The sequence below is a fragment of the Oncorhynchus clarkii genome, chromosome 1 (genome assembly GCF_045791955.1).
Source record: "Oncorhynchus clarkii lewisi isolate Uvic-CL-2024 chromosome 1, UVic_Ocla_1.0, whole genome shotgun sequence".
NCBI lineage: Eukaryota > Metazoa > Chordata > Actinopteri > Salmoniformes > Salmonidae > Oncorhynchus > Oncorhynchus clarkii.
In genome coordinates, this window is record NC_092147.1 from 70,361,194 (window position 1) to 70,649,551 (window position 288,358).

The 288,358-nt window shown below is 42.8% G+C and overlaps 6 protein-coding genes, 1 long non-coding RNA gene and 2 pseudogenes across 22 annotated transcripts in view; 5 read left to right on the forward strand and 4 right to left on the reverse strand.

The window, feature by feature from the left end:
- The window catches only part of LOC139411524 (asparaginase and isoaspartyl peptidase 1), a 16,048-nt gene extending 1,397 nt beyond the window's left edge, over positions 1-14,651 (forward strand). Inside the window, exons 3-7 of the mRNA XM_071157994.1 lie at positions 5,275-5,417; positions 5,853-6,007; positions 7,775-7,896; positions 13,934-14,044; positions 14,173-14,651. Of these exons, the coding sequence (XP_071014095.1) occupies positions 5,275-5,417; positions 5,853-6,007; positions 7,775-7,896; positions 13,934-14,044; positions 14,173-14,387 (746 nt within the window). The 3' untranslated portion in view covers positions 14,388-14,651. The remainder of the gene's footprint in view (positions 1-5,274; positions 5,418-5,852; positions 6,008-7,774; positions 7,897-13,933; positions 14,045-14,172) is intronic.
- A 17,090-nt stretch (positions 14,652-31,741) lies between these two features.
- Positions 31,742-37,975, reverse strand: LOC139417183 (opioid growth factor receptor-like 1). Its single transcript, XM_071166430.1, has 7 exons — positions 37,676-37,975; positions 36,452-36,529; positions 36,289-36,367; positions 36,106-36,184; positions 35,308-35,374; positions 35,000-35,145; positions 31,742-33,958 (listed from the first exon to the last, which is right to left on the reverse strand). Exons 1-7 carry the CDS (start codon positions 37,856-37,858, stop codon positions 33,481-33,483), a joined length of 1,110 nt encoding a protein of 369 aa, XP_071022531.1. The 5' UTR covers positions 37,859-37,975; the 3' UTR covers positions 31,742-33,480.
- Positions 37,976-45,515: 7,540 nt separating this feature from the next.
- On the forward strand, positions 45,516-80,650 carry LOC139417193 (galactosylgalactosylxylosylprotein 3-beta-glucuronosyltransferase 2-like). The gene is made up of 4 exons (XM_071166442.1): positions 45,516-46,607; positions 73,474-73,618; positions 77,494-77,642; positions 79,929-80,650. Exons 1-4 carry the CDS (start codon positions 46,086-46,088, stop codon positions 80,013-80,015), a joined length of 903 nt encoding a protein of 300 aa, XP_071022543.1. The 5' UTR covers positions 45,516-46,085; the 3' UTR covers positions 80,016-80,650.
- A 1,502-nt stretch (positions 80,651-82,152) lies between these two features.
- On the reverse strand, positions 82,153-142,800 carry LOC139411532 (small ArfGAP 1). Of its 6 annotated transcripts, none has more exons than XM_071158014.1 (11): positions 142,533-142,775; positions 137,841-137,974; positions 137,150-137,235; positions 132,226-132,301; positions 112,732-112,800; positions 110,918-110,983; positions 99,217-99,295; positions 97,742-97,848; positions 86,958-87,171; positions 84,810-85,141; positions 82,153-83,770 (listed from the first exon to the last, which is right to left on the reverse strand). In XM_071158014.1, the coding sequence occupies exons 1-11, from the start codon at positions 142,648-142,650 to the stop codon at positions 83,633-83,635; spliced, it is 1,419 nt and encodes a 472-aa protein (XP_071014115.1). In that variant the 5' UTR covers positions 142,651-142,775; the 3' UTR covers positions 82,153-83,632. The 6 variants fall into 6 exon arrangements, with proteins under 6 accessions (XP_071014115.1, XP_071014125.1, XP_071014108.1 ...); XM_071158024.1 differs by having other exon boundaries at positions 97,742-97,836; positions 110,918-110,986; XM_071158007.1 differs by having other exon boundaries at positions 110,918-110,986.
- Positions 142,801-155,289: 12,489 nt separating this feature from the next.
- LOC139411561 (tumor protein p53 binding protein, 2a) lies at positions 155,290-206,854 on the forward strand. 10 transcript variants are annotated; one of them, XM_071158058.1, is made up of 20 exons: positions 155,573-155,831; positions 176,820-176,967; positions 178,987-179,100; positions 181,487-181,557; positions 182,139-182,240; positions 189,263-189,461; positions 189,629-189,810; positions 190,121-190,285; positions 190,468-190,509; positions 192,628-192,675; positions 193,555-193,753; positions 198,184-198,294; positions 198,510-198,634; positions 200,643-201,048; positions 202,106-202,941; positions 203,940-204,077; positions 204,388-204,521; positions 204,649-204,815; positions 205,047-205,246; positions 205,381-206,854. In XM_071158058.1, the coding sequence occupies exons 1-20, from the start codon at positions 155,805-155,807 to the stop codon at positions 205,420-205,422; spliced, it is 3,456 nt and encodes a 1,151-aa protein (XP_071014159.1). In that variant the 5' UTR covers positions 155,573-155,804; the 3' UTR covers positions 205,423-206,854. The 10 variants fall into 10 exon arrangements, with proteins under 10 accessions (XP_071014201.1, XP_071014210.1, XP_071014228.1 ...); XM_071158068.1 differs by having other exon boundaries at positions 193,558-193,753; XM_071158079.1 differs by having other exon boundaries at positions 190,474-190,509.
- Positions 206,855-214,751: 7,897 nt separating this feature from the next.
- On the reverse strand, positions 214,752-227,305 carry LOC139417202 (polymeric immunoglobulin receptor-like; annotated as a pseudogene).
- A 17,684-nt stretch (positions 227,306-244,989) lies between these two features.
- LOC139417213 (uncharacterized) lies at positions 244,990-245,988 on the forward strand. Its single transcript, XR_011635169.1, has 3 exons — positions 244,990-245,248; positions 245,328-245,363; positions 245,462-245,988. It is a non-coding gene; the product is annotated as an uncharacterized lncRNA (long non-coding RNA).
- Positions 245,989-255,826: 9,838 nt separating this feature from the next.
- LOC139408045 (uncharacterized) lies at positions 255,827-280,319 on the forward strand (annotated as a pseudogene).
- A 2,022-nt stretch (positions 280,320-282,341) lies between these two features.
- Positions 282,342-287,536, reverse strand: LOC139417242 (polymeric immunoglobulin receptor-like). Of its 2 annotated transcripts, XM_071166494.1 has the most exons (5): positions 287,414-287,536; positions 286,382-286,705; positions 285,607-285,942; positions 285,138-285,270; positions 282,342-284,444 (listed from the first exon to the last, which is right to left on the reverse strand). In XM_071166494.1, the coding sequence occupies exons 1-5, from the start codon at positions 287,469-287,471 to the stop codon at positions 284,204-284,206; spliced, it is 1,092 nt and encodes a 363-aa protein (XP_071022595.1). In that variant the 5' UTR covers positions 287,472-287,536; the 3' UTR covers positions 282,342-284,203. The 2 variants fall into 2 exon arrangements, with proteins under 2 accessions (XP_071022595.1, XP_071022601.1); XM_071166500.1 differs by lacking the exon at positions 287,414-287,536 and having other exon boundaries at positions 282,348-284,444; positions 285,138-285,186; positions 286,382-286,979.
- Between the last annotated feature and the right edge of the window lie 822 nt (positions 287,537-288,358).

Genomic DNA, 288,358 nt, shown 5'->3' on the forward strand with positions numbered 1-288,358 from the left:
CCCTGAACCCACTGTTCCTAGGCCGTCATTGAAAATAAAAATGTGTTCTTAACTGACTTGCCTAGTTAAATAAAGGTAAAATAAACATACAAAAGTAATTTTTCCAACAATTGTTTACAGACAAATTAAATAATCTATAATTCACTGTATCACAATTCCAGTGGGTCAGATGTTTACATACACTAAGTTGAATGTGCCTTTAAACAGCTTGGGAAATTCCAGAAAATGATGTCATGGCTTTAGAAGCTTCTGATAGGCTAATTGACATAATTTGAGTCAATTGTAGGTGTACCTGTGGATGTTTTTCAAGGCCAACCTTCAAATTTAAATCAAATCAAATCAAATTTATTTATATAGCCCTCAGCTGATATCTCAAAGTGCTGTACAGAAACCCAGCCTAAAACCCCAAACAGCAAGCAATGCAGGTGTAGAAGCAAGGTGGCTAGGAAAAACTCCCTAGAAAGGCCAAAACCTAGGAAGAAACCTAGAGAGGAACCAGGCTATGTGGGGTGGCCAGTCCTCTTCTGGCTGTGCCGGGTGGAGATTATAACAGAACATGGCCAAGATGTTCAAATGTTCATAAATGACCAGCATGGTAAAATAATAATAAGGCAGAACAGTTGAAACTGGAGCAGCAGCACAGCCAGGTGGACTTAGTGCCTCTTTGCTTGATATCATAGGAAAATCGAAAGAAATCATCCAAGATCTCAGAAAAACAATTGTAGACCTCCACAGGTCTGGTTCATCCTTCGGAGCAATTTCCAAACGCCTGTAGGTACCACGTTCATCTGTACAAACAATAGTACCTAAGTATAAACACCATGGGACCACGCAACCATCATACCGCTCACGTGTTCTGTCTCCTAGAGATGAACGTACTTTGTTGCAAAAACTGCAAATCAATTCCAGAACAACAGCAAAGGACCTTGTGAAGATGCTGGAGGAAACGGGTAGAAAAAGTCGAAGAACAACATCCCAAACATGAAGCACGGGGGTGGTAGCATCATGTTGTGGGGGTGCTTTGCTGCAGGAGGGTCTTGTTGTCACGAGAATTTTCAATCCCAATGATAATAACTGACAATCAATAGCTCTGACCAATTCCCGAGATCTGTAAGACCATGGGTTTAATAATAATTAGTCAAAGACTCAGTTTATGCAAAAAATTCTCTGAATAAACTGTACTAAAGTCCATTATACAAAGACATCCATTTTATAGCTGCGCACATACTTCCACACAAAGAGCATGTATCCTACGCACATACTTCCACACAAAGAGCATGTATCCTACGCACATACTTCCACACAAAGAGCATGTATCCTACGCACATACTTCCACACAAACAGTAGGTGAGTTTTCTCTATAGTTCTCACCACTGTGGATCACGGCCCAGCCGACAGCTCAATTCCCCTGAGATTAGGGAAACCTTGAGAAATACTCCCTATGCTCTCATAGGTTCCTCAGAGGCCTAGCCAGGTCATTTCAAACACAGGTTAACTGTTCTCGGGAATCTTTCTTCGGCCCCCACATACAAGATTCCACTATACAGATACATTGTTTAACCTAATTCCGATTTAAACTACACACATCATCAAATTATAATTTTATGATTCTAATCAATTTCATACAGTTATACGGTTTCAGAGTGGGAATTATTTAATCATTATCTTTCAACATTTAAAATATTTTATAATTGGTGCACTTCACAAAATTAGATGGCATCATGAGGAAAGAAAATGATGTGTATATATTGAAGCAACATTTGAAGGCATCAGTTAAAGCATGGTTGCAAATGGGTCTTCCAAATGGACAATGACCCAAAGCATACTTCCAAAGTTGTGACAAAATGGCTTAAGGACATCAAAGTCAAGGTATTGGCGTGGCCATCACAAAGCCCTGACCTCAATCCTATAGAAAATGTGTGGGCAGAACTGAAAAAGCGTGTGCGAGCAAGGAGGCCTACAAACATGACTCGGTTACACCAGCTCTGTCAGGAGGAATGGGACAAAATTCACCCAACTTATTGTGGGAAGCTTGTGAAGGCAACCTGAAACATTCAACCCAAGTTAAACAATTAAAAGGCAATGCTACCAAATACTAATTGAGTGTATGTAAACTTCTGACCCACTGGGAATGTGATGAAAGAAATACAATCTGAAATAAATCTCTCTCTACTATTATTCTGACATTTCACATTCTTAAAATCAAGCGGTGATCCTAACTGACCTAAAACAGGGAATTTTTACTTTGATTAAATGTCAGGAATTATGAAAAACTGAGCTGGGTGAATATTGCATCACCCACTGAGCTGGGTGATGCAATATTTACAAACAATTAAAGTGACTAAGAGTACAGTTTATACATATGAGATGAGTAATGCAAGATACGGAGACATTATTAAAGTGGCTAGTGTTTCATTTCCTTAGTGGCCAGTGATTCCTAATGTATGTCTATAGGCAGCATCTTCTGATGTGCTGGAGATGGCTGTTTAACAGTCAGTGGTGGAGTATAGAATACAGTACATGAAATGGGTGATGCAATATGTAAACACAATTTAAAAGTGACTAAGATACCGTAGAATAGTGTGGAGTGTAGTTTATACATATGAGATGAGTAATGCTAGATACGGAACATTATTAAAGTGGCTATTGATCCATTTCTAAAAGTGTCCAGTGATTCCTAATCTATGTCTATAGGCAGCCGTCCCTTATGTGCTAGTGATGGCTGTTTAGCAATCTGATGGCCTTGAGATAGAAACTGTTTTTCAGTCTCGGTACCAGCTTTGATGCACCTGTACTGACCTCGCCTTCTGGATGATAACGGGTTAAACAGGCAGTGTGGCTCGGGTGGTTCATGTCCTTGATGATCTTTTTGGCCACCCTATAGCATCTGGTGCTGTAGGGGTCCAGGAGGGTGGGAAGTTTGCCCCCGGTAATGCGTTGGGCAGACCGTACCACCCTCTGGAGAGCTTTGCGGTTGTGATACAGCCCGACAGGATGCTCTCAATTGTACATCTGTAAAAGTTTGAGTGTTTTAGGTGTTAATCCAAATTTCTTCAGCCTCCTAAGGTTGAAGAGGCGTTGTTGCGCCTTCTTCACCACACTGTCTGTTTGGTTGGACCATTTCAGTTTGTCAGTGATGTGTATGCCGAGGAACTTGAAGCTTTCCACCATCTTCGCTGCGGTCCCATCAATGTGAATAGGGGGGTGCGTCCTCTGCTCTTTCCTGAAGTCCATGACCATCTCCTTAGTTTTGTTGACATTTGAGTGAGAGGTTATTTTTCTGGCACCACACTCCCAGAGCCCTCACCTCCTCCTTGTAGGCTGTCTCATCGTTGTTGGTAATCAAGCCTAATACTGTTGTGTCATCTACGAATTTGAGGATTGAGTTGGAGGTGTGCTTGGCCACGCAGTCATGGGTGAACTGGGAGTACATTAGTGGGCTGAGCACGCACCCTTGTGAGGCCTCGGTGTTGAGGATCAGCGAAGAGGTGTTGTTTCCTACCTTCACCACCTATGGGTGGAAGTCCAGGACCCAGTTGCACAGTGCGGGCTTCAGAACGAGAGCCTCAAGCTTGATGATGAGCTTGGAGGGTACTATGGTGTTGAATGCTTAGCTATAGTCAATTAACAGCATTCTTACATAGGTATGCCTCTTGTCCAGACAGGGCAGCGCAGGACAGGGCAGTGTGCAGTGTTGTGGCGATTGCATCGTCTGTGGATCTATTGGGGGCTGTAAGCAAATTGAAGAGGTTCTAGGGTGACAGGTAAGGTGGAGGTGATATGATCCTTGACTCTCAAAGCACTTCATGATGACAGAGGTGAGTGCTAGTCATTTAGTTCAATTTCCTTTGCTTTCTTAGATACAGGGACAATGGTGGCCATCTTGAAGCATGTGGGGCCAACAGACTGGGATAGGGAGAGATTGAATATATCTGTGAACACACCAGCCAGCTGGTCTGAGCATGCTCGGAGGACACGACTAGGGATACCATCTGGGCCGGCAGCCTTAACAGGGTTAACATGCTTAAAGGTCTTATTTCGGCCATGCTTAAGGAGAACCCACAGTTCTTGGTAGCGGGTCGTGTCGGTGGCACTGTATTATCCTCAAAGCGAGCAAAGGTGTTCAGCCTGTCCGGAAGCAAGACGTCGGTGTCCGCAACGTGGCTGGTTTTCCTTTTATAATCCGTGATTGTCTGTAGATCCTGCCACATGCGTCTCGTGTCTGAGTCTTTGAACCGGGACTCAACTTTGTCCCTATATCGACGTGTAGCCTGCTTGATTGCTTTGTGGAGGGAATAACTACACTGTGGGTATTCTTCCATATTCCCAGTCTTCTTGCAGTGGTTCGTGCTTTCAGTTTGTGCGAATGCTCCCATTTAGCCACAGTTTCTGGTTGGGGTAGGTTTTAATAGTCACAGTGGATACAACATCTCCTATGCACTTCTTGACAAACTCATTCACCATATCGGTGTATTCACCGATGTTATTTTCAGAAATTTCTCTGAACATAGCTCAGTCTGCGTGGTCAAAACATTCTTGAAGCGTGGATTACGATTGGTCAGACCAGTGTTGAATAGGCCTCACCACGGGTGCTTCCTGTTTTGAGTTTCTGCCTATAAGAGGGGAGGAGCAAGATGGAGTCATGGTCTCATTTGCCGAATGGAGGGCAGGGGAGGACCTTATATGCATTCTGGAAGGTAGTATAGCAATGGCCGAGGGTTTTAGCAGCGTGAGTACAACAATGAATATGTTGATAGAATTTAGGGAGCCTTTTCCTCATTTGCTTTGTTAAAATCCCCAGCTACAACAAATGCAGCCTCAGGATATGTGGTTTCCAGTTTGCATACTTTATTATCCAGAGATTGGACATTAGCGAGTAAAATACTTGGGTGCGGTGGATGGTGTACACGCATCCTGAGTCGGACTAGAAGACTGCTTTGAGTACCTCTCCTTCGCCGGCGTTGTTTTGGGGCGGCCTCTGGAATAAGTTTGATTGCTCTCGGGAGAATAATCATGGGATCTGCTCCAGGGAAGTCGTAATCTTGGTCGTAATGATGGTAGTTCTGGTGAGTTACCGCCACTCTAATATCCAGTAGTTCTTCCCGGCTGTATGTAATGACACAACAATGTCTTAGCTAATAAAGTAAACGATAGTACATAAACAAACAAAGTACTGCAGAGTTGCTGAAGAGATCGTCGCGATGCTGCCATCTCCGTCGGCGCCATCATCTGAAGACATGTCTCTGTGTCCTCTTGTATCTCTGCATGCATCAGGGCTAGGCTCGGTGTTGAACGCTAAGGGTGAGGTGGAGATGGACGCCATCGTGATGGACGGGAGATATCTGGCCAGCGGAGCTGTCTCTGCGGTCAGAAAAGTGGCCAATCCTGTCCAATTGGCCAGACTGGTCATGGACAAGGTACTGTACACACACACACACACACAGGCACACACACTTTGCTTAGACAAAGTGTTGATCATACAGCAGTTCAGGGTGTTTGGTATTTTATTAGGATCCCCATTAGCTGTTGCAAAAGCAGCAGCTACTCTTCCTGGGGTCCACATGAAACATGATAATGACATAATACAGAATATTAATGGACACGGACAGAACTACATCAATTTTTTGTCTTTTAATCTAAAGGCACACGTAGCCTACATATCAATGCATACACACAAACTATCTAGGTCAAATAGGGGAGAGGCATTGTGCCGTCAGGTGTTGCGTCATCTGTTTATTGAAACCCGGCGCACTTTCCCACAGCACTCTCTCACGCGTAAGCAAGTGAGGTACAGTATATTCTCTACATATTGAACATTGTTCCTCATTGAATGAGCCCGTTACCCATTGCAGACGAGCCATCTGTGTCTGACTGGAGAGGGTGCCAGTCAGTTTGCCCGGTCGATGGGTGTTCCCGAGGTGCCAGAGGAATCACTGATCACAGAGTATGCCCGTATGCGCTGGAAGAAGAACCTGGCAGCTGATGCCAACCCGGTGGAGTGCCAGATGTAAGATAAAGCATGACATGATATTTCATACCATAGAGGTGAATACATTAGATAGATATTGAAATGGATTGTAACATGATGAGATGTATGATAGTGTGACATGATTGAACATAGCATGGTATGATACAGTGCCTTGCGAAAGTATTCGGCCCCCTTGAACTTTGCGACCTTTTGCCACATTTCAGGCTTCAAACATAAAGATATAAAACTGTATTTTTTTGTGAAGAATCAACAACAAGTGGGACACAATCATGAAGTGGAACGACATTTATTGGATATTTCAAACTTTTTTAACAAATCAAAAACTGAAAAATTGGGCGTGCAAAATTATTCAGCCCCTTTACTTTCAGTGCAGCAAACTCTCTCCAGAAGTTCAGTGAGGATCTCTGAATGATCCAATGTTGACCTAAATGACTAATGATGATAAATACAATCCACCTGTGTGTAATCAAGTCTCCGTATAAATGCACCTGCACTGTGATAGTCTCAGAGGTCTGTTAAAAGCGCAGAGAGCATCATGAAGAACAAGGAACACACCAGGCAGGTCCGATATACTGTTGTGAAGAAGTTTAAAGCCGGATTTGGATACAAAAAGATTTCCCAAGCTTCAAACATCCCAAGGAGCACTGTGCAAGCGATAATATTGAAATGGAAGGAGTATCAGACCACTGCAAATCTACCAAGACCTGGCCGTCCCTCTAAACCTTCAGCTCATACAAGGAGAAGACTGATCAGAGATGCAGCCAAGAGGCCCATGATCACTCTGGACGAACTGCAGAGATCTACAGCTGAGGTGGGAGACTCTGTCCATAGGACAACAATCAGTCGTATATTGCACAAATCTGGCCTTTATGGAAGAGTGGCAAGAAGAAAGCCATTTCTTAAAGATATCCATAAAAAGTGTCGTTTAAAGTTTGCCACAAGCCACCTGGGAGACACACCAAACATGTGGAAGAAGGTGCTCTGGTCAGATGAAAACAAAATTGAACAAAATTGAACAACACAGCTCATCACCCTGAACACACCATCCCCACTGTCAAACATGGTGGTGGCAGCATCATGGTTTGGGCCTGCTTTTCTTCAGCAGGGACAGGGAAGATGGTTAAAATTGATGGGAAGATGGATGGAGCCAAATACAGGACCATTCTGGAGGTAAACCTGATGGAGTCTGCAAAAGACCTGAGACTGGGACGGAGATTTGTCTTCCAACAAGACAATGATCCAAAACATAAAGCAAAATCTACAATGGAATGGTTCAAAAATAAACATATCCAGGTGTTAGAATGGCCAAGTCAAAGTCCAGACCTGAATCCAATCGAGAATCTGTGGAAAGAACTGAAAACTGCTGTTCACAAATGCTCTCCATCCAACCTCACTGAGCTCGAGCTGTTTTGCAAGGAGGAATGGGAAAACATTTCAGTCTCTCGATGTGCAAAACTGATAGAGACATACCCCAAGCGACTTACAGCTGTAATCGCAGCAAAAGGTGGCGCTACAAAGTATTAACTTAAGGGGGCTGAATAATTTTGCACGCCCAATTTTTCAGTTTTTGATTTGTTAAAAAAGTTTGAAATATCCAATAAATGTCGTTCCACTTCATGATTGTGTCCCACTTGTTGTTGATTCTTCACAAAAAAATACAGTTTTATATCTTTATGTTTGAAGCCTGAAATGTGGCAAAAGGTCGCAAAGTTCAAGGGGGCCGAATACTTTCGCAAGGCACTGTATATGTTAATTACATTTTTAATTGAAGTGTGTCTGTCACAGGGGGAAGATGGGTACGGTAGGGGCGGTGGCGGTGGATGCAGAGGGGAACATAGCCTGTGCCACCTCCACCGGTGGCATGCTGAACAAGATGGAGGGCAGGGTGGGGGACACAGCATGTATCGGTGAGACATCTGATGTTATGTCTTATGAGGTAAAGAGATGTGGAGAGGAAGTAGGAGAGAGAAAGAGAGGAGTGGGGAAATGAGGAAGAGACCTGCAGCTTTAACAGTGATCCAGAAAGCTGAGTGGCTTGGTGAACCCTGACCGCTGAGACGTGGAGGAATGTGTGGTGGTGTGGAGCCACTCATTCACGACCTGCTGGGTTAATATTTGACTATGGAGATTATTACAGCCAGCATTCTGAACAACACACACTGCTACCTCACACTCATAGATTGCTTTATAAAAGTGCAGAGGCACAGGCATACAGTACGTACACAACATATGCACATACATTTACACACATACACAGAACAGGGGTTAAACACTGCACTCCATATAATAGCACCACCAAATGACTTGAATTGCAGTTGAGATTCCATTCAAAGTTTAAAAAAATATCAGGGAGGTTACAAGTACAAACAAACAAACAAACAAAGATATCCCCAACTCACCCCCCATTTCCCATCCATGAGCCTGTTTATTTTGCAGCAATGCTGCTGCCTGTCAGCAGTAATCTTCTCAGATTGAGAGATTCAAGGGGCTATCATCGTTAAGTAACACACTAGATGCAAAGCATTGAATACACATTATAAAATAATGCACTTTGAAATACATTTTGTAACTTTGCCCCAGAAGCATTTAACTGCAAGGGACTCCCCTGGTAATGTGCCTACCTGATTTAGAGAACACAGTGATCAATTGGGAGTTGGGGCCAATTTTATTGTAAAACGTTTCCTCTGTGTTAAATACAGTCTGTGAACAAACTTAAAATCGATAAGTTGATGGTTTGGATTATGGGATGCCAAGGTCATATTTGTCCATATTGTATTCCAGTTAAAGGGTCGTTCAGATTCAATTAGATATGTCGAACATACTTTAATGGATAGGTCAGAATATGGTGCTTTCCAAAAGCTGTTCATATACACTACATGACCAAAAGTATGTGGACAACTGCTCGTCGAACATGTCATTCCAAAATCACGGGCATTGCTGCTATAATAGCCTCCTCCTCCGCAGTTGGCGTTCCAATTCATCCCAAAGGTGTTCGATGGGGTTGAGGTCAGGGCTCTGTGCAGGCCAGTCAAGTTCTTCCACACCGATCTCGACAAACCATTTTTCTGTATGGAACTCATTTTGTGCACTACGGCATTGTCATGCTGGAACAGGAAAGGGCCTTTCCCAAACTGTTGCCACAAAGTTGGAAGCACAGATTCTTCCAGAATGTCATTATATGGTGTAGCATTAATATTTCCCTTCACTGGAACTAAGGGGCCTAGCACGAACCATGAAAAATAGCCCCAGACCATTATTCCTCCTCCACCAAACTTTACAGTTGGCACTATGCATTGGGGCAGGTAGCGTTCTCCTGGCATTGGCTCCAAACCCAGATTCATTGGTCAGACTGCCAGATGAATAAACCCATTTTCATGAAGCTCCCGACGAACAGTTATTGTGCTGACATTGTTTCCAGAGGCAGTTTGGAACTCGGTAGTGAGTGTTGACTGTAAATCAAATAATAATTGATTTAAACACACTTTTGCAAATAAGGTGTACAGTAGCCTCAACAGCACTCTATAGGGTAGCACCTTGGTGTAGCCGGAGGACAGCTAGCTTCCGTCCTGCTCCGGGTACATTGACTTCAATACAAAACCTAGGAGGCTCATGGTACTCACACCCTTCCATAGACTTATACAGTAATTTTGACAACTTCCAGAGGATGTCCTCCTGCCTATCAGAGCTCTTTCAGTATGAACTGACATTTTGTCCACCCAATCAAAGGATCAGAGAATGAATCTAGTACTGAAAGCGTAAGCTACAGCGAGCTAGCACGGCAGTATATAAAATGTTGAGTAGTTTACTCAAAGAGAGAGAACAACAACCGTTGAACAGTTTTGAACAAATTAATTTCTTCCAAAATGAAGAATTTCTTTTTCAGTTTCATTTACTTAGCTAGCAAATGCAGCTGTCTAGTTTAGCCTACTGAAACACCCTGCTCAAACAGGGGGATGCTATGTTAGCTAGCTGGCTATGACTTTACAACACAACACTGGAACTCTTCCCAGTCAATGTATGCTGTTGATATTACTAATTTATTGCCACCGGGGCCCACCGGTGTAACTACTTACGAACGTTATGCTGTAACATTACTGCATGGTTGTAGCGGGTTTACTAACGCATTAGTTCTATTAGCTATGACATTACTTTAGCTAATATGGTGAAAATTATGTAGGCTGTGTGTGGCGGTTTGGCTTAGATTTTTTTTCACCTGGTCACGTACAGCTGATGTGTTGTGCATTGAAGTCTGCAAACGAAGGGCAGAGGTTTCGAAGAGGAGAGCGCATAGATGTGAGGAGGAATACAACGTGGCTGCTATGAAAGTGAACGGTGTTTACGCGTGATCAGGGGTGTATTCATTCCGTCAATTCTGAGAAATGTTTCTTAAACTGAAGCGTACAGAACAAAACTGGGATAAACATACCTGAATTTGTCCAATGTAAACTCTTGTTTGCAAGTGTTGGACTAATGATTACACCCTATATCAGCTCGATGCAGGCAAGAGTGTGCAAGGCGGTATTGCATGACACTGTCTATGTGTCACTGTCTGTCACCTCAAATGTGTCTCTCGACCTGTGTGCACCTACGTTGTAAACTTTTATTCATAGGCTAGGTTGTAGCAACCTCATGATGGGAATATGGGAAATTCAAGTATCATGTAGTAGCCTAAACCTATCGCTGTTACATTGAAGTGGGTGAATGGAATATGAATGAGAGTCATCCAATATGCTGTAATACAAATAAGGTGACTGACCACTACTGGTAGAGATGGAGTCTTACATTGGGTCTTGAGAGGCACTAGTGCTGATTTGGTTAGATAAATTCAGCTTCATCAAAATTTGTCAAATTAATCTATGGTCATCAATGCTTTTGGAAGCGATTGAGATGCATTGTCTAGATATGGTAAAATATCATCCGCGTACAATGAGATGAAGTGATCAGTAGATTTGATGGAAATTGGTGTTATTTCCTATAATTTGGCATATTGCCTCAGCCAGGGGTTGCATGGATAATACGATAAGCACAGGTGAGATTGGATCGCCTTGTCTGTTATTTCTAGTGATTCTGAAAGGAGCAGAGTGGATATTGCCTGTTAGAACTATGGCTAGGGATCGGCATATATTATTTTAATCATATTAATGAAATTGGCGCCAATTCCCATATGTTCCAAGACCGAATAGAGATACAGTGCCTTCAGAAAGTTTTCATACCCCTTGACGAGGGAAACAGGATGCACCCGAGTTCAATTTCGAGTCTCATTGCAAAGGTGCTGAATAATTATGTAAATAAGGTATTTCTGATTTTATTTTGAATACATTTGCAAAAATGTCTAAAACATAACAAAATGTGTAAAAGTCAAAGGGTCTGAATACTTTCTGAAGGCACTGTATGACCATTCACGTCTATTAAAAGCTTTTTCTGCATCGAGAGATAATGCAGGCCAAGGAGCTGTTGTTTCTGATGAGGCATCTAAGATATGTAGTAGTTGACGGAGGTTACCCGAGTATAAGCACTTTTTCACAATCCAGCTTTGGCCCTTGTGGACCAATTCTGGTAAGTCTCGAGACGGGACGACGATGTGGTGGAAATTCACCACTGAGGACTCAAATCACAGTAAATGAAGCAATCTTTATTATCATTACTGGAGAGGTTCACTAACTCAATACAAGCCTGATGAAACTCGAAAGGGGTGGGGGGGGGGAGGGGGGGGGTTCTCTTTCAGTCGTATTATACTGCTATACAAACAAGTCATATAAACATGGTTGGTTCCTACATGTGACTGACTGATTCCACACCAGGCTTCTTACCTTGAGTTTTGAACCTTGAATACCTTGAGATATTCTATTACTCCTAAAAAGTTCCCAGATCAATGTTCTGGGCGTACTGACAAATTGTTTATGAGTGATACTGTGGTTTGACTACACAATGGAGTAATCTGTCACTCACATGAACCCTACCAAGACAGGTTATTACAAAGCAGCATTGTGCTAAACTTACGATCTGATACACAAAGAGAATTTCCATCGCAACATAATTTTGGAAAACCGTTTAATACCTGTTTATCAAAGGGGGCGATAGTGAGAACACACTTTTTTTAAATAAAAGTTCAATTAGTGCTGTATTCACATCTGTCCTAAATGAACCTTTGTGAATGGCGAATTGTATTAATCCTTTAGCGCAATAGTGGACCTAATTTATTAAAACATTTCAAATATTCTTAATCCTATTCTTTAAATTGTATTTTGGTACAGTTGTAGATGTGAATCCAACATCTAATTTCTTAACTTGTCGACCAGTTAATAGTCTATTTACTGTATTGTAAAAGTGTACCGCAACCAAATATCAACATATGAAGGAGATATATATATATATTTTGTGCCACTGATTTAGTCTGGCTTTAATTCCAGTTTGTCTACAAATTAATAATTGATATGTTGGATTCATGTCTCCATCTCAATGTCACGTTCTGACCCTAGTTCTTGTGTTATTTCTTTGTTTTAGTTGGTCAGGACGTGAGTTGGGTGGGTATTCTATGTTTTGTGTTTCTAGGTTGGGTTTCTTGTTTGGCCTGATATGGTTCTCAATCAGAGGCAGGTGTTAGTCATTGTCTCTGATTGGGAACCATATTTAGGTAGCCTGTCTTCTGTTGGCGTTTGCGGGTGGTTGTTTTCAGTCTTTGTGTGTCTGCACCAGATAGAACTCTTTCGGGTTGCCACTTTGTTGTTTTGTGTTTTTGAAGTGTTCAGTTTTCCATTAAACAGATGAACACTAACCACGCTGTGCTTTGGTCCTCTCTATCTCCAGACGACAACCGTTACCCTCAACCAAAACCAAAGTTAAAGAATAGGACATAATCTAATCAAACTTTAAATTCCCTTTTAAATAAAGTTTGATTTGATTTAGTCCTATTCTTTAACTTGGATTTTTGGACGAGATGTTGATGTAAATCCAACATCTTAATTATTAACTTGAAGATTACATTAGAAATCAGGCCTAGGGTTTCAAGCTTTGGTCATTTGTTGTCTATTGATAGCTGAACCCTGGGTTGAATTGAAACAATAGCTGTTGATGACTTTGCAGATGCTTTGTCGGCCTAAATAACCATCGTTGATGATGTATTGTTGCAGTTCATCTCTCAGTAATTATTCTCACTGATGGCACATTGGTAGTAGTCAGTTACAAATATAAAAGCTAAGCCGGGCTTGGTTAAATCCCTAGATAGGATATCAAATGAATAGTTGTAGATCAACTCTTCAGTAGGACGTGCTGCCCAGCCTACTGTTGTTTTTTTTGTTTTATTCTAATGGTGTGTATAATGTTAAAGATCTGACATTGTTTCAAAGGTATAAAATGTTGCATTTGACAAGGTTTGTCTATGTTGAAAGTTGGTATCATAATTCTGTGGTTGAAATTTCAATTTTCTCAAAACAGTTTATGTTGATTACTTTTTTCAAATCCAATGTATTTTCCATATAGATACAATATTTTTCCATATGACGTTTTTTCCCCTCTTTTTTGGAAACTCACCTGACACCCAAGGGGAGAGCACCAAAAAAGGTTACTGTCTGACTGGCTTGTCAAGAAAATACCCTTAAAAGTGCAGGGCATTTTCTTTACAACTTTGTTTACAACTTTTCCTTTTGGTACCTGTAAAGAGCATTCTGTAAATGTAGTCTATTCTATTGTTTACCTCGCCATCGAGTGGCTCAAAGTGGAAACTGCACCCTCAGACAACCAGGTATGTTACAGCTATGCCACGCTATCAAGGCTAGAAAAGGTTTCCACACCACTTCTACTAATCCAGTTGTCAGATTGGTAATTCATTACGGAAGACCGATTTTTCAAGTATTTCAACAGGCTTTAAGACCACATGAAAGTCAATACATGTAGCAGGTGTTTCCCTCTTAATAGTGTGTGAAAAGCAGTGTGTATGTGTTTCAGGGTGTGGGGGTTATGCTGATAACAGGGTTGGAGCGGTGTCCCCGACGGGAGAGGGTGAAGCCATCATGAAGGTCACTCTGGCTAGACTCATCCTGTTCCACATGGAGCAAGGTAACACACACGATTTATGAAAAAAAACGATTGATTGACATGCAATCTTCAGTAACTCCATCCATTTATAACCTCATCCATGCATCAATCCATCCATTCATCCTCCCTCCCTGGTGTGTCCCCTGCAGGGCGCAGCGCGGAGGCAGCAGCAGACGAGGCCCTGGCCTATATGAAGGAGAGGGTGGGAGGTCTGGGGGGAGTGGTGGTGGTAGACCCCCAGGGTGAATGGTCTGTTCGCTTCAGCAGCTTGCAGATGGCCTGGGCTGCAGCCCAGCAACAAACACTCCACTATGGCCTGTACACTGGAGAACACTTCACACAGAACATAGACGACCCCTACTAACACACACTTTACGTCCACGTATGTGTTGAGAGAGAGTCTAAAAGAAACCCTACTAACAAGCATAGGTAAACCATCCATAGAACGCACTGAATTGAACATCTTCCATCCACTAGACTCTTACCATAACTGTGATTTTAGCAATCAGTATTATTTCCATTTTGTCTAATCCTCAGATCAATGCTCATATCTAGAGCCAGTATTTGGAAAGTGTTGATCAACTGCCAAATGTAACTATGAAGGAATAAAGCATATTTTAAAAACAAACAGGCTGTCCTTTCTTAGGGGTTTTCAGTGCCTCATTTGGAGTCCTTAACAGCCATGGTTGGTCATGACATGCATAAATACTAGCAGAGAGTTGACATGTGGAGTGTGTGTCCCTTACATGTACTGTGGCCTGCTGGCAAAGGTCATGTGCCACTCGGTTTACTCCACTAGATGGTGCAGAACATCAATATGCTGTCTAACGGTTATTTTACATCAATTTGCTTTGGTTGGTTTCTGTCGGATCTCCTTATCTCCGGGGGTGTAGGGGTGTAGTCGGTTCACAAATTCAGGCTAAACCATTGTTTGATCTCAATAGTCTGAGGTGGTGTCCTCTGCCAGTCCTCTGTCCTTCCCCTGCCTGCTTTGAAAATGGACCAAAAATCCAGTCTGCTCTAATCAGTACTGGTGATGTAAAGGAGACTGAGAGATGATGCCATGTGTTATCTGCTGAAATAGGGCAGATTTAATTAAGACAGGTGTGGTAGGTGCTTTGGCTGTCAACACTGCCACTCACTCTGCCAATACCTCCATTGTACATTACTGCTATGAGTACAAACAGAGAACCTCTCCTCTGACAGTCAAGACTGCTCTCCTACCCTTTCACCAGCTGGTTTGTTTCCTAAACATCACTTTGGAAATAGGGGGAGAGATGCATTCTGTGGGTGAGAAAGGGATACCTACTTGTCCAAGGGCATCAGAAACAGAATGAAATAGAAACACATTGATTTGCTGTTCTCCTATTCATTTCTACTATCTGATCCAAAATTACTCAAATTCTTCTTAAGCTACTATTCTACATTCTTCAGTAGTATAGCACTGAGGGCTCAGGGCATTGGTCATCACAGTTTTCATAGGACAGTCGCAAACTATAGAGGTACACATTGCAGAGGGGTGTGTGAGTTTAAGTGAAATTGTCAACTCCCCATCAATTTCAATGTAGTCTACCATTAAAGATAACGGATGGACGTTCTATTCTGGAGTTTTTGGAACATCTGCGGACAGTTGGAGGTCATGGGATGGATGGCAAAGGAAGGACGCGCGCAAGGTAACTGAGCTGAGCAGGCTATTATTTTCCCGTCGATGCGCACAGTCCGGACAGCCATTGGTCAGCTCTGCCAGAAAAGGGGAGGTACTCGAGTCCAGAAATCTTTGTAGAAAATCTCCAGACTGAAGGACGACAAAAAGGGTGACGGCGGACAAGGACGCTTTTAACATTTTGAAGTGTTCTACATCCATACTTTACAGCCTGATGTGTGTTTTTCTATATACTTTTCTGGGGTTCTAGTGAACTTAATCCGAAGATGACGAAATATCGGGCTGCCAGTACTGCGAAAGCAGAGAGTTTATTGGTCGTCCCAGACCAGCATAACTTGCCGTTTTCACGCAGTTAACTTTTTACCTTTTCGTGGATGCGGTAAGTAGTCTACAGTGTGTCCAAAGTAATCGAGGATAGCTTTTGGAAGAGGAGCAACTTCGCCTATTTCTCCTTTTTTTTCTCCAAGGAGAGAAATGATTCCCGGCTGTTCCCTTGGGATGTAATTGCGTTCCCAGGCAAGTTCAATGGCTCTGTAAGACTCCGAGAATAGCAAGCCATTCATGGCTGGGACAAAAAACCACTTATTTTATTATGTAGACAAGACTATCATTGTATCTTTAGAAACAAATTTAAATCAAGTACAATTACATGTAGATAAATATATTGATTGTTAAACTCAAAAATGGCACCATCATTCAGGAGTCAATAGGGTGCTACAGTAGTTATAGCAACAGTAGTTAAAGGGACTCTGCAAGACTGCAAACATGAAGCATCTGTACCCCCAAGTTATAGACGGCTCTGCTACTACTTATTTTAGTTATACCTCCAAATGTGTCTATATAACACCCTCCTTTAAAACACTTGACATCCTATATTTTGGCATGACATGATTTTTCACCTCTAAAGATTGATAGTTGTACTGTACGTGTTAGTGGTTTTGTTTAATGGGGTTGTAAAGGGAAGGTCTTTCTTTGTGAAAGAGCCTATTTGTGTTGATCTAAACTTTCCTTATGTCTGAGGGGTCTCTGGCTCAGCTCAGCTCACAGGACCGTTCCCATGGAGATGATGGGATCACTTCCTGTCTCAGAACAGGCCAGGTCGTGGAGTTTATGCTGGACCGGGAGTGTGAGTTACACACACAGAGATGCACACTCGCAACAAAATGTATTCAAGAGCATATACAAGTGCATAGCCTACACATCAACGCTTGCTCACTACACACACACATGCAAACACTCTTCACCAATTAAAGGCCCAATGCAGTCAAACACATGATTTCCTGTTTTTCATATATACATGACTAATACTGTGAAATTGTGAAAATTATGATAATGTCTTTTAGTGTAAGAGCTGTTTGAAAAACACACCTGAAATGTCAGCCTGTTTTGGTGGGATGGAGTTTTGGCGTGTCTGGTGACATCACCAGGCAGTATAATAGTTAATACACCAATAAGAAAGAGTTCCAAACCTCTCTGCCAATAACAGCTAGATTTCCAATCCCCACTCAGACCACTCCCAGACAGTCCTAGCTAAATTCTTGCTTGAGAAATGTCTAATTACTAAGACACTATTTTTTGATTCTTTTTGACCATATTGATCAAAAACAATCACAGTAAGGTACTCAAAATGTTACCCAGAAATGATTTGAATGTTGCTGCATTGGACCTTTCAGTTTAGACCCCCCCACCATGACTGACTGTTCACGTTTTCTCTGTCAAGCTTAGCATTATTTGGGAACGTTTTTTTTGCTCTACTTGTATTGGGATCATGGGCGGCAGGACATTAGCACTCTGGTTGACCTTTGGGATGGGAGTTAGCGGTGTTATTCAGTGTTTCAGTGTCATGACTCACCGATCCTGTTAGTGTTCCCGATCGTGCTCGGAATACCGGCGTTCCGATTAAGTCTCGCTGGAGTCCTGTCCCAAGGTCATATGACTGCCACCCTGCACCTTCTCAGAATTTCTTGGAAAAAGCTAGTGAGAGAAAAGTTGAATGGGAGAGGGGGTAGGGTTAAAGGGCCGGGGTCTGTGCTATCAGATAGGGTATGGAAACACGTGACCGAACCGAAGGACTGAGCTAAACATACAGCCCTGGCAGTTTGACAACCGCAAGCCTCCATCGCCTTTCTTTAGGTGAAGGACATAAGTCTTCAAAGTTGAGGAATAGGAAGGTAGTAAAGCTACGTAGGCAAGGAGTATGGAGGTCATAAGGCTTCATAGGCTAGTAGTGTGCATGAGGTCATCAGTCATCATACACTCTTAGAAAAAAAAGTACTACCTAGAACCTAAAAGGGTTCTTTGGCTGTCCCCATAGGAGAACCCTTTGAAGAACCCTTTTGGTTCCAGTTAGATCCTTTTTGATTTCCATGTAGAACCCTTTACACTGAGGGTACTACCTGGAACCAAAAGGGGTTCTCCTATGGGGACAGCCCAAGAACCCATTTGGAACCCTTTTTTCTAAGAGTGTGGCGGGGTGTTGAGATTACAGCAGAGCGGCTATGGGCTTGGATGAAGGATGTTTTGTGTTAAAGCAGAAGATAGTGGCAGGAATGATAAGCCTGCATAGCCAAGGAGTATGGAGGTATAAGAATATTTTGAAGCTAAATACACAACGCAGAGACAGAGGACAATACAGTACTAACGATAAAATGAAAGTGTTATTTCTGAAATAGGGAATTAATGCAGCGACATGGGAGGAATTTGTCTATCTATTCAACTTGAAATAGGATACTTGATATTTGGCCATTAATCCAGTTTTATTGCAAGGAGTTCTAATTGGTCAACACAGGCTAGGGCTGGGTTATAAACTACATCCTTTACCTTTGTTCAGGGAGAGAATCACTGAGAGAGCATCACTGAGGACAGGGGAGAATGACCATCTACTTCCAAGCATGATTTGTCCTTTTTGAATAAACCTATTTTCCTCCCCCAGATTTGCTTTGGGTCTGTGTTATTAAAGAATAACATCAACTACTAACAGATGTCAGGAGCCTGCATAGCCAAATAGCATGTTGTTTATAATCACGCCTAGAGTCACGGAGTTCTGTAGACTGTCCTGTTGTAGGAAGCCTGTCAGCTGAAGCCAGTGATAGGGGGAGTCTGTGTTGGCCCCCTTTCTCCTCTTGTGAGGTCCGCTATGCAGCAGTGATTTGTGTGGGTGTGTGTAATTGTGTTACAGGTGTTTTGAGTGTGTCTGCCAACTGGCAGGCAGGAGAAATGTGGCTCAGGCGTGATTTTAGGTGGAATGCTTTGATGACTGAGACCGTTAAACCAAACGAGAATTGGGGTTCTCTGTCCAGTGTGTGTGTGTTCTATTCCGAGGGTGACCCAGAGCTCATAGAACCCCCAGACAAAGAACACTATAAACTCCCCACCTTTCCTTATCAGCTTGTTTGCAGTAAAGTTCTCTTCTGTTTAGTCTAATACTGTTGAAGCTAAAGTTAACCCTCACTCTATCCCACTACCTGCTATATCACACTATTCTGTCTTCTGTGGGTGGAGTCATAACCTTGCCGTGACTTTGACACCTTCCACAGAGGGGGAATACGCGGTTAAGGGGCAGGACCTTTGATACAGTGTGTTAAAATGTACAGGTCACACTGGCCTCAGTTCGTGACCCACATTTATACATTGGATTTGATGTATGACCCCCATGGCGTCTCATAAGGGACACGTGGAATTATAACACATTACATACAGGATATTTTAGCTGGAGAGGTTTTGGACCTATGAGTTCAGCGGGTCAGTCTTGAAGAGTGAGAAAGGCTACTGTATGGAAATAAAACTGGAAGGCAGTACTTCCCACCCATCCCCCTCTCCCATCTCCCTTCTCTCCTCTGTGTGCTTACCAGTTGCCAAGTGCTAAGAATCCGGGGAATGTGGGATTGCAGTATTCTGATAAAGTTTGCTTTGTTCTCTCCGTGACCTAAGCACTGGGATGGAGGCTGGAAGTCTAAGCCAGAGCAGTGTCGTGGTCCACACACAAACACACATGATATAATTACACACACAGATACACATGTTCAGTTTACAGACCCAGACACACCCGACCATGATAGTGATGGTATCACAGCTGAACAAATGTGACAAAAACAGACATTCCACGGACATTAGGCCAACAGTAACACACTTAAACTGTCCACTCAATGTGAAATAGGTAGTTGGTTTGAATGATGGAACAGGGTTAGGGGATGGAGCAAATGGAATAAGGTGCTATAGATTGTAGTGACTAATTTTATCTCGTCACTGCTTACACATGTAATTACATGCACAAATACATGTAGGCTCACACACACACACAGCATAAACATCTATTCCCCTACATATAGGCACACACACACACAGCATAAACATCTATTCCCCTACATATAGGCACACACACGCACAGCATAAACATCTATTCCCCTACATATAGGCACACACACACACAGCATAAACATCTATTCCCCTACATATAGGCACACACACACACAGCATAAACATCTATTCCCCTACATATAGGCACGCACACAGCATAAACATCTATTCCCCTACATATAGGCACACACACACACAGCATAAACATCTATTCCCCTACATATAGGCACACACACGCACAGCATAAACATCTATTCCCCTACATATAGGCACACACACACGCACAGCATAAACATCTATTCCCCTACATATAGGCACACACATACACACAGCATAAACATCTATTCCCCTACATATAGGCACACACACACACACAGCATAAACATCTATTCCCCTACATATAGGCACACACACACACACACACAGCATAAACATCTATTCCCCTACATATAGGCACACACACACACACAGCATAAACATCTATTCCCCTACATATAGGCACGCACAGCATAAACATCTATTCCCCTACATATAGGCTCACACACACGCACAGCATAAACATCTATTCCTCTACATATAGGCACACACAAATGTCACACAGAGGTTAGGGTGTGTGTGGTAAACAAGGCAATGAGCACTTTGATTGTGGGGTGGGAGGAGGAGTGGGATACCAGGGGGAGGCAGGAAGTCAGAATTTTGGTTGGGGGATCAAGGGTGGAAAGGCCACTGGGAGAGAGGTCTACAGTGCAGACACACTGCTTTGCGTGTGAAGGAGCAGTTGTTTCATGTGTGTGTGTGTGATGGCTAAACAGAAGCCCTGTGTGGTGTTTACATGGTAAATATGATGCCAGTACATTGTGTGTGGGGGCTGTCGTTGTGGTATGTCACATGCTGACAGAATGCTTACAGATCAACAAAGGAAAGGCAGAGAAAACATACTGGAGACCAGTGACTATATACTGGACTCAGTATCTGCAGTTACAGAGCCAAGTTGATTGAAGATTTGAGATTTTGACGGGTGCCGTGTTTGTATTTAGAATGTTGCTGGACCTTTGGTGCTAACTTGAAGACAGTTGACCCAACCGAACTTTCGCTGTACCATAGGTGGCCAGTGGCACCTTTTTAAATTGGGAGGACAGACTCCTAGTAATGACTGGAACGAAATCAATAGAATATGCATCCAACACATCAAACACATGGTTTCCATATGACTATGCTGTATGTTACCAAAACCTAGTGCAAGTAATGCCCAGTGTTTGGTTTGAGCAGTGTCCATGTACCCTCTCCAGCACAGCTGGCAGTATGGGCTACTGTAAACATCCTTGACTGAAAGCTGGTGTTTCATATAGGGCTTTCAGTCGGATGTTTGCAGCAGCCAACTGCCATTATCATCGCAACTACTATACAGCTATTTTTTTTACATGGCGACAACTGTGATAGCCATCACTATTAGGCTTAGAGTCAACTGTATTTGTCATAGAGGCTTTCACTGCATGCACATAGAGCCATACATGGAGAAACCTGTAGTGTGGACTATGACCAATCTGTAACATGAATTGATCAATTAAATCCAAGGATGTTTAGTGGAACAAACCGTTTCACCCTCTGGATATCTCTCTATGTCACAGGCCAGTCCCAGGGGACTTCATATATTGATGGATCTCAATTATGACCACTGAGAAGTGAACGAACTGGAGACACACAAACTGCTACTTTCCACGACACTGTCTGTCTGTTGGCACCGTCTCTGATGATTGTGCCCAAAGGACTTTAGAAAAACAGAGTGGGAGAAAGAGGGAGGAGAGGAAACAGCTCTGTTCATGGCAGTTGGTTCACAGTAGCAGGGAGGGGTTACATCCTAAGGAGAGAGGAGAAGTGGCGGGGGGTGAGTGAAAACCGGACACTACTTTATCTACTGCCTTTTCTGACCACTGATCTCAGAGGACATGACAAGCTATAGAAGCATGGTAGAAACCTGTCAAGTCCTTTTACCAAACAGTGCTCTTGAAGGAAAGGAGACAAGGACAGTACGCTGTTAATGAGTATTGAGACACAGTCGTGTAAAGTTTAGGATTAGGGTAATCTGATCTGTGGGTAAGGATGAGTTCTAACTGCCGACCTATGACCTCTCCGGGTTTCAGGCAGTGTAAACATCCTACACTCTCAGCGGCGCCCTCTAGTAGCCGGGAGTGGGATGTTTGCGCTGCCTGACTTGGGAACGCTCCTGGAATACTGCGGAGCACTTTCGGAATGCCGACCGAGGCAGCGCAGGAAATAGGGAGGGGCCGCCATCTGATTGGCTGTGACTTGTGACATGTCTGCTCCGGTGGGACAGGACCACCCATCTCACAACAGACTCGCTGCAGGAAACACACACACTTGCGTGAACACACGACACACAATATACACTGCCGGTCAAAATATTTTCAAAACACCCTCTCATTGAAGTTTTTTTCTTTATTTGTACTATTTGTTACATTGTAGAATAATAGTGAAGACATCAAAACTATGAAATAACACATGGAATCAAGTAGTAACCAAAAAAGTATTAAACAAATCAAAATATATTTGAGTTTCCTCAAAGTAGCCACCCTTTGCCTTGATGAAGCTTTGCACACGCTTGGCATTCTCTCAACCAGCTTCATGAGGTAGTCACCTGGAATGTAGAAAATAGTAAAAATAAAGAAAAACCATTGAATGAGTAGGTGTTCTAAACGTTTTGACCGGTAGTGGTCGTGCACACAATCGTACATATTTGCACATACCGTATGCACTCCCAGACCCCCAAAAATTGAGCCAAAAAATGAAGAGGAAGCAGTTACACTTAAATATAAAGGAAATGTATATTGCTTTGTCATTTTGTGTCCCTAAACAAATATAGGCACTATAAACTATGTATGAAGCCCAGACTGTGTATGTACTCTATACAGTATGTAAAGCCTGGTCCCAGTAGAGAATTGAATCTATTTTCCTGTCACAGATATACCAATCCTAATGTAATGTTATATATAGGTGTGCTGATCTAATGGACTATGTCCTCTGCTATGTGTTGACCGAAGCCTATGGTATGTTAAGTGGCTGTGGGAGGCACAACGCACAGAGGAAGTCGACACAAACCATTGTGTGATTGGGGCAGTGTTGTAAAAGTGTGTGTGTGTGTACACCAGTGTGCCCTGACCTGGTCAGTTCAGTTGGAACCAGACCCACCCAGACTGACGTCACTGCAACAGGGAGCCCAAAAGGAAGTAGCTATAAATACCTTCAGATGACCCCACAGAGACACACACAGCCCTCTCCATGTCTCCTACCATTCCTCCATGGAATGGGTTAGATTTAGTGACCTTGTTCTACTGTTATTACTCCCTAACCCCAATGTTCTTTGTGTTTAGCTTGCTTGCTCTATCTATTTAGCTAGCTAGCTGACGTCACAGGAATGGAAGCTTTTCCTTCATTCAGACTCTAGAGGGCGTCCTTTCTCCATGGTTTACTTTTTCTGAGGCAGTGTTGAATATGCAGTAATGCCTTCCCTTTCAATTCACCACAAAAGGTTTGCCTTGCAGATATAGATAGAGGACTCATCTTTATATCTGTGCCATTATAGCGTCTGTGTCAGCATGGGCTGTGCCATTGAGGCTACAACCCATTGGAATCCCCACCCAGTTGACTGCTTTAAAATGGCGTAAGCATGGTGGAAACTAGGCTTGGGCAGTGTACCGGGGTATTTGGAAATAGCAATGGGAGGGTTTTTCAATACCGTCAATATCGTTTAAACGATTTCTTATAGGTTTTTCAATAAATTGTCATATTTGTAGCTACTTTTTAAGTAAATACCTGCAGTCAACTTGTGCAATACGTTAGGAGATAAAGCAGACTCCGTTCTTAATTTCACCTATCACATTATTTGAAATAGTTCCACAGAGCATTTGAGACAGTCATATGTTTGTTTGTAAACAGCACAACAGGAGAAAGCGTGGTGTTGTATATTGAAAGCCAACAGTGTTTTTGTTGCTTCAATAGAGTGATCAGGGACGTGCAACTCTAGTTTTCCTTCACAGAAAATACATTAGTGTAACACATTCGGCAGAATATATCTTCATTTTCTTCAGATGATAGCAGAAGTGGAACACTGGCAGTAAATGAGCTTACAATGAAATGGCAATGTATTTTTTTTGCAAAAATGATTAATGGCCATCATATTTCTAATGTTTGTCATAGAAATAATGTAGCCAGCTACATTTCTTGAGGTTTTGCTTAAAGTTAATCTTGCATTTTACCGAATAAAAGTAAGCTTGCTACACCAAGAAAAGTCCTGAAGAAAAGTAGCTACAATTCAGTCAGAGCGCTGTCTGCTGAGAGAATGCAGTTCAAGAATTCTCATCCGAGTGGAGAAGTGCAACTGAAGCACAAAATTAGTCTGACTAATTAGTCTAACAATGTTTGAAGTGGAACTAACAGCGTTTTAACTACTTTGCGGATATGAAACAGACAATCGTAATATCAGTCAAAAATATACAATTCACAGTTTATTCTACAAAACAAACTTCATTTAAAAATCATTTCTGTGACTCAACATTCCATGGTGTACACTAAGGCCTTGTTGGCAAACTATATGGATGCAGTTCAATGCCCGATTCATATAATTTACCAATACATTTCTTGGTAGTCCAAAAAATATTGCTTTCATGTTGTGAATCACAGCTGGCCTGGTACATTGGCCAATATTTTGGCCAAAAACAGACTAATGTGACTAAGGCTAGGAATATCAATACAATCAATGTGGCTAATAGGCTAGGGTATCTATTTATGTAGCAAGCTAAAAACACGGAGCCTAACGTTAGCTAGCTAACGAGGAGTGGGTGGGTGAGTGACTGACATTGCCCCTTCCATATTGTTTTTCGGTGGCTGTACACAGCTAGAGATACAGGTGTCATTTGGTTAGCTAGCAATAACTTTAAAGACTGTTATACATTTAGCATATGTCTTGCATTCGCAAATTCACTCTGGCTATCTACTCCGAATTCAGACGACACCCGCTGAATATGACCGGTGTCAGTAAACGTAGCCAAAACAGCCTAACAAGCTCAGCAAGTAAAATGGTCAGAGTGAGGTGTTCTCTCATTTGTGTCTGGAAGTAGCTAGCTAACAAGCTAGCCAACTTTAGCCAGTTAGCTTGGGTGCTTGGTTTTGGACAAGCATGCATTTACAGGCAAACTGCAGAATGACGAGTAAGCTACAATTTCCCATTGTGTATCAGTGCAATTTTGACAGCCAACTAGCTCAAAAAGTTGAGGGTTTATCTAATGTTCCTTCGTTAGATTTTAGCTGATCTTGCTTGGGCTAGCATTAGTTGTTGATCTTGTTGTTGATGTGCATAACTGAGGGAGAGAGAACCTACCTTTTCATGTTTGTTTGTTTGATGAATGACTAAAGTTCCCAAATGTAAGAGGACTTCCGCGGTGTTGACATATTTGTAGAAATCCATTCAAATGAGTTCTAATGATCTGAAGTCGTGCTGTTGCAACTTCCTGTAAACACACAGTCCAGTTCAAAGTGAATGATGGCAGGCCCATCTGCCTGTAAACACACAGTCCAGTTCAAAGTGAATGATGGCAGGCCCATCTGCCTGTAAACACACAGTCCAGTTCAAAGTGAATGATGGCAGGCCCATCTGCCTGTAAACACACAGTCCAGTTCAATGTGAATGATGGCAGGCCCATCTGCCTGTAAACACACAGTCCAGTTCAACGTGAATGATGGCAGGCCCATGTGGCCAATGGCTTGTTTGTATGAAGGCCTACTTTATCTCTGATTGGCTATAGCGCACCGGTCTTGGACGAGACAGATTTTTTTATAAGGTTTTATTTGCTGCAGTGTCCATTAGTTGTCCAAACGCACAGCAGCTTTCCCACTATATTGCTATAGAATTTTCACAAATGTCTTAGTATACGTAATTCCTAAACCTTCTAAGAATTTATGAAAATGTGAACATTTTTACGTTTGATATTCTTCCTGGGGCTGTAGATGAACAGATTTTAGTCAGATTTGAGTAAGTAAGGGGCTGTGCTGTGTTTAAGAAGTCAAAGCCCTTTGGATGAGTTATCTGTATCTTGATTTTAATGTTTTTTCTTCTCTCTGTTCTTAGCCCTTCTGCTCCTCCCCCTTCTTCTCAGAGCAGAGCAAGCAGGCCCATTGCCCTAGCGATTCCACACAGACACAGCGTGTTCACATGCTGCTCCAGAGCCAGTACTGTTCTTCCTTCCGACAAGTACGTCTCTCAACTTTGTTCATTTACACAATGTCCTTTGTTCACATTTGCTTATAAATGTTCTAAACTCACCAAAAATTATATTTGGTAGCTCCTACCTATATATGTATAACTTTGAGTTGGATTGCCTCTGCACTCGTTAAACATATTTAGCTAGCAGTCTCAATGGAAATTCGCTATTATTTGTGCTAATTTTGTTAGCATTCTGGTAATAGACACCGAATGGGCTTTTTTTTGCGTTTTTTGGCCGGTAATACCATAAAACCTGGAATGAGAGGACGGTATGACAATATGAGAAAATCTGGATACTGCCCAACCATAGTGGAAACCCTCGATGGCGCTGCCCTTGCTAAAATGTTTTTGGCCACTAGAGGCCTCTATCATTCTCTGCTTGCAGATCACACATTGCATCGGAAGTACCATAGAATTACTGCCTTATACTGTATATTATCCAGAATGACTATAGGCCTGATTCCACATTGAACACTGCTTCTCTTCCCTTGATGACTCACTCTTGCAGGTCTTAAAAGACTGCAGATGTGTTGGCATGGTGATAGTTCCAGCTATTCAAATAGGGTGAAGTTGAGAGTTTCTGTGTTAGTGTGTGCTTTTAATAACAGTAAATATGTGTCATTTGTTTGCTCTAACAATTGTTTTCTATTGGTGCAAATGTTCAATGTATTTTGAATATGATGAATAAAGGCTATTCTTCACCACAACCTTCTCTGTTTTGTAATTAATCATGTGTGTCATTTATTTCAATGAGAGTAAAACACTCATGGGTTTACTATCATCCTCGAGCCTAAACCATGGGTTTACTATCATCCTCGAGACCAAACCATGGGTTTACTATCATCCTCGAGACTAAATCATGGGTTTACTATCATCCTCGAGACTAAACCATGGGTTTACTATCATCCTCGAGACTAAACCATGGGCTTACTATCATCCTCGAGACAAAACCATGGGTTTACTATCATCCTCGAGACTAAACCATGGGTTTACTATCATCCTCGAGACTAAACCATGGGTTTACTATCATCCTCGAGACTAAACCATGGGTTTACCATCATCCTCAACTCTTCCGGTGCTGTTGGTCTCACTTGGACTGTTTAGGGGATTCACATGCTTTCTATCTCTATTCTAATATTTATATCACTGCTTGTCTTTCTGCCATGAGGAACTGAAACCTGGGTCACATAGAGCTGACCTGGGGATTTCTGCGGTGAATGGAACAGCTGGCTGAGCCACCCCTCTCTCTTTCACACACACACCACACACCCACACACGCGCAATGCTGTTATACACTATGACATTAACACATTCGCACACAAAATTACTGCCCACAAATAGACATGGAATAACATGTACTTTGTACAGCTGGAGAGGCAGGATTATGTGAGTATTGTGATAGTGTTGGATCACAGTAACAGTCTGACCAAGAAAGGTCAAAGGTTAATCAAGCACATTGTGTGTGTGATTCCATCTCATGTAACCTTCTGTGAACCCCCTTAACCACATATCATTGAATCATTCATTCATGGTCAACTCCTTGGTCAAATAAGTTGGTCAAATGTTGGTCAAATAAGCATACTCCAATATTGTCTTTGCCCTTATGGGTGTAGGCTTCTCTAATTTTCACTTCTCTTTCTGCGCCTTAGAAAGCAGAAGATCTCTGAGTAACAACTAGTTTCGACCTCAGACTGAAACACCCCGAAATGTAAGTCCAGTTTCGTCTGAGAAACCTAGGATGCCATTTTGAAATATAGAGTGGTTATAGTCTCTCGTAACAGACAGCGCATGTGAAATTTGGTTTTGAGTGCCGAGATTAAAGGTTGTCCAATCCAACCATAATACTGTTGCATTTTATATTTTGCAATGTTCATCTGAAGGGCATGATTTAATATTTCATCAATTTTATACAGTAGTGGTTTGTTGATGTATGTCCAAGATAAATTCCCCATTTGGAACAGAGTTTCTTATGAATCTTTTCCTCTTTATTTGACATATGTTACCTTCCAGTTCACATGTGTATTATACAGTATACGAGTTCTGAATGTCACTCTGATTTATTACATGGAACTGTAGATGAGAACGCACAAACGCTAAATCGTATTAGATGCGTCATATGCACCTCTTACAAATAGCTAATATAATACATACAATGTGTTAGAGGTTGAACTTTTGATTGGCCCACATAACAAAATATTTCTCGCCAAAAATGTGTGGATGTTAGGTGAGGATAATGATGATGATGATGACACCAACTCTGAGGGACAAATCCCTGGAGCCCACTGGTGGTACAGACGGAAAGAAGCTCACTTCTTATCAGGTGCAGACACAACACCTGCACGAGTTTCAAGTCCAAACTTCAGAGGAAACTGAAACAAGAAGAGGAGTAACACACCGTGAAGCCATCTGTTACAGATAGCTAAGACATAAGCTCTATTCTGGAAGGAGAGTGAATGTCAGTCTCACACATGGGCAGACAGGCGTGCACACAAACAGATCTGTGACATTATTGTAACACATAAAGAACATACACATGCTGTGATACTGGTACAGATGTGTGGTTTTAGGATTAGTGGTTTGTAGTGTGTGTGTGTTACAAGATGAAGAGACACAATTTTGGCCTATTTGGTCCTTCTCTGTAAGACAATGCCGCCAATTGAAATAGTCTCTCTCCTTTACACATACCCACACACAGGGTGAGTCACTCGCTCTGCTCCAGCACCCATTCCAGGAGGCAGCCGCCTCATTCTGTCAGTATGAATCAGTGCTGTGGGCACACTGCACTTATCCCACAGTAACAACCACTCCCCAACACAGAATACCCCATACTCCTACCCAACACACCACAACATCCATCCCCCCAACATAGCTCAACATAAGTACCCCAACACAGCTCACCACAGAATACCCCAACACAGCTCACCACAGAATGCCCCAACACAGTTCACCCCAGAATACCCCAACACAGCTCACCACAGAATACCCCAACACAGCTCACCACAGAATACCCCAGCACAGCTCACCACAGAATACCACAACACAGCTCACCCCAGAATACTACAACACAGCTCACCACAGAACACCCCAACACAGCTCACCACAGAATACCCCAACACAGCTCACCACTACCTCTAATTATACACCACACATTTCACCAGGGAAACTTCTACCCAAATGACACTAGGCACAGACTGCCTCTACTTCCACTCCCAACACATGACACCGAACCCACCATACCCACACACTCAAATCAAATACATTTTCTTTCGTCTCATGCACTGAATACAACAGGTGTAGACCTTACCATGAATTTCTTACTTACAAGCCCTTAACCAACAATGCAGTTCAAGAAATAGAGTTAAGAAAACATTTACTAAATAAAATAAAGTAAAAAATCAAATATGAAGTAACACAATAAAATAACAATAACAAGGCTATCTATACAGGGGGTACCGGTACCGAGTCAATATGTGGGGGTACAGGTTAGTTGAGGAATTTGTACATGTAGGTCGGGGTAAAGTGACTATGCATAGATAATAAACAGCGAGTAGCAGCAGTGTAAAAACAAAGGGGGGGGGGGGGGGGGGGTAGTGTCATTGTAAATAGTCCGGGTGGCCATTTGATTAATTGTTCAGCAGTCTGACGACCCCAATCCAAAACAAAGTGTGACACAACAGTCCCCATCTACCACTCTGTACTCAACACACAACATTATTAACATCAACCAACATCTAGTAAGACAGCAAGGCTTTACCTTACACAATAAGCCCTAATTAAATACATGCATTCTCTTAGAAGGCATGATTAGCTGCTGTTGACATGACGTGTGTGTGTGTGTGTGTGTGTGTGTGTGTGTGTGTGTGTGTGTGTGTGTGTGTGTGTGTGTGTGTGTGTGTGTCATCCCTCACACATTCTTCTTCTCACCACACACACCTCAATTAGTACACTGAAATTTCCATAACTCTGGAGATCCATGGCTCTCTTCAGACTCATCTGTGTGCTACAGGCTATACACTCACCTTTTGTGGTAAACTGGCATTGGGCAGTCAGGGTTATCGTAGGTCTGGCTCATAGAATGGCTAGAACATACATATTCTATCCATCTAATGGTGAATTTCGAGAGCTTGGGACTAGAAGGTTCTATCTGAGTTATTGACATAGCCTTGTTCTGTTTAATGTTCTCTAGCTACACTGAGTGTACAAAACATTAAGAACACCTTTGTTAATTTAATATTGAGTTGCACCCCTCCCCCCTTCAGAACAACCTCAATTCACCAAGGTATGGACTCTACAAGGTGTTGAAAGCGTTCCACAGGGATGCTGTCCCATGTTGACTCCAATGATTCCCACAGTTGTGTCAAGTTGGCTGTATGTCCTTTGGGTGGTGGACCATTCTTGATATGCGCGGGAAACTGTTGAGCGTGAAAAACCCAGCAGCATTGCAGTTCCTGACACAAACCGGTGTGCCTGGCACCTACTAACATACCCCGTTCAAAAGCCCTTAACTTGTGTCTTGCTCATTCACCCTCTGAATTGCACACATACACAATCCATGTCTCAATTGTCTCAAGGCTTAAAAATCATTCTTTAACCTGTCTCATCTACACTGATTGAAGTGGATTTAACAAGTGACATCAATAAGGGAGCATAGATTTCAGCTGGATTTACCTGGTCAGTCTATGTCATGGAAAAAGCAGGTGTTCTTTTTTTTTTTTTTTACCCCTTTTTCTCCCCAATTTCGTGGTATCCAAGCTACTATCTTGTCTCATCTCTACAACTCCCGTACGTGCTCGGGAGAGACGAAGGTTGAAAGTCATGCGTCCTCCGATACACAACCCAACCAGCCGCACTGCTTCTTAACACAGCGCGCCTCCAACCCGGAAGCCAGCCGCACCAATGTGTCGGAGGAAACATCGTGCACCTGGCAGCCTTGGTTAGCGCGCACTGCGCCCGGCCCGCCACAGGAGTCGCTGGTGCGCGATGAGACAAGGACATCCATACCGACCAAGCCCTCCCTAACCCGGACGACGCTAGGCCAATTGTGCGTCGCCCCACGGACCTCCCGGTCGCGGCCGGTTACGACAGAGCCTGGGCGCGAACCCAGGGACTCTGATGGCACAGCTGGCGCTGCAGTACAGCGCCCTTAACCACTGCGCCACCCGGGAGGCCTAAGCAGGTGTTCTTAATGTTTTGTACACTCAGTGTATATAGTACTCTAAATACCCCAATTAATGTCAAGTTCAAAAGAATAAAGATGGAAATTGCTGACACCATTCAAACAAATGAGGGTTCAGAACTTTTTGCAGATAGAACCTTGGTTGTTCTTGGTACATGCCTAACAAAGAGAAATGGATCTGGTTGGATTTGTCTATAGTGACGAGCCACTCCCATATACTCTCTCTATCTCTCACATAAAGTACACATGTTCTTTTGCTGTTGATTTGCCATCATTTATTACAGCAGCCATAAAATTATGCTCCACAAACTGTCTTATACAAATCATAAGAATTGATACAATTTACAAAACACACTTATGAAGGGAACCTTTACACATCCAGAGACCAATCAGTCACAAGGAAGACAACAGAGAGAGAGAAAGAGAGAGCGAGAGAGATGCATCTCTACCTGACACAGATCACGTACGCATCGACAAGACGTGCTTCCCAGCGTTCCATAGACTGTATGTACAGTTAGTCCCCTTCCCTCAGTCGTCTCCTCTTCCCCATCCTCCCATCCTCTCCCAAGCCTATCTAGACCCAGATGACAATAGGGACAGTTAAACAACGTGAGGGTCTTTAGAGAAACAGAGAGAGGGAGCAGATCCTTCTTTATCGTAAGCCTCTGAGAGAAGGGGGAACGTGAGGGAGTAAATTAGTCATTTTAACTGGTCTTCATTGGCACATTTTAACATGGCAATGCCAACCAATAATGTATGGCTAGGGAGAAGGAGAGAGAGAATAAGAAAGAGAGAGTTGGATTCAAGCCATCCACTCAGCCTCCTTTTTGAGAGGCTATACTACAAATGTGTATGTGTATATATATACACTCAACAGTTCTGCATTTTTTTCTCCCCAATAAAAAAACAACATCATCCTCATTAGGATTCTTATGAATTATTCCCCAATAGAATGGTCCAGGATTCAGGACCCAAGTGCCAGGTATTGTTGTGAATCATGTGTATGCTAGATGACTCGGATGTAAATGCACTGTAAAATGTGTACCCTACAGAAACGTGCTATCCCAAGCTGCCGTCCAGTTATTTGCCTGTTTATAATCATACTGGTACATTGAAACGTTCGGTTTGAAACGTTCGGTTTCTGTTCTTATGGAAGCAAATCGTGCCTTTTACTCTAAAACCCATCAGCTAGCCAAATTCATATATGAAAAGATGTAACTGAAACATTGATCAGTACACACACACATCCCTAACTGAACACAATTCACCAATAAAAGATGAATAGAAAAGAGGCACTTCAGAATGTAGTAGTACACACACTGCTTATCACAAACACACTAGTCTCAACACACACATACTATCTAGTAGCTACAGCATTAACACTTCAGCCCATGTTTTCAATCGCATTACAGTATACCTGAAAATCTCATATGAGCCTGTGCGTCTGACTAGCTTGGCTGCTCTTAAAGCTCCAGAAGGCTTTGTGTAGGAAGATGGGATCCGACAGCCAATGATTCACCCTCATTGCCAGGATCAGCAGCCATTAGGAAGATCAGCTCAAGAAGTAACCAGGAAGTAACAGAGATATCTCATATAGGAAGACACAGATTGTCAAAGGTGCAAGATTCCACACAGCAGCCGCCTTGTCAAGCAGTTGTTTATATCCTATCAGATTGTTTGTTTCATACTTCCAACCAATCAGGCTGTTTGTTGTATGCTAACTCCTAAATGTGATCTGCTTGGCTAGAAGGGTCTGTACAATTATGAGTGGATTGCCAAGTGCAGTCAATCAATACAAAAGGACTAAATGCATTGTGATAGAGAGAAAACATTGCAAGAGTAGTTTAACGTTAAGGATTGTGCTGCATACTAAACTTAGCCTCTATAACTTAGCGACTTTTAAGTCCATAAAAACATTGCATGGGCCAGTATTTCTACAATGACCCCCCCCCCCCCCCAAAAAAAAATTTAAAAAAATAAACCCTTCAGTCTTCCAGTGGTACAGTCTCAATGTACTCGCCCTTCACCCCCTCCTGGAGGGATTTAGTGGAAGCGGAACAGCCCTTGGTTCCCTTCCCCTCTCCTCCCCCATCCCCCCCTCCCCCTGAGTCCTGCTTCGTCAGCGGATTACGAGCCCTATGGGGGTCTCCTCCGCTCCTCTCCCTCTCCAGGATGGGTCCTGGCCCGGCCCCAGCTCCTCTTCTCCTGGCCGGGGGCCCCCAGAGGAAAGTGTTGGCCGGCTGGTAGTGCTGTTGTGCGTAGCGGAGCAGGCTGCGGCGGAGGGAGCGTGGGCGGATTGTGTAGACGTAGTACTCCAGGATGCTGTGCAGCATGTTGGGCAGGGTGCCTCGACACAGAGCCTCGTCCAGCAGCAGACGCACCAGCGGGGCTTTGAAGGCCTCGAAGCCAAGTTCACCCAGAGACTTGAGAATGCGCGTGATCCGCAGGTAGTTGTGATGTGACCTAATGACAGAGGGAGAAATAGGTAGGTTACTCATCACATGAGTGTATTTCCCCAAACCTCATCTTTCTTGCATGTCAGAGAGAGAAAAAGAATGCAAGACAATGACACAGAAGGAATTAATACTCTTTGTGTGTGTCTGTGTGTGTGTGTGTGCGTGTGTGTGTATGTTTGTGTGTGCATGTGTGTGCACATGTGTGTTTGTGTGTGTGTGTACGTGTGCTTGTGTATACGTGTGTGTGTATACAAGTGTGTGTGTGCGAGTGTGAATATATGCATGTGCGTGTGTGTTTGAACGTGCGTGTGTGTGTGAGTGAGTGTGTGTGTTTTTGTGTGTGTACGTGCATGTGTGTTTGTGTGTGTGTGTGTGTGTTTGTGTATACGTGTGTTTTGTGTGTGTGTGTGTGTGTGTGTGTGTGTTTGTGTGTGTGTGTGTGTGTGTGTGTACACGTGTGTGTGTGTGTGCGTGCGTGCGTGCTTGCGTGTGTGTGTGTGTGTTTGTGTGTGTACAGTATGTGCGTGTATGTTTGTGTGTGTTTGTGTGTGTGTGTGTGTGTGTGTATTTTTGTGTATTTGTTTGTATGTGTTTATGTGTGTGTGTCTGTATGTTTGTATGTGCGTGTGTGTTTGTATGTGCATGTATGTTTGTGTGTGTGTGTGTGTGTGTGTGTTTGTGTGCGCATTTTTGTGTATGTGTTTGTATGTGTTTGTATGTGTTTGTGTGTGTGCATGTGCGTGTGCACGTGTTTGTGTGCACGTGTGTGTACATGTGTTTGTGTGTGTACGTGTGTGTGTGTGTGTGTGTGTGTGCTGTGTGCATGTGCGTGTGTACGTGTTTGTGTGTGTATGTGTGTGTATGTTTGTACGTGCGTGTGTGTTTGTGCGTATTTTTGCGTATGTGTGTGTGTATGTGTGCGTGTGCGTGTGCGTGTGTGTGTACGTGTGTGTGTGTGTGTGTGTGTGTGTGTGTGTGTGTGTGTGTGTGTGTGTGTGTGTACGTGTGTGAGTGTACGTGTGTGTGTACACCTGTATGAATCACTCACTCATTGAGGTGCTGGAAGCGTTCTTGCCAGTTGGAAGCTCGGGTGACATTCCCAATCTTATCCAGGAGTTTGATTCCGTAAAAATCCAGCATGAGTGTGTACGCCAGCAAGAATCGCCGCTTGGCCTCCCGAGTGCTTAGGAATTCCTTTGGGACATAGCAACGATCAGTTGGAGTATATCCCACAATATTCCAAATTCCTGTACAACATGAAAACATACTGCCATTTTCAGATCATGAAAACCACAATGGTCAAGTTGCAGTCAAATCGGTCAATGTGTGGTTATGTGGTCCTGTTACAGTCTTTACCTTGATCTCCTCCTGAGTTAGTTCTGGAGCATAGAGGTTGAGGCCTTGCTCCCTCAGAGGGAAAAGCCTGCAGGAAAGACAAAGAGAGAGATGAACGTCACAGAGTGTGTTTATCTCTCTGCCACTGACTTTTCTATGCATGCCTCCCCATCCTCTCTTTCCTGTCGTCATTGTCTTTCTCTTGCTCTCCCCCTCTGCCCTCTATTTCTCTATACACATCTTCCTTTCTCCTTCTCTCTCTCGCTGACGTCTCTAATTAAGTCAATTCAAGGAGTGCCAGCCATCCTTCTGCACGTGCTCAGTGCTTCTTAGACACCCCACTCATTTATATTATGCTAATGATCAGCTCTGTCAGAAAGGAGAGAACGACAGAGAATGAGAGGAAGCGAGAGATAATAAGGGTGGCGCTAAAGGGTGTAAGTGAGATTGGCAGCATATGTGTGAACCTCGGTGGTGTGACTATTTTTTCTTGGTGTTGTGTGGGTCTCTAAGTTATGTAGGTCTGTGTCAGAGAACTGGCTGAACTTTGCTATTCTCCTTCCTGCTTGTGGAAGACAGTTTAGTTCCTGCAAATAAGAATGAGATACATTTCTATGTCCATACATACATATGTAACAGACCCGGGTTCAAATACTACTGTTTGAATGAGCTTGCCTGGTCCCATAACTGCAAGCCCTGCCATCTGGCACTCCTGGCAGGCTAGAACAAACACTCAATGTATTTGAAATAGTATTTGAACCCAGTATTCGCAGGTGCACATGACACACACATCCCATAGTAACTTGACGGAGCTCTCACCACTGTATGTAGGTGTGATTGTGCTCCAGTTTGTCGTAATCTCCTTTCCATTTGGTCAGGATCTCCTCAATGAAGATGACTAGAGATGGATTCAGGTCAATCACATAAATTATACAGCTTAAAATGTGTGTGTGTGTGTGTGTGTGTGTGTGTGTGTGTGTGTGCTTGCGTGCGTGCACTGACCATCTGGTATTAGAGGGATCGTATTCAGGTAGAAGCGAAGGTTGCGGTACTCATTAGGTAACCGGGGCTCCTTGTAGTTCTAGGGGGGAGAGGAAAAGGAGGAAAAGTCAGGAAGTGTGTGTGTTTGCGCGTGCGTGTGTGTGTGAGTGTGTGTGGAGCTTACCGGGTAGCTGTGGCGATATATGTAAAGATCCTTTGCAGCATAAAAACTCCTCTTCATCTTGGTGCTAGAGTCAGAGAACTGAGAGACAGAGAGAGAGATGGAGAGAGTGTAAGTAAACACTGACTGGTTGCAACTCACAGAGTGTAAGTTAACACTGACTGGTTGCAACTCACAGAGTGTAAGTTAACACTGACTAGTTGCAACTCACAGAGTGTAAGTTAACACTGACTAGTTGCAATTCACAGAGTGTAAGTTAACACTGACTAGTTGCAATTCACAGAGTGTAAGTTAACACTGACTACTTGCAACTCACAGAGTGTAAGTTAACACTGACTAGTTGCAACTCACAGAATGTAAGTTAACACTGACTAGTTGCAATCCACAGAGTGTAAGTTAACACTGACTAGTTGCAACTCACAGAGTGTAAGTTAACACTGACTAGTTGCAAGTCAAGTTTATATAAAGGAATAATAAAGGCAATTGACTCATTATAGAAAAACATTGTTGTTTACCTCTTTTGTACCAATGAGCAGAGATGCTGCCCTATTGTAGAGTTGTTGAGTAGGCTATTGTCATAAAAATAACAAACAAAAAAATAAAAAGAGAAAGCCCAAAGGCCTAGACCTGAAAACAGCAATGAATTGGGGGAATGAGCATACTGTGACATTGACCCAAATCAGAGGCAGGAAGATTGGCTCCCCATATCTGACCCTATTATTTTTGATGTAAAAAAAATGGTCACCTTCATCAGATCGCTGTCTCACATGCGCACAACACTAGCCTACTCTCTCTGCTTGTGCACCTGGAATATTGAGGAAACGAACGAGGATATAAAACATTTTGGTTCAAACTGTAGGCTATAATGTCGGAATTATGGCTATAAGATACAATACATCCACTTGTGGCAATGCATAATACCACATCAAATGGATACCTGGCAATGACATTAGATGTAGCCTAGACATGGCAACAAGACATGCGTTGAGTACAATTATTTGGAGACATAGGCCTAAACTAAGCTACAAGCCTACATACAAGCCTGATTTTGGTTGCCAAACATTAAGCTGAGATGTTGACATTTTCAGCGAGTCGGCTATGCAGCTGTGCCATTTCCCTTTTCTAATTTAGCTCAGGGCAGTCTGCTCTTCTTCCATTTTTCTCTGTGTCTGGTTGCTATAGATACGCTCTTGTGCTGTTGCGTTTCTGTCGTGTGCTGGTATTTACCTGCGGGGACATGTCCGCTTGTTCGCCGCATCTCCCCGTCAAGGGGGGGCTGACACACTCGGATATCCCACTGTCCTCATCACCCGGCTGCTCATCGCATTCCGAGTCTGACTCCCACGTCGAGTCGCATTCTTCCACAGTGCTCGGCTCCTTGTAGCGCAAACTGCCTATCAGATTTCCCATTTAACAAACCTACTCTGAGTCGCAGCCGTCCTCTGTGTCCTTTTAGCCTACATATTTTGATTTGCAGTCGGCCTCCTGGGTCTTTTAAATGGCAGGCTGAGGGAGTTTCCAATCCACAGATTTGCTGGCCGCGGTGAACACACCCCCAACGTGCACCGCGTGCCAGGTGACAGCATCAGGACCGAAGATGACATCACTTGCTCCGCGACTCAGGGACAGGGGTTAACTCGTGTCACCTCTAAGATCGTCAATGTCAGAAAGATAACAAATCATTATTCTCAATTTCTGTCACTGACGTCATGTTTTCCATCGAGTTATAATCGGAATTTCCCTCATTGTAGAAATTGGCTATATGGGCCTGTCTATTGGTATGTATAGTACATATGTGGTTGTGTGCCGTGTTTTTTCTAGTTAGGTGGGCTAATCAACAGACTACAGTTTACTACTTAAATGCACATTTAAATAAGGGCATTCCTCCCAAGGGATGGGCTTTGATGTGTGGCAACACAGAGACGAACGTAGTACAACATGACAGCCTACCCAAGCAGTGTTGGAGTGGGAAACGGACCAAAGTCAATTGCACCATTAGCTGCTGATAGAATAAACAGAGCTGGATGATACAATACAACAGAGCGGACATCAAATGCACAGTATAAAGATCAACATTCGGTGAGACAGGAACCAGAAATGTCAATCTCATCACCACCACATGAGAGCAGCATTTCCTACGTAATATATCATACCGTAGCAACGTGGATCTCGACTCCTTAGCAAGCCTGTTAGCCAAATCCTATTAAATTACTTTTTGAGTTCTAATATGTAGTTCTATGGTTCCAGCACATTTATTTTCCATTCGTCTCCAAACTGTAGGCTAATCTCGAAATAATCCATAGCCAATATGCCTACTACTGACACTTCAGTCTGTTTGTGTCATGTTAGGAACAATTAACAGAAACGAAAGCGAGAGAGAGAGCAAAAGCGAGACCTGTCCGTGTGTGCGTGAGCTGACTTTATAGAATGCCAGAACAAGCAAATAGGGTCTGTCGGAGATGTAGCACCATGGACAGCGGCTGAATAGAACTCTCAAAATCCTGCAGTTTAGCACCACAAGACAATGGACAGCGACCGTAAACTGCAGCCACTCCTTGTAATTGAAACTGACTACTCTAGTGAATCCTTCAACTACACCATCAGTATGGCAGTAATATACTTAATTAAACAGAGAGGAAGGAGTATTCTGCACTCTCTGAAGAAATGGTACAGAATTGTACATAAAGGGGTACAAATGTTTGTTTGTCACTGTAGTGGTACCCTGTAAGCAGTATACCCATTGTACCATTAGTTATAGGTACACAAATATACTCTTACAGTTCATATCTTAAAATATCCAATAGTGTACCTTTAGGGGACACAGGTACAAACGTGTAAGAAAAAATGAAGGTATATTATGTGTATTTACCCCAGAGAACAATGATGTACCATAACCATACCCTTTATTCTAAGTGTATGAGGCTCTGTGTTTGTTCGTGTGCGAGGGAGGGAGGGAGGGAGGGAGGGAGGGAGGGAGGGAGGGAGGGAGGGAGGGAGGGAGGGAGGGAGGGAGGGAGGGAGGGAGGGAGGGAGGGAGGGAGGGAGGGAGGGAGGGAGGGAGATAGGTAGGTAGATAGATAGATAGATAGATAGATAGATAGATAGATAGATAGATAGATAGATAGATTGATTGATTGATTGATTGATTGATAGAGAGCAGGCAGAAAGACAGACAAACACAGAGAGAGGGACAAACAGAGAGAGGGACAGAGAGAGACAGACAGAGACAGACAGAGAGTGAGAGTGCAAGACAGACTGACAGACAAAGACAGAGAGAGACAGCGAGAGAGAGAGACAGACAGACAGACAGACAGACAGACAGACAGACAGACAGACAGCGACAGTGAGAGAGACAGACAGAGACAGACTGACAGAACGAGAGAGACATACAGAGAGAGAGAGCGAGACAGACAGACATACAGACAGACAGAGAGAGAGAGAGACAGACAGCGAGAGAGAGAGAGAGAGAGAGAGAGAGAGAGAGAGAGAGAGAGACAGAGAGAGAGAGAGAGAGAGAGACAACAAACAAATCCAAATTTGAAAAACTCCCATATCTACTGAGTGAAATTCCACAGTGTGCCATCACAGCAGCAAGATTTGTGACCTGTTGCCACGAGAAAAGGGCAACCAGTGAAGAACACACACCATTGTAAATACAACCCATATTTATGCTTATTTATTTTATCTTGTGTCCTTTAACCATTTGTACATTGTTAAAACACTGTATATATATATATATAATATGACATTTGTAATGTCTTTACTGTTTTGAAACCTCTGTATGTGTAATGTTTACTGTTAATTTTTGTTGTTTTTCACTTTATATATTCACTTTGTATGTTGTCTACCTCACTTGCTTTGGCAATGTTAACACATGTTTCCCATGCCAATAAAGCCCTTGAATTGAATTGAATTGAATTGAGAAAGAGACAGAGACAGACAGAGACAGAGCAACAGAGACAGACAGACAGACAGACAGACAGACAGACAGACAGACAGACAGACAGACAGACAGACAGACAGACAATAAAGTGTGGCAGACAGACGGACAGACAGACAGACAGACAGACAGACAGACAGACAGACAATAAAGTGTGGCAGACAGACGGACAGACAGACAGACAGACAATAAAGTGTGGCAGACAGACGGACAGACAGACAGACAGACAGAGTGTAGAGTGTGGCAGACAGAGACCGACAGACAGAGTGTAGAGTGTAGAGTGTGAGTGTAGTGTGGCAGCACCTACAGCTGAACCATTATCAGAGTGGCCATGGAAGCCAGGACAGGGTTGTTGGGAAAGTAAGGATGATATGTCATCATTCGTCAAATAAAACAGAAAACAGGCTGGAGAAAACACACTATTCTCTCTCAGGAATCAAAGACACGTAATGTAGAAAGATGTCCCATACATATTGAGCTGGATATTTTTCTCGGTTTGTGTGTGTGTGTGTGTGTGTGTGTATGTATGTGTGTGTGTGTGTGTGTGTGTGTGTGTGTGTGTGTGTGTGTATGTATGTATGTATGTATGTATGTATGTATGTATGTATGTATGTATGTATGTATGTATGTATGTATGTGTGTGTGTGTGTGTGTGTGTGTGCGTGCGTGCATGTGTGCGTGCATGTGTGTGTGTGTGTGTGTGTCTGTATGGCTGACAAGAGCTGTTATAAATGTGCAGCTGGGCCGAGGTTAGAGGAGCGTGCATGGAACAAAACTTGACGTTTGAGAAACATGGATGAACGTCTAATTCTGGCGTGAGACTGTGAGACTTGGTTGAGACATTAACAACATGTTAATTACCTCAGCTATCTCCAAGGAGTGTGTGTATGTGTGTGTGTGCGCGATTGGGGGGTGCAGCTGTCTTCTCGTGAGGATGAGGAGCTGTTCATCAGCACCACAGATAGAGGAAGCGAAAGAGGGGTGAGGGGTGGAGAAAATGATTGGATCGGAAAGGATAGAAGAGACAAGACAAACCTGCTGCATAGAAATGAAGCCAAATGAAGTCCCATCTGCCCAGCCAGCCAGGCAGTTGTATCTCTATGGTTTCCCCAGGCCCAGTATGTGCTTTATAGGGGGACACAATTAGCTGTATCTCCCTGTTGTCGGTGTTGTGTAGCGGTGGGTGAGTCATCCAATTGCTCACGCTGTCCCTCCTCTGCATGGTTAACGACTAAGTGTCGCAATAACGGATTACACTGTTACAGCATGTGGAACAGTCAACACCCACATCAGACTAAAGCCCTGAGTTCGGGGCCCTCTTAATGCATTCATTTCACACACATCAGTGGGTCCTACACAGGACAAGGCAGTCTATTGAAATGCCCGTCTCAATCACAGCCCTTCATTACTTATACAGAGGAATGAAGTTCCGTTTGGCACCACTGTGGGATGTCATTAGAAAGCGTTGACCACATACACATACACACACACACACACACACACACACACACACACACACACTGTAGTACAAGCATGTACTACACACGCATGCACACACACTCTTTCTCTAGCTCCCTCTAACATAAATGTTTAAAGCCATAAATATCATCAGCATTCTTTGACTGCTCTCTCTCTCTCTCTCTCTCTCTCTCTCTCTCTCTCTCTCTCTCTCTCTCTCTCTCTCTCTCTCTCTCTCTCTCTCTCTCTCTCTCTCTCTCTCTCTCTCTCTCTCTCTCTCTCTCTCTCTCTCTCTCTCTCTCTCTCTCTCTCTCTCTCTCTCGCACACATTGCAGAGCGGAAAAACTAGTTTACAGCACACTGCGTTCAGAGGGAAGCTCACTTGTGTTATGTAAATCAGGACAGATATTGGCAGAGACTCAAGGTTAGCCTAACACCAGCTTGTTTGGTTGCTGTAAGTGTTTTCATGTCCTCACAAACAACAAACTGGTACTGCAGTAATTATGTGATGCTGTTTGTGAATGTGTTTTTCAGACTGACACTGTTAGGTTTTTGACAAAGCCTGGCAGTAATAGAGGACAGGTATGAATACAACTTGATTTCATTCAGTATGTAGTGTGTGGGTGTGTAAGTGCTTTGATAAGTACATTTTAAGAGGTGCTTGATAGACATTCTGCCAATGAGCATCCTAGCAATCGATTCCTTTACAGTGGCAGATGGGTCATTTGGGATTGGAATAATTGCCTTAATTTTCACTGTGTGTGTGTGTGTTTGTGTGTCTCGTTATTGACAAGGGGGATGACAAAGTCGAGAGAAAAGGTTGAGAAAATCTGTGGTCGCTAGATTGACAACAGAGACTCCATTAAAGTGACCTATCAAATCCTATTTGAGTTGAAGAGGCGATAGTTATCAAGCAAATTGATTAGACCTTGAATTGCCTCCATACACAACTTTACATTAGAGTATATGGAGGAATAAAGCACATACAACCCCCACCCCCCAACCCACCCACCCACATCTTAGGCAGATCAAATTGCCAATTTAAAAAAATGCATTATTTGCGGAATTCCAATAAATACATTTGCCGGGCTCGGTTTTGGGGCTGAGAGTAAATTCAATAGCAGCTCCTTCCTTTTGCCCATAAAACAGCTAATGTCATCAACTGCGAACCTGCGTCAATTGAGTTATGCTGGGGGAAATGTATTAGCTCGTCTCCAATCTACACAATAGGGCGGATGGAAAGTCATTTCCATGCTAATGGTGATGACAAATGCATTGCAGACTTTCCATTTGTTGAGAGGATCTAAATTTGTCTCTGATTTGAATTGAACTCTAAATGACCTCTTCATTTGGTTCCACAGTGATGTATGGGTATACGGTGGAACTCTCATTTATTTTCTTGGGATGGTGGGAGTCTTCTGTTGGTCTGGGAGCTAACTGGATATTTCTGTCCATCTGTAAATATCAATCTCCTTCCCCTTCCCTCAATTTCTCTGCATGTATTTCTTTCTCTTTCACTCTCTCTGCTGCATTACGAGTAGACTAGTCCCAGGGTTATGTCACTCTCTCTGCTGCATTACGAGTAGACTAGCCCCAGGGTTATGTCACTCTCTCTGCTGCATTACGAGTAGACTAGCCCCAGGGTTATGTCACTCTCTCTGCTGCATTACGAGTTAACTAGTCCCAGGGTTATGTCACCCTCTCTGCTGCATTACGAGTAGACTAGCCCCAGGGTTGTGTCGCCCTCTCTGCTGCATTACGAGTAGACTAGCCCCAGGGTTATGTCACTCTCTCTGCTGCATTACGAGTAGACTAGCCCCAGGGTTATGTCACTCTCTCTGCTGCATTACGAGTAGACTAGTCCCAGGGTTATGTCACTCTCTCTGCTGCATTACGAGTAGACTAGTCCCAGGGTTATGTCGCCCTCTCTGTCACACACACACACACACACACACACACACACACACACACACACACACACACACACACACACACACACACACACACACACACACACACACACACACACACACACACACACACACACACTCACACACTCTCTATCTCTCTCTCTCTCTCTCTCTCTCTCTCTACCTCTCTCAATTTCAATTCAATTTCAATTTAAGTGGCTTTATTGGCATTGGAAACATATATTTACATTGCCTAAGCAAGTGAAATAGATCATAAGTAAAAGTGAAATAAACAATAAAAAATTAACAGTAAATATTACACTCACAAAAGTTCCAAAGAATGTCATATAATGTCTATATACAGTGTTGCAATGATGCGCAAATGGTTATAGAACAAAAGGGAAAATAAATAAACATAAATATAGGTTGTATTTACAACAGTGATTGTTCTTCACTGTCTCTCTCTCTCTCACACACACACACACACACACACACACACACACACACACACACACACACACACACTATTATTGAGGCCTCACTAAACAGAAGAGGTAGGCTATACACTGTATTGTTGCCTCTAGCAACCACATCACTCTGTGTCTCACTCCCTTGTCTCTTTTACTCAGACCAGCTTCTGTGGCATGTGACATGATGTCAGATGATAGCCAATCCCTAGGGCCCAAACAACACAACAGAACCCAGCTCTGATTTCCACCACCAAAACTGAGAGTGAGCCATTTATTTCTCATTTGATCCTTCATCATGTAATTCCCAGTAGCAAAGAGCGCTGTCACATGTCAATACCCAGTAGGAATGGATTCTCTGATGGAACTGGGGCACTGAAAAGACAGTCTGGCAGTTGATTGACTGGTACATGCTGATGCCACAGAGCCTGTCTGGAAGGTGTAAGTAATAGACTAGTCATAACTCAAAGTGGAGATTTCACTTTATGCTGACATTGAAAAATGCACTCCATATTTATGTACCGGCATAGATTTAATCGGTTTGGCCAATTGACAATAATGAAATGCAAATCAGACTCTGTTTTTCAGCTGTATTGATGAAATACCAGAGTCTGGCAGAACATAAGCTACAGATCAATATAGACTGTTACACGAGATAAGGAGCCATACGATAGTTCCTTATGGGAGAACAAAGCAACACCGTGTTCAATATTTTCTAAGCACAAGCAATTCATTGCATTTAAACAAATAGGCTACCTGATATGGTATAAAAACTCCAGAAAATCAACATCGCTGTCAGAGAATGTGTAACCTAGGCTAATCTCTGTGATGCCCAAAACCATGTAATGATGAACAGGTATGTCATCAAACTTGAAGCCTATTTGCCTGCAACTAATCCACAATCTGAGACAGAGTCTATAGGCCTATACGTTTCCTGCTATAGGCTACTGGTTTACCAAGCTACCATATATATTTCTCTATCTCTTTTAATTGTAGTGTTTTCTCAATTGGTCTGGTGAGGACAACCTGCAATTCAAATTCAAAGTCCCGACAATAATTTAGAACCAAAGCAAACGTCTCTTCATCTCTCTCTCTCCCACCCTCTCTCTCTGTATCTATCTCCCCAACTCTCTCTCTCTCTCTCTCGCTCTCTCTCTCTCGTTAGGGTGAGTTCATCTCCATCCTCAGCGGACACTGACGTGTTCCTCTAGCAGTATGACAAAGTATCCCTCTTTTTCCTCCCCTTTTCCTCCACTCTCTTTCTCTCTTCGTCCATTCCAGTCTTCCCCGTCCCCTTTCTCTCCACATCGCAGTTTATCATCACTCTGCACTGAAGCTCCTGCACCTGCTTCTCACCACTGCCCGCTAGACACCGACTAAACCAGCATCCAACCCCGGGAATGATACCCTTTCTCTCGGACACTACGGGAGTAGAGGCCAGTGGATAGGTCTGCTTTATGGTCTGTTTCAAAAGCTATTTGTGGTTTATCGGAAAGGCTGTGGGCTGAAGGCATGTCAAGAGTGATTACCTGTTGTTTTTAAGGGGTTCTTTTCGTCGCTCTGTTGTTCGAGGGATATGATCATCTCCACTTTTATCCGGGAGGAGACTCATCAAACGGTCCCGACCGGACGCGGACGTGACTATGTTTACATAACTCTAAAGGGGATGCATTTTGAGATTTATGACAGTTTATTGGAGATAACAAGAAACAAAGTCCTCATGTCAAAATAATGGTCGTATGTGGTCATTAATTATTTTGGAGAGTGCAAATTGTCGCCGAACGTTCGTATAATGCTTGGGTGTGATGAATTGAGGTAAAGTGAGTGCACAGCTCAGATGTGTATCCCCTAACTTCGGCAAGATGAAATCGCTCTTCTACAGCCGCTTCTTCATTCTCCTGCCCTGGGTCCTCATCGTCATCATCATGATCCATATTGACACAAGGACGTCCGTCCGAAGTCCAGCCCTGGGCCGCGGAGGGGGCGCACATAGGCAAGACAGAACCAGCCCACCCCGGGCCAACCGCTCCGCTCTCCCGGCAATCTACGCCATCACCCCGACCTACAACCGGCCAGTCCAGAAAGCTGAACTTACCCGGCTCGCTAACACCTTCCGCCAGGTTCCTCGCTTCCACTGGATAGTAGTGGAGGACTCGACTGTGCGCACGGAGCTGGTGGTGCGCTTTCTCGCCCGCTCGGGGATGCAGTACACACACCTGAACATCTTTACGCCCCGCCGGTTCAAACGTACCGGGATGCCCCGTGCTACTGAGCAGAGGAACGCCGCTCTCTCGTGGCTGCGGTCACATCGCTCCATCAAGGACGTGGGGATAGTATTCTTCGCGGATGATGACAACACATACAGTCTGGAACTGTTTGAAGAGGTAATAATAAATCAACGACAGACCCATAGCATGTCATTATCAACAGACCAAAGCTTAGGGACAGTTCAACATTTACTCGAAAATCCGCAAAAAAATGATTACCACCACAAATAACTATAATTGTAGCAACCCGGTATTTATAAACGTGAATATCTACCGCTTCAGCATGGTTTTGTAGCACAGTAGATGCCATGCAGGGCTACTGAATAGAAGGTTCAATGGTTCGCCGACCACCATGGACCACCAGCTCTGTTCTTATCTCACTCATTACACAGAGCGGGCTGCAGACAATGACCAGCTAGGGGGAAATCCGATCATCATTATATAAAATACTGTATATGCAGCGAATTTTGCAACCACCCATTTTCTGTGCCCATTCACCCCCCATGATCAATGAGCAACGGAAAACTGCATATGCTACACACCTCTAGTGCTTCATCATGGTTTGCGTTTTCAACACCACAATCAAATAGAGTATGTCAATAACAAAACAAACAAAAAATAATACATCCCTCCCTACTCAGTATCAATGGCTTGGCTTTACAATCTCTGAACTTCTTTAAACATTCTGGTGTTTTGTAACAGATGTCTCTTTCCATTCATCAAATGGCCATGGGCAGTTTGAATGCTGGAGTTATGTTAGAGTGGAGTGGATGAAAGTGTGCAGGTAGTATACAGGAGACTTGTGAAGTAGCCTACCTAATCAGGCTGATTGTGTTTCTGCCACACATCAAAGGTAATACATTTGAAAGGTGAAATGGCAAATGTTAAGGCTATATTGAAGCATTAGGTAGGTTTTAGGTCCCGGGTCAGCAACTAGGTTTGGCCTAGGGCCAATTCTTTTCTGAGCTAATAGTTGGCGGACCAAAACATAATTAGCATGATAGCAGTCCAATCCATACAGGCCCTCACTACAAATTGAACAAGATTTTAACACATCTGGTTAGTATATAATCAATGACAATAACATCATCATTTCGATCTGATTACACGGATAAAATGAACAATGGCTCTATTAAATTAGTTTTTTTTAATGTCAATTTCTCTGTGCATTGATTGCAGAAAATCAGCTTGCAATCAAGAGAAAATGTATCTCTCAAAGACTCAACAGAAAGGTGGATAATGAAAATAGGAGTTTCAGGGAAGAATGGACACAGAAATATGCATTCTGACCATATTTCTCCAGTGTCAAAACTTTCAAAAGTTACCTTTCCACCCAGAGGCCCGACCCAACACAGAACAATGGAAGCTTCAACTGCTGGCTACTTGTCCATCGCTTAATTATGCCGAACCCAACAGCAGAAGACAACAAGTGCTTCCCTAAAAGCTGCCTGGGTTTAAACATATTCTCTTTTCAGAAAGTGAATAGCTGATACAGACATAATAACAGTAATTTTTTTGTCTCCTGGAATATAGAAGCCTCAAAATGGCATGGAGATGAAGCAGCTATATCACCACATGCTTCGGAGTCGCAGCTTTCACGGGTATTGTTTCTAGCATAAGGCATGTGTGATGTCGTGAACATTATGCCATAGTACAGTCCGTGTATTTGTACTGTGGGATTCCAGTTCCATGTTTTACAGTAGCCAGGCGGTGGGAGTGATATGCCATGTGCACTGGGTAATGCCAGGATCCTTCTGAGTAAAGTTCAACGAAAAGTATTCGAAAGGCCGACCTCAGTTCTTATAAACATTAGCAATCTAAACAACGGTGGATGTTGCAGCATGTTTCTAGCATAAGGCATCACATAGCCCAGCATCATTATAGAACGCTCTATGTAACTAGGGTCCTTTTTACTTATTTATTTTCTAAATATAAAACTAACAATAGGTAGGCTATCCTTTTTGCCCAGCTTTCTTTAACAAAGGGCACGGCATTCCCTCACCAGTCATATAGATGTCGCTAACCCTCACATAGCCTACCACCTTAATTCGAGACCTGGTTTTAACCAAACCTTTCACATACACAGAGATATTTAAGGAGTGCATGGTGACAGTAGGCCTATTGGTGGATTTGGCTACCGACTGAATCTGTGGATAGCATAATTGTGTTTGTCAAACGGGTAGGCCTGCCTCTCATTTCTTAAATAGGAAGAAATAGGCTTCAACAGAGCCCTCTTGTTGTTAGTGACGGCAATTGTTGAAATGAATTAGGCCTACTCAAATTACTTTCAGCACCATTCGCTGTCCACCTCTGTTTGATTATGCCGCGGCCGCTGCCACAAAGCTGTCTGCTGCTCGTCTTATTAGCTCGTTGACTGTCTCCTGCACTCTCTTTTCTCATGAACTGACGTTTACATTTCACTTTTGCGTTATTCAGGAGGGGTAACCTTTTGTTGGGACATTACTTTTGGATCATTTTGCATCACGTCTCCGAGATCATTATTATTGAAACATTCTTAATGTTTTTTTTTAATGTGTGGTATAATTTCTAGTTAACACAAACTATTGGAATCAGTGACACGTGCAATGACACATCTGGCCTCTCTGCTGCCCATCACTTATTCTTCTATTTTCTCATGGATTTATATTGAAATTGGTGCAGATTTGAATGATTTTGTGTGTGATATGGTTGCTAGTTAAGCTATTGGAGATCTGCACAAACCACGATTGTCACTATGGACAGAAGTCAGGATAGACTTGTAGACTATATTGACCTGTGGTATAGCAAGCACAGAAAAGCATAGTGCATAAGGGAAGTACCAAAACACCTAGATAGGGGAGGCACATGCAAGCAGATGAGAAAATGTGGATATATGGAAGAAATTATAAAGTAAAACCTGCAAAAAGGGGAATGTAAACCAGGGAAAAAAAGAACTGCTTTCCCCTGTGACCATTAAAAACAACATATCCCTCCTCAAAGCAAAAACAAAAGTTTGACAGCCCAACCATATTTTGCTAATCTAATATAGGGGTAATCAGATAGCATATGTGTGCATTCAGACACCAGATATGGAAATGAGGCTGGGATATCCTGAAGGGCCGACTCTGGTCCTTGAGGGCCACTGTGTGTGCAGGCTTTAGTTCCAGTACTGATTTTGGATAGAACAAGAACCTGCACTTACAAAGTAAATTTCACATTTCAAGTTCCTTGGTGTCCACATCACCAACAAACTAACATGGTCCAAGCACACCAAGACAGTCGTGAAGAGGGCACGACAAAACCTATTCTCAGGAGACTGAAAAGATTGGTGCCAAGCTTCCTGCCATCCAAATCAAATCAAATCAAATTTATTTATATAGCCCTTCGTACATCAGCTGATATCTCAAAGTGCTGTACAGAAACCCAGCCTAAAACCCCAAACAGCAAGCAATGCAGGTGTAGAAACACGGTGGCTAGGAAAAACTCCCTAGAAAGGCCAAAACCTAGGAAGAAACCTAGAGAGGAACCAGGCTATGTGGGGTGGCCAGTCCTCTTCTGGCTGTGCCGGGTGGAGATTATAACAGAACATGGCCAAGATGTTCAAATGTTCATAAATGACCAGCATGGTCGAATAATAATAAGGCAGAACAGTTGAAACTGGAGCAGCAGCACAGTCAGGTGGACTGGGGACAGCAAGGAGTCATCATGTCAGGTATTCCTGGGGCATGGTCCTAGGGCTCAGGTCTTCCGAGAGAGAGAAAGAAAGAGAGAATTAGAGAGAGCATATGTGGGATGGCCAGTCCTCTTCTGGCTGTGCCGGGTGGAGATTATAACAGAACATGGCCAAGATGTTCAAATGTTCATAAATGACCAGCATGGTCGAATAATAATAAGGCAGAACAGTTGAAACTGGAGCAGCAGCGCGGCCAGGTGGACTGGGGACAGCAAGGAGTCATCATGTCAGGTAGTCCTGGGGCATGGTCCTAGGGCTCAGGTCCTCCGAGAGAGAGAAAGAAAGAGAGAAGGAGAGAATTAGAGAACGCACACTTAGATTCACACAGGACACCGAATAGGACAGGAGAAGTACTCCAGATATAACAAACTGACCCTAGCCCCCCGACACATAAACTACTGCAGCATAAATACTGGAGGCTGAGACAGGATGGGTCAGGAGACACTGTGGCCCCATCCGAGGACACCCCCGGACAGGGCCAAACAGGAAGGATATAACCCCACCCACTTTGCCAAAGCACAGCCCCTACACCACTAGAGGGATATCTTCAACCACCAACTTACCATCCTGAGACAAGGCTGGTCCCCTCCAGGGACGGCATGAGAGAGCCCCAGTAGCCAGTGACTCAGCCCCTGTAATAGGGTTAGAGGCAGAGAATCCCAGTGGAAAGAGGGGAACCGGCCAGGCAGAGACAGCAAGGGCGGTTCGTTGCTCCAGAGCCTTTCCGTTCACCTTCCCACTCCTGGGCCAGACTACACTCAATCATATGACCCACTGAAGAGATGAGTCTTCAGTAGAGACTTAAAGGTTTAGACCGAGTTTGCGTCTCTGACATGGGTAGGTAGACCGTTCCATAAAAATGGAGCTCTATAGGAGAAAGCCCCGCCTCCAGCTGTTTGCTTAGAAATTCTAGGGACAATTAGGAGGCCTGCGTCTTGTGACCGTAGCGTACGTGTAGGTATGTACGGCAGGACCAAATTAGAGAGATAGGTAGGAGCAAGCCCATGTAATGCTTTGTAGGTTAGCAGTAAAACCTTGAAATCAGCCCTTGCTTTGACAGGAAGCCAGTGTATAGAGGCTAGCACTGGAGTAATATGATCAAATGTTTTGGTTCTAGTCAGGATTCTAGCAGCCGTATTTAGCACTAACTGAAGTTTATTTAGTGCTTTATCCGGGTAGCCGGAAAGTAGAGCATTGCAGTAGTCTAACCTAGAAGTGACAAAAGCATGGATTAATTTTTCTGCATCATTTTTGGACAGAAAGTTTCTGATTTTTGCAATGTTACGTAGATGGAAAAAAGCTGGGACCTATATACCAGGTGGTGTCAGAGGAAGGCCCGAAAAATTGTCAAAGCCTCCAGTCACTCAAGTCGTAGACTGTTCTCTCCACACGGCAAGCGGTACTGGAGCATCAAGTCTAGGTCCAAAAGGCTCCTTAACAGCTTCTACCCCCAAACCATAAGACTGCTGAACAATTAATCAAATGGCCACCCGGACTATTTCCATTTGTTTTTACACTGCCCGCTACTCGCTGTTTATTATCTATGCATAGTCACTTTACCCCTACCTACATGTACAAATGACCTCGACTAACCTATACCACTGCACATTGACTCGGTACCGGTGCCCCCTATATAGATAGCCTAGTTGTTGTTATTTTATTGTGTTACTTTTTATAAAAAAATTTACTTTAAAAAAAACATGTTTTTTTTACTTTTCTTAACTCTTTTTCTTGAACTGCATTGTTGGTTAAGGGCTTGTATGTAAGCATTTCACAGCAAGGTCTACATCTGTTGTATTCGGCGCATGGGACAAATACAATTTGAATTGATTTGATTTGCATATCACTTGTTTGGAGCGAGTCGTCTCTGTGGCTGTGTAATCTTCAATATAATTTCCTGTTGAAATAACCTGATTGACAGCAGGGGCTCGTCTCTCATTGATTGCTCCGGAGATAAGAAGCACATGGGTTTTGCGTTGTGTGTGTGTGTGTGTGTGTGTGTGTGTGTGTGTGTGTGTGTGTGTGTGGGCTGGGGGAGGAAAGGGAAAGAGGAGCATTGTACCCTTATCAACCAGCGACAACTTCAAATATGATGTGATTCACACAAGGTCACCTCAAACAATCTCTAAATGTATTCTAACCCCCTGCCATGCCACCAGTTGAACGGAAAATCAGGGTCCGTATGTATCAAGCCAGCATCTCAGATGAAGTCGCCCCTAGACACCGTTGTAATACCCTTTATGATTTGTGGAGATGATCCTAAATCTTTGCCTAATGACAAAGTCTACCTAACAAGAGAAAAAACTGCATAAATAAATATATATGGGGGCTTGCCTGTTTTATATGTTATTTTGGCATTAATACGTATTACATATCAATTTGCAAACAGTGCAAAAATATACAGTATATATATACAGTGCCTTGCGAAAGTATTCGGCCCCCTTGAACTTTGCGACCTTTTGCCACATTTCAGGCTTCAAACATAAAGATATAAAACTGTATTTTTTTGTGAAGAATCAACAACAAGTGGGACACAATCATGAAGTGGAACGACATTTATTGGATATTTCAAACTTTTTTAACAAATCAAAAACTGAAAAATTGGGCGTGCAAAATTATTCAGCCCCCTTAAGTTAATACTTTGTAGCGCCACCTTTTGCTGCGATTACAGCTGTAAGTCGCTTGGGGTATGTCTCTATCAGTTTTGCACATCGAGAGACTGACATTTTTTCCCATTCCTCCTTGCAAAACAGCTCGAGCTCAGTGAGGTTGGATGGAGAGCATTTGTGAACAGCAGTTTTCAGTTCTTTCCACAGATTCTCGATTGGATTCAGGTCTGGACTTTGACTTGGCCATTCTAACACCTGGATATGTTTATTTTTGAACCATTCCATTGTAGATTTTGCTTTATGTTTTGGATCATTGTCTTGTTGGAAGACAAATCTCCGTCCCAGTCTCAGGTCTTTTTCAGACTCCATCAGGTTTTCTTCCAGAATGGTCCTGTATTTGGCTCCATCCATCTTCCCATCAATTTTAACCATCTTCCCTGTCCCTGCTGAAGAAAAGAAGGCCCAAACCATGATGCTGCCACCACCATGTTTGAAAGTGGGGATGGTGTGTTCAGCTGTGTTGCTTTTACGCCAAACATAACGTTTTGCATTGTTGCCAAAAAGTTCAATTTTGGTTTCATCTGACCAGAGCACCTTCTTCCACATGTTTGGTGTGTCTCCCAGGTGGCTTGTGGCAAACTTTAAACAACACTTTTTATGGATATCTTTAAGAAATGGCTTTCTTCTTGCCACTCTTCCATAAAGGCCAGATTTGTGCAATATACGACTGATTGTTGTCCTATGGACAGAGTCTCCCACCTCAGCTGTAGATCTCTGCAGTTCATCCAGAGTGATCATGGGCCTCTTGGCTGCATCTCTGATCAGTCTTCTCCTTGTATGAGCTGAAAGTTTAGAGGGACGGCCAGGTCTTGGTAGATTTGCAGTGGTCTGATACTCCTTCAATTTCAATATTATCGCTTGCACAGTGCTCCTTGGGATGTTTAAAGCTTGGGAAATCTTTTTGTATCCAAATCCGGCTTTAAACTTCACAACAGTATCTCGGACCTGCCTGGTGTGTTCCTTGTTCTTCATGATGCTCTCTGCGCTTTTGACGGACCTCTGAGACTATCACAGTGCAGGTGCATTTATACGGAGACTTGATTACACACAGGTGGATTGTATTTATCATCATTAGTAATTTAGGTCAACATTGGATCATTCAGAGATCCTCATTGAACTTCTGGAGAGAGTTTGCTGCACTGAAAGTAAAGGGGCTGAATAATTTTGCACGCCCAATTTTTCAGTTTTTGATTTGTTAAAAAAGTTTGAAATATCCAAAAAATGTCGTTCCACTTCATGATTGTTTCCCACTTGTTGTTGATTCTTCACAAAAAAATAGAGTTTTATATCTTTATGTTTGAAGCCTGAAATGTGGCAAAAGGTCGCAAAGTTCAAGGGGGCCGAATACTTTCGCAAGGCACTGTATATATATCTATATATCTATATATATATAATTGAGTTAATAAAGCCGCATACAAACATGGTCTCCTTTTTGTTTTCTTGAGTAATCAGCTCCAAAATGCAGGTGTTTCAGCCTAGCTCAGTGCTTTCAATGGTGGTGGGGCGGGCCAGCAGAAAACAGGAGCATTGCACCGTGATTGGCTCAGTGTTCTGTCACTCATTGGGACCTTACACAATCGCCAAACTTAAGTCCTTAGTAAGGGTAGACATCCAACATTTCAGCCCTTTGTGTTCTGCCATAGTTATATTACAAGTGCCCTTCCAAGAAGGCTCAAGGTCATTGGCCACAGAAATTACGTCAAATCACGTCATATGTACAGTAGCTTTGATTGGACCGATCATGTCAACATCTTACTTTCACAATCTTAGCTAGCAATCATCATCATGAATCAAGTCTACTGGCAAATCCTGTTAAATCCTTGTCATATGAAGATAAATAATGAAGAGATATAACGTATCGGTGCTCATCGGCCATTGGACATAAACATTACACAACAATGAGTGGTTTGGAAGGAATCACTGACTGCAAGCACTGCAACTGGGAAGTCAGGAATAAACAGCCTAAACTGGGAAAATACGTTTTGAACAGTCATTCAATTCGGAATTGTAAATCCGGCATCTTTCTCTTTAATGACAAAATTTGCCCTTGAAAGACCGCCACGGCACTTTCCTGTTCAAGCACAGTCCAAAAATGTCTTATACAGCTTCATAAATTATGTAATATGCCAGAGGGACACAGTGGGGCAAAAAAGTATTTAGTCAGCCACCAATTGTGCAAGTTCTCCGACTTAAAAAGATTAGAGAGGCCTGTAATTTTCATCATAGGTACACTTCAACTATGACAGACAAAATGAGAAAAAAAATCCAGAAAATCACATTGTAGGATTGTTAATTAATTTATTTGCAAATTATGGTGGAAAATAAGTATTTGGTCAATAACAAAAGTTTATCTCAATACTTTGTTATATACCCTTTGTTGGCAATGACAGAGGTCAAACGTTTTCTGTAAGTCTTCACAAGGTTTTCACACACTGTTACTGGTATTTTGGCCCATTCCTCCATACAGATCTCCTCTAGAGCAGTGATGTTTTGGGGCTGTTGCTGGGCAACACAGACTTTCAACTCCCTCCAAAGATTTTCTATGGGGTTGAGATCTGGAGACTGGCTAGGCCACTCCAGGACCTTGAAATGCTTCTTACGAAGCCACTCCTTCGTTGCCCGGGCGGTGTGTTTGGGATCATTGTCATGCTGAAAGACCCAGGACCCTTGTGATCATTTTGACCCCACGGGGTGAGATCTTGCGTGGAGCCCCAGATCGAGGGAGATTATCAGTGGTCTTGTATGTCTTCCATTTCCTAATAATTGCTCCCACATTTGTTTTAGCAAGTCAGCCATATCAGCTATGTTTTTTTAAAAGAAGTAAATGAGGCTGAATGAACTGTTTTGCTGCCAGACAAGGCTCCGCTGATAGCCAGGTGTAACAGTGGTAAGGTGTTGGGACTCTGCTGTTAGGACAGCTTTATGTAGGCTCTAACAGTTTGTGGGCGCCGTTTGTCACCGTTATAGTACAATTAATGTATTGGTTAGTGTTGTGTTGTGTAGTGGCTTTGCTGGCATGCATCCCACATTTGTTTGTTTGTTTGCCCCACCAAGATTTACATGCTAAAATCGCCACTGGTAAGGGATTATCAACGAGGGGCTATGCGTTCTCTGGAAAATAATCAACGGCATGTTCGCGCGAACAAATCCTCCACAGAGTTGTGTTATTTTCCAGAGAACGCATAGAGCCCCGAGTTGATTATCAATCATTCAATCAAATGTATTTATAAAGCCCTTCTTACATCAGCTGATGTCACAAAGTGCTGTACAGAAATCCAGCCTAAAACCCCAAACAGCAAGCAATGCAGGTGTAGAAGCAAGGTGGCAAGGAAAAACTCTCTAGAAAGGCCAGAACCTAGGAAGAAACCTAGAGAGGAACCAGGCTATGAGGGTTGGCCAGTCCTCTTCTGGCTGTGTCGGGTGGAGATTATAACAGAACATGGCCAAGATGTTCAAATGTTCATAGATGACCAGCTGGATCAAATAATAATAATCACAGTGGTTGTCGAGGGTGCAACAAGTCAGCACCTCAGGAGTAAATGTCAGTTGGCTTTTCATAGCCGATCACTCAGAGTATCTCTACCGCTCCTGCTGTCTCTAGAGAGTTGAAAACAGCAGGTCTGGGACAGGTAGCACGTCCGGTAAATAGGTCAGGATTCCATAGCCGCAGGCAGAACAGTTGAAACTAGAGCAGCAGCACGGCCAGGTGGACTGGGGACAGCAAGTATTCATCAGGCCAGGTAGACCTGAGGCATGGTCCTAGGGCTCATGTCCTCGGAGAGAGAGAAAGAAAGAGAGAAGAGAGAAAGAGAGAGAGAATTAGAGAGAGCATACTTAAATTCACACCGGACACCAGATAAGACAGGAGAAATACTCCAGATATAACAAACTGACCCTAGCCCCCGACACAAACTACTGCAGCATAAATACTGGAGGCTGAAACAGGAGGGTTCGGGAGACACTGTGGCCCCGTCCGACGATACCCCCGGACAGGGCCAAACAGGCAAGATATAACCCCACCCACTTTGCCAAGCACAGCCCCCACACTACTAGAGGGATATCTTCAACCACCAACTTACCATCCTGAGACAAGGCCGAGTATAGCCCACAAAGATCTCCGCCACTGCACAACCCAAAGGGGGGGGGGGCAACCCGGACAGGAAGATCACGTCAGTGACTCAACCCACTCAAGTGACGCACCTTTCATAGGGACGGCATGGAAGGGCACCAGTAAGCCAGTGACTCAGCCCCTGTAGTAGGGTTAGAGGCAGAGAATCCCAGTGGAGAGAGGGGAACCAGCCAGGCAGAGACAGCATTGGCGGTTCATTGCTCCAGTGCCTTTCCATTCATCCCTTTCATACCATGTCTATAATTTATCATATTTACCTCTAGAAATGTGTTAAACATTCACTGAAGTAGCTAGCAAGTTTACTAAATAGCTACAGTAGTTGACGTGGAAACTAAACATACAGACTTCCTAGTTTTGCTATCCAAACCATCAGTCCCATCTTGCTAGTATGAAAATTGAATTCAACAATGCCAAAAATGTTTTCAATTCGACTTTTGCTTTCAAAAGCAGCTCAAACGTAGAACATGTAAAATTAAGTATAGCCATTTAATCCTACCATTCAAACATAAGGTGCATGATAGTGATTTATACAATGGGTGGGTCCAAAACTGAATCCTGGTTGGTTAAAACCAGCCGGTGTACCACAGATACATCTATTACGTTAAAATGCCTACTCTGTTCCATCTGACTGCGCAATCCATTGCCTCATCAGCCAAGCCAGGCAATTTATAAAGTTGAAGTCGGAAGTTTACATAAACCTTAGCCAAATACATTTAAACTCAGTTTTTCATAATTCCCGACTCTTAATCGTAGTAAAATTCCCTGTCTTAGGTCTGTTAGGATCACCACTTTATTTTAAGAATGTGAAATGTCAGAATAATAGTAGAGAGAATAATTTATTTCAGCTTTTATTTCTTTCATCACATTCCCAGTGTGTCAGAAGCTTACATACACTCCATTTTTAATTGTTTAATTTTTAATTAAACAATTAACTATTTTTAATAGTTTAACTTGGGTCAAACGTTTTGGGTAGCCTTCCACAAGCTTCCCACAATAAGTTGGGTGAATTTTGTCCCATTCCTCCTGACAGAGCTGGAGTAACTGAGTCAGATTTTTAGGCCTCCTTGCTTGCACACACTTTTTTTAGTTCTGCACACATATGTTCTATAGGATTGAGGTCAGGGCTTTGTGATGGCCACTCCAATACCTTGACTTTGTAAACTTGATCTCCACTATAAAATGTGTATTTGTATAAACCTTGCTGTTTGTCAGCATTGCTTCAATATTCAAATTCAATCTGTCCGATAGTAATTAACGTGTCAAGACGAGACAGACAGGCATGCAGACAGCTTTTCTCAAACAGTCGAAATCATGCTGGCTTCCTTTTTATGGATATACAGTGCATTTGGGAAAATATTCAGGCCCCTTGACTTTTTCCACATTTTGTTACGTTATAGCTTTATTCTGAAATGGAGTACATCGTTTTTTTCTGCTCATCAATCTACACAAAATACCCCATAATGACAAAGCAAAAGCAGTAAAAAAATCTATATCACATTTACATAAGTATTCAGACCCTAAGTATTCAGACCCTAAACTCAAGCGATTACAACCTCGAATCTTCTTAGGTATGACCCTACATTCTTGGCACACCTGTTTTGGGGGAGTTTGTCCCATTGTTCTTTGCAGATCCTGTCAAGCTCTGTCAGGTTAGATGGGAAATATTGCTGTACAGCTATTTTCAGGTCTCTCCAGAGATGTTCGATCGGGTGCAAGTCTGGGCTCTGTCTGGGCCACTCAAGGACATTCAGAGAGACTTGTCCCGAAGCCACTCCTGCATTGTCTTGGCTGTGTGCTTAGGGTCGTTTTGTGGTGGAAGGTGAACCTTCACCCCATTCTGAGGTCCTGAGCACTCTGTAGCAGGTTTTCATCAAGGATCTCTCTGTACTTTGCTCTGCTCATCTTTCCCTCGATCCTGACTAGTCTTGCAGTCCCTGCCGATGAAAAACATCCCCACAGCATGATGCTGCCACCACCATGCTTCACCACTGGTATGGTGCCAGGTTGCCTCCAGATGTGATGCTTTGCATTCAGGCCAAAGAGTTAAATCTTGATGTCATGAGACCAGAGAATCTTGTTTCTCATGGTCTGAGAGTCTTTTAGGTGCCCTTTGGCAAATTCCACTCGGGCTGTCATGTGCCTTTTACTGAGTAGTGGCTTCCGTCTGGCCACTCTACCGTAAAGGCCTGATTGGTGGAGTGCTGCAGAGATTGTTTGTACTTCTGGAAGATTCTCCCATCTCCACAGATGAACTCTAGAGCTCTGTCAGAGTGACAATTGGGTCCTTGGTCACCTCTCTCACCAAGACCCTTCTCGATCGATTGCTCAGTTTCGCCAGGCGGACAGCTGTATGAAGAGTCTTGACGGTTCCAAACTTCTTCCATTTAAGAATGATGAAGGCCACTGTGTTCTTGGGGACCTTCAATGCTGCAGATATTGTTTGGTACCCTTCCCCAGATCTGTGCCTCAACACAGTCATGTCTCGGAGCTCTACGCACAAATCCTTCGACCTCATGGCCTGGTTTCTTCTCTGACATACACTGTCAACTGTGGGACTGTAACGGCTGTCTTCGTCCTCCTCTGACGAGGTGTAAGAAATGTCAGACCAATGTGCAGCGTGGTACATGTTCATGCTATTTATTAAACAAGCGAACACTGAAACAAAAAAATTAACGACACGTGAAATAACCAACCGAAACAGTTCCGTGTGGAACACACAGACACAGAAAATAAGCACCCACGACTCAAAAGTGAAACCCAGGCTACCTAAGTATGGTTCTCAATCAGGGACAACGATTGACAGCTGCCTCTGATTGAGAACCATACCAGGCCAAACACAGAAATCCCAAATTCTAGAAAAAAGAACATAGACAACCCACCCAACTCACGCCCTGACCATACTTAAAACAAAGACATAACAAAAGAACTAAGGTCAGAACGTGACAGGGACTTCATATGGACAGTGTGTGTGCCTTTCCAAATCATGTCCAATCAATTTAATTTACCACAGGTGGACTCCAATCAAGTTGAAGAAACCTTTCAAGGATGATCAATGGAAAGCTCAATATCGAGTCTTATAGCAAAGGGTCTGAATACTTATGTAAATATGATATTTTTATCTGTTATTTTTATACATTTGCAAAAATGAATGTAAATTGATGAGAAAAACACATAATTTAATACATTTTAGAATAAGGCTGTAACGTAACAAAATGTGGAAAAAGTCAAGGGATCTGAATACTTTCTGAATGCACTGTATATATGTAAATTATTGTTATTTATTTTAAAACATTTGGTCAGGGGCTCCCAAGCGGCCAGGGGCCCTAAGCGACCGCTTATGTCGGTTATGCCTAGGGCCGACCCTGCTATCTGCAGCTCCAAAGATAGGCCTGTGTAAAAATCTGTATTTTTATAGGCTGATAGTCAGCCTGCTCTCTCCACCTTATCCAGGTCATTACAGAACTCACCTCCATAGTAATAGTCTGTCATAGAGCATTAATGACCTGTCATATTGTGGTAATAACCTGTCAAACATGTCATGTTGTTTATTTTAGCATTTCACAGATAGTGTAGCTGTCAAAGCAAGGCTATTTATTTTCTCATAAAGCAGTTTTGTATCCAAAATAAACAATATCAAGCTAGACCACATCATAACTGGATTTGTAGAGTCAATGAGCAAAGGTTAACATTATGAAGAGCCTAGTATATTTCATCAATAAGGCCTGAGGGGGTGTTATATGGACAATATACCACGGCTAAAGGTTGTTCTTAGGCACGACGCACCGGCTATACTACAACTTTCAGCCAATCAGCATTCAAGACTTGAACCACCAAGTTTATAAAGGGAAATAATGCACGCTCTAGAATGCCCTTCTTTTTACTGCTCTAATTTCGTTGGTAACCAGTTTATAATAGCAATAAGACACCTTGGGTGTTTGTATTATATTGCTAATATATCAATGCTAAGGGCGTTGCGTTGTGCATAAGAAATGCCCTTAGCAATGGTATATTTAAGCAATAAGGCACGAGGGGGTGTGGTACTGTATATGGCCAATATACCACGGCTAAATGTTGTTCTTATGCATGACCCAATTGCTATTACAGTATAAACTGGTTACCAACGTAATTAGAGCAGTACAAATCAATGTTTTGTCATACCTGCGGTATACGGTCTGATATACCATGCCTGTCGGCCAATCAGCATTCAGGACTTGAACCAGCCAGTTTATAAAGGCATATAACACACCCCATCAGCCTTATTACTTAAATGAAGCACAGTATATTTGCACGGTAGAATTCAATGGCTATAGTTCATTTTTATGTTTGAGATGCTTTTGAAAGCAAAAGTCGAATTGAAAACAGTATTGGTATTGTTGAATTCAATTTTCATAAAAGCATGCTAGGACTGATGGTTTGGTTAGCTAAACTAGCAAGTCTGGTTGTTTGGTTACCACGTCAACTACTGTAGCTATCTAGTTAACTTGCTAGCTACTTCAGTGGATGTTGAACACATTTCTACCGGCAAATGAACACATTTCTTGTGTTAAATGTGTTAAATTATAGCCATAATAATCAGCTCGGGGCTCTGTGTGTTCTATGGAAAATATTAGAATGCCTAGCCCTCATTGATTATCCCTTAAATAATTAATAACACCACCATTTAATTACTGTGACTTAGTGAGTGAGTGGTGTCACTAGCCTTACTGATTTTAGAGTAGCTATTTGATTTGTTGTTTCTCTCTCTTGTGTTAGGGACAGTTCGAAATATACTGTGGGGGGTGTGATATATATTTTTATTGGGCACAGGGGAGGGTAGTTCATTTTTTTCCCTGGTTTACGTTTTCTCTTTTGCAGGTTTTACTTTATAATTTCTTCCATATATCCACATTTTCTCATCTGCTTGCATGCACCTCCCCAAATCAATGGGTTTTTGTACTTCCCTTATGCACTATGCTTTTCTGCACGTTAACTATTACTATACCACAGGTCAATAGTCTACCAGTCTGTCTATCCTGCCCTCTATCCACCATTCATAGTGACAGTAGTAGTGGGTGGATCATTTGTCCGGACCTGAAATATGCTAACTAGCAATCATATAACACATAAACATTTATTCAAAGGTGCATCAATTTTCAATATGAATCCACAAGAACAAGTAGGAATAGCTGATAGGCAGCTGAGAGGCCAGGTGTGTCATTGCGCATGAAAGAACAGTGAGACACGCAGCTCAAAAAGCTCCCCTATTGATCTTGTTTAGGGACAAAACAATTATCCTACCTAGATTAGCCTACAACACCACAATGCAATGAATAACTGTTTTCAAGTGGGTACAGCATTCTACTCTAGGCTGGAAACCGCAGTGAAAATGTCCTTTGAATAATGGTGCAAAAGCCCTGTGATTTGAATGTTTCATTCCATTTGGATCAGTTGTGGGTCTATTTTCAACAGTTTATAAGGTCTAGAAAGGGACAGTAGCAGGCCAATCTGGCTGTATTTTAACTTCTGATAATGAGATGCTCTGTCTGTTGCAGACCATCATTCTCCCAAGTCGTCCTATAATAACGTGGCCACATTTGCTCCCAGCAGGCCCAGTTATTCAGGAAGGCTCTTCCTCACGCACCTAGAACCTAATACTTCAATATAGCCAAAATATTTGTCATTTAACTGTAACCTTTATATGCCTTCTATTTGAGGTAGAAAAAATATTTAGTCATCCACCAATTGTGCAAGTTCTCCGACTTAAAAAGATGAGAGAGGCCTATAATTTTCATCATAGGTACACTTCAACTATGACAGACAAAATGAGAAAATAAATCCTGAAAATCACATTGTAGGATTTTTAATGAATTTATTTGCAAATTATGGTGGAAAATAAGTATTTGGTCAATAACAAATGTTTATCTCAATACTTTGTTATATACCCTTTGTTGGCAATGACAGAGGTCAAACGTTTTCTGTAAGTTTTCACAAGGTATTCACACACTGTTGCTGGTATTTTGGCCCATTCCTCCATGCAGATCTCCTCTAGAGCAGTGATGTTTTGAGGCTGTTGCTGGGCAACACGGACTTTCAACTCCCTCCAAAGATTTTCTATGGGGTTGAGATCTGGAGACTGGCTAGGCCACTCCTGGACCTTGAAATGCTTTTTACGAAGCCACTCCTTCGTTGCCCGGGCGGTGTGTTTGGGATCATTGTCATGCTGAAAGACCCAGCCACGTTTCATCTTCAATGCCCTTGCTGATGGAAGGAGGTTTTCACTCAGAATCTCACGATACATGGCCCCATTCATTCTTTCCTTTACACGGATCAGTCGTCCTGGTCCCTTTGCAGAAAAACAGCCCCAAAGCATGATGTTTCCACCCCCATGCTTCACAGTAGGTATGGTGTTCTTTGGATGCAACTCAGCATTCTTTGTCCTCCAAACACGACGAGTTGAGTTTTTACCAAAAAGTTATATTTTGGTTTCATCTGACCATATGACATTCTCCCAATCTTCTTCTGGATCATCCAAATGCTCTTTAGCAAACTTCCGACGGGCCTGGACATGTACTGGCTTAAGCAGTGGGACACGTCTGGCACTGCAGGATTTGAGTCCCTGGCGGCGTAGTGTGTTACTGATGGTAGGCTTTGTTACTTTTGTCCCAGCTCTCTGCAGGTCATTCACTAGGTCCCCCCGTGTGGTTCTGGGATTTTTGCTCACCGTTCTTGTGATCATTTTGACCCCACGGGGTGAGATCTCGCTTGGAGCCCCAGATCGAGGGAGATTATCAGTGGTCTTGTATGTCTTTCATTTTCTAATAATTGCTCCCACAGTTGATTTCTTCAAACCAAGCTGCTTACCTATTGCAGATTCAGTCTTCCCAAACTGGGGCAGGTCTACAATTTTATTTCTGGTGTCCTTTGACAGCTCTTTGGTCTTGGCCATAGTGGAGTTTGGAGTGTGACTGTTTGAGGTTGTGGACAGGTGTATTTTATACTGATAACAAGTTCAAACAGGTGCCATTAATACAGGTAACGAGTGGAGGACAGAGGAGCCTCTTAAAGAAGAAGTTACAGGTCTGTGAGAGCCAGAAATCTTGCTTGTTTGTAGGTGACCAAATACTTATTTTCCACCTTAATTTGCAAAATTCATTAAAAATCCTACAATGTGAATTTCTGGATTTTTTTCCTCATTTTGTCTGTCATAGTTGAAGTGTACCTATGATGAAAATTACAGGCCTCTCTCATCTTTTTAAGTGGAAGAACTTGCATAATTGGTGGCTGACTAAATACTTTTTTGCCCCACTGTATGTACTCGAAGGCAGGGTAAAGTTACTAGGCATAAGGATAGATAATAATAAGATTAAATAAAGAACCGTGTACACTCCATAAACACAACCTGTCACAATGTTTTAATTTGATTAGGCTACTTCAAATGTCCTGTAGGCTATCTGTGCACATTAGTCCAAAATGTAATTCCAGCATCCAAACTGTGCAGCAGCCATTTGATGAATGGAAAGAGACATCTGTTACAAAACACCAAAAAAGTTTAATGATATTCGGAAATTGTGAAGACAAGCCTTCAATACTGGCTAGACCTGCAAGGCAGGGAGGGATATATTTTCTGTGTGTCAAGATATACATAGTCTGTTTTATTGTGATGTTGAAAATGCAAACCATGACATTGAAGTGCCCGAAGTCGGTATATGCTTTACTTACTGGTTGTGTGGTGCATTGGTACAGAATCAGGTTGTTGGGTAACTATTTACATATATTTTATATAATTATAAATATAGTATCAAAATATAGAAATCTGATTTCCCCCTAGCTGATCATTGTGTGCAGCCAGCTCTGATTGCTGTGTAATGAAACAGGCAGAGTGAGTCAGCTCGTCTGTGGTAGTAGGCGAACCCTCTGCCTTCTGGCCCGTAGCCCTGCCTGGCATCGACTGTGCCACAAATGCATGCTGAAGTGGCAAAGTCAATATCCATGTTTATAAACACAGTGTCACAACAGTTATTTTTATTTGTGGTCGTCATTATTATTTAGAGTCAATATAACGAGGGGGGAGGGTATACCATTTTTTTTTACAGTACAAGGGGAGGGTCATGTGAAAATAGTTTTTACGTTGAGGTACATCTTTTTTTAAAGTCAACTACCAGCAAATTTCTAATGGTCGCTTATGTCTGAGTTTGAGAGGAAACCATCTGGAAATGCTTTGCATAAAGAAAGAATTATTGGAAGTTTTCTCTGTTATCAAGCATTAACATGTCATGGCTCGGCACAATTCATTATGTGTGCCAGACATTCCACCAGCTTTGCTGCCTCGGAATGGAGTGTCAGCAAACAGAACCGTGCATATTTCACATTAATGCCCTGTGAGCTATCATAGCCTCTGGGTGAGTTTGCATTTTGCTCCAGGGCAGTGGGAAGTCGTGAGCTAGTGGTAACAGCGTAACTGCAGCACCGTAGCCAATACTGAATGGCTCCCAAGTGTTTGGGTAAGCATAGTCTGCCAGTCCGTCAGTCAGAAATGTGCATCGGTCTGACTTAAAATTACTGCAACCAGACAGCTTGTCGAATAAAGCTGTTCAGTCAAAGGCTTGAAGGAAATGCAGGCCTATAGTCCTCAAATCACATGTGCCTAATACAACGGGTGTAGACTTAACCATGAAATGTTTGCTCACGAGCCCTTCCCAACAATGCAGAGTTAAAAAATACAAATAGTAACATGAGGACTAAAATACACAAGAATGGAGCTATATACAGGGAGTACCAGTACCAGATCAATGTGCAGGGGCACGAGGTACTTGAGGTAGATATGTACATGAAGGCAGGGTAACATGACTAGTCATAAGAATAGAGAATAATAAGAGTAAAATAAAGAACAGCGTACACTCTTAGAAAAATAGGTGCTACTGTATCTAGAACCTAAAAGGGTTCTTTGCCTGTCACCATTGGAAAACCCTTTGAAGAACCTTTTCTTGGTTGCAGGTCAAACCCTTTTGGGTTCCATGTAGAAACCTTTCTACAGAGGGTTCTACATGGAACCCAAAAAGGGTTTTACCTTGAGCCAAAAAGGGTTCTACCTGGAACTATAAATGGTTCTCTTATGGGGACAGCCGAAGAACCATTTTGGAGAAAAAAAATTCAAAGAAAGTAGCAGCAGCATATGTTGATTGTAGAAGTGTGTATGTGTGTTTTTGTTGCGTTGGTATGTGTGTGTGTGTGTGTGTGTTGTTGGCATGCGTGTTTGCGTACAGTATGTAGTGTATGTGAATATGTGTGGGTTTTGTGTGAGAGTGTTAGTGTAGTGTGTGTATATAGTCTTGTGAGTGTGCATAGAATCAGTGCAAGATAAGATCAGTGCAGATAGTCCAGGTAACCAATATTTTTTGTATTATTTTTTTTACCCCTTTTTCTCCCCAATTTCGTGGTATCCAATTGTTGTAGTAGCTACTATCTTGTCTCATCGCTACAACTCCCGTACGGGCTCGGGAGAGACGAAGGTTGAAAGTCATGCGTCCTCCGATACACAACCCAACCAAGCCGCACTGCTTCTTAACACAGTGCGCATCCAACCCGGAAGCCAGCCGCACCAATGTGTCGGAGGAAACATCGTGCACCAGGCAGCCTTGGTTAGCACGCACTGCGCCCGGCCCACTACAGGAGTCGCTGGTGCACGACGAGACAAGGATTTCCCTACCGGCCAAGCCCTCCCTAACCCGGACGACGCTAGGCCAATTGTGCGTCGCCCCACGGACCTCCCGGTCGCGGCCGGTTACGACAGAGCCTGGGCGCGAATCCAGAGTCTCTGGTGGCGCAGCTGGCGCTGCAGTACAGCGCCCTTAACCACTGCGCCACCCGAGAGGCCCCAGGTAACCATTATTGAACTATTTTACAGTCTGATGGCTATGTAGCAGTCTTATAGTTTTGGCATAGAAGCTGTCTCTGAGCCTGTTGGTCAGAGAGCTGATGCTCCGGTATCGTTTGCAGGACGGTAGCAGATTGAACATTCTACGGCAGGCCTGGGCAACTCCAGTCCTCGGGGGCCTGAGTGGTTTCACACCTTTTCCCCATCCCTATCTAACACAGCTGATGAAACTAATTGCATTCTAAACTGAAGATCCTGGTTAGTTGATTATTGGAGTCAGGTGTGTTACCTGGGTCTGGGGCAAAAGTGTGACACCAATCAGGCCCCCGAGGACTGGAGTTACTCATCCCTGGTCTATGGCTTGGGTGGCTAAAGTCTTTGGAAATTATGTTGTCCTTCCTCTGACACTGCCTGATATAGAGGTCCTGGATGGCAGGCAGCTCAGCCCCAGTGATGTACTGGGCTGTCCACACCACCCTCTGTAGCGCTTTGCTGTCGAGGGCGGTGCATTTGCCATACCAAGCGGTGATGCAGCTGTAGAACTTTTTGAGGAACCAAATCTTGTCAGCCTCCTGAGGGGGAAGCGGCACTGTTATGCCCTCTTTACGACTCTGTAGGTGCGTGTGGACCGTGTTATGTCCTTAGTGATGTAGACACCAAAGAACTTGAAGCTCTCGATGTGGATGGGGGGAGGGGAGTGCACTCCCCTCTTTCTCCTGTAGTCCATGATCAGCTCCTTGGTCTTATTGAGGTTGAGGGAGTGGTTGCTGTGTTGGCACCACATTGCCAAGTCTCTGACCTCCTCCCTGTACGCTGTCTCATCAGCGTCTGTGATCAGGCCTACCACTGTTGTATCAGCAAACTTGATGATGGTGTTGAGTCGTGCATGGCCATGCAGTCGTGGTTGAACAGGGAGTACAGGAGGAGACTAGGCACACCCTTGAGGGGCCCCCGTGTTGGGGGTCAGCGTGGCAGAAGTGTTGTTGCCTACCCTCACCCCCTAGGGACGGCCCGTCAGGAAGGCCAGGATCCAGTTACAGAGAGAGAGGTGTTCAGTCCCAGGGTCCCCTGCTGAGGGGACTGTGGTGTTGAACGCTGAGCTGTAGTCTATGAACAGCATTCTCACATAGTTATTTCCCCTCTTGTCCAGGTGGGAGAGGGCATTGTGATGCGCAATTGCGATGGTGTCATCTGTGGATCTGTTGGTGCGGTATGTGAATTGGAGTGGGTCCAGGGTGTCTGGGATGATGGTGTTGATGTGAGTCATGACCAGCCTTTCAAAGCACTTTATAATTACAGATGTGAATGCTACTGGGTGATAGGCACACGAGACGTGTTGGTAAAAGTGAGGTAGAACGTCCTACCAATTAATGAAAAGTGTCAAGGCTCAGGAGAAGACCCAGATGCAGATAGTTTCGAAGTAACAAAAGTTTATTACAAAAACAGGGGGGCAGGCAAACGACAGGTCAAGGGCAGGCAGAGGTCAGTTGTCTAGAGCAGAGTCCGAAAGGTTCAGAACGTCAGGCAGAGGTCAGTAATCCAGGGTGGTGTTACAAGGTACAGAACGGCAGGCAGGCTCAGGGTCAGGGCAGAAAGAATGGTCACAACTGTGAAAACTAGAAAACAGGAACTAGAGAAAGACAGGAGCACGGGAAAAACGCTGGTAGGCTTGATGAGACAAATCAAACTGGCAACAGACAAACAGAGAACACAGGTATAAATACACTGGGGATAATGGGGAAGATGGGCGACACCTGGAGGGGGGTGGAGACAATCACAAAGACAGGTGAAACAGATCAGGGTGTGACAGAAAATAATTGAACACAATTTTGTCTCTCCCACCTCAACAAGGGTAGAAACTATGTTCTTAAATAGGCAGACTATTAATTGGTGTGGAAGATAGGCCTACATACTTAAAATAGGTCTACATACTTGGACTTGAACTACACTGACACATTGCCAGGACAAATTCAATCAATGGCCGTGGTTCCATAGTGTTCAGTAGGCCCCTAGAAAGGGAACAAAGGAACCGCAAGAAAGAGAGGAAGAGCAAAATCTGAAATCCAATTCCATCAAACCCATGTGAGCAATTATCATAATTACATACTAGAGGGGGTTTTTTCTGTCTGGGAACTGAAGCAGAAAGGAGAGAATCCCACAGATAGAAATTGGCTGTGTCTGAGTAGGTGGTGGAGAGGAGGAGGGGGAGAAGGAAGGGGAAGGAGAGAGAAAAGGTAGTGTAGTGAAGAAGAGAGGGTGGTGAGAAAGAAGGAGGAGGTGTGAGAGAGGTGAAGAGCGTAGAACAGGGCGTGAGAACAGACACTTGATTTTCCACTAGCTCTGGTTACTCATTACTGCACTGGCACACCCCTTCTATTCTCCCACTCTGTCTCCTCTCCACTCTCCCTCTCTCTTTTCCTTATTTCTGGATCCGTTCCTCTCTCATCTCCTCCCTACTTTCCTTTTCAATCCTCTCCCACTCTTCTCTCTTTCCCTGTGTCCTCTTCTCTCTTCTCTCTTTCCCTGTGTCCTCTTCTCTCTTCTCTCTTTCCCTGTGTCCTCTTCTCTCTTTCCCTGTGTCCTCTTCTCTCTTCTCTCTTTCCCTGTGCCCTCTTCTCTCTTTCCCTGTGTCCTCTTCTCTCTTCTCTCTTTCCCTGTATCCTCTTCTCTCTTCTCTCTTTCCTTGTGCCTCTTCTCTCTTCTCTCACATCCTCTCATGTACTACCCTCTCTCTTTCTCTCTCTTCCTCTATTCTTCCCTCCTCATCCCTCTCCTCATTTATTTCTCCACCCTCAGGAGCAGTGTGAGTCGTGAGTCTGTCAAAATGCTGGCATTGTCTACCCTCCAACCCTGAACCCACCCCCCGCCCTGCTGCTTAGAAGGATGGAGACAGAAACGATGCCCTTAGAGCACAAACACACACACAACCACACACAAACACACACACTTCATCATTCTTTCAGACACAGCAAACTCACCCCCAACCACTTACACCAACCCGCGCACACACCATGTATCATTGCATCACCATTTCATAACCTCCTCATTTTCTCTCCTCTAATTTAATTTATCATTTTTTTTCTCCCTCTCTCTCTTTCATAGCCCCCGCTATGCATATTAATGACACATGGAGAAGGATTGATTAAAATCGCACCAAGGAAAGAGTGTATGAGCACACAATTAAATGACAGCTTATTCTCTGGGAGAGAAACACATTTATAATGGATTTATACTGTATCATTAAAAATCCCATTGTATATGCATACGATTTACATATCACCTCCGTTAATATGGAGTAAACAAAAGCAGCCTAGACATTCACTGACTATGTTGCAGCTCAATGTTAGATAGATGACAGTGGCTCAAAATTTGATAGATTACATCTTAAATGGTAACCTGACGTATTCTCCTATTCCCCTGGTCAAAAGTTCACTCCGAAATCCACAGACGATGTAATTGACATCACACTGCACACTGCCCTTTCCCATCTGGGCAAGAGGAATACCTATGTAAGAATGCAGTTCATTGACTACAGCTCAGCCTTCAACACCATAGTACCCTCCAAGCTCATCATTAAGCTCGGGGCCCTGGGTCTGAACCCCGCCCTGTGCAACTGGGTCCTGGACTTCCTGATGGGCCGCCCCCAGATGGTGAAGGTAGGAAACAACACCTCCACTATGCTGACCCTTAACACAGGGGCCCCACAAGGGTGTGTGCTCAGCCCCCTCCTGTACTCACTCAATCATCAAGTTTGCAGACGACACAGCAGTAGTAGGCCTGATTACCAAAAAGGATGAGACAGCCTACAGGAAGGAGGTTAGGGCCCTGGCAGAGTGGTGCCAGGAAAATAACCTCTCCCTCAATGTCAACACAACTAAGGAGCTGATCGTAGACTTCAGGAGACAGTAGAGGAAGCACGCCCCCATCCACATCAATGGGACCGCAGTGGAGAAGGTGAAAAGTTCCTCGGCGTACACATCACTGACAATCTGAAATGGTCCACCCGCACAGACAGTGTGGTAGAGAAGGCGCAACAGCGTCTCTTCAACCTCAGGAGGCTGAATAAATGAGTCTTTGCCCCTAAGACCCTCACAAAGTTTTACAGATGCACCACTGAGAGCATCCCGTCAGTCTGTATCAATGCCCGGTACAGCAACTGCACAGTCCGCAACCGCAGGGCTCTCCAGAGGGTGGTGCGGTCTGCCCAACGCATCACCGGGGACACACTGCCTGCCTTCCAGGACACCTACAGCACCCGATGTCACAGGAAGGCCAAAAGGACCATCAAAGACATCAACCCCCCGAGACACAGCCTGTTTACCCCGCTATCATCCAGAAGGCGAGGTCAGTACAGGTGCATCAAAGCTGGGACCTAGGTAATGAAAATCTCAAGGCCATCAGACTGTTAAATAGCCATCACTAGCCGGCCTCCACCCAGCATCCTGCCCTGAACTTAGTCACGCTGGCTACCACTTGGTTACCTAACCCTGCACATTAGAGGCTGCTGCCCTATGTACATAGACATGGAATCACTGGCCACTTTAATAATGTTTACATACTGTATTTTACTGTATTCTAGTCAATGCCACTCCGACATTGCTTGTCCTAAAATGTATATATTTCTTAATTCCACTATTTTACTTGTAGATTTGTGTGTATTGTTGTGAATTGTTAGATACTACTGCACTGTTGGAGCTAGAAACACAAGCATTTCACTACACCCGCATTAACATCTGCTAAATATGTGTATATGACAAATTAAATGTGATTTGATTTGATTATCCTTTAAGGTATGACTTTTTTCTGTACCACTCAGTCAGACAATGCCGCTATGTGGAAAGTATACCTCCATTTCAGATAGAGACCAGGAACCCATCTACTGTGTCAAAATCCAATGTATGTCAATAATGGGATCTGGTTTCCTCGATGTCCCAAAACGCCAGCATAGAGCCAGTAGAGGTTATAGGTCACAAAGCAATTCTTTTTTGGTCTATTTTTAGAGCTAGAATTCTCTGCAGAGTGAATTCTTTCTGAAGGGTATTGACTATTTCTCTAGCACAGGTATTATACGGTTGATGTTGGTTTTGACAGTCTGGGTCCATGCCTGCAGAGGCTGGAGCTTTAAATCAATCTTTACAGTTCCCAGGTCTGCCTTTGCTTTTTCTCTGAGGCCCTGGTCCAATTGAACATTTGTCCTTCTTTCCTCCCTTCCTTTTTTTTAATCACTGATCTGTGTGTGATCGGATAGCAATCATCTCCGATCTTGGAGTGTGTAGTGGGTAGGACTATATGAGTACTATGGGGGTACTTTGTAATTAAGAATACATTGGAAGCATATTCAAGGATGTCTTTTAAACAACTGCTCCATCCCTAAGTCTCCATTCATTTGAGGAATTATGCATGTCCAAACAAGGGTCAGGATCTGGACGAAACATAATTAGAACCAAATTAATGTCAACTCATTTTTTGCTGCTACCCAGTGTCATCTATTTGATTCCTCCACAACAGTCTTCATCAGGCTACTCCGGTTAAAACCCCATCAAAGACCATTAAGGCTGGAAACGATGCTGTATCATAAGGCTAAAAGGAAGATCACACACGGGAACAGTAAACAGTGAGTGAGCGGACATTCACTCTCTTTTCATCTCTGTTTTGATAGACTCGACCAGTAGCCTTTGAAAAAGGAGGAAACAGAAAGGTGGGGAAGGGTTTTAGCATCGCACAAGCTCAAGGGGTACAGCATTTGAAGAGAAGACATCTAAGCCGTGTGCATGGGTAAAGGGGGGGAGAGAGAGAGAAAGGGAGAGAGAGCCTTCCCATCACTCTGTTGAGAGCTGGGGGGAGAGGAGATTTAGGCCCTGGCTTGACCGTTTGTGTGAAGAATCACACGGCGACATTGTCGCTCTGTAATCCAATACTGTCTTGTATGTTTGGAGTGACTTCCTCCAGGTGGTTTGAGGTTCTGAAAGGAGAACAACACTAGAATGGAAATCTATACTGGAGATGAAGTATGAAATGTTACACAACACACCATCAAACAAACAAATGAATGCATGCACACACACACACACACACACATAGTAACTGTATACACACACACACACACGTGTTCCACACTCCAAGGCTAAACGCAATTTACACACTTACACACAAACAGTCTGGCTCTACCCTGCTGCCGGCTGTCTGTAACTAATTCACGGTGAAAATGTACCCGGGCCCTACTCTACTCTGCTATTTCATTTAGTGTAGGATCCAGTGAAGCATGGAGTCTAGCCATGATGATTTCTGCCTTATCAGATTTCTTCAGATATTTCACCTGACGTTTGCCACCAAATAAATGTGGTTGTTGATCTACTTCACAGCTTGATTTGGGGAGGGCGGCGGTTCTACATATGGACACAGACAGTTCATCTCAAAAGTCTAAAACGGCCTCCTTATCTGCTATCCTCTATCTACACTGATATGAATGAGCTGGAAAGGCCTGGAGCTAATTCACACCAAGAATCCTATTGCTTTGACCTCTCCTGTTTTCGGATCAAAGTGCATGTCTGTGTGGCCTATGGGGCTTCTGTGTGTTTGTGTTTGTGTGTCTAACTCTCTCTCCCACTCTGTTTCTCTAGATGCGTTCGACGCGGGGTGTGTCAGTGTGGCCGGTGGGGCTGGTCAGTGGGCGGAGGTACGAGCGCCCCATAGTGGATAAGGGCAAAGTGGTGGGCTGGTACACTGGCTGGAGGCCCGACCGCCCCTTCGCCATTGACATGGCAGGTAAGAGCACATCTAATCATCTAGGGCAGAGGAACAGACCCCAGTGTTTAAAAAAAATCTGGAATGCAGCCCAACATGGTGTTGTAAACTGCTTCACACTATTAATGGACTCTTGTGTTTGGGGTGAGGAGTTGGAGACTGTTCTCGGTCTGTCTCTAAAAGGGTGCGTCAGGGAACGGTGCTTCTCGGCTGTAAGCACATCTAAAAGTAAAGTGGGATGCTGCTCACCACTTCAGCCTTCTCTCTCTCCCTCTCTCTCTCTTTCTCCTCTCTCTGTCCCTCTTTCTCTGCTCTGCTCTGTCCATAACAAACCCATCTAGTGGTCCCTCCTGCATTAATGGTTCCACTAACCACACAATAACACTCAAGCGTGCAAATAAAGGGACACAGCCAGACATGCGATGGACACACATTTTACCCATACTCTGTGCTTGCAAACACACACACAGACAATTAAGACATTGTAACAGAAGAGCCTACTCCTATCCTTATCTCCTCTCCTCCTGTTCTACATCTCCCCTTATCAACCTTTTCCCTTTTCTCCTGTGCTTTCCTCTACTCTCCCTATCTCCCCTAGCCTTTCTTATCTTTCTGTGTGTTTCAATTGGCAGAGCATGGCTCTTGAAATGCTAAGGTTCATGGGTCAAATTCCTGCTGGGGTCACCCATATGAAAATATATGGACGCATTATTAAGTCGCTTTGGACAAAAGTGCCTGCTAAATGGCGATAGGCAGCCTATCGGTTACAAAGTTGGGCCAATAACCGAAAGGTCGCTGGTTTGAATACCTGAGCGGACAAGGTGAAATATCTGTTGATGTGCCCATGAGCAAGGCACTTACCCCAATTTGCTCCAGGGGTGCCGTATTACTATGACTGACCCTGTAAAAAATACATTTCACTGCATTTCACTGCATTTCACTGCATTTCACTCCATTAAAGAACAACAAATTGATCAGAAATACAATGTAGACATTGTTAATGTTGTAAATGACTATTGTAGCTGGAAATTGCATATTTTTGATGGAAGATTTACATAGGCGTACAGAGGCCCATTATCAGCAACCATCACTTCTCAACGTCAACAGTTAAGAGGCGAGTCCGGGATGCTGACCTTCTAGTACCTTTGTCCAGTGTCTGTGCTCTGCCTAGAAGGCCAGCATCCCGTACTCGCCTCTTCACTGTTGACGTCGACACTGGTGTTTTGCGGATACTATTTAATGAAGCTGCCAGTTGAGGACTTGTGAGGCATCTGTTTCTCAAACTAGACAGTAATATATTTGTCCTCTTGCTCAGTTGTGCCCTGGGGCCTCCCACTCGTCTTTCTATTCTGGTTACGGCCAGTTTGCGCTGTTCTGTGAAGGCAGTAGTACACAGCGTTGTACAAGATCTTCAGTTTCTTGGCAATTTCTCGCATGGAAGTCTTCATTTCTCAGAAGAAGAATAGACTGACGAGTTTCAGAAGAAAGTACTTTGTTTCTGGCCATTTTGAGCCTGTAATCGAACCCAAAAATGCTGATGCTCCAGATACTCAACTAGTCTAAAGAAAGCCAGTTTTATTGCTTGTTTAATCAGGACAATGGTTTTCAGCTGTGCAACCATAATTGCAAAAGGGTTTTCTAATGATTAATTAGCCGTTTAAAATGATAAACTTGGATTAGCTAACACAACGTGACATTGGAACACAGGAGTAAGGTTAGCTGATAATGGTCCTCTGTACGCGTATGTAGATATTCTATAAAAATGTCTACACTGTATTTCTGATCAATTTGATTCAATTTTAATGGACAAAAAATGAGCTTTTCTTTCAAAAAACAAGGACATTTCTAAGTGACCCCAAACTTTTGAACGGTAGTGTACATATATTATATTCACCACAGAACTTGCAATCAATCATTTTTTTTGCCCACAAAAACCCCCTTTAATCACTATTCATCTGCTGTACAATGGGCAATGTTGAGCAGTGTGTAAATTGCAGCTTTTACCTTAATAACTTGTATTGTGGTATTGGAGGCTATTGTTAGCAGCCAAGTTGGCCAATTAATCCGTCCCAACGCTGCTCTATCTCATTTACTGGGCCACAATTGGGCCAGAGAAAGAGGAGATGGTTGAGTATTCTGCTGGTGCAGTCACACACACGCGAGCGCACGCACGCACACACACTTGCAAGCACACGCACACACAGTTCTGTATATCTCGTCCCACACACATGCGCCAACACGCAAAGCCCTGTCCGTCATTGTCTTGGAGTGGAGCTCTCACCTGAAGAGGATTTTGAGAGAGCAACATGAAAGTGTTTAGTGTTTACACCACAGCGAGTAAGTGTGGGGGGGGGGGGGGGGGCATGCTGACACTTAGTCTTTAATGAGTCATGCTATTGCTAATATTAACCCTTTTCTTGACCAATGGTCATAAGCCTCACTCATAAAACAGGAAGTAACCAGCTGTGTCACAGTATTCTAAAATGTCTATCCTTCCTTTGTCTCCTTTCCAAAGGTTTCCACCATTGTATCAGTGATCATTTAGCAGACAAAGATATGCTTTACTTGATTTATTAGGATCCCCATTAGCCGACGCCAATGGCAACAACTAGTCTTCCTGGGGTCCGACACATAACGAAAAATACATTACAGACCAAAACAACTTTACAATTGACATACATTTAAAAACATTAACATGTAGTGTGTGTGTGTGTGTGTGTGTGTGTGTGTGTATCTATCAGTTACACATAAGGTACATGTCAGTCAGCGGAGGCTGCTGAGGGGAGGATGACTCATAATAATGGCTGGAACAGAGTAAAGGGAATGGCATCAAACACCCGGAAACCATGTGTTTAATGTATTGGATACCATTCCACTCCAGTCATTACCACGAACCCATCCTCCCCAATTAAGATGCCACCAACCTCCTGTACATACACACAACAAGTAGGTCACATGGGGGAGAGGCGTTTGTCGTTTGTTTTAGAAACCAGGTTTGCTGTTCATTTGCGCGATATAAGATGAACGGGAGTTTTTTTGTATAGTTTCTAACATGTACAGTACATAGAAAGAGAACCATAAAGAAAATGACAAGGAAAAGAAGCCAGGGAAGGAAGCTGGATGAAACTATTGAGACAGAAACTGCACTGACAGACAGGCATTGCTAACAGATGCACTAATCTTCATACCACCTTAGCTGCAGGTTAAGAGATGTCTATCTTATAATTGCTTTCATACCTGGGGTACAGCTTCTGGGCTTTCACTGCAGTATCACTCACTGCTCAGTAATATGCCTGATAGGACTGACCCAATAGGAAGATCTCAGTGGACTAACTCAGACACACTGTGTGTATGTGTGTGTGTTAAACTGGCAACCTTCTTTGACTCCAAATGCAGGAAATACACAACACGCACTGGCACACACACACAACCTCACAATCTCTCAGTGGAGTGGAAGGATACCCATGAGAGTAGAGTTATGGCCTAGAAAACAGAGTGCTAGAAACGTGGAGGGGCGAGTAAACGTAATATGCTATTCCATGCAGCCACCAGCACACCCCATACCCAGTGGTATTGCATATATTGTAACTGAGATAAGGAGAGTAATATGAGATACTGTAGTGGGATCTTCCTGTGATACTGTCTGGCATTCTCAATGCATAGTCATGAACAGCAAACACACACACACCCACGTGCACACACTCTGCCGCACAGTTGAGATATATCTGATCTCCGGTCAGTTGCACCATAGTTCGAGGTCATCAATGATCTGTATGTAGTTACTTCCAGGATGATTAATAAAGCAAGGAATTAACTGATCCCAAGATTGACATGTGATGTGTGAGACATAATCATCTGACCAGGCATATGAACCTCTTCCGCTTCCTTTTCTCCAGGTTTTGCAGTGAACCTCCAAGTGGTCCTGGGGAACCCACGGGCGTTGTTCAAGCGTAGGGGTTCCCAGCCTGGTATGCAGGAGTCTGACTTCCTGAAACAGATCACCAAGGTGGGGGAGCTGGAGCCCAAAGCCAACAACTGCACTAGGGTGAGTAGCCCATCATTGTGGCAACCTCATTAATCCCTGACCTCTAACCCCATATCAGACCCCAAAGACTTGCTAATTGGTCAAAACAACAAGTTGGCATGACAGTGAGATTTTTTTTGTTTGTTTGTGATGAAGCACCTTCTCCTAATATAGCATCTGTGTGTCCTCCCTTCATCAGTTAGGCTACCTCCCTCCTCTCTTGTACAGCTCATGACACTGTTAGTCATCATCATTATCAGCCCATTAGTTTAATGGGGCCACTGCAGGCTGATATTAATACATACCATTAGCAGGATGTGACATCATCAATTATCACCCACCACGGTCATATCACCAGCAGTACGTGACATCATCACCAATAACAGCCCAGCACTGCAGTACCACAGAACGGTGCGCTCCGTTTTGGGGAAACGTGTCATTTTGTACAAACCATCATGCAACGTAGAAAACGTTGAACTGGACCCCAGGTAAAAGTTGCCTTTAGGCACAGATCTAGGGTCAGCTTACCTGCCCCACATGCTAACCTTAAAAGGGGAAATTCTCAATTGAAACATTAAAGTGTTTTCCCCTGTTTAAGTAAAAAGCTGAGGTAGAGGGCTGGAGAAATGTAACCACTCTCAAATTAATAGACACAGCTAACGAAGCATAATATAACATTGATAGTTTTAGCCATTTTTTGAGACTATATGTACTTTGTTTACAAACATTGGAGTAAAACAAGCTTTATATTCTGGGTTATGATGGGGTGTGACAGTTGAACTAAGCTCATGGGGTATTTCTAAGTTATATTCTTCAAGGATCAATGGGTAAATACCACTGGGCACAGACCTCAGTTCAGAATCTAGTTTTTATTCACATTTGGTTGAGTTGTCCACTAACGTGAATTCAATGTGGAATCAACAACAAATGTCACCATATCATTGGATTTAGGTTAAAAGCTGGGTAAAAAAAAAGAAAGACCAAATGCCGTTACGTTATTCATTTATGCAAATCCAATCAGTTTTCCACGTTGAGTCAACAACATCACATTTCTTTGTTTGGGTTGAAATGATGAGACGTTGATTCAACCAGTTTTTGCCCAATGTGATGTCATTCATTTTTTAAGTCCAAATAGATGTAGCAACTGCAGATTTCTCCTTTAAGCATTAGGGAGGAAATACAAAACTTATCTAACTTCAACCTTGGAAAAACAAATGCTCAAACTGCTAAAGACTTGGAGTGAGTAGAGACAAGAGATGAGAAGGAAGAAGGGAGGGTTAAAGGAGAGGTGGAACAAGACAGAGGAGAGAAAGAAATAGACAGAGATAGGGAAGAACATTAGGCAGGAGAGAGAAAGATGAGAAAATATTTTAGACAGACAAAGGAGAATCCAATTTGGAAGGAGAGAGAGAGAGCAGACAGGAAATTTACTGCCATGGATTCAGACTGTCTTTTAACTACTAGACACACTGGCACAGGGTGCTCTGCACACTCTGCCAACTCAGCACTTTCGGTGCCAATAGAGATTGGACTGCCTTTAACCCCCCCCCAAATCTCCCTCAACCTCTTCCATTTTATTACAGATGGGTTCTAACTAGATTCTACCTCAACCTCGCATTTTATTACAGATGGGTTCTAACTAGATTCTACCTCAACCTCGCATTTTATTACAGATGGGTTCTAACTAGATTCTACCTCAACCTCGCATTTTATTACAGATTGGTTCTACCTAGATTCTACCTCACCCTCCCATTTTATTACAGATGGGTTCTAACTAGATTCTACCTCAAATCCGCACAACAGACCAGACTAGAATATTGTAGAATTTTCTGAGAGAATGAGAGGAGAAGAGGTGAAATAAGAGGGAAGGGATTTAGGAAAGGAACAATAGAATGAAACACAAACCTATGCCTGCTTCGCTGGCTGCAGCATTTGTCTCGTTAGATATGCAAAACGGCCCAATTATCAGCCCCGTGTGCAGGAAAGGACATGTTCCACCTGAGTGGAGTCGGGAATGGATGGCACTGCACACCAACCATCCATCACTGTGTATGTGTGTGAACACAAATTACTGGGTTGGAAATAGAAGTGAGGCACTTTCCATGTACTACAGTAAAAGGTAGAAGTCTATTCGGTCTGATCCACTCCCTCCCTTTCTGTCACAAAGAGCTTTTTCTTGAATATTTTAACAAAGGCACCATTCCATTTCATATAGTTGGCTCAGTGATATAGTGAAAGTTATGCATCTATCTGGTGTGTGCTCATCAGAGAACACACACACACTAACCCTCTCGCCCCCTCTCTCAGGTGTTGGTGTGGCACACTCGTACAGAGAAGGTGAATCTGGGCAACGAGCCCAGACATCGACAGGACAGTGTGGTTATCGAGGTCTAAGGGGTGGGATAACCGAGGAATAAGCAAGCCCATTGGTCAGACAGACTGACAGTAATTTCTTGAACTACACTACTGACATCACCTTGCTTGACCATAACCTTGATATGGATTACACTATGATGAACAGGACTTTGGACCAATTGCATGGATGGGAACTGCTGCCTGAATGTTGTGAATGGCTCAATGAGATTCCGGACCTCAAAGGGGACCATAATGCACTGGGGTGACCATTGCTTTCCCAGGGGACTCTGCTCTCGTACTGCAATGTGGCCCAGTCCCTTATAAAAAGTGATTCCTATGAAGTATGCAGGCTAAACAAGACCGTCTGTCTGTCTACATGTATGTGTGTATGTAAACTCAGCAAAAAAACGAATAAAAAAATCATTCCTTTTTCAGGACCCTGTCTTTCAAAGACAATTAGTAAAAATCCAAATAACTTCAGAGATATTCATTGTAAAGGGTTTAAACACTGTTTCCCATGCTTGTTCAATGAACCATAAACAATTAATGAACATGCACCCGTGGAACGGTCGTTAAGACACTAACAGCTTATAGACGGTAGGCAATTAAGGCCACAGTTATGAAAACTTAGGGCACTAAGAGAGGCCTTTCTACGGACTCTGAAAAACACCAAAAGAAAGATGTCCAGGGTCCCTGCTCATCTGTGTGAACGTGCCTTAGGCATGCTGCAAGGAGGCATGAGGACTGCAGATGTGGCCAGGGCAATAAATTGCAATGTCCGCACTGTGAGATGCTGAAGACAGAGCTACAGGGAGACAGGACAGACAGCTGAACGTCCTCGCAGTGGCAGACCACGTGTAACAACACCTGCACAGGATAGGGTACATCCGAACATCACACCTGCGGGACAGGTACAGGATGGCAACAACAACTGCCAGAGTAACACCAGGAATGCACAATCCCTCCATCAGTGCTCAGACTGTCCGCAATAGGCTGAGAGGGGCTGGACTGAGGGCTGTATGCCTGTTGTAAGGCAGGTCCTCACCAGACATCACCGGCAATAACGTCGCCTATGGGCACAAACCCACCGTCGCTGGACCAGACAGGACTGGCAAAAAGTGCTCTTCACAGACGAGTCGTGGTTTTGTCTCACCAGGGATGATGGTCGGATTCGCGTTTATCATCGAAGGAATGAGCTTTACACCGAGGCCTGTACTCTGGAGCGATTTGGAGGTGAAGGGTCCGTTATGGTCTGGGGCGGTGTGTCACAGCATCATCGGACTGAGCTTGTTGTCATTGCAGGCAATCTCAACGCTGTGCGTTACAGGGAAGACATCCTCCCCCTCATGTGGTACCCTTCCTGCAGGCTCATCCTGACATGACCCTCCAGCATGACAATGCCACCAGCCATACTGCTCGTTCTGTGCGTCATTTCCTGCAAGACAGGAATGTCAGTGTTCTGCCATGGCCAGCGAAGAGCCTGGATCTCAAGCCCATTGAGCACGTCTGGGACCTGTTTGATCCTAGGATGAGGGCTATGGACATTCCCCCCAGAAATGTCCGGGAACTTGCAGGTGCCTTGGTGGAAGAGTGGGGTAACATCTCACAGCAAGAACTGGCAAATCTGGTGGAGTCCATGAGGAGGAGATGCACTGCAGTACTTAATGCAGCTGGTGGCCACACCAGATACTGACTGTTACTTTTGACCCCCCCCTCCTTTGTTCAGGGACACATTATTCAATTTTTGTTAGTCACAGGCCTGTGGAACTTGTTCAGTTTATGTCTCAGTTGTTGAATCTTGTAATGTTCATACAAATATTTACACATGTTAAGTTTGCTGAAAATAAACGCAGTTGACAGTGAGAGGATTTATTTTTTTGCTGAGTTTGTGTGTGTACCAGATCAACGAGTATGAAACTGAACAATATGTGTGTATGTCTGTAAAGACATACCAATAAGAACATGGGCTGTGATTAGTAGATCACCTGCTGGGTGTCGACTAACGATGGCCATTCGACATGCACAATCGTCGGGAAATGAACAGAAAATCTCTTCCGATGGTCTGTGGTCAGCGGCGACCAGACGGCCAACCTGCTACGGACGGCTAACATTCCGGTTGGTTTTCTCGTTCTCAAGTGTCTGTGGGTCTGTGACACACTGGACCACAGAGACAAACTCCAGGAGTACAACTTTTATTCCAAATGACCCTCTTGTAAAAGCAGGAAAAAGAAAAGAAAAAACAACTTTACAATAAAAGAGTCATTGGACAAAAATGGTCACAATAGTTCATGGCTATTCACTGTTTAATGCACGGAAAAGAACATTTCTCTCTGTACTAGGCACCAGAAAATGTAAACACCACTAGAAATAAACCTGGAGGACATGCTGTGTGTATGAATTCTCTTGTGTGTGTGTGTGTGTGTGTGTGAGTTCTCTGAGTGTGTGTTCTCTTGTTATTACATGGCAGGGACCCTGTATGTGGATAGCATCTCCAACTTAGAACTACACACAGAATGTCTGTGTTTGATCTATTGTTTGTTGATTTCTAGTGCACCACCTATTTCCCCCTGCAGTATTTCTTCACCTTCTTTCCCCACTATAGAATCTATAAATTGACATAAAGCAGGATTAGACAGAGATTATGTCATCATAGAGGCCGGGAAGTAAGCAAACGTGATGTTAAGCCAACTGTTCCAATCCCTGACAGCTCCATTAGGCTCCCAATGTCAACACACTTCCTGAATCATCTGGAGTGTTATGTCATCACTGGCATCATCTCTTTCTTCTCGTATTCTGGTCCCCTCCCCCTCCACGTAAGCTCCCTGCCCCACCGACTGTCGTCCAGGTTTATTTGCCTCTAATGCCCGATTCACACTAAATGGCCACCACGAACCATACTGTGCTGGCTCAGATATAGTCTTTTCACTGTCATTTCCAGCAACTAAGGTGGATGCGTAACCAGGCCAAGCCCAGTACAGCTTGGCTTTGTAGTGTCAATCAGACAGAACTGTGCTTCTTCTTGTTCTGCACACAACAAAACACCACAGTAAGATGGTAGAACACAACCTCACTGGGGGGGGGGGGGGGGGGGGGGGGGTCTATATCTCACACACATACAGTAATACAGTACTGGATCATACAATGTCTTGCTACAGGAGCTCTGAATGCCCAGAGGGGAGTACAGTATAATATACACACATGATATTGATGGGTGGGGTGGGGTGGTCACCAACATGTTATCCATATCTCTCCATTTAAATATCTATTTACTCACTATCGGGTTCTGGTGATGATATATTATTATTATTAGACGCTTGTATTATTGGTCCAGCAGCTTTTCTCTTTCGCCAATATGTTGTTTTTTTTAACAAAAGAAAAAAAGTCAAAAGAATAAGAAAGTAAAAGTCCCAAGTAAAGAGATGAACACACAGCTGCCAGTCTGTTTTCACCCCAGACTCCGCCCCCGCAGCACACAGAGGGAGAGAGGGGTCTCTAAAGGAATCATAAACGGGGAGGAGGGAGAACAGTGGAGCAGTCCATAGATTGCCCCATGTGCGTCGTTTCCTGTTTTGCAGTTGGTGAGTGAGGGTAGAGGAGGAGATTTGGGGTGACATGGTTGTTCTGCCTCCCTCTCCCACTCTCCCCCCTCCCCTCCCTCACTTCCACAGCTGGGTACTGAGGGTCTGGCCCGAGGGAGGACCCACCCCCCCACCCATGGGAGCACCTGGTTGAACAAAGCCGGGTGGCGCTGCCACACCACCACTCATGGCGATGCCCGATATCTGCTGGGTCATCTGAGAGAGATAAGAGATAGAGACATGGTGTGTGAGAGAGGCAGAGAAAGAGAGGAGGGAGGGGCAGAGAAAATAGAGACCGTTAAGAAGGTTGGACAAACCATTTAGACAATTCTAGAATGACAGCAACAACCAGCTTAAAGGGATACTTTGGGAGTTTGATAACGAGGCCCTTTATCTACTTTCCCCAGAGTTCGATGGCCTTGTGGATACCATTTTTATGTCTCTGTGTCCAGTATGAAGTCATTTAGAGGTAGCTCCGTGAACCAATGCTAATTAGCATTAGCGCAATGACTGGAAATGGGTCCGCTATCAGATGACTGGAAATGTATGAGTAACGCTAGTTAGCAATTGCGCTAGTTAGCAACTTCCTTCAAACTGCACGCAGAGACATAAAATGGGATCCACAAGGTCATCGGAGTCCGGGGAAGTCGATTTGAAAAAGATCCCAAAGTATCCCTTTAACGCAGCGGACATTATTTCCTTACTGCATGTGTAAAGGACCGGAGAGAGTACACCCTCCTCTCATCTCTTTAGTCCTCAGTCAGTCCATCTCCCTCCCATCCCCCCTTGCCCATTTCTCCTCTGCCTCTCCTGCCACTGTCCAGTCTTGGCTATCTAATCCATTAGAAATGCCCTTGCAGCAGTAGAATTATCGGCTTGTCTGAGATGTGTGTGTGTGTGTGTGTGTGTGTAGCCCAGACAAGCATAATGATTCGAGAGCACTTTTGAGTAGCCCCCCCCCACCAACCATCCTTTCCAAACCCCACCCATAGGTTAAAAGCCCAACAGCACACCCTGAACCCATTACAGTACACACACAACTATATCATGTACTGCACCGAGGCAGAGTGTGTGTGTGTTTGATGTGTTGTCAGTGGGAGCACAGTGATTTATGATCTCTCATTAACCTCCTGCAGTCGTAAGGAAATGACAGTGCTCACACACAAAGGTTGGGTAAAGCTACAGAGACACACACAGAGGGGGGAATGAGAAGAGAATTTCCCCCATGATCACCCACTGTGTGTGTGTGTATTACCTGGTTCACATTCCACTGGCCCTGCTGTTGTTGCTGCTGCTGCATGGCGGCGTACATCTGGGGAGTCCCCGCCCCCGCTGGCATAGCTCCGCCCGGAGGCCCCATCATGCCTTGCTGCATACTCATGTAACCGCCGTTGGGCATCGCCATACCGACCATCATGCCAGAGTTCTGCCCCATCATGGCTCCTCCTCCCTGGGGCATAACACCGCCCGTCATGGTTGTGGGTGGCATAGCTCCGCCCACTCCTGGGTAAGTCTGGAAGTTAGGCTGTCCGGAGGGCTGGCTGGGGAACTGCTGCATCGGAGGCTGGCCCATATACATAGCAGCAGCTGGAGTTGAGGACACACACACAGACAGAGAGAGAGAGAAAGCATTTGGGTCAACACTTAGTATCAGCAGAGGAAATACATTCTCAAGGTTACCTCCACTAGATTTCTCCTGCAGCAACGCTACATAAAGAAAAGGTTGGAAGTTTACATACACCTTAGCCAAATACATTTAAACCCAGTTTTTCACCATTTCTGACACTTAATCCAAGTAAAAAATCCATGTTTTAGGATCACCACTTTCATTTTAAGGTTGTGAAATGTCAGAATAATAGAGAGAATGATTTATTTCAGCTTTTATTTCTTTCATCACATTCCCAGTGGGTCAGAAGTTTACATGCACTCAATTATTATTTGGTAGCATTGCATTGAAATTGTTTAACTTGGGTCAAATGTTTTGGGTAGCCTTCCACAAGCTTCCCACAATAAGTTGGGTGAATTTTGGCCCATTCCTCCTGACAGAACTGGTGTAACTGAGTCAGGTTTGTAAGCCTCCTTGCTCGCACACGCCTTTTCAGTTCTGCCCACACATTTTCTATAGGATTGAGGTCAGTGCTTTGTGATGGCCAATCCAATACCTTGACTTTCTTGTCCTTAATCCATTTTGCCACAACTTTGGAAGTATGCTTGGGGTCATTGTCCATTTGGAAGACCCATTTGCGACCAAGCTTTAACTTCCTGACTGATGTCTTGAGATGTTGCTTCAATATATCCACATAATTTTACCTCCTCATGATGCCATCTATTTTGTAAAGTGCACCAGTCCCTCCTGCAGCAAAGCACCCCCACAACATGATGCTGCCACCCCCGTGCTTCACGGTTGGGATGGTGTTCTTCGGGTTGCAAGCCTCCCCCTATTTCCTCCAAACATAATGATGGTCATTATGGCCAAACAGTTCTATTTTTGTTTCATCAGACCAGAGGACATTTCTCCAAAAAGTACGAGCTCTGTCCCCATGTGCAGTTGCAAACTGTAGTCTGGCTTTTTATGGCGGTTTTGGAACAGTGGCTTCTTCCTTGCTGAGCGGCCTTTCAGTTTATGTCGATATATAGTACTCGTTTTACTGTGGATACTTTTGTACCCGTTTCCTCCAGCATGTTCACAAGGTCCTTTGCTGTTGTTATGGGATTGATTTGCACTTTTCGTACCAAAGTACATTCATCTCTAGGCGTCTCCTTCCTGAGCGGTATGACGGCTGCGTGGTCCCATGGTGTTTATACTTGTGTACTATCGTTTGTATAGATGAACGTGGTACCTTCAGGCATTTGGAAATTGCTCCCAAGGATGAACCTGACTTATGGAGGTCTACAATTGTTTTTCTGAGGTCTTGGCTGATTTCTTTAGATTTTCCCATGATGTCAAGCAGAGGCACTGAGTTTGAAGGTAGGCCTTGAAATACATCCCCAGGTACACATCCAATTGACTCAAATTATGTCAATTAGCCTATCAGAAGCTCCTAAAGCCATGACATAATTTTCTGGAATTTTCCAAGCTGTTTAAAGGCACAGTCAACTTAGTGTATGTAAACTTCTGACCTAGTGGAATTGTGATACAGTATATTATAAGTGAAATAATCTGTCTGTAAACAATTGTTGGAAAAATGACGTGTGTCATGCACAAAGTAGATGTCCTAACCGACTTGCCAAAACTATAGTTTGTTAACAAGAAATTTGTGGAGTGGTTGAAAAATGAGTTTTAATGACTCCAACCTAAGTGTATGTAAACTTCCAATAACAACTGTATGTATGTATGTATGTATGTATGTATGTATGTATGTATGTATGTATGTATGTATGTATGTACTGTACGTAGCACTACCTGGGGCAGCAGGCTGTGGGCTGACTGTGGTGTTGCTGTAGAGGGAGAGGATGGAGTCCTTGGAGAGGGGTTTCTTGGCCCCCTCCTCTGTCTTGGTGCTGCTACTGTTCTTCTCACTGAAGAGGTCCAGATTAGCCTGGGGGCCAGCAGCACCCCCCGATCCCCCCGCGGACGCCGCTACTGCTGGGGCGCCTGGGGCTGCACTGGAGACTGCCTGGAGGGACAGAACATAGGAACAGACAGAATGTGTGTGTGTGTGTGTGTTTGTGAGATAGATCTGTGGCCAAATTGATTTACTGAAGCCAACCTGCATGAGCAGAATGCACAACCACACATACATGCACGCATACACTCACAACGTAGAGGGAGTACGACTGACAGGCAGCACTTAAAAAAAGAGAGAGGGAGAGAGAGAAATAAAAGGAAGAGAAGAGGTGCTGTCACCTTAAGTGAGATGGATGATATGAATTAGACTGGTGAGGAAGAGAGAGATGAATAGAGCGAGAACGAGGCTGAGAAGACGCACACACACACACACCCTTTATAAAAAACAAACTTTTAACCGTTGTCATGGCCCCCGTCATCACATATACATGTTGAAAATGGCAGATTTGGTCATTGATAAGCGTTTAAATTGGAATGCGTTGGCGGTACAGCAACATGCTATACATGACGTCAGAGCTCAGACTCTGTGCTCCACCGCGCTGCCATGGCTTTGACGGACTGCATTTATAAACTTGAGCACCGCGCGTGACAAGACCCCCATTACCGTTACCCATTTGTTTTCGGAGTGAGGGAAATGCTGTAAACCGAGTGGGTGTGTTCAGAAAGATGAGAGGTTGAGGACTAGAATAAATACCGCTTTGATGTCATACAAGCAATCCACACACCCACGAGTCCCAATGTGCACTTCACGTTTCCATATTTGAAAACTCATGTCATTTACAGTATCAACGTTTGCGATCGTTCTATTTGATCCAGTTACAAGGATGACATGTGTTACGTCCTGAACACACTGAGCCTGTTTGTCGTATGGTGAAGAAAATTAGCCGCGGAACACGTACATGAACGCACTCATGACTCCTCTCTATGTGCACCAAAAGGACAATCTGTCTGAAGTGCCTTTGGAAAGCCTGACACTGTAAGATAGTATTTTAGAACTCAAGCAAGCCATCTTGGCAATAGAATACGCTTTCAAATGATGCCCACCTGACCCAGAATGCGATAGATAACGGTTTGGGTATAACAAAAACAGCAGTAATTGTGTGAAGGTGAGGATAGAGGGCTGTGTTCCAAACAAAATAATACAAGTGTGCCTGCTTCAGTTCCACAGCGGAAAAGCTTGGAGAGCTAAAAAACAAACACCTTATAGTTAAGGTCATTTCCTAGAGTAAAAAGGTACATTGAAAAGGTGTGTGGCCACTTGGCGACACCAGTTAGTTAGTTCTCTCACTCAAACCCTGCTAATGGCTTTTCTTATCAGGCACCTGCTCCAAAATGTCAATGAATAAGTGGATGGTGCTACTGAATGTATCCGGAGTATTTTCAGATTTCATTATGGAACGAAAATGTTAAAATACTGTGAAAGGTACAGTACATGTAAAATGCACATCAAATCAACAGTGTGATGTTTGGATTCGGTCTTGTGAACTGTGGTGTCCTCACCTTTGGTCTGATAATTAGAGGACAGGGGAAATGAGAGGCGCGATAGAGAGGAGGGAAGAAGGGAGAGAGGAGGGAGTCAGTTCATGAATAAGGCGAGACAGGAGGGAAGTTGCGCGATGACGGCATGTACACGCGCGCCACAGGAAGGGCTCTGTGTGTTGTGGCATACGGCTGCTTCTCCCCACCTCTCTGCCTGGGGAACGAAGGGGCAGGAGAAAAGAGGAGGGAACATACAAACAGACGAACTGAGTCCGAGACAGACAGACAGACACAGTGGTGAACAAACACACAAACGTGTACTATTCATGAGCATGACCTTTTAATGTCTGCGCACGCACACACGCACACACACACACACACACGGTCAATTTACTAGGGCCGAGACAGATGAAGGTGACAGGCAGGCGGCTCTGGAGCGTTGCAATATGTATCAGTGTGCTATAAATACCCAGGCATTTGCATGTGGCCCAAAAACGAGCGTTTTCCCAACGTTAGTAGTGTGTTTCTGTCTGACTGCCTTCTGGATCAGTAGTGATATACGAGTAGGAGAGGGAGGGAGGGGTGTGTGCCTGTGTGTCTGGTCAATGTGGAGGGACTAAAGAGATGGTAGTGGAAGAAAATCAGCAGGGACATGTCCTTACAGTGGACACAGACAGGCACACAACACACACAGATGTGTGCATGGCTGGACTCCCACTCTCACACCAGTATCCATGTTACACTCCCCTCCCTTGATTCTCCACAAAGCTGTGAATTAGAAGTGGCATTTTCATTCAACAGCCTTTTCCCACCGTGTCAGTATTCATATACTTCTACATTCAGACCCACAAATACTTAGCAGCGTGTGTTCCAGCCTGCCCGAATCTGGCAGAACACACACACACTACCCCCCCTGATACACCATCTGTAGCTGACAATCCTACTGAGCAGAAGGTTGTGTGTGTATGTAACATGTCTGTATGTGTACGTGGGGGGGGGGGGGGGGGTTATTTTACTGAACCCAGACCTGTCCAGGGAAGAGAGAGGTGGGGGGGGGGGGTATTTTACTGAACCCAGACCTGTCCAGGGAAGAGAGAGGGGGGGGGGTTATTTTACTGAACACAGGCCTGGCCAGAGAAGGGGGGGGTTATTTTACTGAACCCAGACCTGTCCAGGGAAGAGAGAGGTGTGGGGGGGGGTTATTTTACTGAACACAGGCCTGGCCAGAGAAGAGAGAGAGGGGGGGGGGGGGTTGTTTTACTGAACACAGATCTGGCCAGGGAAGAGAGGGGGGGGGGGGGGGTTATTTTACTGGGGATAACACAAATCCTAGGTCATGGAGATCTGTATGGAGATCACATTTTCAGAATTGACACACTGGAGATAGAAGATCACACTAGAATCCTGGTTGATAGTGGAGGGAAAGCAGATCAACGCTGTCTAATGTATGGCTGTGTGTTTGTGGGTGTGTGTACCACAGCTCAAACCAGTAGCACAAACCAACCATAGGCAGCCAGTAGGAAAGTGTGTATTCATGTGTATTCTTTTGTTGTGTGTCTGGATTCCTTCCATGTGTGAAGCAGTGCACATGTGTTGTGTGTGTCCTACATGAACAGAATACAGACTGGGAGGGAGAGACAGGGAGGGAGAGACAGGGAGGGAGAGACAGGGAGGGAGAGACAGGGAGGGAGAGACAGGGAGGGAGAGACACGGAGGGAGAGACAGGGAGGGAGAGACAGGGAGGGAGAGACAGGGAGGGGAAAGGAAGGGGAGCGGGGAAGGAAAGAGGAAGCAAGGAGGGAGGAAGGAGGATTGGCGGGAAGGAGAGGGGAGGGGCTGAGAGAGAGAAGGCAGATTGGGGTTGGTAACAGCAGTAGTTAGAGATGCTGGAACCAACCACCCATAATTGCTCTTCATGCTCACAGTCAGGACTGTGCTGTGTTCATGCTCAGAGTCAGGACTGTGCTGTGTCCATGCTCAGAGTCAGGACTGTGCTGTGTCCATGCTCAGTCAGGACTGTGCTGTGTTCATGCTCAGAGTCAGGACTGTGCTGTGTCCATGCTCAGTCAGGACTGTGCTGTGTCGGCGTGCAGCCGGTGTATGCTCTGAGCCGTGAAACAAGAAAGGGGAGATGTGTGTGTGTGTCTCGGCAGTGGAGAGCCAAGGGAGTATGGAAGTGGGATGAAGGGAGGGGTGGGGGAATGACTGTGGCACCTATCAAACACAGCTCATTCACAAGTGCTTTATTTAACCATCACTCCATCTCTCGTTCTCCACTGCTGTTCTCAGACCGGGAGACGGCTGAGAGAAGAAAATATCCTGTGTGGCTCCTCTCTCTTCCTGTCTCTGTACCATGTTCAGACTACCCTCTCTCTTCCTCAGTCTCTGTACCATGTTCAGACTACCCTCTCTCTTCCTCAGTCTCTGTACCATGTTCAGACTACCCTCTCTCTTCCTCAGTCTCTGTACCATGTTCAGACTACCCTCTCTCTTCCTCAGTCTCTGTACCATGTTCAGACTACCCTCTCTCTTCCTGTCTCTGTACCATGTTCTGACTACCCTCTCTCTTCCTCAGTCTCTGTACCATGTTCAGACTACCCTCTCTCTTCCTGTCTCTGTACCATGTTCAGACTACCCTCTCTCTTCCTCAGTCTCTGTACCATGTTCAGACTGCCCTCTCTCTTCCTCAGTCTCTGTACCATGTTCAGACTACCCTCTCTCTTCCTCAGTCTCTGTACCATGTTCAGACTACCCTCTCTCTTCCTGTCTCTGTACCATGTTCAGACTACCCTCTCTCTTCCTCAGTCTCTGTACCATGTTCAGACTATCCTCTCTTCCTCAGTCTCTGTACCATGTTCAGACTACCCTCTCTCTTCCTCAGTCTCTGTACCATGTTCAGACTACCCTCTCTCTTCCTCAGTCTCTGTACCATGTTCAGACTACCCTCTCTCTTCCTCAGTCTCTGTACCATGTTCAGACTACCCTCTCTCTTCCTCAGTCTCTGTACCATGTTCAGACTACCCTCTCTCTTCCTCAGTCTCTGTACCATGTTCAGACTACCCTCTCTCTTCCTCAGTCTCTGTACCATGTTCAGACTACCCTCTCTCTTCCTCAGTCTCTGTACCATGTTCAGACTACCCTCTCTCTTCCTGTCTCTGTACCATGTTCAGACTACCCTCTCTCTTCCTCAGTCTCTGTACCATGTTCAGACTACCCTCTCTCTTCCTGTCTCTGTACCATGTTCTGACTACCCTCTCTCTTCCTCAGTCTCTGTACCATGTTCAGACTACCCTCTCTCTTCCTGTCTCTGTACCATGTTCAGACTACCCTCTCTCTTCCTCAGTCTCTGTACCATGTTCAGACTGCCCTCTCTCTTCCTCAGTCTCTGTACCATGTTCAGACTACCCTCTCTCTTCCTCAGTCTCTGTACCATGTTCAGACTACCCTCTCTCTTCCTGTCTCTGTACCATGTTCAGACTACCCTCTCTCTTCCTCAGTCTCTGTACCATGTTCAGACTATCCTCTCTCTTCCTCAGTCTCTGTACCATGTTCAGACTACCCTCTCTCTTCCTCAGTCTCTGTACCATGTTCAGACTACCCTCTCTCTTCCTCAGTCTCTGTACCATGTTCAGACTACCCTCTCTCTTCCTCAGTCTCTGTACCATGTTCAGACTACCCTCTCTCTTCCTCAGTCTCTGTACCATGTTCAGACTACCCTCTCTCTTCCTCAGTCTCTGTACCATGTTCAGACTACCCTCTCTCTTCCAGTGTCTGTACCATGTTCAGACTACCCTCTCTCTTCCTCAGTCTCTGTACCATGTTCAGACTACCATCTCTCTTCCTCAGTCTCTGTACCATGTTCATACTACCCTCTCTCTTCCTGTCTCTGTACCATGTTCAGACTACCCTCTCTCTTCCTGTCTCTGTACCATGTTCAGACTACCCTCTCTCTTCCAGTGTCTGTACCATGTTCAGACTACCCTCTCTCTTCCTCAGTCTCTGTACCATGTTCAGACTACCATCTCTCTTCCTCAGTCTCTGTACCATGTTCAGACTACCCTCTCTCTTCCTCAGTCTCTGTACCATGTTCAGACTACCCTCTCTCTTCCTCAGTGTCTGTACCAGGTTCAGACTACCCTCTCTCTTCCTGTCTCTGTACCATGTTCAGACTACCCTCTCTCTTCCTCAGTGTCTGTACCATGTTCAGACTACCCTCTCTCTTCCTGTCTCTGTACCATGTTCAGACTACCCTCTCTCTTCCTGTCTCTGTACCATGTTCAGACTACCCTCTCTCTTCCTCAGTCTCTGTACCATGTTCAGACTACCCTCTCTCTTCCTCAGTCTCTGTACCATGTTCAGACTACCATCTCTCTTCCTCAGTCTCTGTACCATGTTCAGACTACCCTCTCTCTTCCTCAGTCTCTGTACCATGTTCAGACTACCCTCTTTCTTCCTCAGTCTCTGTGCCATGTTCAGACTACCCTCTCTCTTCCTGTCTCTGTACAATGATCAGACTACCCTCTCTCTTCCTCAGTCTCTGTACCATGTTCAGACTACCCTCTCTCTTCCTCAGTCTGTTGTGTACCATGTTCAGACTACCCTCTCTCTTCCCCAGGCTCTGTACCATGTTCAGACTACCATCTCTCTTCCTCAGTCTCTGTGCCATGTTCAGACTACCCTCTCTCTTCCTGTCTCTGTACAATGATCAGACTACCCTCTCTCTTCCTCAGTCTCTGTACCATGTTCAGACTACCCTCTTTCTTCCTCAGTCTCTGTGCCATGTTCAGACTACCCTCTCTCTTCCTGTCTCTGTACAATGTTCAGACTACCATCTCTCTTCCTCAGTCTCTGTACCATGTTCAGACTACCCTCTCTCTTCCTCAGTCTCTGTGCCATGTTCAGACTACCCTCTCTCTTCCTTAGTCTCTGTACCAGGTTCAGACTACCCTCTCTCTTCCTCAGTCTCTGTGCCATGTTCAGACTACCCTCTCTCTTCCTCAGTCTCTGTGCCATGTTCAGACTACCCTCTCTCTTCCTCAGTCTCTGTACCATGTACAGACTACCCTCTCTCTTCCTCAGTCTGTTGTGTGCCATGTTCAGACTACCCTCTCTCTTCCTCAGTCTCTGTACCATGTTCAGACTACCCTCTCTCTTCCTCAGTCTGTTGTGTACCATGTTAAGACTACCCTCTCTCTTCCTCAGTCTCTGTACCATGTTCAGACTACCCTCTCTCTTCCTTAGTCTCTGTAACAGGTTCAGACTACCCTCTCTCTTCCTCAGTCTCTGTGCCATGTTCAGACTACCCTCTCTCTTCCTCAGTCTTTGTGCCATGTTCAGACTACCCTCTCTCTTCCTCAGTCTCTGTACCATGTACAGACTACCCTCTCTCTTCCTCAGTCTCTGTACCATGTTCAGACTACCCTCTCTTCCTGTCTCTGTACCATGTTCAGACTACCCTCTCTCTTCCTCAGTCTCTGTACCATGTTCAGACTACCCTCTCTTCCTGTCTCTGTACCATGTTCAGACGACCCTCTCTCTTCCTCAGTCTCTGTGCCATGTTCAGACTACCCTCTCTCTTCCTCAGTCTCTGTACCATGTTCAGACTACCCTCTCTCTTCCTCAGTCTCTGCACCATGTTCAGACTACCCTCTCTCTTCCTCAGTGTCTGTACCAGGTTCAGACTACCCTCTCTCTTCCTCAGTCTCTGTACCATGTTCAGACTGCCCTCCCTCTTCCTCAGTCTCTGTACCATGTTCAGACTACCCTCTCTCTTCCTGTCTCTGTACCATGTTCAGACTACCCTCTCTCTTCCAGGTGTCTGTACCATGTTCAGACTACCCTCTCTCTTCCTCAGTGTCTGTACCACGTTAAGACTACCCTCTCTCTTCCTCAGTCTCTGTACCATGTTCAGACTACCCTCTCTCTTCCTCAGTCTCTGTACCATGTTCAGACTACCCTCTCTTCCTGTCTCTGTACCATGTTCAGACTACCCTCTCTCTTCGTCAGTCTCTGTACCATGTTCAGACTACCCTCTCTTCCTGTCTCTGTACCATGTTCAGACTACCCTCTCTCTTCCTCAGTCTCTGTGCCATGTTCAGACTACCCTCTCTCTTCCTCAGTCTCTGTACCATGTTCAGACTACCCTCTCTCTTCCTCAGTCTCTGTACCATGTTCAGACTACCCTCTCTCTTCCTCAGTGTCTGTACCAGGTTCAGACTACCCTCTCTCTTCCTCAGTCTCTGTACCATGTTCAGACTGCCCTCTCTCTTCCTCAGTCTCTGTACCATGTTCAGACTACCCTCTCTCTTCCTGTCTCTGTACCATGTTCAGACTACCCTCTCTCTTCCTCAGTCTCTGTACCATGTTCAGACTACCCTCTCTCTTCCTCAGTCTCTGTACCATGTTCAGACTACCCTCTCTCTTCCTGTCTCTGTACCATATTCAGACTACCCTCTCTCTTCCTCAGTCTCTGTACCATGTTCAGACTACCCTCTCTCTTCCTCAGTCTCTGTACCATGTTCAGACTGCCCTCCCTCTTCCTCAGTCTCTGTACCATGTTCAGACTACCCTCTCTCTTCCTGTCTCTGTACCATGTTCAGACTACCCTCTCTCTTCCTCAGTCTGCTGTGTACCATGTTCAGACTACCCTCTCTTCCTCAGTCTCTGTACCATGTTCAGACTATCCTCTCTCTTCCAGTGTCTGTACCATGTTCAGACTACCCTCTCTCTTCCTCAGTGTCTGTACCATGTTCAGACTACCCTCTCTCTTCCTCAGTCTCTGTACCATGTTCAGACTACCCTCTCTCTTCCTGTCTCTGTACCATGTTCAGACTACCCTCTCTCTTCCTCAGTCTGTTGTGTACCATGTTCACACTACCCTCTCTCTTCCTCAGTCTCTGTACCATGTTCAGACTACCCTCTCTCTTCCTCAGTCCCTGTACCATGTTCAGACTACCCTCTCTCTTCCACAGTCTGTTGTGTACCATGTTCAGACTACCCTCTCTCTTCCTCAGTCCTGTACCATGTTCAGACTACCCTCTCTCTTCCTCAGTCTGTTGTGTACCATGTTCAGACTACCCTCTCTCTTCCTCAGTCTCTGTACCATGTTCAGACTACCCTCTCTCTTCCTCAGTCTCTGTACCATGTTCAGACTACCCTCTCTCTTCCTAAGTCTGTTGTGTACCATGTTCAGACTACCCTCTCTCTTCCTCAGTCTCTGTACCATGTTCAGACTACCCTCTCTCTTCCTCAGTCTCTGTACCAGGTTCAGACTATCCTCTCTCTTCCTCAGTCTCTGTACCATGTTCAGACTACCCTCTCTCTTCCTCAGTCTCTGTACCATGTTCAGACTACCCTCTCTCTTCCTGTCTCTGTACCATGTTCAGACTACCCTCTCTCTTCCTCAGTCTCTGTACCACGTTCAGACTACCCTCTCTCTTCCTCAGTCTCTGTACCATGTTCAGACTACCCTCTCTCTTCCTGTCTCTGTACCATGTTCAGACTACCCTCTCTCTTCCTCAGTCTCTGTACCATGTTCAGACTACCCTCTCTATTCCTCAGTCTCTGTACCATGTTCAGACTACCCTCTCTCTTCCTCAGTCTCTGTACCATGTTCAGACTACCCTCTCTCTTCCTGTCTCTGTACCATGTTCTGACTACCCTCTCTCTTCCTCAGTCTCTGTACCATGTTCAGACTACCCTCTCTCTTCCTCAGTCTCTGTACCATGTTCAGACTACCCTCTCTCTTCCTCAGTCTGTTGTGTACCATGTTCAGACTACCCTCTCTAGTGGTAATATCCACAGATACATTGGAGCCGTGTCCTTTCATCTGACAGGCCTTAACTAACCAACAGTGTCAGTTGTAGCTGGGGAGCTGGGGACAGGGACACAGTGAAATTAACACAATACACTGACCTCTCTTCATCTCTCGGAGGATATGGAATGTGGGACTAGACTGCACATTAAAATGTTTGTCTGTTGTGTGTGTGTGTGTGTGAGCTGAGGTCAATGTGTGTGTATGAGTGTGTTCTTTCTGCAGAGGAACACAAAACCCCGCACTCCAGTCTGTCTTCACTGACTTCAATTGTATCCACAGGGGAGAGGGCATAGGCTGACAACACTGGGAGGTGGTCCAGAAGAAGCCGTGGTACCTGGGGGTTGTGGTGGGAGGTGGTACCTGGGGGTTGTGGTGGGAGGTGGTACCTGGGGGTTGTGGTGGGAGGTGGTCCAGAAGAAGCCGTGGTACCTGGGGGTTGTGGTGAGAGGTGGTACCTGGGGGTTGTGGTGAGAGGTGGTACCTTGGGGTTGTGGTGAGAGGTGGTACCTTGGGGTTGTGGTGGGAGGTGGTACCTGGGGGTTGTGGTGGTAGGTGGTACCTTGGGGTTGTGGTGGGAGGTGGTACCTGGGGGTTGTGGTGGTAGGTGGTACCTGGGGGTTGTGGTGGGAGGTGGTACCTGGGGGATGTGGTGAGAGGTGGTACCTGGGGGTTGTGGTTGGAGGTAGGGGTTGTGGTGGGAGGGGGTACCTGGGGGTTGTGGTGAGAGGTGGTACCTGGGGGTTGTGGTGGGAGGTAGGGGTTGTGCTGGGAGGTGGTACCTTGGGGTTGTGGTGGGAGGTGGTCCAGAAGAAGACGTGGTACCTGGGGGTTGTGGTGAGAGGTGGTACCTGGGGGTTGTGGTGGGAGGTGGTACCTGGGGGTTGTGGTGGGAGGTGGTACCTGGGGGTTGTGGTGGGAGGTGGTACCTGGGGGTTGTGGTGGGAGGTGGTACCTGGGGGTTGTGGTGGGAGGTGGTCCAGAAGAAGACGTGGTACCTGGGGGTTGTGGTGAGAGGTGGTACCTGGGGGTTGTGGTGGGAGGTGGTACCTGGGGGTTGTGGTGGGAGGTGGTACCTGGGGGTTGTGGTGGGAGGTGGTACCTGGGGGTTGTGGTGGGAGGTGGTCCAGCAGAAGAGGTGGTACCTGGGGGTTGTGGTGAGAGGTGGTACCTGGGGGTTGTGATGGGAGGGGGTACCTGGGGGTTGTGGTGGGAGGGGGTACCTGGGGGTTGTGGTGGGAGGTGGTACCTGGGGGTTGTGGTGGGAGGGGGTACCTGGGGGTTGTGGTGAGAGGTGGTACCTGGAGGTTGTGGTGGGAGGTGGTACCTGAGTGTTGTTGGAAGAGGGCAGAGGGTTGGACACCATTGGACCAAAGATGTCCTCATCACTGACTGGTGCAGCAGAACTGGTTGCAGCTCCACCTGCAGGTGCATCTGAGAGAGAGAGAGTAAACATTGACCTGTAGGCAGTATAGATTTTGTGCGTAATCTCATATCCATGTGTGTGTGTGTGTGTGTGTGTGTGTGTGTGTGTGTGTGCACACATGACTCCGGGGTTATCTATGATGCGCTGCCTATTCCCCTTCCCTCCTCAGATGTAAGAGGATGTTTTGGGATATTATTTACTTGGGGTTCAGAACCCTAATACAATGAAAAAGCCCAGTCAGCCCTCTCCACACAGGTATATGAACATAACTCAATGCTATTTCAAAACAGTCAACTCAGAAACGGACCATTACTTTCAGGTGGATATGGATTTTCGTTCACAGCGATGTCACTTCTGAAGTTGAAATGGAATTAAATTTCAATTCGTGGATCACAAACTGCCAATTGTTTTCAAGGGCTATTTTTAGAATCATTAATCAGATTTATAAGCTCGATAGACAGACCAAGACAGAGACAGACGACAGAGACAGACAGAGACAGCTGGGAGAGAAATAGGGATGCTGGCTGATCGTGATCACAGAGACATTGCCCATCTACAATCCAGCTGCTCTCCACGACAGGAGGGAAAGCACCATGGGACATTGGGGAGAGAGAGAACGAGAGAGACAGGGAAAGAATGAGAATGTGGCAAGAGGAGAAACTGTCCCCCTCCTCAAGAGGTGAGACCATTAGTAGACAATGTACCATTCAGACAGAGAGAATGAGACATGTATGATGGGGAGTTTGACCAGAGAGCAATATAGAGAGAAAAAAAATAGAGCGAGAGAGAAATTAGAGAGAGCAATAGAAGAGAGAAATAGAGCGAGAGGTAAGACAGCATGATGGTAGTCTTTATATAACACTATGTTAGAACATCCATAATTTAGCCCTTTAAGTGTGAACAAAATTTTGCCCCTTGAGAGAGAACAGGAAATAATTGAGATAGAGAGAGAGAGAAAGAAGCTGTGCATGGTGGGGATTTTGAACAGAGAGGGACAGGGCAATGAAATGAGTGCCACAGGCTCTTCTATCTCTTCCCCACTTGAAAGTAGCCTCCCTTTGTTCCGGGTTCAACTGACCATCTATTATGGGATGGCCACTCTGGGAGCGAGAGCTGAGCGAGCCATGGAAACATACTGCCTCCATCAGGAAGACACATGGTTTACATTGTTTTATTTTTTTAGCCAGACCCAAACCTCCACCCCACCTCCCTGGCCAGGTCAGTTTAATTAACACCTCTCACCCTTCTACACGTGCCTCTTTCACTCTGTCATACTCCCCCCCACTAGACACACACAGAGAGCGAGAGCGCTTGATAAAGTGGGGGCATTTAGAGTATCCATTTCTAGGATCTGGGATCTGCTGGTCATGCCTTACCCAGGCCGAGCAGGTCGATGGCCGGCTCGGGGGTCCTCCTGGGATTGGCTCTGGAGTCTGTCTGAAGCTCCGCCTTCTTCTGTGGAAACCGGAAGGAAGAGGAAGAGAGAGAGCAGAGAGAGTCAGCACATAGTCAGAGGTAGAGCATAGCCCTACAATGCAGGTTTACAACAGCATTCTATGCGGTTGGAAAGTTATATCGTTGTAAAAGGATTGAGCTGAATTAGTGTGCACCATTACTATTCAGTGTCCATCAGTTACTGTCACAAAGTTGAAGGCCCAGTGCAGTCAAAATCTAGATTTGTCAGTGTTTTATACTTTCACACTCTGAGGTTGGATTAATACTGTGCAATTCATTATAAATGTCCTTTTAGTGTAAGGGCTGTTATAAACGATTGAAATGTCAGCCTGTTTTCGGTGGGACAAAGTTTTGGCCTGCCTGGTGACATCACCAAATTAGTTAATAGACCAATACGAAAGGGAGTTCCAAACCTCTCTGCCAATAACAGCTAGTTTCCAGTTTTTACCCTCCCTACTCAGACCACTCCCAGACAGTCCTAGCTACATTCTTGCTTGAGAAATTGCTCTTTGCTATAAGAAGCTATTTTTGTTTTCAATTAAAATTGTGAAAAAGAAACACAGTAAGATACTTAATTGTTACCCAGAAATGATTTGCTACTGAGATAAAAACAGCTGCATTGGCCCTTTGAGCTAGAGAAAGGCCTACCGTAGTCATTCTGAAACACAGACACACATTGGCAAATGCCATCTCTAGGAATCGGGACTGATCGATGGTAATTGGCCTTCACCGCTGATTCTAGTTGGTGACTGGATCTCAGGGCTGTCTCTAGATTGTGATTGGATGTAAGGACTGGCTCTAGTTTGTGATTGGCAATTCGGCTCTCAGGACTAGGTCCAGTTGTTGTTTAACAGCGGATTCCTAATCTGAGGTGAGGCCAGGGAACAATTCAACTCCAGCAACACCAGGCAAACAAAGTGAGCATTGTAATCAACAACCAAACACTCTCCTCCACGTCCACTATCGTCACCTTCACACCTACAGAAGAGCCGCAAATAACTGCATACCAAGTAGGAGTACAGTCAAAAGCAAGAAACGCCCACCTAAAGCAAACATCCACAGTCCACACAAAGCAGACAGAGACTGAAACACTGTTTAAGCAAAGATCAGCACAAACTAACCCAACCAAAAACATACCAGGAGAAATCAAGTTACACTAGAGCGCCGAAACAAACCAACCAAGACGACCAGACGCTGCACACTACCACCACCGTGGAGAAGAAGCAGTGTACAACAGTTCCCCGACACGGTGAGACTCATCTTGGGAAGAAAAGGTCCAGCAGGAGAAAAACAAATAGTCTGCCTGTCACACAAGGATGTCACCAGCCAGCCTGACAGCTGCCTTATTAACACTACAAAAGAGAATGATAACGCTTCCACTGTCTGGGGATGTGTGTCAAGACAGCCCCGGAATGGAGAGATGGAGTGAGAAAGAGAGGGCGAGAGAGACGAAAAGTGACTTTAAAATGCTCTTTAGTAAAACTAAAATGTCAACAAAGGGCATTGGGAAATAGGAGAGCACTGACACTGAAGCTACAACGTCAGTTATATTCACTCCTTATCAAAAAGTAGTCCACACAGCTCCACCATACACATTATGAAGTTAAAATACACAAAATAGATTTCCAAACCATGGCCTGACTAGAAACCTATTCTGGAACACACCTGAACCACAACACAACCATTATTCATCAAGCCCAGGGCTTCTGCAATGTCTCTCTGGACATGTTGGTTGTTTGATGCAAGTGTGTGTGTGTTTGTAGTAGTTTGAGAGTGACGGCGTGTTACTGTGGTGAATGGTGCAGAACTGCTGCAGCCTGACGGACTTTAACAGTTTCTGACAGTCTGATGCGCAACACACACACACACACACACACACACACACCTTCTCTAAGAGGTTTTGTCACATAGGGAAGATCCTAAGCTGCCTGCCACACAGGAGTGTTTCTTCCAGGGCTAAATTCATCTGACAGTCAGGGAAAAGTCCCTTCGTTTGAGCTGCAGACCTGAAGAACGAGCGCACACACACCATTTTCACACACACACCATTTTCACGCCCTCTGGAGTCTACTAGATTGTTGGGGAAAGGTCAGTGCCAGTGTTTGGGAGCCGATGCGTGGCTGCACACGCACACACGCACACACACACACACACACACACACACACACTTAGAGCTGATGAGAGGACTACTCAGAAACAGTGATCTCACACTAAAGCTACCTCTCTCCCTCTCTGTGTTTTGACTATTCCTACGTCAAGTGTGAGGTGTGAATTAAAAATGTGTTTTTGTATATCTCATCTCCCCCTGAGACAGCCTCGGAGAGTGGGGTCACGGATCAGCCATTATTGACGGCGAGCAATTAGGGTTAAGTGCCTTGCTCAAGGGCAGATTGACAAATGTTTTTTTTCCCACCTTGTGGACTTGGGTATTCGAACAAGCAACCTTTTGGTTACTGAGACAACGCTCTAACCACAAGGCTACGTGATAGGCTCAGAGCACTGCTAGTGAACGCAGACCTGTTTTCCTATTTTGTTCTTATTATAAAACACTACTCGGCCACTTTGCATAAAGTAATTGGATTTATGGCTTTTTACACCCAATCCCAGCTCGACCGCAGAGGGGGGTCACGGAAACGTTAATACAACACTGATTTGGAGACTCTTTGGTGTGTGTGTGTGTTTGTCTTTATTGCGCAGCTTTGTGTGTCTGTGTTTGCGTCTGTGTATGTATGTATTGCAATGCTGTGTGTGTGTGAGAGAGCGATGCTATCTCCCTCTCGCTAATACTAACTTCAGCGCTGGCACAAAGGGCAGATACGTGGTCCTTCGCTCCCTGTCTGTCTGCGAGCGATAAAGTTTTAATTAGTCGTTTTTACACAAAAGGCTTTAGAAATGCTAATCTATTGGCTTTGCGGGAACAGAGCAAACGCAGTTTGAGTCAGTCAACAGTCAAAAGACCAACCGAGGTCAACGCTGAGCTGACTGTGGTTGGACCACTCACACATACAAATAAAAACGAAGCTGAATTTCCAGTGTGTAACTATTTTTCCAGGGTGGGATCAGGTTGTGAGCCTTCAAGATATGGTCCACACACAGTGGGGGACTGGGGGTTGGGAAACAGTCTCAGCTCTTCCTCCTACTCCAGCAGTGTCAATCCAATATTGATTAGCCTCCCAGTGGCTATGCTATCGATCCACGGCCTGCTACCCCCCCCCCCCCCCCCTGCCTCTGGCAGTTGTTAGTCACAGGATGCTACTCGTTTGGGCTGCCTGTGTGTGTACGCATGCAATGGGTTTGGCTGTTAGTCAGAGGATATGGCTCCTTAGAGCGCCCTTCACACCGTTTGCTCAACTCACTCCCATCGACCGGAGATGGCACATGGTGTGACATGTGTGACGTCCGTCTCTCGCTCTCTCTCTCTGTGTGTGTTGAATCTCATCTCCCTCCCAGAGCCAATCCCTGTCTAGATGTGCTGTGCCCCTCTCTCCCTGATAAAGTACCACTGTTACAGTAGCTCAGACAGACAGACAGACAGACAGACAGACAGACAGACAGACAGACAGACAGACAGACAGACACAAACAAAGACCACTCCGCAACTTCCGATGCAGGGAACATCACTTGTTCTCCTTTGATATTTTATTCATGGCCTGAAAAGAAAACATAAGCTTCCTCTCTGATGGGAGGGAGACGCCTTGCTGTTTGGTGAGGGGGAGAGAAACAGAGAGTAAAAGAGAGGGGGGGGGGGGGAGAGGGAGAGAAACAGCAACTGATAAAGAACAGAACAGCTTGTGAGTGATAGATTGAGTGGAAAGGAGAGACAGAGGGACTACATGCTACCACCCACTACCCCAGAGGCTGTCTATGCCCAAGGCAACACACCTGTGTGTGGAAATCACAACACTGCAGTATATGCTCCTACCTCAACATGCTACTGCAGTGCAGTGTGTACAGTTGGTCTCTCCCTCCCTCCCGCTCTCTCCCTCCCAATAAAATCCACCTCCTCAACACCCCTCCTTCCTCCCTCACATTCACACATATGTATCACACACACACTGCAGGTGTCACACTGGCTTTGCACTCAGCCAGAGTTCAGCCAATGAGAGAAGACACAGAGAGAGGCCACCAGATGCTGCTAGGACAGAATCATTGCTAGAGCTTAATTACAGCCCACAGGCGGTGGACATACAGAGAGGGGGAGGGGGACAGAGAGAAAGGACGGAGGAAAAGAGTACAGACGGCACGAGAAAAGGAAGGGGAGAAAGATGAGAGGGGGTGGGATGGAGAGCTAGAAAAGAAAGAGTGAGACGTGTGTGCGTGGGTTGAGTGTGTGCGCGTGCGCGGCGGGAACGCCACAGCTTACCCAGGCTTCAACAGCGACGGGAGTCTTAATGATCATCCTCCTCGGTAAGCTGCCAGATGCAAATAAGTTCCCAAACAGCATCCAGATGTTATCCATTACCCAGCCTATACAGCTGGGTTTATACGGTCTTATCTAGTTGATCACCACATCAAAACATTATCTCGTACCAATCTGCGAGTGCTACCTAATGGAAAAGCATCTAAACCATGCAACTCATGAGAACAGCATAGCCATGGATGTCACTGCACCCATATCTCACCATCTCATAACAGCCATTAGAAACTGGGTGATTCGAGTCCGGAATGCTGACAGCCGTGGTATATCAGACCGTATACCACGGGCATGACAAAACAGTTTTACTGCGCTAATTATGTTGGTAACCAGTTTATAATAGCAATAAGGCACCTTGGGGGTTTGTGGTATTTGGCCAATATACCGCAGCTAAGGGCTGTGTCCAGGCATTCCGTGCCGCGTCATGTCCAAGAACAGCCCTTAGCTGTGGTATATTGGCCATATACCACAAACCCCCAAGGTGCCTTATTGCTTAATTATACCACATCTCCCCTCTCTCTGGATCATCTAAAAGACCGAGATACAGAATCTCCCAGTAGATGCTGAGTTAGGCTAGTCGGGCTGGCTGAGTGGACTAGGCCTCTATATATCAGGGTTTTAAGTAGGCTATTTGTACAGCTGCAGGATACATGGGATATGGTGCAATGCATAGGATCTACCCGTACATCATCTGTCTGAAAACACTTGATATGCCTAGCAGCTACATCAACAAATATGTAGGCTATATTGAAATGGGAGATGATGGCACTTGCATTGTGAAGTGTCTATGTTACTATTGTGATGTAACTTTAGGGTTAGCTATGGAAAAGAGGTAGCCTTAAACATGTAAACGGTTATTGGTGTGTGATTGATTTGTCGACAGATTCACATACATACAGTGAAAAGTCGGAAGTTTACATACACCTTAGCCAAATACATTTAAACTCAGTTTCACAATTCCTGACATTTAATCCAAGTAAATATTCCCAGTCTTCGGTCAGTTAGGATCACCACTTTATTTTAAGAATGTGAAATGTCAGAATAATAGTAGAGAGAATGATTTCAGCTTTTATTTCTTTCATCACATTCCCAGTGGGTCAGAAGTTTACATACACTCAATTAGTATTTGGTAGCATTGCCTTTAAATTGTTCAACTTGGGTCAAACGTTTAGGGTAGCCTTCCACAAGCTTCCCACAATGGGTGAATTTGGGTTGGGTGAATTGGGTGAATTTTGGCCCATTCCTCCTGACAGAACTGGTGTAACAGAGTTAGGTTTGCAGGCCCCCTAGCTCGTACACACTTTTTCAGTTCTGCCCACACATTTTCTATAGGATTGAGGTCAGGGCTTTGTGATGGCCACTCCAATACCTTGACTTTGATGTCCTTAAGCCATTTTGCAAATATGCTTGGGGTCATTGTCCATTTGGAAGACCCATTTGCGACCAAGCTTTAACTTCCTGACTGATGTCTTGAGATGTTGCTTCAATATATCCACATAATTGTCCTGCCTCATTATGCCATCTATTTTGTGTAGAGCACCAGGCCCTCCTGCAGCAAAGCACCCCCACAACATGATGCTGCCACCTCCGTGCTTCACGGTTGGGATGGTGTTCTTCGGCTTGCAAGCATCCCCCTTTTTCCTCCAAAAATAACGATGGTCATTATGGCCAAACAGTTCTATTTTGTTTCATCAAACGTGAGGACATTTCTCCAAAAAAGTATGATCTTTGTCCCCATGTGTAGTTGCAAACCGTAGTCTGGCTTTTTTATGGCAGTTTTGGAGTTTTGCTGAGCGGCCTTTCAGGTTATGTCAATATAGAACTTGTTTTACTGTGGATATAGATACTTTTGTACCTGTTTCCTCCAGCATGTTCACAGGGTCCTTTGCTGTTGTTCTGGGATTGATTTGCACTTTGCGCACCAAAGTACGTTCATCTCTAGGAGACAGAATGCGTCTCCTTCCTGAGCGGTATGACGGCTGCGTTGTCCCATGGTGTTTATACTTGCGTACTAGTGTTTGTACAGATGAATGTGCTACCTCCAGGCATTTGGAAATTGCTCCCAAGGATGAACCAGACTTGTGGAGGTCTACAAATTTTTCTGAGGTCTTGGCAGATTTCTTTAGATTTTCCCATGATGTCAAGCAAAGAGGCACTGAGTTTGAAGGTAGGCCTTGAAATACATCCACAGGTACACCTCCAATTGACTCAAATTATTGTCAGGTCGCCTATCAGAAACTTCTAAAGCCATGACATTATTTTCTGGCATTTTCCAATCTGTTTAAAGGCACAGTCAACTTAGTGTATGTAAACTTCTGACTCTGGAATTGTGATATAGTGAATAATAAGTGAAATAATCTGTCTGTAAACAATTGTTGGAATAATTACTAAATAGATGTCCTAACCGACTTGACAAAACCATATAGTTTGTTAACAAGAAACTTGGGGAGTGGTTGAAAAACAAGTTTTAATGACTTCAACCTAAGTGTATTTAAACTTCCGACTTCAACTGTATATACATAGCGCTTTGTGTGATGGTGTGAAATGCCATGCAGTGTGTAGCGATATGACTGCATATGAAATCATATTTAAAGCAGCATGAGGTTGTCCCATCTCTAAGACAGAGGATGTACACACCTCCATCCTCCATTACCTTGAGCTCCTGCTGCTTTGAGATGTACAATTACTCTAAAAGCCCCTACTCTCTCTATCCTTCCATCCCCTCCTCTCTCTATCATTCCATCCCCTCCTCTCTCTCTCTATCCTTCCATCACCTCCTCTCTCTCTCTCTCTCTCTCTATCCTTACACCCCCTCCCTCCTTCCCTATCCTTCCATCCCTTCCCTCCTTCCCTATCCTTCCATCCCCTCCCTCCTTCCCTATCCTTCCATCCCCTCCCTCCCTCCCTATCCTTCCATCCCCTCCCTCCCTCCCTATCCTTTCATCCCCTCCCTCCCTCCCTATCCTTCCATCCCCTCCCTCCCTCCCTATCCCCTCCCTATCCTTCCATCCCCTCCCTCCCTCCCTATCCTTCCATCCCCTCCCTCCCTCCCTCCCTATCCTTCCATCCCTATCCTTCCTTCCATCCCCTCCCTCCCTATCCTTCCTTCCCCTCCCTCCCTACCCTTCCATCCCTATCCTTCCTTCCATCCCCTCCCTCCCTATCCTTCCTTCCTTCCTTCCCCCCTACCCTTCCATCCCTATCCTTCCTTCCATCCCTATCCTTCCATCCCCTCCCTCCCTGTCCTTCCTTCCATCCCCTCCCTCCCTGTCCTTCCATCCATCCATCCCCTCCCTCCCTATCCTTCCATCCATCCATCCCCTCCCTCCCTCCCTCCCTATCCTTCCATCCATCCATCCCCTCCCTATCCTTCCATCCCCTCCCTCCCTCCCTCCCTATCCTTCCATCCCCTCCCCCCTATCCGTCCATCCCCTCCCTCCCTATCCGTCCATCCCCTCCCTCCCTATCCGTCCATCCCCTCCCTCCCTATCCGTCCATCCCCTCCCTCCCTATCCGTCCATCCCCTCCCTCCCTATCCGTCCATCCCCTCCCTCCCTATCCGTCCATCCCCTCTTCTCTCTATCCTTCCATCCCCTCTTCTCCCTATCCTTCCATCCCCTCTTCTCCCTATCCTTCCATCCCCTCTTCTCCCTATCCTTCCATCCCCTCCCTCCCTATCCTTCCATCCCCTCCCTCCCTATCCTTCCATCCCCTCCCTCCCTATCCTTCCATTCCCTCCCTCCTTCTATACCCTTGCTGGATTGTTGTATAACCGGATTCAGTGTGTGGGAGTGCGGAAGATTAGTGTGTGCAACCATTTAGAGAGAGAGTGAGTGTGTGTGGTATTTTTATTTCTCAGTTGAGGGGAGGAGAGAGACAGAGCGAGGGAGGGAGAGACAGAGAGAGAGCGAGGGAGCGAGAGAGAGCGAGGGAGGGAGAGACAGAGCGAGGGAGGGAGAGAGAGAGAGCGAGGGAGGGAGATACAGAGCGAGGGAGGGAGATACAGAGCGAGGGAGGGAGAGACAGAGCGAGGGAGGGAGAGACAGAGCGAGGGAGGGAGTGAAAGAGCGAGGGAGGGAGAGACAGAGCGAGGGAGGGAGTGAAAGAGCGAGGGAGGGAGAGACAGAGCGAGGGAGGGAGAGACAGCGCGAGAGATAGCGAGGGAGCGAGAGACAAGCGAGAGACCGAGGGAGGGAGAAACCAGCGAGGGAGGGAGAGACGGAGCAAGGGAGGGAGAGAGAGCAATGGAGGGAGCGAAAGGCAGAGCAAGGGGGCGAGAGAGAGCGATGGAGGGAGCGAGAGGCAGAGCAAGGGGGCGAGAGAGAGAGAGACAGCGCGAGAGACCGAGGGAGAGACAGAGCGAGGGAGAGACAGAGCGAGGGAGAGACAGAGCGAGGGAGAGACAGAGCGAGGGAGAGACAGAGCGAGGGAGAGACAGAGCGAGGGAGCGACAGAGCGAGGGAGAGAGACATTTTGAGGGAGCGAGAGAGAGCGCGAGGGAGCGAGAGAGAGCGAGGGAGAGCGAGGGAGCGAGAGAGAGCGGGAGAGAGCGGGAGAGAGCGAGAGCACAAGAAAGAGCGAGGGAGCGAGAGAGACAGGAGCGAGAGAGAGCGCGAGGGAGCGAGATATACAGGAGCGAGAGAGAGCGCGAGGCAGCGAGAGAGAGCGCGAGGCAGCGAGAGAGAGCGCGAGGCAGCGAGAGAGAGCGCGAGGGAGTGAGAGAGAGCGAGAGAGAGCGAGAGTGAGCGAGAGAGAGCGAGAGAGCACGAGAGAGCACGAGAAAGAGCGAGGGAGCGAGAGCACGAGAAAGAGCGAGGGAGCGAGAGCACGAGAAAGAGCGAGGGAGCGAGAGCACAAGAAAGAGCGAGGGAGCGAGAGCACAAGAAAGAGCGAGGGAGCGAGAGCACAAGAAAGAGCGAGGGAGCGAGAGACAGCACGAGAAAGAGCGAGGGAGCGAGAGACAGCACCAGAAAGAGCGCGCCCGCGAGAGAGACAGGAGCGCGCGAGAGAGACAGGAGCGCGGGAGAGAGACAGGAGCGCGGGAGAGAGACAGGAGCGCGGGAGAGAGACAGGAGCGCGGGAGAGAGACAGGAGCGCGGGAGAGAGACAGGAGCGCGGGAGAGAGACAGGAGCGCGCGAGAGAGACAGGAGCGCGGGAGAGAGACAGGAGCGCGCGAGAGAGACAGGAGCGCGCGAGAGAGACAGGAGCGCGCGAGAGAGACAGGAGCGCGCGAGAGAGACAGGAGCGCGCGAGAGAGACAGGAGCGCGCGAGAGAGACAGGAGCGCGCGAGAGAGACAGGAGCGCGCGAGAGAGACAGGAGCGCGCGAGAGAGACAGGAGCGCGCGAGAGAGACAGGAGCGCGCGAGAGAGACAGGAGCGCGGACAGGAGCGCGCGAGAGAGACAGGAGCGTGCGAGAGAGACAGGAGCGCGCGAGAGAGACAGGAGCACGCGAGAGAGACAGGAGCGCGCGCGAGAGAGACAGGAGCGCGCGCGAGAGAGACAGGAGCGCGCGCGAGAGAGACAGGAGCGCGCGCGAGAGAGACAGGAGCGCGCGCGAGAGAGACAGGAGAGAGAGAGGCAGGAGAGAGAGAGGCAGGAGAGAGAGAGGCAGGAGAGAGAGAGGCAGGAGAGAGAGAGGCAGGAGCAAGCGAGAGAGACAGGAGAGAGAGAGAGAGAAAGAGTGAGAGATGGAGATTAACAATCTTTCAGCGTATTAACACACACACACCCTTGAGCGCATATATAAAGTATACAAAAAGAGACACACAAGCACGCATGCACACACACAAACATTTGTCTACAACGTCCTCAAACACACAACTATCTCTTTGACACTGGGTCCCATTGACAGCTGGAGCCCAGCTGATAAGCAGAAGTGAGGAACAGAGAAGCAAGTGAACTGCAAGTACACAACACGGCTTCCCCATACACACATCACATAGACTGACACTCCCAGTGGTCATCGCACAGTCTGACAGACATGCACACACACGCACGAGAGAACACACACACACACCTCAATCAATCTGCACTCAGACTGCAGGTCAGCACAGAGGGCACATTCCTCTGCTTTCTGATTCCCAGCATGCTTTGCCTTGAGTCTGGGGCTCTGACGGGATCGTGTGGGGTCAGAAAACGACACACTCGCCGGGTCCCTCACTGTGGCATCATTAAAAGTGTTCAAATAGAACTGTGGCTAACTGGTGTGTGTTCAGTAAAACTACTGGATCACTCAGTGAGTACTTTTGGTAGGATTTGGATCCCTGTGTCTGAAGTAAGAGGACTGAATGTTCCATGAGAGCAGTTTATGTTCAGTTAAGACTATGAGTAGCGTTCAGGCTTTGTTCAGTGTGTGTTGAGTAGTGGATGTTCAGCAACAGAACTAAGGAATGTTCAGTGTGTGTTCAGTATAGCCTTGGTACAGTACACAAGGGTCTTCGTGGCTGCGTTATTCCCTCTGGGCAGCCAGCCCCATCATCACTGTATAAACCCAGACACACTACCCTATTCCACAGGCCAAGGAATTATTCACATAACTAACCATTACCCAGAATACTCACACACACTGGCCACTAGAGCTGCATTTTTCACCAAGTCCTAAAGCCACTCAGAAATCAATAAGCTCCACCAGGACGTGCACACGTACATTACCTACAATGACCCCAAACTACTGTGACAGAACATGCATAATGAGCACATGCTCACACGCACTGTAAATGTCATATCACCACAACCCCCTCTAGCAAGGCTTTTCTCCGAGGGTCTCTATACATCTATCCCACTTTCTCCCTCCTGCTTCATCTTACCTTCTCAGAGGAGCTTGGTCTGTTCACTTTCTCCCTCTCCCTCCTGCTTCATCTTACCTTCTCAGAGGAGCTTGGTCTGTTCACTTTCTCCCTCTCCCTCCTGCTTCATCTTACCTTCTCAGAGGAGCTTGGTCTGTTCACTTTCTCCCTCTCCCTCCTGCTTCATCTTACCTTATCAGAGGAGCTTGGTCTGTTCACTTTCTCCCTCTCCCTCCTGCTTCATCTTACCTTCTCAGAGGAGCTTGGTCTGTTCACTTTCTCCCTCTCCATCCTGCTTCATCTTACCTTCTCAGAGGAGCTTGGTCTGTTCACTTTCTCCCTCTCCCTCCTGCTTCATCTTACCTTCTCAGAGGAGCTTGGTCTGTTCACTTTCTCCCTCTCCCTCCTGCTTCATCTTACCTTCTCAGAGGAGCTTGGTCTGTTCACTTTCTCCGGGTCCTTTTCTCTCTTCTTCTTCTCTCGTTCCTTCTATCAACAAAGAGACACTGGAGGTTAGGTCAGCAACGTCAAGGCATACAAGACGACACCTGGAAGGGGAACATGCAGCGGGCACATGCAGTCTAACAAAATAGACACAAAACAAATTAAACAGGGTTTGAAAAAACGCCCTAAAAATAGGTTTGACCCCCTATCCATTATGACACAGTTCCAGACGCACAACAAGACTGATTCAGCTGCGCTCACACAGACGCACAGCACAGCAAGACTGATTCAGCTGCGCTCACACAGACGCACAGCAAGACTGATTCAGCTGCGCTCACACAGACGCACAGCACAGCAAGACTGAATCAGCTGCGCTCACACAGACGCACAGCAAGACTGATTCAGCTGCGCTCACACAGACGCACAGCACAGCAAGACGGATTCAGCTGCGCTCACACAGACGCACAGCACAGCAAGACTGATTCAGCTGCGCTCACACAGACGCACGTAGAAAGTCATGACACCTTCTCTTTCCACCGACCTCTTGTGGAACAATTTAGTGTCATTATGAGCAATCAACATCTCATATGGAGTTATTGTCACGTCTCTTGGTAATACAAGCTTGCTGGTTGTCTGTGGGGTGTCAGTGTGCTTAGTGAGGGGAAGTGGGCTGGTGCCTTGGTGCTCTACCAGCCTCCATCATTCAGCCATTCAACCTCTTTACCACAGGATTGATTCAGGATAGAGATATCTCCCGTCATCCCTACACACACACACACACACACACACACACACACACACACACACACACACACACACACACACACACACACACACACACACACACACACACACACACACAATTTGTGTACATGAGGGGAAAGTAATGTATGTGATTAAGGGGCTATTGGAAAACCATTAGAAGAAAGAGCACCACAGCACAGCAGAGCCCAGCACGCACAAAGGACCAGCACGCACAAAGGACCAGCACGCACAAAGGTCCAGCACGCACAAAGGACCAGCACGCACAAAGGACCAGCACGCACAAAGGTCCAGCACGCACAAAGGACCAGCACGCACAAAGGACCAGCACGCACAAAGGACCAGCACGCACAAAGGACCAGCACGCACAAAGGACCAGCACGCACAAAGGACCAGCACGCACAAAGGTCCAGCACGCACAAAGGACCAGCACGCACAAAGGACCAGCACGCACAAAGGTCCAGCACGCACAAAGGTCCAGCACACACAAAGGACCAGCACGCACAAAGGTCCAGCACGCACAAAGGACCAGCACACACAAAGGACCAGCACGCACAAAGGACCAGCACGCACAAAGGACCAGCACGCACAAAGGAACAGCACGCACAAAGGACCAGCACGCACAAAGGACCAGCACGCACAAAGGACCAGCACGCACAAAGGACCAGCACACACAAAGGACCAGCACACACAAAGGTCCAGCACGCACAAAGGTCCAGCACGCACAAAGGACCAGCACGCACAAAGGACCAGCACGCACAAAGGACCAGCACGCACAAAGGACCAGCACGCACAAAGGACCAGCACGCACAAAGGTCCAGCACGCACAAAGGACCAGCACGCACAAAGGACCAGCACGCACAAAGGACCAGCATGCACAAAGGACTATCACACACAAAGGACCAGCACACACAAAGGACCAGCATGCACAAAGGACCAGCACGCACAAAGGACCAGCACGCACAAAGGACCAGCACACAGAAACAGCTTTTAACAACACCGGGTGCCACGACAGCAAAACATCAGACCTCCTGTCTGTTCTTCTCAGCAGCCTGTGAGGCGGGAGAGGTAGAGAAGGCAGCGGCATCAGAAGACTTCTGCCCGGGAGAAAGATCGAGGGAAGGAGAGAGAAAAAAGGGATGGGGTAGAGAGAGTGGTTAGAGGCACGACAGGGAGAGAAAGAAACAAAGAAGAAAGGAGGTTGGCAGAGGACACGAGAAGGGAAAACAGAGGGAGTGGGGAGGGAGAGATGAAAAGAGGAGGGTTAGTTGACATCCAGTAGTGGATGCTGGGGTGTTTTTACTACCCAGCCTAGTAGAGTCGGAGGAAGAGACAGTCAGCACATTCACCAGAAGGTCACACACACTCCCATAAGATATAGAAGCAGATGAAAACTCATATGGTGAATGATTTGAGCAATCACACATACGCCTTAGGCTAGAACAATCCTGTGTGTGTGTGTGTGTGTGTGTTTGAAACAACAAAGGCCTTTTCTGCGTGGGCCAAGTCAAGTGGCTGTACTTGATCACATGAGTGACAGCCCTACTCAACCCTGACCTCCCTAAGAGACAAAAGAGCCATAGAGAGAGACAGAAAGGGAGAGCGAGCACCTCAAACCCTCTCTACTATTTACTGCCCACTAGGCTTCTCCTAGCTTCTCTTGTCCAAACTCAGTAGGTCAGGGACTAACTGAAGGTGCACTGATAGCACATCAACACAGTGGAGCAAAACTAAGCTATCCAATCTCCCTCGCCAGACCATCCCTGCATACAGTGCTGTTTAGGCTGATAGCAAAATGCCACTAGCGTTCGTTGGCAATCAGCGTCTGGAGGTAGGCAGAGTTTGAGTTCAGAGAAAGCAAGAGAGAGCGTGCATCATTTTCCAAATCTGTGTCCCCCCCCCCTTCTCTTTCCTCCTCTTCCGCTCTCTAAACTACCTGAGGGGAGAACACACGCGGAGCAAGTCTATCTAAAGTGAGTTTAGCAATTTCCTTCTCAGTTATTCATCAAACCAGCCTCTCTCACACCTCTGGATAAAAAGTCAAGTAAAAAAAAAAAACATTCAGGGGATTTTCTTGAGTGAGATTTCTGTTCCATTGTTTTTTTATTCTCTTTGATACGGAGAACAGAGACCGAGAAGCAGAAACAGCAATAACAGGCACATTTAGGATTTTGAGAGAGAGAGGAGTAGATGATAGACAGAAAGAGAGAGGAGAGAGAAGAGAGAGAGAGGAGTAGATGATAGACAGAAAGAGAGAGAAGAGAGAGAGAGAGAGGAGTAGATGATAGACAGAAAGAGAGAGAAGAGAGAGAGAAGAGAGAGAGAGAGGAGTAGATGATAGACAGAAAGAGAGAAGAGAAAGAGAAGAGAGAGAGAGGAGTAGATGATAGACAGAAAGAGAGAGGAGAGATAAGAGAGAGAGAGAGAGAGAGAGAGAGAGAGAGAGAGAGAGGAGTAGATGATAGAAAGAAAGAGAGAACAGAAAGAGAGAGAACAGAGAGAAGAGCGAGATAAGAGAGAGAGAACAGAGAGAACAGAGGAGAGAGAGAGAGAGGAGTAGATGATAGACAGAAAGAGAGAAGAGAAAGAGAAGAGAGAGAGAGAGGAGTAGATGATAGACAGAAAGAGAGAGGAGAGATAAGAGAGAGAGAGAGAGAGAGAGAGAGAGAGAGAGAGAGAGAGGAGTAGATGATAGAAAGAAAGAGAGAACAGAAAGAGAGAGAACAGAGAGAAGAGCGAGATAAGAGAGAGAGAACAGAGAGAACAGAGGAGAGAGAGAGAGAGGAGTAGATGATAGACAGAAAGAGAGAACAGAAAGAGAGAGAACAGAGAGAAGAGAGAGAGAAGAGATAGAGAACAGAGCTGGTGAAGTAGATTAAAAGGTGTTGGCATCAGAGGAAGGGCAGGGGTGTCGTGTTAGGGCTCGTACACACCAATAGCGTTTTCCGGCCGAGAGTGCCGGGTTCATCTCTACAGACACCTTGCTTGATGTGATTTTACCCAGCTACTTCAGCATCTCTCGAATTGTCTCAATGACATTTTCACTATATATTCGCTAGGGCCCTCAAACTCAATTCTGGACCCCTAAGCCAGTTCCACTGCATTTTCTTTATTATTGTTTCCCTCTAATCAGGGACTGATGGGTGCAACTACTGATCAGGTAGAACAGAAGAGCAGCAGGCTCCGGGAGTTGAATACCCCTGGCCGAGGGGATAGGGGCCAAGAGTTGATTTTGGGATTCGGCGCATGTCTTTCTCTATCTTGTACCAGTCTTTCACTTTCAACCCCCTTGTCACCATCTCTCTCTGGGTATTTGGAAACAATGATTGTCCCAGGAGTGTCAGGTAGTCTTAGACAGCGAGTTTGTGAGGTCTTGTTGACTTCAGTGTTGTGTGCACACACACACAGAGAGAGAGAGAGAAAGACACGAACAAAGACGCACAGACAGTACTATGGCATTCATGGCAGAACAATGGGCTCATGCATGGACTGCATCAGATGTGTTCATACCCATAATGCATCATTGTTATCTGAGTGATGGATGTTGGACTAGACAAGGGCTCTATTCTGTCTTTCACACACTCACACACAATGTAAATTCACATATGCACAAATTAACACACACATACAGTACAAACCTTATACACAGGTGTCTACCCAACCAGAAATATTTTCAGAGCTCACACACACTCACTACGTGCCCACACCCGGCATCCGTGCAAAATGACGAGTTGTTTTTAATAATTAATTTACATATAAAAGGCAGTGTCTGTGTGGTTGGCAGAGACAGACCCTAGATCAGAGTACTCCTGCTGGCAGAGCCAGAGACAGACCCTAGATCAGAGTACTCCTGCTGGCAGAGCCTGAGAGAGAGAGAGACAGAGCGAGAGACAGAGCCAGAGAGAGGCGCGAGACAGAGAGAGGCGCGAGACAGAGAGAGGCGCGAGACAGAGAGAGGCGCGAGACAGAGAGAGGCGCGAGACAGAGAGGCACGAGACAGAGAGGCGCGAGACAGAGAGAGGCGCGAGACAGAGAGAGGCGCGAGACAGAGAGAGGCGCGAGACAGAGAGAGGCGCGAGACAGAGAGGCACGAGACAGAGAGAGAGATGTGAGAGTAGGAGTCTGCATACATCATGTGTGTCAGCAAGGCTATCAGGCTTATGCTAGGTCGCAGGTGTGAGTGGACAGGGGGAGAGGGTTAGGCCTCAGGTGGAAAATGGGCTTTAGACACTCAGTGATCTAAGAGATGTGTGGACACACACACACACACACACACACAGCTGGGAATGCATTTAACCCATATATACTTTTCTTCTGAGACCAATATAAAAGTGTTCATTTCGTCAACTAAGTGACAAAAGTGTCAAACACCTATTTTTCAGTGGCAACTGATGAGACGATCTGAGTAAATAGACCCAGAAAAACTATAACTAAATGAAAATGACTTTTTACTTTTGGGTTGATGAAAACGAGACGAGACTAAATGACCTCTGTGACTAACATCAGACGAGTAAGTAGACAGGACAAGAGTTTTTGGAGGGATTGAGACCTTTTCAGTGTCATCTGCAATCTGGCGGCAACAAATCATAGACGCAAATAAGGCACACGCCATGTGGTTAAAGCTCCCGGTAGAAAAGAGGCCGATGTTTGGAGCAACTTTACTTATCGAGTAGATTCAAACAAGACCAAATGCAACGTTTCCACAGAGGACAGCTTTTGCACCCACAAATTGACAGGATGGGGGGAGAAATACTATTATATTTACTGTTAGATGAATACATGACTACTAGTGGTGGTATTATATTTATTGTTAGATTAATACATGACTACTAGTGGTGGTATTATATTTACTGTTAGATTAACACATGACTACTAGTGGTGGTATTATATTTACTGTTAGATTAATACATGACTACTAGCGGTGGTATTATATTTACTGTTAGATTAATACATGACTACTAGTGGTGGTATTATATTTACTGTTAGATTAATACATGACTACTAGTGGTGGGTGGTATTATATTTACTGTTAGATTAATACATGACTACTAGTGGTGGTATTATATTTACTGTTAGATTAATACATGACTACTAGCGGTGGTATTATATTTACTGTTAGATTAATACATGACTACTAGTGGTGGTATTATATTTACTGTTAGATTAATACATGACTACTAGCGGTGGTATTATATTTACTGTTAGATTAATACATGAGTACTAGTGGTGGGTAGTATTATATTTACTGTTAGATTAATACATGACTACTTGTGGTGGTATTATATTTACTGTTAGATTAATAAAATGACTACTAGTGGTATTATATTTACTGTTAGATTAATACATGACTACTAGTGGTGGTATTATATTTACTGTTAGATTAATACATGACTACTAGTGGTGGGTGGTATTATATTTACTGTTAGATTAATACATGACTACTAGTGGTGGTATTATATTTACTGTTAGATTAATACATGACTACTAGAGGCGGTATTATATTTACTGTTAGATTAATACATGACTACTAGTGGTGGTATTATATTTACTGTTAGATTAATACATGACTACTAGTGGTGGGTAGTATTATATTTACTGTTAGATTAATACATGACTACTAGAGGTGGTATTATATTTACTGTTAGATTAATACATGACTACTAGTGGTGGTATTATATTTACTGTTAGATTAATACATGACTATTAGTGGTGGGTGGTATTATATTTACTGTTAGATTAATACATGACTATTAGTGGTGGGTAGTATTATATTTACTGTTAGATTAATACATGACTATTAGTGGTGGGTAGTATTATATTTACTGTTAGATTAATACATGACTACTAGTGGTGGTATTATATTTACTGTTAGATTAATACATGACTATTAGTGGTGGGTGGTATTATATTTACTGTTAGATTAATACATGACTACTAGTGGTGGTATTATATTTACTGTTAGATTAATACATGACTACTAGTGGTGGTATTATATTTACGGTTAGATTAATACATGACTACTAGCGGTGGTATTATATTTACTGTTAGATTAATACATGACTACTAGTGGTGGTATTATATTTACTGTTAGATTAATACATGACTACTAGCGGTGGTATTATATTTACTGTTATATTAATACATGACTACTAGAGGTGGTATTATATTTACTGTTAGATTAATACACGACTACTAGTGGTGGGTAGTATTATATTTACTGTTAGATTAATACATGACTACTAGCGGTGGTATTATATTTACTGTTATATTAATACATGACTACTAGAGGTGGTATTATATTTACTGTTAGATTAATACACGACTACTAGTGGTGGGTAGTATTATATTTACTGTTAGATTAATACATGACTACTAGTGGTGGTATTATATTTACTGTTAGATTAATACATGACTACTAGTGGTGGTATTATATTTACTGTTAGATTAATACATGACTATTAGTGGTGGGTGGTATTATATTTACTGTTAGATTAATACATGACTACTAGTGGTGGGTGGTATTATATTTACTGTTAGATTAATACATGACTACTTGTGGTAGTATTATATTTACTGTTAGATTAATACATGACTACTAGCGGTGGTATTATATTTACTGTTAGATTAATACATGACTACTAGTGGTGGTATTATATTTACTGTTAGATTAGTACATGACTACTAGTGGTGGGTAGTATTATATTTACTGTTAGATTAATACATGACTACTAGCGGTATTATATTTACTGTTAGATTAATACATGACTACTAGCGGTGGTATTATATTTACTGTTAGATTAATATATGACTACTACTGGTGGTATTATATTTACTGTTAGATTAATACATGACTACTAGAGGTGGTATTATATTTACTGTTAGATTAATACATGACTCCTAGTGGTGGTATTATATTTACTGTTAGATTAGTACATGACTACTAGTGGTGGGTGGTATTATATTTACTGTTAGATTAATACATGACTACTTGTGGTAGTATTATATTTACTGTTAGATTAATACATGACTACTAGCGGTGGTATTATATTTACTGTTAGATTAATACATGAGTACTAGTGGTGGTATTATATTTACTGTTAGATTAATACATGACTACTAGTGGTGGGTAGTATTATATTTACTGTTAGATCAATACATGACTACTAGCGGTGGTATTATATTTACTGTTAGATCAATACATGACTACTAGTGGTGGTATTATATTTACTGTTAGATTAATACATGACTACTAGTGGTGGTATTATATTTACTGTTAGATGAATACATGACTCCTGGTGGTGGTATTATATTTACTGTTAGATTAATACATGACTATTAGTGGTGGTATTATATTTACTGTTAGATTAATACATGACTACTAGTGGTGGTATTATATTTACTGTTAGATTAATACATGACTACTAGTGGTGGGTGGTATTATATTTACTGTTAGATTAATACATGACTACTAGTGGTGGTAATATATTTACTGTTAGATTAATACATGACTACTAGTGGTGGGTGGTATTATATTTACTGTTAGATTAATACATGACTACTAGTGGTGGTATTATATTTACTGTTAGATTAATACATGACTACTAGTGGTGGGTGGTATTATATTTACTGTTAGATTAATACATGACTACTAGTGGTGGTATTATATTTACTGTTAGATGAATACATGACTACTAGTGGGGGTGGTATTATATTTACTGTTAGATTAATACATGACTACTAGTGGTGGTATTATATTTACTGTTAGATTAATACATGACTACTAGTGGTGGGTGGTATTATATTTACTGTTAGATTAATACATGACTACTAGTGGTGGTATTATATTTACTGTTAGATTAATACATGACTACTAGCGGTGGTATTATATTTACTGTTAGATTAATACATGACTACTAGTGGTGGTATTATATTTACTGTTAGATTAATACATGACTACTAGCGGTGGTATTATATTTACTGTTAGATTAATACATGAGTACTAGTGGTGGTATTATATTTACTGTTAGATTAATACATGACTACTAGTGGTGGTATTATATTTACTGTTAGATTAATACATGACTACTAGTGGTGGGTGGTATTATATTTACTGTTAGATTAATACATGACTACTAGTGGTGGTATTATATTTACTGTTAGATTAATACATGACTACTAGAGGCGGTATTATATTTACTGTTAGATTAATACATGACTACTAGTGGTGGTATTATATTTACTGTTAGATTAATACATGACTACTAGTGGTGGGTAGTATTATATTTACTGTTAGATTAATACATGACTACTAGAGGTGGTATTATATTTACTGTTAGATTAATACATGACTACTAGTGGTGGTATTATATTTACTGTTAGATTAATACATGACTATTAGTGGTGGGTGGTATTATATTTACTGTTAGATTAATACATGACTATTAGTGGTGGGTAGTATTATATTTACTGTTAGATTAATACATGACTATTAGTGGTGGGTAGTATTATATTTACTGTTAGATTAATACATGACTACTAGTGGTGGTATTATATTTACTGTTAGATTAATACATGACTATTAGTGGTGGGTGGTATTATATTTACTGTTAGATTAATACATGACTACTAGTGGTGGTATTATATTTACTGTTAGATTAATACATGACTACTAGTGGTGGTATTATATTTACGGTTAGATTAATACATGACTACTAGCGGTGGTATTATATTTACTGTTAGATTAATACATGACTACTAGTGGTGGTATTATATTTACTGTTAGATTAATACATGACTACTAGCGGTGGTATTATATTTACTGTTATATTAATACATGACTACTAGAGGTGGTATTATATTTACTGTTAGATTAATACACGACTACTAGTGGTGGGTAGTATTATATTTACTGTTAGATTAATACATGACTACTAGCGGTGGTATTATATTTACTGTTATATTAATACATGACTACTAGAGGTGGTATTATATTTACTGTTAGATTAATACACGACTACTAGTGGTGGGTAGTATTATATTTACTGTTAGATTAATACATGACTACTAGTGGTGGTATTATATTTACTGTTAGATTAATACATGACTACTAGTGGTGGTATTATATTTACTGTTAGATTAATACATGACTATTAGTGGTGGGTGGTATTATATTTACTGTTAGATTAATACATGACTACTAGTGGTGGGTGGTATTATATTTACTGTTAGATTAATACATGACTACTTGTGGTAGTATTATATTTACTGTTAGATTAATACATGACTACTAGCGGTGGTATTATATTTACTGTTAGATTAATACATGACTACTAGTGGTGGTATTATATTTACTGTTAGATTAGTACATGACTACTAGTGGTGGGTAGTATTATATTTACTGTTAGATTAATACATGACTACTAGCGGTATTATATTTACTGTTAGATTAATACATGACTACTAGCGGTGGTATTATATTTACTGTTAGATTAATATATGACTACTACTGGTGGTATTATATTTACTGTTAGATTAATACATGACTACTAGAGGTGGTATTATATTTACTGTTAGATTAATACATGACTCCTAGTGGTGGTATTATATTTACTGTTAGATTAGTACATGACTACTAGTGGTGGGTGGTATTATATTTACTGTTAGATTAATACATGACTACTTGTGGTAGTATTATATTTACTGTTAGATTAATACATGACTACTAGCGGTGGTATTATATTTACTGTTAGATTAATACATGAGTACTAGTGGTGGTATTATATTTACTGTTAGATTAATACATGACTACTAGTGGTGGGTAGTATTATATTTACTGTTAGATCAATACATGACTACTAGCGGTGGTATTATATTTACTGTTAGATCAATACATGACTACTAGTGGTGGTATTATATTTACTGTTAGATTAATACATGACTACTAGTGGTGGTATTATATTTACTGTTAGATGAATACATGACTACTGGTGGTGGTATTATATTTACTGTTAGATTAATACATGACTATTAGTGGTGGTATTATATTTACTGTTAGATTAATACATGACTACTAGTGGTGGTATTATATTTACTGTTAGATTAATACATGACTACTAGTGGTGGGTGGTATTATATTTACTGTTAGATTAATACATGACTACTAGTGGTGGTAATATATTTACTGTTAGATTAATACATGACTACTAGTGGTGGGTGGTATTATATTTACTGTTAGATTAATACATGACTACTAGTGGTGGTATTATATTTACTGTTAGATTAATACATGACTACTAGTGGTGGGTGGTATTATATTTACTGTTAGATTAATACATGACTACTAGTGGTGGTATTATATTTACTGTTAGATGAATACATGACTACTAGTGGGGGTGGTATTATATTTACTGTTAGATTAATACATGACTACTAGTGGTGGTATTATATTTACTGTTAGATTAATACATGACTACTAGCGGTGGTATTATATTTACTGTTAGATTAATACATGACTACTAGAGGTGGTATTATATTTACTGTTAGATTAATACACGACTACTAGTGGTGGGTAGTATTATATTTACTGTTAGATTAATACATGACTACTAGTGGTGGTATTATATTTACTGTTAGATTAATACACGACTACTAGTGGTGGGTAGTATTATATTTACTGTTAGATTAATACATGACTACTAGAGGCGGTATTATATTTACTGTTAGATTAATACATGACTACTAGTGGTGGTATTATATTTACTGTTAGATTAATACATGACTCCTAGTGGTGGGTGGTATTATATTTACTGTTAGATTAATACATGACTACTAGCGGTGGTATTATATTTACTGTTAGATTAGTACATGACTACTAGTGGTGGGTGGTATTATATTTACTGTTAGATTAATACATGACTACTAGCGGAGGTATTATATTTACTGTTAGATTAATACATGACTACTAGTGGTGGTATTATATTTACTGTTAGATTAGTACATGACTACTAGTGGTGGGTGGTATTATATTTACTGTTAGATTAATACATGACTACTTGTGGTAGTATTATATTTACTGTTAGATTAATACACGACTACTAGTGGTGGGTAGTATTATATTTACTGTTAGATTAATACATGACTACTAGAGGCGGTATTATATTTACTGTTAGATTAATACATGACTACTAGTGGTGGTATTATATTTACTGTTAGATTAATACATGACTCCTAGTGGTGGTATTATATTTACTGTTAGATTAATACATGACTACTAGTGGTGGTATTATATTTACTGTTAGATTAGTACATGACTACTAGTGGTGGGTGGTATTATATTTACTGTTAGATTAATACATGACTACTAGCGGTGGTATTATATTTACTGTTAGATTAATACATGACTACTAGTGGTGGTATTATATTTACTGTTAGATTAGTACATGACTACTAGTGGTGGGTGGTATTATATTTACTGTTAGATGAATACATGACTACTGGTGGTGGTATTATATTTACTGTTAGATTAATACATGACTATTAGTGGTGGTATTATATTTACTGTTAGATTAATACATGACTACTAGTGGTGGTATTATATTTACTGTTAGATTAATACATGACTACTAGTGGTGGGTGGTATTATATTTACTGTTAGATTAATACATGACTACTAGTGGTGGGTATTATATTTACTGTTAGATTAATACATGACTACTAGTGGTGGTATTATATTTACTGTTAGATTAATACATGACTACTAGTGGTGGTATTATATTTACTGTTAGATTAATACATGACTACTAGTGGTGGTATTATATTTACTGTTAGATTAATGCATGACTACTAGTGGTGGTATTATATTTACTGTTAGAATAATACATGACTACTAGTGGTGGGTATTATATTTACTGTTAGATTAATACATGACTACTAGTGGTGGTATTATATTTACTGTTAGATTAATACATGACTACTAGTGGTGGTATTATATTTACTGTTAGATTAATACATGACTACTAGTGGTGGTATTATATTTACTGTTAGATTAATGCATGACTACTAGTGGTGGTATTATATTTACTGTTAGATTAATACATGACTACTAGTGGTGGTATTATATTTACTGTTAGATTAATACATGACTACTAGTGGTGGGTGGTATTATATTTACTGTTAGATTAATACATGACTACTAGTGGTGGTATTATATTTACTGTTAGATTAATACATGACTACTAGTGGGGGTGGTATTATATTTACTGTTAGATTAATACATGACTACAAGTGGTGGTATTATATTTACTGTTAGATTAATACATGACTACTAGCGGTGGTATTATATTTACTGTTAGATTAATACATGACTACTAGAGGTGGTATTATATTTACTGTTAGATTAATACACGACTACTAGTGGTGGGTAGTATTATATTTACTGTTAGATTAATACACGACTACTAGTGGTGGGTAGTATTATATTTACTGTTAGATTAATACATGACTACTAGTGGTGGTATTATATTTACTGTTAGATTAATACACGACTACTAGTGGTGGGTAGTATTATATTTACTGTTAGATTAATACATGACTACTAGAGGCGGAATTATATTTACTGTTAGATTAATACATGACTACTAGTGGTGGTATTATATTTACTGTTAGATTAATACATGACTCCTAGTGGTGGGTGGTATTATATTTACTGTTAGATTAATACATGACTACTAGCGGTGGTATTATATTTACTGTTAGATTAGTACATGACTACTAGTGGTGGGTGGTATTATATTTACTGTTAGATTAATACATGACTACTAGCGGTGGTATTATATTTACTGTTAGATTAATACATGACTACTAGTGGTGGTATTATATTTACTGTTAGATTAGTACATGACTACTAGTGGTGGGTGGTATTATATTTACTGTTAGATTAATACATGACTACTTGTGGTAGTATTATATTTACTGTTAGATTAATACACGACTACTAGTGGTGGGTAGTATTATATTTACTGTTAGATTAATACATGACTACTAGAGGCGGTATTATATTTACTGTTAGATTAATACATGACTACTAGTGGTGGTATTATATTTACTGTTAGATTAATACATGACTCCTAGTGGTGGTATTATATTTACTGTTAGATTAGTACATGCCTACTAGTGGTGGGTGGTATTATATTTACTGTTAGATTAATACATGACTACTAGCGGTGGTATTATATTTACTGTTAGATTAATACATGACTACTAGTGGTGGTATTATATTTACTGTTAGATTAGTACATGACTACTAGTGGTGGTGGTATTATATTTACTGTTAGATTAATACATGACTACTAGCGGTGGTATTATATTTACTGTTAGATTAATACATGACTACTAGTGGTGGTATTATATTTACTGTTAGATTAGTACATGACTACTAGTGGTGGGTGGTATTATATTTACTGTTAGATTAATACATGAGTACTAGTGGTGGTATTATATTTACTGTTAGATTAGTACATGACTACTAGTGGTGGGTGGTATTATATTTACTGTTAGATTAATACATGAGTACTAGTGGTGGTATTATATTTACTGTTAGATTAATACATGACTACTAGTGGTGGTATTATATTTACTGTTAGATTAGTACATGACTACTAGTGGTGGGTGGTATTATATTTACTGTTAGATTAATACATGTCTACTAGCGGTGGTATTATATTTACTGTTAGATTAATACATGACTACTAGTGGTGGTATTATATTTACTGTTAGATTAGTACATGACTACTAGTGGTGGGTGGTATTATATTTACTGTTAGATTAATACATGACCACTTGTGGTAGTATTATATTTACTGTTAGATTAATACACGACTACTAGTGGTGGGTAGTATTATATTTACTGTTAGATTAATACATGACTACTAGAGGCGGTATTATATTTACCGTTAGATTAATACATGACTACTAGTGGTGGTATTATATTTACTGTTAGATTAATACATGACTCCTAGAGGTGGTATTATATTTACTGTTAGATTAGTACATGACTACTAGTGGTGGGTGGTATTATATTTACTGTTAGATTAATACATGACTACTAGCGGTGGTATTATATTTACTGTTAGATTAATACATGACTACTAGTGGTGGTATTATATTTACTGTTAGATTAGTACATGACTACTAGTGGTGGGTGGTATTATATTTACTGTTAGATTAATACATGACTACTAGTGGTGGTATTATATTTACTGTTAGATTAATACATGAGTACTAGTGGTGGTATTATATTTACTGTTAGATTAATACATGACTACTAGTGGTGGGTATTATATTTACTGTTAGATTAATACATGACTACTAGTGGTGGTATTATATTTACTGTTAGATTAATACATGACTACTAGTGGTGGTATTATATTTACTGTTAGATTAATACATGACTACTAGTGGTGGTATTATATTTACTGTTAGATTAATACATGACTACTAGTGGTGGTATTATATTTACTGTTAGATTAATACATGAGTACTAGTGGTGGTATTATATTTACTGTTAGATTAATACATGACTACTAGTGGTGGGTGGTATTATATTTACTGTTAGATTAATACATGACTACTAGCGGTATTATATTTACTGTTAGATTAATACATGACTACTAGCGGTGGTATTATATTTACTGTTAGATTAATACATGAGTACTAGTGGTGGTATTATATTTACTGTTAGATTAATACATGACTACTAGTGGTGGGTATTATATTTACTGTTAGATTAATACATGACTACTAGTGGTGGTATTATATTTACTGTTAGATTAATACATGACTACTAGTGGTGGTATTATATTTACTGTTAGATTAATACATGACTACTAGTGGTGGTATTATATTTACTGTTAGATTAATACATGACTACTAGTGGTGGTATTATATTTACTGTTAGATTAATACATGACTACTAGTGGTGGTATTATATTTACTGTTAGATTAATACATGACTACTAGTGGTGGGTGGTATTATATTTACTGTTAGATTAATACATGACTACTAGCGGTATTATATTTACTGTTAGATTAATACATGACTACTAGCGGTGGTATTATATTTACTGTTAGATTAATACATGAGTACTAGTGGTGGTAGTATATTTACTGTTAGATTAATACATGACTACTAGTGGTGGTATTATATTTACTGTTAGATTAATACATGACTACTAGTGGTGGGTGGTATTATATTTACTGTTAGATTAATACATGACTACTAGTGGTGGATGGTATTATATTTACTGTTAGATTAATACATGACTACTAGCGGTGGTATTATATTTACTGTTAGATTAATACATGACTACTAGTTGTGGGTAGTATTATATTTACTGTTAGATTAATACATGACTACTAGTGGTGGTATTATATTTACTGTTAGATTAATACATGACTACTAGCTGTGGTATTATATTTACTGTTAGATTAATACATGACTACTAGTGGTGGTATTATATTTACTGTTAGATTAATACATGACTACTAGTGGTATTATATTTACTGTTAGATTAATACATGACTACTAGAGGTGGTATTATATTTACTGTTAGATTAATACATGACTACTAGTGGTGGGTAGTATTATATTTACTGTTAGATTAATACATGACTACTAGTGGTGGTATTATATTTACTGTTAGATTAATACATGACTACTAGCTGTGGTATTATATTTACTGTTAGATTAATACATGACTACTAGTGGTGGTATTATATTTACTGTTAGATTAATACATGACTACTAGTGGTGGTATTATATTTACTGTTAGATTAATACATGACTACTAGTGGTGGTATTATATTTACTGTTAGATTAGTACATGACTACTAGTGGTGGGTGGTATTATATTTACTGTTAGATTAATACATGACTACTAGCGGTGGTATTATATTTACTGTTAGATTAATACATGACTACTAGCGGTGGTATTATATTTACTGTTAGATTAATACATGACTACTAGTGGTGGGTGGTATTATATTTACTGTTAGATTAATACATGACTACTAGCGGTGGTATTATATTTACTGTTAGATTAATACATGACTACTAGTGGTGGGTAGTATTATATTTACTGTTAGATTAATACATGACTACTAGCGGTGGTATTATATTTACTGTTAGATTAATACATTAGTACAAGTGGTGGTATTATATTTACTGTTAGATTAATACATGACTACTAGTGGTGGGTAGTATTATATTTACTGTTAGATTAATACATGACTACTAGTGGTGGTATTATATTTACTGTTAGATTAATACATGACTACTAGCTGTGGTATTATATTTACTGTTAGATTAATACATGACTACTAGTGGTGGTATTATATTTACTGTTAGATTAATACATGACTACTAGTGGTGGGTGGTATTATATTTACTGTTAGATTAATACATGACTACTAGCGGTGGTATTATATTTACTGTTAGATTAATACATGACTACTAGCGGTGGTATTATATTTACTGTTAGATTAATACATGACTACTAGTGGTGGTATTATATTTACTGTTAGATTAATACATGACTACTAGCTGTGGTATTATATTTACTGTTAGATTAATACATGACTACTAGTGGTGGTATTATTTTTACTGTTAGATTAATACATGAGTACTAGTGGTGGTATTATATTTACTGTTAGATTAATACATGACTACTAGTGGTGGTATTATATTTACTGTTAGATTAGTACATGACTACTAGTGGTGGTATTATATTTACTGTTAGATTAATACATGACTACTAGTGGTGGTATTATATTTACTGTTAGATTAGTACATGACTACTAGTGGTGGGTGGTATTATATTTACTGTTAGATTAATACATGACTACTAGCGGTGGTATTATATTTACTGTTAGATTAAAACATGACTACTAGAGGTGGTATTATATTTACTGTTAGATTAATACATGACTACTAGTGGTGGGTAGTATTATATTTACTGTTAGATTAATACATGACTACTAGCGGTGGTATTATATTTACTGTTAGATTAATACATTAGTACTAGTGGTGGTATTATATTTACTGTTAGATTAATACATGACTACTAGTGGTGGGTATTATATTTACTGTTAGATTAATACATGACTACTAGTGGTGGTATTATATTTACTGTTAGATTAATACATGACTACTAGCGGTGGTATTAAATTTACTGTTAGATTAATACATGACTACTAGCGGTGGTATTATATTTACTGTTAGATTAATACATGACTACTAGTGGTGGTATTATATTTACTGTTAGATTAGTACATGACTACTAGTGGTGGGTAGTATTATATTTACTGTTAGATTAATACATGACTACTAGTGGTGGTATTATATTTACTGTTAGATTAATACATGAGTACTAGTGGTGGTATTATATTTACTGTTAGATTAATACATGACTACTAGTGGTGGTATTATATTTACTGTTAGATTAATACATGACTACTAGTGGTGGTATTATATTTACTGTTAGATTAATACATGACTACTAGTGGTGGTATTATATTTACTGTTAGATTAATACATGACTACTAGTGGTGGTATTATATTTACTGTTAGATTAATACATGACTACTAGTGGTGGTATTATATTTACTGTTAGATTAGTACATGACTACTAGTGGTGGGTGGTATTATATTTACTGTTAGATTAATACATGACTACTAGCGGTGGTATTATATTTACTGTTAGATTAATACATGACTACTAGCGGTGGTATTATATTTACTGTTAGATTAATACATGAGTACTAGTGGTGGTATTATATTTACTGTTAGATTAATACATGACTACTAGTGGTGGGTAGTATTATATTTACTGTTAGATTAATACATGACTACTAGTGGTGGTATTATATTTACTGTTAGATTAATACATGACTACTAGTGGTGGTATTATATTTACTGTTAGATTAATACATGACTAGTGGTGGTATTATATCTACTGTTAGATTAATACATGACTACTAGTGGTGGGTAGTATTATATTTACTGTTAGATTAATACATGACTACTAGTGGTGGTATTATATTTACTGTTAGATTAATACATGACTACTAGTGGTGGTATTATATTTACTGTTAGATTAATACATGACTACTAGTGGTGGTATTATATTTACTGTTAGATTAATACATGACTACTAGTGGTATTATATTTACTGTTAGATTAATACATGACTACTAGAGGTGGTATTATATTTACTGTTAGATTAATACATGACTACTAGTGGTGGGTGGTATTATATTTACTGTTAGATTAATACATGACTACTAGTGGTGGTATTATATTTACTGTTAGATTAATACATGACTACTAGTGGTATTATATTTACTGTTAGATTAATACATGACTACTAGAGGTGGTATTATATTTACTGTTAGATTAATACATGACTACTGGTGGTGGTATTATATTTACTGTTAGATTAATACATGACTACTAGTGGTGGGTGGTATTATATTTACTGTTAGATTAATACATGACTACTAGCGGTGGTATTATATTTACTGTTAGATTAAAACATGACTACTAGAGGTGGTATTATATTTACTGTTAGATTAATACATGACTACTAGTGGTGGGTAGTATTATATTTACTGTTAGATTAATACATGACTACTAGCGGTGGTATTATATTTACTGTTAGATTAATACATGACTACTAGTGGTGGTATTATATTTACTGTTAGATTAATACATGACTACTAGTGGTGGTATTATATTTACTGTTAGATTAATACATGACTACTAGTGGTGGTATTATATTTACTGTTAGATTAGTACATGACTACTAGTGGTGGTATTATATTTACTGTTATATTAATACATGACTACTAGAGGTGGTATTATATTTACTGTTAGATTAATACATGACTACTAGTGGTGGGTGGTATTATATTTACTGTTAGATTAATACATGACTACTAGTGGTGGTATTATATTTACTGTTAGATTAATACATGAGTACTAGTGGTGGTATTATATTTACTGTTAGATTAATACATGACTACTGGTGGTGGTATTATATTTATTGTTAGATTAATACATGACTACTAGTGGTGGTATTATATTTACTGTTAGATTAATACATGACTACTAGTGGTGGTATTATATTTACTGTTAGATTAATACATGACTACTGGTGGTGGTATTATATTTATTGTTAGATTAATACATGACTACTAGTGGTGGGTGGTATTATATTTACTGTTAGATTAATACATGACTACTAGTGGTGGGTGGTATTATATTTACTGTTAGATTAATACATGACTACTAGTGGTGGTATTATATTTACTGTTAGATTAATACATGACTACTAGTGGTGGTATTATATTTACTGTTAGATTAATACATGACTACTAGCGGTGGGTGGTATTATATTTACTGTTAGATTAATACATGACTACTAGTGGTGGTATTATATTTACTGTTAGATTAATACATGACTACTAGTGGTGGGTGGTATTATATTTACTGTTAGATTAATACATGACTACTGGTGGTGGTATTATATTTATTGTTAGATTAATACATGACTACTAGTGGTGGTATTATATTTACTGTTAGATTAATACATGACTACTAGTGGTGGTATTATATTTACTGTTAGATTAATACATGACTACTAGCGGTATTATATTTACTGTTAGATTAATACATGACTACTAGTGGACAAAAGACAAATCACTGGATTAGGTTGCACATCAAATTATCTTGAACCATGCATTCCTGCTTGGACATGTTAGATGAAACCACGTATTATTATTCTTTTTTAAATAGCCTACAATCTCAATAGTCTATTACACACAGTCTAAAGCACTGCAGATTACTTTCCAAGGTGAATGACAAATGTTTTCCATTGCGTGTTGCCGCTTCGTTTTCTACTGGTGCGACAAAATCATGGGCTGGAGCCACTGAAAAAGTTGGAGCCCTGTCAAGAGGTCAGATTTATGTGTTCTTCTGGCAATTTGGCTGTTGGGGAGAAAATCATGCGATAGGAAGTCATGCAGAAAAATATGTTGGTAGGACAAGGCTGTGTATGTTTGTGCACAAAGACTATAGATTCATGGGGGAATACAAATGTGACGTGACTAATATGTTACTAGTTGACTAAAAATGGCCCGTTTGTCATTTTGACAATAACTACACTAAATCAAAACGACAAAAATGTGACTTAATTCTATTTTAGACAAAATGACTAAGATTTGTTTTTAAAGGGTGTCAAAATAAACACTGCAGCCAGCCACACAAACATGCCTCTCACAAAGACCTCCCATTCACATACAAACCCCACACAAACATGCCTCTCACAAAGACCTCCCATTCACATACAAACCCCACACAAATAATGTTATGTACACAGACACACACCAATTATTTGTGCCGATTGCTGTGTAACAGATCAGTGTTGTGGACAGTGTGTGTGTGTGTGTGTGTGTGTATACACACTTACTGAAGCTGTTTTGAGGCCATTCTGGTCGTAGTATTTCTTCCTTTCGTACTTATCCCGGATGAAGAACTCTACTGCTCTGAGGTCAGGGGTTAAGGAATGACACTGTAGTACACACACACACACACACACACACACACACACACACACACAATCCCAGTCACACACATCTATGTCTTACTATACAGTGGCTTCAGAAAGTATTCACACCCCTTAACTTTTTCTACATTTTGTTGTGTTACAGACTGATTAGATTGAGATTGTGTGTCACTGGCCTCCACACATTACCCCATAACATCGAAGTGGAACTATGTCTAATGTCTTAAGACAGTCAATAAGTATTCCTGTGTTACAGCACGCCTAAATAAGTTCAGGAGTAAAAATGTGCTGAACAAGTCACACAATAAGTTGCATGGACTCACTCTGTGTGCAATAGTGTTTAACGTGAGTTTTGAATGACTACCTCATCTGTGTACCCCACCACATACAATTATTCGTCAGTTCCCTCAGTCAAGCAGTGAATTTCAAACACAGATTGAACCACAAAGACCGGAGAGGTTTCCAATGCCTAGCAAAGAAAGACGTTATTGGTAGATGGGTAAAGAAAAAGACAAAGAATATCCCTTTGAGCATGGTGAAGTTAATAATTACACTTTGGATGGTGTATCAATACACCCAGTTACTATGAAAGTTACAGGCGTCCTTCATTAGTCAATTGCCGGAGAGGACGATAACCGCTCAGGGATTTCATCACGAGGGCAATTGTGATCAACAGTAGTTCCTCCACAATACTAACCAAAATGACAGACTGAAAGGAAGGAAACCTGTACCGAATAAAAAAATATTTTTTTGCAATAAAGTGACAAAGAAATTAACTGTGTGTCCTGAATAAAGTGTTATGTTTGGTACAAATCCAACACGACACATCACTCTTCATATTTTCAAGCATGGTGGTGGCTGCATCATGTTATGGGTATGCTTGTAATCAGCAAGGACTAGGAAGTTTTCCAGGATTAACAGAACTGGAATACAGTTAAGCACAGGCGAAATCCTAGACAAAAACCTGGTTCAGTCTGCTTTCCAACAGACACTGGGAGACAAATTCACCTTTCAGCAGGACAAGAACCTAAAACACAAGGCCAAATATACACTGGAGTTGCTTACCAAGATGGCATTGAATGTTTCTGAATGGCCTAATTACAGAGGCAGGGGAGGAAAGAAAGGGAAAGACTGAAATTCACAACGCAGAAAAACAAGCGAAGGAAGGGAGGTCGCTGTCGAAGCAGGCCCAAATACCCTCAAGAAAAAGTGGTGTGTGAATATATTCGGATGCTGCTCCTGTAGGCACATCTTTATTCATGCTGGAATTTACATGGAGACGAGTCAGAGGCCAGAGCTGAAGGGGGAGGGGGAAAGAAAGACAGACAGAATGCAATGTCAGTAATATTTGCCAATATGTTTTGGCTTTCATACCATGCCATGAGGCCTTTCAGTCATATTGAGAGTTCCCTACTACTATTGATTTAGTTAATTATTTTTATTCACATTGTTGTTGCTGTTAGTGGTAATACTTTTTCCACAACTACAATTATTACTGATGTCTTATTGCTGTTGCTGTTAGTGGTAATACTATTTCCACAACTACGATTAGTACTGATGTCTTATTGCTGTTGCTGTTAGTGGTAATACTATTTCCACAACTACGATTATTACTGATGCCTATTGCTGTTGCTGTTAGTGGTAATACTATTTCCACAACTACGATTATTACTGATGCCTATTGCTGTTGCTGTTAGTGGTAATACTATTTCCACAACTACGATTATTACTGATGCCTATTGCTGTTGCTGTTAGTGGTAATACTATTTCCACAACTACGATTATTACTGATGCCTATTGCTGTTGCTGTTAGTGGTAATACTATTTCCACAACTACAATTAGTACTGATGTCTTATTGCTGTTGCTGTTAGTGGTAATACTTTTTCCACAACTACAATTAGTACTGATGTCTTATTGCTGTTGCTGTTAGTGGTAATACTATTTCCACAACTACGATTATTACTGATGCCTATTGCTGTTGCTGTTAGTGGTAATACTATTTCCACAACTACGATTATTACGGATGCCTATTGCTGTTGCTGTTAGTGGTAATACCATTTCCACAACTACGATTATTACTGATGCCTATTGTGTTGCTGTTAGTGGTAATACCATTTCCACAACTACGATTATTACTGATGCCTATTGCTGTTGCTGTTAGTGGTAATACTATTTCCACAACTATGATTAATACTGATGTCTTGTTGTTAGTGGTAATACTATTTCCACAACTACGATTATTACTGATGTCTTATTGCTGTTAGTGGTAATACTATTTCCACAACTACGATTAGTACTGATGTCTTATTGCTGTTAGTGGTAATACTATTTCCACAACTACGATTAGTACTGATGTCTTATTGCTGTTAGTGGTAATACTATTTCCACAACTACGATTAGTACTGATGTCTTATTGCTGTTAGTGGTAATACTATTTCCACAACTACAATTATTACTGATGTCTTATTGCTGTTAGTGGTAATACTATTTCCACAACTACAATTAGTACTGATGTCTTATTGCTGTTGCTGTTAGTGGTAATACTATTTCCACAACTACGATTATTACTGATGTCTTATTGCTGTTTGTCCCACCATTGTTGTGTGTGTACTTTGACAATATACAGTACCAGTCAAAAGTTGACAACTACTCATTCAATGGTTTTTCTTTATTTTTACTATTTTGTAGAATAATAGTGAAGACATCAAATCTATGAACACATATGGAAACAAGTAGTAAAAAAGAAATAGTATTAAAACAAATCTAAATACATTTTAGACTTTAGATTATTCAAAGTAGCCACCCATTGCCTTGATGACAGCGTTGCACACTCTTAGCGTTCTCTCAATCAGCTTCACCTGGAATGCTTTTCCAACAGTCTTGAAGGAGTTCCTACATATTCAGAGCACTTGTTGGCTGCTTTTCCTTCACTCTGCAGTCCAAATCATTCAAACCATCTCAAATGGGTTGAGGTTGGGTGATTGGGGAGGCCAGGTCATCTGATGCAGCAATCCATCACTCTCCTTCTTGGTCAAATAACCCTTACACAGCCTGGAGGTGTTTGGGCCATTGTCCTGTTGAAAAACAAATGATAGTCCCACTAAGCGCAAACCAGATGGGATGGCGTATTGCTGCAGAATGCTGTGGTAGTCATGCTGGTTAAGGGTGCCTTGAACTCTAAATAAATTACTGACAGTGTCCCAGCAAAGCACCCCCACACCTCCTCCTACATGATTCACGGTGGGAACCACACATGCAGAGATCATCAGTTCACCTACTCTGCGTCTCACAAAGACACGGCGGTTGGAACCAAAAATCTCAAATTTAGACACCGAAGACCAAAGGACGCACTTCCACCGGTCTAATGTCTATTACTTGCGTTTCTTGGCCGAAGCAAGTCTCTTCTTCTTATTGGTGTCCTTTAGTAGTGGTTTCTTTGCAGCAATTCCACCATGAAGGTCTGATTCACGCAATCTCCTCTGAACAGTTGATGTTGAGATGTGTCTGTTACTTGAACTCTGTGAAGCATTTATTTGGGATGCAATTTCTGAGGCAGGTAACTGTAATGAATTTATCCTCTGCAGCAGAGGTAACTCTGGGTCTTCCTTTCCTGTTGCGGTCCTCATGAGAGCCAGTTTCATCATAGCGCTTGATGGTTTTTGCGACTGCACTTGAAGAAACTTTTAAAAAGGTCTTGAAATTTTCCAGATTACTTTAAGACATGAAGGTCAGTCAATGATGGACTGTCATTTCTCTTTGCTTATTTGAACTGTTCATGCCATAATGTGGACTTGGTCTTTTACCAAATAAGGCTATCTTCTGTATACCACCCCTACCTTGTCACAACACAACTGATTGGCTCAGACGCATTAAGGAAAGAAAGAATTTCGACAAATGAACTCAAGGCACACCTGTTAATTGAAATGCATTCCAGGTGAAGCTGGTTGAGAGACTGCCAAGAGTGTGCAAAGCTGTCATCAAGGCAAAGGGTGGCTTCTTTGAAGAATCTCAAATATATTTTGATTTGTTTACTACATGATTACATGTGTTATTTCATATTTTCGATGTCACTATTATTCTACAATGTAGAAAATAAAGAAAAACCATAGAATGATTGGTACTGTAAGTCATTTAACTTGCCATGTCAATAACGTCGACTGAATTGAATTTGAAAAGAGAGACAGAGAGACGAGCAAACCTGACAACGGAGAAGAAACAGAAAAGGAGATGGGCAAGATGAGTGAAGAAAAGACAGACAGACAAAGGAACCATGAAAAAGGAAAGGCACTTTAACAAAAAAGGTGAGGGGGAGAAGGACAACATGAAAGCAAAGAAGCACACCGCCTTATTTCAAATGCGCCAACTACCCACACAATGAATACGTAGGCCTACACATTTGACCTACCTACCAATTAGTCTAGCTAGCTCGACCCCTACGGCTTTGAACTACTGTCAGTACTAGCAGGAGCCATCAAAAAGGAAAAACTGATGCCCATCTCCCGAAAAGGCTAGATACCAGATGATTTATTAGACTTGAACCAGGCAGACCGTGTGAATTCAGTCTGAGTTTGAACAGGAACAGCTGTTATTAAGAACACACAGCTGTCCTGTCAGAACAGCAGGCAGCCCAGCTCCCATGCTGCCTTGCACTCTCCAATACAACCCAGGCACACAAAGGTGCCGTGTCCAAATGTGTGTCTCATCACAACTGGGTCCAAAGTGACATGGGAAGAGGAACTGTGTTGTGATGGGTGCTGGTCAAATGCAGATGCACACAGAGTGGTTCATTATTACTGAACACACACACACAGGGAGAAGAGAGGATACTGGTCGGTCTGTGGACGTCTGAAGGTGTCTGGGAGGTGGGCTTCGTACAGCTGTTTGGCCTTGTTGTTCCCCATGTCTACCATACTCTACACACACAGGGGAGAGAGATAACAGCCTTCAATATCTCATTAGACATCTCTAGCTTCATAATGCATCACATATTCAAGCAGAGGGCAAAGGTCTTCAAAACAAATGGAATTTAAAGGAAGTGAGAAAGTGTCACCACAACTGCTTTGAAATGTTATATTTACATTCTAGTCAGTTTGTATTTGGTAATGACACACATACACAAACAGGCAGGCAGCCCCCCACACACACACACACACACTGAAGATAAATGCCACAGGAAGATGAGGAGAAAGATGGATTTGATAGGAGGAATGAATGATCTAAAGTTGGAATAATTACCCATCGGGAATTAATTAGCCATTAAAACAGCAATTAACATTCAGAGAGAAACGCAAGCTCCATCTACCCTGACAGACAACCCCTCAACAAACCACAGACAGGCCTACACTTTGGGTTTAATTTAACCCCCCCCCCCCCCCCCCAATCCTCAAACACACCATTTTTTCTTCATCTGTCTAATTCTCACACACACACACACACACACACCCTCAGCCGCAAACAAAACACAACACCCCAAAAACCACCCACAGACCTCATTGCCCGTCACACACCCCCATGGTACCTGGATTTGTTCTTGGGTCCATTGGTCCAGGTTGACAGATTTGACTCTGGAGATGTGGACGCCCAGGTTCCTGTGGATGCCAGCACAGCGGATACACATGAAGACCCCCAGGTTCCACGACGCCCATCGCGGACCTACACAGAGGCAGACACACACACCGTTATTATTCTGCTACTGTACCAACTCCAGGAGTGTAATAGTTTTTGTTCCAGCCCAGCACTAAAACACTGATTCATTCAATTAGGCTAAGCGTGGTCCAGACTAAAGAGCATTGATTAGCTGATTAGTGAACCTCCTGCCAAAGATCAGCCACTGACTGACTATAGACCTGATCTGCCAACCTAACAAACACACCCCCCCCACACACACACACACACATCCCCCCCACACACACACACACACACACACACACACACACACACACACACACACACACACACACACACACACACACACACACACACACACACACACACACACATCCCTAGAGCCTCGGTGAGTGACAGTGTAGCTTTCAAACTAGTGGAGACAAGCAGCCAAGCTTGAAATTAAGGCCACTGCCATCAAACTGAGGACAGGGCTTGGTGTGTGTGTGTGTGTGTGTGTGTGTGTGTGTGTAGAACAGGGAAGCTGGTGGCTGTAGAAGACAGTTCTCCAGAAGACACTGACAGGTCGTCTCAGCAACTTCCTACTCCTGGACTTGTCTGTGTCACCATTGTTCAAAGCTGTGGAAAATTAAATCCACCCAATCAATGACAAGTGCTTGAGGAACAAGTTGCAGTAGATCAAGTTGCACTCAACCACTGATACAGGGTTAGGCTAGATATTTGTCACCCCCCTGACATGATCTAAGATCAGATAGGGCCTAAAGGTTAGTATTAGCAGGCCTATCTGATCTTAGATTTGTGGGTAGGGGGACAACTTCTACCTCTAGCACTGGAGAACAGCGCTCTGCTGCTCCCTGGTGGTGGCTGGATGCAGTCCAGGTTGGATTGCAAGGCTGTGGCACTAGTCCCCAGAGAAGGCCAGCCGTGTTCAGAGAAGGACTGCAGCTACTCACACAGCATACACATATTCTACAAGCATGAATGGAACATGGGTAAACACTAGGGGTGAGCATCCTCCGTTTCAAGGGTTATTCCATACGCATCTAGATAGATGGCCTCTGATATGATATTAGAGGAATGAAAAAATGCATTTCGGTTCGACATGATGCGGTTCAATGTATTAACATTTGTTGCATAAAGACATTCACTTAATCCATTGCTGACGGGCCTCAGAGCTGGATCTGTCGGAGCCGACTCCTCTGAGCTGTGTGTGTCAATGATGTCTATGTTGAACGCAGGCACCTGGTCCTGTATCCACAAAGCATCTCAGAGTACCAGAGCTGATCTAGGATCTGTCTATATTAGTCTTATTCATGATGATCTAAAAGGCAAGACTCATCCTAGATCAGCACTGCTACTCAGATGCTTTGTAGATACTGGCTCTGAGCCATAGGGCCGACTGGGCATCTACCACCCCGTTATCAGATAACATTCAAATTACTAGGTTACTTCTGTCCTGAAGAAAATTAAGTAACACAAAGTATTGGGTTGAGAGATCATAAAATGAGGCTTCCTCTCCATCGATTCCCTGACTTTCACCCAATGAGTTATTGGGCTTCTGGCACCACCTATTGGTGATAAGAGGAACAGTCGGCAGGCCTCATGAGGACACAGGGAAGATGGGAGAGGTTTCTATATTTATGGAGCACTTTCTCACAAATGTTGAGAGATGTTGCTAATCCCTCTTGCAGAAACACTGGATTTCCTGAATAGTGTCTCACAAAAAGGTGCTTCACAAAAACATGCAGGATATCAAATCAAATGTATTTATATAGCGCTTCTTACATAAGCTGATATCTCAAAGTGTTGTACAGAAACCCAGCCTAAAACCCCAAACAGCAAGCAATGCAGGTGTAGAAGCAGACTAGGCGTCATCGTGTGAGGCTAACTTCAAGAGCCATACAATATATGGGCTTTGGCTCCCACAGGCACGCAGAGAGGCAGAGAGGGGTATCGGGAGGGGGGGGGGGGGGGTCAGAACAACCCTCTATGCCCATCTGGCTTTCTTGCCAAGCTTGCCGTGCCAACACAGAGAAAATCATGCCAGCGCAGAGAGAGTGCCTCTGCCATGCCAGATGATAGCCTACCAATAAACACATGCTACGGTCCCAGCACAAGTAGGCAAGTCTAATGATCGAAAAGGAAAGCACTCTGTTCTAGCCGAGGTTTATGTGCCTTGAAACACAGCAACGGTAGAGGTATACACTAACATTTGTTCACACACACCCTGAGAATTTAGGGCAGTGTGCACACAGTGTTTACAGGCACAGAGACACAGGCGGGCAGGGTGGAATTACAGCTGAGCAGCTCAGGTGAGTCACTCGTCACACGGCAGTAGTCAAAGCTACGGGCCAACACCCCACCTAATTCACCATTATTGCAGGTCTGTCACATATAGTCCTGGCTGTCTAGGAACACACACAACCTAGCCCCCCTCTCCCCGTTTCACTGCAGAGGTGGAAATGAAACGAGAGGTATTCTTCCTGTGTGGTCTGGGTTTAGTAGGCTAGGCACAACAAAGCCAACTGATAGTGTGTGATCAGATGGAGCTTGATGATGTAACCTATGAGCCACACCCACCCGGCCTGGGCCAGCCTATCAGAGGGCTGCTCTACCAGTCATGGGTTAACATGCCTCTGGGGTGTGTGTTGAGAGAGATGCCATCTCCCCCTTGCTAATACTAACTTCAGCACTAGCACAAAGGGCAGATACGTTGTATTGAGAGACATATTGACAGAAAGAGACAGTGCAACATGTCTGTGCCAGCTTGCGTATTTTACTAAATAGTGAGTGAAGCGAGAGTGCCTCAGGCCCTTGTTAGTGACGTCTGAAGTCAAATGACTATCAACCCTTACTGCAGCATGACAACACGGAGGAAGAAAGCAGCTGAAAATATCTTCCTCTGATTGCAGAGAAGAGTTGACCCCTAAGCCTGATGAAGGTCTTACCACTAATTCCCAAGTGTATAGTCCAGACTCCAAACAACCCCAGCTCTGATCTCAAAGGCATGGATATTGGTAAAGCAACATGGTGGAGACTGTCCTGAAACCTGAGTTGTAGGTGGGAAGCCAATAAAACAGAAACACACTTATTTGCCCCATCTTGTAAGGCCATGGAAGGAGAAGCAGTGAAGGGTGCTGGGTAATTTTCCTTGCCCATTGCGTGGACACTGGAGACATAGAAACCAGAGCTTAGGCAATGAGAAGATAGAGAGAGGAGATAAGCAACACCCCAGTATTGAACGATCCCTCTCTCTCTCTCCCGCTTTCCTTCCATTTTCTCTAACACAGTGCTAACAAATATGAGCTGACAGCAGCATCTCACAATCATAACCCATAGGCTATGCACACGCACAATTTACAGGAACAAATGCCTCACGACACACACACACTTAAACACAACGTGGGCAGACGTAGAGATGGATGCAGCGTGAGCATTCACATATAAAGCACCCAAGGATGCAGCTTGAGTGGAGCTTTCACTTAATAAACAAACACTGACACTTCCTTTTACCTGACTGAGCTATAATGCAGCGTTACATAAAGCAGGATTACATAGGCTAAGAATAGAAAACAAATAGAACCATTCTACAGATTAGAGCCTGCCCAGGATATTTAGCAATGGGTGGGTGTATAGTGCACAAATTTGACAACACACTCCTGGGATAATACCCATGTAGGCTATACAATATATTGTATTCCGATGGAGGTGAATCTGGAATTTGAAAGAGCAATCTGTAGTGTGTGCCAGGTCAACTTTTGTGTCTGACAAAGGATAGTGCAAAGTTGTTGTCAGTTGTCACCTGTCCTCTTCCTGGATGTATCCCTCATTTTACAGCATCATCCATAAACTCTGCTGTTCATTGGCCCCATCTGTCAATCAAACAACCAGCATCCCCCAACCACGTGAGAACCAGTCTGGACTGGACTCTCTCGGAGCTATGGCAACTACAGTCACATCTCAAAAGCCTAACTTTGAGACCAACCAGAGAAACTCTCGAGGGCAAAGCAGATAAGGACCCAGTGGTATGAAATGTGGACACGTCATGCTGTTGACTGATCAATGCTCGCATGGTCATGGTCAACACACTTGTAGCTGATAGTGAAATGAAAATAGGGACTGTCCATAAACGAAAGGTAAATGTTAGCAAAACACGTCATCATGACGCAAGAGGCATTCATTAATCACAGATGGGTGGTTCGCTGAACTGAATCAAAACCTGCTTGACAGTCACTGCTACATCAGGATTGTATGATCCGCCCTTATTGACTTGTGTGCTGGCAATACTGGAGACTGGTCTCCGACATTGTTTTTCCGCTCATAAATAAATTGGAGAGAAGGACATCGGAGCCAATACCTGCTTTTTGTGTTGCTTCCATCGTGCTAGGCTAGCAAGCTATCAACCCTGTCAAATGGAATGACCGGTGTACCTTGGCTAGCTAGCCAATGTCTGTTAGCTTGCTCATTCACACTCAGGCAGAAGTCAAACTCCCATGTGTGGCTGGGTGGGATGGCGTATATGAAACCACAACCACTTGGTGGGTTAACCTAGCTTCACTGTCTGTATTTCAGCAGCAGAGATTACCTTTAGCCTCGCAGTCAGCGCAGTGCTTGTTGTCGTCCTCTCGGAGCATTTTGGACAGAATGGCCTGATGCTGCTCATTCAGTTTCTGGGCTTTCTCTCTCTCCGACCGCGTCGACATCTCTCAACAAGTTATGCTGCACTGTTCCTAAATAAAAAAGACCTACTGTACCCTTACCATCTGTGTCTAATTTACATGCGTTAAAAGGAAGACCATCCCTGGGTATGTGCAGCTTACTACAACCGTACTGCTCACAGCCAAACTCAATATGGGGGCTAGTGTTCCGCTAGCAGTACCACTGAGTCGTCACTACTTACCCCAGCCATAAATGTATAAACCACGCCTATTTCTGCAATTTATATTCTTAAACACTGATTTGAAACATAACATTAACCCTAGCCTTCAACACATTGCTAACCTTGTGCCGAACCTTAAATGAACACCGAAAGGCAAATTGTTTGTATTCATGAATGTTTACGATACAGACAATTTGACTTTGTGGCTGTGTTAACTGATGGCAACCGTACAGACATGGGAACATCCGGCTTTGAATCTTTCAACTCCGTTGACTTTTATTTGCAATAAAGTGTAACTGCAGACATTGGCTGTGTTCGAGAGCATTAAAACCGTGATATATCATGGGTACATTGTGATTGACTGACTCATCTACAAATAATATTGAATAGTTATTTATGATGCAAGGTGATTTGTAGCTCAGTCAGTCTCACCTTTCGAACGCGCCCATCATCTCTCAGGCTCCCCACTATACTGCCACCTACTGGTGGGATAAGTTTAGACATCATCTCTCAGGCCCCTCTCTACACTGCAAGCTACTGGTGGGTAAGTTTTAGACCATCTCTCAGGCCTATTTCTCAGGCCTCTCCAACGCCAAGACCCCTCAATGATATGACTATACTGCCACCTATTGGAAGGATTAGTTTTCGGTTTTGAATAAAATGGTCTGAATGAAACTTATCATAGGGTAAATCCATTTGAATTAGATCCCTTTTTGACAGAAACCCTTTTGATTTAAACAAAACGTTCAATACATGTCTGCCCATGAAAGAGGTGGCCAGAAAGTGACTTTTTGAACCTGAATGACAAAACATTCAGGCGATAAAGGGGCTCAGTTGACCCATTTTGAATACTCCACCATACCATAAGGCATCCATTTCTTCATCACCTGAAAAGATAAACGGTTGAGTTTGATATAATTTAAAAGCTTACAAACAGTGTTGTCTCGTGATTGATAGGGTTAATTGTGCAATGTTTTATCTTAAAATTGATGTGTAATCTGTTGATGTTGGAACTGTGGGAAAACAATGCTCTGCAATAAAACAGTGGCGGGGGCGAAGGACACTGTGTACCGATGTCCTAGCCGAGCTAGCTAGCTCCTTCCCTCGTTGTAACATTAACAGACCTGACGGAAAACAGTGCTCGGCAGGCGGGGGCGAAGGACACTGTGTACCGATGTCCTAGCTGAGCTAGCTAGCTCCTTCCCTCGTTGTAACATTAACAGACCTGACGGAAAACAGTGCTCGGCAGGCGGGGGCGAAGGACACTGTGTACCGATGTCCTAGCCGAGCTAGCTAGCTCTTTCCCTCGTTGTAACATTAACAGACCTGACGGAAAACAGTGCTCGGCAGGCGGGGGCGAAGGACACTGTGCACCGGTCATGGGTTCATTGTGTATTAGTTTAGATCTTGTGTGTTGTCAGTCGTTTGGACACGATCCTCTCTGAGGTAAAGAGAAAAAAGTATCCGCTTCATGTGTCAGGCCCAGAAGTGACGATCCTGGCTTTGGAGAGGGGCCTGAGAGATGATGGGCCATAGAGTGGTCTGAATACATAGAAGTATTCAGACCACTTGACAGATTTTGTTACGTTACAGCCTTACTCTAAAACGGATTGAATTGTTTCTCCCCCCCCCCTCGTAAATCTACACACAATACCATATAATGACAAAGCAAAAACACATTTATATTTAAAAAAAACCTGAAATATCACATTTACATAAGTATTCAGACCCTTTCCTCAGTACTTTGTTGAAGCACCTTTGGCAGCGATTAAAGCATGGATTCTTCTTGGGTATGACGCTACAAGCTTGGCACACCTGTATTTGGGGAGTTTCTCCCATTCTTCTCTGCAGATCCTCTCAAGCTCTGTCAGGTCGGATGGGGAGCGTTGCTCCACAGCTATTTCCAGGTTTCTCCAGAGATGTTCGATCGGGTCCAGGCTGTGCCACTCAAGAACATTGAGACTTTTCCCAAAGCCACTCCTGCGTTCTCTTGGCCAAATGCTTAGGGGCGTTGTCCTGTTGGAAGGTGAACCTTTGCCCCAGCCTGAGGTCCTGAGCACTCTGGAGCAGGATTCCATCAAGGATCTCTCTGTACTTTGCTCCGTTAATCTTTGCCTCGATCCTGACTAGTCTCCCAGTTCCTGCCGCTGAACAACATCCCAACAGCATGATGCTGCCACCACCATGCTTCACCGTAGGGATAGTGCAAGGTTTCCTCCAGACGTGATGCTTGGCATTCAGGCCAAAGAGTTTAATCTTGGTTTCATCAGACCAGGAAATCTGGTTTCTCATGGTCTGAGAGTCTTTAGGTGCCTTTTGGCAAACTCCAAGCTGGCTGTCATGTACCTTTTACTGAGGAGTGGTTTCCATCTGGCCACTCTACCATAAAGGCCTGATTGGTGGAGTTCTGCAGAGAGGGTTGTCCTTCTGGAAGGTTCTCCCATCTCCACAGAGGAACTCTAGAGCTCAGTCAGAGTGACCATCAGGTTCTTGGTCACCTCCCTGAGCAAGGCCATTCTCCCCCAATTGCTCAGTTTGGGCAGGCGACCAGGTCTAGGAAGAGTTTTGGTGGAGGTGTCATAATGTTCATAAAACCTAGTGGTCAAACAGGGAAATTTTTCCAGTTGTTTTTCCACCTTTCATTTTTCCCATAGGGGATTCTGGAAACACCTAAAATAAGGGCTCTGTTTCATATCTCGGACAACGTGACTTTTATAATATATTTGGCTCTATTTACTTGCAAACGCTAATTAGCATTCAAGTAGACATCATGCAAGACTACAAATCCCTGCAAGCTCCTGAATGTCATCTCTAGCTGACACCTTTGCTAACAGGTACTGTGTCAATATAAAACTTCCACAAGACAGTTCACAGAATTGTCCATTTAAAGACATTTAGCCAATTTATTCATTTCTACATTTAGCCAACATTCGATAGTTAATCTAGAGATTCTTACCTTTTGCCTCGATTCGGCAGTCTCATCCAGATCATCATGGCATTTGTAGTTCTATAGATTCTTACCTTTTTTCTCGATTCGGCAGCCTCGTCCAGATCATCATGGCATTTGTAGTTCTATAGATTCTTACCTTTTCCTCGATTCGGCAGTCTCATCCAGATCATCATGGCATTTGTAGTTCTAGAGATTCTTACCTTTTCCTCGATTCGGCAGTCTCGTCCAGATCATCATGGCATTTGTAGTTCTTTATGGTAGCCACATTAGCAGCTAATTAGCGGTTCATTATTTTTATTTTTTTACATTTGGGGGGGGGGGGGGGGGTGCATTTAGGCGACTATATTGATAAGTCTCCTTGTCCGAGAGAGATTTACACGTTTATCAAAACCTCATGACAGGGTAAACCTACACAAACACAGCCCTTATTTTAAGTGTTTTCCAAACATTTATGGTAAAAAAACAATAGGAACCATTTCCCTGTTTGACCACTAGGTTTTATGAGTATTATGACTATTACTATTCAGCCTAAATGTAGTAATGCTGCCTTCAAAACAACTGGGACCTCGGAAATCTCCGGTCATCCAACCCAGAATTCCACTCAGGCCTCTTTCTAGAGCTTTGACATTCCGTCCTGAAGATCACGGATGTCATGATTTGACCTCATCTTGAAAGCACCATAAGCCCTGAGTTAGCCTGCCCTGGAGCAGGTTAGATCTGAAGGATTCGTTGCCATATAAATGTACCTGGCTCAAAGGTGAGCCACTTTTGTGGAACCGGTTATCCCAAGTTGAACTCAGTCGACCAAGGTTACTTTGCTTACTCCTCAAACTACATTCGTAGAATATGGCTCAGGATGCATCGGTTTCCAAAATAGCACACACTGACAGATATACTGTAGGGTAAACACAGAGATACTGTAGGGTATAAATATTATCAGGGTAAGCCTGTGCCACATACACACAGGGTAATAATACACTGCTCAAAAAAATAAAGGGAACACTAAAATAACACATCCTAGATCTGAATGAATGAAAGATTCTTATTAAATCCTTTTACTTTACATAGTTGAATGTGCTGACAACAAAATCACACAAAAACTATCAATGGAAATAAAATGTATCAACCCATGGAGGTCTGGATTTGGAGTCACACTCAAAATTAAAGTGGAAAACCACACTACAGGCTGATCCAACTTTGATGTAATGTCCTTAAAACAAGTCAAAATGAGGCTAGTGTGTGTGGCCTCCACGTGTCTGTATGACCTCCCTACAACGCCTGGGCATGCTCCTGATGAGGTGGCGGATGGTCTCCTGAGGGATATCCTCCCAGACCTGGACTAAAGCATCCACCAACTCCTGGACAGTCTGTGGTGCAACGTGGCGTTAGTGGATGGAGCGAGACATGATGTCCCAGGTGTGCTCAATTGGATTCAGGTCTGGGGAACGGGCGGGCCAGTCCATAGCATCAATGCCTTCCTCTTGCAGGAACTGCTGACACACTCCAGCCACAAGATGTCTAGCATTGTCTTGCATTAGGAGGAACCCAGGGCCAACCGCACCAGCATATGGTCTCATAAGGGGTCTGAGGTTCTCATCTCGGTACCTAATGGCAGTCAGGCTACCTCTGGCGAGCACATTGACGGCTGTGCGGCCCCCCAAAGAAATGCCACCCCACACCATGACTGACCCACCGCCAAACTGGTCATGCTGGAGGATGTTGCAGGCAGCAGAACATTCTCCATGGCGTCTCCAGACTCTGTCACGTCTGTCACGTGCTCAGTGTGAACCTGCTTTCATCTGTGAAGAGCACACTGCGCCAGTGGCGAATTTGCCAATCTTGGTGTTCTCTGGCAAATGCCAAACGTCCTGCACGGTGTTGGGCTGTAAGCACAACCCCCACCTGTGGACATCGGGCCCTCATACCACCCTCATGGAGTCTGTTTCTGACCGTTTGAGCAGACACATGCACATTTGTGGCCTGCTGGAGGTAATTTTGCAGGGCTCTGGCAGTGCTCCTCCTGCTCCTCCTTGCACAAAGGCGGAGGTAGCGGTCCTGCTGCTGGGTTGTTTCCCTCCTACGGCCTCCTCCACGTCTCCTGATGTACTGGCCTGTCTCCTGGTAGCGCCTCCATGCTCTGGACACTACGCTGACAGACACAGCAAGCCTTCTTGCCACAGCTCGCATTGATGTGCCATCCTGGATGAGCTGCACTACCTGAGCCACTTGTGTGGGTTGTAGACTCCGTCTCATGCTACCACTAGAGTGAAGGCACCGCCAGCATTCAGAAGTGACCAAAACATCAGCCAGGAAGCATAGGAACTGAGAAGTGGTCTGTGGTCCCCACCTGCAGAACCACTCCTTTATTGGGGGTGTCTTGCTAATTGCCTATAATTTCCACCTGTTGTCTATTCCATTTGCACAACAGCATGTGAAATTTATTGTCAATCAGTGTTGCTTCCTAAGTGGATAGTTTGATTTCACAGAAGTGTGATTGACTTGGAGTTACATTGTGTTGTTTAAGTGTTCCCTTTATTTTTTTGAGCAGTGTATATACCCTCTCTGTTCGATAGGCAGTGGCAAGGCAGTGGTGAGGTACAATAAAGAAAGTAACAATGACCAAACTGGTTCCTCTTTATTTCATGACAATGAATGCACTTTTTTTCTTAACATTACAGCTGAATGTGTCAGGTAAACTCTTGTCAAGTAGGGATCAATCACAAACTCTTCCCTGTCAATCAATTCTTGACAATTAAAACAGCTGAGGAATGGGGCTGGAGAAACATTACCACTTTCAAATTCATTGGCATAGCTATGGATGCAAGGACTGACCAGCCATAAGATGAAAAGCCTATACAGAGTTCGTAAACAAACATTGGTATAAAAAAAGGTTTCTGATGGGTCACGACAGTTGAACTAAGCTCATTAGGCATTTATAAGTTATATTTAAGCAATAAGGCACAAGGGGGTGTGGTATATGACCAATCAGTTCTTGTTGTCTGTGCCGTTCTCCAGGGGTAATCCTAAAACTCAGGTCCTAAGCCAAACCAGTTTAGTAGACAGTGGGGGTAAGCAGACAGTCCAGGTCACAACAGGAAATCACACAGATATTTCTCTCACTCTTCACGTCTCACTCTTCACGACTCACTCTTCACGACTCACTCTTCACGATCCATTCTTTGCCCCTTTGTGCAGGCCGTTTCCTCTTTTATCCCCAAGTACTCCCTGGCTTAAAGACCCACAGGCTCGCCTCGTTGGGGTAGGAAGTCCATATAAGGCTCGGGGGTGGAGCCAGCGGGCTGAAAGACATCTCCCTTCAATAACCACTCCCCTCACCTCTCCCTGCCATCTGCCACAATATATTTCATATTTTAGATTCTTCAAAGTAGCCACCCTTTGCCTTGATGACAGATTTGCACACTCTTGGCATTCTCTCAACCAGCTTCATGAGTAATGTATTTCCAACAGGCTTGAAGGAGCACTTGTTGGCTGTTTTTCCTTCATTCTGCGGTCCAACTCATTTCAAACCATCTCAATTGGGTTGAGGTCGGGCGATTGTGGAGGCCAGTTGATCTGATTCAGCACTCCATCACTCTCCTTCTTAGTCAAATAGCCCTTACACAGCCTGGAGGTGTGTTAGGTCATTGTCCTGTTGACAAACAAATTATAGTCCCACTAAGTGCAAACCAGATGGGATGGCGTATCGCTGCAGAATGCTGTGGTAGCCATGCTGGTTAAGTTCTCCTTGAATTCTAAATAAATCATTGACAGTGTCCCCAACAAAGCACCATCACACCTCCTCCTCCATGCTTCACGGTGGGAACCACACATGCAGAGATCATCCGTTCACCTACTCTGTGTCTCACAAAGACACGGCGGTTGGAACCAACATTCTCATATTTGGAATCATTAGACCAAAGGACAGACTTACACCGGTCTAATGTCCATTGCTTGTTTCTTGGCCCAAGCAAGTCTTCTTATTGCTGTCATTTAGTAGTGGTTTCTTTGCAGCAATTCGACCATGAAGGCCTGATGCAACCAGTCTCAACTGAACAGTTGATGTTGTGATGAGTCTGTTACTTGAACTCTGGAAAGCATTTGTTTTAGCTGCAATTTCTGAGGCTGGTAACTCTAATGAACTTATCCTCTGCAGCAGAGGTAACTCTGGGTCTTCCTTTCCTGTGGCGGTCCTCATGAGAGCCAGTTTCAGATGGTTTTTGCGATTGCACTTGAAGAAATTTTCAAAGTTCTTGAAATTTTCCGGATTGACTGACCTTCATGTCTTAAAGTAACAATGAAATGTTGTTTATCTTTGCTTCCTTGAGCTGTTCTTGCCATAATATGGACTTGGCCTTTTACCAAATAGGGCTATCTTCTGTAGACAACTGCTGCCTTGTCCACAACACAACTGATTGGCTCAAATGCATTAAGAAGGAAAGAAATTCCACAAATGAATTTTTAACAAGGCACACCTGTTAATTTAAATGCATTACAGGTGACTTCCTTATGAAGCTGCCAAGAATGTGCAAAGCTGTCATCAAGGCCAAAATCGAATCAAATGTAATTTGCCACATGCGCCGAATACAACCTTACAGTGAAATGCTTACTTACAAATATATGTATTTTTTAAATAAGAGATAAGAATAACAAAGAATTAAAGAGCAGCAGTAAATTACAATAGCGGAGCTATATACAGGGGGTACCAGTACAGAGTCAATGTGCGGGGGTACCGGTGTCGAGGTAATTGAGGTAATATGTACATGTAGGTAGAGTTATTTAAGTGACTATGCATAGATAATTACAGGGAGTAGCAGCAGCGTAGAAGGGGGGGGGGGGGGGGGCAATGCAAATAGTCTGGGTAGCCATTTGATTAGCTGTTGAGGAGTTTTATGGCTTGGGGGTAGAAGCTGTTTAGAAGCCTCTTGAACCTAGACTTGGCGCTCCGGTACCACTTGCCATTCGGTAGCAGTGAGAACAGTCTATGACTCAGGTGGCTGGAGTCTTTGACAATTTTTAGGGCCTTCCTCTGACACCGCCTGGTATAGTGGTCCTGGATGGCAGGAAGCTTGGCCCCGGTGATGTACTGGAGCATACGCACTACCCTCTGTAGTGCCTTGTGATAGGAGGCCGAGCAGTCGCCGTACCAGACAGTGATGCAACCCGTCAGGATGCTCTCGATGCTGCAGCTGTAAAACATTTTCAGGATCTGAGGACCCATGCCAAATATTTTCAGTCTCCTGAGGGGGAATAGGTTTTGCTGTGCCCTCTTCACGACTGTCTTGGTGTGCTTGGACCATGTTAGTTTGTTGGTGATGTGGACACCAAGGAACTTGAAGCTCTCAACCTGCTCCACTAAAGCCCCGTCGATGAGAATGGGGGCATTCTCGGTCCCCCTTTTCCTGTAGTCCACAATCATCTCCAATGTCTTGATCACGTTGAGGGAGAGGTTGTTGTCCTTGCACCACACGGTCAGGTGTCATCAGCAAACTAAATGATGGTGTTGGAGCCGTGCCTGGCCATGCATTCATGAGTGAACAGAGTACAGGAGGGGACTGAGCATGCATCCCTGAGTGGCCCCAGTGTTGAGGATCGGCGTGGCAGATGTGTTGTTACCTACCCTTACCACCTGGGGGCGGCCCGTCAGGAGGTCCAGAATCCAGTTGCAGAGGGAGGTGTTTAGTCCCAGGGTCCTTAGCTTAGTGATGAGCTTTGAGGGCACTATAGTGTTGAACGCTGAGCTGTAGTCAATGAATAGCATTCTCACGTAGGTGTTCATTTTGTCCAGGTGTGAAAGGGCAGTGTGGAGTGCAATAGAGACTTCATCATCTGTGGATCTGTTGGTGCAGTATGCAAATTGGAGTGGGTCTAGGGTTTCTGGGATAATGGTGTTGATGTGAGCCATGACCAGCCTTTCAAAGCATATCATTGCTACAGACGTGAGTGCTACGGGTTGGTAATAGTTTAGGCAGGTTACCTTAGTGTTCTTGGGCACAGGGACTATGGTGGTCTGCTTGAAACATGTTGGTATTACAGACTCAGACAGCGAGAGGTTGAAAATTTCAGTGAAGACACTTGCCGGTTGGTCAGCGCATGCATGGAACTGCTGATGCACTCATGCATGTTTCAGTGTTTCTTGCCTTGAAGCGAGCATAGAAGTAAGTTAGCTTGTCTGGTACGCTCGTGTCACTGAGCAGCTCTTGGCTGTGCTTCACATAGTAGTCTGTAATAATTTGTGAGACCTGCCACATCCCATGAGCATCAGAGCCGGTGTAGTACGACTCGATCTTGGACCTGTATTGACACTTTGCCTGTTTGATCATTCGTTGGAGGGCATAGCGGGATTTCTTATAAGCTTCCGGGTTAGAGCCTTGAAAGCGGAAGCTCTACCCTTTAGCTCAGTGCGAATGTTGCCTGTAATCCATGGCTTTTGGTTGGGGTATGCACGTACAGTCACTGTGGGGACAACGTCCTCGATGCACTTATTGATAAAGCCAGTGACTGATGTGGTGTACTCCTCAATGCCATCAGAAGAATCCCAGAACATATTCCAGTCTGTGATAGCAAAACAGTCCTGTAGTGTAGCATCTGCTTCATCTGACCACTTTTTTTATAGACTGAGTCACTGGTGCTTCCTGCTTTAATTTGTGCTTGTAAGCATGAATCAGGAGGATATGATTATAGTCAGATTTGCCAAATGGAGGCCGAGGGAGAGCTTTGTATGTGTCTCTGTGTGTGGTGTGAAGGTGGTCTAGAATGATTTTCTCTCTGGTTGCACATTTAACATGCTGATAGAAATTAGGTAAAACTGATTTAAGTTTCCCTGCACTAAAGTCCCCGGGACACTAGGAGCGCCGCCACTTTGAAGAATCTCAAATATAAAATATATTTTCATTTGTTTAACACTTTTTTGGTTACTACATGATTCATATGTGTTATTTCATTATTATACAATGTAAAGAATAGTAAAATAAAGAAAAAACATTGAAATTGTAATTAAAACAGTAAAAATAAATATTTTGTCATTCCTGTGGTATACGGTCTGATATACCACGGCTCTCAGCCAATCAGCATTCAGGGATCGAACCACCCAGTTTTTAATCTTAAGAAACAATGGGTATATATCATTAATTTAATAATATATACTGCTATCTCTGGCTGCAAATGATAGACAACAGTTTGAGGTCTGAAAAAGGTCTATGTTGAAAATTGGTCAAAGATGAGGTTAGAGATACCTCTCTGATAATCAGAGATTGGTATGCTATGCTTATGCTATGCAGGATGTTTAACTTGTGTGGATATATCCAACTCTCCATAGATGGGTTGACAACATCACGAACACGATGTACGTACTTCCATGGGGCAGAAGTCAGTGTGTTGTTGTGATTCTGGATGGCCAGATTGCTAGCAATGACTAGAATGACAAGAAACTGCCATGTGGGCATCGTAAATGGCTAGTTTTATCTTGTTATTGGTAGCATGTCTTGTTTTGAGGTGTTTTGACTGATTTCCCGTCAATGCTAATATGGCTAAATTTCGCTAGCTTACCAACAACTTGTAATGATGTATTTTCAAAGTTTCATTTATGTATGTTTTCAATAAACATACAAGACGGAATACAGCTTTCATGTTGTCAACAATCTAAGCCAACCCCATCTGTTTTGCCCCATGTTTGCGTGCTACTCGTTTTGGTTGCTAACCAACCTGTCTAATATACAAATCATTTTTTTCTCACCACTAGGCGTCTGACTTTACGATGACACTAGCTATTCCTATTCCGCTCCTTTCAACAGTTTCTATCTGATGTGTCAATGTAAAAAATCAGTTTCCATTCATTTCTACTGCAAATTCAAACAAATGCAGTAGCCTCCTTTTGTAATTAGGCATCCTCCATTAAAAACATTCCACGGCACAATCTGAAATATTTCTTGACATTCACTGTCCATCAGTGATTCATGTATAATTGATTATTGAAGAATTATTATTATTGAAGCCTCATGACCATAGTACAACAATATAGAGCGTGCCAACTTGTAGTCTTAAAAGCCGGAAATTACCTCTGGTTCGTTCAGCCATTTCTATGGGGAAAATTAATGGGAAAATAATAGGGTTTTGAGATAAACACTGAAAATAAGGTATGAGGTTAATACAAGCTTAGGAGATCTTATACGTTTTGTTCTATGAGATCATATCAGTCAGTTAACATGACCTTATGTTATAAAGCCTTTATGTGCTTTTTAAAATTACATAAATTCTTCAAAATGTTTACAAAAAGTGATGTTAGCTGATGAAGATGATCTCATAGAACAAAACGTATAAGATGTCATAAGCCTGTGTTTTCGGTGATTATCCCCAAATCCTCCAAAAAACCCATTAATTCCTACATAGGCTTTGTCCAACGAACCATGGCGGAGTTAGCGACTGGAACGAGCTGCAACAAACACTCAAACTTGACAGTTTTATCTCAATTTCTCAATCATGGACACTCTTACTGACAGTTGTGGCTGCTTTGCGTGACGTATTGTTGTCTCTACCTTCTTGCCCTTTGTTCTGTTGTCTGTGCCCAATAATGTTTGTACAATGTTTTGTGCTGCTTCCATGTTGTACTGCTGCCATGTCGTGTTGCTACCATGTTGTTGTCATGTTGTGTTGCTACCATGCTGTGTTGTCATGTGTTGCTGTCATGCTATGTTGTCTTAGGTCTCGCTTTATGTAGTGTTGTGTTGTCTCTCTTGTCGTGATGTGCGTTTTGTCCTATATTTATTTAAAAAAAAAAAAATTGCAGGCCTTGTCCCCACAGGAGGCTTTTAGTAGGCCGTCGTTGTAAATACGAATTTGTTCTTAACTGACTTGCCTAGTTAAATAAAGGTTAAATAAAATAACATTTAAAAAAGTTAGTGCCTACAAAAAGATGCCATTATTTAATTTTACTAGGCAAGTCAGAACAAATTTTTATTTACAATGACGGCCTAGGAACAACAGGTTAACTGCCTTGTTCAGGGGCAGAATGACAGATTTTTACCTTACTGGCCCAACACTCTAACCACTAGGCTACCTGCCCCCCCCCAGGTAGCACGTACTATTTGTCTATTACCACAACACAATCTAAAATAACATTTTAGAAAAATTACATAGGCCTATTTTGAAGCTACTGATTTGTTTTAATGACAAAAACATACATTATGAGGTTGTATAGTTTATGTTTTTGTCATTTAAAAACATCAGTAGCTTCAAAATAGGCCTACGCAATATCATTTAAATCTCTGTCTGGCTGTCTGTGAAACAGGTGGACAAAGGAAGGTTCTGTTCGGCAGGAATGATCAAGCGGGGAGGTCAAGGTGGTCCAACCATAGAGGTCCAACTCAGCTGACTCCTGGGCTGAGAAGATGTCATGTCATGTTGACTGGCCATGGAAAGGTGAGATTCATTACACTCTCAACCCAGTAGGTGGGGATAGATTCACAGTCCGAAACCAGGCGGAGCTTACATTCCAATGGGATGAGTTACATCCCCCCTACGTCACTCCTGGGAAAACTGCGATCACTCATTCGAACTACGCTGTTAGCGGTGTTTCAGGGCTGATAGGCACCTACAGCTTCAAGAAACTATCGCAAAAAAAAATATATCAAATACATCGTACATTATCGTCTTATTTGATCGGTTTGGGTAATGGCAAAAATTTAATAGAGTTTTGAACGCAACGCGTTTCCGAATGCGACTACCAACTTCCAAGCGATGCAATCGCCACTGAAAACTTTCATTTCAAGGAGGCCTTGTATTTTTTTTTTTACAACAGGTCCACGGCATATGCGGAGAGGAGACTGATTAGGCTATACAGCCTACGAAATACATGTAGTTATCTTTGGTTTATTTTACAGCCAAAGTTACTTAAGTTACTTTCAATAACAAGAAGAGACAACTCATCGACTGGTTTATCGGACAGGCTACCGGACAGGATCAGGATTAAAAAGCAATCGAACGCCTTCAGCTTTCCTCGATACTACGAGCCAAGCAATTCCAAATCTGGTTAAATGCGGTACGAGGCTAAAATGATGCCGGTGAGAGTTTCTGCTTTTAATTGCTTGAAAAAAAAAAACCGTGACACTGTATTACAGGGCTATTTGCTTGTCATACGTTGAGTTACAGCAACATAGGCTAGTTGATAGACTACGCAACATTGTAGCGCACTCCAGTTGCAGGCATTACATTGATGTACTTGCTGGTTACTTTTTTGCGATATCCATTTTCAATAAATGTGTTTTCAGCCATAAAGGAATACTCAAGTTACACTACACATTACAATTTACACTTGGGGATGATGCAACCTAAGGTTTGGCTACCAAAGACTCATGAAGGAAACTATAGAATTTCAACAGATTATCAAATATTGTTTCATCTCTAAGAAACGGAGTATTGATGTTTTTTCTGTATAGCCTCTTATAAGCAAACATATTTAATGCAGGAAACCTTGTATTCACTAGGTAGTAGTTGTTGTTCGCATTGAATAACCCACCCTACACAGCTCTGAGGATTTGCATAGTAGTCTAATTTGATGCCCAATCACCCCAGTGTCTACATGTATATGTCCATGTGCAAAATCTTTTTTTTCAAAATATCATTATTTCCTAAAATTAGATAGTTTTGACACAGAATTTGAATATTGTGGTTACTGTTTTTCCTTAAACAAGGCACCCAGCAGCTTTGAACCTGGACCCCTGCCAACATAATGAGAGGTCTAGTCCTTTTGCTGCAGTGCTGAGCTCCATCTCTCAGTACTTCTTTTAAATCTAGAGAAAAAAAGAGGAGCAGAGCTAGGGGCAGGAGGCGGTATAGAAAACATCTTGAAATTATGTCTGTGACTGTTGTATATTTAAATGCCAGGCTAAGTTCCGAACTGACACTGACTGTATAGGTACCTAGGTTCTGGTGCCAAGTCCACGCGTGTCTGTGACCAGTCAGTGTGCTGTGCACTACTCTGGATGGCACCAGCAGGTAAACATTCAGGATGAAAGGAAAGTTCTTCAGGTTGTGCTTGATTGTCCCCCAGGAGTTGTCAGGACCTGTAGTCTTAGGAATGCTTCTTTTCTGATGGGTTTTCCCTGAAATCCACTGCAAAAATACGTACGTGGATGTCAATGCCAGAAGTAAAATGTTACTGTGATTAAGATGTTTCACCGAATCACTTTGTCATCATTTGTGTGTAATCATGTGAGTGTGGATCTGTGTGTGTGTGTGTGTGTGTGTGTGTACCTAACACACGTACAAACACTACTGTGTTTATCTTAGTATGACTGTACATATTGGTAGCCTACAGTGTGTGCTTCTCTCCCCCTCATTTTCCAGTAACTTATCTGGATGACTGGATGAGTCATGTTCTCAGGTGGCAGTGACCGAGTGCTCTCAGAATGACTCCTGTCTGCGAGATATGACCTAGCTCCACAATTCACACCCAGCCATTTGTTATCGCCAACCTCCATTCACATGGACATCAATATAAATCCTTATCCTTACCATGCCATGTTTCCATGGCGGAGACCTTCGCCCTGTTGCTGTGTGTGCGTAACATAGATGTAACAACTATGAAATTACACATGGGATCATGTAGTAACCAAAAAGTGTTTTAGATTCTTGAAAGTAGCCACCCTTTGCCTTTGACAGATTTGCACAATCTTAGCATTCCCTGGAATGAGCGGGTGTGTCCAAACTTTTGACTGGTACTGTATATAGCCAAGTAATTGTTACTCATTGTGTATTTATTCCTCGTGTTATTATCATGTTTCTATTCTTTTTTAATATTTTTCTCTCTGCATTGTTGAGAAGGGCCTGTAAGTAAGCATTTCACAGTTAGTCGAGCATGTGTCAAATAACATGTGATTTTATCAGTATCTTTAGCACAATCGGCACAATCCCCATCACAATAGAACCACATTGGGACATGAAGTATTGTCTGTGCTTGCACAATGAATGTCCCCTGGACCTGTATGTACTGTTCAGTGCTCTGTTGTAGATATAATGTAGCAGCGTCATGGGTGGCTGGGGATGGGGGAGGGCGGTAAAGAAGGCTCCCTGTTTTCGGAGGACAATGGGCCCAGGGACTCTTTATGGCACGGTGTAGAAGAGGACATTGTGCGTGTCCTGTCTTTCTATGATAAGAGAGGCTAGTTGTAGATGACGGTTTTACTGTGAGGTTTCCTTATCTCCTGTCCAGCCAAGCTCTGTGTACAGCTAGCAGTGATTTACACATTTGGTCTTGAGCCGATGTTTACAAAGTGTTGTGATCAAAGCTAATGTTATTTTGTTGTTGTTGTAGGGTTTCTGTTAGGGGGGTTGGTGTGATGTGAATTGATTACAACCAACCTATCACAGTTTTGGAGGCCATTGAGGTGAAACTGGTTAGGCTATAGGCCTATCCTTTAATGGCCAAATGTCTTATTTTTTTTTTTAAAGGGACAAGTATTTTGTCACAATGACTTCTTAGACCTATACACATTTGTTCCTTAACAGTAATGTGTTCAATGTTGACCTAAACATATTGTCTTAATCAATAGCAACCACACAAGACTAATGGGGTGACGTTGTGGGCAGCCCTGCTTGGCTTTGCTGTGTGTCAACAGAGACCTGAAGAGATTTTCTCTCTGTGTGACCACTGACTGGCTTTGTGTTGACTCTCTGGGAGGGCCCCTTCTTACGCAACACCTGACATTCACACCAGTCAGGTGGAGGTTGGCTCAGTTATATGAGGGAGATCCAAGGACATGCAGTATGTCCATGTGTACACAAGGACCTCGCTTGGAATGATCGCTGGACCGTAACGAATCAACTCCTTACCGCTAGTGGTAAGAAATGCCTTTTAACTAAAAAAAATGGGCCTAGTGCTGGATGGATGTGGTTTGTAGAGGAGTGAGTTTATTAGGCTTTATATGCGGATATTCAAATCTAAAGTCTCCAGCTGTACAGTACATGACACACTGAGATATGTTCTGAGCGGGTGTCCTCTTTGTAGTGGCTTGTTGAGAGTGGATATGGGTGTAACTTCTGAAGCAGACCCGTCAGAAGAAGAGCGAAGGCACAAGCACCATAGAATCACCTGACCTGGCATCCTCTTACCTGCGCTAGAATCCAGAGTTGATTGACTTGACGTCCTTGGTGGATCCAGGTGAAAAGGGGTAAAGATGTTTAGAGTGGCTGTACTGTAGAGCGATTGAGAGAGAGAGTGAGGATATTGTGTAATGTCAGGGGCAGTAATCCTAGGCCACCCATCGGGATGAGAGAGGTCAGAGTAGAGCACTGTAGCAGCCAGGGGTGGTCAGAGGATTTACCTGAAACTAGGCCTACGCTTCTGGGAAACGCATTGTGTCCCTCGCTCACTCACCTGCGCCAGTGATCTCTTTAAACTTGCCCCTGCTCATTCCAAATTGGCCCTAATAAATACATTATAACGTGTCCCTTCTAAAACATGGGATTGTGTTTATTGCTCAGCTTAAAACCAGTTTGTCAAGGATAGGAAATGGAAGATTATGGATAGAAGTTGGCTCATTCTGCTTAATGTGGCCCCCATTTCTCTCATCTCTCACAGGAAGCTCATAGTTGGATCTCTCATCACAATACGATATGCAGGATGGAGAGACCAGGAAAGGACGAGTTTAGAGGGAAACATGGTGCAGTGCAGACCTGGATGGGAGGTTATGCTGAATTTAAGTAGGGAGTGATGTAGCCTACTGCAGACTACAGCACAAGCTGTTGCAGCGGAGTTGTGTACCACAGGCTACCGCTCTCACCAATTACATTTTCTCCTCCGTCTTCCCCTGTAGTGGAGGTAGATTAAAAGGAATAATGTATAGAGGATTCTGCCTTGTGTTTTTGAAGTACTGCCCGGCTGGAGCGGAGTCAAGTCTTCAGGCCCAGAGTTCTGCAGAGAGGATGGAAGGTAAGACGGACAGACAGACAGACAAAGGCACGGAGATGCAGTCTGTCTTGATGCAGTCTCTTGAGTTCCTTAGAGGGGCTCGCTCAACAAGACCTAGTTGGCTCACTTGCTTACCCCAGCAATATCTGTAATGGACAGAGAAGGGTGTGTGTGTGTGTGTGTCTGTGCGCTTGCATGTGTGTGAGGCCTGGCAGCACTCCGTAGGTAGGTATCTCTGACTACACTATATTACCAAAAGTATGTGGACGCCTGCTCGTCTAACATCTCAATCCAGAATCTTAGGCAGTAATATGGAGTTTGTCCTCCCTTTGCTGTTATAACAGCCCCCACTCTCCTGGGAAGGCTTTCCGCTAGATGTCGGAACATTGCTGCGGGGACTTGCTTCCATTCAGCCATGAGCCATGAGTGAGGTCGAGCACTGTTGTTGGGCGATTAGGCCTGTCTCGCAGTTGGTGTTTCAATTCATCCCAAAGGTGTAAGATGAAGTTGAGGTCAGGGCTCTGTGCAGGCCAGTCAAGTTCTTCCACACCGGTCTCAACAAATACTTTCTGTATGGACCTCGCTTTGTACATGGGGGTATTGTCATGTTGGAACAGGAAAGGGCCTTCCCCAAACTGTTGCCACAAAGTTGGAAGCACAGAATTTGTCTAGAATGTCATTGAATGCTGTAGCTTTAAGATTTCCCTTCACTGGAACTAAGGGGCCTAGCCAGAACCATGAAAAACAGCCCCAGACCATTTTTCCTCCTCCACCAAACTTTACAGTTGACACTCTGCATTCGGGCAGGTAGTGTTCTCCTGGCATCCGCCAAACCCAGATTAGTCCGCCGGACTGCCAGATGGTGAAGCGTGATTCATCACTCCAGAGAACACATTTCCACTGCTACAGAGTCCAATGGCGGTGCGCTTGGCATTGCGCATTTTGATCTTAGGCTTGTGTGCGGCTGCTCGGCCATGGAAATCCTTTTCATGGAGCTCCTGATTGAACTGATTGAACTGATTTGGAACTTGGTAGTGAGTTTTGCAACCGAGTTTTGCAATATTTGTAACACTAGGGCACTCTGCGGTCCCGTTCTGTGAGCTTGTGTGGTCTTCCCCTTGGCGGATGAGCCGTTGTTGCTCGTAGATGTTTCCACTTCACAATAACAGCACTTAACAGTTGACCGAGGCAGCTCAAGCAGGGCAGAAATTTGACAAACAGACTTGTTGGAAAGGTGGTGTCCTTTGACGGTGCCAGGTTGAAAGTCACTGAGGTCTTCAGTAAGGCCTTTCTACTGCCAATGTTTGTCTATGGAGATTGCATGGCTGTGTGCTCGATTCTTAACACCTGTCAGCAACGGTGTGAAAGTATTCAGATCCCTTGACTTTTTCCACATTTTGTTACGTTACAGCCTTAATCAATTTTAGAATATATAGTTTTTCCCCTCATCAATCTACACACAATACCCCAATGACAAGCAAAAACTTTTTAACTTTATTTTTTTTTGCAAATGTATTAAAAATAATCTGAAATATCACGTTTACATAAGTATTCAGACCCTTCACTCAGTACTTTGTTGAAGCACTTTTGCAGTGATTACAGCCTCAAGTATTTTTGGGTATGATGCCACAAGCTTGGTACCCCTGTATTTGGGGGGGTTTCTTCCATTATTTTCTTCAGATCCTCTCAAGCTCTCAAGCTCAGGTTGGATGGGGAGTGTCGCTGCACTGCTATTTTCAGGGCTCTCCAGAGATGTTTGATCGGGTTCTGGCTGGTCCACTCAAGGACATTCAGAGACTTGTCCCAAAGCCACTCCTGCGTTGTCTTGGCTGAATGCTTAGGGTCGTTGTCATGTTGGAAGGTGAACTGTCGTCCCAGTCTGAGGACCTGAGCACTCTGGAGCAGGTTTTCATCATAGACCTCTCTGTACTTTGTTCCGTTCATTTTTCCCCTTGATCCCGACTAGTCTCCCAGTCCCTGCTGCTGAAAAACATCCCCACATCATGATGATGATGCGGCCACCACTATGCTTCACCGTAGGGATGGTGCCAGGCTTACTCCAGACGTGATGCTTAGCATTCAGGCCAAAGAGTTCAGTCTTGGTTTCATCAGACCTTTAGGTGCCTTTTGGCAAACTCGAAGTGGGCTGTCATGTGCCTTTTTCCTGAGGAGTGGCTTCCGTCTGGCCACTCTACCACAAAGGCCTGTTTGGTGGAGTGCTGCAGAGATGGTTGTCCTTCCGGAAGGTTCTCACATCTCCACAGATGAACTGTAGAGCTCTGTCAGAGTGACCATCGGGTTGTTGGTCACCTCCCTGACCAAGGCCCTTCTCCCCCATTTGGCTGGGTGGCCAGCTCTAGGAAGAGTCTTTGTGGTTCCAAACTTCTTAAATTTTAGAATGATGGAGGCCACTGTTTTCATGGGGGCCTTCAATCGTGTACAATTGTTTTGGTACCCTTCCCCAGATCTGTGCCTCAACACAATCCTGTCTCTGAGCTCTACGGACAATTCTTTCGACCTCATGGCTTCGTTTTCTTTTCTTGGACATGCACTGTCAACTATGGGATCTCCTATAGACAGGTGTGTGCCTTTCCAAATCATGTCATTTGAATTTAGCACAAGTGAATTCCAATCAAGTTGTAGAAACATCTCAAGGATGATCAATGGAAACAGGAAACAGGATGCACCTGAGATCAATTTCAAGTTTCATTGCAAAGGGTCTGAATACTTATTTTTTATTTTTTGCAAAGATCTCTGAAACCCTGTTTTTGCTTCGTCATGGGGTGTTGTGTGTAGATTGAGGGAACAAAAATTGTTAATCCATTTTAGAATAAGGCTGTAACGTAACAATGTGGCATAGGGGAAGGGGTTTGAATGCTTTCCGAATGCACTGTATAGTGTATTTATGCACACACAGTGGTATTGACGTTTGCTCTTTATGCAAGCCTTTCATTTTGCTAGTTACTTTGACATTGAAGTCTAACTCTATTACTGTGCCTCATGTTTAGCCCTGAGGATCTTATAATGAAAACTGCCAAGGGGACAGTTTTGATACCCCCATCTCGCTCTCTCTCTCTCATGCTAACTCAATAAAAGAGACATTTAATTTCGTACTAGAGGAGAATGACATGCACTGGTATTGGCCCCTACAGGTAGATGGTAGTGTGTGTGAGGAAAGGTTAAAAATGGACTGTTATAATGATATCAAATTTTCTTGCGAATGCGGTTAGGCTACCCTCACCTTTTTACAAATCATGTTGTAGATTACAAATTGAGTTTGTTTCTATGTGTCTCTCTCTCTCTCTCTCTCTCTGTCTGTCTCCCGCGCTTCTATGTAGTAGAGCACGTGTGCGTTATCTGTTTGAGTGGCATGCACACACACTAACCTCCTACTTCCTGTAATTGTCTGTGTTGTGTTTATGTTTAAACAGCATGCCTAAACAACTGGAGAGGCCTGATAAGCCCGTTCCCACCCAGGAACCTGCCCAAAACCACTGGTGCAGGTTCAACTCATTTCCCAACCCTTAATGGTTAATGTTAGGATTGTGGGTGAGTCAATCTGATGTTAGAGCAGGGCGCTCCGTACCTCAAGCCCCTTGGTCTAGGCAACATGACAAGCTCAATGTATTTGAAAGTTTGCACACACACACACACACACACACACACCCCCCCAGGGTCATGTTTGAAGGGTTACATTAGTGTCATCAGCTGTGGTTGCTCTCAGAAGTGCTTTCATAGAATGAATCCCAGACGGACAGGGTTTGATGTTGTTTTGCTACCATTGGCTTTCATCAGGCAGACCCATGCCTGTCTAATCACAACAGGATGTTGGGTGCACCTGCTATCTATTTGACTGGCAGCTGGCACTCTTAGAAACGACCCTTTTTCCTCAAGCGGGGAATGCAGCACAGCATGTGGTCTGGGTAATGCTGACGCTGCTACACTCTCTATCTTGGGTGAAGGTGTCAAGGTTTAGACTAGTATATAGCAAGGATTTTGTGGCGTGCTTTTATATGGCTTGGGTAAAATTGTTTTCTTACTGAATAGGCATATCAGTTGACTTTGGCCGACTTGTCTTAGATCTTTTTCCTGTGCTTTGTCATACAGCTGGAGTTATTGTTGCTTAATAGTCTTATCAGGTTTTTATTGACCTGTGTTTGTTTCTCTGGCTGTGGTGTTTATGACTTACAATTTTGAATCCATACATTTTCATACTGGTCCCCCTTGGCAATCAAACCCACAACCCTGGCGTTACAACCGCCATGCTCTACCAACTGAGCTACACAGGACAATGAATATTTAATACACTCTAGGGTAGTCTCAACACCACTCTCCGTACTTTAGTTTAACATTCTCCTCTAGCGTTTGTATGAACTTGAACATTATTATAGGCAATGTTGTATAAAAGAGAAATGAGTGTGTGTTATGATATTAAGGTACAGAAATTGAATATGTGCTAGCTGTTGGTAACGGCTTTCCCATTACAACAAATGGGCAATTTACTAGACATTTTATGCCAGTACAGTATATTTCTACGAGTCACCCCTCCTCTCTATCATCTCTCACACCTCTCCTTTACGGCTGTGGAGGACATGACGTTTTCTCAGCTGGTTATTGTCATGGAAAAGACTGCTGGTCTCACGGTAGTATCTCCAGGCTTACACACGCAAAAGCTGCATACAAGCCTCTGATGCGCGCATTTGGAACATCTACATTTAAAAAGGTATAATTTAATATACACCGTCACAATAAATCCGTTATTGATTTTAGTCAGGTCTAAAGAAACATTATGATAGGAAGAACATGTATTTCAAAAGAACAGAGTATGAGTTGGCCTACTGCAGGGGTCGGCAACCTAACGCAAAAAAAACTATCTATAGAGTAGCAGTCAAAAGTTTGGACACCTACTCATTCCAGGGTTTGTCTTTATTTGTACTATTTGCTACATTGTAGAATAATAGTGAAGACCTCAAAACTATGAAATAACACATGAAATCATGTAGTAACCAAAAAAGCAAGAACAGCTCAAATAAGCAAAAAGAAATGACAGTCCATCATTACTTTAAGACATGAAGGTCAATCAATCCGGAAAAGGTCAAGAACTATGAACGTTTCTTCAAGTGCAGTCGCAAAAACCAAGCGCAATGGTGAAACTGGCTCCCTTGAGGACTGCCATAGGAAAGGAAGACCCAGAGTTACCTCTGCTTTAGAGGATAAGTTCATTAGAGTTACTAGCCTCAGAAATTGCAGCCTAAATAAATGCTTCACAGAGTTCAAGTAACACACATTTCAATATCAACTGTTCAGAGGAGACTGTAAAACAGGCCTTCATGGTCGAATTGCAGCAAAGAAACCACTACTAAAGGACACCGTTAAGAAGAGACTTGCTTTGGTCAAGAAACACGAGCAATGGACATTAGACCGGTGTAAATCTGTCCTTTGGTTTAATGAGTCCAAATTTGAGATTTTTGGTTCCAACCACCATGTCTTTGTGAGACGCAGAGTAGGTAAAGGGATGATCTCCGCATGCTTGGTCTCACCATGAATCATGGATTAGGAGGTGGGATGGTGTTGAGATGCTTTGCTGGTGACAATGTCTGTGATTTTAAAAAACTTTTTTTTTAAATTCAAGGCACACTTAACCAGCATGGCTTCCACAGCATACTGCAGCAATATGCCATCCCATCTGGTTTGCGCTTAGTCCCACTATCATTTGTTTTTCAACAGTACAATGTCCCAACACTCCTCCAGGCGGTGTGAGGGCTATTTGACCAAGAAGGAGAGTAATGGAGTGCTGCATCAGATGACCTGGCCTCCACAATCACCCGACCTCAACCCAAATGAGAGGGTTTGGGATGAGTTGGACTGCAGAGTGAAGGAAAATTAGCCAACAAGTGCTCAGCACATGTGGGAACTCCAAGACTGTTGGATATACATTACTCATGAAGCTGGTTGAGAGAATGCCAAGAGTCTGCAAATCTGTCAAGGCAAAGGGTGGCTACGTTGAAGAATCTAAAATATGAAATATATTTTGATTTGTTTAATACTTTTTTGGTTACTACATGATTCCATATGTGTTATTTCATAGGTTTGATTTCTTGACTATTATTCTAAAATGTAGAAAATAGTCAAAATAAAGGAAAACCCTTGAATGAGTAGGCTTGTCCAAACTTTTGACTGGTACTATACGTTCCTAACCAGTTTATATTTGCAATACGACACCTCGGGGGTTTGTGGTATATGGCCAATATACCACAGTTAAGGGCTGCATCCAGGCACTCCGCGTTGGCCATATACCACACCCCCTCGGGCCTTATTGCTCAAATAAACATATAAATGCCTCATGAGACTGTTGGAAAAAAATTCCAGGTGAAGCTGGTTGAGAGAATGCCAAGCGTGCGCAAAGCTGTCATCAAAGCAAATGGTGGCTACTTTGAAGAATCTTAAATATAAATAATTGTTTGAACACTTGTTTTACTACCTGATTTCATGTGTTATTTCATAGTTTTGATGTATTTTACTATTATTCTACAGTTTGATTTTATAAACTGGAGAAAATAATTGAAATTGCATGCATTAGTTTCGAAATTGCGTTGGTATTCACTGTAATGTTGTAGTTCCCAACGTATGTCAACCCTGATTAGCCAATAGGCTTTCATGATTTTGCAGGAGTTTCATATTATTAATTCAAAACCAAGGCAGCACCGAAGATGAGAGATTTGTTTTCAGGTAGCTAGCAAGCCTTTTTTTGTTAATTAAAAAAGTTCAGGGTGCAAAATGTCATCAGCAAGGAAATAAGGTAAGACGCTCATTTATTGCCACTTAGACAAAGGACTATGGATTAGTTTTACTGAAGGACCGGTCTGTTTGCGCTCTCTGTTATAAAACGGTTGATTTGTTGGACATGAAGTGTACAGCATTATTTTGAAACGAGACATGGGGGAAAAGTTAAAGGATGAGGCGGACAAGGTTGAAGGAATCAAGAGGGCCGTGTCCAGGTATGAATTGCAAAGCTTTGTGTTCATAAATCTACATGCAGTCAAAAAGCAAGCTCCAGAGGGGAGCTACAAATTGCATTGAATGAATCATCACCTTCGAAAGCGCTGTTCATTTTGTTACATTAGGCTTTGAAACAACATCCACAACTACCATGTTTTACTCTGTTTCAACCTGCTGTTGAACTTATTGTTTTAAAATTTATCATCACAATGAGGTGAGTTAAAAGCATGATACTGTTTTGGTGATAAGTGTTTGATATGATTTTCATTTGCATTGATGTCAGAGGGGTTAGAGGGACAATAGAGCCCCATTTAGGACCTGATGGTCGACTTCAATGCTGAGCCCCAGAGGGTTTTACCATATGTCACAACCTCCAACTTGATCATCTCTCTCGCTCTCTTTCTCATTCTCTCATCTCTTCTCGTTATTTCTCTATTGTCTCCTTTCTCTCTCTCCTAACATTAACAGGGTCCCCTGGATGTCCTACTTTCCTTGGAAGAGCGTGATGTCAGCTGCTGCGCCTATTTCCGAGTGACTTTTCTTGTCCTGCTGGGATTTAAAGCATATTTGCCCTCCTGGAAAAAAGAGGCTAATCTAATGCATTAAAGCTCCATATTGAAGCGTCTGAGAACTGTATGCTTGTCTTACATGTTTTGTTGCCCCACTACAACCAAGCAGCCGCCGTCCATAAAAAGCTTAAGTATCTGGGTCACTGTTATTTGAAACCTTGCTGACCAGATCTGACCAACCTCTCCTGCAAAGATAAAGCTTATAGTCTGCTAGATCAGTTGAATGAGCCACACACACTGTAGTCCAGTGGTATATAAAGGAGTGGCGTTCTGGCTCGGTGGTTGAGGTTTCTCTATTAGGCAGAGTTCTGGGTTCAGCTTTAGGCACAGATCTGGGACCAGGACAAATAAAAACAACAAAAAAAAATATGGCAGGTTTCAGGCTTTGGCCCCATAGCGCAACCAATTAACATCTTCTCCAGAACCGCTCGACCAATCAGCAATCAACTTTGGCATGTTGCATCTATGGATGCACGTCTTTGAACGCAATACACTCATTTTATATGACAGTTTTTTCATGTCCAACAGCGCCGCTATGCAGCCAAACTGACAAACTCTACATGTTAACTAGAGCATGTGTGCATCTGTCATTCACTCTGAGTCGAACAGATCAACAGATATTGACATGTATCCATTGTAGTGACACTGTGTGGTCAATCTGAATGTGCTTGGAAATGTTGAGTGTTTTATTTTAAAATGTGAATATTTTATTTAATTTAACCAGGAAGGGCTCATTTGAGATTTGAAATCTTTTTCATTACACAGTCATTACACAATTACAGACAGACAACATGAAAAGCTATAAGTAATCTAGTAAAAACCATAGAATTCACAAGAGTATAACAAAATCATAAAACGGCAAATTAAAAACATTAACAGGTCAGGGAATCAGTCTCAAAATCCTTCACCAGGGATTTAAAAACACCAATCAGGACAAGTTCTTCCAGTTTAAAAGTATTTTGTAAGGCGTTCCAAGACGATGGCGCAGAGTACATAAAAGCCCTTTTACCAAATTCAGTTCGGACATTTGGAACAGTTAGTAGGATAAAGTCCTGCGAACGAAGAGAGTACCCACCACATTTCTGAACAATACATACAGTGCCTTGCGACAGTATTCGGCCCCCTTGAACTTTGCGACCTTTTGCCACATTTCAGGCTTCAAACATAAACATATAAAACTGTATTTTTTTGTGAAGAATCAACAACAAGTGGGACACAATCATGAAGTGGAACGACATTTATTGGATATTTCAAACTTTTTTAACAAATCAAAAACTGAAAAATTGGGCGTGCAAAATTATTCAGCCCCTTTACTTTCAGTGCAGCAAACTCTCTCCAGAAGTTCAGTGAGGATCTCTGAATGATCCAATATTGACCTAAATGACTAATGATGATAAATACAATCCACCTGTGTGTAATCAAGTCTCCGTATAAATGCACCTGCACTGTGATAGTCTCAGAGGTCCGTTAAAAGCGCAGAGAGCATCATGAAGAACAAGGAACACAGCAGGCAGGTCCGAGATACTGTTGTGAAGAAGTTTAAAGCCGGATTTGGATACAAAAAGATTTCCCAAGCTTTAAACATCCCAAGGAGCACTGTGCAAGCGATAATATTGAAATGGAAGGAGTATCAGACCACTGCAAATCTACCAAGACCTGGCCGTCCCTCTAAACTTTCAGCTCATACAAGGAGAATACTGATCAGAGATGCAGCCAAGAGGCCCATGATCACTCTGGATGAACTGCAGAGATCTACAGCTGAGGTGGGAGACTCTGCCCATAGGACAACAATCAGTCGTATATTGCACAAATCTGGCCTTTATGGAAGAGTGGCAAGAAGAAAGCCATTTCTTAAAGATATCCATAAAAAGTGTTGTTTAAAGTTTGCCACAAGCCACCTGGGAGACACACCAAACATGTGGAAGAAGGTGCTCTGGTCAGATGAAACCAAAATTGGACTTTTTGGCAACAATGCAAAACGTTATGTTTGGCGTAAAAGCAACACAGCTGAACACACCATCCCCACTGTCAAACATGGTGGTGGCAGCATCATGGTTTGGGCCTGCTTTTCTTCAGCAGGGACAGGGAAGATGGTTAAAATTGATGGGAAGATGGATGGAGCCAAATACAGGACCATTCTGGAAGAGAACCTGATGGAGTCTGCAAAAGACCTGAGACTGGGACGGAGATTTGTCTTCCAACAAGACAATGATCCAAAACATAAAGCAAAATCTACAATGGAATGGTTCAAAAATAAACATATCCAGGTGTTAGAATGGCCAAGTCAAAGTCCAGACCTGAATCCAATCGAGAATCTTTGGAAAGAACTGAAAACTGCTGTTCACAAATGCTCTCCATCCAACCTCACTGAGCTCGAGCTGTTTTGCAAGGAGGAATGGGAAAAAATGTCAGTCTCTCGATGTGCAAAACTGATAGAGACATACCCCAAGCGACTTACAGCTGTAATCGCAGCAAAAGGTGGCGCTACAAAGTATTAACTTAAGGGGGCTGAATAATTTTGCACGCCCAATTTTTCAGTTTTTGATTTGTTAAAAAAGTTTGAAATATCCAGTAAATGTCGTTCCACTTCATGATTGTGTCCCACTTGTTGTTGATTCTTCACAAAAAAAATACAGTTTTATATCTTTATGTTTGAAGCCTGAAATGTGGCAAAAGGTCGCAAAGTTCAAGGGGGCCGAATACTTTCGCAAGGCACTGTATGTCCTAATAAAATGGAAGTAAACCCAAAATGACTTTGTAAGTAAAAGTATACTAGTGACTGAGCCTGCGAGTAACTAGAAAAGGCCAGCCAACCCTGGTTTACAATTTGCAGTGGTGCGTAAGGGTTTTGCAGTTTAAAATAAATCTCAATGCGCCATGGTAAAGGGTGTCAATTGATCTCAAACACATATATCCAATATCCCCATAGTCTAGTAAAGGCATAAATGTAGCTGATACTAGCCGACTCCTGGCTTCAAAAGAAAAACTGGCCTTATTCCTAAAATAAAATCCCAACTTCAGCTTCAATTTTTTGTAAGTTGTTGAATATGCCATTTAAAAGAGGTCGTCATTCACTAAAATGCCAGGATATTTATATGAGGTTACAGTCAATCTCATTGCCCTGATAGGTGAAAAGTTCAGAGGTCTATTTCTTGCTTTAGAAACACCATTAGTTTAGTTTTGTCAGTATTGAGGATACGCTTCAATTGACACAAGGTATGTTGAACAGTATAAAAAGCAGTTTGCAAGTTCTGGTAAGCTTTTGTAAGAGACAAGGCACAACAATAAACAGTATCATCAGCATAAAAGTGAAGTTGTGCATTGGACATTTTTGTCTAAATTATTTCTATAAATAGTGAATAAGAGGGGACAAGTACAGAGCCCTGGGGCACACCATTACAGACAGATACTTTTAACAGACATGAGCCCATCAAATTGAGTGCACTGAGTTCTATCAGACAGATAGTTAGCAAACCATGCAACTGCATGCTCCAAAAGACCTCCACTTGACAATCTCTGCCTCAGTGTAGCATGATCAACTGTATGAAACACCTTAGAGAGATCTGTAAAAAGTGTGAGACAGTGCTCATTTGTCAAAGGCGTCAGTGATATCATTTAAAACCTTCATGGCTGCTGTAATTGCGCTATGCTTCTTCCTGAAGCCCGATTGGTACATTGATAAAATATAGTTTTATATACTATTTTAGCTGTTAACTCACAAGGGTTTAGAGTATTTTCACCAGGGGTGACAGCTTTGAGATTGGCCTATAATTATTTGAAAGAGTTGGATCTCCCCCTTTTAAAAGTGGTAGGACAAATGCTGATTTCCAGATCTTTGGAATTTCATTACATTCCAGGGTTAGATGGAACAGAGGGGTTCTGCTATGAAATCAGCTGCCAGATTTAAAATGCAGGGATCAAGAAGATCAGGACCTGCAGGCTTTCTCTGATCTAAGGATTTCAGGGCTTTATGTACCTCCTGCACTGAGAATGGCAAAAAGCTAAATGTTTGACCAGCTCTCGCTGGTTAATCCACACAAGGTTGTATAGAGACCGAGGACACTGAATCAAACAGCCTACCAGATGATACAAAGTGCTTATTGAAAAAAATTCAGCATTTCAGTTTTGTCAGATACAGCAACAAAGTCCTTCAGTACACATGACGGTAATTCCTTAACATTACTGTTTCCAGACGTAGACTTAACAGCCTTCCAAAACTGGTAACAGTTTTGTCTGTTACCATCAGTGGTAACGGACATAAAATATTCAGACTTGGCCTTTCTGAGAAGAAAATAACACTTGTTTTGTAACTGCCCCAAAAAACCCAATCAGCATCAGAACATGATTTATATGCATATATTTATGTTTATGCAACACCACACCCACATTAATGTTTATTGGTCAGTAGCATAGATGTTTGAGACGCTACCCTGGAAAATAGTGTCCATAGATGCTAAATATCAAGTTTTGTGCAGCGTTGTCATTCGGTGCCAGAGGAGTAGCGGTGTGTTTTTTTCACAAAATCCTAAATGCCGGAAAATTCTACATGGCGGTCGTTATGGGAAATTGAGACATTTGTTCCTTGTGAGGAGAGGGACATGCAGTGGGGAGAACAAGTATTTGATAACCTGCAAAATCAGCAGTGTTTCCTACTTACAAATCATGTAGAGGTCTGTAATTTTTATCATAGGTACACTTTGACTGTGAGAGACGGATTCTAAAACAAAAATCCAGAAAATCACATTGTATGATTTTAAAGTAATTAATTTGCATTTTATTGCATGACATAGGTATTTGATACATCTGAAAAGCAGAACTTAATATTTGGCACAGAAACCTTTGTTTGCAATTACAGAGATCATACGTTTCCTGTAGTTCTTGACCAGGTTTGCACACACTGCAGCAGGGATTTTGGCCCACTCCTCCATACAGACCTTCTCTAGATCCTTCAGGTTTCGGGGCTGTCGCTGGGCAAAACGGACTTTCAGCTCCCTCCAAATATTTTCTATTGGGTTCAGGTCTGGAGACTAGCTAGGCCACTCCAGGACCTTGAAATGCTTCTTACGGAGCCACTCCTTAGTTGCCCTGGCTGTGTGTTTCGGGTCGTTGTCATGCTGGAAGACCCAGCCACGACCCATCTTCAATGCTCTTACTGAGGGAAGGAGGTTGTTGGCCAAGATCTCGTGATACATGGCCCCATCCATCCTCCCCTCAATACGGTGCAGTCGTCCTGTCTCCTTTGCAGAAAAGCATCCCCAAAGAATGTTTCCACCTCCATGCTTCACGGTCGGGATGGTGTTCTTGGGGTTGTACTCATCCTTCTTCCTCCAAACACGGCGAGTGGAGTTTAGACCAAAAAGCTCTATTTTTGTCTCATCAGACCACATGACCTTCTCCCATTCCTCCTCTGGATCATCCAGATGGTCATTGACAAACTTCAGACGTGCCAGTACCTGCGCTGGCTTGAGCAAGGGGACCTTGCAGGATTTTAATCCATGGCGGCGTAGTGTGTTACTAATGGTTTTCTTTGAGACTGTGGTCCCAGCTCTCTTCAGGTCATTGACCAGGTCCTGCCGTGTAGTTCTGGGCTGATCCCTCACCTTCCTCATGATCATTGATGCCCCACGAGGTGAGATCTTGCATGAAGCTCCAGACCGAGGGTGATTGACCGTCATCTTGAACTTCTTCCATTTTCTAATAATTGCGCCAACAGTTGTTGCCTTCTCACCAAGCTGCTTGCCTATTGTCCTGTAGCCCATCCCAGCCTTGTGCAGATCTACAATTTTATCCCTGATATCCTTACACAGCTCTCTGGTCTTGACCATTGTGGAGAGGTTGGAGTCTGTTTGATTGAGTGTGTGGACAGGTGTCTTTTATACAGGTAACGAGTTCAAACAGGTGCAGTTAATACAGGTAATGAGTGGAGAACAGGAGGACTTCTTAAAGAAAAACTAACAGATCTGTGAGAGACGGAATTCTTACTGGTTGGTAGGTGATCAAATACTTATGTCAATAAAGTCAAAGTCAATAAAATGCAAATTAATTACTTAAAAATCATACAATGTGACTTTCTGGATTTTTGTTTTAGATTCCGTCTCTCACAGTTGAAGTGTACCTATGATAAAAATTCCAGACCTCTACATGCTTCTCCCCACTGTATGTACCAAATTTCATGACTAGGTCAAAAGGGGTGAGGGGTGGGACCTTTCAAAGTTAGCATTTTCAATTGCTTGTTTTCAATTGCTTGTTATAGCGCCACAATGTGCCCAATTGACATGGTATTACATGAGAGGATGTGGCCCATGGGCTTTTACCATCACGTCAAGTTGCACCCTCCTGGGTCTTAACATCTCACAGGAATTTGCCATTTTTTAAACCAAATCTGCGGAGAACTGGAATAATAACGGCAACAAATATGAATTTTATCCAGATTTTCTGTTTGAACCCATAACAATTCTGTATTTAGGAACTTCATTAGGTGGGATGTCCCTTTCTGAGGTGGAAGTTTGTGAATGATGGATCTGTCGTTCTTAAAACCCTTTCCCTTCATCTCGGGTGGTCCTTTTAGAGGGTGTGGCGTGAACCACTGTGACCCTTTCATATACAACCCCCCATCATCATAGGACGCCCGAGTGGCGCAGCGGTCTAAGGCACCATGGTTCGATCCCGGGCTGTATCACAACCAGCCGTGATTGGGAGGGTGGTGCACAATTTGGCCCAGCGTCGTCCGGGTTAGGGGAGGGTTTGGCCGTGGTAGGCCTTCATTGTAAAATAATAATTTGTTCTTAACTGTCTTGCCTGGTTAAATAAATCAAATCACAGGGCGATCATGCTTGGCTTACTTACCAAGCATGATCTATGGCCAATTACTTAATCATTCAATAAAGTGGCCATTTGCGTCCGTATTTAACCAAACTACTGGTTAGGTCTGGACCACCTAGATTGCATTATCGGCGGTGATATTAACTGTGTGTATTGTGAGATCGCTTTTGATTTCTTAGACCTGAGCATTTAAAAAAAAGGCCAGAAGAGAACAGTTTTATGGTTAGAACGGACTCTTAGAAGGATGGCTACTAGGGCTGTGACAATGATTTTTTTCCATGGCAAAAAAATTGTCCTTTAAAAACCTGCTGTATGTAAAATATTGTATAGTATAGCTTGGAAAATAAATACATGTGACTCTGGATGGCAACACAATTTGGTTCCCAACATTAGGGCTGTTTAACTGAAGAAGTTAAATCAGCTTTGTGTTTTGTTTCCTTGTCACAAAACTAACAAGTATAACTAACAAAATGTATTACATTTTTTTAATTGAACCTTTATTTAACAATACGGGTATCATCCAGACCCTACTGGCTACCTAGTTAGGACAATGTCAGTGTCCTGAAAATACAGGTTAGGTGAATGCAGTGCAGTTGATGCCATTTTGGAATCAGCTCTAACCTTTCTGGTGCTCTCACATCAAGCGACAAGGAGGGGAATCCACTTTAGACCATTGAGATGCAGTGATGTAGAGCCCACTGTGCTGAACCTATACTATAGCCTGTCTTTGTTTTCACTGAGAGGGCTTTAGCTGCACTGCCCTCAGCCTTTGTGCCTGGGTGACCTGAATGACCCAATGTCCCTAATGTAGCCCTCCTAGGCATGGCTGGGCTGCGTATTCTTTACTGTGGTAAAGGGAATAGTATACTGCTTCTACATCACTCTTATAGTCTAACCAAGGGGCATGAGCTGAAGAACAAACTGGATCTATAAAGGATGTTATTCTATTTAAGTTAGCTGACATAACAGTACTAAAGTCGACGGGAATGATAGAATGATGTTCCTTGGGCCGGGTTGGGTCAACGAGGGATGACGTACACACACACACACACACACTGAGTGTATTTAGTTCACCTTGTACCATAGGTTTATCCACAGGAGACCTCGGAATGCGTTGTTTATTTTATAACAGTTTCATTTCAATCTGTCACGCCAATATCTGTGCAGATTACTGCAGAGCGCATATTCCACGAGTGGCCCAAAGCTTCTGAAACGCGCATCTGTTTATGACAACAGGGGGTTTTCAGCGTGGAGGGTCAGCATCTGTAAAGGGCTTATTGAACCAAGTTCACTGAAACATTACAATGGGATTGAGGCTGGGTTCTATTCATTCAGTGGCGAGTGTTTTTTAGATGAATCCAATGGGTTTTTAGTGGCATGCTTTCTAGTAAACTATCAAAGACTTGAGTCCCATCTCGCAGTCATTCTCAGTGTTAGATCTCACCGTCTTGAGGCCAATGCAGGGGCAGCCTCGGCAACAACTTCAAATTTTCAAATTCAGTGAAATTTGGCAGATAAATGATTTCGGCTGAATAGACAGCCCTTCAGCCAGAGCTACAGTATTTCTACCCTTCAAAGTGCTCTGCTTGTTAGCAGTAGGGCTGTCATCGTGCCGACAGCCTTGGTTAACATAAGCAGGCCATCAGCAGGGAAAAATGCTAGATACTCTACTCCGGTTTCCATGTGGATACAGAGGAACGAGGGCACAGACAATATCTGTTTTATTTTTTGTCTGATTCCATTTCGTCTTTTCCCAAATGCCTTTTTTTCCAGTTTTGTTTTTCCAGGTTTGTGTTTTTTCTAGTTTCAAGTTTTCAATCTCAAAATCACAATTTATTATTTATAGAAAAACAACACAAATGGATGTTCCTGATGCTTAAACCACATCAGGAGACCACTTTTGAGGTTTGTGAAAAATCAAAGAAATGTAGAGTCTTGGGTGTAGTTGCTCTTTAATTAAACTGTGCTCCAGCCAGAGACCATTATTTGGTTAGCTACGTTTCTGTGGCGCTCATGCGATTGCAGAGTTTGCAAACCAAATGGCTACTGGATTAATGCAAATAATCACGATACAATTCTGCCAGGTCGGCACAGGCTACCTTGTAGTTAACATTTAATTGAGAAGGTTTTTGGCAAAGCCTTTCCATCTACCAGAAGACGGTTATCATTACATTAGTATCGCTGACGACTACCCAAAGTGGTAGACAAAAACAGACACACAGACATGCAGTCTTGTGCTGATGCCTCCAGAAAGTGAAGGGAAATGCAAATCATTGATACAGTTTATTCATGTCATATGATCATCTTGGACAAATGAAAGCATTTTCTAATAATATCAAAACATTTTAGTTAATTTCCTACTTAAGATCAATACATTTAGTTCATTTCCTACTAAGTTCAGCACATTTTAGAATTCCGTGATTCCGTCTGTGTTCTCCGCAGCATGTTGCTATCAGTGTTGTGCAGGCAGGTGCGGGGCTTTTAGATAACCATCACTGAGAGTTGCATATGCAGGTTTTTCTAGCCTTGAAGTTGTCACTGTCTTACAATATTGATTGTGTTTTTAGGATACCTATTTTTGCCATGTGTCTTATGCCTCAGTGGGCATCTCTAGCCTTCATCAACTCTGATCATAACATTTGTGAAGTTGTTTATGTGAACAGTAGACATTACAATATGGTGCGATTTTAAAATGTTGAAGGATGTCCTCATTCTAATATCCCATGGTTTGTCTCTTCTCTGTCCCTCAGATGTTCCTGACAGTGTACCTCAGTAACAATGACCAGCATTTTACAGAGGTGCCCGTTACTCCAGAGACGCTGTGCCGGGACGTGGTGGAGCTATGTAAGGAGCCCGGAGAGACTGAATGCCACCTGGCTGAGATGTGGCGTGGATCTGGTGAGCCTTCTCCCCCTTCACGCACGTATATGCCTGACAATTACCACCCCTATGCCTGTTATTTAGGCACCTGGACTAGTACCAATGTCTATGATCTACTGGTTACTTGGGAAAAACACATATTGTCTTCTAAACAAACCCCAAGATTATATAGAACATAGGGAGAGTTTTGAGAGAACATACTATTTTGGAAGGGACACAGAATAAAGGCTGGCTGTGTGCCAACTGGCCAGATCTTTGTCTGTGTTGTCTCTGACGCTGACAAGCTGGGTGTATTATCTTTGTAGCCCACCACACAGATAACACATCTCTCACAAGTCTCTCTCAAGTGGAGAAATACGACTTCAGCCTTGCACAATCCCCACAGCTGCTCTCCAAGAATTCTTAGAACTCAAGTACCTGTGGTTAGAAGTGGACCGTTTCCATGGTTGTGTGTGGTTGCCATGAGAGACGAGACTGGGTGCCTGTGTTCAGGCTGGAGTACCTCTGTGTCCTTGAGGGGAAGATTTTATAAGTGCTCAAGTGGAATCAGATTCATTTTGCACCTCTTTTTACAAAGCTGTTTTATTCTTTATGTTTAGATAATTCCAACAAGAAAAAACAGGCCGTGTGTTATTACTGTCCTGATTATTTCACAAACTTCTTTGTTATAAGAGAATCAAATCAAATCAAATGTATTTATATAGCCCTTCTTACATCAGCTGATATCTCAAAGTGCTGTACAGAAACCCCAAACAATCTAAAACCCCAAACAGCAAGCAATGCAGGTGTAGAAGCACGGTGGCTAGGAAAAACTCCCTAGAAAGGCCAAAACCTAGGAAGAAACCTAGAGAGGAACCAGGCTATGAGGGGTGGCCAGTCCCCTTCTGGCTGTGCCGGGTGGAGATTAAAACAGAACATGGCCAAGGTGTTCAAATGTTCATAAATGACCAGCATGGTCAAATAATAATAATCACAGTAGTTGTTGAGGGTGCAACAAGTCAGCACCTCAGGAGTAAATGTCAGTTGGCGCTTTTCATAGCCGATCATTGAGAGTATCTCTACCGCTCCTGCTGTTTCTAGGGTGTTGAAAACGGCAGGTCTGGGACAGGTAGCACGTCCGGTGAACAGTTCAGGGTTCCATAGCTGCAGGCAGAACAGTTGAAACTGGAGCAGCAGCACGGCCAGGTGGACTGGGGACAGCACGGAGTCATCATGCCAGGTAGTCCTGAGGCATGGTCCTTTGGCTCAGGTCCTCTGAGAGAGCGAAAGAAAGAGAGAAAGAGAGAATTAGAGAGAGCATACTTCAATTCACACAGGACACCGGATAAGACAGAAGAAATACTCCAGATATAACAGACTGACCCTAGACCCCCGACACATAAACTACTGCAGCATAAATACTGGAGGCTGAGACAGGAGGGGTCAGGAGACACTGTGGCCCCCGGACAGGGCCTAACAGGCAGGATATAATCCCACCCACTTTGCCAAAGCACAGCCCCCACACCACTAGAGGGTTATCTTCAACCACCAAGGCATGAGCAACGTGGTTGGAACGTTTTAAATACATTGGTGCACTAATCAACCATGTGTTTTAGTACTTCTGTGTAATGAAGAGAAGACGCAAGATGTGTAGCGGTTGGAGTGGTTGTGTAACGGGTCAGCTGAAAACATCAACAACAGGTCATTGTCCTTCCCTGAGGCAGCACCTCTCAGAAAGATGAAGTGAAAACGGAAATCTTGATTTAAATGCCTCTCCTTAGACTGTAGCCTAGTCCAGTCAGTCAGTGTGGTCTGACCGGATTAACAAACCACACAACACGTCATACGACACACACCTTGAGTTTTCCTTCATTTTTGCTGCGCTTGTCACGTTAGTCCTTGTATGTAAAACGCATGAATACTGATAGGTGGGCCAAAACACATTTTACAGGGGGTGTCCATGTCAATATTTCTGAAGCCTGGGGGGTGCACTGCTTCTGTTCTCTAACATCCTAAACCTGTGTGTTCTCTATTCTAACCCGCCCCCCTCCACATCAGAGCGACCTGTAGGAGTCGGGGAGAGGATGCTGGACGTGCTCCAGCATTGGGGGCAGCACAGGGCAGAGGTGCGCTTCTACCTGCGCCATGACCGAGCGCCCAGCAGAGAATCTGGTGAGTTCCCAATGACCTGACATTGACAAAGTGCGTACAGAAGAACACAAGCACACCACACAGATACATTTGGAATTTATTTCAATTGACTGATTTTCTCAAATGAACTGTACATGCATCAGACAGTGTAAAGACAATCTCAGACACGTAACAAGTTGTTAGAAAGGAGAAACCCAGACAGCCCTCCCCACAGGACAGGGGTTGAGCAACAGAAGCCTAAAACCCCTTTGATCCTCGTATGCCTATGGATTTCTATTACAAGACTTCAAATTCCAGACCCGCCTTAATTAGCATACTTCTCTAGAGCTGTCACCGAAGGGATGTTCAAATCACATCCCCATAAGGTTGTTACTACTTAATTTTTCTCCAGGGACATAAAAACTAGAATTTTTGTCCACGAGGCGGTGTGGATCCTCTGTCCCTCGTTGCATAATTCCTAAACCCTCTACCATTCACAGTTTGTGTCTGGGATTAGATGGTCGTTTTCCTTTCTGGCCATTTTAGCCTGCACTTGTTTTCCCGTACAGTTAGCTTGTTTTGTTCTGAGGCCATGTCTTCGTAGTTAGTTGCCTTGTGAAGGACTAAAATTGATTAGCTTAGCATTGTGTTCTTTCCCACAGAGTTAGTTAGCCTTGTGGTACAATTAGCTAGCTAAGCAGTGTTTTCTCTCCCAATGATGGCTTAGCTTTTTTCTGTCCTGTCTATCTCATTTCTTCTTTCTCATAAAGCTTGCTTTGCTAGCTAACTATACAGACTATATTAAGTTATAGTGCTAGGAATTGCCAGGGACCTCACAATACGATATTATCACAAAAGTTAGGTGCTGATACGATATTTACCGTGATTCTCACAATGCTATATGTATTGCGATTGATGTTCCAAACATATTGCTCACTATGTGTCTGCTGCGAAGACACACACACACACACACACACATACACACACACACACACACACACACACACACACACACATACACACACACACACACACACACACACACACACACACACACACACACACACAAGCACATACATACATACATACATGCATACATGCATACACGCATGCATACATACATACACACACACAATGGGTGTACAAAACATTAGAAATACCTTCCTAATTTTGAGCTGCACCCCCTTTTGCCCTCAGAACAGCCTCAATTCATCAGGGCATGGACACTACAAAGGGTCAAAAGCAATCCACAGGGATGCTGGCCCATGTTGACCCCAATGCTTCCCACAGTTGTGTCAAGTTGGCTAAATGTCCTTTGGTGGTGGACCATTTATTGATGCACACAGGAAACTGTTGATCGTGGAAAACCCAGCAGTTTTGCAGTTCTTGACACACTCAACCTCAACATACATGCATGCATGCGTACTCATTCAAGGGTTTTTCTTTATTTTTACTACTTTCTACATTGTAGAATAATAGTGAAGACATCAACACTATGAAAAAACACATGGAATCATGTAGTAACCAAAAGAAGTGTTAAACAAATAAAAATATATTTTAGATTCTTCAAAGTAGCCACCCTTTGCCTTGATGACAGCTTTGCACACTTGGCATCGAAGCAAAGGGTGGCTACTTTGAAGAATCTGTTTTAGATTTTTGTTTAACACTTTTTTGGTTACTACATGATTATATAAAATAATACCTACTCATTCAAAGGTTTAGTTATGTGGTGTTTTTACAAATCGATGTATTAATATAATATTGCGATATGTAACTATCAAAACAGTTCTCCCCATCACTATTAAGTTAGCTAAGTAGGCTATTCAGTTCATTTGTCATAGCATTACCTTATAGGCTAATTATTAATTCAGAGTTAGCTTAGCATGTTATTGTGCCCCTGAGTAGTCCCCCAGGCCTAGCCAATGTTTGTAGCAGATTTTGTCCAAAACTATTATGTAAGTTGCTTGGTCACGGGCCGGTGCTCGAGGGGTGAAATCAGTTCCACTGGCTCCCTAAGACACCCTCAACACACAGACACAAATACACACACAGTCAATGATCAGCCCCTCAGAGACCCGGGGTACTGTAGTAAATCCTGGGATTATGACCGGTCTCTGGGCGACACTGATGTCTTTGTGCTGTAACGCTAGCCCGTTTGTGTAACCTGCTTGTGACTCCTCCCCTCCAGCCGAAGGAGCCTATTGCAGAACGTGTGTGTCTACTGTATGTGGTGTGTCAGTGTGTGGTGTATATAAGGGCGAGAGACGTTTGCTTCACTCATATCAACTTTAGTTCCAATGAACACTTTGCGTGAGTTTCTCATAGTTTCTTAACAGTCTTGGTGGCTTTTAATGTTAGTCAGGACAACTTTTTATGCTTTAACCTTCTCTCGGACTGTTTTTGCTGAGGTTTTGGATGTATGTTTCAGGTGGCTCACGAGGATCAGACTCCAAGAGGAACGGAGTGAAGAGCACCTGGGATAGACGGATGGAGAACGGGGTGAGTTCAGAAACCAGTGACTTTAGACAAACGTCCGCTTGTTTGCCTTTTGCAACCCAGTTTTTCATTCAGTCACTGTGTAGTATAGTTGCTACACTGCTGATTGCTGAACCCCCTCTACTTTTCCTGTCCTATGAGTCATTGGATTAGTCAATTAATCAAACATTAACTTTCCCTCTGAATTGTTGTGACTCATTGATCTAGCTCTTTTTTTAAAACTTGTTTTACCATTTCCTCTGCTGCTCTTCGAATTAGTAAACTTTTAAACCCGTAACATCCAAAGCTTCCGAAGAGAAGGAGAGGGAGAGAGGGGAAAAACGAGTTCAGTTACTCCTGTGTCACCAATGACGCAAAAAACGTCCCCATATTTGAACACGAGTGTGTGCTATTTACCCACATGCAGAGACTGTGCTTGTCCTACATAGCTTCAGGCCTGTCTTGACACAGATGCAAAACACACAACATTTGCCTTGGAGTGAGAGATGATGTGTTTGTATATGTACAATATGTATGTGTGTCTTACTTTGCCAACTCTTTTTCTGTGTGTGTCTGACCGTCTCTCCTTGTTGTACCCTGCTCAGGTGTCGGCCCCACGGATGGACATGACTCTGGCTGAGCTGCAGGAGATGGCTGCCAGACAGCAGCAGCAGATAGACGCACAGCAACATCTCCTCGCCTCCAAGGTAACAAGGGAGGGAGGGTAGAAAGATGGAGGTGGGGGCAGTGGAAAGGAGTAGATGAGACATGGAGGAAGAAAGAAAGTGAGGGAAAGGGGGGGTGAGGGGGTGGGATGAAAGCGAGAGGGAGTTGCTAAGAGCGAGAGAAAGTGAGAGGAAGATGAAAGAGTGCAGGTAAAGTGATGGAAATAAATGGAGAGGATGGAAAACAGAGACGAGGGGGGATGAGAGAGGGGAAGATTAAAGGCGAGGGCAAAGTGATGGCGAAAAGGGGAGGCAAGGAGCACAGAAGGTGAGTTATCGGGGAGAAAAAAATATTTTATGGAATAGAAAGAGAACCCTGTTGATGTAGTGGTCTTGAGCGGGTGACTTAAGGGTGAAGGTAATACACAGGAGAGGAAACACACAGGTGGTGCTAAGCAATTAACCGAAATGTCGGTTATTTTTAGTTTTTTAAACAACTAATTGACTGACGTTGGTTCAATTATTTGATTTCCGTTTTGTATGTTGTTCTTCCATGAGGTCAATGCGAACATCACACAGTTTCTCTAGAAATAAATCAGATCCAGCCTGAACTGTGCGATGTAGTAGGGAGCTGTAGTTTCCAACGGGCCAATATTCTATATAGTTTAGTGCATAAAACGTGGTAATTAACTATACTGAACAAAAATATAAATGCAACAATTTCAAAGATTTGACTGAGTTACAGTTCATATAAGGATATCAGTCGATTGAAATAAATGTATTTGGCCCTAATCTGTGGATTTCACATGACTGGGAATCTGTTAGTCACAGATACCGCAAATAGGTAGTGGCGTGGATCAGAAAACCATTCAGGATCTGGTGTGTGACCACCATTTGCCTCATGCAATGCGACACATCTCCTTTGCATGTTGTTGATTGTGGCCTGTGGAATGTTGTCCCACTCCTTTTCAATGGCTGTGCGAAGTTGCTGGATATTGGCGGGAACTGGAACACGCTGTCGTACACGCTGATACAGAGCATCCCAAACATGCTCAATGGGTGACATATCTGGTGATTTTGCAGGCCATGGAAGAACTGGGACATTTTCAGCTTCCAGGAATTGTGTACAGATCCTTGCGACGTGGGGCCTTGCATTATCATGCTAAAACATGAGGTGATGGAGGAGGATGACTGGCACGACAATGGGCCTCAGGATCTCGTTACAATGTCTCTGTGGGCTCAAATTGCTATTGATACAATGCAATTGTGTTCGTTGTCCTTAACTTATGCCTGCCCATACCATAACCCCACCGCCACAATAGGACACTCTGTTCACATCGTTGACATCTGCAAACCAACGCCATACACGTGATCTGGGGTTGTGAGGCCTGTTGGACGTTCTGCCAAATTCTCTAAAATGACGTTGGAGGCGGCTTATAGTAAAGAAATTAGCATTCAATTCTCTGGCAGCAGCTGTGGTGGACATTCCTAAAGTCAGCATGCCAATTGCACGTTCCCTGAACTTGAGACATCTGGCACTGTGTTGTGTGACAAAACTGCACATTTTAAAGTGGCCTTTTATTGTCCCCCAGCACAAGGTGCACCTGTGTAATGATCATGTTTAATCAGCTTCTTGATATGCCACACCTGTCAGGTGGATGGATGATATTGGCAAAACAGAAATGCTCACTGACAGGGATGTTAACAAATTTGTCCACAAGTTTAGAGAAATGCTCTTTTTGTGCAAATGGAACATTTCTGAGATCTTTTGTTTCAGCACATAAAACAGGGGACAAATACTTTACATTTTATGTTTATGTTTTTGTTCAGTGTGCAATGACCAATGTGTATCTACTTGTCCGGTCTGTGTTTCTATTACAACTGCTACAGACGAGAGAAGAATGCATGATCGTGAGGTGATATACAGAGCTCGCGGTTGCTTCGCGAGGTATCGCAACCTGAAAATTGTGATTGTTAGTTAATATTCAGCAATCATGATAGTATGCCGTATTTACTTTGAAGAACTACACAAATAGTGACTCTGTCAGACAGCATAGGCAGCAGCTCTATACAGATGACTTGGAATTAAATAATAGTCCTCAAATAAAGCAAATGTAATATGTGACCGACCGGCTCGATCCGGTCTTATGTAGCAACATTTGAAATTGTGTTTTTTACATTGGTAGAAAAGTAGAGGAACAATGGAGAAGTAATTCTGCTTTGAAAGTTGATTAACTTGAGGAAATGGCCCTTGAATGTTTTGGTACCTACAGGGGAGAGTTCTTTGTCTACACCCATTCAGCATCGTTGTAACCTTTTTATTTAACTAGGCAAGTCAGTTAAGAACCAATTCTTATTTGGAATGATGGCCTACTGGTGAACAGTGGGTTTACTGCCTTGTTCAAAGGCAGAACGACAGATTTTTACCTTGTCAGTTTGGGGATTCGATCCAGCAACCTTTCGGTTACTGGCCCAACACTGGCCCCACACCATCTTAAGCTTTAGCCCCACCCATTTCTTTTAAGGATTTACTGGTGAGGCTTTGTATGAAAACAACCAAAGATTTCAAGACTAAAGGCTGGCTTATACTACGGGTGTGTTGGTAAATGTAACCTAGAGTGCCCAGAGTGTGCTCTGGGCATTGGTAAACTCAGAGCATTGTCAGATTGTTTGTTCATAAATCGCTCTCGGAGAAATCAGAGTGCATGCTGGACGCTCTGGCCGAGGAGTGGGGTTGATCCGAGTGTTCTGACCTAACAGCAGCAGTCAAGCACCCAGTCTAACTGACTGACTAATGTAGGGTAGCTTGCTAGCTACTTCCAGACACAAATGAGAGAACAGCTCACTCTAACCATTTTACTCGCCCTAGCAGAGCTATTGAATTACGCTTTTTTTGCCAACGTTTACTGACACCAGACATATTTAACGGGTGTTGAGGGTTCGTAAATTATTCTGCACTCTGGCACACAGACGAGTGCTCTGAAATCGGAGTAGATAGCCAGAGCAAATTTACCAGCTACGTCAATCGACAGTTGTCGCAGTGACATTCTATTGAAATAGTTACTTGCATAGTGGAGTCTTTGTTACTACCCTGCATGAATCTGCAGGTAACTAACCAACCAGTTTCAATGTTATCTTCTTTGGGGTAGGGGGCAATATTTTCACGTCCTGATGAAAAGCGTGCCCAGAGTAAACTGCCTGCTACTCAGGCCCAGATGCTAGGATATGCATAATATTAGTAGATTTGGATATAAAACACTCAGTTTCTAAAACGTTGAATGATGTCTGTGCGTATAACATAACTCATATGGCAGGCAAAAACCTGAGAAAAAAATCCAACCAGGAAGTGGGAAATCTGAGGTTTGTAGGTTTTCAAGCTTTAGCCTATCCATGAGAGCTGATTGAGTCATGGGTCTGCCAGAAGGCCATGTGCTCAGTCAGGCGTGCGCCCGTGAGAGTTATCTTCGTTCCCTTTAATTTCTAAAGAAAAAGGAATTCTCCGGTTGAAACATTATCAAAGATTTATGATAAAAACATCCTAAAGATTGATTATATACATCGTTTGACATGTTTCTACAAACTGTAATATAACTTTTTTGACTTTGTCTGGAGCTAGTGCATGCGCATTTGGATTACTGTACTAAATGCGCGAACAAAAAGGAGGTATTTGGACATATGATGGACTTTATCGAACCAAACTAACATTTATTGTGGAACTGGGATGCCTGGGAGTGCATTATGATGAAGATCATCAAAGGTAAGTGAAAATTTATAATGCTTTTTCTGACTTTTGTTGACTCCATAACATGGCAGGTATCTGTATTGCTTGTTTTGGTGTCTGAGCGCTGTACTCAGATTATTCCATGGTGTGCTTTTTCCATAAAGCTTTTTTGAAATCAGCGGTTACATTAAGGTGAAGTATATCTTTAATTCCATGCATAGCAGTTGTATTTTCATCAACATTTATGATGAGTATTTCTGTAACTCTGCACTTTCACCGGATGTTTTGGAGGCAAAACATAACAACGCGCCAATGTAAACAGAGATTTTTGGATATAAATATGAACTTTATTCAACAAAACATACATGAAGTCCTATGAGTGCCATCTGATGAAGATCATCAATGCAAATGGCTCTGAGATACGAATAATATTACTACAGAGATTATACACGTAACGTTAGCTAGCTAACAGTACACTTTAACTTTAAATGAAAATGACTTTCTGACAGAATTAGAAACGTGTGATATCTGAATATGTAGATAGCTAGACTCTCTTACCAGTATACATGGATGGACGCTTCTCCCTCGCTGTCACAGATGCCATGGTTGCGCTTAGTTTGAAGATGTTATCCGGAGAGGTGTTTTATACAACAGCCTTCTGTGTGTTCTCTTTTCAACTCCGTCTGCATATTTGCAATAAAACACCAGAATTTCCTCCAAAACCAAAATTGAAAACCGTGATTATTTTTTAATAATCAAACCGAAAATGAACAGGCATCAAAGAGCACTAATCGCTCGGCACTACACACATGAGGTGGAAAATAAGAGATAGTTGTGTAGATTAATTGTGGCAGATGTAAGAACTGTCGTGTCTTTGGCATCATTAAAAGTGAAGGCTGTTATTTTATCAAATCAATTATCTGTAATTATTATTACGTGATTAAACTATTCATGTAAATGTAATTAACTAAGAAGTCGGGGCACCAAGGAAAATCTTCAGATTACAAAGTTACAATTTTCCTAATATAACTCTTCAGATATTTTAATATCTTATCAATTAGTCTTCTTATTAATGAATTATTATTTACGTCAGTCTCATTCCAAACGTCGTAAATTGTTGGTTATCTGCACAAACCCAGCCTTTACTATAAATCATCCATACACCAATTGGCTTAAACATTTATTTAGTAACTAACTAAATAATCACAGAACTGCATAAACAAACAAACAGATCTGTTACTAACAAATTATATGGAAGATTGCCTAGTGGGCTAAGCCGATATGACAGCTTGGTGGACAAAGGGAAATGGGTGTGGACTGAGCAAGATCGGGAAAGACCAGAGGGATCACTACACACTATACTACTATAATTATATTCATTTAAATGCTAATCCTTTGCACATGAACGCTCACTCATTCGGGAATAATTGCAAACAATATATATATTTATGCCCATGTGTCGTGATGTTTTCTGTTGGAATCCGTCTGCTGGAGAGTACGTCTGTCTGTCTGTCTTTCCCTGAAGATCAAAGTCTTCGTGGTTAGAATGGTTACTTCAGAGTACCATCAGAAATGTTCTCATAGAATAGATGTTTCGGCGGTTGTCGGTCTTCACATCCCAGGTTTCCAGAATTTCTAGCTGCAGACTAGTAATTCATATCTAAGATTTGCTCTTATTCTGTTGGGATCGATAGTCTTGAGTAGAACCATTTCTAGCCGTGTAGCCAATGTTCCACGTGGTATGGTTAGGAAGTCTAAACCATTCGCAATCACAGAACACGTTGTGGGTTTGCTCAGTCTTGGTACTCAAACCTGTGCCACCGCAGTTTACACCGAGGTACGCGTGGTCTGAAGAGGATTTTATTCGTAACAATAGAAAAGGTGGTTCTATGATGCCTGTTCATGTCTGTGCTCACGGGGGCGGATAAATGACTTATTTAAACTTTAAAGGGAATTACAATTCTTTCACATTAAAGGTGTAACATCACATTGCATAATTTCACAAATAGTTTAATCTTTACTCATTCATTTTATACAATAATGAGATGCAAACCTCATAATGGAGGCACCTATATAAACATAGTTAGGGTAATGTGACTGTGTTGTCTTTCATGAGGTCACAAACATGAAACAAAATGGACCGGGTCATAGCTGGGTTCTCCACCGACCGTTTACACTTGCTCCAAAATATGGAGATTGTTGCAGTCTCAAATTCTGTAATATAGTAGAATTTGGCGGGAGTTCCTTTGTTCTACTGTTGAACTCTCTCTCTCTCCATACAACATGAAAAGGGGGAGATAGTCTCTGCCAGGAATTTATGACGTGAGATAACAGAACCTGGGTGTTGGAGAGAGTGAGAAGCCATGATCTTTACCCAGAAAGGGCCATGTCATGACAGAACATTATTGTAGGATGTAGTGCAGTAAGCCTTTGAGTTGTGTTTTCCCCATCTCATTAACATGAGATTCTGGTCATCAATCACTATAACCATGGTTCAAACAAAGGACTTTTTTCATATACAGAAGATGTATTCGCTGGATGAGGGCAATAAGCTGACACATTACAGTTTGGTTGATTTGATGGTTTTCTTTCCCTCAAGGGGTCTGTAGCTGCTGAAGCATCATGAACCATAGTCTGTTTCCGCTGGTATATTTTTTGCTTACACTTATTTATCAAGGCTCAAGTTTCATGGAGATCAATTGTCTTGTTTCAAGAGAGACCTGTCTGCTCTCTCTCCCTTCCTTACAGTCTCTGGCTGAGAAGTTTTTTTTTACTGTTCTGCCTTTGCTTGGATCAACACAGTCGGTTCTGCGCTGCGTGTACCTGTGCTGCCTGCCCACCTGTGCTGCCTGCCTGTCTCTACTCATCGTAACTGTGTTTGTCAGGGGAAGCCAGAGGATAGCACAACAGGCTTCGGAGTGTAGCCCTGAGAGAGCAGCCTTATAAACATGCCGTCCCATCACCACAGTTCACCTGTAAGGGAGCTTAATAAAGACACTATTTTAGTAGATTCCTGTCACGTTTATGGCGCAACGAGTAGATCATTGTTCGACTTTCTTACCGCAGTGGTATTCGGTTTGTCAAATGTTCAGTTCTAACTAATGATATGGACTGAAAGCACATTCAACTAAAAAAAACTTCATAGACATTGCAGACAAATCACAATTGACGTACAGTAGTTGTACCCCATTGGCCTATTAAAATGAGCAGTTAAAATAATCCATTATGCAGTGTATGAAATTATAGTTATTCACTCTGTGCAGTGGTGGTTTCTGAAGCAAGCAGGGCTCCGTAACCATCCCATCGTCTTTCTCCCCTACCCCTCTCCTCTCTCCCTCGTTAGGAGCAGCGCCTGCACTACCTGAAGCAGCAGGAGGAGAGGCAGCAGCAGCAGGAGGAGAGGCAGCAGCAGCAGCAGGCATCAGACCAGGAGAAGCTGCGTCGTCTCAGGGAGAACGTGGAGAACCAGGAGACCAGGCTCAAGAAGGTCCGGGCCCTCAAGGGCCACGTGGAGCAGAAACGCCTCAGCAACGGCAAGCTGGGTGAGCGAAGTGTTGCAATGAATGGGAAAGGAATTGGTTGTTCGTCTTTTGATTGAGTGGTGAATTGATTAGTGGATTTGTGTTGGATGACTGACTAATTGATTGGTTCTAACCTGTGTATCTTTATCTTTCTCCCTCTCTCTCTCTCTCTCTCTCTCTCTCTGTAGTGGAGGAGATAGAGCAGATGAATGGTCTGTTCCAACAGAAGCAGAGAGAGCTGGTGGTGGCTGTGTCCAAGGTTGAAGAGCTCAACAGACAGCTGGAGATGCTCAAGAATGGCAAGATGGACGGCTTCAAAGACAACCAGAGCTCTGTGGCTGAGCTGGACCACCTCTACAAGGAGCTGCAGGTGTGTGTTCTTCGAGTTTGCACTTTTGGGACTATTGACAATTCCATTGTACCTGGAAAACTCAATCCCAGGTGCTCAATTGTTTGAAAGTATTTTACATATGCGTACAATTTGACCCATGTCTGTATTTTCAAATCACATACGTTTAGCATGTGGCTCGTGTGGGACTCAAACCTTTAAATATTCCTACCACCGTGACCTAACCAATCAACTGAGCCGTCAGAACAACTAGTTCAAAGCCTCATATGTCCTTTACCCTGTCCTCCATCCTAGCTCAGCTGTCTGGCATGTCGTCTCTTGTCCCCTTTAGCTGCGTAACAAGCTGAACCAGGAGCAGAACGCCAAGCTGCAGCATCAGAGAGACAGTCTGAACAAGCGCAACCTGGAGGTGGCCTCTATGGACAAACGCGTCAGTGAGCTCCGAGACCGCCTCTGGAAGAAGAAGGCCGCTCTGCAGCAGAAAGAGAACCTGCCAGTGAGTGTACACACACACACACACACACACGGATGCAGAACACTTACTTTGACATCTCAAGACTTGGTCAAAGAAATGTAAATATTTACATAGTGACGCATACCCAATCAAAAGTGATAACCTGAGCGCCCCCTATGGGCTGGAGAGTATAAACACACTGTATCTCTGTTTACCTCTGAAAGCCACAGATGCCCTGGCCCTCAGAGCCGGCCCTTATCAAAAAAGTAAGACTCCTCAACCCTGTCTCTCACTGCCTTTCTGCACTGACAAACAAATCACTGTCTCACAGGACTGAAATACCCTCTGATCTCTCCTTCCACAGTTCACTTGTTCTATCTCTGTCTATTTAGCGTTCTTCAATCCTGGTCCCTGGGACTCACAGAGTGGGGAGATTTCCCCCCCAGCCCACTACTATAACACTTGATTCAGTTATTTTAGTAACTGTCTGGAGCAAAAGCCTGCGCACCTGGTGGCTCCCAAAGATCAGGATTGAAGGAGTTGATGTCACAGAGTTGATTTGCTATCTCAGTTTACACTTAACACTCCCTCTCTTCAGCCCAGCTTGGCAAAACAACTCCAGGAGAGGAGTGGAGACTAGAGCACAGGCAGGCAGACAGGAATTCCAGAGGAGATGGTTTCAGGCCTGAGCTCTGACATCACTGCCTGATATCCCTCTGCCCTTCTTCCCCTGAGTTGTTTTTGACTTCTGTGGTTTCTATGGCACTTTCATAATCTATGTAAAAAATACTTGGGTTCTGTCTTTGAAAGATTTTGTGAGGAAATTGTCAGGACATGTGAGATGTGCTGTAGCCATAAGTGGACAAGAACAACATTTATGGGTGAGGAGTGTTTAAAATGGAAACTCGAGTGGTTGAGGTTGTGGAGAATTTGCTCTGGCACTGAAACTATTACTGAATGATTTATGATTTATTATCATTTCACGTTACACGTGGTCGGCAAAATATTTTCTCGATCAGAGGTATTTTAATAGAAAAACCGCACCTCTGTCAAACGAATAGACAATCCCTGGTGATTTGGTGGTCTTATTGATTCTGACACCCTTTTCTTTCATTTTGAAACTAACTTCATGTGGGGAGTTGGGATGCATCTCTCCATTTCAGTAACTTTGTGCTAACTAATCCAGGTTGTATCATTTTAATGGGACATATCCAACATTCTTCTACTTCATATTCATCTCCAGCACCACCCCAACATCAACATATTATGTGAAAATGGCAGGTTTCAATTTTTTCTTTTTATCAAAAAGATGCTCATCAGATGATGATTTTTTTTTATAATTGTTTCCGGATGATGTCATCACAAAACACTTTTTTGACATCTGGAGTGTAATCATGTGATTTTTAACCAACTACTTAAAAAGTAACCTTTTATTTAACTAGGCAAGTCAGTTAAGAACAAATTCTCATTTACGATGACGGCCTAGGAACAGTGGGTCAGGGGCAGAACAACAGATTTTTACCTCGTCGGCTCAGGGATTTGATCCAGCAACCTTTCGGTTACTAGCCCAACGCTCTAACCACTAGACTACCTGCTACTAAGCCGTATGGTGTCATCGGAAACACTTATCTACCTGTTTCCTTTTGACTTCAAACATAGACACCAGCCACTTTCACTTATGTTGATGTTGGGGGTGTTGCTGGAGATGATTAATAGGAATTTGAAAATGTTGTACATTTTCCGTTTAATGTGTATATGCCACTGTGATCACAATGTTCCCTGGTTAATATATTTGCAGAGAGAATGCCATAACGTGCAATGCTGTGTATCAGCTGTTTATGAGCAAATTAAAGTGTCTACTAAGCAAAAGGCATTCTATACCACGAGATCCCTCTCCGATCTGCAGCGCTAACACTCACTGAATTAATAATAAAGTCGTGGAATGAATCCTTCCTTTAATATCCATACTTAATCCTTTTATATAAATGAAAACCACACGTCACAAATGGAAAAAGGATTTTGTCCAATATTGAAGAAGTCGACCTCTCTCGTTTGACGAAGGGAAGAGCTAAGATGAAGAAAGGAGACTGCTGAAGAGGTAAAGGTGTAACATGTGGAAGCAGAGGATCTGAAGGCTGAGTAGAGCAGGACTCGCTGAGGAGGTGGTTTAGTGACAGTCTCCCTGGAATCACAATGATGTCACCCGGCAGGCATGTTTCAACCACACTGGTCTGGAAAGGCTAGCCTGAGAGATACCAGCCTAGAATCACCTCGCCTTGCTCTGTCTAAACATATGGGAGGAACTGATCAATAGTGACTTATGTACTTGTATGGGGATTGGCTACCAGTGTGTTCAAACTGCTGTTGTGTTTTTGTTTCTCAAGAATGGCTTCCCTGGTAAGGAGAGGGCTACTAAAGACACTCATCCGCAGGTACAGTAACTGATGACAGAGCCGAACCTGACATAGACACGCACTGATCTCTTCTGCATGACTTGGCAAAGCAGCAACAGGCGTAGGATTTACTGCCCCCCCCCATTTTGTTTCCAGTACCGGAGTGCAGTTGATTTGATGTGTTTTTAAAGGGCACGGCTTGACTTATTTAATCTGCTCTGTTGCGTAAAGGCCTTGTTTCACACAGCTGCTAAAGTTATTTTTCCCGAAACAGAAGAACTTTCAGATCAAGGCTCTGGCCGTGTTAGAAAGTAAATCGAGCTGGCTTGGTCCAAATGTTTTAGCGTTAGACTTGATCAGGCTTTATGTGGGGTAGTTGTGGAGTATTTTTCAACATTGTTTATCTCCCTTAAAGATTTCCTCCAGCGATTAAAAATATATATATATATTTTTAATCGCTGGAGGAAATCCCCATACAAATACATATATATATATTTATTTATTTAAAAATAAAGTTTTACTGTTGAAAAGCGATATCCCAAGTATAAATTCAGTAAAGTACACATACTAAATTAAGAGATCTTTGGTTAAGTAAATCGGGTGAAGAATAAAGTGAAAAGGATGGAACTTTAAATTCATCCATAACGTCAACCACTGTATTTTAGACTAGTGGCAAATGGAAGTTATAGTAACTGTCTAATCTACTACTAAGCTGAGGGAGATGCATAAGAAATATATTATTTTGGTCTTTGCGCTGTACTTTTCACTGTTTATGTACATCTGTGAGTGACCCTGTTATTCTTTCCCACTGATGCTCCCCCACTCATAACCAGCTTGATCTGTGTGTTTGTCTCACTCTGTACTGTCTGTCTAACTCTCCCATTCATCCTCTCCCTCCGTCTCTCTTGCCTCCTCTAGCAGCTGCCCTCTGATGGTCCGGTGGGTCAGCAGCAGCAGCAGGGTCCGTCTCGTGTGGCGGCTGTCGGCCCTTACATCCAGTCGTACACCATGCCTCGTGGCCCAGTGAGACACGAGCTGCTGGTCAAACCTGCTGCCTACCCCGATGGCACCGCCACCCTGCCTGCACACCCAGAACCCCAGGACAAAGCTAACACAGGTGAGACGGTGACCTCGACCTTTCACCTTTCCCATCTCTCTTCTTCCCTCTTAGCCCGGGCAAAGTGAGCCCGCCAACTACTCTGCTGAAGTCTCCACTTCACCTCTTTTGCTCAGTCTCTTTTAACTATGGTGGGTACTCTATACCTCAGTTGAGTGATTAACAAAGTCACGATGACGAGCTTGTGAGAGGTTTGACATGTGACTGAGTTCCCCACCCTCGGCAGGAGCCAAGGTTTCTGGGATACCCCTGTTAGTACAGACGGGCTCTGGTTGTGACGTGACTCTAAGCTCAGAAGGTAGCCTACTGCCTGTGTCCTCTGGTGGGGCTGTTTCTTCTACCAATGCCCCTAACCAGAGATCTAGGATCAGTTTACCCTACTGCTAATTTGAACCTAAAACATTAAAGGAGTTGAAAAAATACCTGACCTTGAATAAGTGGTTAACGGCTAATGAGGTCTCTTGGCAGCCGTGACACATATATTGTGCTGCGATTGAATCAGCCATGCTGTGTTTTTCCTCCACTCAATGGAGACTTAATTTTGCCAGGGTGGAATTCCAGCCCTCATGTTGCTGTGTCATTATGCAGTCAGAGGTTGAACCAGGGAAAGCTCAGTGGTATCCTCTTCAGTTTGGTAACATAGCTACTATCAATTTACCTAATCTACTGTATATTGGCACTCAGTAGTGTTCATTTAATTCTGTAATTACATATTATATCCACCAGAGGGGGTATAGTGCAGTTTTCCTTGAGGTAGAATGATCATTTTGCTCTTTATCACATGCTTCGTAAACAACAGGTGTAGACTAACAGTGAAATGCGTACTTACGCATATTTCCCAGAGATTGATTTTTAAAAATATGAGAAAAATAAAAACACAAGGAATAAATACACAATGAGAAACGATAACTTGGCTTTAAACAGTACCAGTCAAAAGTTTGCACACACCTACTCATTCCAGGGGTTTTCTTTATTTTGCTATTTTCTACATTGTAGAATAATAATGAAGACATCAAAACTATGAAATAACACATATTGAATCATGTAGTAACCAAAAAAGTGTTAAACAAAACAAAATATACTCTATTTGAGATTCTTCGAAGTAGCCACCCTTTGCCTTGATGACAACTTTTCAGTTCTTGGCATTCTCTCAACCAGCTTCACCTGGAATGCTTTCCCAACAGTCTTGAAGGACTTCCCACATATGCTGAGCACTTGTTGGCTGCTTTTCCTTCACTCTGCGGTGCAACTCATCCCAAACCATCTCAATTGGGTTGAGGTCAGGTGATTGTGGAGGCCAGGTCATCTGATGCAGCACTCCAACACTTTCCTTATTTGTCAAATAGCCCTCACACAGCCTGGAGATGTGTTGGGACATTGTCCTGTTGAAAAACAAATGATAGTCCCAATAAGTGCAAACCAGATGGGATGGCGTATTGCTGCAGAATGCTGTGGTAGCCAAACTGGTTAAGTGTATCTTGAATTCTAAGTAAATCATGTGTCGCCAGCAAAGCACCATCACACCTCCTCCTCCATGCTTCACGGTGGGAACCACACACGCGGAGATCATCCCTTCACCTGCTCTGCGTCTCACAAAAAGACAGAGATTGGAACAAAAAACCTCACATTTGGACTCATCACACCAAAGGACAGATTTCCACCAGTCTAATGTCTGTTGCTCGTGTTTATTGGCCCAAGCAAGTCTCTTCTTATTATTGGTGTCCTTTAGTAGTGGTTTCTTTTGCAGCAATTTGACCATGAAGGCCTGATTCACACAGTCTCCTCTGAACAGCTTTTCCTCTGAGGCAGCGGTAACTCTTGGTCTTCCTTTCCTATGGCAGTCCTCATGAGAGCCAGTTTCATCATAGCGCTTTATGGTTTTTGCGACTCTACTTGAATAAATGTTCAAAGTTCTTAATTTTCCGTATTGACTGACCTTCATGTCTTAAAGTAATGATGGACTGTCGTTTATCTTTGCTTATTTGAGCTGTTCTTGCCATAATATGGACCTGGTATTTTACCAAATAGGGCTATCTTCTGTATACCAACCCTACCTTGTCACAACACAACTGATTGGCTCAAACGCATTAAGATGGAAAGAAATTCCACAAATGAGCTTTTAACAAGGCACACCTGTTAATTGAAATGCATTCCAGGTGACTACCTCATGAAGCTGGTTGAGAGAATGCCAAGAGTGTGTAAAGCTGTCATCAAGGCAAAGGGTGGCTACTTTGAAGAATGTCAAATATAAAATGTATTTTGACTTGTTTAACACTTTTGGGGGGGGGGGGGGGGGGGGGGGTGATTCCGGGGGGAAATCTACATGATTCCAGGTGTTATTTCATAGTTTTGATGTCGTCACTATTATACTACAATGTAGAAAATAGTAAAAATAAATAAAAACCCTTGAATGAGTAGGTGTACATTTTTGACTAGTACTCAGCCGGGGTCTCAATTTACTGTTGAGCTTTAGATTAAATAATACACAAGGTGCAATTTTGAAATTTGTTTGTTCATATGCAGTAACTCAATTAGCCCATGCCAGCTATTTATTTATTGGTAAGTTAGTCTAGCGGGCCAGCTATCTAAACTTGTAGTTACCGGTGTGGGGCCCATTGATCATCAGTTATCATATAAAAAAATTGCAGAAATGTGTCTCTCCGCCACAAGGCAACATGAGTAGAATTGCAGGAAATTAACTTTAAAACTAAAAAAAAATTCTCTTAACTGTCACGAGGGAACGCCGCTAAAACGCTTACACTACGGTCTTTGATTCAGTCAGATTGCATAAATACAACACTAATCACACACACACACACACACACACACACACACACACACACACACACACACACACACACACACACACACACACACACACACACACACACACACACACACACACACACACACACAACCAGTGAAAGGCCATGCACAGACGTTGGCCTGTTATTATTCTCTACTCACGCACTTGTTCACTCACTCGTTCAGTCTGCCTAAAATAACTCCCCCAGTAGAAGGAGTGTGTGAAAGAGGGAGAGGGGGTGACATTAAAAATCAATGATATGACACCAAAGCTGGTGATTTCAACTGCTAAACAACACAGCACCACAAGGGACCATCTTCCCTTTTTATCTATCCTCCTTTTCCTCTTCGGTCCATCTTTTCCTTTACACGTAGTCTCCATTGGAAGCCAGGGAAACGTAGGAGTTAAAGTACCAGATTTTCCCCAGTCTGCTGTGATGTTGCATGCGATCACTTCTGCGTGATGAGCCAATATGCAGTGGGAAAGAAGAGGGGGACAGATTGGAAAGGGAAGAGGGGAATCTGCAGCCTGTCCAAACCCCTCCAGAGCTCTTCTCCATCGAGTTGTAGACTGACGGGGAGGGTCCCTGCCTGGTCCCAGATCCAGCCAGGCCATCTGCACCCCTCACCATGCCCACACTGGGCCCCCTGCTTGGGCCTATAACGGACCGGACCTCTGGATATCTAAGGCTCCTACCCTTTCTGTCTTGTTTGCTTTTTTGTTTATTTTAGAAGCCATGTTCTTGCTTAAGCCTCTGAAAGACTTGCGGGCTAAGAGAAAAGGTACACACTCCCTCTGGTGCTGTGTTCTGTGTGTGTGTGTGTGTGTGTGTGTGTGTGTGTGTGTCAGCTTGAGCTTGCTGTGTGTTACCCTTTCAGTGGATGCAATATGGGCTTAGTTGTGTGTGCATGTTAGAGAGAGGGAGGGAGAGAGTGTGTGTGTGCGCACATGGGGGTATGTTTGTTGTGGGAGAACACGAAAAGACATTCTTATTTAATGTTTTCATTGTCATCTCTTTTTCTGCCAGATCTCTGTTTGTGTTGCTGTGAGGCGATACTGCCTGTTTGTTGAATTAAACTGTGCCCGTTCCCATTTTCTTTCCACGCTGGATTCCGCTGCGTTTCTAACTGGGTCAGTTGGAACAAACACATTACCTCCAGCAGAACTGACGGTCTGACAGCCATGTGGTTTCAGACTGGCCCAGTCAGCTCTAAATCAGTTATTGAGGAAATGTGGAAGATAGGAAGAACTAGCTAGATCTACCACATTTTGCACTCCTGTACTGCAGTGCACGTTTTGGTTTTTGCCCCGGCACGACACGGTGGATTCAAATAATGAAAGCTTGCCGACGACTTTGCTATTTGAATCAGCTGTGCAGTGCAACGGCAACAAACCAAAACGTGCACCCATGGGGAGACACAGGACCGAGTTTAGGAAACCCTACTGTACGGTCTTCATTTTTCGAAGAAAAGGGAAGTCCCAGTCACAGGGGTTTTCCTGTATATTATAGCCCAGCTTCGGCCAGACCTTGTCTAAACATCTTTGACTTACCATTGGTTTGAATTGAAAGTATTGTTAGAAAACACCCCTTAAACCACAACTCCCTTACCACCCCCTCTCTCAGGTAAGCTGGCAGAGTGGGGCACTTCTGGACCAGAGTCCAACAGCAGTAGTCATGGGTCATCCTCCATACTGCCCAGAATGACCTCTGACTCCAGCGCTAACACAGAGCAAGGTAACCACCACCTCAGCCCAACCACACATAAATGTTACTGCAAGACTCGACCACACAATGACTAGGTATTTAGTGGCCAAATCATATCCGCCTGTCCACACAAACATGGCTATCTTTGAATTAGATACGCAGTCCAGATAGGGTTGTGCCATTGTTTTCCCTGTTTGTGTCTAGTTGTTATGTTATGGTAACACCTGCGGTGGTGTTGTGTGTAGGTGAGACGGAGGGCATGAAGAGGGACCGGCGGGTGCGTCCGTTCTCTATGTTTGAGCCCACTGAGGTGCCCGCCTCCTCCCTCCGCAAGAACCAGAGCAGTGACGACCTGGTCAGAGACGCCCAGGTAAGAACAGTGCAACTGAACCAAAATGGTCGCTTAGCTGCTTTTACTGCGGACCCAAAATAGCTGGTGTCCAGGAAGTTGAAAACGTGAACTTTAATTGAACTGAATCCAATACCTGTCGACCTTCCTACCAACAGCTTAGAGTAGTTTCTCCAATGCACACGCATACAGTGCCTTTGGAAAGTATTCAGACCCCTTGTCTTGTTCCACATTTTGTTACGTTACAGCCTTATTCTAAAATGGATTAAATAGAAATAAAATAATCCTCAGCAATCTACACACAACACCCCTTAATGACAAAGCGATAATTTTTTGCAAATGTAAAATTTATTAACATTAAAAAACAGACCTTATTTACATTAGTATTCAGACCCTTTGCTATGAGACTCGAAATTGAGCTCAAGTGCATCCTGTTTCCATTGATCATCCTTGAGATGTTTCTACAACTTGATTGAAGTCCACATGTGGTAAATTCAATTGATTGGACATGTTTTGGAAAGGCCCACACCTGTCTATATAAGGTCCCACAGTCGACAGTGCATGTTGGAGCAAAAACCAAGCCATGATGTTGAAGGAATTGTCCTTGGACTGCTGAGACAGGATTGTGCCGAGGCAGAGATCTGGGGAATGGTACCAAAAAATGTCTGCAGCATTGAAGATCTCCAAGAACACAGTGGCCTCCATCATTCTTAAATGAAAGAAGTTTGGAACCACCAAGTCTCTTCCTAGTGCTGGCTGCCCGGCCAAACTGAGCAATCGGGGGAGAAGGGCCTTGGTCAGGGGGGTGACCAAGAACCCCATGTTCACTCTGACAGAGCTCTAGAGTTCCTCTGCGGAGATGGGAGAACCTTTCAGAAGGCCAACCATTTCTGCAGCACTCCAACAATCAGGCCTTCACGGTATAGTGGCCAGACAGAAGTCAATCCTCAGTAAAAAGCACATGACCGCCCGCTTGGAGTTTGCCAAAAGGCATGAGAAACAAGATTGAGAAACAAGATTCTCTAGTTTGATGAAACCAAGATTGAACTCTTTGGCCTGAATGCCAAGCATCACGTCTGGAGGAAACCTGGCACCATCCCTACGGTGAAACATAGTGGTGGCTGCATCATCATCATGATGTGGGGATGTTTTTCAGCGGCAGGGACTGGGAGACTAGTCAGGATCGAGGCAAAGATGAACGGAGCAAAGTACAGAGATCCTTGATGAAAACCTGCTCCAGAGCGCTCAGGTCCTCAGACTCGGGCGACGGTTCACCTTCCAACAGGACAACGACCCTATGCACACAGCCAAGACAACGCAGGAGTGGCTGAATGTCCTTGAATAAGAGTCCGGACTTGATCCTGATCGAACATCTCTGGAGAGACCTGAAAATAGCTGTGCAGCAACGCTTCCCATCCAACCCGACAGAGCTTGAGAGGATCTACAGAGAAGAATGTGAGAAGCTCCCCAAATACAGGTGTACCAAGCATGTAGCGTCATATCCAAGAAGACTCGATGCTGTAATCGCTGCCAAAGGTGCTTCAACAAAGTACTGAGTAAAGGGTCGGAAAACGTATGTAAATGTGATATTTATCTTCTATATATATATATATATATATAAATTAGCAAACATTTCAAACTGTTTTTGCCTTGTATCTGTTATTATGTGTAGATTGAGGGGGGAAATATTAAATTAAATTAAAAATTAAAGGGGTCTGAATACTTTACGAAGGCACTGTATGTACCTACCATACAAACACATGTACACAGTACACCTTCAACAGGACATTTGATCCCCAATGGGGTCTTCCATGCAGAACTTTGAGTGGAAGCCTGTGAGTAATGGGGTTAAATGATACGTTCTATTGTAATGGGTTAACTGTAATGTAATTATCATGAACATTAGCTCTTGACATCAGGTGTGTGTGTGTGTGTGTGTGTGTGTGTGTGTGTGTGTGTGTGTGTGTGTGTGTGTGTGAGATAACCTATCTGTCATCTAACCAGCTCCTCTGTCTACTCCTTTCTCCAGTCTGCTCCTAAAGCTGCAGTCAAGGTGCCCCCACCTGTCGCCAGCAAACCCAAAGCCCCCAGTTGCGCCCCCTATGGCAAGCCAGGCCTCAACACCGGTACCTTCCCCAAGGCCAAGCCCCCCAGCCAGCAACAGCACCCCCAGGAGGCGGCCAAGGCCCGCGTCCCACTGCCCCCATCCCAGAGCCAGACCCTGCCCCTGCCCTCCAAGCAGGACCCCCCTCTGGCAGCCACCGTAAGACCCTTCACACCAGAGCTGCCTAAGGACCTGAGCAAGCCCCAGACCCTGGCAGCCAGCTCCATCTACTCCATGTACACTCAGCAGCCCACCCCAGGCAAGCCATACCCACCGGCCATACAGGGGTCTCTCAACAGGAGCCAGAGCCGAGGCAACGGATTTGTCAGTGGTAAGACTACCTTCTGGTTCCTCTTCATTTCCTGTTGACTGTATCTGGACTACCGTCTGCCTGGAGACATTTGTCTATTTCTCTAAAGAATGAATGAAGAGGATTGATTTCGCAATGTGACTTTGCCAATCAAGGCCGGTATGTGAACCATGGCTCCAAAGCATTTCACTGAACACCAGTGTACTAGAAACAGTGTTGTCTGCTCTTGTTATTTTCTTCGTTCTACACTGACTGGTAGATTAACTCCTAACAGAGACTTTAAAGCAGGCTGACGTCAGTCCTATGCTATGTACCTAGGAGAGTACAGTGATTCATTTAGCCAGCGGAGAGGGTCCTGACTCAGAACAAGCTGCAGTTAGTGAATCTAATTAAAGATAATAATCCCTGAGGCATGGCAACCGATAAATGAATCATTAAAGCAATCCTCCTCGTCGCCCTGTTAATGTTAACGGGTTGCACATACGCAGATATGTCTGACTAAAGTGAAGCAGAGGACATGAACTCTCTGGAGTCTGCAGTGGCCAGGAAAAATGTGTGGTCCTAGTTATGATAAGATGATATACGTATATGATATAACAAGAGTTTTTCCTAGAGTTTTTCCTGGTCAGGTCACATGACCAGAATAAGCTCTTGGGTCTTTCTGACAGTGGCTGTGTCCTAATTTGTAAAAGTGAGGTATTTAGTGTACTTGGAGACTTCACTAAGAGTCCATAAGGCCAGGGTGCATGTGTCATCCCTGCCCTGTGGATCTCCCTTAAGTCAAATCCACCAACCTGACCTGGCTGACGCATGGTGACACACCAGTGCTCAGCCATGCAGTCAGGAGAACCACCTTCTGTTACAGCTCTCATCCTCAAACACACATCCTCACGTAGGCTACTCCCACTATAAACATTCTAAGCTGTGTGTTGCCTGCCTCAACAACAATAGATTGAAACGTTATATTTTCTCCAATCCTTGTCCTGGAGTGTTTGTGTGTACCAGCAGGAAAATAGGTTGTCTAGTTGATGGTATCTTCAAAGACCACTTTAAAGTCTGACCTACTCTCTGTGTGTAGTGTACGGTAAGCCTGTGATCTCCGGTGGTGGCCCCCAGCAACCAGAGAACCCATACAGCGAGCAGCGGCACTCCCCAGACCAGCCCTCTGAGGTGGACCACGGGGCACAACAGGGCCCCCCCACCGAGGGCCAGCAGGGGGAGACAGAGCGCACCCCCCGTCCCCTCAGCCCCACCAAGCTGCTGCCCTTCATCTCCAACCCCTACCGCCATCAGAGTGACGGTGACCTGGAGGCCCTCAGGAAGAAGCTGTACAACGCCCCACGGCCCCTGAAGAAACGCAGCTCCATCACAGAGCCCGAGGGCCCCGCAGGGCCCAACATCCAGAAGCTGCTTTATCAGAAGACCACGCTGGCTGCCATGGAGACCATCCTCACCACGCCCACCACACCCGAGGCTGTAAAGGATGCGGGAGTGGCGTTGCCTGGTGTTCCAGGTGCCCAGATTGTTGGGGAGAGCAGCCAACCGGGAAGTGTGAAACTGGAGGTGCGTGACGTCCCTCCTCCCACCCCTAACCACCATCTACCACCCCCAGCAGAGCAGACTACCCCACCAGCCATCCCAGAGGGAGACCGAGAGGAGTTCACGCCCCCTCCCCATCCACCCCACCCTGCCCCTCGACCTGACCAGCCCCGGTTCCCCCCACCGCCCCCTGCTGCTGCAGGCATGGAGGAGCCCAGCCCACCCAGCCTGCAACCTCCTCCAGAGAGTTTCATGGAAGAATTCCCCCCCTACCCTCCACCACCTTACCCCAGCGGGGTTGAGCAGGAGATCCTGGGGGAGGACACCTTCAGCATGCAGGCACCGGAGGTCACAGGACAGGTCACATTGCCACCGGTAAGGAACCTCATTTTAAGTACCTTCCATGACACCCATAAACACCAGCCCACAATCAGACACAACCTTTCTACTTGCTGCAAATAGCTTTAACATCACAGTCCTAAGCCATATTAACAATAGCCAACTGTACTGTACTCTACAGTACTGTATGTGCCTCACTTGTTGTTTCTCATGGGGTTGTCCTGACTGTTCAGGTTGTACAGTACATGTTCACCTCCGTTGACCTCATCTCGCCCTGGCTAGCTACCCTCCACCCTCTCACAGGTTATATAAGCACAGTAATCCTGATCAAGTTTTGTAGAAAGTGGAACCTGTTCATTATGTCCTAATCTGACATAAAATGGCTGCATTTCAGTAAGCATTCACATTCCCTCGTCCAAAGCTGACATTGAAATGAGCTTTGGTTATTTTCTGCCCTGTAAGTAAACAACAAGCTGCATTCCATTGTTGATCCCATACAGGCAGGTTTGTCAGTGGGGTCCTACCCTTTGGAGTGTTGATGAGTGGTATGACCCATTTTTGCCTCCCAGTCCTTGCACTCTGCCGCTAAACCCAATGGACAGCTGTTAAGACCCAAAAAAGGGCCCTTTCTTTCATGTGGCCAGTAATAGCTTATCATCAAACCTCAGCTTGTTTCATGACTGGTTTGGCTCTGTTAGTCAGGTCAGTATTGGTCTAGTTGCAGAGGGAACAGGTCCCTTCAATCTTGAGTAGATACTGTATTCATTCAAAAGATACTCTGGATGTTCATTCGAATCGTTTATGCATTGCATCCAGTTTCTTAATATTTTGTGGATTGGAACCCATTTATATGAACAGCGAGTAGATTGTTCTATGCGACACACACAGACGTGCACAAACCAAATCCACCCAGACAGAGCACTAGCGAACACCCTCAGACACTTCCTAGTGAGAGCGTGTCATCGTGGCTGTGTGATATCACCTAGGTGTGATGTTGTGTAAAAAGTGTACTCCTCTCCGTGTGTCTGTACTAGGGGAAGAGGACCAACCTGCGTAAGACCGGCTCCGAGAGGATCGACCACAGCATGAGGGTGAAGTTTAACCCCCTGGCCCTGCTCCTGGACTCCTCTCTGGAGGGAGAGTTTGATCTGGTCCAGAGGATCATCTACGAGGTAACATTTCTGGATGTATAGATACTGTAGTGAATACCGTATCATATTTCCTGGACCTCTAAGTTCTTTTTATTTGTTTTTTTTTAAGACTTTTACAGAGGAACAGTGTTTACAAGTGCTTGTGTGTAGTGAAGAGTGTAATGGCAGGTTAGCATGGTAGCTGGTAAACCATCGTACTCAAAAAGTTTAGTCTTAACGTTTTGCAGTCTTAGCTGTTAGCTGATGATAATTTGTACCGAGTGTGTATTGTGTAAAATAATGTGTGTTTGTGAAGTGAGTTGTAAAGATCCACCTCTCTCTCCTGTCTCAGGTGGAGGACCCTAGTCTGCCCAATGATGAGGGGATCACAGCCCTCCACAACGCAGTCTGTGCCGGACACACAGAGATCGTCAAGTTCCTGGTCCAGTTTGGTGTCAACGTCAACGCAGCCGACAGCGATGGCTGGTGAGTGGACGCTACCAACACCTCTGATTCTGACTCTAACACAAGCCAGCGAGGGAGTCTGACACGTACATTTTTGAATGTATGCTTTGTTTTTTTCTTCCTTTCTCTTTCTACCTCTCTCTCTCAGGACTCCGCTGCACTGCGCGGCCTCCTGTAATAACGTGCAGGTGTGTAAGTTCCTGGTGGAGTCCGGAGCAGCGGTGTTTGCTATGACCTACAGTGACATGCAGACGGCAGCGGATAAGTGTGAGGAGATGGAGGAGGGATACACCCAGTGCTCCCAGTTCCTCTACGGTCAGTAGTTCAACAGCTACTGGTAAAAATAGCCTCGAGTGTTATGTCAGGGGAAAGTCTCTGTTTCTCTTTGCATTGAAGAGACAGTGGGCAGTGTGGTTGTTGATGATACTGTACTAGTGATGGTGTATTTGGATGCACACCTGTAGGTGTCATCTGCATTTGGCGTTTGTGTGTATATTTCTGTGCGTGTTCTTGCTCCGCTAACACCCGGTCTCCTCTTTCCTCTAGGTGTGCAGGAGAAGATGGGCATCATGAACAGGGGCGTGGTGTACGGCCTGTGGGACTACAGCAATGATAATTCTGATGAGCTGGCGTTCCATGAGGGAGACTGCATGACCATCGTCCGCCGAGAGGACGAGGACGAGACCGAGTGGTGGTGGGCGGGCACGGGCGACACGGAGGGGTACATCCCTCGGAACCTTCTGGGGGTGAGTTGCACTGTGTCAGAACTGCGTTTCGTCAAGTTAAAATTTTTACTGAATAACTTTCCATTAAGATGTTGACTGGTTGCTAGTGTTCCAATGTATCTATAAAGGTGTTTGTGTGTCTGCTTTCTCAACAGCTTTACCCAAGAATTAAGCCCAGACAGAGAAGCCTGGCTTAGACCCCTTGTCAATCCTGAACTGTAAATATATCAGGAGGCATGGACACTGGCTGCATCTCATTGGTCCAATACCTCTCCTCATCTTCTCTCCTTCATCTGCTCTGATCTGTGAAGTAATATTGGGGAAGATTGAGATGGAGCAACAATTGAGATGCAGATCCACACAGGCTTTATTTAATAGGACCGTACAAGGAGAGGCCAACAATCACGTGAAGAAACGTTGAGACCAAACCACATGAAGGATTTTTAAGAACACTACAGACGGGCCTATGACCACTGACTTTGGCCCATCTGAGGCACTTTTGTATACCAGGAGAAGAGGTTTTCCACACTTATTTTCCCAGACCACTGTGTGTGTATAAGACACTAAAGGCATTATGTTTCTCTACATGTTTGTCGTATTGTGTTCCGATCAAGTATCTGCATTTATGGATATTGATGTCTGGGGATAAATGTAAAATGGAACAAACAGTATTTTTATGTTGAAAGGTGATTTTTACACTTTTACATAGTTTTTAAAACTGTTTTTCTTTCATTTTAACCTCATCAGAAAGAGCTGGAGCTGAACAATGTGTTAGTTGAGTGAATGAATGAGTGTAATACATGATGAATGTGATGAATTTTGTATGAACAGGTATTCTGTTACCTTATGTCATTTCCTGTTTTTAGTGACTGTGTCCCACTCAGTATAACTACAATAGAAGCCCATGTTTCAGCATTGACCCTACTGTACTGGCAAGGGTTGATGTCTGAGTGTGTACCACTATTACCACTGTTCAACTTATCAAACTGGGAATGAAATGATGAAACGTATGTTTGGTTGGTGAAATGTAGCCTATACCACTGTTGAATGAGCTATTGCTTTTGACTCTTGTTCTTCAATGATGCTAAGATAGCCTGTGGTTCAGTATATTTTCTAAGTGAGCAGATATAAGCAGCACTCGTTATATTTCTCTACACTGGCTTAATGGTGGAGATATGACAAACAGACAAGTACTACAGTTGTGCTATTGTCACAATAGACATTCCTCGGAAACTATGACATCACTAGTGAAATCCACGTGTCATCTGTTTCTAAAATGGCGTCCCTGCATTTAAATGGACCATTTAGCCATGTAGGAAGGATGAGGGGGTTAACTTCAAGGAACCTTATTCACACGCTATGTAGCTTGGCTTGAAGAGTAAGAGATGGTAGAGATGAATGCTTATAATGTCAGACTAGGTGTCTTTCCTTAAAATCTCTAAAGCAAGTTTAATGAAAACTCAATCAGCTCATTCATAGTAAGGAATTCTGCATCAACTCGTCAGATTATTTTTGTTACGTTTTATTATCGTTCTTTTTTTTGTTTTGTCCAACTATAACCTCACATGTAGAATTGTAAACATTTGCAATAAAAGACGAACCTTCTGGATCCGGTGGCATGCATTGAAACGTGTGGTCTTTTCGCGGCTTTCTTTTGCAAATTATAATGACTAACAGACTTACAGTATTTCCTCAAACTTGTCAATACAACACATCCTATTAGGTGTGGGACATTCATTGTGTGACTAGAAATAAGTAGCATGTCTATGACGCTCCAGCAGCTGGAAATGGTTCTTCCCCAATTCAACTCTGGGAACACGGCGGCTCTCAACACCAGACCATGGTGCATGGTTTACCAACTGATACAGAAAAGTTTTTCTATTTTAATGTATTCTACAAAATCCTTGCAACCAATAGAATGGGAGGGGTAGAGTGCAGTTGAAGTGTGTCAATGAAAATAAAATAACTAATGTAAACTATACTGTGTCCATAAAATGTGTATACAGTTGTCGGAAGTTTACATACACTTAGGTTGGAGTCATTAAAACTTGTTTTTCAACCAAGTAATCTTTCCAACAATTGTTTACAGATGGATTATTTTACTTATAATTCACTGTATCACAATTCCAGTTGGTCAGAAGTTTACATAAACTAAGTTGACTGTGCCTTTTAACAGCTTGGAAAATGCCAGAAAATGATGTCATGGCTTTAGAAGCTTCTGATAGGCTAATTGACATCATTTGAGTCAATTGGAGGTGTACCTGTGGATGTTTTTCAATGCCTACCTTCAATCTCAGTGCCTCTTTGCTTGACATCATGGGAAAATCCAAATAAATCAGCCAAAAACAATTGTAGACCTCCACAAGTCTGATTCATCCTTGGAAGAAATTTCCAAATGCCAGAAGGTAACACGCTCACCTGTAGAAACAATAGTATGCAAGTATAAACACTATGGGATCACGCAGCCGTCATACCGCTCAGGAAGGAGACACGTTCTGTCTCCTAGAGATGAACATACTTTGGTGCGAAAAGTGCAAATCAATCAAAGTGGTGATCCTAACTGACAGGGAATTTTTTTCTAGGATTAAAAGTCAGGAGTTGAGTTTAAATTTATTTGGCTCAGGTGTATGTAAACTTCTGACTTCAACTGCAGGTTGAGAACTTTTGCAAAACAGCACAGTTGGAAAATATATGGCAAATAGAAATCAAAACTGTATGGTCTTCAGAGATAGATGGGAGGGGTTGAGGGTAGCTGAAGGCTGGGACTAAAAACAAACAAACGGTAACTATTGTCAAATATAATATTTCCGTAAAATGTATAAGCTTGAAGTAGAAGCCTATGTGTTGTCCATTAGTTTACTCCAATTAGGGGAGGGGTGGTAGGGTTAGGGGAAAATAAAGGAAAATGTATTTAAAAAAATATATATATATATACAACACCGTTCAAAAGTTTGGGGTCAATTAGAAATGTCCTTGTCCATTAAAATAACATCAATTTGATCAGAAATACAATGTAGACATTGTTAAGGTTGTACATTTCTATTGTAGCTGGAAACAGCTGATTTTTAATGGGATATCTACGTAGGCGTACAGAGGCCCATTATCAGCAACCATCACTCCTGTGTTCCAGTGGCACGTTGTGTTAGCTAATCCAGGTTTATCATTTTAAAAGTCTAATTGATCATTATAAAACCCTTTCGCAATTATGTTAGCACATATGAAAACTGTTTTTCTGATTAAAAGAGCAATAAAACTGACCTTCTTTAGACAAGTTGAGTATCCTGGAGCCTCATAATTTCTTTGTTTGATTACAGGCTCAAAATGGCCAAAAACAAAGACCTTTCTTCTGAAACTCGTCAGTCTATTCTTGTTCTGAATAATGAAGGCTATTCCATGCGAGAAATTGCCAAGAAACTGAAGATCTCATACAACGCTGTGACCTACTCCCTTCACAGAACAGCGCAAACTGGCTCTAACCAGAATAGAAAGAGAAGTGGGAGGCCCCGGTGCACAACTGAGTAAGAGGACAAGTACATTATAGTGTCTAGTTTGAGAAACAGACGCCTTATATGTCCTCAACTGGCAGCTTCATTAAATAGTACTCGCAAAACACCAGTCTCAATGTCAACAGTGAAGAGGCGACTCCAGGATGCTAGCCTTCTAGGCAGAGTTGCAAAGAAAAAGCCATATCTCCGACTGGCCAACAAAAATAAAAGATTAAGATTGGCAAAAGAACACAGACACTGGGCAGAGGAACTCTGCCTAGAAGGCCAGCATCGCGGATTTCCCTCTTCACTGTTGACACTGAGATTGGTGTTTATCGGGTACTATTTAATGAAGTTGCCAGTTAGACCCCAAACTTTTGAACGATAGTGTATATTTACAAGAAAATATGTTGGTTATTGGAAATGATGCAGACAATTACGTTGATGGAAGCCAGTATTAAAGCTGATCTACACCCCCCCCCCCCCCCCCATTTTTAAAAATAAATATTTTAAAAAAAGCTGCTACTATACGAGATATTGTTTGTGAGGAGATTACTTCTGCCCCCGATTTATAATTAAAACCGGTGAATTAATAATTGGCAGTGCTCATTGCTTAAGTGGATACCTATTCAACCAAAGTGGAAAAACTGGAAAAGACTACCTATCGAAAATCATTCCCATAGATTCAATGTGTGGTTCACAGGCTCATTATTCACAATCATGCAGCCGAGCCTGTAGCTATGATGCTGCCCTCAGCATAAGACAATGATGAGATTAAACGCATGTTTGTGTACAAGGAACAATATTACTGTTTTTGCTGAGCATTGAACTTATAATTAATTATATTGACTATGGTGCAGGACATTTACATAGTGACGACACTGCCAATTAATGAACAATGGACAATATATGGATCCTGCAGCTCCTATTTTTGACTGTTTAGGCATTAAGGCGTACATATGTCATATCTTTTTTTTTTCATTACCCACCCGTACTCTTCAAGTCTGCTAACATAATTGTTAAGGTCTGAATTGGTTACTTATTTTGTTTTACTTTTGTTATTATTATTATATGCATATACTATATTCCTGGCATGAGTAGCAGGACGTTGAAATGTTGCGCGATTTTTAACAAAAAGTTGCGAAACGCTGCGAGAATTCGCATCATCCCTAACAGGTCTTAAGACCAAAAATATGCTGCTTAAGAGATTTCTTATGTACGGCTGTCACTCACCGTTATGCTACACCCCAGTATTTATAGTGCTGGGCAGGGGGAACCAGGGAAAGACGGCTTGGGGCTAGGGAAGGGGGAGCGATTTATAGAGATGGTCTTCTGGGTGTGGAGCGACCAATGGGTAGATTTCCCTGTGGGTCCTGCTTTTTATTTAACATCCATGGGCTTATCAACTCTAAAGATAACAATTGCGTTTTAGAAAAACTATGGCAACACTAGCTGTTCTCTCATGGAGTTTGAAAGGCCTTAGTATTCCTATCAAGCGTTCCAGCTGTCTTGATATTCTAGAAATAACCATATTGATATAGCAGTGTTCCAATAATCACACCTACTCCAAAAGGACACACATAGAAAAGAGAATAATTTGTACAAACTGGCTGTTTTTTCATCAGCCCCAAACAAAACTAAGGGTGTAATCATAATGAAACATAAGAAACTCAAAATCACCGTCCTTGGTATAGGCCGAAGACCAAAAAAGCAGAATCACTTTCCTTAAAGGGTAGGTAGCATAAACCTAACGACATGTAACATATGGATTTGCATTAGAAAGTCCCAATGCAAAAATACACCTCACTTTTCTATTTTTTGAGTTATTACATAAAACTGGTCAGAATGCCGGAGTCATAGCAGAAAAAACATTGTCGTTTGGGACGTAATAGGGAAGACCCAGAAAGCCAGCCTATTCCCTATAATGTAAACTCCACCAGAAAAAGCTTTGAATGTATAACTTTTGCACTCATGACTACTGGTTTCAATTTTCAGCCAATTTACAAGCAAATAATTTATGAATTTATTGTTACAAATCAGCTTGCAAGGTTGCTAGCAAACTAGTCTGCCAGCGTTATCTCTACGAGCCTGCTAACGTTACGTTAGCACTGCATGAGTCAGCCAGTTGCTTTCAACACCTAGTTTACCACTACGTTAAAATAAACCAACATTTTGGAAATACATAATGCTATCAAATTATCAAATAATGTCACCGGCACATGCAGTTATCATAGCCAGCTATCCAACCAGCCAGCCAACCAGCCAGCTAAAGTTAGTTATGTTTGCCTGCTAGCAAGGCTAGCAACCTAACTAGCCTAGCTAGTCAACCACCACGGTTGACGTAGCTAAGTAGTAAGCCAGAGAACAACTAGTCTAGTATTAATGAGGTTATATTCAGAGAGTATATGTTGGAGGTCCTTGGTTGAGTATAGAGAGGAATAGGTTGTCTTCTATGGGAAGAGATGGTCTTCACTGACGTACAGTGCATTAGGAATGTATTCAGACCCCTTGACTTTTTCCACATGTTGTTACGTTACAACCGTATTCTAAACTGCATTAAATGTTTTTTTCCCTCATAAATCTACACACAATACCCCATAATGACAAAGCAAAAACAGGTTGTTAGAAATGTTTGCAAATGTATTAAACATGGAAATATCACATTTACATAAGTATTCAGATCCTTTACTCAGTACTTTGTTGAAGCACCTTTGGCAGTGATTACAGCCTCGAGTCTTCTTGGGTATGACACTACAAGCTTGGCACACCTGTATTTGGGGAGCTTCTCACATTCTTCTCTGTAGATCCTCTCAAGCTCTGTCAGGTTGGATGGGGAGCGTTGCTGCACAGCTAATTTTAGGTCTCTCCAAAGATGTTCGATTAGGTTCAAGTCCAGGCCCTGGCTGGGCCCCTCAAGGACATTCAAAGACTTGTCCCAAAGCCACTCCTGCATTGTCTTGGCTGAATGCTTAGGGTCGTGATCCTGTTGGAAGTTTAACCTTCCTCCCAGTCTGAGATCCTGAGCACTCTGGAGCAGGTTTTCATCAAGGATCTCTATGTACTTTGCTCCATTCATCTTTGCCTCGATCGTGGCTAGTTTCCAAATCCCTACTGCTGAAAAACATCCCCACAGCATGATGCTGCCACCCCCATGCTTCACCTTAGGGATGGTGCCAGGTTTCCTCCAGACGTAACGCTTGGCATTCAGGCCAAAGAGTTCAATCTTGATTTCATCAGACCAGATGATATTGTTCAACAAACTAGAATGGCCCAAACACACCAAGACAGTCGTGAAGAGGGAACAAAGCCTATTCCCCCTCAGGAAACGAATAAGATTTGGCATGGGTCCTGATATCCTCAAAAGGTTCTACAGCTGCAACATCGAGAGCATCCTGACTGGTTGCATCACTGCCTGGTACGGCAATTGCTCGGCCTCCGACCGCAAGGCACTATAGAGGGTAGTGCGTACGGCCCAGTACATCACTGACGCTAAGGTGCCTGCCATCCAGGACCTCTACACTAGGCGGTGTCAGAGGAAGGCCCTAAAAATTGTCAAAGACCCCAGCCACCCCAGTCATAGACTGTCCTCACTACTACCGCATGGCAAGCGGTAACGGAGTGCCAAGTCTAGGACAAAAAGGCTTCTCAACAGTTTTTACCCCCAAGCCATTAGACTCCTGAACAGGTGACTACCCGGACTATTTGCATTGTGTTCCCCCCCCAACCACCCACCCCTCTTTTTACGCTGCTGCTACTCTCTGTTTATCATATATGCATAGTCACTTTAACTATACATTCATGTACATACTACCTCAATTGGGCCAACCAACCAGTGCTCCCGCACATTGGCTAACCGGGCTATCTTCATTGTGTCCCGCCACCCACCACCCGCCAACCCCTCTTTTACGCTACTGCTACTCTCTGTTCATCATATTTGCATAGTCACTTTAACCATATCTACATGTACATACTACCTCAATCAGCCTGACTAACCGGTATCTGTATGTAGCATCGCTACTTTTATAGCCTCGCTACTGTATATAGCCTGTATTTTTACTGTTGTTTTTTTTTCTTTACTTACCTGCTGTTCACCTAACACCTTTTTTGCACTATTGGTTAGAGCCTGTATGTAAGCAATACCTGTTGTATTCGGTGCACGTGACAAATAAACTTTGATTTGAAATCCTTTTTTCAACGGTATATTTACAACTTAGGTCAGCTATGCTGGCCTATGGAGTCCCTTGGGAAACCCAACTACCGAACCATCCAATGATGGGATATACAGTATAAATAAATTATCTTAGCTTCAGAAATGACTGATCTCTATTATATATCAACAACTTTTGGAAAACTAATATTCTGAGCTAGCAATTAAAAGAGTATTGTCCACAGATCTAATTTCATCTGAAAACCCTTTAACTGGAACAGAATATGAAAAAATATGACCTTAGCATCCTGTAATCCGAGTATCAATTTATACATTTTAAGTCAGTTGACAGACTGCATTTAACACCAAGGAAACATTTTACGATGAAGTTATCCCCAACTCCCAGCTGTTCATTATGTCTCCTAAATCAGGTAGGCACATTCCTCCATATGATGTGGGAGTGCCCTACAGTTAAATACTTTTGGGGCAAAGTTACAAAATTCCTTTTGAAGTGCATGAATCTAAATATTCAATGCTTTGCATCTATTATGTTACTTAACGATGATAGCTCCTCGAATCTCTCAATCAAGCAACGATTACTGCTGGCAGGCATCATTTCCTAAAAAAAAAGATGCTGGCTCTTAGATGGCACTTACCTCACTCTCTGCCAATTCACCAATGGATACAGTTACTGTTAGAAGTTATAACATTAGAATTATCAACAGCGAGACTGAATGGTGCTAGTCAAGGAACAATTGAGGCCTGGACAAATATACTCAGAAGAGAATAATCTCAGCTAAAGCCCAACACATACAAGTAAACAATACATACATGGTTGGGGCTGTAAGGCCCACTTCGTTTTTGTCTTCTGTTCCTCATTACATTGAATTTATTATAATTTAAACTCTATGTATTTCTTACTGTTTTTTTAAGTGGCAGCTTACATGTACGTTTGAAATGGATAATGTACCTGTACCCACCCCCCATCCCCCCCCAACAAAAACCAACAAAACAAATAAAAATGTGGTCCTCCAAAAAATGATATATCACATAGTAACGGCTGTGACTGTGTCTTGTAGACCTGGGCCATATGTATCAAGAGCCTCAGAGTAGGAGTAGGAGTGCTGATTTAGGATAAGTTTAGCCTTTTAGATGACAATGAATAAGATTACAGGGCCAGGGGGGACCTGATCCTAGATCAGCACTGCTACTCTGAGACACTCGATACGGTCCCAGATAATTATGTGTGTTGGCATTAGAATTTAGCCTACCCTCTTGGTGTGAAATGAAATTGTGCTCTGCATCTAGGAAAATACTGTATGTAAGTATTGTAATCTCCTGTTAATGATGTTGTACATGCATTCATTTCAGGTAAGTTTCTCGTTAAGGTAGTTTATTTCAGATATGAAGCATTGAAATACACATGATCAGTGTGTACATTAAACAACAGAAAATCTAAAATTTCACTCAATTAATCTGTCTTTGTCTAGAATACACAATCACTGGCATAATTAAGCCAGCAGAGCATGCACAATGGAAAATAACAAGACTGTGATAGACAAGCATTAGTCTTATTCAGTCCTTCCAGATCAGTAACCCCCAAAGAGGTGAGAGCTAGGGAGTAAAATGGAACAAGGCCTATTTGTAATTTGGAGGGACTTCACTCAGTCTCTGTTGTTCTGTTGCCTCCTGCTGGACAGAAAGTGAACCTTCAGTTATCGGTGAACATACTAGTCGTATAAGTTACTAATGGACAACGATCAGTTAGTCAGAAGGTGCAGATAAAATGTCAAGTGCACCAACGGAAAGGAAATAGCAAACATGAAGGTTGGCAGTGATCACACTGACCTATCTCTGGTGTGCGGCCACCTGGTTCTGCTTCCTGTAAGAGAGGAGGAACACAGACAGATTGATAGCTATAATGGTGATTTACAGAGCCTATATACATAAAAGCTTCTGCCAGTACAAACACATACAGGCATGAATAAGTTAAGCAAGTCATCAACACAGTAGAGCAGCTTTTTATGCAGGCTTTGGTCTTGGTGACCACGGTGTTGTATGTCACTGCATCATCAGGTAATGGGTCCTGATGGTAGACGGTTACATAGAGTTATTCAGATAACATTTACATCCATTTTGTATTTATTGTACATTCTACAGTACATCAGGGCTGTCAATTCACGTGCTTCTCAAGACAGAAAAATACTATACAAGACCAGCAGTGTGTATGTGTTTATTTAGTTTAAAGTTGACCCTTTGTGCTGTCCTATGCTGCTTAGGAATCACAGTGCTGTACAAGTCACCGTGGCTCTCAGGGTTTAGGCCCTGTGGGATGGAGGAGAGAGAGCAACATGATCTCATCCACTCAGAGAGGGGGTTCGTTGGGTTGCAGAGGGGTTATGTTGGGTTGGAGGGGGTTGGGCTGAGTTTGATGGGGATTTAGTTGGGTTGCAGAGGGTTTAGGCTGGGTTGGAGGGGGGGTTGGGTCAAAGAGATTAGGTTTTTACCTGTTGTGCTGTTCCTCTGGTGTGACTCACAGTACTGTAGGTAATGTTCTGCTCAGAGTCAGCAGACTGCTGAAAGAATGAAACACAAACCTTGTTAACATCAAACTTTTTTTTTTACGACATAAGGATGTTGTACACGTGTATATTGACACATGCATTTGCAGTTTCAATGTATTCTAATGAATGTACAAAATGTGTTATCATTCAAGTGTCAGGAGTTGTGGTGAGGGATTTGAGGAAGTCAAATATGCATACTCAGTGCATGACTACATTGAGAAAACCAGTTCTCTTTAAACTGTTTAACTTAATATTCTTGAGTCCATTAATCCTAAAATGTCGGGTTGATAATTGATGCCTTTTATGACTATTAACCAAAGAGAGCCCTAGAATATCAAGAAGTGAAAGGAACATATGAGTGAGAAGATAACATGATCATAGCTTACTACTGAGGTGTTTGCTGGTTGGTCCTTTGCCTTCTTGTCCTCTGAAATAAACAAAAGAGGATGTTGGTACTAGTGATCTTTGATGTCAAACTTTTCATTTATAGTATCAACTGTCCTGTATTTATTATATTCTGCAAATGACATTAGTCATTATTATTATTGTTTTAATCCATTTTTATTAAAACAAATACTTACTTTGTTTTCTCAACTTCTTCAATGTGACCAAGGTACCAGCTATCACCACCACCAACAGGCTCAGAGGAATGAGCAGGACAACCAGCAAACTGGAATTTAAAATGCAATTAAATATAATATATATAGATAATCACAGTCATTGATCTACATGTCATAGGCATAATTTTTGTTGCACTGTTGCGACAGAGTATAAATACTTTATAGCCTATCATGGTCCGAACACATTAGCTTTAGGAAGTAAGGAATAAGGAACTTTACCAAAAGAGGGAGGAGAAGAGAATGTCACAATACACGCACAAGGATGTCTAACCATGGGGAAGTGGTAAAGGAAGGTGTTTTTCATTTTGTATCCACTTTCATCCATCGCCCCCACACCCTTACAGTATCACCAACCATTTGGATGACTATTACATGTTTGTCATTTAGCAGACGCTCTTATCCAGAGCGACTTACAGAAGCAATTAGGGTTAAGTGGCTTGCTCAAGGGCACATCAACAGATTATTCTGACTAGGGGATTTGAACCGCCATCCTTCCGTTTGTACTGGCCCAAAGCTCTTAACCATTAGGCTACCTGCCGCCAATATTCCATATAAGCTGCGCACAGCTCCCCCGCAGAAGAAATATCAGCCTCCACAGAGAAGCACAAGGTTGAACTTCACTCAACTTTCACAAGTTTTCTTTGTTAGCTAACACTATAAACGTGTCCCTTCACTGTGGGAAGTAAATCGAATCAATGCAATATTAGCCAATTTCATTGCAACAAACGAACAAAACGGACTATGCAATACTTAGTATGCAAAACTAACTATGCAAGAGATTTTCATGTAGGCAGAAGTCAGGCCCATACTCTACAGACCGGTGCACCATAACCAATAAGATCTGCAGTAGATCTGCAGTAGGCCTATATGCAAATAGACCATTGCCATATATAGATTTGTGCCATTCACTTTGAACTGGACTGTTTTACAGCATGAGCTATTATTATGTGTTTTGAGATCAAACCAAGAGCTGCATGTAGCCATGTGTTCACATTTGTTCAAATTCTTTTCTAGTAAGTGAGTTACTACTAGCCTAGCTATAGATAATTTGTATTCGGCAATGTGGGAGTGACTGCTTCCTACAATAGCACAAAACGTTTACATTTCTAGCCATCTTTGAAAAACAAGTCAGGTAAAGAGCTTTTTTTATGTCTTAAAGGAGCAGTATTGTATTTTGAGAGAGACTTGAATGAGCTAAGTTGCCAATATGCAGAGTGTAGCATCATTTGTCTGATTCTCTGTAATAATGGTATGGGAATAATAATTAATTGTATTTTGTAAAGGGGTTTCTTGCATCAAACAACACAACAAAACTATCAGTCACTTCCTTGTCTGAAGGACAGATGGATAATTCATGTCAAGCCCTGCATGTTTTTTTTTTCAAAAGTCTCATGGAATGTAGGCCACACATTGGATGCTACTGTAGGCTGAAGGAAATAACCGCTATTTCCATAGTTTTGGATGGTAGGCCACTCTGGTAGGCCTACAGTATTAAATAGCCACAGTAACCTACGTGGCCCCTGTTTAAACAGTAAATTAAAGCAGGTACAGCCTCAGTGTTCACAGTAAACGTACGCCGGAAGTAGCACAGAATTTTCACAAAGTTCAAGTTTGCACTCAGCAGACCTGACATTTTCTCAGTGCTTAAACATTTTTAGAGGGAACATTTCCTGCTGCCCCTGTTAAAGTGAGGAGACTGACCTCTGGATCCTTTCCTGTCGCTTCTCGTCAGTTCCCCCATTGTTCTGGTCTGTAACAGAAGGGGTGAATGTTGCCTGAGAAGTGTTACTCAGCACCTGTTAGGGAGGTTTAGTAAGTGGTTGGAGCTTTTGTCGCTGTGAGAAGCTCCAATAAGTAGCTCCAATAAACTGACTGGTGTACAATGTAGATTTATATGATTAAAACCAGGTAACTGGAATGTTGATTAGCTAATCTATATAATGCTTTCTTAGCTTGTGTTTCACACATGCGTTAAAATTTAATTCCTTGAATTTTCAGTATTAATTTCAAATCTAGGTGGTAGATATGATGAACAGTTTTATAAAGATTGTTCCATTTCTTAATGAACTTTAACATGACTGACAGGATAATCTCAAGAGAATGTGTGGTCAAAAGATTTCCGTTTTGGGGCCTCCTGAGTGGCGCAGCGGTCTAAGGCACTGCTAGAGGCGATGATACAGACCCGGGTTTATTCCCTGGCTGTGCCACAACCAACCGTGGCCGGAAGTCCCATAGGACGGTGCACAATTGACCTAGCATCATCCGGGTTAGGGAAGGGTTTGTCCAGGGGGGCTTTACTTGGCTCATCGCACCTTAGCAACTCCTTGTGGCGGGCCGGGTGCCTGCAGGCTGACCCCGGTCGCCAGATAAGCGGTGTTTCCTCCGACACATTGGTGCGGCTGGCTTCCGGGTTAAGCTGGCGGGTGTTAAGAAGCGCGGTTAGGCGGGTCATGTTTCGGAGGACGCATGACTCTACATTCACCTCCACATTCGAGCCCTTTGGGGAGTTGCAGCGATGAGACAAGATCGAAATTGTGAAGAAAAATGTCAAAATACAAAATATATTTATTTCCACTTTGCTTCAGAAATGTTCCTTAATCTCTAACACTGGATGAATAAACGGGACTCATACATGGTTATATGGGATTGCTCTGTACTTACTTGTGGTGGTTGTGTTACTCTGTGTTGTGGTTGGTTGGTTAACAGTGACATGAACAGGCATCTGTAGATCTCCAACTGCACACCAGTACCAGCCAGTGTTCTTCATTTTTAGTTGACTCATCGTTACGATCATGACTTTTTTTCCATTGGCAAGAATCCGCTTTAATTCTACTGATGCTCAATCTAAATTCCCAACAGTCCTCACCACGCAAGAGCCACCCAGCCTGCACCAGCAGAAATCTCCAGAGTTACTATAGTTACAATTGACAGTGACACTCTGTCCTTCAACTCCAGTCACATGTTGTTGGTCCACATAGAGTCCTGCAGTACCTGCACATGAATGGATTTGAAAGGTCAACATTGGTGTGAATGTCAAATAATCCCCACACAGAGTACATGTTCGGTCATTTTAAAAAGGTACATCTAGATCAGAAAACACAAATGGTTTAAACAGAATTATGAGGCCAGATGCTCATCTAAACTATTCAATTTTACATGGTATTACTAAACTCATTAGATGGTATTTTAATGATCAGAAAGGTAAGGATCTCACCTGTGGCAACTGACAGATATAGATGTGTGGTGTCACCTTTCTCCACAGCACACCAGAAATATCCAGAGACCCCTAGTTGCAGATTCTTCATGGTCACAGTGAAGACTCTTGTAGTAACATTATCAGCGATGGACAACCAATTAGATGCACTCTGAGAGTCAGTACGTATTAGAGTAGAGCAAAAATTGAAAAAATATCCACTACACCAGTATTTCACATGTTCTTCAGAGCCATGATGATAGAGACATGGGATGGTGATGGAGCCTCCTTCACTTACAGACACATGACTCACTGTGGACACACCGTGAATACCTGTAGACACAACAGAAAATACATATATAGATACTTTAATTTCACCCAGCTGCTCAAGAGTCCCACCAGATGATCAGCCAAACCACTTGACAAAATCTACACATTTGTGACCTCTAGAGAAAAATGAGTGATACACATTGTCACAATATGTGTTTGTGACACCAGAGAAGACTGAGACATGTTAGTGCTGATGTTGTCACACCCAAATCCTGCCATGAGAACATAACGTAACACATAACATATTTAGCTTTGACACCCCTAAACTATGGAGACAATCTCTAGTTTCAATCAGATACAATTTGAAGTTAATGAAATAGTTATGAAATACTATAACTTTGACTGGATGGTTGTTCTGATATCTACTGTAGTACAATGGTGGCAAAAAATGTTTGTGCAAAATATGTTACTGACACTTTTGTTATTAGGTAAAAAGTTGCACTTCTTCCCTCAGCTGGGGCTCAGTCAACTGGGGCCCAGAGAGGGGAGAGGTCAGGCTTGTCTTTTACATGTCCCTGGTGCTATGCAGAATATCAGAAAGGGAAGAGAACAGGAGGGAACATTGTCTTCATATGTGAATGTGTCTTTACCTATTCTAAACCATATGAAGGGATGGTGTGATTAATCAGGAACAAAAATAGAACTGTTTGGCCATAATGACCATTCTTATGTTTGGAGGAGAAAGGGGGAGGCGTGCAAGCCGAAGAACACCATCCCAACCGCGAAACACGGGGTGGCAGCATCATGTTGTGGGGGTGCTTCGCTGCAGGAGGGACTGGTGCACTTCACAAAATAGATGGCATAATTAGGAGGAAAATTACGTGGATATATTGAATCAACTTCTCAAGACATTAGTCAGGAAGTTAAAGCTTGGTCGCAAATGAGTCTTCCAAATGGACAATGACCCCAAGCATACTTCCAAAGTTGTGGCAAAATGGCTTACAGACAACAAAGTCAAGGTATTGGAGTGGCCATCACAAAGCCCTGACCTCAATCCCATAGAAAATGTGTGGGCAGAACTAGAAAAGTGTGCGAGCAATCAGGCCTACAAACCTGACTCAGTTACTCTGTCAGGACGAATGGGCCAAAATTCACCCAACTGATTGTGGGAAGCTTGTGGAAGGCTACCCAAAACATTTGACCCAAGTTAAACAATTTAAATGCAATGCTACTAAATACTAATTGAGTGTATGTAAGCTTCTGACCCACTGAGAATGTGATGAAAGAAATTAAATCTGAAATAAATAATTCTCTCTACTATTATTCTGACATTTCACATTCTTAAAATAAAGTGGTGATCCTAACTAACCTAAAAAAATGAATTTTTACTAGGATTAGATGTCAGGAATTGTGAAACTGAGTTTAAATGAATTTGGCTAAGTATGTAGTGTACTTTTCTAGGATATCTTAAGTATACAAAACATATACTATCCATATACTATCATAACACTTCACACTTAAAGTACACTTTAAATTCATTGTTTTTTCAGTCTTTGTAGTATACAACAGTTGGGTAGCGGGTAGCCTAGTGGTTAGGAGTGTTGGGCCAGTAACTGAAAGGTTGCTGGTTCAAATCCATGAGCTGACAAAGTGAAACATCTGTTAATGTGCCTTTGAGCAAGGCACTGTCATGTCTTTACTATCATTAAATTGAAAACTTAGTTTTTTATCAAAGATTCTCTGTAATTAGTATTACGCGATCAAACTGATAAATCATGTAACCGTAATTAACTATGAAGTCGGGGCACCAAGGAAAATATTCAGATTACAAAGTTATAATTTCCCAATATAACTTTTCAGATATTTTATCTGATCAACAGTCTTCTGATTAAGGAATTATTTATTTTACCTCACGTTAGTCTCATTCCAAACGTCGTAAATTGTTGGTTATCTGCACGACCCCAGTCTTCACTATGAGTCATCCATACATCAATTGTCTTAAATAATTTATTTATTACTAACTAAATAATTCACAGAAATGCATAAACAAAACAACAAAGTAAATATGGTTACAAGAAATGATAGTAGAATGTGCCCTAGTAGGCTAAACCGGCATGGTGGCTTGTTAGACAAAAGGGAAGTGGGGGTCGACTAAGAAGTCACTACAAAGTTAATAATTTTAACAATTGAAATGCTAATCCTTTACACATGAACGCTCACTCTTTCGGGAACAATTGCAATCAATCAATATATTTACGCTCAGTGTGTCGTCTTGATATTTGTTGAAAAGTTCATTTCTGTTGGAGAGTTTTTGTCCTCTCTCGCTCTCTCTCTCTCTCTGTTAAAGTGAATTGTTCAGAGCGACATTCATTCATGTTGTTGTAGATTGGATGTTTCGGCGGTTGTCGTTCTTCGCGTTCAATGATACCGAATTCTTAGCTGCAGACAGTAGTAATTAATATCAAAGACTTGTTCTTATTCTGTCGGTATTGATAGTCTCAGAGTTTAACCACGTGGTATGGTTAAAAGATTCAGCAATGGTCTGCAACCTTTGTCCTCCCGTGATTGAGAGAAACATGGTCTACTTAGAATTTCTCAAAGTTGGGTTTTATTCGGGAATTGCAAAAAAGAGGCTGTCCTAGGATGCCTGACCCTAACTGGGCTCATGGGCGGTCCTCTGATTTAGTTCAACTCAAAAGGGAATTGGAGTTTCCTTCATTAAACAGTCCAAAATCACATTACAAACAGTATCATCCTCACTCATTCATCTTATACAGCAATTAGATGTAAACCTCATATCTGAGGCTATTATATAAACAGCATTATGGTAATGCGGCCACACCGTCTCCCATGAGCTTCCCCAAGTTGTAACAAACGGACCAGTTCGTAGCTGGATTCTTCACCGATCTTTTATACCTTCTCCGGAACCTAAACGTTGTTCACACCTCAAGTTCTGTGAGGTGGAAGAAATTCCTTTGTTCTCTATGAATCTTCACTTTATTTCTATACTGTGTGGCCATGAGGCAAGGTCTTCCCTAGGAATTTACGACCTCACCAGTCTGGTTGTAGAAGCAGAGAGCGGGGATGGTGTTCGCTGTACCCAAAGAGGGCAACGTCATGACAGCACATAACCCTAATTTCCCCAGGGTCGCTGACATTGATCCCTGGCACTGAACCCACTCTCAGGGGGAGTGGGATATGCACAAACTAATTTACGATTCACTCTTGTACATGTGTGAAATAGGACAAATTTAAGCGCCCACCTAATTATCTTATATATATACTATCAACCTGCAATACACTTTTTAAAAGTGTAATTTAAATGCATTGTATTTCATTTTTTAATTATACTATATGTTCACTATCATTACACTTAAACATACTAATTTAAAGTTGACTTCAATTTCATATGCTTTAATTGTAATTGAGTATATTCATTCAAAATACACTTGGAGTTGTTTTTAAGTTGAAGCATCGATTTTATTTTATGGAACTCTGCTTATGAGTTATAAAGTATTATAAGGGCACGAGGCGAGACCCAGATGTAGACACGGGAGGCAGATGGTTTTAGTCTTTGATATTTATTGATTATCCAAAAGGGGTAGGCAAGAGAATAATCGTGGACAGGCAAAAAGGTCAAAACCAGTTTAGAGTCCAGAAGGTACAGTGTGGCAGACAGGCTTGAGGTCAGGGCAGGTGGGTACAGAGTCCAGAAAACAAGCAAGGGTCAAAACCGGGAGGACTAGCAAAAGATAAAAGGCAGGAGCATGGGAAAAACACACTGGTTGACTTGGAACATACAAGAAAAATAGACACAGACAGAAAACACCGGTTTAAATACCCAGGGGATAATGGGGAAGGTGGGAAACACCTGGTGGGGGTCTTGACAAGCACAAGGTCAGGTGAAACAGATCAGGATGTGACAGTCCCCCCCCCCCCCCCCCCCCCAGGGGCACCACCTGGCGTCTTACATGGAGCGCATACCTGGTTGACCGGGGTGCCAGCGGTGGAAGTCAGCGAAGAGGGCTGGGTCCAGGATGTCTGTAGCGGGAACCCAGCACCTCTCCTCCGGGCTTCCCAGTCAACCAGGTACTGGAAATCCCTGCCCCGCGGTCGAACACTCAGGAGGTGTCTCACCGCGTATACCAGATGGCCATCGATGACACGGTGTGGAGGGGTGGGCCTGGAAACAGAAGACAAAGGGCTGTGAGACATGTTCTTAATCCTAGACACACGGAACGTAGGGTGAATATGGAGAGTACGGGGTAACAAAAGATGAACAGCAGTGGAACTAAGGACTCTAGAGATGGGGAAACGGCCAATGAAACAGGGGGAAGTTTGTGGGACTCCACCCGAAGGGGCAGGTCCCATGTGGATAGCCATACCCTCTGCCCAATGCAATATCGAGGAGCCCGGCAGTGACCCGCTTGTTGATACCTGTAGTTGGTCTTGAGAAACGCTGCCCGGGCTCTTCTCCAGGTATGCCGACATCGGCGAATGTGCATCTGGGCCGAGGGTATGTTGACTTCCTGCTCTTGTTCTGGGAAGAGCGGAGGCTGATACCCCATGGAGCACTCGAAAGGGGAGAGTCGCGTGGCCGAACAGGGAAGAGTCGCGTGTCGAAGGAAGGCCAGGGTTCGACGGTAACCCGGATGACAGGTAAGCCAGATGACATGAGCCCATTCCAGGACCGGACTAAATTAGGGATGAACAAATGGTTAGCCGTTCCCCCTCCATGGGCAGGATGGGAACATTGTGCCTTGCGGACCAGGGTCTCAATACCCCAGCCCACAGCAGCTGCAAGGAATGTGGTAGAGAGGATGGTCTCGGAGTCAGAGGATGTGGCAGCGTGACTGTACAGGTGAGAGAGGGTGTCGGGTTTAACATTCTTGGACTCAGGTGATAGGAAATGGTGAAGTTGAACCTGTTGAATAACAGAGCCCACCGGGCCTGCCTGGAGTTAAGGCGCTTGGCTGTGCGGAGATATTCCAAATTCTTGTGGCCGGTCCAAACCAAAAACTTATGTTCTGCTCCTCCCAGCCATTCTCCATTCCTCCAGTGCCATCTTGACCACCAGGAGTTCTCAGTTACCCACGTCGTAGTTTCTTTCTGAGACGATGGGACAGGAAGGCGCAGGTCCTGGAGCTTTTGGTCCTGGACGGAATGCTGGGACAGGATAGTCCCCATTCCAATGTCAGAAGCATCGACCTCAACCACAAACTGACGGGACGGGTCCAGATGGATGAGGATGGGAGCCATAGTGAACCGGCACTTCAGGTCCACAAAGGCTCTTTCAACCTCTGGGGACCATGTGAACGGTACCTTGGGAGAAGTGAGTGCCGAGAGGGGGGCTGCCAGGGTGCTGTAGCCTCGAATGAAACGCTGGTAGAAATGGGAAAATCCCAGGAAACATTGTAGCTGCACCCTGGACGTAGGTTGGGGCCAATCCACTACTACTTTCACCTTTTCCGGGTCCATCTGGACATTTACTTCAGCGATGACATATCCCAGAAAGGAGAGGGTAGAACTCGCATTTCTCCGCTTTCACAAATAACTGCTTCTCCAGGAGGTGCTGAAGGACTTGTCGAACATGGAGAATGTATTCTTGGGCAGAATGGGAGAAAAACAGGATGTTGTCAAGGTAGACGAACACAAAACGTTTTAACATGTCCCGGAGCACATTGTTTACCAGGGCCTGGAAGACCACAGGAGCGTTGGCAGTGTTGAAGGCTGTCTTCCACTCATCCCCTTCGCATATCCGAACCAGGTGGTAGGCATTCCGAAGGTCCAGCATGAAGAAGATGGTAGCCCCCTGGAGAGGTTCGAAAGCCGAGGAGAGGAGTGGTAAGGTGTAACGATTCTTGATCGTTATGTCATTAAGGCCCCGGTAGTCAATGCACGGACACAGGTTCTTGTCCTTCTTTTCCACAAAGAAAAAGCCCGCGCTGGCAGAGAATGCAGACGGACGGAGGCCTCCAGCAGCCAGAGAGTCCTCAATGGCCTTGGTCGCCGGGCCAGACAGGGAATATAGCCGACCACGAGGCGGTGTGGTGCCTGGGAGAAAGTCAGTGGCACAATCGTAGGGACGATGTGGGGGAAGAGAAGTAGCCCGTGCCTTGCTGAAGACATCCAGGAGGACATGGTACTCTGCGGGGATGGCAGATAAATCCGAGGCTTGATTTAAGCCCCGAGGAGACCATCTCGGGGAAGGCTGCGCTGCTTTGAGGCAATGAGAATGGCAGAACGGACTCCAACCCAGGATTGAACTCATGGTCCTGTCAATAGTGGGTTGTGTTTTTGGAGCCAAGAAAATCCCTACACAACAGGAACATGGGGGAACTCAATGAAGAGAAGCTGTATAGCCTCACTGTGATTTCCTGAAACCCACAGACTAACAGGAACAGTGCTGTGGGTAACTCTACCAATGGATCGGAGTTGAGTGGGGATACCTAATTCAGAAACTAGGGGAGCGTCCATAAAACTCTCATCCGCCCCAGAGTCAATGAGCACCCGGAGAGACTTAGACTGGTCTCCCCACAGCAGTTTCACAAAAAAAGGAGTGCGGTTGATGGGAATTGGAGGATTCTCAGTCTGGCTCACCAGAGTGCTTGTACCTACTAACAAAATATTTATCTTAACCGAGCAGGTGGCTATATAATGTCCCGCAGCCCCACAGTACAGACAACTGTTAGAACGTTTCCTAGGCAACAATCTAGCTCTGCCCAGTTGCATCTGGCTCACCTGTCACCGATGATAATGCTGTACTTTTATTTACACATTACATATTACACATTACAAAAAAACCATATTGAGATACTAAAGTGTGAAATGCAACTGGTGCACACTTATAAAAAACAATGACTTGTCACTGAGAGACTAGTCAGGATTGAGGGAAAGATAAACAGAGCAAAGTACAAAGAGATGATAACCTGCTCCAGAGTGCTCAGGACCTCAGACTGAGGCGAAGTTTCACCTACCAACAGGACAACAACCCTAAGCACACAGCCAAGACAATGCAGGAGTGGCTTCGGGACAATTTAATCAATTTTAGAATAAGAATGTAACATAACAAAATGTGGAAAAAGTCAAGGTGCCTGAATCATTTCCGAATGCACTGTACACCTGTCTGTCTACCCCTATTCTTTGTCACCCTGATAAAGGCTCTTGTAGCGGCAACGCGCCAGTAATCTTTTAAATTGTTGCTATAAAGCCGCAAACAATAAAGGATTTTACATTTTATTTCTGGAAGTTGGTTTGCAAAAAGGCTTTTTTAGCATTGTTTAATATCCAGCATCAACTTATTTTTGTTCTGTATTATTTCATGCCATGATCAAAGAGCACCTCATGGTATACAACTGTAACCAAATAAGTGCTTTATTCCTGTCTCTCTTCTTAATATGTTAGATCTTGATTACTGGAAGTTGTATTTAAATGTGTTATTTACAAACTAGCTAGCTGCTGAAAAATACAACTGTTCCACAAATTAAAACAGCACTCATCAATACATCTGAGCACAACATAAAGAAAATCTTTAATGTGACTACAATGTCTATGGACAAAGTAGAACGAACATTATAGTGTTATACATTTCAGTATGTACTCAGTCTCAGTGTCTGACATAGAGGAACTGAGCCTAATAATATCAAACAACAAAATGACTTCCCTCACTTACCTGACAGTCCAGTGAGGAAGAAAATAATGTGCAGGACAAGGAGGAGATGTGGAGCCATGATTGGATGAGAGAGAAATTCTCTGGTAGCTTTTATGTTTGAATGGGCACACTGGTGTGTGTCAGGGACCAGGGCACCCAGGCAACTAACTCTACTTCCTGATCTTCATGGATATCAGTTATTTAACTCTTCCTGTTTTAATGACATTGCAACCATGTGCCCTGTGCAAGACCTTGTGTAGTCAATGTTGAGCTGTTGAACCTGACCAAGGTGGGTTTGTAAATACATAGGTTGATTTATATGATAATTGCTTGTGGTTCGTTCCCTCAATACCCTGATAAAGTAATACATTTATAAACTCCTGTCCTGTGTTGGTCTGATATTCCTTTCTGATATTAATGAGGTCCCATACTGATTACAGTTAAATGAAAAGTAAAGTAATTAGTTACGTCCATCACACCATCCCCAAGAGTTTCCTGACTAGCAAGGGCAGTCTGTGTTTAATTTAATTGTTTATTAGAAACACAGATCATTGTGAGGGGATTTGTTTAGTCCCAGATTCCTTAGTTTAATGATGAGCTTCATGTGCACTATGGTGTTCAACGCTGAGCTGTAGTCAATGAACAGCATTCTCACATAGGTGTTCCATTAGTCCAGGTGAGAAAGGGCAGTGTGGATTGCGATTGATATTGCATCATCTGTGGATCTATTTGGGGCGGTATGCAAATTGGAGTGGGTCTAGGGTGTCCGGGAGGATGCTGTTGATGTGAGCCATGACCTGCCTTATAAAGCACTACATGGCTACTGACGTGAGTGCCACGGGGAAATAATTTAGGCAGGTTACCTTCGCTTCCTTGGACACAGGGACTATGATGGACACAGGGACTATGATACAATGTAGTGTAGTTTTGTTTGATAAAATACATTTTTATATCCTAACATGATCAATGTTGTATACAGCATTTTGCATGAATTCCAACTCTTTCAACTTGCAACTTGCAACAAAACAATCTTAACCTTGTTTCACCCAGTCAATTTCAGTTTCTGTGCAATCCTCAGACACTCTGGAAGGCAACCAAACTTTGTTTCATCATTCCATATTACGAATTGGCTTCACAACACCTCTTTTAGCCCACGAAGGGCAGACATCATTACGCACCAATGAGATGGGCTGTGTTCACTTGATTGACAGTCTCTTAGTCCAATGACCACCTATCGTTTTGAAACAAAGCTAGCTAGATAGCCAACTTTTCTGTAGAATGTGAATGCCCTTTGTTTGACAAGCAGCCATTATGCTTGAGCTGTGTGTAACGGTGATCATTCCTTACATTTTTGTGGAATACAATATATTAGTATAACCTATGTGTATGTTATTTTGGCTATGACATTGTGTGGCTGTGCATTTTTTTAATGTCTTATTGACTATTGATCCACATATTTCATTATATTGATTGTGTTCCCAATACTTTATAAAATATATATGTTTGTAGATATGTGTTGTTTATTTGATGTATTGATGCAGGGCTCATCCGTAAAATGATTGATGCAGGGCTCATCCATAAAATGATTGATGCAGAGCTCATCCATAAAATGATTGATGCAGAGCTCATCCATAAAATGATTGATGCAGGGCTCATCCATAAAATGATTGATGCAGGGCTCATCCGTAAAATGATTGATGCAGAGCTCATCCATAAAATGATTGATGCAGGGCTCATCCATAAAATGATTGATGCAGGGCTCATCCGTAAAATGATTGATGCAGGGCTCATCCGTAAAATGATTGATGCAGGGTTCATCCGTAAAATGATTGATGCAGGGCTCATCCATAAAATGATTGATGCAGGGCTCAACCCCTGCTAAAATAAAGGTAAAATCAAATAAGTAATAGTAAACTTGAGTTCTGACTGAATAAAAATAGTGGTAGACTCCACCATCCCCCACCTATTCAAACATAGGACCTGGATCCTCCAGTCTGACCCCTTGGCTTTCTCTGGCTCCACACCCACCCCACCTGGCCATCTAGGTGTGTGAAGGTCAGTGTCTTCTATATAGGGAAGCTAATGATCCATCATGTATGGCGTTCCTGGGAGTATGTAAACTTAAATGTTTTATTACCATAGCATTTTTGTATATTCTCTATAGTTATGTACTTGGGAATGTATCAATTGACCAATTCGGCCACTTGGGTACATTTGGGCAAACTCGTGAGGAACACCTGGAAGACTTGATACAAAATATTATGTAGAGCTCTCATCCAGTCTGAAACTTTGCACACCCACTGCTGCCCCTCTTGTGGACAACATCTAAATATTTTAGATGTTTTAAAGGATTTATGTAATAAAAAAAGCATTATTTTCTCATTAATTTTCCCCATAGGAATGGCGAACAAGGGGTTATTCACCAAAGGTAAGTCAAGCACAAAACATTCTTCAAGAGTTTCATTTCACAACACATACATATTTGAGTAGAATAATTATAATAAAATGAAACAAACATAATGTACAGATAAGTACACACATCAAGTATTTGTTATTGGTATAGTGTGGTATTTAGACACATTTTGGATATAGAAAAATACAATGTGTTGTTGGGAATAGAATCTGATACCCACATTTACAGCATGGCATACTGCACGTAGATCTAAGAATGAAGATGTATAGCTCTTACTCCCAGAGGGAATTAAATATTGAAAGTATACAAAAATGTAGAATGAAGGTTATGATAAAGAAAAATACATTTAAAACTAATGGCAGCTGCATGTTTGAGTAACTTTGCATTTAGTGCAAACTGTTGGTAAACTGGACCCTTTGATTGCTCCAGAAACAACTCTCTGGTTTCGATGCATCCTTGGTATCATCTTGATTTTGGTTTTCCTTGAACTTCACCACAGAAACGATGGTGCACAGGAGGAACAGCAGTGCATTACCAACTTTCACCAGGTAGAAGAATGTGTTCCAATCTGTAGAAGAATACAATTATTTTGTCATGTCATTATGAAAATTGCAGTCAGACAGAGACAGGTGTCCAGGGGGCACTTCCTGTATTTAACAAGAGGTAACATAAGCTATCACACTGTACTGTCCTTCTTCAGAATACTTCTTGCATATCTATTTATTTCTTAACCACTCAACATCTTAGTTTTCACATGTGTCAAAAGTTGCTGTAAAGTCATCCAAAGGCCTCCCTTAGGCAAGTCACAGGACACGCGCAAAGATATTGAACCTTGGTGAAGTGGTAAATGTTTCAGCAAGAACATTTAAGGAAGGTGTTTCATTTTGTATACACTCTATAGCTGAAAATAAAAAATACAGATTTCTTTGTAATTTGGGCAATTAAACGTATTATTGTTAACCCAGACACTTGTCTCTGCTCTGATCAGCCTTTCTAGTCAGGTGATCCACACCCTTACAGTATAACCAACTGTTTGGAAGGCTATTAACTCTAGGATAGGGGGACAGTCGCGTCTCACTTGGCCAAAAGCCAGGGAAAATGCAGAGCGGCAAAGTCAAATAAAATTATATAAAAATCAAACTTTCATTAAATCACACATGTAAGATACTAAATTAAAGCTACACTCGTTGTGAGTCCAGCCAACATGTCCGATTTTAAAAAGGCTTTTCGGCGAAAGCATAAGATGCTACTATCTGATGATAGCACAACAGTAAACAAAGAGAGTAGCATATTTCAACCCTGCAGGCGCTACACAAAACGCAGAAATAAAATATAAATCATGCCTTACCTTTGACGAGCTTCTTTTGTTGGCACTCCAATATGTCCCATAAACATCACAAATGGTCCTTTTCTTCAAATAATTCCATCCAGGGTAGCCTAGTGGTTAGAGTGTTGGACTAGTAGCCGGAAGGTTGCAAGTTCAAATCCCCGAGCTGACAAGGTACAAATCTGTCGTTCTGCCCCTGAACAGGCTGTTTCAAGGCCGTCATTGAAAATAAGAACTTGTACTTAACTGACTTGCCTAGTTGAATAAAGGAAAAATAAATTTATCCAAAATGTCAATTTATTTGGCATGTTTGATCCAGAAAAAAAACCGCTTCCAATTTGCGCAAAGTCACTACAAAATATCTCAAAAGTTACCTGTAAACTTTGCCAAAACATTTCAAAATACTTTTGTAATACAACTTTAGGTATTTTTAAATGTTAATAATCGATCAAATTGAAGACGGGTCTATCTATCTGTTTTCAATAGAGGACGAGAGGAAACTAACGCTACTTTTCTAGTCTTGCCCAACTCTCAACAGTGTTACCCTATTCCAATATGACCGTACTTCTTCATTGCACAAAGGAATAACCTCAACCAAATTCCAAAGACTGGTGACATCCAGTGGAAGCGGTAAGAACTGCAAACAAGTGCCTAATTAATATCGTTTCCCCATGAGAAGTCATTGAACAGACAGTGACCTCAAAAATAAATAATTCTGAATGGTTAGTCCTTGGGGTTTTGCCTGCTACATAAGTTGTGTTATACTCACAGACATGATTCAAACAGTTTTAGAAACTTCAGTGTTTTCTATCCAAATCTACTAATAATATGCATATCTTATATTCTTGGCATGAGTAGCAGGAAGTTGAAATTGGGCACGCTATTTATCCAAAAGTGAAAATGCTGCCCCCTATCCCAAAGAGGTTTTAAAGTTATGTGATATGCAGCACACTGAATACTGACCTCTGGTTCTTCTCTTGTTGCATCTCGTCAGTTCCCCAGCATGTAGAGGTCTATAATTATTATCATAGGTACACTTCAACTGTGAGAGACGGAATCTTAACCTCTCTAGGGTATGTGGGACGCTAGCGTCCCATCTGGCCAACATCCAGTGAGGTTGCAGAGCGCCAAATTCAAATCCAGAAATGCTCATTATAAAAATTCAGAAAACAAAACATATTTTACATAGGTTTAAAGATGAACTTCTTGTTAAACCAACCACAGTGACATATTTATAAAATGCTTTTCGGCGAAAGCATACCTAGCCCAGAACATACCTAGCCCAGAACATAGCCCAGTTGACAAATTATTACAAACAGTTACCAGCCAAGCAGAAGCGTTACAAAACTCAGAAATAGAGATAAAATGTATCCTTTACCTTTGATGATCTTCATATGGTGGCAATCAGAAGACATTCATTTACTCAATAAATGTTGCTTTTGTTCGATGAAGTCTCTTTATATCCAAAAACCTCAATTTTGTTAGCGCGTTTTCATTAGTAATCCACAGGCTTAAACTCAGTCAAAACAATCTGACAAAAAAATCTAAATTGTTTCTGTAAAGTTCATAGAAACATGTCAAACGATGTTTATATTCATTCCTCAGGTTGTTTTTTAGCCTAAATGATCTATATAATTTCAACCGGACAATAACGTTGTCAATATAAAAGGTAAACAAGAAATGCACATGCGCCTGAAAAAACTCTGCGTCACATTTGGGTCCACTCGTTCAGACTGGTCTTACTCCCTCATTTATAAGAATACAAGCCTGAAACGATTTCTAAAGACTGTTGACATCTAGTGGAGTCCTAAGTCAATGGATACTGTAATGGCATTGAATAGAAAACTACAAAACCAAAAAAAACTACTTCCTGAATGGATTTTTCTCAGGTTTTCACCTGCTAAATCAGTTATGTTATACTCACAGACACTATTTTAACAGTTTTGGAAACTTTAGAGTGTTTTCTATCCAAATCTACCAGTTATATGCATATCATATATTTTGGGCCTGAGTAGCAGGCCGTTTAATTTGGGCATGCTTTTCATCCAAAATTCCGAATGCTGCCCCCTACCCTAGAGAGGTTAAAAGTCATACAATGTCATTTTCTAGATTTTTGTTTTAGATTCCATCTCTCACAGTTGAAGTGTATCTATGATAAAATTGGTGTAGTTGGGGATGGGAATTTCAGAATTTTTGGTGGTCTTCCTAAGTCAGGATTCAAACACAGCTAGGACATCATGGTTGGCGGAGTGTGCTAAAGCAGTGAATAAAACAAACTTAGGGAGGAGGCTTCTGATGTTAACATGCATAAAACCAAAGCTTTTACGGTTACAGAAGATAACAAATGATAACGCCTGGGGAATAGGAGTGGAACTGGGGGCTCCAGGGCCTGGGTTAACCTCTACATCACCAGAGGAACAAAGGAGGAGTAGGATAAGGGTACAGCTAACGGCGATAAGAACTGGTCGTCTAGTGCATTGGGGACCGAGAATAAAAGGAGCAGATTTCTGGACATGGTAGAATAGATTCAAGGCGTAATGTACAGACAAGGGTATGGTAGGATGTGAGTAAAGTGGAGGTAAACCTATGCGTTGATGAGAGAGGTTTCAGGTCAATTAGGTACATGCAGGACCTGAGTTCGAGGCTGGGGCCGACAGGTAAACAAAATGAGGTACCATGTTATTGAAGCAGTCTAGGGGGCATCAGCTGTGTAGCCGAGTGATCATAGGGTCAAAAGAGCAGCAATAGGTGAGTCAGGGTGCTGCTCGGTAGTCGGGACACAGGCGTTAGCTAACAGTAGCCACTCGTTTGCAGCTAGCTAGCGGCAATGATCTGGAGTAATGATTCGGTGTAATAATCCAGAGCGGCAGGAATCCAGTGATATTTGTTTTTGTGATATTTGCTTTTGTTTGGGTCCTAATGCCCCCCTCATGCCCCCCTCAGCATTTAGCAACAATTGCATTTAATGGGCTAGTTTTGACACAAGGCTCTTATTCTATATTTATATAAAGAATAAAAAATAAATATATTTATTTGATATCCTTTATTGAAAAACACATGTACAGTTAAGTGTCAACATGGGCACAGTTTATTACAAGTACAAGACGTTCAGTCTATAAAATATGCAGATTAACAAGAGAGAACAATGAAGTAATGAGGACAAAGGGTTGGGACAGGTGACAAATAAAACAACTTTATATGTTACTCAATCTGGAGACTTTTGTTCTGATGCCCTAGTTCACTGAGATCATCCAGTATTTCCCCCAACATCTCGTCTGGTTCTTTGCGACCTACTGTATCTCTGGTGTTGGGCCACTGTGCTGTAGACCACATCATCTGGTTCTGCTGCCTGTAAAAGAGGAGGAAAATAAACACACACACACACACACACACACACGCGCGCGAATAACAAATCATCAACACAGTAGAGCAGCTTTTTATGTATGTGCCAATTCAAGTTCTGCTTTGCTGCTTTTCAAGACAGAAAACGTTTTCAATAAGACTAGCTGTGGTTATGTGTTTATTTAGTTTAATGTTTACCCTTTGTGCTGTCCTGTGCTGCATAGGAATCACAGTGCTGTACAAGTCACCATGTCTCTCAGGGTTTAGGTCCTATGTGGTGGAGGAGAGAGAGCAACATGATCACATGAACTCAGTGAGAGACAGACAATGTTAACTTTCACTTTGAGTTGGGTTGGTGTGGGCTGGGTTGAGTTTGAGGTGGGTTAAGTTGGTTTGCAGAGGGTTTAGGTTGGGTTGGAGGGGGTTGGGTTGAGTTTGAGGTGGGTTAAGTTGGGTTGCAGAGGGTTTAGGTTGGGTCATCTGGTTGGTCCACATAGAGTTCTGGATTACCTGAACACAATGATAGAGGCTGTGATTGGATGAGTCTGACAAAGAATACACCAATATATATATTGGCTACTTCCTAGCCACTACCTAGTAAGTTGAAACACTGGTTCAGTCACTGATAGTATGCACAATAGATGTCAACTAGAGCATACAGTGTGTTTGATGATGAAACAGCAACTTGTGATTCTATCAAACACATAGTCTGTTTTGACCCAGGAGGTGCACATAGATGTTTGTAATCTGCCAGAATAATATCCTCTATGGATTTAATTTGGTGAAAATATGTATGACTGCTTTGTAGAGGGAAAAGTAACACACTCATCAACAGAACAATTATGGTTCATAACTTTATGAGATATTACTGAGCACTACTGTTAATTCTGCTTTAATGGACACAGCAGTGTTTGGATCTCACCTGGAGGAAGATATCTGCAGTCTATCCCCATCATCTGCCTTGCTATTCCTCTCCACAATACACCAGTAATAATCAGAATCACTAAGACTAAGATTTGTCATGGTCACAGTGAAGACTAGCTGGCTGATGTCATCAGAGACTGAGGTCTTTCCACTGGTCTTAGGATGGTCAGTGCGTACTACAGTAGAGCAACCTAACCAATAATGTTCCCTACACCAGTATTTCACATCGTTTCTATATTTCTGATTATAGAGACATGGGATGATAATGGAGCCTCCTTGCTTTACAGACACATGACTCACTGTGGACACACTCTGTGTATCTGTAGACACAACAACAGAGAACACATTTAGATTATTTACATTTTATCCAGCTGCTCATAAGTCCCATCCGATGATCAACCAAACAATTTGACATACAGTGGGGCAAAAAAGTATTTAGTCAGCCACCATTTGTGCAAGTTTTCCCACTTAAAAAGATGAGAGGCCTGTAATTTTCATCATAGGTACACGTCAACTATGACAGACAAAATGAGAAGACAAATCCAGAAAATCACATTGTAGGATTTTTTATGAATTTATTTGCAAATTATGGTGGAAAATAAGTATTTGGTCACCTACAAACAAGCAAGATTTCTGGCTCTCACAGACCTGTAACTTCTTCTTTAAGACGCTCCTCTGTCCTCCACTCGTTACCTGTATTAATGGCACCTGTTTGAAATTGTTATCAGTATAAAAGACACCTGTCCACAACCTCAAAAAGTCACACTCCAAACTCCACTATGGCCAAGACCAAAGAGCTGTCAAAGGACACCAGAAACAAAATTGTAGACCTGCACCAGGCTGGGAAGACTAAATCTGCAATTGGTAAGCAGCTTGGTTTGAAGAAATCAACTGTGGGAGCAATGATTAGGAAATGGAAGACATACAAGACCACTGATAATCTCCCTCAATCTGGGGCTCCACGCAAGATCTCACCCCGTGGGGTCAAAATGATCACAAGAACAGTGAGTAACAATCCCAGAACCACACGGGGGGACCTAGTGTACGACGTGCAGAGAGCTGGGACCAAAGTAACAAAGCCTACCACCAGTAACCCACTACGCCGTCAGGGAGTCAAATCCTGCAGTGCCAGACGTGTCCCCCTGCTTAAGCCAGTACATGTCCAGGCCCGTCTGAAGTTTGCTAGAGAGCATTTGGATGATCCAGAAGAAGATTGGGAGAATGTCATATGGTCAGATGAAACCCAAATATAACTTTTTCATAAAAACTCCATGCAGAGGAGATCTGCATGGAGGAATGGGCCAAAATACCAGCAACAGTGTGTGAAAACCTTGTGAAGACTTACAGAAAACGTTTGACCTCTGTCATTGCCAACAAAGGGTATATAACAAAGTATTGAGATAAACTTTTGTTATTGACCAAATACTTATTTTCCACCATAATTTGCAAATAAATTCATAAAAAACCCTGCAATGTGATTTTCTGTATTTTCTTTCTCATATTTCTCTTTTCTCATCTTGTCATAGTTGAAGTGTACCTATGATGAAAATTACAGGCATCTCTCATCTTTTTAAGTGGGAGAACTTGCACAATTGGTGGCTGACTAACTACTTTTTTGCCCCACTGTAATTCTTGAAGTTGTGACTTTTGTTGAAAAATTTGGCAAACTCTGGTTGTAACACCACGTGTTTGTGACAACAGACAGTAATTGATACATGTAAGTGCTGATGTTGTCATGCCAAAGTCCAGCTATGAGTACAGAGGCAGCAATTAAAGTAGCTTTGACATGGAAATTACTACACCCCTAAACTATGGAGACAATCTATGGTTTCAATTAACATTTCTGTTTAATACATTTGTATATAGTAAAACATTTGACTGAAATGTTCTTGATATCTACCGTAATACATTGAATCCCACAAAAATGTTTGTGCAAAATGAGTTACAAGCACATTTGTTAAAATTGACATTGATAATAATATGTTAGTTCTCTTTTACTTGAAGTCTTACTTAAATGTGTTTCGCAACAACTAGAAATGTAGAACTGTTGAAAGGTATAACTGTTTCACAAGATAAATCATTAAAACGGCACCCATCAATCACAAATTGTAACCTTTATTTTACTTGGCAAGTCAGATAAGAACAAATTCTTATTTACATTGAGGGCGTAGGAACAGTGGGTAAACTGCCTTGTTCAGGGGGAGAACAACAGAAATTTAACTTGTCAGCTCAGGGATTCGATCTAGCAACCTTTCAGTTACTGGCCCAATGCTCTAACCACTAGTCCACCTGCCACCCTAATACTGAAATCCAAAATGTGACCACAATGTCTATGGGCAAAGTAGACAGAACATTACAAGTGTTATGACTTTCAGCATGTATTCAGTCTCAGTGTCTGACTTGGAGGAACTAAGCCTAATAATATCAAACAACAAAATGTCTTCCCTCACTTACCTGAGAGTCCGGTGAGGAAGAAAAGGATGCGCAGGACAAGGAGGAGATGTGGAGCCATGAGTGGATGAGAGAGAACGACTCTGGTAGTATTTATGTTTGTACGGACAAACTGCTGTGTCAGTGACCAAGGCACCCAGGCAACTGACAACTTCCTTATCCACATAGACATCACTTCTTCAACTCTCTTGTTTTAAAGACATAATGCAACCAGTGCCCTGTGCAAGACCTTGTGTGTTCACTGATGTTGAACAGTTGAAAACCTGACCAAAGCTGAAATGGTCAAAAGATTGTAAAAAGTCTGCTAATACATACATGCTGTATGTATTAGCAGACTTTTTACAATCTTTTGACCATTTCAGCTTTGGTCAGGTTTTCAACTGACCAAAGCTGAAAGTCATAACACTTGTAATGTTCTGTCTACTTTGCCCATAGACATTGTGGTCACATTATGGATTTCAGTATTAGGGTGGCAGGTGGACTAGTGGTTGATGCGTGCCGTTTTTAATGATTTAGCTTGTTTATATGATGATTATTTGTAGTTTATTCCCTATCCTCAATACACTGATAATCTAATGTATTAAACTCCTGAGTCCTGTGTTGGTCTGTTCCTGAGCTACGAATGCAGCCTTCACTGGTGTTACTGCTAAGAAGAACCTGTCAATATTACTGATCCATATTCTCACAGATCTTTATTAATGGTGTATGTCATATTGCTTGATTCAACCCATTACATCCTTGCTATAGCCATCGAATGAGTTACAATGGTACAGATATATGTAAAATGTCATTTATTTATATGTATATGTAAAAAACATTTTTTTTTAAATATCTGTACCATTGTGGTGCATTTTCTGTCCTCAGGAAAAATCTGTGTCTATTTAAAGCCTTTTGGAATCCACATTTTACACTGTTTAACACTGGATCAGTCGTCCTGGTCCCTTTGCAGAAAAACAGCCCCAAAGCATGATGTTTCCACCCCCATGCTTCACAGTAGGCATGGTGTTCTTTGGATGCAACTCAGCATTCTTTGTCCTCCAAACACGACGAGTTGAGTTTTTAGCAAAAAGTTATATTTTGGTTTCATCTGACCATATGACATTCTCCAAATCTTCTTCTGGATCATCCAAATGCTCTCTAGCAAACTTCGGACGGGCCTGGACATGTACGGGCTTAAGCAGGGGGACACGTCTGGCACTGCAGCATTTGAGTCCCTGGCGGCGTAGTGTGTTACTGATGGTACTCTTTGTTACTTTGGTCCCAGCTCTCTGCAGGTCATTCACTAGGTCCCCCCGTGTGGTTCTGGGATTTTTGCTCACCATTCTTGTGATCATTTTGACCCCACGGGGTGAGATCTTGCGTGGAGCCCCAGATCGAGGGAGATTATCAGTGGTCTTGTATGTCTTCCATTTCCTAATAATTGCTCCCACAGTTGATTTCTTCAAACCAAGCTGCTTACCTATTGCAGATTCAGTCTTCCCAGCCTGGTGCAGATCTACAATTTTGTTTCTGGTGTCCTTTGACAGCTCTTTGGTCTTGGCCATAGTGGAGTTTGGAGTGTGACTGTTTGAGGTTGTGGACAGGTGTCTTTTATACTGATAACAAGTTCAAACAGCTGCCATTAATACAGGGTTGATCATTGGGTTTACTTGATAGCTACCTACACAAATAGCTAGCTAGAACAAAGTGTTAATAAGATATTCATTTAAAAGGATTAAAAGCAATACACATAAGTTATCCAGTAGGCATCTACTGGTGGAGGACAGAGGAGCCTCTTAAAAAAGAAGTTACAGGTCTGTGAGAGCCAGAAATCTTGCTTGTTTGTAGGTGACCAAATACTTATTTTCCACCATCATTTGCAAATAAATTAATTAAAAATCCTACAATGTGATTTTCTGGATTTTTAATTCTCATTTTGTCTGTCATAGTTGAAGTGTACCTATGATGAAACTTACAGGCCTCTCTCATCTTTTTAAGTGGGAGAACTTGCACAAATGGTGGCTGACTAAATACTTTTTTTGCCCCACTGTATATACTACTCAAGAAACATGAAGATAAAAAAAACTGAAGTATAACAATTTATAACTGAAAGACTATAAAGACTCTTTGGGCTAGGGGGCGGCATTTTGACATCCGGATGAAAAGCATGCCCAAAGTAAACTGCCTGTTACTCAGGCCCAGAAGTTAGGATATGAATATAACTGGTAGGCTTGGGTAGAAAACACTCTGAAGTTTCTAAAATCCTGCCTGATTGCAGTTCATAGGTCTTCCACTAGATGTCAACAGTCTTTAGAAAGAGTTTCAGGCTGTTTTTTTTTTAAATAAGGGAGAAGTTGTATTTTTTCTAGGTGGCTCCCATTTTGTCTGTAGTGTTTCCAAGCATGTGGAGGAAAGCGCGTTCTTTGTTATTTATCTCCGGTAAAGACAATAACAATTCTCTGTCTTAAATGTTATCGTTTATATGCGTATTAGGGTACCTCGGGTTTGATTATAAACTTTGATTGACTTGTTTGGATAAGTTTATTGGTAACGTTTGGAATTAATTTTGTATGCATTTTGAAGGAGGGAAATCGGTGGATAATTGACTGAAGCGCGCCAGTTATACTGAGTTTTTATGGATATACAGAAGGACATTATCGAACAAAAGGACCATTTGTAATGTAACTGAGACCTTTTGGAGTGCCAACAGAAGAAGAGCTTCAAAGGTAAGGCATATATTATATCGCTATTTCTGACTTTCGTGTTGCAACTGCCTGGTTGAAATATGATTTGTCATGCATTTGTATGCGGGGTGCTGTCCTCAGATAAACGCATGGTTTGCTTTCGCCATAAAGCCTTTTTGAAATCTGACACCTTGAATTAACAAGAAGTTAAGCTTTATTTTGATGTGTAACACATATTTTCAAGAATGTTAAATATTTGAATTTAGTATTTTTGAATTTCGCGCTCTGCAACTACACCAGATGTTGGCCAGGTGGGACTTCACCGTCCCACGTATCCGTAAGAAGTTTTAAGATCCCATTTAAATATGTCCACAGTTTCGTCCCCCTTCCGGTTGTCTTGGAGGCTATTCTAAAAGCATGGGGCATAGTAACTAAAAGCTGCCTCTCCATTCCTCTTGGTCCTAGGCTTTGGGATAGTTAAAAGGCCAGTCCCAGAGGACTTGAGGGACCTACTGGGTTCACAACTTAAAAGCATGTCTGATATGTATTGGGGTGCACAATCGTGGATTGACTTGAAAACCAAAAGAAGAATCTTAAAATGAAAATCTAAAATTCACAGGCAGCCAGTGCAGAGACTTTAAAACCTGTGTGTGCTCTCCCTCTAGGCTTGGTCAGTGCCCATGCTGCAGCATTCTGTATGTTTTGCAGTTGCCCAATGGCTGTCTTGGGTAGACCAGACACGAGAGCATTATAGTAGTAAAGCCTGCTTTTAATAAATGCACGGATGAGTCTCTCTGTATCAGCCTGAGATAGAAACGTCCGCACCTTTGCAATGTTCCTCAGTTAGTAAAAAGCTATTTTGGTCAAATTCCTAATGTGTATTTCGAAATTTAGTTCGGAATCTAAAATGACACCTAAGTTTTAGACCTGGTTTTTTATCTCTATTGCTCTGAATAAAAATGTGCGGCCAGATTCTCTCTCTGTGCTTTGGCACCAATAATAAGTACCACGGTCTTGTCGTGATTTAGCTGGAGAAAGTTGTGAGAAATCCAAATATTTAATCACTAATACAGTCTAATGATTTATTTGTGGAGCTAAAATCCTCTGGTGACACAGAAACGTAAAGTTGTGTATCGCCTGCGTAGCAGTGAAAATCAATGTTGTGCTTTCTGATGACACTGCCAAGGAGTAACATACAGCGCATTCGCAAAGTATTCAGAACCCTTCACTTTTTCCACATTTTGTTACGTTACAACCTTATTCTAAAACGGATTGAATTATTTTTTTCCTCATCAATCTACACACAATATCCCATAATGAAAAAGTGAAAACAGTTTTTTTTAGCAAATGTATTATGTAAGAATTCAGACCCTTTGCTATGAGACTCGAAATTGAGCTCAGGTGCCTCCCGTTTCCATTGATCATCCTTGAGATGTTTCTACAATTGATTGGAGTTCACCTGTGGTCAATTAAATTGATTGGACATGATTTGGAAGGGCACACACCTGTCTAAATAAGCTCCCACAGTTGACAGTGCATTTCAGAGCAAAAACCAAAAAAAAAAAAAAAAAACCAAGCCATGAGGTCTAAAGAATTGTCCATAGAGCTCAGAGACAGGATTGTGTCGATAAACAGATCTGGGTATGGTTACTAAAAATGTCTGCAGAATTGAAGGTCCCCAAGAACACAGTGGCTTCCATCATTCTTAAATTGAAGAAGTTTGGAAACCACTAAGATTCTTCCTAGATCTGGCTGCCCGGCCAAACTAAGCAATCGGTGGAGAAGGGCCTTGGTCAGGGAGAAGAGTACTCTGACAGAGCTCCATGGTTCCTCTGTGGAGATGAGAGAACCTTCCAGAAGGACAACCCTCTATGCAGCACTCCACCAATCGGTACTTTATATTAGAGTGGCCAGACGGAAGCCACTCCTGAGTAAATGGCACATGACAGCCCGCTTGGAGTTTGCCAAAAGGCACCTAAAGGACCCTGACCATGAAAATTCAAGATTCTCTGGTCTAATAAAACCAAGATGGAACTCTCTGGCCTGAATGCAAAGCGTCACGTCTGGAGGGAACCAGGCATCATACCTATGATGAAGCAAGTTGGTGGCAGCATCATGCTGTGGGGATGTTTTCAGCGGCAGGGACTGGGAGACTGGTCAGGATCAAGAGAAAGATGAACGGAGCAAAGTATAGAGAGATCCTTGATGAAAATCTCAGACTGGGGCAAAGGTTCACCTTCCAACTGGACAACAACCCTAAGCACACAGCCAGGACAACACAGGAGTGGTTTCTAGACAAGTCTCTGAATGTCCTCTGAATGTCCTAACCAGAGCCCGGACTTGAACCCAATCGAACATCTCTGGACAGACCTGAAAATAGCTGTGCAGCAACGATCCCCATCCAACCTGGCAGACCTTGAGAGGATCTGCAGAGAATAATGGGAGAAACTCCACAAAAACAGGTTTGCCAAGCTTGTAGCGTCATACCCAAGAAGACTCGAGGCTGTAATCACTGCTAAAAGGGCTTCAACAAAGTAATGAGTAAAATGTCGGAATACTTATGTAAATGTGATATTAATGTTTAACATTTTTAATACATTTTGTAAAATATCTAAACTGTTTTTGCTTAGTTATTATGGGGAATTGGGTGTAGGTTGAAGAGGAACCATTTTTATTTCATCCATTTTAGAAAAAGGCTGTAACGTGATAAAAAGGGAATAGGTCTGAATAGTTTCAGAATGCACTATAAAATAACAAAGACATTTGTGATCTCATAACAGCAATATTCAACTGTAAATGGATTTAAATCTTTGATACAAAAGGGACAAGTAACATGCAACAGGTGGTCCATGCAACATTACTGAGCACTATTCATTCTCCATTACTGGATATGCAAGTAGTGCATCTTACCTCTAGTAACAGATATTGAACCCCTTCATCTTTCCTTCTCTTCTCCACAATACACCAGAAATAATTATCTCCAAGAGGACTTATACTCTTCAATGTCACAGTGAAGATTTGCCGGTTGATGTCATCAGAGATTGAGGTCTTACCACTGGTTTTAGGATGGTCAGTGCGTATTACAATAGAGCAACAAAGCAAACTACCCTACACCACTATTTCACAGGGTTTCTACATCTCTGATCAGAGAGACATGGGATAGCGATGGAGCCTCCTTGCTTCACAGACACATGGCTCACTGTGGACGCACTCTGTGCACCTGTAGATACAACAACAACACAAATATTTTACACAACAAGTCACACCAGGGGCCTGTTGCACAAAAGTAGAATTAAGACATCCGGGATAAATGACTCAGCTGAGCTCAATGAAGCCAAAACATGTGCGTCCAGGCTTAATTGGTTGCACAAAGACCAAGCCAGGATGAGCTGACACGGATTCATTAAGCCAGGTGAAACCAATCCTGGATAGGTGCGCGCTCACGGCTCACTCAAATAGACCCGCCACAGATCACAGATTAACTGATTTACCATGGCAACTAGAGCCGCGTACTTTTCCCCGTCGGAAGCACAAATCCTCATGGAGGCATACGAGGAGGTAAAAGATATAATTAAGAAGAAAGGCAACACCGCCACAGTGATAAAGCAAAGAGAAAAAGCGTGGCAAAGTATTGCAGACCGCCTGAATGCGTAAGTAGTGCACAATTACACACTCACCGCTCCGCTGAAACATCACAATTACAATTCAAATATTTAATTCACATCTCCAAAAATGCAGTTGTACTGTAATTATGAAACGGTTAATTTTTTTTATTGAAATGCACTGCAGATATGAGTGAAATTGTGTAAAGTAACTCCATCACACTGTATAAAGCTATGATAAAAATTTTGATATTTTTACTGAAAACAAGACAAAAATACCAAGTAATTTTTTGCAGTGTGACTCCATTAAGTGTGTGTGTGTGTGTGTGTGTGTGTGTGTGTAGATTAAACATGAACGGGCCAAAACGGACATGGCAGCAGGTCAAAATCAAATACAAGAACATTCTGCAGAATGGTATGGTCCCTGACTAATATTTAACAAAGCACAAGCATATATTGTACCCAGAAGGTGCCTGCTCACACATTGTCTGTACTGTTTTAGCAGTGAAAAAGAATACCCACAGACAAGGCACGGGTGGTGGGTCACCAAAGGCTGACCTTACCCCAGCAGAGGACATGGCCTTGGAGCTAAATAAAGGCAGGCCCGTCTTAGAGGGGATCCCTGGGGGGAAAGAGACGAGCATAGGTTCCTCCCAAGATGCCACCCGCTTCATTCAAGGTATGTCCTTCCATCTCTACATGGGATACAACCACATTCATATTGAATCAATTTGGACTGTCTGACTTTGGTTTACCTATTGCCTTGCAGTGTCTGGCAGCACTGTGTTCCTGTTAGAGCCACCAGCACAAGCACCAGACGATGCTGATCCAGTGAGTACTCCATCAAAGGCATACTGTAGGCCTGGCATGTCTTGTCTACTAGCTTCAATATGAATCCGATTAAATGTGATAGGGTGAAGGCCCCAGTGCAGCAGCAACAGCACATGATGGAGACGATGATGAGGAGGAGACCATCTCTCTGGATTCCAGAAGGCATGAGGTATCATGTTAAGACTGTGAAAGTACTATTTACTCTACAATGGTGAGGAGTCCTCATCAAAATCAAAAAATCTAATTTCTTTTACAGGACCCAGATGCTATACAGTGGGAAAACCAGCCTGGCAACATAGTGCGTATTAATAAAAGGACACCACATCCTGCCAAATTCCAGCTGCGCTAATTGTATTGTGTTCACAGAGCTCACAAGCTATCAGAAAGTTGTATGGCAACCACCTCCGGTGCCAAATAGAACTGGCAGACATAGACATTCAGTACAAGAAGAAAAAGATGGAAAATCTTGCACTGGAGTTCGAAATAAAAAAGAGGACAATTAGGAAACTGGACCTTGAAATAAAAAAACTTGAGAGGGAGGTGAGATATGCCTTCAATGTACACTGTATGCTAACTGTAACACAAATGTATTAATCATTATTTTTCTTTCCTCCCCCAGCTCCAAGAAGATGACACAGCTCAAAATAAAAATTAGGTATATTCTCGTAAAGTCAAGTGAGCCATGACATATGAGCTCTTATTGTGAGCACACAGGACGGTGGCATCTTTCTAAGGTTTTTTTTATTTTCCCAGCAATCAGTACAACCAAGTCATCGTTATAAGGCATCGCCCTCTTTTGCCCACCCCCCCAGCACCAGGTGTGGCCACTAGCCTATATGAAGGCCCAAAATTGTGTGTTCCTTTCTGCTCTGACAATGGCATGCCCATTCGTGCGAGATGTGGTGGATGAAGAAGCACTTGTGCTGAGGAGAGCCTTCAGGTGAGAAAGGGTCTTCAGGGACCGGTTGGACCCACTGGCCTTCCCTGATGACCATCTATATGAAAGATACAGGTTTTCTGCAGATGGCATCAGGTATCTATGCAGACTACTGGGTCCCAGGATTAAGCACCGCACTGCACGGAGCCATGCACTGAGTGTGGAGCAAATGGTTTGTGTGGCCTTGCGCTTTTTTGCTAGTGGAGCCTTCCTGTACTCAGTGGGGGATGCAGAACAGCTGAACAAGGCCACAATTTGCCGCACAATAAGGAGTGTGTGTCTGGCTATCAAAGCATTAGCAGATGTCTTCATCTCCTTCCCTGGCCACAGAAGACTCTGTGACATCAAAGAGGAGTTCTATAGGATTGCAGGTAAGAGGATCTACAAATTACAGGACAACTGTTAACACATAGTAGGATACTCATTACTTTGTGTGACAGGTTTCCCCAATGTCATTGGTGCAGTGGACTGCACACACATAAGGATAAAAGCCCCCTCAGGTGCCCATGAGGCCGATTTTGTGAATAGGAAATCCTTTCACAGCATTAATGTTCAGGTGAACATAACTTTTTGATATTGTCCATTGACGAACACTCTGCATTGCCAGTGATGTGCATTGATTGGTGTAATATTCCTCATCTTATGATTTCAGATGGTCTGCAATGCTGACTGTGTGATCAGCAATGTTGTGGCAAAATGGCCTGGCTCAGTCCATGACTCCAGAATCTTTCGGGCCTCTGAAATCTATCAGTGCCTATCACAAGGTAAGCCACACAACCCCTATTTATAACCATCATGGCTGTGTCAAGAATATCACTGTGTTTATGAGGTAGTAATGATGAGATTTTGTGTTGACAGGTGAATTCTCTGGTGTGTTGCTGGGAGACAGGGGGTATGGCTGCCAGCCTTTTCTCCTGACACCTTTCACAGACCCCCAGGAAGCACAGCAGGCCTACAACCATGCCCATGCCAGGACCAGGGCCAGAGTTGAAATGACCTTTGGCCTCCTGAAGGCACGCTTTCACTGCCTTCACAAATTAAGGGTCAGCCCTGTTAGGGCATGTGATATTACTGTGGCTTGTGCTGTCCTTCACAATGTGGCCTGCCTGAGGAAGGAGAGGGCCCCCAGAGTGCCACCAGCCATGGACTGGGACAATCCGGCAATCTTCCCTGATGACGACAGTGGTCGGCTGCTGAGGGACCAATATGTGTTGAATTATTTTAGTTAGTATGTGTGCTTTCAATTTTGGTTAAATATGTCCTGCGGTGGCAGAGGAATTTGGGTTTTTTTGGGTTCGTTTTTTGACGAATTTGGCCTCTTATGATGTTTGTGCGGTATACTGTGTGTAATACAAGGCTGCAGGGAGGCTACTGCATCCATTCATTTGTCTGTTCAGTTGATGTGTATGGATTTGTCCTGCATTTATTTTAGTGTGCAGACATGCAGGGTGTGTTATACACATTCAAAGGTCTGTATATGTATCATTTTGTATAATATGCTTAGATTCTGTGCTTTCCATCTTGTAGAGTCACTGTGACTTCAGTTTTGAAAGGAGCTGATGGTTTACCTGCTTTGTTTTGTCCTTATTCAATAAAGGAACATAATGTTACACATTGTGTTTTTATATTCATATGGAATGTGTATTTGTTTATATGACAGAGTACTAGGGCCACACTGAAGAAAAAGGATAAAGTCATAAATTTATGAGGCTGGTTCTTTCTGCAGAAAAGCTACATATTGTTTTTACAGTTTTGATACTTATGACAATGTGATACTTAATATTCTGGCACATCAGCATGTCTTTGTTTATGAAACCATACTGAAGTACAATTTCACGAAATGCCCCACATCTGTCATTTTAACAACTGTCCTCCTTTAAAACAACTGGTTACAATATTATGACTTGTGTTTTTTTCCCCTCTGTGGCCCTAATATTCTAGCATTTTATATATAGCCTTATAGTCTATGGGAAACTGTAAATTATCTAATGATAGCAACATCATCTAAAAATCATTTTTTATCCAAAATCATTGAAATTAATGATCACAAACGTTTAAATAACAGTGGGTCTAGTTATATGTGATAACAATGTATAGTGAGCAGTGAAATAACTATTGGTTTCCATTTGTGGTGACTGCTGACTGACATTAGGGATGAGATTAAATAGATCCTGGAATTTAGCCTGGTCTGGAGCAGGCTAGCTCCACAGAATAAATCTCCATGGTAATTTATACCATAACATATCCTCCTGCCCCCTATCCATCTTTAGTGCAACCGGATTACGGATCAATTGAGCCAGGATCACCAAGATATCCTGGCTTAATCCCTTATCCTAGTTTTGTGCAACAGGCCCCAGCTGATCAGCCAAATTACGTTGCAATGTAAAAAATAAAAACAATTTGGCAAAATGTGGTTTTGACAGCAGATAATGACTGAGATATCAACCGAAAGTGCTGATGTTGTCACACCCAAGTCTAGCCATGATCAGAGGCAACACTTTGACCATTAAAATCATACTTATCTTTGACATACTACACCCCAAGACTAAAAAGATAATCTCTAGTTTCAAGTAATTAATAGTGCTGTTTGAAAATAACTGATTTGAAGTTATTGGAATATTTTTTATTGAAACATACTCTGAATGGTTGTTCTGATACTGTACTACTGTAGTACAACCTTGAACATGTCAAAACATGAATCCTGCATAAAATGAATCCTGCAGAAACCATTTGTCATTAAACACATACAGTACCAGTCAAAAGTTTGGACACACCTACTCATTCAAGGGTTTTTCTTTATTTGCCATATTTTCAACATTGTAGAATAATAGTGAAGACATCAAAACTATGAAATAACACAATGGAATCATGTAGTAACCAAAAAAGTGTTAAACAAACCAAAATATATTTTAGATTTTAGATTATTCAAAGTAGCCACCCTTTGCCTTGATGACAATTTTGCAAACTCTTGGCATTCTCTCAACCAGCTTCATCTGGAATGCTTTTCCAACAGTTTTGAAGGAGTCCCCATATGTGCTGAGCACTTGTTGGCCTCTTTTCCTTCACTCTGCTGTCCAACTCATCACAAACCATCTCAATTCGGTTGAGGTCGGGTGAGGCCAGATCATCTTATGCAGCACCATCTCTCTCCTTCTTGGTCAAATAGCCCTTACACAGCCTGGAGGTGTGATAGGTAACTGTCCTCTTGAAATACAAATGATAGTCCTCCTAAGCGTAAACCAAATGGAATGGCTTATAGCTGCAGAATGCTGTGGTAGCCATGCTGGTTAAGTGTGCCTTGAATTCTAAATAAATCACAGACAGTGTCACCAGCAAAGCACCCCCGCATCATCACACCTCCTCCTCCATTCTTCACGGTGGGAACCACACATGCGGAGATCATCCATTCACCTACTCTGCATCTCAAAAAGAGACGGCAGTTGATACAACTTTGAAATTGTAATATTTCCTTGGGAAAGTAAAGCGGACATAGTACGGGAGCGTCACTATGGGCGTAGTATGAGAAAGAAAAATATGTTTTATGGAGTTACCTGTTTGGAAGGTGACATGACTAAGGCTCCAGAATTGGGGGATGGTAGGAAAAGGTGGCCGGTAAAAATGGGATGGCAATTGTATATTGGTCAGGATGCCCTATCCAAGGTGGAATGTGTCTGGTCCTGCCATATGATGGTAGACAGTCACATCCCCTGGAGAGGGTAAGGGTGAGCAAAAAGGAGATGTAACTCAGTCAGGAGGGTTTAAGGAGAAAATCAGAAATCTCTTTAGAAAACCCCCCTCTGACCCCCAGAGAAATAAACCAGGCCCTGGAGAGGGCACAAGTAGACAACAGAGCACAGGACAGAGCAGGTCACCAATATGGAAAGCAGCCACCCTGATAAAAATAAAGAATAAATATATGTTCTAACCCCCAGCCTCCCCTGTTTCCACAGGAAACATGAGACTGGGGGAATATAGGACCAAGCACTGAGAATGTAAAATCGGCTGGTGCTGGTGGGTAAGTGCCCTTTCCACTATAGTCCTAGTACCATTAGCTTTATTTCTTAGGACTGGTACTAAATGTAGTACACTTACAAGAGGAACAAGCAGATAGACAAGGCTTAGAGGTGTTTCAACAAGAATGTGAATCCTCCCTAACGGTATTTAGAGCTTTTATAAGACATAAGGCATAGCAAATATCAATATCAAGATTCTGGAGTTAGAGAAAGAAATGCTTGTCCTAGGATCCAATATGCAGACCATGTGTCTAGGCCGGGCATTAGGCCCAAAGATTAACTAACTCCCGTGCATCACTTTGGATACGCTTTTCTGGTTCCATGGCCTTATGCTACAAAAGTGGAATACTAGTCAGGACACCATGCAATGTGGGGAACCGGAACTGAACGAGACAGTGACCACCAACATGACCCTGGTAAGTATAACAAGACCGAATACAAACAGTGTAGCTATTCCCTCCGCAAGGCAATCAAACAAGCTAAGTGTCAGTATAGAGACAAAGTAGAATCTCAATTCAACGGCTCAGACACAAGAGGTATGTGGCAGGGTCTACAGTCAATCACGGATTACAAAAAGAAAACCAGCCCCGTCACGGACCAGGATGTCTTGCTCCCAGGCAGACTAAATAACTTTTTTGCCCGCTTTGAGGACAATACAGTGCCACTGACACGGCCCGCAACCAAAACATGCGGACTCTCCTTCACTGCAGCCGACGTGAGGAAAACTTTTAAACGTGTCAACCCTCGCAAGGCTGCAGGCCCAGACGGCATCCCCAACCGCGCCCTCAGAGCATGCGCAGACCAGCTGGCTGGTGTGTTACGGACATATTCAATCAATCCCTATCCCAGTCTGTTGTTCCCACATGCTTCAAGAGGGCCACCATTGTTCCTGTTCCCAAGAAAGCTAAGGTAACTGAGCTAAACGACTACCGCCCCGTAGCACTCACTTTCGTCATCATGAAGTGCTTTGAGAGACTAGTCAAGGACCATATCACCTCCACCCTACCTGACACCCTAGACCCACTCCAATTCAATCTCCAACTCAATCATCAAGTTTGCGGACGACACAACAGTGGTAGGCTTGATTACCAACAACGACGAGACGGCCTACAGGGAGGAGGTGAGGGCCCTCGGAGTGTGGTGTCAGGAAAATAACCTCACACTCAACGTCAACAAAACTAAGGAGATGATTGTGAAGCTGTTAGTGAGCTGTGGAAATTGGGGATCATTGGCACCACAGCCGTTAAAAGACTATGGGTTGGACGGCGTGGTCTTATCCCAGAGCACCTGGGTGTGCCTGAACTGCATAAAACCAGAGCAAGCGTATCAGATAAATAGGCAAGATAGAATAGGCAATAGAAATAGTTACCCAGGGGTAATCACCAGCTACGGACCAGGGAGACAAGTACTGGGGAGAGAGAATGTAGCCACAGTATGGCTCAGGGGAGACCCGGCAAAACAAATAGTGTATCAAGCCGATGACGATTGGCCAGTACATAAGGCCAGTTTTAGATACGGACCTCTAGGGTTTGAGATGGGGGGGACACGGGAGATAACTACTGATAATCAGAATCACCTGTCAACACAGGCTGTCTTAGACTTAGAGTCAGACACAGAGAACCTTTGGTCTAAAAAAAGTAAGGAGGAGTTACTTAGACAGGAGGGATTTAAAAAACCAAAAGGATGGCAGATTTACCAGACACTCACTGGCAAGGGGAGAGAAGGAATGGGTACGACTAGACTGTAACAGGTGGGAGTTAGTAAACACAGACGGATGTCCAGTGGAAGGACTCAGAAGACATCAGTCTGTCTCAAGGGTGAGGCTTCATGTTCTAACCCCGGATATGACCTATGTAGAACAGAGAATGTGGCAAAAGGCAGAGATACTCAGGGTAGAAGGATGGTTGGGAGGTGAATGGCACCTGCTGGAGGCCTCTGCTAGCACTCAAGGGCAGAACAAGGGAAGAAGCAAGAGACTCCCCCAGAGGGAGAGGCTCAGAATCCAAAGGTAGAGAGAAAGGCTAGGGATTATGAGAAGGACCAGCACAGAGGGAGAAAGAAGAGGGGTGAGGAAGTTCTGTCCAAAAGAGTGGAAGAAGCAGTATTGCTGGCTGAAGAGCTAAGTAAAGTATGTTTTAATCTACAGAAAGGCTTTAAGGGGGCCTAGTGAAGACAGTCCGCCCCCCAGGAACAGGAAGACATGGAGAAAAAGTCGAGACTAACCCCCTGCTTTCCCAAAACATAACATGAAGAAGAAAGAGTGGAGGATGAAGAAGGGAGTAGTGGAAATCAGACCTGCCCATATCTAGAGGATATAGGGGATCAAACCTGTTTCAAATAGAGAACTTTTACAGGAAACACCCCTCATGCAGAGGATGGGTTAGACCATCAGGGAATATGTATCAGGGGGAAGTGTTGTTGTGGAAAAGCATGGGGGGGTAGGTTAGATAAGTGCGGTAGTTGTGGGATAAAGGTAGCGGGATACTTACATGGACACCTTAGTTTAAAGGGAAACACAACAGAAAGCTGTTGCTGGAGGTGTTTGACCAGGGCCCAAAGCTGGCCAATGCAAAATGTGTTTGTTAATCAAAATGGGGTATTAATTAAGGACGTAATACCCATGGAATTAACGCTCAGACATAATGGAGCAGTAGTTCCCTGGGATCCGTTTACTGGGAAAGTAGTATGAAGTATGAAGGGTTTAACGAGAGGAGTGTATTATACAGGCTGGACCTTCCCAAGAGATGGCAGGAGGCCACTTCAACGCATGTAGTAAATGTATGAGAATAACCACTGAAGTAATTAGCCACCCAGGTGGGGGAGCTCGAGGAAGGAAATCATTGTGCACAACTTGCTTTTGTAAATTGCCTGGACACAGAGCAGGTGGGGAAATGTTTTGGTGTAGTCCCATGGAGCCATGGAGATAAGATGTAGAGTTTATAGAGATAGCAAAAATGGGACGCTCAGTGACAAACAGTAATGAAGAATAGTATGCATGTGCTTCAGAGATATGTTTATCAAGCTGATCTAAAATGGTTAATAGGAGTGGTGTTAAATTGGGATGGATTCATGTTAGGGTCAGTTGTCATTAGTGAAACAAACAAATATGACAAAAAGGCAAAGAAAAGGGACCCGGAGAGGAGTCCTCAAAGCCCTGGAGAGGGTGATGCGGTAGCACAAAAAAGGACTCTGAGGACACCTCCTTTGCTGGGTCCGCACACACCTTCACCACCGGCTCCGCCTCTTAAGTGGTTCAATGAGGTACCTTACGTTCAAGTACCGCCCCCAGATGAGGAAGAAGGCGAGTCATCGACAAAACAAGAAAAAGCTAAACCAACAGTAGAATGTGACTGGGTTAACCTGATGCAAGATTTGGGATAAAAGGATGCATATACACTGTCACTGGTGATAGTTTCACAGTGGCATTTCACAGTGACACTTTCACAGTGACAGCTTGCCTCATCTAAAAATGTGTCGGTGTGATGTGCCAGTGCGACATGTCAAACTGACCCTTTACAGGAATAGCTAGCCGCAAGATTAGAATGTGCCTCAGAGCATGGGTTGACTTGGTCCTGAAGAAAGAGTATATAAGAAGCATGCTTTCAATGGAAAGGTGTGATAGTGCTACTTGATTTATCACTGACAGACAGCTCGTGATACTTCAACTATCATCAACCTAAAAGGTGATATCTGACTTTCATACTCTAGAACAATTGTAGTATTGTAGTATTTATAATACTACAGTATTATAAATATTTAACTTTCATAAAATCACAAATGTAATACATCAAAATAAAGAAGCTTAACTTCTTGTTAATCCAGCCGCTGTGTCAGATTTTAAAAAGGCTTTACGGCGAAAGCACACCATGTGATTATCTGAGGACAGCGCCCAGCATACAAACACATGAAAAGCATATTTCAACCAAGCAGATGTGACACGAAAGTCAGAAATAGCGATATAAAAAATGCCTTACCTTTGATGATCTTCTTCTGTTGCCACTCCAAAAGGTCCCAGTTACATCATAAATGGTCCTTTTGTTCGATAATGTCCTTCTTTATATCCATAAAAACTCAGTTTAGCTGGCGCGCTTCAGGCAATAATTTACCCAGTTTCCCTCCATCAAAATGCATACAAAATGAATCCCAAACATTACCAATAAACTGTTCCAAACAAGTCAAACAACGTTTATAATCAAACCTTAAGTATCCTAATATGTAAAGAAAAGATACAATTTAAGACGGAGAATCGTTATTGTCTTTACCGGAGGAAAATACCAAAGAACGTGCTCTCTTCCACGCACTTGGAAACGCTACAGTCAAAATGGGAGCCACCTAGAAAAATGACAATTTCTGGCTCATTTTTCCAAAAAACAGCCTGAAACTCTTTCTAAAGACTCTTGCCATCTAGTGGAAGCCCTTGAAACTGTAATCTGGGAGGACTTGGCCTTACAATAAAAGTGATAACCATTGAAAACAGTGGTAGGCTGAATTTTTCTTTTGGGGGGTGGTAGGCTGAATTTTTGTGGGCCCCCCCCCCACCCCCCAAAATAAAAATTCAGCCTACCACTGTCCTGTTTGTCCTCGGGGTTTCGCCTGTCATATCAGTTCTGTTATACTCAGACATAATTTTAACAGTTTTAGAAACTAGAGTGTTAGAATGTTTCCTATCCAAATCTACCAATTATATGCATATCCTAGCTTCTTGGCCTGAGTAACAGGCAGTTACTTTGGGCACGCTTTTCATCCGGGCTTCAAAATACTGCCCCCTAACCAAGAGAGGTGATAGGAGTTAAGCCAGTGCAGACAACACCTATGGGACTGCTTGAGATATATTTTCCCTACCATGTGAGACATGAGTAGACTATCTGACTATAAATTTGGACCCAACTCAGATTTCAGAGATTGGATAGATAACCTGAAACAGATATGGCTTGAGGAATTGGGAGAGCGCCATGACCATTCTGAAGCCACCGAGAACATGTTTGATGACAGAACCTGCCGCATCCTTCCAGAAAAAGTACAGTATAACTGAGGGATGTCGTGGGCTGGGATAGAAAGGTGGGTGGGGAACACAATGATTATATGAGACACCACTGCCAGAACTGGCTTTGTGATAAACAAGCAAAGAAATCAGGAAAATTGGGGCTTGATGGTGCAGTAAAAAAGGCCTAATTGGCTCAATTGGAGAAGAGGAATAAAGGAGGTGAGCCTGACATGGTGATGATGAACACTCCTGCTCCTACAGCAACCCCAAGTGGACCTGCGCCGCAACCACAGCCCATTGTGCCTTTTGTACAATTTCCCTCTCAGACCTATGGAAACCCACAACCATGTGGCCCACCATCACCCAGAATGCCATCTATGCAATGCTGGGGGTGTGGACAATTTGGACACATGAGGAACCAATGTCCACAAAATCCTCAATATCAAGGATGGGTAATAACACCTGGAGTGAACCGAAGAGGGAGAGGAAATTTCAGAGGAGGAAACAGGAGGATACCAACAACAAGGTGGGTATCAGCAGCAACCCCAAACCTATGGAGGACCTCCCCAGCGGGCACAAGGTGGTTACCAGTCCGGTCCTGGCCACTAAGGAGGATGAGGAGGAAATCAACCACAGAGAGGGGGAAGAGGAGGTGTCTGGCAACAAGGAAAAATAACACCAACAGTTCCTATTTTCCTGGTGATCAGGAATGAAGAGGCCCAGACCCTTTCCTCCGGTATCCCAGTACATATTCGAAGATGGGAAAAGGACCCAATAATCAAACTTCAGGTACATGAAAGAACTATCCCATTCTTAATTGACACTGGAGCCCACTGTACTTGCTTAGGTGCACCAGGATAAATCCTGGCTCCACCTATGACCAGATGGTATGTAAGAACTGTAGGGGTCTTGGGAACTCCACAAGAATTGTACTGGACTGAACCATTGATAATTTACATGGAGGAAGGAGAAATATGCAAGGCTCCTTTTCTCAACACCCCATCAACGCCTGTTAAACACACAAGGTCTTGCACTGGTTGCATTATGTCCATAAAACAGAATGAGTTAAAGAAGTGATGTCTATGTGGATCAGGAAGTAGTCAGTTGCCTGTGTGCCTTGTCCCTGACACACCAGTTTGTCCGTACAAACATAAATACTACCAGACTTTCTCGCTCATCCACTCATGGCTCCACATCTCCTCCTTGTCCTGCACATTCTTTTCTTCCTCGCTGGACTTTCAGGTCAGTGAGGGAAGCCATTTTGTTGTTTGATATTATTAGACTCAGTTCCTGAGTCAGACCCTAAGACTGAATACATGCTGAAAGTCGTAACACTTGTAATGTTCTTTCTACTTTGTCCACAGACATTGTAGTCACATTAAAGATTTTAAGTATGTTGTGTTCAGATTTGTTACGGAGATGTTTTATGATGTATTTGTAAAATAGTTGTACTTTTCCAACAGTTCTAGTTTTTGCACAATACATTTAAATAAGACTTCCAGTAAAATAGAACTAACATAACAAGAAATAAAACTCTCTCGTATTTTTATTGACATGTTTTTAGCAAATGTCAGTAAAATATTTAGCACAAAAAGTTTTGTTCAACATTGTACTACAGTAGATATCAGCGCAACCATCCAGTCAATGATACAGTATATAATAAATATTCCATTAACTTCTGTCTTTATTATTTTAAAACATATATTTTAATTGATTGAAAGTAGAGATTGTGTCTAAAGTTTAGGGATGGAGTAAAATCTTGTGTCAAAGCTAAATATAAGTTACTATCTGGTGTGACAAACACATTTTGTGACAACCACAGTTTGACTAATTTTTCTACAGAGGTCAAAAGTTGATGCATTCTGTCAAGTTGTTTGGCTGACAATCTAGTGGGACTTTTGAGCAGCTGGGTAAAATGAAAGTACTGCATCTATATATCTGTTTTCTGTTGTTGTGTCTACAGGTACACAGAGTGTGTCCACAGTGAGACATGTGTCTGTAAAGCAAGGAGACTCCATCACCAACCCATGTCTCTATGATCAGAAATATAGAAACAATGTGAAATACTGGTGTAGGGGACCTCATTTCTTGTTTTGCTATAATCTAATTTGTACTAAGTCTAAGAGTACATCTGATTGGTTGTCCATCTCTGATAATGTTACAACATGTATCTTCACTTTGACCATGAACAATTTGAAACCAGGGGTCACTGACTATTTCTGGTGTGCTGTGGAGAATGTTGGACCAGATGAAATATCTGATCTGTATCTGTCAGTTACCACAGGTAAGATCCAAACACTGCTCACCTCTCTGCTCATTAAAATACTGTCTACTGAGTTTAGTAATAGATTGTATAATTTGTGTGGATTAGTATCTGAATTTCCCCCAATAATCTGACACACACTGGCATCATAACTGAATTAAAAACATACAGTAACACTGTTATGTCTGCTTCCAACTCACACTCTCAAACACGTAGATCCCCTGAACGCAGATCGCTCTCCAGATCCCAATCACCTGAATTCTGATCACCTGTTCACCTGTCATTATCACACTCTATTTAGTTCAGTTCTTCGTACCCCATCATTGTGAGGTATTGTTTGTTTCGTGATACACTTTTATTTGGAGCGCCGTTTTTCCCATTAGTTAATCCTCCTGCATATGATAGTTTCGTCCTGCCTCACTAGTCATGCCTTTTCCCTATTCCCTGCCTGTACTTTAGCCTATCAAATTTCCTGAATTTCCTGTTATCAACCTATTACCTGATCTCCCAGACGACGTTACTAGCTGTCTGTACTGTTGCTTTTTTGGACACCCTGTGTATGACCTTCAGCCTGCCCCTGGACCCAACTACCTGCCTCCTCCTGTGGTACTTTACAAATAAACACCTGCTGCGCCCTGCGCTTGAAACCAGCTCTCTGTCTCCCATCATGTTCATTACACACACCTACTCGTTCAAGAGTTTCTTTATTTTTAGAACTTTCTACATAGTAGAATAATAGTGAAGACATCAACACTATGAAATAATACATACGGAATCATGTAGTAACCAGAAAAATGCTAAACAATTCAAAATATATTTTGGATTCTTCAAAGTAGCCACCCTTATCCATGATGACAGCTTTGCACACTCTTGGCATTCTCTCAACCAGATTCACCTGGAATGCTTTTCCAACAGTCTTGAATGAGTTCCCACATATGCTGAGCACTTGTTGCCTGCTTTCCAGCGGTCCAACTCATCCCAAACCATCTCAATTCGGTTGAGGGTGGGTGATTGTGGAAGCCAGGTCATCTAATGCAGCACTCCATCATTCTCCTTCTTGGTGTTGGGTCATTGTCCTGTTGAAAAACAAATGATAGTCCCACTAAGCGCAAACCAGATGGGATTTTTAAATACATTTTAGAATAAGGCTGTAACGGAACATGGAAAAGTCAAGGGGTCTGACTACTTTCTGAAGGCACTGTATACAGTGCACATGAAGTAGATATAGTTAGACAGAGGGAAGCTCGGACGCTTCCTCCATTGAGATAGTTTCAGCCACATGCGAATTGAAGGCGCGTTGGCATATGTTAAGATGCTGGAGAAGGTGGAACGCTAACCTTGCGACGGTAACCTACGTTTTGATGTGATTTGTTTGACAATCAGATCAAAACATGTTCTTGGCACATTAAAACATGTTTACAGTGAAATTACATGTCTTTACTATAAAACCCAGACTGGCCTCTGCCTGGTGGCTTCAAATATTTAAATCCGCCCCTGCCTGTGACTAGCAAGGCTAGAGACAGGTGTCTGGGTTAACAAGAATACTTTTAATTCTCCAAATTACAAATATATCTATATTTCCTTTTCAGATATAGAAGATTGAATACAAAATGAAACACCTACTTAAGTGGTCTTGCTTAAACATTTACAGTGCCTTGCGAAAGTATTCGGCCCCCTTGAACTTTGCGACCTTTTGCCACATTTCAGGCTTCAAACATAAAGATATAAAACTGTATTTTTTTGTGAAGAATCAACAACAAGTGGGACACAATCATGAAGTGGAACGACATTTATTGGATATTTCAAACTGTTTTAACAAATCAAAAACTGAAAAATTGGGCGTGCAAAATTATTCAACCCCCTTAAGTTAATACTTTGTAGCGCCACCTTTTGCTGCGATTACAGCTGTAAGTCGCTTGGGGTATGTCTCTATCAGTTTTGCACATCGAGAGACTACATTTTTTTCCCATTCCTCCTTGCAAAACAGCTCGAGCTCAGTGAGGTTGGATGGAGAGCATTTGTGAACAGCAGTTTTCAGTTCTTTCCACAGATTCTCGATTGGATTCAGGTCTGGACTTTGACTTGGCCATTCTAACACCTGGATATGTTTATTTTTGAACCATTCCATTGTAGATTTTGCTTTATGTTTTGGATCATTGTCTTGTTGGAAGACAAATCCCAGTCTCAGGTCTTTTGCAGACTCCATCAGGTTTTCTTCCAGAATGGTCCTGTATTTGGCTCCATCCATCTTCCCATCAATTTTAGCCATCTTCCCTGTCCCTGATGAAGAAAAGCAGGCCCAAACCATGATGCTGCCACCACCATGTTTGACAGTGGGGATGGTGTGTTCAGTGTGATGAGCTGTGTTGCTTTTACGCCAAACATAACATTTTGCATTGTTGCCAAAAAGTTCAATTTTGGTTTCATCTGACCAGAGCACCTTCTTCCACATGTTTGGTGTGTCTCCCAGGTGGCTTGTGGCAAACTTTAAACCACACTTTTTATGGATATCTTTAAGAAATGGCTTTCTTCTTGCCACTCTTCCATAAAGGCCAGATTTGTGCAATATACGACTGATTGTTGTCCTATGGACAGAGTCTCCCACCTCAGCTGTAGATCTCTGCAGTTCATCCAGAGTGATCATGGGCCTCTTGGCTGCATCTCTGATCAGTCTTCTCCTTGTATGAGCTGAACGTTTAGAGGGACGGCCAGGTCTTGGTAGATTTGCAGTGGTCTGATACTCCTTCCATTTCAATATTATCGCTTGCACAGTGCTCCTTGGGATGTTTAAAGCTTGGGAAATCTTTTTGTATCCAAATCCGACTTTAAACTTCTTCACAACAGTATCTCGGACCTGCCTGGCGTGTTCCTTGTTCTTCATGATGCTCTCTGCGCTTTTAACGGACCTCTGAGACTATCACAGTGCAGGTGCATTTATACGGAGACTTGATTACACACAGGTGGATTGTATTTATCATCATTAGTCATTTAGGTCAACATTGGATCATTCAGAGATCCTCACTGAACTTCTGGAGAGAGTTTGCTGCACTGAAAGTAAAGGAGCTGAATAATTTTGCACGCCCAATTTTTCAGTTTTTGATTTGTTAAAAAAGTTTGAAATATCCAATAAATGTCGTTCCACTTCATGATTGTGTCCCACTTGTTGTTGATTCTTCACAAAAAAATACAGTTTTATATCTTTATGTTTGAAGCTTGAAATGTGGCAAAAGGTCGCAAAGTTCAAGGGTGCCGAATACTTTCGCAAGGCACTGTACCACTTCCCCATGGTTATATCTATTTGCGTGTCCTGTGACACACATAAGTATTTGTGGCTTTCTTCTCTTCTCTGTTCAAGTTCCATATTATGGTATGGTTAATCGGGAAAGGGGATAGATACCTAGACAGCTGAACAACTGAATGCATTCAACCGAAATGTGTCTTCCGCATTTAACCCAATCCCTCTGAATCAGAGAGGTGCGGTAGGGCTGCCTTAATTGACATCATCGGCTGCTGGGGAGCAGTTTTTGGGGTTTAACTGCCTTGCTCAAGGGCAAAATGGAAGATTTTCTAACCTTGTTTGCTCGGCGATTCAAACCAGGGAGCTTTCGGTTACTGGCCTAACTCTCTTAACCGCTAGGCTAACTGCCGTGATAATATGATAGGCCATAAAGTATGTCTACTCTGTCGCAACAGTGCAAACAAAAATGATGCCTATGACACGTAGATCAATGCCTGTGATTATCTATATATTCTATTTAATTGTATTTTATATTCCAGTTTGTTGAGAAAACATAGTAAGTATTTGTTTAATGAAAATGTATTTTAAAAAATTGTGTTTATGACTGTAATTTGCGGAATATAATAAATACAGGACAGTTGATAATATAAATGAAAAGTTTGACATCAAAGATCACTAGTACCAACATCCTCTTTTGTTAATTTCAGAGGACAAGAAGGCAAAGGACCAACCAGCAAACACCTCAGTAGTAAGCTATGATCATGTTATCTTCTCACACATCTGTTCCTTTCACTTCTTGATATTCTAGGGCTCTCTTTGGTTAGTAGTTAGTCATAACAAGCATTTTAAATCAAACCAATTTCTTTCAAGACTATTAAGTAAAACCGTTTGCAAATAAATTGGTTTCTATATTTAGTCATGCACTGAGTATGCATCTTTGACCAGAACAGACTTCCTCAAATCACACACCACAACTACTGACACTTGAACAATAACACATTTTGTGCTGTCATTGGGGGAGAATGTAAATGCAAAAAAAAGGTGGAAATTCATGTCAGTATGCATGAGAGGTACGACATCCTTCTATGGCGTATGGTAAAACTGGTTGATGTAAACATGGGGAACAGAACAACAGGTAAAACGTAATCCCTTTGACCAAATCCTCTTCTACACCCCCTTAAACCTCTGCAACCCAACCCACCCCCCCCCCCCCAAACCAACCTAACCTAACCCACTCCAACCCAACCTAAACCATCTGCAACCAAACTTCAGCCCCCCACTTCAAACTGAACCCACACTAACTCAAAGTGAAAGTCCACAGTGTCACTCTCTCTGAGATGATGTGATCATGTTACTCTCTGTCCTCCATCAAACAGGCCCTGAACCCTGAGAGCCACGGTGACTTGTACAGCACTGTGATCCCTAAGCAGCACAGGACAGCAAAAAAGGTCAACTATGCTCATGTCAAATGGATGTATATGTTTTCTGAATAACTTCATGTGTAACTGTCTACCAGCCGGACCCTTTTCCTGACGATGCAATTACATACAGAACAATGGTCAAAAAGAACAAGATCCAACTAAATGTACAGACAAAGCTAAGGCTGCTTTACTGATGTTATGTTCCTTGTTTAGCAGCGTTCTAGCCACAGCTATAATAGTTATCATGAACTACGTTATGTACTGTGACTGTTTAAGCATGGTAAATAACACCAGTTAAAGATTAAGTAAATGCAAAGATTGGGCTGACTAACAATTATTATGTGTTTTGTGTTTTCTGAATAACTCTGTGTGTCTGTCTATGAGCAGATTCCATTACCTGATGATGCAGTGACATACAGCACTGTGGTCACCAAAAACAAGACCCAACCAAATGTAGGCCTACATAAAAAGCTGCTCTACTGCGTTGATGATTTGACTAACTTATTTGTGCCTGTATGTGTCTACTGTGTACTGCATCAATACAGAAGGCGCTGTATATCACCATTATAACTGTGTGTGTGTGACTGTGTGTGTGTGTGTGTGTTCCTCCTCTCTTACAGGCAGCAGAACCAGATGATGTGGTCTACAGCACAGTGGCCCAACACCAGAGATAGGTCTGTGTAAAGCATAAACATAACATTACTCTTCAGTCATGCAGCATGTTTGCCTTTTAATTTGCTGTCATCCTTTAACTTCGTCTGACAACATGTTGCTATGATAGTGAATCCAGTGGGAAACCACACTGCACACAAATGATGGTTTTAGATGAGTGACTGAAGGTTCACTTTCTCTCCAGCAGGGAGTAACAGCAGAGCAGTGACTGAATTAAATCCTTGGTCCAAAAGAACCAGACCAGCTTTATGGGGGAAAATACTGGAGGATCTCAGTGTACTAAGGCATCAGAAGAAATGTGTCCAGATTGACAGTAAAACATATACTTTGATTTGGCCCCCCCGCCCAAAACATTTGTCCTAATTATTTGTATTGGTCTCTTTTTCAAGGATGAATCGAAATGTACAGAATGGTTACGTGGAGGGAAATGTGGGAGGGTAATGCCTTTTCAATTTCAGTCAAGGGGAGGCTTTAGTATTTGTAATTCTAGTTCAGGGAGGGTTATGTCATTTGTAATTTATCAAATTTCCATATTTCACAGCATTTTAGAATTAGTTGCTTATTTGGCTATATACAATGTGTGCCGGATGCCGCCCCTCATCTCTGATTTTCCACTGGGCGTGCAATATCAAGTGCCCTTATAGGCTATTTAATGTGTGCATGCTCGGAGAAGCACAGAGCAACATTATATTTCTAAGATACCGTAGCTGCTGGGCTGGTATAAATAAAACACACTGCGATGGATATTCCAAACCTGAGCCCCAGCCTGCTCTGTTCTTGCTAAACAAATACTTTTACCAATGGCTGTGTTGTGTAAGCCTTCAGCGGCGGTTCATGAGGAGAGTCAAAAGCTTCTTCTGAATCTTTGTTTTGATTACACCTTTCTTTTTGAGAAGGAGAGCACTAAGAGGAGGAGGACTGGAGGTCAACTTTGATGACTTGATACTACTATAAATTATTTGACTAAAACTAAATGTTTCTAGCCAATGATATATTTATCAGAGTTATTGACCTCACAATAAGCCAGATTGGAGTAATTTACATTTGGCTGCTGACACTTGAAGCAGGAGCTGCAGCACAAACTTTCGGAAATGGCCAGCTCATGGTGCCAGAAGAAGGCAAATTCGAGAAGGCATAATTGAAGTCAACAGTCTTCGTTTAAATTAGACTTTACTAACAACAAGAAGGCTTTGTGTTGGAGCCTATTTCTTCCTAGTTTAGAAATAAGAGTTAAGCCTACCTGTTTGACAGATGAAATTAGGCTATAAGCTGTTATATCCAAAGATTTGTCAGTCAATTCCTCCACCCACCATACACTCTTTAAATAATTCATCACTGACATAGAGGTAGGCTGACAGAGGTAGGCTGTTATGTTAAAACCGAGACTCAAATTGCAGGGTATGAGAGGGATTGCCATAATCCTACCTTTTATTAAAGAAAATGGCAAAAAGCACAGTCCTAGCCCTTGTTAGATTAAGATTTTTAAGAAAATAAAACAGATCTGATTATATAAAGTGATCCACAAAAGCGCTTTGGTCAGCAATGCTTTATCCTAGAAACAAGATGTAAAATACACGGGAAAGACATGATACTGATGCACATGAGGATGCATTGTATCATTGTTTAATTTCTTTGACATTCAGAGGCTAAACTACAACCTTCTATAGTCGAGGAGACAAAAAAATTAAACTTTGCTTGGTAATTTAATTCTGTCACTGTAATGGCAGATTTCCTCCTCTTCGTCTGAAAAGGAGGTGTAGCAGGGATCGGACCAAAACGCAGCGTGGTAAGTGTCCATATCGTTTATTATAAAACATAAACTGAACACTAAGAAATACAAAACAATAAATGTGAACATGAACGAAAACCAAACCAAAACAGTCCCGTGTGGTGACAAACACAGAAACAAACCAACAGTGAAACCCAGGCTACCTAAGTATGATTCTCAGAGACAACCAACGACACCTGCCTCTGATTGAGAACCATACTAGGCCGAAACAGAAACCTAAACATAGAAACACAAAACATAGACTGCCCACCCCAACTCACGCCCTGACCATACTAAATAAAAACAAAACAAAGGAAAATAAAGGTCAGAACGTGACAGTCACTATCAATTGATTTAGCTATTCATTTTTTGTACAGTTGAAGATGTTTAAACCCAGTCAGCTTTTAGGGAAAGACTTGTAATCCACGGAAGAAGAATAGCCAGCAGATAAAATGTACATTTGTCTGCGTTGGTACAGTTCCATGTAGAACTGAGGATCTGAGGACCCATGCCAAATATTTTCAGTCTCCTGCGGGGGAATAGGTTTTTTCGTGCCCTCATCACGACTGTTTTGGTGTGCTTGGACCATGTTAGTTTGTTGGTGGTGTGGACGCCAAGGAACTTGAAGCTCTCAACCTGCTCCACTACAGCCCCGTCGATGAGAATGGGGGCATTCTCGGTCCCCCTTTTCCTGTAGTCCACAATCATCTCCAATGTCTTGATCACGTTGAGGGAGAGGTTGTTGTCCTTGCACCACACGGTCAGGTCTCTGACCTTCCTCCCTATATACAGTCTTGTTGCTGTTGGTGATCAGGCCTATCACTGTTGTGTCATCAGCAAACTTAATGATGGTCGACCATGGCCTTGCAGTCATGAGTGAACAGGGAGTACAGGAGGGGACAGAGCACACACCCCTGAGGGGCCCCTGTGCTGAGGATTAGCGTGGCGGATGTGCTGTCTAGGATCCAGGTACAGAGGGAGGTGTTTAGTCCCAGGGTCCTTAGCTTAGTGATGCGCTATGAGGGCACTATGGTGTTGAACGCTGAACTATCATCAATGAATAGCATTCTCACATACTGTAGGTGTTCCTTTTGTCCAGGTGTAAAAGGGCAGTGTGGAGTGCAATTGAGATTGCATCATCTGTGGATCTGTTGGTGCAGTATGCAAATTGGAGTGGGTCTAGATTTTCTGGGAAAATGGTGTTGATGTGAGCCATGACCAGCCTTTCAAAGCATTTCATGGCTACAGACGTGAGTGCTACGGGTTGGTTGTCATTTAGGCAGGTTACCTTAGTGTTCTTGGGCATAGGGACTATGGTGGTCTGCATGAAACATGTTGGTATTACAGACTCAGACAGCGAAGGTTGAAAATGTCAGTGAAGACGCTTGCCAGTTGGTCAGCGCATGCTCGGAGTACACGTCCTGGTAATCTGCCTGGACCTGTGGCCTTGTGAATGTTAACCACTATAAAGGTCTTACTCACTGACTGTGGAGAGCGTGATCACAATTGTACAGAACAGCTGATGCTCTCATGCATGTTTCAGTGTTACTTGCCTCGAAGCGAGCGTATAAGTTATTTAGCTTATCTGGTAGGCTCGTGTCACTGGGCAGCTCTAGGCTGTGCTTCCCTTTGTAGTCTGTAACAGTTTGCAGGCCTTGCCACATCTGACGAGCGTCGGCGCCGGTGTAGTACGATTCGATCTTAGTTCAGTATTGACGCTTTGCCTGTTTGATGGTTCATCGTAGGGCATAGCAGGATTTCTTATAAGCTTCCGGTTGAGAGTCCCGCTCCTTGAAAGCGGCAGCTCTACCCTTTAGCTCAGTGCGAATGGTACCTGTAATCCATGGCTTCTGGTTGGGGTATGTACGTACAGTCACTTTTGGGATGACGTCTTCGATGCACTTATTGATGAAGCCAGTGACTGATGTGATGTACTCCTCAATGCCACCGGGAGAATCCCAGAACATATTCCAGTCTGTGCTAGCAAAACAGTCCTGTAGTTTAGCATCTACTTCATCTGACCACTTTTTTATAGGCCGAGTCACTGGTGCTTCCTGCTTTAATTTTAGCTTGTAAGCAGGAATAAGGATGATTGAATTATGGTCAGATTTGACAAATAGAGGGCGAGGGAGAGCTTTGTACACGTCTCTGTGTGTGGATTAAAGCTGGTCTAGAATGTTTTTCCCTCTGGTTGCACATTTAACATGCTGATAGAAATTAGGTAAAACTGATTTCCCTGCATTAAAGTCCCCTGCCACTAGGAGTGCCGCCTCTGGATGAGCATTTTCCTGTTTGCTTATGGCGGTATACAGCTCATTGAGTGTGGTTTTAGTGCCAGCATCGGTCTGTGGTGGTATGTAGACAGCTACGAAAAATACAGCTGAAAACTCTCTAGGTAGATTGTGTGGTCTATAGCTTATCATGAGATACTCAACCTAAGGCGAGCAAAACCTTGAGACTTCCTTAGATATTGCGCACCAGCTGTTGTTTACATAAATGCATTGGCCCCTGCCCTGTGTCTTACCAGAGGCTGCTGTTCTGTCCTGCCGATAGAGAATATAACCCGCCAGCTGTATGTTCTTAATGTCGTCGTTCAGCCACGACTCGGTGAAACTTAAGATTATACAGTTTTTAATGTCCCATTGGTAGGATAAACATGCTTTCAGTTCGTTCCATTTATTTTCCAGCGTTTGAACGTTAGCTAGCAGGACGGATGGCAATGGCAGATTAGCCACTCGTCGCCTGATCCTCACAAAGCACCCTGATCTCTTTCTGCGAAATCTCTGTTTCCTTCTCCAGCGAATAACGGGGATCTGGGCCTGGTCGGGTGTCTGTATTATATCCCTCCAGTCCGACTCATTGAACAAGAACTCTTCGTCCAGTTTGAGGTGAGCAATCGCAGTTCTGATGCCCAGAAGATCTTTTTGATCATAAGAGACGGTAGCAGCAACATTATGTACAAAACAAATTACGAACAACATGAAAAAACAAACAAAATAGCATGGTTGGTTAAGAGCTGATAAGACAGCAGCCTTCCCCTCCGGCGCCATCATAAGGGAGTTTGTTGGCTTTTCCAATAGAATAACACTTCCTGGTTCAAGGTAGAACCCTTTTTGGTTCCAGGTAGAACTTGTTGGGCTTCCATGTAGAACCATTTACACAGAGGGTTCTGCATGAAACTCAAAAGGGTTCTACCTGAAACCTAACAGGCTTTTCAAAGGGTTCTCCTATAGGGACAGCCGAATAACCCTTTTAGGTTTGAGATGGCACATCTTTTTCTAAGCGTGTAGGCTGACTGTCTTAAGTGGAAAGGTAGGCCAAACTTTTGAAAGTACAATGCTCAGATTCCTGATACTTGCAAACAAGGATAGTTTTGTTGCGAACAAGACACACTGATTTGGCATTGGAGAATGATAGGCCTGTGTGTTCATCTTATCTGTCCATTCTTAGCCTGTAATTTAGATAATTTGTGTGGTATTAAAAAATATTCTGCTAATATGTAAAATGAAATCAAATTGCATGAAATGTATATAAAGGGCTATTTCTTTCCATGGACCTGATAATACCATGATAGATTCATGCAATCATTTTACTATAAATTAGATCTTTCCACCCCTATACATGTCCAAAAGTTGCCTGTGTACTCACAACCCGCAGCCATGTATTCTATCAAAATTCCTGCATTGCAATGTAATGCTTACAATACGAAGAACAGTTTCTATAACTGGATATCTAATGCTCTGGTCTGTCCAAGAAGTGAGGGTAAACGGTAGACATGATCTCTGCATCCACTTTGTTTTAATAAATATTTTGGATAAAGGGGAGGGTCACTTGTTTTCTTTCTAGGGTTCAGGTCGAATATATTTAGCTGAAGGGAGGGCCATCCAATTTCATTTCAGAGAGGTCTGATTTTCTCCGTGTAACCATGTTTCTCCATGTATAATTAACGTTCACTCCCTAATTTGTATATTTTTTGGACTGAACGTATTATATTAAACTGTCACAATTATGTCCATGTGGACACTTAACTGTACATGTGTGTTTCTTCAATAAAAAATAAATAAACAGAATAAACCTGAATGTTTTATTTTTATTAAAGAATATTGAGCCTTATGTCAAAACTAGACTATTGAATGAAATGTTTGCTCTCTGCCACTGAGGGGGGCATTGGGACCCAAACAAAAGCAGGAAGGGATTAACAGATAACCAGTGATGTCTATGAATATTACGAAAAATAGTCATTTTATTCGGGGCCTCAGATCTTGGCACACAGGAGTGTGCATAATTAACTTATTTGGGGTAGGGGGCAATATTGGGTAGCCTGGATGAAAAACATGCCCAAATTAAGCTGCCTGCTACTCAGCCGTAAAAGCTAGAATATGCATATAATTAGTACATTTGGATAGAAAACATCCTCAAGTTTCTAAAACTGTTTGAATGATGTCTGTGAGTATAACAGAACTCATATGCAGGCAAAAACCTGAGAAAAAATCAAACCAGGAAGTGCGAAGTCTGAGGTTTGTAGTTTTTCAACTCAGCCCCCATTGAAGATACAGTGGGATATTAGTTATGTTTCACTTCCCAAGGCTTCCACTGGATGTCAACAGTATTTATAACCTGTTTTGAGGACTCTACTCTAAAGGAGGAGCTCATAAGAGCTCATTGAGTGAGTGGTCTGGCAGAGTGCCACAGCCTTGGTCTGGCACACTCTCGTGAAAGGTAGCTACGTTCCACTTAATTTGTACAGACAAAGGAATTGTCCGGTTGGAACATTAATGACGTTTTACGTTAAAAACATCCTAAAGATTGATTCCATACTTGGTTTGGCATGTTTCTAAGGGCTGTAACGTAACTTTTTGAACTTTTCGTCCGACGTTCGGCGCGACCTGAACGCGCTTTTGGATTTGTTTACCAAACGCCCTAACAAAAGAAGATATTTGAACATAACTGATGGACATTATCGAACAAATCAAACATTTATGGTAGAACTGGGATGCCTGGGAGTGCATTCTGAGGAAGTTCATCAAAGGTAAGTGAATATTTAAAATGCTATTTCTGAGTAATGTTGACTACCCAATATAGCGGGTGTCTTTTTGGCTTCTTCGTTGTCTAAAGGCTGTACTCAGATTATTGCATGGTTTGCTTTCTCCGTAAAGTTTTTTTTAAATCTGACACAGCGGTTGCATTAAGGAGAAGTGTATCTGAAGTTCCATGTATAATTGTCGTATCTTTATCAATGTTTATTATGAGCATTTCTGTAAACTAATGTGGCTCTCTGCACAATCACAGCATGTTTTAGAACTACTGAACGTAACGCGCCAATGTAAACTCAGATTTTTTTATATAAATATGAACTTTATCAAACAAAACATACATGTATTGTGTAACATGAAGTCCTAGGAGTGTCATCTGATGAAGATCATCAAAGGTTAGTGATTCATTTTATCTCTATTTCTGCTTTTTGTGACTCCTCTCTTTTGCTGGAAAAAATGGCTGTGTTTTTCTGTGGCTTGGTGGTGACCTAACATAATCGTTTGTAGTGCTTTCACTGAAAATCCTTTTTGAAATCAAACACTGTGGATGGATTAACGAGTATTTTTACTTTAAAATGGTGTAAAATACTTGTATGCTTGAGGAATTGTAATTATGAGATTTTTGTTGTTTTGAATTTGGCGCCCTGCACTTTCACTGGCTGTTGCGGTGGGGTTCCGCTAGTGGTTAACAGGTTAACACAAGACTTAGACTCCAAACCCACAAATGTTTCTTATACATCCCTCTCCCTCCTACTTATTATCTTCTCCAGACTCTCTGGTTAAACTGTTTATATCATTAAGAAGCAGTAGTGTTTTGATTCTCTCTTCTTTAATCAATGCATTTACTGTATATGTATACATTCCCCTACATACTGTAAGTATTTGGACAGTGAAGCTAAAACTTTTATTTTGGCGCTATACACCAGCATTTCGGGTTTGAGGAAAAAAAATGTAATCATGAGGCGACAGTACAGCAGTGGTGGAAAAAGTACACAATTGTCATAACTGAGAAAAAGTAAAGATACCTTAATAGAAAATGACTAAAGTAAAAGTGAAAGTCACCCAGAAAATCCTTCTTGAGTAAAAGTCGGAAAGTATTTGGTTTTAAATATACTTAAGTATCAAAAGTAAATGTAATTGCTAAAATGTACTTAAGTATCAAAAGTAAAAGTACAAGTATAAATAATTTCAAATTCCTTATATTAAGCAAAGCAGGCGGCCATGTTTTCAAGATTTTATTTAATTTACAGAGAGCCAGGTGTTTTCAAACATATTTGTTTTACTGTTTAGAAATTAACGGACTAGTAGTAGGTATCTAGTCCCCCCATTTGAAGGTGTCATAAGTATTTGGACAAATTAATATGTGTGTGTGTTAAAGTAGTCAAACGTTTAGTATTTGGTCCCAAATGCATATCATGCAATGGCGAAATCAAACTTGTTGCATGCATTTGCAGTTTATTTTGGTTGTGTTTTAGATGATTGTGTGCCAAGTATAAATTAATGGTAAATGTGTCATTTTGGAGTCACTTTTATTGTAAATAAGAATAGAATAATATGTTTCTGATCACAAAATATATACATAGTTTTTGTCAAAATTGCTATAACTTAGTAAATATGGTTGGGAATCATTGATGGACAGCAATATTCAAACCTTTAAGTAAGAACTGAGACTGGACCACTCATGTTATGGGTATGCTTGTCATCGGCAGTGATGAGGGTCACCTTGGGGTCATGATAGGGGCTGCACCAAATGATTGATATATTATAATAATTGATTATGCTTATGTTGTATTAATAGAAGGGAAGGTCTATAAGACCCCCCCCCCCCCCCCCACTATATTTATAGGGTCCTAGTCTACAGATTAGCGATGTACACATTATAAGGTTTAACTTCTCTAGGGTAGGGGGCAGCATTGGGAATTTTGGATGAAAAATTATTTATTGTATTGTGTAACATGAAGTCCTATGCGTGTCATCTGATAAAGATCATCAAAGGTTAGTGATTAATTGTATCTCTATTACTGCTTTTTGTGACTCCTATCTTTGGCTGGAAAAATGTCTGTGTTTTTCTGTGACTCTGTGCTTACCTAACATAATCGTTTGGTGTGCTTTTGCCGTAAAGGCTTTTTCAAATCAGACACAGTGGCTGGATTAACGAGAAGTTTATCTTTAAAATGGTGTAAAATACTTGTATTCTTAATAACCTCGTAGTAGTTAGGGTGGTTAGGGTGCACTTTTTGATAAAAAGCGTGCAAAATTTCAACATCCTGCTACTCATAACAGGAATATAGTATATGCATCTGATTAGTATGTGTGGATAGAAAACACTCTGAAGTTTATAAAACTGGTTAAATCATGTCTGTGACTATAACAGAACTTGTGTAGCAGGCAAAACCCCAAGGAAAATTTTAATTTTAATTATGAGTTTTCTGTTGTTTGAATTTGGCGTCGTGCACTTTCACTGGCTGTTGTTGAGGTGGGACGCTACCGCCCAGAGAAGTTAACTTCTTATGGGCAGGTGGGAAAATTCAAACTTCTTAATGGCAGGTAGGCAAATTCAAACTACAGTATTATAAATATTTAACTTTCATAAAATCACAAGTGTAATACATCAAAATAAAGCTTAACTTCTTGTTAATCCAGCCACTGTGTCAGATTTCAAAACGGCTTTGTCAAAAGCATACCATGTGATTATCTGAGGACAGCGCCCCGCATACAAACACATGAAAAACATATTTCAACCAGGCAGGTTGAAAGTCAGAAATAGCAATGTAAAAAATGTCTTACCTTTGATGAACTTCTTCTGTTGGCACTCCAAAACACAAATGGTCCTTTTGTTCGATAATGTCCTTCTTTATATCCATAAAAACTCAGTTTAGCTAGCACGCTTCAGTCAATAATCCACCCAGTTTCCCACAATCAAAATGCAATCTGGGAGAACTTGACCTTATAATGATTGTGTTAGCCATTGAAAATAGTGCTAGGCTGAATTTTTTTTTTTTGGGGGGTGGTTTGTCCTCGGGGTTTGGCCTGCCATACCAGTGCTGTTATACTCACAGACATCATTTTAACAGTTTCAGAAACTTTTAGAGTGTTTTCTATCCAAATCTACCAATTATATGCATATCCTAGCTTCTGGGCCTGAGTAACAGGCAGTTTACATTGGCCATACTTTTCATCCGGACGTCAAAATACTGCCCCCTACCCAAGAGAGGTCAAAGAAGATATTTTCTGATTGATGATTTCACCAATAAGCCTATGATTGACAAGGAACCTACCCCAACAGCAGGGACTTGGGAGTTTGTCAGGATCAAAAGAAAGAAGAAAGGATCAAAGCCAGTAATGAACTGACACCCCTATGAGCAGTGGTCAGACACTTAATTACTGATGATGTCAACAAGCAAATCTTGACAGTGATCTAGACCTGGATACAGGGGACACTGGGCTTTACTGGTGTGACCTTGGTATCAAAGATGTAGTGGATGACGACATAAGAATGTATATGATCTATATACTGCTAGCATCTCTGTTCATTGAAGCAGAATGAATAGGATGAAGTAATGTTACCTAAACAGTTCTATATCATGTGATGAATATGCTACTTTTCCCATTACCCCACACTGTCAACACTTCACAGAAACGATTACTCAACTTGAGTGGGTTGAGTCAATGACGTGAACTTCCTGTCCAATTTTGCGCTCCCCTCGGGCTAGTGTGGTGGAGGATATATTTTGTGTGCTATACTCAGCCTTGTCTCAGGGTAGTAAGTTTGTGGTCTGTTGATACCCCTCTAGTGGTGTGGGGGCTGTGCTTTGGCAAAATGGTTGGGGTTATATCCTGCCTGGTTTGCCCTGTCTGGGGGTATCGTGGGACAGGGCAACAGTGTCCCACGACAGACCCACCCTGTCTCAACCTCCAGTATCTATGCTGCAATAGTCTATGTGCCCAGGAGCTAGGGTCAGTCTGTCCTATCTGGTGAAATTCTCCTATTGTATCTGGTGTCCTGTGTGAACTTAAGTATGCTCTCTCTAATTCTTCCATCTATCTCTTTCTCTCTCCCCTCCCGGAGGACCTGAGACACAGGACCATGCACCGGGTCTACCTGACCTGATGACTCCTGGCTGTCCTCGTCCCCAGTCCACCTGATCATGCTGCTGACCTAGTTTCTGCTGTTGTACCTGTGGCTATTCAAACCTGACCTGTTCACCGGATGTGTTACCTTGTACCGGACCTTCTGTTTTCAACCCTCTCTAACTATCTCCCTCCTTCTCCTTCTCTACTGCTGTCTCGACCTATGAATGCTCGGCTAAGAAAAGCCAACTGACATTTACTCCTGAGGTGCTGACCTGTTGCACCCTCTACAACCACTGTGATTATTATTTGACCCTGCTGATCATATATGAATGTTTGAACATCTTGAAGAACGATCTGGCCTTATTGGCCATGTACTCTTATAATCTCCACCCGGCACAGCCAGAAGAGCACAGGCCACCCCTCATAGTTTGGTTCCTCTCTGGGTTTCATCCTAGATTCCTGCCTTTCTAGGGAGTTTTTCCTAGCCAGCGTGCTTCTACATCTGCAGTGATTGCTGTTTAGGGTTTTAGGCTGGGCTCTGTATAAGCACTTCATGACATCTGCTGATGTAAAAAGGACTTTATTAATACATGTAATTTCAATTTGAAGAAATGTTTCCATGATTGAATAGTTATGGTGTTCATAACATATAGTTTCTTACACAACCTGTATTTTTGTCTCTCAGAGAGTTCAGGTATTCCAGGCCTCTATGTTGACCAACAACAGGTCACTGGAATTGTAGGAGGGAGTGTCATTGTCAATTGTTATGGTAATTCTGGAGCTATAAGTTTGTGCATGCTGGGTGACTCGTGTGGAGAGTAGTAATTGGGAATTTAGATGAAGCATCAGTAGAACTAAAGCGGATCATTCATGCCAATGGTAAAATAGTCGTAACAGTGACTATGAGTGGACTAAAAATGAACACATGCTTGTACCAGTGTGCATTGGGAGACCTACTGATAACTGTTCGTAAGACTGTCAGTCAACGAACCACAAAATAGAATCCCAACACCATAACTAAGAACTGAGTGACTATTTTCAACAAACCACACTTTAATCCATGCTTTACTTACCATTTTAGAAACTAGTCACAGAAATGCTGAAAGTAGTGTTATTTTCTTAAAAACTTTCCAGCAATACAAATTCCATCAACCCAAGATGTCTCTGCAGTCACTTTTACCTGTCAGGCTTCAGCCAACAACACTGTGTGAAGTAACAATGTTTATTGTAACAGGGGCAGGCAAACGACAGGTCAAGGCAGGCAGGGGTCGATAATCCATAGTAGGAGCAAAGGTACAGGACGGCAGGCAGTCTCAAGCAGAGTTCAGTAATCCAGAGGTGGGGCAAAGGTACAGGATGGAAGTCAGGGTCAGGGACAGGCAGAGTGGTCAGGTGGGCGGGTACATGGTCAGGACAGGCAAGGGTCAAAAACCAGGAGGACGATAAAAAGAGCGGCTGGACAAAGACAGGCGCTGACAGGACAAATGCTGGTAAGCTTGACAAACAAGACGAACTGGCACAGACAGACAGACAGAAAACACAGGTATAAATACCCAGAGGATAAGTAGGGAAGATGGGCGACACCTGGAGGGGGTGGAGACAAGCACAAGGACAGGTGAAGCAGATCAGGGCGTGTCAGTAAGTGTATAAAAACACCCCTAAAAGATCACCACTAATGTAAGACACAGGAACCTTGGTATAAAAGTCTTTAGTAATAAAATGGAATTGCAGACAGAGATTCACATACAGATTACCTCAGTAGTCTATAGTAAAGATCTGTTTGGCGAAACAGGAGACTACACTCTTTATACTAGTTGGTGAGGACAACCTACCGTCAATCATACCTTAACATTGTTGCATTGGATTAGATACAAAGTATCTAAGATGAGAAAACATGTCTAGACTGTGGTTTCTCACTCTGTACTAGAAGCCATCAACCACATCTGTATAGTCTCAGGCGCTTTGCTGCTTTCGGAACATCTCGGCCTTGAGGCTGCGTGACTATCAGCAGGTGCAGGCAGTTCTCAGTCTGAGAACTAAAGCAGTACATCTCCATTTCTCAGTACATTTCCATCATTGAGCATTGCAAGCATACAATGGCTTTCACATAAATACAGAAATCATGGCACTGGCGGCCTGTGCATATTTGTAAACAACAGCTGGTGCACGAAATCTAAGGAAGTCTCTAGATTTTGCTCGCCTGAAGTAAAGTATATTGTGATAAACTGCAGGCCACACTACTTGCCTAGAGAGTTCTCAGCTATACTTTTCGTGGCTGTTTATTTGCCACCACAGACAGATGCTGGCACTAAGAATACACTCAGTCAGCTGTATAAGGAAATAAGCAAGCAGGAAATCACTCACCCAGAAGCAGAACTCCTAGTGGCCGGAGACTCTTCTTGATCCTACTTGAGACGCAGATGTCTCAACTAAGCACCTGGAAATGCAAATGCGCTACGCTAAATGCTAAATGTACTCGTTAAAACTCAAACCTTAATCAAAATTCACATACAGGGTATTGAATTAAAGCTACACTCGTTGTGAACCTAGCCAACAAGTCAGATTTTTAAAATGCTTTTCGGCGAAAGCATGAGAAGCTATTATCTGATAGCATGCAACACCTCAAAATGCCTGAATGCGACGTAAACAAAGACTTTGCTTATCCGGCGCTACACAAAACGCAGAAATAAAATATAAAACATTCATTACCTTTGACGAGCTTCTTTCTTGGCACTCCTATATGCCCCATAAACATCACTATTGGGTATTTTTTTCGTTTAAATCGGTCCATATATACCCAAAATAGCTTTCTATGGAAGCTGTGTCATTCAGAAAAAAACATTGTTTTTAAACGCTGCGTCATTTTTTAAAATTAAAAAAGTTGACGATAAACTTTCACAAAACACTTCAAAATACTTTTGTAATCCAACTTTAGGTATTAGTAAACGTTTATAATCTATCAAAATGATTACAGGGCGATGTATATTCAATAGCTCCTCGTCTGCAAATCAATGGCTGCCAATGTGCACATTCAAACCATCCTGGTGGAGACCGGAAGAAACGGAATCCTGTTAGTTGGATTTTCCAACAAAAAAGTCAATTGAAAATGACGACAATGGCGACATCGTGTGGAATCTGTATGAATTGCATGCAGATCCATAATTAATTTTGTGCTCTTTTAACAACCCATGAAAGTGGCTTATGGAAATTATTTTTAGCTTTCAGAGAGCAGTTTTTCTTGCGTTTTTCAATGAAACACACGATCTGTTATAGTCACAGCCGTGATTTAACCAGTTTTAGAAACTTCAGAGTGTTTTCTATCCACACATACTAATCATATGCATATACTATATTCCTGGCATGAGTAGCAGGACGCTGAAAAGTTGCGCGATTTTTAACAGAATGTTCGAAAAAGGAAGGGGTAGACTTAAGAGGTTTAATGCAGGGAAACTTAAATCAGTTCTACCAAATCTCTATCAACATGTTAAATGTGCAACCAGAGGGGAAAAATGATAGATCACCTGTACTCCACACAAAGAGACGCGTAAAAAGGTCTCCCTCGCCCTCCATTTGGTAAATCCGACCACAGCTCTATCCTCCTGATTCCTGCTTACAAGCAAAAATTAAAGCAGGAAGCACCAGTGACTCGGTCTATAAAAACTACAGGACTGCTTTGCTATCACAGACTGGAATATGTTCCAGGATTCTTCCGATGACATCGAGGAATACATCACATCAGTCACAGGCTTTATCAATATGTGCATTGAGGACGTCGTCCCCACAGTGACTGTACGTACATACCCCAACCAGAAGCCATGGATTACAGGCAACATTCGCACTGAGCTAAAGGTTAGAGCTGCCGCTTTCAAGGTGCGGGACACTAACCCGGAAGCTTACAAGAAATCCCGCTATGCCCTGCGACGAACCATCAAACAGGCAAAGCGTCAATACAGGGCTAAGATTCAATCACACTACACCAGCTCCGACGCTCGTCAGATGTGGCAGGGCTTGCAAACTATTACAGACTACAAAGGGAAGCACAGCCCCGAGCTGCCCAGTGACACGAGCCTATCAGACAAGGCAAATCACTTCTATGCTCGCTTCGAGGCAAGCAACACTGAGGCATGCATGAGAGCATCAGCTGTTCCGGATGACTGTGTGATCACACTCTCCGTAGTCAACGTGAGTAAGACCTTTAAACAGGTCAACATACACAAGGCTGCGGGGCCAGACAGTTTTCCAGGGTGTGTGCTCCGGGCATGTGCTGGCAGGTGTCTTCACTGACATTTTCAACATGTCACTGATTGAGACTGTAATACCAACATGCTTCAAGCAGACCACCATAGTCCCTGTGCCCAAGAACACAAAGGCAACCTGCCTAAATGACTACAGACCCGTAGCACTCACGTCCGTAGCCATGAAGTGCTTTGAAAGGCTGGTAATGGCTGACGGGCGGCTCTGGCGGCTCCTGACTGACGGGCGGCTCTGGCGGCTCTGGACAGGATGGCGGCTCTGGCAGCTCCGGACAGGAGGGATACTCTGGAAGCGCCGGACAGGAGGGAGAACCTGGAGGGATGAGACAGAGAGACAGCTTGCTGCGTGGGGCTGCCACAGGAGGCCTGGTGCGTGGAGGAGGCACAGGATGGACCGGACCGTGGAGACGCACTGGAGGTTTCGAGCACCGAGCCTGAACAACCTGTCCTGGCTGGATACTCCCTGTAGCCCGGCAAGTGCGGCGGGGTGGAACAGACCGCACTGGGCTGTGCTGGTGCATGCGTAGGGCTGGTGCCATATAACCCGGGCCGAGGAGACACACTGGAGACCAGATGCGCTGAGCCAGCTTCATTACTCCTGGCTCGATGCCCACTCTAGCCTGGCCGATACGAGGAGCTTTGATGTAGCGCACCGGGCTATGCCTGTGCACTGGGGACACCGTGTGCCTCACGGCATAACACGGTGCCTGCCCGGTCAACCTCTCGCCACGGTAAGCACAGGGAGTTGGCTCAGGTCTCCTACCTGACTTAGCCACACTAAGGACATTTTTGGGGCTGCCTCTCGTCCCTGTTGCGCTGCCATGCTAACTCCTCATATCGCCGCCGCTCGGCTTTAGCTGCCTCCAGCAATATTCCCCAGCCTGTGCCCAGGGTCCCTTACCGTCCAAAATCTCCTCCCATGTCCAGGAGTGCAGAACCCTCTGCTCCTGGTTACCACGCTGCTTGGTCCAGTTGTGGTGGGTAGTTCTGTAATGGTTTTCGTTGATGGAAGAAGGAATAGACCAAAACGCAACGTGGTAAGTGTTCATGGTGGAAATTTAATCAAAACTGAACACTAAACAAAATAATAACGAGGAATAACGAGAACGAAACAGTTCTGTCAGGTGATACACACAAAACAGAAAACAACTACCCACAACGATTGACAGCTGCCTCTGATTGGGAACCATACCAGGCCAAACACATAGACATTGAAACATAGAACAAAACATAGAATGCTCACCCCAACTCACGCCTTGACCAACCTAAAACAGAGACATACAAAAGGACCTAAGGTCAGGATGTGACAACTGTGCTTTGAAACTCTCGAGGCATTTGATACTGACACTCAAGCTCCTTTGATCGTTCTGGCAGAGAAAGGCTATGAAGTATACATTTTTTTTAGTTGCAACTTCTTTTGAGACATGATACCACCCTAATGTATTTTTATTATAGGACATGATACCACCCCAATGTATTTTTATTTTTGGACATGGTACCACCCCAATGTATTTTGTATTTTGAGACATGATACCATCCCAATGTATTTTTTATGTTGAGACATGATACCATCCCATGGCAGGCAGCTGGGGTCCAGAGAGAGTACGAGCTATTATCACTGTCCCACAGCCGGTTACCAAACGACATATGATGTCACTGACTGGTATAACAGGGTACTGTAGGGCGTGGCTGCTTGACTATGCCGAGGTTGTCAAGCCTCTCTCAGATCTCATTTACGGTCACAACATGGCTTCTCCATGTCTGGGTCTCCCTGTGCACATTCTAAACCCTTTCAATCTGTTTGTGTGTGAGAAGAATGCTTTTATGTCTCCTGTGTTGACTCAGGCTCAATCCAGCAACACTGTTGCCGACCATGGATGGATAACCCTACGACTGCACTTCTCTGGTTGACATGGTATGAAAACAAAGGTCAGATTTCACCCTGTGGAAACAGCGTGGGTTCCTTACTTCCTCTGAGGAAACTATTTCTCACTTGAAATTTGTTGATAACCTCTTGACAGCCATTATTCCCCTTTCTGAGGGGAATTATTCCCCTTTCTGTAAATGTTTGGCTCATACTAACTATTTTGATTCGGTCTCCAAGAGCAACACAATTACTGATTTGGCAGCAAAGCAGCAACTGTGTCTGCTTATTCCCATGTGTTACTGATGGTTTCACTTCCAGTTAACTTTTTAATCTCCTACTGATATATCTGACGTACAATCCTCTGTAGGTCCAGCTGAATCGAAGAAGTGGAAATGACTTTGCACATACGATCAGGTGCAGAAACTCTTGCTGGGTCCGGCTGGGCTACCAGTCCTAACACGTTCTTGTTTTCCTTACTTGGCTAAATTGTCACATGGTGGAGACCATGTGTCAAAGGGGAAAGTGGTTGATTTTGTAAATACATTTTGGTTTGCACCTGGGTTTTCTGTGTTTGCTGAACAATTTTGTGAAAAATATGTAATTTGTATGACTAACAACATGGGAAGAGGGATTCCCATGCCTTTGTCGGCTCATCCAACCCCTGAAGGGCCCTATTGGCTCCTCATGACGTTCTGACAGGTAGACCAATGAGAATGATCAATTCCCCTTTCCCACAGAACAAGTTGATACTGATGGGCTGTGACGATGACATGGTAAGTTATTGTACTGCTCTAAACAATGTTCTGAAGGCTATTTTCCCCAGAGTGATAGTGGCTCTGCCCCAGCCGCTGGTGGGGATCCTGCACAAACTGCAACCAGGTTACTGGGTGGTGGTGAAAGTCCTGAGACAAAGTCATTGGAACCAGCAGAGGTGGACTGGACCATACCAGGTGATGCTGATTATCCCCACTGCTGTTCGCACAGCTGAGAGGTCTACTTGGATCCATGCCAGCCACTGTAGGAAGGTGCCATACTGCCCACCAGACCCAGAGGATGGAGGAGCCGAGATGCCTGAGGTCACCGACTAGATGGCCATGGGAGAATCTGGCCCAGACTCTATGCATCATGTGTTTTTTGCTCTTGTCTTGAGCATTCTCATTACAGTTACCATATGGACAGTGACTCAAGGACAACCGGTCCTGGAAGATGGACAAAATGGTACGCACTCTACTGATGACCGCTCAGTCCCATAGCGGGACTTAAATAACAGCCGCTCCAGCTCGAGTCAACGGCAGGCTCAGTACAGGAGTCCAGAAAACAATAGCCCCCCCATTGTTTAAGAAGACGGAGATCAATGCATCAACGCGATGATTGTCTTCTTTGTACAGATGAAGGGTGTACTTCTGTATCATTTTGTATTGTTTAAACGATTCCCTTGAGAATGTTTTGCACTATGTGAAGGCAAAGTTGATTGGAAAGTTAATCAGAAAGTAAGAATTCAAATTTTAAATGGTTTGGACTGATTAAGATTTAGCAAAGTGAAAACTAACTAAATGTTTATGTTATGAATATTTGTTATTTTAATTTTGTTTTTAGTGGATGTTTCACAGTCAAGTTAAATGACACAATCAAGTTAAGGTAGGAGCAGATTCACAACTTGTGGGAGTTCCCATAGGGGTTCATCTGACTATACAAATGGATTTCCCATTCTTAGTGGAGATACCATGTAACTCTGACCTTATGACGTTTCTCTGTTGTGTCACAACCACACAGGACCACCGTTGTTTGCTAGGCCAGGTAATACTAAGTTTGGAGGGTGGATCATGCAACTGTGTCTGACCGTTGTTTTAGTCATTGTATTGATTTTGCAGCTCATCCTCATGCTGAAGTTTTGCTGCAATATGTGTTTAAAACTGGTAACAAATTCAAGGCCAAATGTAATGTTAACTGTTGCCATGACAAGGATGTGAAGCATGAGCTACATTTTACTGCTGAAGACAGTGATGTTTGACCTGTTGCATACTTAGAAATGCATATGTTGTAGACAGAGGCTTTGCTATGACAAGGTCAGGTCAGTGGGAGTGGAATATTGGCTGAACGCCCAGACTCTGTGATTGCCAGGTGTTCTCTCGTAAACTGGGAGCAAGCGCTTTGCTGAGAAAGGATCCACTTGGCTGTCATCAGCAGACACTGGCAAGTTTGAACTGTTTATAGTATGAAGGTTAAAGATTTGAAACTCAGTACCTTGACGGAGGTTCCTCACAGGGATAAACCTCATATGTTACATGTGGAAGGTTTTCTAATTTGATCTTTACATATGGTGTGAATATGTCATGTTATTTTATAGAAGATTGAATCTTCTAAGAGGGGAATGTGAGAGACAAATCACATATTTACCTTTTTTGTTTAATATTAATAGTTAACAATTTATATGCTTAACAATAGTAAAGACATTTATTTAGTGCCAATGCTGTGTTTCTGAGAAAGGATGGTTCATCTCTTCCACACTCACTCCCCACAGCTGGTCTACGCATGTAGTCGTGGACATGGGATACAGATAAGCTTGAGGAACAAATAGACTGGTATTGTTTCTAATTTCTCTTTGCTTCTGAGTAACCTGGTCACACGGCATTAAGACAAAGAGCCTCTGAGAAGTGACCACAATTCTTCAGCCCATCCTGTTTGTTTGCTATCTTCCAAGGGCACAGCTGTGGGGAGATAGAAGAGAACGGAGGCTAGCTTGGTAGAGCTTATGATGCCCTGATCTGCCAGGGAGGGGTGGAACCAACCATGACTAAGCCGATCTTGGGTTTCTATATAAACCCATTGTGTCTCAGCTCTCACTCCTTTCACTCTGTGTGCATGTAGTGACCTTGCTCCCTTATTAATAAGTGAATAAAGAATTTGTTTAAGTATAACTCGTGTGATAAGTTTGTCTCTCCTCATTTGATAATAAATAATTAACCACAAGAAACATGCCATAATGTTTAATTCAACCATTTTAACACCCTTGCTGTAGTCATTGAATGAGTTATAATGTCACCAATATGTAAGATATTAGGAGGCAGTCTTTAGTGTTTTTTCTGGTTATAAAATCCAGGCAAATGATATTGAGAGCCATAGAGTTTCTTTATTAACAAGGTTTACCAGCAAGTTAGCACACAGAATTATTGATGGAACAGTACACAACAGCTGTGATTTGTTACATTAAACCATAAGAAATAACCATCAGGAAAAGGGTTAGAGACACTGCCAACAGGCAACACTACATTGGTCAAGAGTTTCATTTCAAAATACATGCACATTTGAGTGGAATAATTATGTAAAACCATGAATCATACATCATGTGCAGATAAAATACAGTACACACATAAAGTATATATATCGTTATTGCTAATGTGTGGTGTTTAGACAGATTTTTTCATATAGAAAATACAATGTGTTGTTGGGAATAGAATCTGATACCCACATTTACAGCATGGCAAACTGCACGTAGATCTAAGAATGAAGATGTATAGCTCTTACTCCCAGAGGGAACTAAATATTGAAAGTATACAAAAATGTAGAATGAAGGTTACGATAAGGAAAAATACAGGTAAAGCCTATTGACCGTTGTAGACACTGATTGCACAAAACACCTTTACCTTTGCCCACAGAACAGCCTCAATTTGTCAGGGCATGGACTCAACAAGGTGTCGAAAGTGTTCCACAATGATACTGGCCGATGCTGACTCCTATGCTTCCCACAGTTTTGTAGAGTTGGCTGGATGTCTTTTGGGTGGTGGACGGACGATTCTTGATACACACAGGAAACTATTGAATGTGAAAACTCAGCAGCATTTTAAAGTTCTTGACACAATCCGATGCACCTGATACCTACTACAATACCCCGTTCAAAGGCACTTAAATATTTTATCTTGCCCATTCACCCTCTTAAAACCTCTTAAGGATCCACCTCTTTTTTTCAATATCAGATATGTCTATGTCCTGGGAAATGTTCTTGTTACTTGCAACCTCATGCTAATCACATTAGCCTACGTTAGCTCAACCTTCCCACAGGGAAACCAACCGATCCTGTAGAGGGTAATGGTACACAATCCATGTCTCGATTTTCTCAATGCTTAAAAATCCTTCTTTAACCTGTCTTCTCCTCTTCATCTACACTTATTTAATTGGATTTAAATAGTGACATCAATTAGGGATCATAACATTCACCTGGATTCACCTGGCCAAAAGTATGACCTCCAGAAGTATTGAGACAGTTACACATGTTTTGTTATTTTGGCTCTGTACTTCAACACTTAGAATTTTGACAGTCTGCAATTTAACCTCAATTACTGTGGGGTTAAATTGCAGACTGTTCATTTTAATTTTGATGTATTTCCTTTCATATCGGGTGAACTGTTTAGAAATTACAACAACCGATTGTTCACAGTCCCCCCTTTTAGGGGACTAAATGTTTTGGGACAAATTCACGTATATATATTAAAGTAGTCCAAAGTTTAGTATTTGGTCCCATATTCCCAGCATGCAATGATTACATCAAGTTTGTGACTCTACAAACGTGTTGGATGCATTTGCTTTTTGTTTTGGTTGTGTTTCAGATTATTTTGTGCCTAATAGAAATGAATGGTAAATAATGTAATGTGTCATCACTTTTGTCGTCACTTTTATTGTAAATAAGAATAGAATACATTTCTAAACACTATTTCATTAATGTGGATGCTACCATGATTACGGAAAGTCCTGAATGAATAGTGAAAAATTATGAGTGAGAAAGTTACAGATGCACAAATATCGTACCACCCCTCCCACCCTGCAAAAAATGCTAACCTCCTCTGTTATTGTATTTGTCTTGGGTGTATTTGTGCCTCTGTAACTTTCTCCCATCATTATTCACTATTCATTCAGGATTATCCGTGGTCATGGTTGCATGCACATTCATGTAGAAGTGTTTAGAAACATATTATATTTACTGTAGTGATTCCTTCATAATGTTTTGTACACTCAGTGTGTTGTTGTTTCTTTCGGGGAAAAAGTATTTGGTGCAAACTGTTGGTAAATTTCTCCAGAAACAACTCTCTGGTGTCAATGCATCCTTGGTATCATCTTGATGTCTGTTTTCCCTGAACTTCACCACAGCAATGATGGTGCACAGGAGGAAGGGCAGTACACTTCCAGCTTTCAACAGGTAGAAGAACATGCGTTCCAATCTGTAGAAGAACACAATTACTTTGTCATGACATTATAAAAATTGCAGTCAGGTAGACAGTTTTTGGAGAGATAAGTGTCCAGGGGGAACTTCCTGTATTTAAAAAGAGAGATAACATAAGCTGTCATACTGTACTGTCCTTCTTCAGAACACATCTTGTATATCTATTGATTTCCTAACCACTCAACATCAGTGGAGGCTGGTTGGCGGAGAGATAGGAGGACACGCTCCTTGTAATGGCTGGAATGGAATTCATGGAATGATACCGTTCCATTCATTCAATTCCAGCCATTAAAATGAGCCCATCCTCCTACAGTTCATCCTGCCAGCCTCCTCTGCTCAACATCTTAGTTTTCATATTTGAATGTGGAAGTGTGAAAAGTTGCTTTAAAGTCATCCACAGACCTCCTGTAGGCAAGTCCCAGGACACACACAAATATATTGAACCATGAGGAAGTGACACATGTTCAAACAAGAATATTTAAGGAAGGTTTTTTGTTTAGTACGCACTCCTCTTCAGCTGAAAATTAAATAGATTTCTTTGTGATTTGGGAAACTAAAGTATTATTGTTAACCCAGACACCTGTCTCTGCTCTGATCAGCCTTTCTAGTCAGGTGAACCACACCCTTATAGTATAGCCAACTGTTTGGATGGCTATTATAGTGAGGGATATGCAGCAGACTGAACACTGACCTCTGGTCCTTCTCTTGTTGCGTCTCGTCAGTTCCCCCATTGTTCTGGTCTGTGGGAACAGAAGGGGTGACTGTGGGCTGAGATGTGTAAAATCTGGATAGTGAGCCTTGGTGAGAGGTCAGAGTTTGTGTCGCTGTGAGACACAGAAATGATAAAGTAGCTCCAATAAACTGACTGGTGTATCATTCACATTCAAATAAATTGAAACAGGAAATTCAGATGATGATTATAATCCAAATCTTTTAATTTTCACTATTCATTTCAAATCTGTTTCGTAGCTATGATGAAAAAGTTGTATAAAATGTTTTCATTTTCTTAATGATATTTAACATGACTGACAGGATCATCTCAAGAGAATGCATGGTCAATAGATTTCCACTTTGTTTCAGAAAAGGTCTTTCAATGTTCCTTGATCTCTAACAGTACTGGATGAATAAAAAGGGAATCATACTTGGTTTTATGTACTCACTTGCGGTGGTGCTCTGTGTTGTGGTTGGTTGATTGACAGTGATATGAACAGGCATCTGTAGTTTTCCCTTTTCGCACCAGTACCAGCCAGTGTTCTTCATCATCAATCCACTCATATTCACCATTAAGACATAACCGTTGGTGGTTTCTCTCTGTTCCTGCACTAACTTCAAAAATGTTCCATCTAAAGCCCCATAATGTCCAGCAGCCACACAAGAGCCTCCCATCCTGCACCACCTCCCACTGCTTCCTTGTGAACTATAGTAACAGAGCACAGTGACACTCCCTCCTACAACTCCAGTAATTTGTTGTTGGTCCACATAGAGTTCTGGAGTACCTGAACACAATGATAGAGGCTGTGATTGGAGTCTGACAAAGAATACACCAATATATATATTGGAGACTATCTAGTCATTCTTGAAATTCATATTACACTGAGAAAGTATAAGTTGAAAAACTGGTTCAGTCACTGATGGTATGTACAATAGACAGACTATAGCATACAGAACAGACAGTGTGTTTGATGATGATACGGAAACATGTGATTCTATCAAACACACTGTCTGTCCTGACCCAAAAGGTGCGCAGAGATGTTTGTAATCTGCCAGAATAATATCCTCTATGAATGTAATTTGGTAAAAATATGTATGACTGCTTTGTAGAGGGAAAAGTAACACACTCATCAACAGGACTGTTATGGAACATTAACTTATGAGACATTACTGAGCACTACTATTAACTCTGCTTTAATGGACACAGCAGTGTTTGGATCTTACCTGGAGTAACAGATATCTGCAGTCTATCCCCATCATCTGCCTTGATCTTCCTCTCCACAATACACCAGTAATAATCAGAATCACTAAGACTAAGACTTGTCATGGTCACAGTGAAGACTCGCTGGTTGATGTCATCAGACACTGAGGTCTTTCCACTGGTCTTAGGATGGTCAGTGCGTACTACAGTAGAGCAACCTAACCAATTATATCCCCTACACCCGTATTTCACATTGTTTCTATATCTCTGATTATAGAGACATGGGATGGTGATGGAGCCTCCTTGCTTTACAGACACATGACTCACTGTGGACACACTCTGTGTATCTGTAGACACAACAACAGAGAACACATTTAGGTACTTTAATTTTACCCAGCTGCTCATAAATCCCATCAGATGATCAGCCAAACAACTTGATCTACTGTAATGATTGAATTTGTGACTTTTGTAAAAAAAAAATGGCAAACTGTGGTCACACCATCTGTTTGTAACACCAGACAGTAACTAAGACATGTAACTGCTGATGTTGACACACCCATGTCCACCCATTAGAACAGAGGCAACACTTGAACAATTAAAGTCATATTTAGCTTTGACATGGAAATTACTACACCACTAAACTATGGAGACAATCTCTGGTTTTAATCAATTCAAATGTCTATTTAAAAATAATAATAATAAGTTACTTGCACATATGTTCAAATTCATATTGATTGACACAGGAACTTTTTATTTTCTATTTATTAATAATATGTTAGTTAGTTTTACTTGAAGTCTCATTTAAATGTGCTAATCAACAGCTAGAAATACAGAACTGTTGAAAAGTACAAGATAAGTCACAAGATAAATCATTAAAAACAGCATGTATCTATCACCTGACCACAAAATGCTGAAATCCATAATGTGACCACAATGTCTATGGGCAAAGTAGACAGAACATTACAAGTGTTATGACTTTCAGCATGTTTTCACTGATTGACTTGGAGGAACTAAGCCCAATAATATCAAACAACTAAAGGTCTTTGTTCACTTACCTGAGACTCCAGTGAGGAAGAACAGGATGCGCAGGACAAGGAGGAGATGTGGAGCCATGAATGGATGAGAGAGAACGTCTCTGGTAGTATTTATGTTTGTGTGGGAGTACTGGTGTGTCAGCAATCAAGGCACCCAGGCAACTGACTACTTCCTGATCCACATAGACATCACTTCTTTAACTCTTCCTGTTTTAAAGACATAATGCAACCAGTGCCCTGTGCAAGACCTTGTGTGTTCACTGATGTTGAACAGTTGAAAACCTGACCAAGGCTGAAATGGTCAAAATGTTGTAAATTGTCTGCTAATACATACAGCATGTTTGTTTATATGATGATTATTTGTAGTTTATTCCCCATCCTCAATACACTGATAATCTTGTGTATTAACTCCTGAGACCTGTGTTGGTCTGTTCCTGTCTGATAGTAATGAGGTGCAAATGGAGCCTTCACTGGCGTTGCTGCTTAGAAGAATCTTTAAGTATTGCTGATTCATATTCTCGCAGAAATATCTTCATAAATATGGCATACTACTTGTTTCAACCCTTTACACAATGGCTATAGTCATCGAATGAGTTACAATGGTACAGGTACAGTATACGTTAAATGTCACTTTGCAGGTTGGGTCATTCCTACATTGCTGTGCTTTTTCTGTCCTCAGGAAATATCACTTCTTATTCAGTATTAAATTGTTTACAATTTGGTTTCCCAAAGGCTTTAAATAGAAAGTCAGGTGTCCTTTACCTTAAAAACACAAAAATATGGATCTTGAAAGAAAGTTTTTCGCATTTTAACACTTTGGATGTAGATGTTTGTACCATGTCCCTGGGTGTTATTCATCAACTTCCATGAGAAAAATAAGCCCTAATTTAAGTCATTATTTTATTGTCTGTTAAATTCTCTCGTCAAGAATGTTTTTTTCATGATTATTTTAGTTATTCTTATTTT

Excerpts from the sequence above, each read along its gene's own strand:
- LOC139417193 (XM_071166442.1), top strand. The coding sequence starts at position 46,086 with ATGAAATCGCTCTTCTACAGCCGCTTCTTCATTCTCCTGCCCTGGGTC. Across the intron at positions 73,619-77,493 it reads CTTCGCCATTGACATGGCAG|GTTTTGCAGTGAACCTCCAA; the intron begins GTAAGAGCACAT and ends CCTTTTCTCCAG. Across the intron at positions 77,643-79,928 it reads AAGCCAACAACTGCACTAGG|GTGTTGGTGTGGCACACTCG; the intron begins GTGAGTAGCCCA and ends CCCCTCTCTCAG.
- LOC139411532 (XM_071158007.1), bottom strand. The coding sequence starts at position 142,650 with ATGTCGACGCGGTCGGAGAGAGAGAAAGCCCAGAAACTGAATGAGCAG. Across the intron at positions 99,296-110,917 it reads GACCAAGCTCCTCTGAGAAG|AAGAAGGCGGAGCTTCAGAC; the intron begins GTAAGATGAAGC and ends CGGTTTCCACAG. Across the intron at positions 97,849-99,216 it reads CATCGACCTGCTCGGCCTGG|ATGCACCTGCAGGTGGAGCT; the intron begins GTAAGGCATGAC and ends TCTCTCTCTCAG.
- LOC139417242 (XM_071166494.1), bottom strand. The coding sequence starts at position 287,471 with ATGGCTCCACATCTCCTCCTTGTCCTGCGCATCCTGTTCTTCCTCACT. Across the intron at positions 286,706-287,413 it reads CTTCCTCACTGGAGTCTCAG|ATACACAGAGTGTGTCCACA; the intron begins GTAAGTGAACAA and ends TTGTGTCTACAG. Across the intron at positions 285,271-285,606 it reads AACACAGAGCACCACCGCAA|CGACACAAACTCTGACCTCT; the intron begins GTGAGTACATAA and ends TGTGTCTCACAG.
- LOC139411561 (XM_071158058.1), top strand. The coding sequence starts at position 155,805 with ATGCGGTACGAGGCTAAAATGATGCCG. Across the intron at positions 193,754-198,183 it reads CCAGGACAAAGCTAACACAG|GTAAGCTGGCAGAGTGGGGC; the intron begins GTGAGACGGTGA and ends CCCCTCTCTCAG. Across the intron at positions 205,247-205,380 it reads TCCCTCGGAACCTTCTGGGG|CTTTACCCAAGAATTAAGCC; the intron begins GTGAGTTGCACT and ends CTTTCTCAACAG.
- LOC139417183 (XM_071166430.1), bottom strand. The coding sequence starts at position 37,858 with ATGGGAAATCTGATAGGCAGTTTGCGCTACAAGGAGCCGAGCACTGTG. Across the intron at positions 36,185-36,288 it reads GATCCCTCTAATACCAGATG|TCATCTTCATTGAGGAGATC; the intron begins GTCAGTGCACGC and ends ATCCATCTCTAG. Across the intron at positions 35,146-35,307 it reads TAACTCAGGAGGAGATCAAG|GAATTCCTAAGCACTCGGGA; the intron begins GTAAAGACTGTA and ends TATGTCCCAAAG.